Consider the following 202320-nt stretch of genomic DNA (forward strand, 5'->3'; position numbering starts at 1 on the left):
GTTCTCCACCGCATCTAAGCTGGTAAATCAGAGCTAGCTCCAATCGCACTAGTTACAGATGGGTGTCTGCTGTATAAAAACAGCCAGCACCTGCAGGGTATGGTGCGGGCTCAGACTTGTGCTTTACATATATGGCGGATAGTGATGAGCATACTCGGGTGCTAACCGAGTGTCTTCGGCGTTCTCAAAAAATATGTTGGCATCCCCGCCCCTGTTCGACAGCAGCAATACATACAGGGATAGCCTGGCAAACGGGCGTGAAGTTCTCAGGTTCCTTTAAATGCTAAATTTTGCAGGTTTTGGACTCCTACTTCTCCCCACTTCTTGCAATCAGCGGGGGTCCCAGCTGTGAGACCTCCATGGCGTGGCATTTCTATTTGATCTGTCTTCATGAGACCCTCATTGATCACTGAATGGGGGTCTGTCAAGGCTGCTGTATTCAGCAGGGCTGGAGGGGGCTCTCAGGCATAAAGCAATAAGCCATTTATCACCAATCCTGTAGATAGCTGATAAATATCCATTGTGGTAAAAAAAATCCCTTTCTTGCATATAAATCAACAAACAAAGGAACTTCAAAAAGTAACATCAATGGAGAAAAAAAAAAATCTCCTACCGTTTTGTGTATACAACTCCTTTGCCAAACAATGTGTCTACGTGGTGACAGACTACAAATAAACCCTGTGCTGTCTGACCCTGATGAGGTTTTCCACGCACATACAGACAAAACTCAACCCACAGTCCAGACGGTGGAGTATTCAATGCATTTATTTTGGCTTTTTGCAGTTTTGTTCTGCAGAATATATCGCGCAGCAGGAACGTTTTCGGTCACCGCAGAAGTCTGAGCATACGGAAGAGGAGGAGGAGGAAGATAGGTCATACCTGGGCAGGAGTCACGTCTAAGGGATGCCCCTACATCCAGGCACTACATTCCCCCCCTGTTTACATAGAGATCTACATATGGAGTATATACATATAGACGTCCGTGACTTTGTATTAGTTCATACCTACACCCACACGCATATAAACATACAGGTACAGTATATATATATCTATATATACTGGTATATATGTGTGACCCAAATGCATACATCGATTAGAGCCAAATTTCTCATAGGAATATTCGGGCCTAGGGTAACACGGCACAGTTATTATGATTAGCAATGGTTGAATACGACGTCCAGTCTGGTCTTCTTTCATGGCGGCTGGTCTTCACTTTCTGTCTGCCATCCTGGGCCCCAGGATGCCGAAGACCAGACTATACGCCGGACCAGGACAGCGCCAATTAAATTGCCCATCACTAGCGCCAACCATACAATTTACGCTTCTTACATTGGCCGTATAAATAAGTACCCCCCCCACCTTCCTGGACAATAGGGCTATGTGGGGAATCAATAGAGGTCGCCATATTTGTTTCGTCTATCCCCCTAAATTTGGCGTCCGCTCATGTATGTACACAGCTACCTATTTTTTTTTTGTTTTTTTTTGCCGTTCATAAGCATCTGTACACATACCAACCATAAGCCCACTTGAAAACAAAAAAACTAGGGAAATATAACTCCCCAAACCCTTTGTCGTACTAAGAATACATTTCATGGATACAGGTATGTCTGTTTCATTAGTATTTATACTTATTAAAGAGGAAGTATCAGCTTAAAGGGACGGGGGAGGGGTGAACAAGTGATATGCTTGATTGGTCAGGCATACAAGCATGGAAGATTAGCACTCTAGTATATCATCTAGTATGCCATTGACATATTTTTTTTTTTATATTTATCCTTGTTTTCCTTTTTCGGCCTTTTTATAAATCTGCCCCATCTATCCTGTATGGTTACCCATAACAACCAATCACAGCACAGCTTGCATATTCCTAGAACACTGTAAGCGATGAAAACTGTGCTGTGATTGGTTGTTTTGGGAAACAAAGACAGTTCCAGAAATGGCGGCATAGCAACCAATTTTAGGCTATGTCTGTGGGGGGTAAAATGCACCTGGTTACCAAAGAGGGGCTTGTGCTATGTTAGGGTGCTACCACTCCACCTTGGACAGAATATTAAATGCCAAGGCTAAAGCGGGGTATAGAAGGAAAATTGGTCATGAAGACCCCCGACAGTGACTAAGATGGCTAAAAGAAGCGACACTAAATGGCGATCTTGGAAAAAAATATTTAAATATGTTATCCCCCACCCCAAAAAAAAAAAACCTGTAAAAATTATCTGCACCATTAATATAATACATTCAAAACGGTGGCTGGCATGTACCATTCAGAAAGCGGAAAAAAATGAGATCCATTCCCACTTTACATTGACAAATGTCTATATATTAAAAGGTTAAAAGCTCACTAAAATGCTATAATATTGCACATAAACTATAGAAAAAATGATACTTCCCCTTTAACAGACCAGTCTTGGAATAAATATGGCCACCATAGCTTTAAGAACAAAAGGTTTTTATGTTTTTGGGGTTTTTTTTGCAAGCGAGGTACCTTAATACATTGTCCTGCTATGGCAACAAGGACAGATATAGAGAGAAGACTGGATTTTTTTTTCTTAAAGGTGACCTGCCACCAAGTCAAAAGTATCCAACTTGTTGTTCCTATTCCATTCTCGCTCCTCCCCTGAGTATTTTTGTTTTTGTTTTATTTAAATCCACCATACGGTTGCAGAGATATGGGTCTTTTTATTTAGCGCTGATTTTTATGGGGGCGGTGCTAAAATAGTTATTATGCAAAGCAGATGTAAGACACGCCCCCACGGTGTAGGCGTTAACAATTAGCTCTAAATAAAAAGGCCTATATCTCAGGAACTATATGGTGGATTTAAACAAAACGAAAAACAGATTACTTAGCGGAGGAGCGGGAATAAAATAATGGTGAAAATGGCTACTTTTGGCTTTGTGATAGATTCTCCTTAAAATACCCTTGACATTCTGCTTTGGAGGCATCACAACTAATGGGATCTGGTAGGCAGCTAAAGTGTTACTGAAAACACGTTACAATCGCATTGTCTTATTGAACAAAGGAAATAATGTCACTACCCATTTTCCGAAAAATCCCTCCCATCACCGCTCGCGGGTGGATGGGCAGCAGTCCAGAGAGGCGCATGCTTTTGGCAAGTAATAGCGAGAATTGCGAAAAGGTGTCACTGTCATCTCATCTGGGTGGGACAGGCCCAGAGAGCCGAAGGCACTTAGTTCAATCCTCAGTATGGCTGACGAAGAGGCGGAGGCATGAGATGTGGCTTGAGGCAGCGGTCTTCCAATTTAGTCCAGTGTCTGTCCAACTTGACTATCCAGGGGAGGGTGGACCTCCGTAGACCGATGCCGCCAACATAGAACGAACTGGGCAATGTGTCCTCAACAGACGTGGAACCTTGATCTTACTAGCCAACCTTCGCTAATGACTATAGTAGGAAGGATTACCCCAGCACTTAAGAGAAATGACATATTTGTAGCCCCCAACGCTCTTCTAAACTAGACCATCATATGTGGGAGATAGGGTAAAATGTACTCTGGACACGGAGGTCCACCAGCGCTAGAAGAATTTAAGAGCCATCTATATAGATGTCCATCAGAAGCCACGTCACCATAAGACTGATGCAGGAATGATGCAGGTCCATGACCTGGCACATAAGTGACCTATTGGGCCAACAGTCTTGTTCATCACTGGTGGCCCCACATGCTCTATATGGTCCTTCTCCACTCCACCAGCCTCACCGTGCTCCTCCATCTCGGCCTCTGTCTTCTGCCTTTTCCCGCTTACGTCCAGTCTCTCCACCTCCTGCTTCCACCGCCCCTTTGTTGCCAGTTACGAGGCTGCTAATTTCATCAGTAGGTGAACGTCCAATGCTTCCATCCACCTGGACCCGGATGTCGGGAGAGATAGACAGTTGATGGTGGGGAACTAGGCCGCCATTGTCTGTGCATTTTGGGTACAGGTACGTTTTCATCTGTCCTTTGCCCTTGACATTGACTGTCCCCCTGTAGTCAAAGTCATAGCCCATTTTCACTAACACCCTGTAGCTTTCTTCACTTGCCTGGATGCGGCATTCAACGCCGGTTGTGTCCATCCTGCTTGCAATATTCACCGTGTCCCCCCAGATGTCATAAAGCAGCTTGGTGGTCCCAATAACGCCAGCCGTCAGTGGGCCATGGTTAAACCCAATGCGGAGCTTAAAATTAAACCACAGCATGTTGTTATTAAAATCATCCACCACACTCATCATCTCCTTGGCAAACTCAAAGAGCGTCTGCAGGTGGCGGTGGGGTTGGCTGCTGTCCTGGCACTGAGATGGATTGAGTCCAGAGGCAGCCATGTACGTAGCACCAATGGTCTTGATCTTCTCGATGCAGGAGTAATGAGGTTTGCTAAGAAGTTCATCAAAGTCTCCGATCAGTTCGTTGAGGACACGGTAGCACTCTTTACCTCCTTCGTAGTTCTCTTCGTAGAACTCGCTGAAGTTGACTATACTCGCGAAGATGACGCCAGCATCGTCGTGATTTTTGGAGTAGCTCTGGGAGACCTTCAGTTGCTCAGCCACGTGATACGGGATGATGTTACGGAGAAGCCAGTCTGCCTGATCTCTCATACTCTGGATCTTAGTGCGGTGAAGGTCTGCCTCCACGTCTCCATGGTAGTGCAAGCGGTAGCTGACCTCAAACTCACGGTTCAGGAACCAAACCAAAAGGAGAAGGAGGAAGTAAGCCACGGTGAGCTCCTGCCCAAGCTGTGATGATGGCTTACTGGTATTGCTAGTGCCAAGGTTGGCATCGGGTGGAGGGGAAGAGCTGGTGATAAAAGAAAAGATAAATTATTAGTGGACAGGTGTATTATAGTTGGTTAGATAATGTGATATGGTAAAAAACATGCAAAATGGCTGAATTGAGCCAAACCAGAGGCCCACCCGAAATCTACATACAGTATTTGGGTCTTTTCACTGTAAGCTGGCATCTCCACCCCTCTTCCCAAGCTACATTTTAAGTATCCCATTCAGCTAACCAGTACAAAAATCCCAAACAGAGCTGTCTACAAAAGGGTCTCTGGTTTGGCTTTGCATATTTTTAGCGGGGTTATCAGTTATTGTTCAAGAGGGGGAGGAGATGAGCTGTGACTTCACCTATTGTGAATGGTGGATCCTGTGTTATCTACTGTATATAGAGGTGTTATCAGTCATTGTACAGGAGGGGGAGGTGAGCTGTGACATCACCTATTGTGAATGGTGAATCCTGTGTTATCTACTGTATATAGAGGTGTTATCAGTCATTGTACAGGAGGTGAGCTGTGATATCACCTATTGTGAATGGTGGATCCTGTGTTATCTACTGTATATAGAGGTGTTATCAGTCATTGTACAGGAGGAGGTGAGCTGTGATATCACCTATTGTGAATGGTGGATCCTGTGTTATCTACTGTATATAGGGGTGTTATCAGTCATTGTACAGGAGGAGGTGAGCTGTGATATCACCTATTGTGAATGGTGGATCCTGTGTTATCTACTGTATATAGAGGTGTCATCAGTCATTATACAGGAGGAGGTGAGCTGTGACATCACCTATTGTGAATTGTGGATCCTGTGTTATCTACTGTATATAGAGGTGTTATCAGTCGTACAAGAGGACGAGGAGGTGAGCTGTGACATCACATTTTGTATGGTGGGTCCTGCCTAATCTACTGTATATAAAGGTGTTATGAGTACTTGCACAGGAGGAGGTGAACTGTGACATCACCTATTGTGTTATCTACCCTATATAGAGGCGTTATAAGTCATTGTACAGGAGGAGGAGGTGAGCTGTGACATCACCTATTATGAATGGTGGGTCCTGTGTTATCTACTGTATAGAGAGGTGTTATCATTCATTGTACCTAAAGAGGAGGAGGAGGTGAGCTGTGACATCACCTATTGTGAATGGTGGATCCTGTGTTATCTACTGTATATAGAGGTGTTATCAGTCGTACAAGAGGACGAGGAGGTGAGCTGTGACATCACATTTTGTATGGTGGGTCCTGCCTAATCTACTGTATATAAAGGTGTTATGAGTCCTTGCACAGGAGGAGGTGAACTGTGACATCACCTACTGTGTTATCTACCGTATATAGAGGCGTTATAAGTCATTGTACAGGAGGAGGAGGTGAGCTGTGACATCACCTATTATGAATGGTGGGTCCTGTGTTATCTACTGTATAGAGAGGTGTTATCATTCATTGTACCTAAAGAGGAGGAGGAGGTGAGCTGTGACATCACCTATTGTGAATGGTGGATGCCATGTTATCTACTGTGTATACAGTATAGGTTCTATCAGTCATGGTACAGAAGGAGGAAGTAAGCTTTGACTTCACCTATTGTGACTAGTGGCTCCTGTGTGATCTGCTGTATAAAGAGATGTTATTTGTCATTGTAATCCTACCTATGATGATGATTACTAAGAAATAATATCTACAGAACAGGAAGTGTCAGGTCATTACGCTGCTTAGTGTAAAAACTGCAGGATTTCAAGATTTATATACAGTGAGCACGGAAAGTATTCAGAGCCCTTAACATTTTTCACTCTTTGTTTCATTGCAGCCATTTGGTAAATTCAAAAAAGTTCATTTTTTTTTCTCACTAATGTACACTCTGCACCCCATCTTGACTAAAAAAAACAAATGTAAAAATTTTTGCTAATTTATTAAAAAAGAAAAACTGAAATATCCCATGGTCATATGTATTCAGCCCCTTTGCTCAGTATTGAGTAGAAGCACCTTTGGAGCTAGTGCAGCCATGAGTCTTCTTGGGAATGATGCAGCAAGTTTTTCACCTCTGGATTTGGGGATCCTCGGCCATTCTTCCTTGCAGATCCTCTCCAGTTCCGTCAGGTTGGATGGTGAACATTGGTGGATGCCATTTTCAGGTCTCTCCAGAGATGGTCAATTGGGTGTAGGACAGGGCTCTGGTTGGGCCAGTCAGGAATGGTCACAGAGTTGTTCTGAAGCCACTCCTTTGTTAGTTTAGCTGTGTGCTTAGGGTCATTGTCTTTTTTTGAAGGTGAACCTTCGGCCAAGTCTGAGGTCCAGCGCACTCTGGAAGAGGTTTTCATCCAGGATATCTCTGTACTTGGCCGCATTCATGTTTCCTTCAATGACAACCAATCGTCCTGTCCCTGCAGCTGAAATACACCCCATAGCATGATGCTGCCACCACCATGTTTCACTGTTGGGATTGTATTGGGCAGGTGATGAGCAGTGCCTGGTTTTCTCCAAACATACCGCTTAGAATTATCACCAAACAGGTCTATCTTCATCTCATCAGACCAGAGAATCTTATTTCTCATAGTCTGGGAGTCCTTCATGTGTTCTTTAGCAATCTCTATTTGGGCTTTCATATGTATTGCACCGAGGAGAGGCTTCCGTCGGGCCACTCAGCCATAAAGACCCGACTGGTGGAGGGCTGCAGTGATAGTTGACTTTGTGGAACTTTCTCCCTTCTCTCTACAGCATCTCTGGAGCTCAGCCACAGTGATCTTGGGGTTCTTCTTTACCTCCCTTACCAAGGCTCTTCTCCCACGATTGCTCAGTTTGGCTGGACGGCCAGGTCTAGGAAGACTTCTGGTGGTCCCAAACTTCTTCCATTTAAGGATTATGGAGGCCACTGTGCTCTTAGGAACCTTGAGTACTGCAGAAATTCTGTTGTAACCTTGGCCAGATCTGTGCCTTGCCACAATTCTGTCTCTGAGCTCCTTGGCCAGTTCCTTTGACCTCAGGATTCTCATTAGGTCTGACATGCACTGTGAGCTGTGAGGTCTTATATAGACAGGTGTGCGCCTTTCCAAATCACGTCCTATCAGTTTAATTAAACACAGCTGACTCCAATGAAGGAGTAGAACAATCTGAAGGAGGATCACAAGGAAATGGACAGCATGGGACTTACATAGGAGTGTCTGAGCAAAGGGGCTGAAGACTTATGACCATGTGATATTTCAGTTTTTCTTTTTTAATAAATTTGCAAAAATCTCTACATTTCTGGGTTTTTTTCAGTTAAGATGGGGTGCAGAGTGTACATTAATGAGAAAAAAATGAACTTTTTTGAATTTACCAAATTTAAAGGGGACTAATTACTTTCCGTACCCACTATATATATATATATATATATATATATATATATATATATATATATATACATATATATATATATATATGTATATACACACAGTGACATGGAGAATTAAAAAAAATCAATAAATTCTTAAAAATAATGCTTGACATAAAATAATTATAGCTCATTTTGTAATAATGTGCTCCCTTTAAGATCGCATGAAATAAACACTGTGTGACACACGGATATATTGGAGCAGATTTACTACTTACAGTTAGGTCCATATATATTTGGACAGAGGCAACATTTTTCTAATTTTGGTTACAGACATTACCACAATGAATTTTAAACAAAACAATTCAGATGCAGTTGAAGTTCAGACTTTCAGCTTTCATTTGAGGGTATCCACATTAAAATTGGATGAAGGGTTTAGGAGTTTCAGCTCCTTAACATGTGCCACCCTGTTTTTAAAGGGACCAAAAGTAATTGGACAATTGACTCCAAGGCTATTTCATGGACAGGTGTGGGCAATCCCTTCATTATGTCATTCTGAATTAAGCAGATAAAAGGCCTGGAGTTGATTTGAGGTGTGGTGCTTGCATTTGGAAGGTTTTGCTGTGAAGTAAACATGCGGTAAATTAGCTCTTCATGCAGGTGAAACAAGCCATCCTTAAGCTGCGAAAACAGAAAAAAAACCATCCGAGAAATTGCTACAATATTAGGAGTGGCAAAATCTACAGTTTGGTACATCCTGAGAAAGAAAGAAAGCACTGGTGAACTCATCAATGCAAAAAGACCTGGGCGTCCACGGAAGACAACAGTGGTGGATGATCGCAGAATAATCTCCTTGGTGAAGAGAAACCCCTTCACAACAGCCAACCAAGTGACCAACACTCTCCAGGAGGTCGGCGGATCAATATCCAAATCTACCATAAAGAGAAGACTGCATGAAAGTAAATACAGAGGGGTCACTGCACGGTGCAGCCACTCATAAGCATCAAGAAGAAAAAGGCTAGACTGGAATTTGCTAAAAAACATCTTAAAAAGCCAGCACAGTTCTGGAAGAACATTCTTTGGACAGATGAAACCAAGATCAACCTCTACCAGAATGATGGAAAGAGAAAAGTATGGCGAAGGCGTGGTACAGCTCATGATCCAAAGCATACCACATCATCTGTAAAACACGGCGGAGGCAGTGTGATGGCTTGGGCATGCATGGCTGCCAGTGGCACTGGGTCACTAGTGTTTATGGATGATGTGACACAGGACAGAAGCAGCCGAATGAATTCTGAGGTATTCAGAGCCGCCATACTGTGTGCTCAGATCCAGCCAAATGCAGCCAAACTGATTGGTTGTCGTTTCATACTACAGCTGGACAATGACCCAAAACATGAAGCCAAAGCAACCCAGGAGTTTATTAAAGCAAAGAAGTGGAATATTCCTCAATGGCCAAGTCAGTCACCTGATCTCAACCCTATTGAGCAGCATTTCACTTGTTAAAGACTAAACTTCAGACAGAAAGGCCACAAACAAACAGCAACTGAAAACCACCGCAGAGAAGGCCTGGCAGAGCATCAAAAAGGAGGAAACACAGCGTCTGGTGATGTCCATGAGTTCAAGACTTCAGGCAGTCATTGCCAACAGAGGGTTTTCAACCAAGTACTAGAAATGAACATTTTATTTACAATTATTTAATCTGTCCAATTACTTTTGGTCCCTTTAAAAACAGGGTCGCACATATTAAGGAGCTGAAACTCCTAAACCCTTCATCCAATTTAATGTGGATACCCTCAAATGAAAGCTGAAAGTCTGAACTTCAACTGCATCTGAATCGTTTTGTTTAAAATTTATTGTGGTAATGTCTAGAACCAAAATTAGAATAATGTTGTCTCTGTCCAAATATATATGGACCTAACTGTATGTCCTTTTTTCTGTTTGACTATTCTGTGACAAGTTGATTTTTAATTTTCTTCAGTTTTATTTATCTGGCCCATAAATTACATTATTTTGGCACTCCAAGTTTAGAACAAGTATTTTTTTCCAGAAACAAACTGTTAGGTCTAATAAACGTGTCCTAATGTTCAAGTCTGATAAACCGTGTCCAAATTTAGACCTGCGGTACGCGTACCTGCTTATCATGCTTTGTCCGGAGTGTTCCTTTGACGGGGTATTCCCATCTTTACCATCATGGTATATACACAAATTTCTGTTACATGAGGGTATAAATTGCCATCAATTTCTGTAAGTTCGAGGTCCCACCTCTTGAGCCAGCATCTATCTTGAGAATGGGGTCCCCTTATGCACTGTCTGGACAGGACAAGGCTGCGCATGGACAGGACAAGGGGCTGCGCATGGACAGGACAAGGGGCTGCGCATGGACAAGACAAGGGGCTGCGCATGGACAGGACAGGACAAGGGGCTGCACATGGACAGGACAAGGGGCTGCGCCTGGACAGGACAAGGGGCTGTGCATGGACAAGACAGGACAAGGGGCTGTGCATGGACAGGAGGACAAGGGGCTGCACATGGACAGGACAAGGGGCTGCGCATGGACAGGACAAGGGGCTGCGCATGGACAGGACAGGACAAGGGGCTGCGCATGGACAGGACAGGGGGCTGCGCATGGACAGTACAAGGGGCTGCGCATGGACAGGACAAGGGGCTGCACATGGACAGGACAAGGGGCTGCACATGGACAGGACAGGGGGCTGCGCATGGACAGGACAAGGGGCTGCGTATGGACAGGACAAGGGGCTGCGCATGGACAGGACAGGACAAGGGGCTGCGCATGGACAGGACAAGGGGCTGCGTCTGGACAGGACAAGGGGCTGTGCATGGACAAGACAGGACAAGGGGCTGCGCATGGACAGGACAAGGGGCTGCCTACGGACAGGACAAGGGGCTGCGCATGCGCAGGTCTCTCCATTCGCTTCTGTGGTAGTTCCAAAAATGACAGGCACCTTCTTAAGACAGAAGCAGTTCCAACCTTTGGGACCCGCACCCATCAGACACTTATGGCTTATTCTGTGGATAAATGTCTGACATGGGAAGACCCTTTAATATTTGATATTCCAAATTGATATTTTCCACCATTTAAAATATATATATTAGTGTTGTGAAAATAATCCATTCCACCTCCTCAAAAAAATGATACTGTTCATGGTTAAAGATGTCAGAAAGCGGGCAGACGTCTGCCAAAGTGTCATGTCGATGGGACCTACACGTATCTATGACATCCCAAAGCAACGCATCGAATGCTGGGCCCGATCCTAATTGCCATGGACGTTGTACCACCGTTGCCCTTTTAGGTCCTCCTGTTAGTAAGTAGCCATGGCTGTATTTGGTCCTTGGTCTTTGTATAGACAGATGCTTGGGGCAGGTGGGGGTTTGGGACAGTGGAGCTTGGGGACAATGGCGGACTGTGAGAGGGGTCTATAAAAATGGCCTGTGGTGAAGGATTTGTTTTGCTGGAAGGCAGACAACTAAAGAAGATGTGGCAGCTGGACGTGCAAATCTATGGCCTCCACACCCTGACCCAGATTAATCATCCTTCAGACCACAAGTACAAAGAAGGTTTAGAGAGAGCAGTCCAAGAACTCAATGGTCCTAGCTCTCTAACTGCACAAAATTATTTATTTTCTTCTAATAAATGTCATCATTTATAGGGAAAGGACTACTTTTTAACATATGAATTAAAGTGGAAGTTTACTTTTAGCACTTGGGATCCATTAAACTGAGTGTCTGAAGTGTTAAAAGCTCCTTTCCTTGCAGAACTCCCAGGCCATATCTAAGAAGGTGACATTGATAATTTACTGCCTTGTCCCTATAAACCCATCAGACATAACATTAATATTGTTGTGCTGCCAGAACAGACCTGACCTGTCAAGGCGTGGACTCCACAAGATTTCTCATGGTGTCCTGTGTCCGGTGGTGTCTGCACCAATTTGCCATAACTCTTTCAACAATTGGTGCTACAGTCACTCTTTGTGGGGTACATCAATGAGTGTCGGGTGCCCATAACATTGTAGTCAGCTCACTAATCATCCTTCTTTGGACAAGATCTGTCATATATCAGTAACACCAGACAAAACCTGCCGTATACTAGGAAGAACCCACAAGACCTGCCGTATACCGGGAACAACCCACAAGGCCTGCCGTATACTGGAAACAACCCACAAGACCTGCCGTATACCGGGAACAACCCACAAGGCCTGCCGTATACCGGGAACATCCCACAAGACCTGCCGTATACCGGGAATACCCCACAAGACCTGCCATATACAGGGAACACACCACAAGACCTGCCGTATACTAGGAAGAATCCACAAGACCTGCCGTATACCGGGAACACCCCACAAGGCCTGCCGTATACCGGGAACACCCCACAAGGCCTGCCGTATACTGGAAACAACCCACAAGGCCAGCCGTATACTGCAAACACCCCACAAGACCTGACGTATACAGGGAACACCCCACAAGACCTGCCGTATACCGGGAACACCCCACAAGACCTGCCGTATACTGGGAACACCCCACAAGACCTGCCATATACCGGGAACACCCCACAAGACCTGCCGTATACCGGGAACACACCACAAGACCTACCGTATACCGGGAACACCCCACAAGACCTGCCGTATACTGGGAACACCCCACAAGACCTGCCGTATACCGGGAACACCCCACAAGACCTGCCGTATACTGGGAACACCCCACAAGACCTGCCGTATACCAGGAACACCCCACAAAACCTGCCGTATACCGGGAACACCCCACAAGACCTGCCGTATACCGGGAACACCCCACAAGACCTGCCGTATACCGGGAACACCCCACAAGACCTGCCGTATACCGGGAACACCCCACAAGACCTGCCGTATACCAGGAACACCCCACAAGACCTGCCGTATACCGGGAACACCCCACAAGACCTGCCGTATACCGGGAACACCCCACAAGACCTGCCGTATGCCAGGAAAGGAACACCCCACAAGACCTGCCGTATACCAGGAACACCCCACAAGACCTGCCGTATACCGGAAACACCCCACAAGACCTGCCGTATACCGGGAACACCCCACAAGACCTGCCGTATACCGGGAACACCCCACAAGACCTGCCGTATACCAGGAACACCCCACAAGACCTGCCATATACCGGGAACACCCCACAAGAACCGCCGTATATCGGGAACACCCCACAAGACCTGCCGTATACCGGGAACATTCCACAAGACCTGCCGTATACCAGGAACACCCCACAAAACCTGCCGTATACCAGGAACGCCCCACAAGACCTGCCGTATACCGGAAACACCCCACAAGACCTGCCGTATACCGGGAACACCCCACAAGACCTGCCGTATACCGGGAACACCCCACAAGACCTGCCATATACCGGGAACACCCCACAAGACCTGCCGTATACCGGGAACACCCCACAAGACCTGCTGTATACCAGGAACATTCCACAAGACCTGCCGTATACCAGGAACACCCCACAAAACCTGCCGTATACCAGGAACACCCCACAAGACCTGCCGTATACTGGGAACACCCCACAAGACCTGCCGTATACCAGGAACATTCCACAAGACCTGCCGTATACCAGGAACACCCCAGAAGACCTGCCGTATACCGGGAACACCCCACAAGACCTGCCATATATACGGGAACACCCCACAAGAACCGCCGTATATCGGGAACACCCCACAAGACCTGCCGTATACCGGGAACACCCCACAAGACCTGCTGTATACCAGGAACATTCCACAAGACCTGCCGTATACCAGGAACACCCCACAAAACCTGCCATATACCAGGAACACCCCACAAGACCTGCTGTATACCGGGAACACTCCACAAGACCCGCCGTATATCGGGAACACCCCACAAGACCCGCCGTATATCGGGAACACCCCACAAGACCTGCTGTATACCGGGAACACCCCACAAGACCTGCCATATACAGGGAACACCCCATAAGACCTGCCGTATACCAGGAACATTCCACAAGACCTGCCGTATACCAGGAACACCCCACAAGACCTGCCGTATACCGGGAACACTCCACAAGACCCGCCGTATATCGGGAACACCCCACAAGACCCGCCGTATATCGGGAACACCCCACAAGACCTACCGTATACCGGGAACACCCCACAAGACCTGCTGTATACCGGGAACACCCCACAAGACCTGCCATATACAGGGAACACCCCACAAGACCATACCGGGAACACCCCACAAGACCTGCTGTATACCGGAACACCACACAAGACCTGCCGTATACCGGGAACACCCCACAAGACCTGCCGTATACTGGAAATACCACACAAGACCTGCTGTATACCGGGAACACCACACAAGACCTGTTATATACCGGGAACACCCCACAAGACCTGTCGTATACCGGGAACACCCCACAAGACCTGTCGTATACCGGGAACACCCCACAAGACCTGTCGTATACCGGGAACACCCCACAAGACCTGTCGTATACCGGGAACACCCCACAAGACCTGCTGTATACCGGGAACACCCCACAAGACCTGCCGTATACCGGGAACACCCCACAAGACCTGCTGTATACCGGGAACGCCCCACAAGACCTGCCGTATACCGGGAACACCCCACAAGACCTGCCGTATACCGGGAACACCCCACAAGACCTGCCGTATACCGGGAACACCCCACAAGACCTGCCGTATACCAGGAACACCCCACAAGACCTGCCGTATACCGGGAACACCCCACAAGACCTGCCGTATACCGGGAACACCCCACAAGACCTGCCGTATGCCAGGAAAGGAACACCCCACAAGACCTGCCGTATACCAGGAACACCCCACAAGACCCGCCGTATATCGGGAACACCCCACAAGACCTGCTGTATACCGGGAACACCCCACAAGACCTGCCATATACAGGGAACACCCCATAAGACCTGCCGTATACCAGGAACATTCCACAAGACCTGCCGTATACCAGGAACACCCCACAAGACCTGCCGTATACCGGGAACACTCCACAAGACCCGCCGTATATCGGGAACACCCCACAAGACCCGCCGTATATCGGGAACACCCCACAAGACCTACCGTATACCGGGAACACCCCACAAGACCTGCTGTATACCGGGAACACCCCACAAGACCTGCCATATACAGGGAACACCCCACAAGACCATACCGGGAACACCCCACAAGACCTGCTGTATACCGGAACACCACACAAGACCTGCCGTATACCGGGAACACCCCACAAGACCTGCCGTATACTGGAAATACCACACAAGACCTGCTGTATACCGGGAACACCACACAAGACCTGTTATATACCGGGAACACCCCACAAGACCTGTCGTATACCGGGAACACCCCACAAGACCTGTCGTATACCGGGAACACCCCACAAGACCTGTCGTATACCGGGAACACCCCACAAGACCTGTCGTATACCGGGAACACCCCACAAGACCTGCTGTATACCGGGAACACCCCACAAGACCTGCCGTATACCGGGAACACCCCACAAGACCTGCTGTATACCGGGAACGCCCCACAAGACCTGCCGTATACCGGGAACACCCCACAAGACCTGCCGTATACCGGGAACACCCCACAAGACCTGCCGTATACCGGGAACACCCCACAAGACCTGCCGTATACCAGGAACACCCCACAAGACCTGCCGTATACCGGGAACACCCCACAAGACCTGCCGTATACCGGGAACACCCCACAAGACCTGCCGTATGCCAGGAAAGGAACACCCCACAAGACCTGCCGTATACCAGGAACACCCCACAAGACCTGCCGTATACCGGAAACACCCCACAAGACCTGCCGTATACCGGGAACACCCCACAAGACCTGCCGTATACCGGGAACACCCCACAAGACCTGCCATATACCAGGAACACCCCACAAGACCTGCCATATACCGGAAACACCCCACAAGAACCGCCGTATATCGGGAACACCCCACAAGACCTGCCGTATACCGGGAACATTCCACAAGACCTGCCGTATACCAGGAACACCCCACAAAACCTGCCGTATACCAGGAACGCCCCACAAGACCTGCCGTATACCGGGAACACTCCACAAGACCCGCCGTATATCGGGAACACCCCACAAGACCTGCCGTATACCGGGAACACCCCACAAGACCTGCCATATACCGGGAACACCCCACAAGACCTGCCGTATACCGGGAACACCCCACAAGACCTGCTGTATACCAGGAACATTCCACAAGACCTGCCGTATACCAGGAACACCCCACAAAACCTGCCGTATACCAGGAACACCCCACAAGACCTGCCGTATACTGGGAACACCCCACAAGACCTGCCGTATACCAGGAACATTCCACAAGACCTGCCGTATACCAGGAACACCCCAGAAGACCTGCCGTATACCGGGAACACCCCACAAGACCTGCCATATATACGGGAACACCCCACAAGAACCGCCGTATATCGGGAACACCCCACAAGACCTGCCGTATACCGGGAACACCCCACAAGACCTGCTGTATACCAGGAACATTCCACAAGACCTGCCGTATACCAGGAACACCCCACAAAACCTGCCATATACCAGGAACACCCCACAAGACCTGCTGTATACCGGGAACACTCCACAAGACCCGCCGTATATCGGGAACACCCCACAAGACCCGCCGTATATCGGGAACACCCCACAAGACCTGCTGTATACCGGGAACACCCCACAAGACCTGCCATATACAGGGAACACCCCATAAGACCTGCCGTATACCAGGAACATTCCACAAGACCTGCCGTATACCAGGAACACCCCACAAGACCTGCCGTATACCGGGAACACTCCACAAGACCTGCCGTATACTGGGAACACCCCACAAGACCTACCGTATACCGGGAACACCCCACAAGACCTGCTGTATACCGGGAACACCCCACAAGACCTGCCATATACAGGGAACACCCCACAAGACCATACCGGGAACACCCCACAAGACCTGCTGTATACCGGAACACCACACAAGACCTGCCGTATACCGGGAACACCCCACAAGACCTGCCGTATACTGGAAATACCACACAAGACCTGCTGTATACCGGGAACACCACACAAGACCTGTTATATACCGGGAACACCCCACAAGACCTGTCGTATACCGGGAACACCCCACAAGACCTGTCGTATACCGGGAACACCCCACAAGACCTGTCGTATACCGGGAACACCCCACAAGACCTGTCATATACCGGGAACACCCCACAAGACCTGCTGTATACCGGGAACACCCCACAAGACCTGCCGTATACCGGGAACACCCCACAAGACCTGCTGTATACCGGGAACACCACACAGGACCTGCCTTATACCAGGAACATTCCACAAGACCTGCCGTGTTGGAGATGCTCTGACCCAGTCATCTAAATTTCACACTTTGGCCTTAGTCGCAGTAGACCAGATCCTTACATTTGCCCATTTTTCCTGCTTCCAACACATCAACTTCAAGAATGGGAGATATACATTATTTTGACTATATTATTTATAAAAATTGGCTTTTTAACCTGATAGATCAGCGATTTACCTGAAATTTGTTGGAATGTCTATGTCCAGTGTCACCGGAGGCCTAGAAAAAAAACAAGAACATAACATTATATCATGATAAAAATAAATTCTAGAAAGAAGAAATCTGTTGCATCCTTTATAGGGCTGGAAATGACTTACTTGTCTGGGAAGAGCGGCACGTATAGAAGAATCAACAGGGACGCCCCTGCCAGGGTGGCAAGAGAGGATCGTAGCCAGGAGCTGAGCTGACAGAAGTTGCAGTACTGGACGATGGGGATCAGAAGAGCGGAGCACAGGAACATGGTGTACTGGAAAAAGTGCAGGGACAGATAATGACCACCAGAGGGCGACACACCACCACAATGATTAATAGCTGAACCCCCCCAGCTCCCTTTAAATAGACAATTACTTTCCACATTGACAGTCAACATCAGCCAGGACATGGGCGCTACATCCACTGTGTGATATGTATCTCTATATAGATAAAAAAAAAGAATGTGGCTCCTTTTAGATACTGCTTGGTACCACAAACCCCTTTAAGAGATTTTTTAGGTACAGAAAAAATCATGAAGACCTCCTTCTAAAAGCTAGAAGAGTGTTTGTACTTAGTTCTGCCAATAAAGCTAATTTGAATTTGAATTTGTGTTGGAATTTTAGCTCTGGAGGACCCGGCCTTTCCATGTATCCCATGAATGATCAGCTTGTAATACCATATTTGCCCTGCAGTGGCCGCTGTGCAGTCCGATAGTCACCTGGAGACGATCGGCAGCGATCAACGGATTGGAAAGTGATTTCCAATATTAAAGGAGCTGTTGTGATTAGACATCCCCTTTAAGGTGGCGATACACAGTGAAATATGAATTGGACTTACGGTAATTGGAATTAGAATAATGGCATGGCTCTTTAAAAAAAAAAATTGGAAAAGTCTTGTTTTGGATCTGTTGTATATCTGTTGTGTGCCGTGTATGGCTGAGAAACGCACAACCTCACAGTTCCCATCGCAAATTTTTTTTTCCATAATTTATAAGATTGTGTCTAATGAACATTAATGGGAAAGGCCTGGGAACCATGAGTGGAGGGGATGGATCTGGGGGGCAGACGGATGTTTCCAGGCAGTTTTGTTAATGAAAGAACATTTCCAGTAGAACAATTTCCATTTTCCGATGATTAAACCTTTGGCGCTGATTCTTGGCAATCAGGATTCATGGCAATTAGATTAAATTGTGGGGAGACCGCCGGTTCCATATCGACAGCGGGGTCCGACCTTTCCCGTCTCTCACAGACCAACGTCTGTTCTGGTACAATGTCCAGGGGGAAAACACAAGGTGATAATAGTGGTCAGGTATCCGGGAAAAAGAGGAAATCTGATCAATCTATCGAGTTTATCTATTTATCTATCATCTAGAAAAAGACTCGTGGAGCAGAACAATGAGAAAAATAACGGCGGGTGTGAGGCAAAAGCAAAAGGATCATTAATTAGCCCATATGGTCATCTATCTATCTATCTATCTATCTATCTATCTATCTATCTATCTATCTATCTATCATCTATTATCTATCTAATATCTATCTATCTATTATCTATGTTATCTATTTATCTATTATCTATCTATCTACTGTATCTATCTATTATCTATCATCTATCTGTCTATCTATCTATCTAATATCTATCTATCTATTATCTATCTATCTATTATCTATGTTATCTATTTATCTATTATCTATCTATCTACTGTATCTATCTATTATCTATCATCTATCTGTCTATCTATCTATCTATCTATCTATCTATCTATCATCTGTTATCTATCTATCATCTATTATCTATCTAATATCTATCTATCTATTATCTACAGGTCCTTCTCAAAAAATTAGCATATAGTGTTAAATTTCATCATTTACCATAATGTAATGATTACAATTAAACTTTCATATATTATAGATTCATTATCCACCAACTGAAATTTGTCAGGTCTTTTATTGTTTTAATACTGATGATTTTGGCATACAACTCCTGATAACCCAAAAAACCTGTCTCAATAAATTAGCATATCAAGAAAAGGTTCTCTAAACGACCTATTACCCTAATCTTCTGAATCAACTAATTAACTCTAAACACATGCAAAAGATACCTGAGGCTTTTAAAAACTCCCTGCCTGGTTCATTACTCAAAACCCCCATCATGGGTAAGACTAGCGACCTGACAGATGTCAAGAAGGCCATCATTGACACCCTCAAGCAAGAGGGTAAGACCCAGAATTAAATTTCTCAACAAATAGGCTGTTCCCAGAGTGCTGTATCAAGGCACCTCAATGGTAAGTCTGTTGGAAGGAAACAATGTGGCAGAAAACGCTGTACAACGAGAAGAGGTGACCGGACCCTGAGGAAGATTGAGGAGAAGGACCGATTCCAGACCTTGGGGAACCTGAGGAAGCAGTGGACTGAGTCTGGTGTGGAAACATCCAGAGCCACCGTGCACAGGCGTGTGCAGGAAATGGGCTACAGGTGCCGCATTCCCCAGGTAAAGCCACTTTTGAACCATAAACAGCGGCAGAAGCGCCTGACCTGGGCTACAGAGAAGCAGCACTGGACTGTTGCTAAGTGGTCCCAAGTACTTTTTTCTGATGAAAGCAAATTTTGCATGTCATTCGGAAATCAAGGTGCCAGAGTCTGGAGGAAATCTGGGGAGAAGGAAATGCCAAAATGCCTGAAGTCCAGTGTCAAGTACCCACAGTCAGTGATGGTGTGGGGTGCCATGTCAGCTGCTGGTGTTGGTCCACTGTGTTTCATCAAGGGCAGGGTCAATGCAGCTAGCTATCAGGAGATTTTGGAGCACTTCATGCTTCCATCGGCTGAAATGCTTTATGGAGATGAAGATTTCATTTTTCAGCACGACCTGGCACCTGCTCACAGTGCCAAAACCACTGGTAAATGGTTTACTGACCATGGTATTACTGTGCTCAATTGGCCTGCCAACTCTCCTGACCTGAACCCCATAGAGAATCTGTGGGATATTGTGAAGAGAAAGTTGAGAGACGCAAGACCCAACACTCTGGATGAGCTTAAGGCCGCTATTGAAGCATCCTGGGCCTCCATAACATCTCAGCAGTGTCACAGGCTGATTGCCTCCATGCCACGCCGCATTGAAGCAGTCATTTCTGCCAAAGGATTCCCGACCAAGTATTGAGTGCATAACTGAACATTATTATTGGATGGTTTTTTTGTTTGTTATTAAAAAACACTTTTATTTGATTGGACGGTTGAAATATGCTAATTTATTGAGACAGGTTTTTTGGGTTATCAGGAGTTGTAGGCCAAAATCATCAGTATTAAAACAATAAAAGACCTGACAAATTTCAGTTGGTGGATAATGAATCTATAATATATGAAAGTTTAATTGTAATCATTACATTATGGTAAATAATGAAATTTAACACTATATGCTAATTTTTTTAGAAGGACCTGTATGTTATCTATTTATCTATTATCTATCTATCTACTGTATCTATCTATTATCTATCATCTATCTATCTATCTAGTACTTACATATCCATCTATCTATCTATCATCTATCTATTATCTATCATCTATCTATTATCCATCTATCTATTATCTATCCATTATCTATTTATTATCTATCTATTATCCATCTATCTATTATGTATCTATTCTCTATCTATTATCTATCTATCTATCAATCACATATATATGCATTTATCTAATATTTTATCTATGTTTTATATTTCTATGTTTCTATATATTACACATCTATCTATTCATTGTATATCTATTAAATATCTATTTTATTTACCTATGAATTCCATATCTATCTATTTATACCTCTATGTCCTATCTTTTTATCTTTCTCCCTATCTATCAGTCCCACAGTGGCTATGCGGGTCTCAGTGGTAGTATTTGCAGATTGGGCCCCGCAGTCAGGGGTGCCACTTCCAACTGTACCCGAGTTCCCAGGACACATATACAACTGCTAAGCTTTGGTAGACCAGGGAGCCTATGGCCATGTCTTGTAAGCATCGCTGCTGGCCATGTCTGCAGCAGCACTTGATCTGCCCAGCTTCTTCACTAGTACCCTCCTTGTCATTGCAGTCAGGGGAATTGTGCAAGGTAGTAGAATTCTCCAAATTGAGGTTGCTTCATCACCAAAAGCCAAGAGGAACAGCCCATCAACATAGTCCTTTATTTTCCACCATGCTATATTTTCTTTAATGGAAAGTTGTGTAATACCAATGGATGCACATACTAGAGTGCAATATCCAATGCAGCTTCTATGGGAAGCCTGGAGAGAGAAGATCGGTCCCATCCTATCCTCTGAACCGCGGAAGGACTCCAGAGATACGAGAAGGGGGACTTGAGTCATGGAAACAGAATAAGAAATTAAACTCCTTGGTCTAAGGTGACATTTTGACATTACCCAACATCTTAAGGGGATGGAGCATGGTATTCCTTGCTATGGGCCCTGTGTTCCCTATGTGGGCCCCTGGGTCAATATTTGTGTAAGAGACCGTATTCATACATGGGCGTTGGTATAGAAGTCCTGGGTCAAGTAGGAGAAGACGACAGCTGCAGGGAGAGACACAAGCACAGTGCCAATCAGATGGCGTGGAAGCCAACCAGAGATCATCTCCAGGAGCCGCCTGGTACACAGGAACATGTCCTCTAGGTAGAATGCCATCCTACAATGTGTGCAGAAGAAACGGGATCAAGCAATTAAAGCTTTGCGTCACTTTTAACGTAAATATAAATTTGCATATCTCCACCCACGAGGATCTATTTAATTGACTTTTGACCTACCTGATGGAAACAAGCAAGGAGAGGAATCCCAGGAGGCCACAGATGGCTAGCACCACAAGTGCCGGTGTCGGGGGATATACAGGCACCGTACCCGGCTTCAAGAAGCAAGTGATGGACAGGAGGGCGAATATAAAAAACGAGAGGAACACATCAAGCAAGGAGCTGAATGTGGCACTGGCAAATGTCTTCACCGGAGCCATGCGCATCACCTGGAGGCAAATCATAAAAACATGACTGAAAGAGTCATATCCTATATAGATCATTGCCAAACGTGCAAATTAATAGCATCTTTAGGTTGCGCAAACTACTACCTCCTCCTGGTAGCTCGCTCGATATGAGGTTTCCAGCTCCTTGTCTTGAAAGTTCAGGCTCCAGCGGTTAATGGGCGGCTTGAAGAAGTAATCCTTCATTAAGCTGGAAGGAAAGAATTGGACAAAGTGAGACGTCTTTGATGTGTTAAGAGATTATCTGCAGTCTTGCCTCTTACCACACTATCTACGCTTTTATATAGTTTTTTACATAATTTTTAAGTTTTGTTCTTATTAATCTGTCTCTTTTATGACGTAGTTACATTCTCCTTCATTAACCTCTTTCCAGTTCTTGGAGACCTTCCTTATCTTAGACAGTTAGTCGTTCCTAGACCAATGTGTCTTCCATGTTAGGGCATGTTGGGTTAGGCTATGGGTTGAACTAGATGGACTTAAAGTCTTCCTTCAACCTTAATAATTAATAACCATGTTAATAACTTCCTTTACTGTCAGTTTTCTTAGAGTCTTATATTTAGTATCTTTTTGGAGATCTTCCCTCTAGCTGTTAATATACTACATTCCTAATTCATTAAGAAGTGCAGATGCTGCTGTGATCACATGGCTCTACCAACTAGTAAGCTCCATCTACAGAGACGGAGAAGAGCTTGCCATCGTTCTATCTCTATCTATTTATTATTATTATTATTTATTTATATAGCACCATTAATACCATGGTGCTGTACATGAGAAGGGGGTTACATACAGGGTTATAGATATCGTTTACAGTAAACAAATATACAAAGACAGACTGGTACAGAGGGGAGAGGAACCTGTCCTTGCGGACTTACATTCTATGTTATAATGGGGAAGAGACAGAAGATCGGGGGTGCGGCAGCTCTGGTGGTGGTGAGGCGGCAGCTCTGGTGGTAGTGAGGCGGCAGCTCGGGTGGTGGTGAGACGGCAGCTCGGGTGGTGGTGAGACGGCAGCTCGGGTGGTGGTGAGATGGCAGTTTGGGTGGTGGTGAGGCGGCAGCTCTGGTGGTGGTGAGACGGCAGCTCGGGTGGTGGTGAGACGGCAGTTCGGGTGGTGGTGAGGCGGCAGCTCTGGTGGTGGTGAGACGGCAGCTCTGGTGGTGGTGAGGCGGCAGCACGGGTTGTGGTGAGGCGGCAGCTCGGGTGGTGGTGAGACGGCAGCTCGTGTGGTGGTGAGACGGCAGCTCGGGTGGTGGTGAGACGGCAGCTCTGGTGGTGGTGAGACGGCAGCTCTGGTGGTGGTGAGACGGCAGCTCTGGTGGTGGTGGGGCGGCAGCTCTGGTGGTGGTGAAGTGGCAGCAGCTTGGGTGGTTGGTGAGGCGGCAGCTCCGGTGGTGGCGAGGCGACAGAATGGTTATTGCAGGCTGTAGGCTTTCTTGAAGAGATGGGTTTTCAGGTTCCGTCTGAAGGATCCGAGGGTGGTGGATAGTCGGACGTGTTGAGGCGTGGAATTCCAGAGGATGGGGGATATACGGGAGAAGTCTTGGAGGCGGTTGTGTGAGGAACGAATAAGTGCAGAGGAGAGTAGGAGGTCTTGGGAGGATCGAAGATTACGTGAGGGAAGATATTGGGAGGTTAGTTCAGAGATATAGGGAGGGGGCAGGTTGTGGATGAGTTTGTAGATCAGTGTTAGTAGTTTGAATTGGATTAGTTGGGGAATTGGGAGCCAGTGGAGGGATTTGCAGAGGGGTGAAACAGGGGAGTAGCGAGAAGAGCGGGGGATTAGCTGGGCAGCAGAGTTGAGGACAGACTGGAGTGGTGCAAGAGAGTTAGCGGGGAGGCCACAGAGGAGGGTGTTGCAGTAATCGAGGAGGGAGATGATGAGGGCATGCACAAGAGTTTTGTTAGATTGTGGGCTGAGGAAGGGACGACTTCTGGCAATATTTTTGAGTTGAAGGCGACAGGAGGTGGCAAGAGTTTGGATGTGCGGTTTGAAGGACAGTGCAGAGTCAAGAGTTACTCCGAGGCAGCGGATTTCAGGTGCGGGATAGATCTATCACCTATCTATCTATCTATTATCTATCTATCAATTTATCCATCCATCCATCCATTTCACCAATCAGCAGGGAGGAAGTAAAGGTCTGCAGTAATTTAAATCTGCTACTATTCTGCCACCTATTGAAGCGAATGAAGCTAGCTAGGAATAGTGGATTCCAGAAGCGACGCTTTAATAAAAACGAGACTAATTTACCTGTCTTCTTTAATAACCTCCACAAAGTGAGCGTCAGTCTTCTCTCTGATGTTTTTGAAGCGGAGAGGGAGGAGAGCGGACTGATCCATACTGACTCCACACCAGCGACCCTTTTCTTGAAGCATCTCGTACAAGGACGCCTGGCTGTTGTTCAAGGTATCTTCTGGAGGAGGGCTTAGAAGTCCATTCTGGGTTTTTACATGACGTCCGATGGCTGTGGGCTGTGTAAGAGGAATGGGGGGGATCTTTTTGTTAACAGGGTAGGAGAATCTGATATTTGCTCATTTAAAGTCTATCCCCACTCAACACCGAATAACTCAGTGAAACCCATTTTCACGGCAACTAATATTATATGGGGGTCAGGAAGCTGAGATAGGTGGAGCTGTTAGGGTAGATTCTCCTGCAATTTAAAAGTCATTAATATAATATATTTCCCTTACCCGGGTGCCCCCTCCTTTCCATTCTTCTGGGGTACCATTTACAGCGGACGTTCCTTCCTCCACTCCATCTCGGACTCCAGTTTCTCCACAAGAAGGACAGCTCTGCCAATAAACAACAATAAAATATATCAATATAATGTAATTTTTTTTATTAAATCTACTTATAACATATCTTTATGGGAATTGGTGTCCTACCACCACTTCTTCCCTATACAAAAGAGTTAAATGATAAAATTCTAACTGCCTGTAGCCACCACTAGAGGGAGCTCACTGCATATGGGTTTATGCCAGGAAGTCAAAGGGACTTGTAAAAATATGTATGCTTCCCCTAGTGGTGGCGGTAAATCAACCAAGAGGTAGTTCAGTGCAAAGGTCCATCTCACCATGGGACTCTTAGACAATCACATCAGCCTCCGTGGAAGGAACCTGTCAGGAGGGTGTGAAGATCTGGAGCTAGACGGTCACGTCGGGTAATGAATCGCAGGTCTTCTTTAGAGATGGTGTGAGTTGTGTCTCATATTAAATGGATTTAATTTCTTCTGGTGCTAAAGAAGTTAACGACTCTATGCTGGCAAGAAACATGCAGATCCATTTCAGCTGCTTCTGATCTGGTCATTACTTCTTCCTATAAAAACTGGTTAGACCTTCTTGTCCCTGCCAGTGAAAGATTCGTCTTCCTGTGCTGCATGCTAAAGCTAAGTGGTTGGAGTAGAGTTGTTATAGAGGTATTCTGTGGTTTGCTGTAGTACGTGTGTGTTTATTTCCTGGTCTCTGTTCCCATTTAGTTTATTCCTCCCTGTCCCTATCCCCCTCCCAGAAGTTAACGACTCTTTCTATACTGGCCAGAAACATGCAGATTCATTTCAGCTGCTTCTGATCTGGTCATTACCTCTTCCTATAAAAACTGGTCAGACCTTCTTGTCCCTGCCAGTGAAAGATTTGTCTTCCTGTGCTGTGTGCTAAAGCTAAGTGCTTGGAGTAGAGTTGTTGTAGAGGTGTTCTGTGGTTTGCTGTAGTACGTGAGTGTTTATCTCCTGGTCCATGGTCCCATTTAGTTTATTCCTCCCTGTCCCTATCCTCCTCCCTATTGTTGGTTAGTGCTTTTGTATGATAGAGGTTTTCTGTTTTCCCTGTTTTGCCTTTGTGTCTTGTTTACATTACATTTCTGTTCCATGCTTCATGGGGTGGGGGAGGGAATAGATCAGAGTTTAACAGGAACATAGTAAGGTCAGAGACTCAGGCCTCTCTACCTTCAAGAGTACCCTAGGGACAGGGATTGTTAAGGTCCCAGTTCCAGGGACAGTTTGAGTCCCCCTTCCTTACCGAAGACCATCACAGTGTGACAGAACCCTAATGCCTAAAATGTAAATTCTACATAAATAGCATAGAAATAGGCAAAATCTAAAAACTGTAAAACTATCTCTTTGGGACAGAATTTACATAAACCGTACCCCATTCATATTTATGGCTTTTTTTCTGATAAACTACACAATTCTGCCATCCAGTGCACTGATAATACAGACACACGATGCCTAAAAAAGCTAGTGATGAAGTCCCAACAAGAAAGGCACAAAAAAAATCCAACTTGTTCCGACTTTTCTGCGACTTGCATGTGGCGATCGCAGTGTCCTGGGAGTCGCAATCTGACCCCACTATGACACCGTACAGTCCAAAATGTGACGTGCGCTCATGTCGCACAGCTCTGCGCAGGAGGCCTGGGGACATTAATAGATTGGGATTGAATGTGAGCCTCATTAAGGCTGCTCTGCCTCTCACACCCATCGGGAGAAGGGCCCGGGGGTGCCGCCATTAATTGCTGCTAATGAGGACAAGGGGTGGCAGGGGGATTGCTCCTGGGGACAATCCTTAACATCCCACAGAGATCAAACCATTAACGCTTTCCTACCAGCCGGAGATGTCAGATGACATGTGCGTCATTAACCCTCTATGTCCAAGGATCACTTTTTTCTAAATAACCCGATATTTCTGCGATTCACATACTGCACAGATATACTGTAATTACCCACCTTGAGTCTTTCCACGTGAGAGCAATGGAGAAGAGAGTCACTGGCACTGTCAGCGAAGAGACCCCCCACGCCATGAGGGGTCTGGGAGCCACTGCCGGGGTCTGATCCCTCCTGTAATGGCAGCAAGGTCTGGGAGCAGCTGCAGCTCGGCACACGAGGTCTGCGCCCAGAGATCAGGAAGGTCTTTAGGCCTGAGGGGACAGGGGACATTACAGTCACTAAACCATCTGTGTAATCCCATCAGCCGCTGCCGCGGTATGGGGACTGCACGTCATTATGGCTGCACTGATGCCAAAATTATGGGGGCACTATGGTTGTCACTGATATAGGCACATATTGGATGGTGTTAAATAGGGACTATAGAAAGCTCTGTTATGGGGCACTATGGCTAGCTCTGTTATGGGGGCACTATGGCTAGCTCTGTTATAGAGGCACTATGGCTAGCTCTGTTATAGGGGCACTATGGTTAGCTCTGTTATAAAGGCACTATGGTTAGCTCTGTTATGGGGGCACTATGGCTAGCTCTGTTATGGGGGCACTATGGTTAGCTCTGTTATAGGGGCACTATGGTTAGCTCTGTTATGGGGGCACTATGGCTAGCTCTGTTATAGGGGCACTATGGCTAGCTCTGTTATAAAGGCACTATGGTTAGCTCTGTTATAGGGGCACTATGGTTAGCTATGTTATGGAGGCACTATGGCTAGCTCTGTTATGGGGCACTATGGTTAGCTCTGTTATAGGGGCACTATGGCTAGCTCTGTTATAGGGGCACTATGGCTAGCTCTGTTATGGAGGCACTATGGTTAGCTCTGTTATGGAGGCACTATGGCTAGCTCTGGTATAGGGGCACTATGGCTAGCTCTGTTATGGAGGCACTATGGCTAGCTCTGTTATGGAGGCACTATGGCTAGCTCTGTTATGGAGGCACTATGGTTAGCTCTGGTATAGGGGCACTATGGTTAGCTCTGTTATGGAGGCACTATGGCTAGCTCTGGTATAGGGGCACTATGGCTAGCTCTGTTATGGAGGCACTATGGCTAGCTCTGTTATGGAGGCACTATGGCTAGCTCTGTTATGGAGGCACTATGGTTAGCTCTGGTATAGGGGCACTATGGTTAGCTCTGTTATGGAGGCACTATGGCTAGCTCTGGTATGGAGGCACTATGGTTAGCTCTGTTATGGGGGCACTATGGTTAGCTCTGTTATGGAGGCACTATGGCTAGCTCTGGTATGAAGGCACAATGGCTACCTCTGGTATTGGGGCACTATGGCTAGCTCTGTTATGGAGGCATATGGCTATCTCTGTTATGGAGGCACTATGGCTACTCTGTTATGGAGGCACTATGGCTAGCTCTGCTATAGGGGCATATGGTTAGCTCTGTTATGGAGGCACTATGGCTAGCTCTGTTATGGAGGCACTATGGCTAGCTCTATTATAGGGGCACTATGGCTAGCTCTGTTATAAGGGTATATGGCTAGCTCTGTTATGGGGCACTATGGCTAGCTCGGTTATAGAGGAACTGTGGTGGTCACGTTTCTGGGGACACTGTGTAACTAATTCTGTACTGTTGGACGCTGTAATGCCAGGGTCAGCATCTGATGGCCGCCCCTCGGTGCACGGTGTGTGCTCTGCCTTTGGCCATGGCGAGCGTGTCCCGTACTCCCTGTCCTTCCATGACTATCACATGTTTTTCTCTTCGCAGACGCAGACTTGGCATCAGACATGTGCTGTGTGACCCGTCGTTTTACTCCTTGCATGATAAACTAATTATCTTGAGAATTACCCACAACTTTATTAATAACGCAGAATCTCGCCAGCCATCACATACCAGCACCGACCCTGCCATACATTGCGAGCCTTGTAAACCAGAACAGCTGCAGTAAAAATACAACCTCAGCTATGAGGGTGCGTGCGAATGTGAGGCACAAAAATGCACATACAGTAAACGATGGGGCAGCAGCTGTGCAAGGGGCGAGCGATGGCGTGCAGTGCCCCCAATGAGCAGCAGGTGGCAGCACACATACTAGGGACGGTGCATTGTCTCCTGCAGCATTTGCCAGGATCTGGCTGATCATCTGGGGTCATAAACACAGAATTATTTCCTTTATTTTCAAGAATTTAGACCTTTATTTATGGCTTATCATGACTGCAGTGGCACACATTAACCCTTTTTTTTTCATTTAATACCCCAGGGGACTTGAACCTGCGACCCGTTCCTTATATTTTATATTCTGGATCATTTTCGTTCATTTAAAAAAAATATGGTTGTCATAAATAGACAATCCCTTTAAATTTATCCTAGTGTGTTATACATAGGCAGATTACATTAAAGGTCTGCTGTAAGTGGGTACAATCTCCGTACTGTGCTATGGAGTGAGTTGGCGCCATAAAAAGAGCAGGAGAAAAAAAAAGGCACATAATATGCAATAAAAACACAATAGGTATATATAATAATACATATATATATATATATTGATCAACAATGCAAAAATATACAGCAACCTTGTAAACATCCCCCCCCCCCCCCCCCCCGCATTAACTATGCCTCATTGAAATTCCCCTTTAAGGCAAGTCTGCCCAACTGGAGCCCCTGAGACGGAGCCTTTAAAGGGAACCTGTCACCTGAATTTGGCGGGACCAGTTTTGGGTCATATGGGCGGGGTTTTCGGGTGTTTGATTCACCCTTTCCTTACCCGCTGGCTGCATGCTGGCCGCAATATTGGATTGAAGTTCATTCTCTGTCCTCCGGAGTACACGCCTGCGCAAGGCAATATTGCGGCCAGCATGCAGCCAGCGGGTAAGGAAAGGGTGAATCAAACACCCGAAAACCCCGCCCATATGACCCAAAACTGGTCCCGCCAAATTCAGGTGACAGGTTCCCTTTAAAGCGTCCGTTCTGGCCCACCCTCTTCCCTGAAAGCTCGATAGATTATAATAGATGACATCATGTTTCCAAGGGTATTCATCCCTCGATTACATACTCAGAAGTGAAATGCAGCCGACACTATGGAAAAACCTGGACCGCACTGCCCGCGGCGGTGCCGATATCTCAAAATGCATCTCTGTATTACAGCACAGGGACCCTCAGTCCTTCCCATTTATGCGGTATAATTCTACATTTTCCTGGCTTAAAGGTAAATCTAGGATTATTTAAATATGTTATTTTTTTTTACCCGATGTAAATGCCGCCATTCTCCTGAATCCGGCGTTGTTTTTCTTTTGTTCCTGCGCCTCTCCGTTCCCGAGATATCGCCCTTTCTTCCCAGCATGTAAATTTAGTCTTGTTGGCCAAGTGGTCGTGGTCTTCATCCCTCCTATGTGGGCGTCGTCTTCAGTCCCACGCCTACTTGGCTAAGAAGACTTGAATTATATACAGGGAGTAAGAGGCCATATCTCAGGAACGGAGAGGCGCAGGAACAAAAGAAAAACAACGCCGGATTCAGGAGAACAGCGGCATTTATGTCAGGTGGAAAGAATTACATATTTATTGAGAGCGATAAATCTTATTTAAGACTCTAATTATTTTGAAGCCATTCACGTTACTAGGCCAAAGCCTTAGTTCAAGCCCATGCCTGGAAACAATGGTTGCATCTAGGTTTGTATACGACTGTACCTTTTTACTGACAGCAATCAATTATCTTCAAGATTTAGGAAAAATCTTCTCTTCAGAAAATAGCTGATTTTTTTTTAACATAAGACCAGTCCTCAGGCGGCCATATTTTCTGTCCCATTACTTGATGTCACATGAGGGGAGTCATGGTCAGATAAACTACAAAGCTGTTTATGAAGTCACTGATCCTGAGTTACAGCCTGTACTATACTTCAGAGCTGCATTCACAGTACTGGAGTTGCTGACTCTTTCCAATAAGAACAAGCAGAATAGTGAGTGCAGCTCTGAGGTATAATACGGGATGTTACTCAGGATCAGTACTGTAATGTATGTACACAGTGACTGCACCAGCAGAATAGTGAGTGCAGCTCTGGAGTATAATACAGGATGTAACTCAGGATCAGTAATGTAATGTATGTACACAGTGACTGCACCAGCAGAATAGTGAGTGCAGCTCTGGGGTATAATACAGGATGTAACTCAGGATCAGTAATGTAATGTATGTACACAGTGACTGCACCAGCAGAATAGTGAGTGCAGCTCTGGGGTATAATACAGGATGTAACTCAGGATCAGTAATGTAATGTATGTACACAGTGACTCCACCAGCAGAATAGTGAGTGCAGCTCTGGGGTATAATACAGGAGGTAACTCAGGATCAGTAATGTAATGTATGGTACACAGTGACTGCACCAGCAGAATAGTGAGTGCAGCTCTGGGGTATAATACGGGATGTAACTCAGGATCAGTAATGTAATGTATGTACACAGTGACTCCACCAGCAGAATAGTGAGTGCAGCTCTGGGGTATAATACAGGATGTAACTCAGGATCAGTAATGTAATATATGTACACAGTGACTGCACCAGCAGAATAGTGAGTGCAGCTCTGGGGTATAATACAGGATGTAACTCAGGATCAGTAATGTAATATATGTACACAGTGACTGCACCAGCAGAATAGTGAGTGCAGCTCTGGGGTATAATACAGGATGTAACTCAGGATCAGTAATGTAATGTATGTACACAGTGACTGCACCAGCAGAATAGTGAGTGCAGCTCTGGAGTATAATACAGGATGTAACTCAGGATCAGTAATGTATGTATGTACACAGTGACTCCACCAGCAGAATAGTGAGTGCAGCTCTGGGGTATAATACAGGATGTAACTCAGGATCAGTAATGTAATGTATGTACACAGTGACTGCACCAGCAGAATAGTGAGTGCAGCTCTGGGGTATAATACAGGATGTAACTCAGGAACAGCACAGGACAAGTACTTACAGAGATGACATACATTTTTGCATGATATTTTGTGTATCTGTCATGTATAATACCGCACTATGCATGTTCCGCTATATGACCAGTTGTGACTATGATGATGGGGGGGATCGCTCAGCCGGTGGTCTGTGAATTCCCTGTTATCGGCTCAGCTCTCCCTATATAGTAGGCTGTGAGCCATCTCTCTCTGTCCCCATGTGTTGTGCAGAGAAAGATACACAGCAACGCTGCCTTTTCTTGTGCCATGTCTATGGAGTCCTTTCATGTAAAGGAACGCGCAGTGCTGCCTAATCCCCCTCAGATTAACACACAATATCATATAAAACTCAGTAACACAGCGAAGTTTGTGTCTATTGTGCGTAGACTAGCAACTGTGCACGTCATCAGCCCACAAACCCGCCATTATAATGTGCCAGTCATCTGTACCTGGGAAGGAGACAAACAAGAAGCGCTTAAAGTGACAGTGCACCTGTAATTACCAGTCACTGAGAGGGGCGCCTCCCCGGATAGAGGGGGCCATTGTGATCGGCCAGACATTGGGGGCCATTTCTAACTAAGAGGCGGTTGATCACACCGGTCCATCCTTTTAAAAAAAAACTCTACTGGACTAATTGGTTCAAATCGGAGTTTAGGCCCATTCAACGCCCCCCTTCCAGGGACCACTAAAAATGGCTACTCATTAGTAATCGGCGGGGGGCTGCAGTCCCATTAGAGTGGCGGTGCTGATCCCAGCAGTCGGACCACGATAGAAAATAACTTATTTGTGAAGGGAATAACCCTTTCACGTAAAAAAAAAATGCAAGGAAATCACCACCAAGCTGCTGTTGATGGATCCGATTATTAATCCTTTCCTTCTAATGCTGCCAGTTATCTCAGGCAGTATTATAGGATAGGGAATAACTTCTTCTTTTTTGGGGGGAAGAATATCCCTTTCATGTAAAGAAAAAAAAAAAAAAATGATGCATGAAAATCATCAACAAGCTGCTGTTGATGGATCCTATTGTCAATCTTATCCTTCGAATGCAGGCAGTACTGTAGACAGTGAAAGGAACAAGTAGAAGTTGGTATGCACACTTGTGCTCCGTTCAAGAGGTGGTTGCAGAAACCCAATTTTAGGAACGCTGGATGGATGGATGGACCCCCATTGATCAGCACATTATCCCCCTATCCTATGAATAGAGGATAACTTTTTTTTTTTTTTAGGAATATCCCTTTTATGTAAAAAAAAAATATAGATGGAAATCATCAACAAGCTGCTGTTGATGGATCTGATTGTTATTTTTTTCCTTGTAATGCTGCACGTGACGATGATTTCTTTATTTCCCAGAATCTCTTCAGTATCTTCTGATCACTATGGCAGACAACTAGGCGATTGCACTAAGTTTAGGTCATAGCAATTGCTACTTAAGCAATTTTCTAAGTATTTTTCATCAGAGGCATTAACTTAATGGTTCTCCTCTAAACCCTTCGGCTTTTGAGTTTTTAGCATCTTTTAGTCTTTTTTTTTTTTTTAGACATTCAGACATGTTTAAAGATTTATGGACAACAGATGTGACTTTTTCTGGGCAAAGCTTTATTTCATGGCTATTCATCATGGAGCGAAGAAGTTTCTGTTGTATCCAGTGGAAAGAAAAGTGAAACAATAAAGCCTGATGGCATAGCCAGGATCGGTGTATACTTAAAATATCAGACTGTTCTTTTTTGGATTTTCTATACTGTAAATATCGCCATACAGTGCTCATATAATACCAACATACAGTGAACCGAACAAGGTGATCTAATAATACTGCTAAGCACCACTAAAAACTACTGCTGTACAACTAAAGGCGGATTTATATATCATACAGGACCTGTGGAAAAGTGGGACACACCAGTGCATTCAACCTGTTAACTACAGGCTTTGGTAAGGGTAGGTGAATATTACCCTTTATTTTCCATCAATACGTATTTTATTTGATCTGATCTAAATGACGATAGTTTCCTGAATTCGGCGATATCTTTCTTTTGTTTCTGCGCCTTTCCGTTCCTAAGATATTGCCCCTTATTCCCTGCATGTCTTGTTAGACAAAAAGGTGTGGTCTTCAACTATCCTCAGGGGCGTCTTCTTGTTTACCACGCCCTCTTGGCTACAAAGACTATATTTATGATAAGGTAAAAAAGGGCCATATCTCAGGAACGGAGAGGCGCAGGAAGAAAAGAAAAACAACGCCGGATTCAGGAGAACTGCGCCATTTACACCAGGTGAAAAACAAACAAATTTATATAGCAAGTGACAGGTCTTTTTTTTAAGGGGAAATTACTTTTTAAAGATTCCACTGGTTGTGAACTCCCAGATAGGAATATATAATAATGTATGTGAAATTATGCTGTCCCCGTATCTCAGTGCCGTGTCTATATACTGCACTTCTACTCCTTAGGCGGTATATACCACGTCAGATTTGCATTTAATGCATTCTGTCAGCAGCGGGTTGGCTGGAAAGACAGAGGTGACAGCTGAGAGCAGGCGAGGGCCTTGTGTCCCTGAGACCTGACGGTGTGAAAGGGACACTTGTGTCTTCATGTATATTTCACAAAGCTTAAACGTTCAGCAGATACATGAGTAATGAGGAGGGAGGGAATGGCACGGAGCCAAGGAGGAGTGGGCGAGAGGGAGAGAGATGCCGAAACAGAGGGACGAGGCTGGCAAGATGGGAGAAAGGAGAAGGAAAGAGAAGAGAAACGATCAGAAGAAGGTCAGATAGCAAAAAGTCACAGCTGTATTTATTGACTGGCATAGACCTAAACCATGCGAGGCCGGAGGCTTAGCACCAGGGGGAAAAGTTTAGGCCCCAATTTGCCAAATAGTATTCACCCGACTTCCAGTTTCATTGAAATATTTTTGTGCCACTCGTTTTTAATTAATATAATAGGCACACTCCTCTTAATAAATGAATCTGGGCCATAGATTGCTTGTAAATGACTGATAGTAAAGTGATAGATCCATTGTCATATCCCCTAGTTACACCCCTGCTTGAGGCCTGGGAAGGAGGAGACTTGGCAATAAATAGTGCCTCCCCCGAGGAACCAAAATTTAACTTTACTAGGTAGGTTTATCAACATCAGCATCGGGGGCACTACACAGCCCACTGGGAAATTCTTACCATCATAGAAATTAAGGATTTGTAAGCCCTGCCCACAGGACCACCATGATCGCCCACAAATGATTAGAAGTGCCCCACTTTGGGGTGTGGTTTTATTAAGCCCTGCCCTTTAGAAACCTGATAAATGGGATTTAAACTTTTCATTCACCCAAGTTTAGAATTTATCCTCAATCCACTAGATAGAGGATAACTTACTGATCATTGACTATTGGGATCCCCACCGATCCAGGGAATCGGGGATCTAATGGATCAGTGGTTGATCATGTGTACTAGATCTCCATTCATTCTCATAGGAGTCCTGAACACCAAGTGAACGCAACCCCTGATATCCTAGGCGATCCAATTCACAAATAGTGGAACGGCAGTGCCGATAATTGACCTCCTGCATCCTATGGATGGGGGGATTACTTTTAAACTTGAAAATGCCACTTTTATTTTTTTAAGTGCATTATTTGGTCACACATGGGGGATGTAAGGACTCCCCAAATGTTATACTAGGACTAAAAAGCACCAGAGTGTAAGCTCTTTAGACCAAATAGAGGTTGTCTTCTGCCAGTTTAGTCTGGACTTGCCTACTGACTGAGTAGTCTTTGATTAGTGATCCAGCTGCCAGGGTCAGGCCGGGAGCCAAAACACACAGACAGGGGAAGCCGCAGAAATGGGTGTGTGAAGGGCGGCGGGGGTGGCACACAGTGCACCGGGACAGAATCCCGTAAACCCACATCTGATGGATTGTAGACCAGAGTTCATCAGTATTCTGGGATCATCATCACTGTGCGGGCGACAGAAGTTTTTGATTTAAGGGGAACATACGTTATTACAATTTGGGAAAGGAGATAAGGGGCTGCCCATTATTTATCTGTCACGTAACAAAGCATTGAATGAGTTAAAATCCAACCTGTCTACTTGTTTCCCCCGAAAAGTTCTGGTAGCGCCCCTATGTATTGTGCTGTCATACAGTGTACAGATAACCATACCATACAGTGTCTCATTAGAGGTGCCTTACAGTATAGTGTATAAATAATAGTGCCATATCGTGGCCAAATAATACTTCCACACTGCTGCCTAAATAAAGGTCTCATACAGCTCTTCCATAAAGTGCCACACAAATACCACCACAGAGGGCACAAATAATACCAATATACAGTAACCAAATGCCGGTAATCAAATAATAGTATATACTCCAACCCTGACATGGACTGTGAAAATTGCGACTTTTGGCAATAGCTAAATGGAACATTAAAATACTTTAAACAAATCAGACATATTTGCCCCGATTCATCATTTTTAAAAATTTATTTTATTTGTTAGTTTTGCTGTTTTTGTTGCACAAAGTTCTTCAAAATTGCATAAAATTGATGAATCCCAAAAATGGCCTTTATTTTTGTCTTTAATCTTTTTTTGCAACCTCTTAATGTCAAAAGTCTCATATTTCACAAAATGAAGCAAAAATTGTACCAAAATAACTGGCATATGTAAAATCGCTCTGATAGGAGAACTTTTCGAAAAAATTGCAAATAATGAATCTGGCAAAAAAATATCTAAAAAAAAACATTAAATTCTCCCCATAATAGCGATCAAAAACAACAAACAGACGAACACATATAAAATAGACTTAAAAAAGGCACAAGTGGAAAGATGACTATGACACAAACAAAAAAAGGAGCAAAACACTCAAAAACAGCCGCAAATTCAATAATAAATTGGGCCCTTTGAGCTTTGGAAACAGGAAGCCTATTGTGGCATGGTCAAGAACCCATGGACTGGAGGCACAGTTTTTTAATTAATTAACTTGCAAAAAATAAAAAAGTAAATATGTAAGGGCTCATCACGTACATTTAGAGAGGACCTATCACATTCTAAAAAAATTGAGCTAATGAAATTATATAAATCCCATAGCTCCCCTGATTCTGCTGCTATTTTCCTTTTTGTGCTGCGTCGCTCCACTGCCAAGATATTCGATTTTGTTTCTTGTGAAGCACAGTATGTGCAATCTTTTCTCTTTCTTCACAGTCTTCTCTGGGGGCTTGTGCTTTAACTCCTCCCACCCAGTTGCTGCCAATCACAGCTCTGCTGCCTATCTAGCAGTCTCAGACATTACCGAACTGTGATTGGCAGCTTCTGTGAGGGAGGAGTGAAAAAACATGCCCCCAGGGAAGACTGAAGAAATGCCCAGTTGAACTGAAAGTAGAGATTTCACATAATGCGCTCTAAAAGCAACAAATATAAATATCTCTTCAATGGAGCAACGCAGCACAAAACGGAAAAAAGCGGCAAAATCAGGGAAGCCCAAGGATTTTTATAATGTATTTAATGCACTCTTTTGCAGCAAAGAATCCATGCTGTTTCTGTTGCTCAGTAAAAACAATCAGCAAGTTGCTGTTTATGGCTCCATTCTTATGTGTTAATATTCAGTTATGTATAACATTTAGCCTCTTTGCGGGCAGGGAATAAATGTAACAGGGATACCACAACAGAAACGGGCCAGATGGTGGTGTCCAGGTTCACAAACTCCTGCACTGTTAGAATACTTCACCATCTTATTAATCAGTACAGATTTTTCCTTGCTGGCAGTGGGTTAATCTGTTCAGTTGAAGCTCCTAGAGCTTTCCTATCTGAATTGTCTCAGGTATTCAGTGTTGGCCTCCCATCTGCTATGCAAGACTGTGGAGTCACAGTTGTTGTCCATTTTGGTGGCACTTGGGATTTGCCAGTGTTAGTTCTTACTGCCTGATTTAGAGTTTGAGGTGTAGTTCGTGGTTGGAGGTACAGATTTTTTCAAAACATTGTTGCTTGGAGTTTATTTGTGTGTACATCCTCATCCTCTCCTATTTGGTTTCTCCTTACTTTAACCCCAATGTGTTCCACTCTATTTGGTGAGTGTATTTTGTATGATTATTTATCCCTGTCCGTCTTCCCTTGTTTGTCTAGTTAGTTTGTTACTATACACTTCAGCTTCCCACCTCCCTGAATGGGGGAGGGAACACATAAAGGTTGATCTAGGAGCATCTTAACCCGATGTCTTGACCTTCAGGAGTAATCTGGGGGGACAGAAGAAGGCACCCCTACTTCTAGGGACATGCTTAGCTCCCACAGTCCCAAGGATCTGCATAACACTAAATATAACAAAAAAAAAAAATTGGAAAAATAATCTCTACATACTGCAGAATACATAAATCAATGCTTATAAATAACTTATTATGTGCTTTTAACTGTTCTACTACCAGATGTTAAGATAAGGTGAAAACAAATCCTGGCCGTGAAATGAGAAAGCTCATAGAAAACCTTGCATGACGGCTTCCATGCCTGAAGCTTTTCCACGACCAGTCGAGAGAGCGCGTGTGAGGTCAGGTGGCTTCCGGACAAAGGTGACACTGCAGACCTTGGCCGCTGAACAAGACACAAAATCTTCAGAGAATCCCTTGTTTTTTTTCTAGCGATGGATGGGAAGAGAAGTTGTGGGACTGGGATGGAGACAGCTAAGGGGACATTATTTTGTAGGGTTAGCGGAACTTCAAAACTTTTTATGACAAATTTGCATTTTTTTTCTGCTATTGGTGGCGCACATGTAAACATTCGGACTGGGCATTTCTGGGTCCTGTTCTTACGATTGTGAGGTCCCGGAAATAGGAACGCCAGCTACGCAGCTGGTCGAATAAACATGTCCAGCGAAGGTAGGAGTCAATGAAGTAGGAAGTCCCTTCTGAGGTCATTTTTACGCAGTTGGGTTCCTGAGAATTAACTGCGTGAAAGTAAAGATAAGATGGCATTTTTTGGACAAATATAGAAGTTTTAGGACACAGACCCTGACCATTTTTTTTCTTAATATTCCCTGAAAAATTTAACCAACTCTAAAGTAAACTCTTGACTGCAATCCTCCCTCTTCCCGGGTGACCGTGTGGCACAGCGCCAGCCTCAGGGACACAGTCATGTAATTACTACAGCCCTTCGTCAGTGCCCTTTTGTTCTCGCCTAAGGCAAGCGCACGTTCCTCTTAAACTCCCCCTTGGCAGAACAGGACACCTTTTGGCTGACTCCGAAAGCATTTTGCAATACAACCCGCTCTCCTGCACTCGCTGTTGTACATAGGAATTGTCTTCTCAGGATACAGAAAACGATATTCTCTGTTGTCTGAGACCACCGGCCACGTATCGAACAATCAGGAACGAGAGTGAAAATTTCTCGCAGCAACCGGTCCGATCACATCATACATTTTCTGTCCTACGTCACCAAATTGTGGGCACCTCTTAATAAATTTGACATGTCTTTGAGCTGCCTGTACCCTACAAACTGATTTTGGCTAGAAGTTTACCCAAATTCCTGGCATAAATCATGGTAATGATGGTTGTAGAGGGCCAAGCCATGTCCAGCTAAGCACCAATTTCCATGTATCTTTTGAAACTTTTACGTAAAATAACTAAACGTAAATGTGAATCTACTTTCCTTTTTCCAAAAGGCTTAACCTCCTCACATCGGAAGAGGAAGGCATATCCTGACAATTTTTCTCCCGAGACATCGCCCTTCATAGAGGATTTATTACTTGTCATACAAATGTCATTTTTTTACTACCCGGTGTAAATGCCGCTGTTCTCCTGAATCCGGCGTTGTTTTTCTCGTCTTCCTGCACCTCTCCGTTCCTGAGATATGGCCTCTTCTTCCCTGTATATAAATCGTCTTTTTTTTTAGCCAAGTGGGAGTTGTCTTCACCTTTTGTTTGTGGGCGTTTCCTTGAGGACCACTCCTCCTTGGATAACAAGATTAGATTTATAAACAGGGTCATATCTCAGGAACGGAGAGGCGCAGGAAGAAGAGAAAAACAAGGCCGGATTCAGGAGAAAAGGGGCATTTATACCAGGTTAAAAAATTAAAATATTTATGGCAAGTTGGAAAATTGACAGCTAGACTCATATTGCCTCCCAGCTTCAAACAAAAGATTCTGAGAGGGTGCACTAAGCAATAGAGGGAATTATTTTATATAACATATGCGCCTGATGAAAAATGCCCCAAAATAATATGGTCGAACAATGCCTCATCTTCATTGCATCGCAAATATTACCATCACCATTCTGTGGTGTAACAATAGGGGGCGCAGTGGTCCAAAAGTCTATTTGTTTCATAAGTATTATAAATGGCACATGGTAGGTAACAGATTTTGCATCAGGGTCTAAAAATTATACCTCTGTCCTCATTCCTTAGTGTGAATGGCAGCAGCAGATCTCCACAAGGGCCTGGAGATCCAGTGCTGTCACTGGCGGTATTACTAAGCAGCATCCTGAGCGTTTCCAGCCCACTCAATTAAAGGGATCTGTCTTAGTGACAGATGCCCTTTAAGCAGCGTTACCTGCGCCCCATCTGTATTTCACTTTTCCTTGGAAAAACATATTAAAGTGATGTGATTGGCTTTAGTGTGGGAACAGCGAATTCCGTCTGACTCGCTGCCTAATGACAAATACTGCGCAGACAAGCAGCGAGAATAAAATATTGGGGCTTTAAGGTCTGACAGACTGTCTGCCAAAAAGCCATTAGAAAAGGTTTGCATGCTTGCTGTTGTAATCAAGTCGCTGGCTTTTTCGGTAATATGTCATTCTCTGGGAAACACACAGATTTTGTTTACGTGTGTGCAGATTTTGTAAGGAAAAATTGGCTTTCTTGGGAAAAGGGGTATCCGCGTTACACTTAAAGGCATAGTCCATCTTCCCGTAAAAATCGGATTCAGACTGATAACCTAAATAAATCAGATACCGGTATTGTACAATGTCCAGGTGCCGCACGTTCCCATGTAAATTAATTAAACTAATTTTCCCAGTACTTTAGTCATCACCAATGGAAATTGTTTCTCACAGTTTGCAATATTGATGTGACCAACTTTAACCCTTTAAAGCGGATTTGTCACTGGCTTTTAAGATAAAAACTGCAGGTATTATTAAAACAGATCTCTTAGACCTGATGACAATGGTGTACTTGCCGCCAATGGCTTCATAATCCTATTTGAAAGTTTACGTTATCTTGCTCCTCAAAGTCCCTCTTCCCTGCTGAGATCTCACACTGCTCAGTACATGCTGCAAGTGTCAGTCATGGTGCAAAGTGATATATATTTTCTTCAAATTTAGGACCATTTCCAATATTGGTTAAAACATCCCCCCTTGAGTAGCTAGCCCTCTGTGCCATCCGCTTGGCAATCTTGCCCATAGAATGGCGGCTGATGAAGGGATGTTGAAGAACACTGCGCAAAGGAAGGTAGCACAGGCACGAGAAGAAGAGGCCAAATAATATATGGTCACATACTCCTCCGCCAAATTTTACAATATTAACTGCACCCACTATGAAATAAATCTTTCAGACCTGATGAGGATGGTGTACTTACTTTGTAAATGCACGTTATAACAGCTGTGTAATCCATTTTTTTTTTTTGAGTGTCATAACATTTTCATTTTAAGATTATACAGCCATTCAGACATGTTTAATAAATAAATAAATAAATACACCAGCCTCATCAGGTCTAAGATATCTATTTAAATATGCATGCATTTTGTATTGTAAAATTGTATAGAAACGTAGACGCAAACGCAGGTTAATTTATATTGCAAATCTCCGGTAAGGTTCCTTATTTGCTTTGTTCAGTAAGGGTTAATTTTTGCACATGCCCATTAATCCAAGCGTAACCCATCCCCCCCCCATAGAGGGGGTCTGCTCACCAGCTGCAGGAAAGGATCCTCTCTGCCTTTTATGGCCCAAGATGTCAAGGTGAGAGGAGGAAACCCAGAGTTGGAAAAGCAGGGAGGAGGGGGGTCGTTCACAAATGCATTAAACGCCCTGAAATTCCTGTCTGTGTGGTATTAAAGCAGCAGAAAATTCCTTGGTTCTGCAGCAGGAGAATGAGGGGTTAAAAAAATGGAATGATGCTCTGCATGTTCCAAAGGGAAGCACCTGTAGAGGTCACTAGGAAGATGCACTGCAGAAATGGGATCATCAGGGACGCCCTATGTAGGCATGAGCAGTATCAATCCTCACGAAATATGGGCTCATTATTAGCCAAATACTTCCCTTACATGAAATCAATAGGATCGATGATCTGTAGACATGGCTGTGTCATGGCGGCAATGCTCTGCAGAGAATAGCCTTGGACGCTGGAGAACGGAGTCCATATTGGGAGTACATGAGGGATTGTTGGCACTATGCTGTGTGGAGGATTGTGTGCATCATACTGTATGTGGGGGGACTGTGGGCATCATACTGTGTGTGGGCATCATACTGTGTGGGGGAACTGTGGGCATCTTACTGTATGTGGGGGTACTGTGGGTATCATACTGTGTGTGGGCATCATACTGTGTGTGGGCATCATACTGTGTGGGGGAACTGTGGGCATCTTACTGTGTGTGGGGGGAGTGTGTGTATCATACTGTGTGTGGGGGGATTGTGGGCACTATACTGTGTGTGGGGGACTGTGGGTATCATACTGTGTGTGGGCATCATACTTTGTGGGGGAACTGTGGGCATCTTACTGTATGTGGGGGGACTGTGGGCATCATACTGTGTGTGGGCATCATACTGTGTGTGGGCATCATACTGTGTGGGGGAACTGTGGGTATCATATTGTGTGTGGACTTCATACTATGTGAAGGGAATGTGGGCAATATACTGTGTGTGGGCCTCATACTATTTGAAGGTAGCGTGAGCATCATACTGTGTGTGTGGTGATTGTGGGCATAATACTGTATGTGGGGGAATATTGTGTGTGGGCATCATACTGTATGGGGCACTGTGAGGATCATGAGGTACTGTGGGTATCATATTGTGTTTGTGGGCATCATACTGTGTGTGGGTGGACTTTGGGCATCGTATTGTGGGTGGGCATAATGTTTTGTGGGGTGTGATTGGGCGTTATATTGTGTGGGGGCACCGTGGGCATCATTCTGTTGGGGCAGTATACTGTGTGTGGGGGATGTGCTGTGTCCCTAATACTCTGTGTAAAGGACAGTGTGTGTGTGTGTGTGTGTGTGTGTGTGTGTGTGTGTGTGTGTGTGTGTGTGTGTGTGTGTGTGGTGTCATTAAAGCGGTAGTGCTCTGTCTGAGAACACTAATGGGTCACAGATAAATATTTCTGTGAAGAAGCCGTGTGTGGTTAGAGAAATCGTTTAGCGTAAAATGAAAATGGTCACAGCGACCCTCAGGATGTTCCCCTGATCCCCAGCTTTCCAAGTTGTCAGGTATGGATATACTGATTTATAATGTAGTTTATAAAGATGAAAATTCCTATCCAAATACGCACCCGAATAGTCACTACCATTGTATACCTAATTTATAGTTATGGGGAGAACCAGACCTCCATGGAATTTGCATCCCTGGTATATACTGATACATAGCAGCCAAGTGCCAGGGAAATGTGTAAATATAATATATACTTCCTCTTCGCTGCCAAAGAACCATTCATTTATATAAACTATGTACGAGGCCAGATTTCTAGGAAATGTCTTCCACGAATATGAGAAGCTGAAAGTCCAGCCTGCAATAGAGGCGATTATAAGCTTTACAGAATTTATAGCGTCACTACCTCCCATTAGTGTATTACAGTCTAAGTGCTCATGTATACATCTGTATTACACCTCTGTACAGTTATAATCAAAATTATTCATCCCTCACTATTGAAAATTTGCTTTATTAGCAAAATTTACAAAATCCGCTGTTTGTAATAAACCAATGAAACAAGAACTATAACAAGTAGTTTCTCCAAATTCACCATAAAGGTTCACTTTTACTGACTACTGCAGTCTCAGAAATATCCATCCCTTCATTGCAAGCATCTTTAGCACTTAGTAAACTTAGTAGAAAAGCGCTGGCTGTTACGACCTGCTGCAAACGTGATGCATAGTAAGACACCAGCTTGTCAAAGTTTTTCAGTTTCTTAGCCCATTCCTTTTGGGCAATTGCCTCAAGTTGACTAATATTCTTGTGTTGTCAAAAGATTTGAGGAGAAGGATAAATGAATCTCACACTGAAAAAAAACAACAATCTGCCTACAGTGAAGTATGGTGCTGGCTCGGTGATGACTACAGTGAAGCATGATAGTGGCTAAGTGATGCCTACAGTGAAAAATGGTGGTGGCTTGGTGATTTCTTCAGTACAGCATGGTGGTGGCTCGAAGATGCTTACAGTGCAGCTTAGTGGCATCACCAGCTTCAGGATGCCAATAGTAAAGCATGGCGGTGGCTCAGTGATGCCTAGATTGAAGCATGATGGCAGCTTGGTGATGCTTACAATGCATCATGGCAGGGACCTAGTGATATTTACATTGGAGCATTGTAGTGGCTACTGTGAAGCATGGTTATTTCTGCCTTCAATGATGCCTACAGTGTAGCATGGTGGGACTCTGCGATGCCTACTGTGAAGCTGGTGATGACTCAGTGATTCCTACAGTGAAGCATGGTGGTGCTCCTATGATGCCTACAGTGAAGCATGGTGGTGGCCTAATGATGCCTAGAGTGAAGCATGGTGAATGCTCGGTCATGCCTATAAAGAAGCATGACAGTGGTATAGTGATGGCCTGGGGTTGCGTAGCTTCATTTCAAGCTGGAAACCTGCAGCATGTGAAGGGTAAGATGGATTCAAGTATCAGGAAATCTTGGGGGAAAAAAATTCCAAGTCTTCGTTGAGGAATCTGAATCTTGGGCGTCATTGGGCCGTCCAACAGAGCAATGATCCCAAGCGTACCTCAAGGTCCACCAAGGCTTAGTTTCCTGGGAGTTGTAGTTTTGCAACAGCTGAAGAGAAACAGTTTGGAGACCGATGCCCTAGAAGGTGTGTATGCACTGCTACATTTACAGCCTGGTAAAACATTGTCTTTAATTACAGCTCACATTTACCAGCATATACGTGTACTCGCCTTCATTCTCCAAAATCTGCCTTTCAACAGCCTCCAATGTCAACAATCAGTCAGTAAATCTCCTGTGAAGTTGCCAGGCAATACGTGCTGCGCATGAAACCTGTCTGAAACACTGGAGTATTGAGGAAGTTTCATGGTAGAAATGCAAAAAACTTAGTCCGCTAGCCGAAATTCATGGGACATGCAGTTCAGCAAAATGTAAAGGAGGGCCATAAGAAAAAAAGTAGGAAATTTTAATTTTTTATTTTATTTTTTACTTTGTATCCAATCCTGGCAATCCTCTGTGAGCTTACCGACCTGTATATACAGTTTATCTCATGGTAGCAAACCATCAGGATAGCAGAGAGATTGGCTCTTTAGCTCACAGAGGATTGTGTGAGCAAGATAAATTGTAACAAACCCTCCGCTGTGAGTAGTGAAGTGCCTAGTTCTATGTATTCAATCCTCTGTGAGCTAATTAGCCTGCTGATACAGTTTATCTCATTGTAGCAAACCCTCAGGATAGGAGAGAGATTTGCACTGCTGACATCTTTATCTCTCAGAGGATTATTTGGACAAGATACATTGTAGCAAACCTTCAGCTGTGAGTAGTTAAATGTCTACTTCTACAGTATGTATCAAATCCGGGAAATCCTCTGTGAGCTACCCCACCTGCAGATACAGTGATAAAGTTTATCATATAACTTTTAGGATAAGGGAGAAGTTTGCACTGCCGACATCTTTAGCTCACAGAGGATTGTGTAGACTAGATACATTGAAACAAACCCTCAGATGTGAGTAAAGTGTATATTTATAGCTAAACCTGACTGATAAAATATCCAAATAGTGGAAGGTTGTTCATAAATTGGAATTAGGAATCCACTAAGGCCTGTTCACACTTATCCTGTGCTCTCTGCTGAGCACTTGCATCAGGGTTTCCATCTAAATCTCAGACAATGGGATTCAGATGGAGCCTCTGAGACTGAGCCATTCAGTGTAATATGGCAAATGTAGTCATTTTGGATTCTGCCATGTCGATGTCCATCTTTTTAGGCCCGTTTTAAAAGAAGAATACCTCCGGCACGGAATCCTAAGTAACTCCGTCTGCCCTATTATACTGAACGTCTCCATTGGGGCTCTGTTGGGCCTAACTTGGTGAGATGGATCGACTGGGACAGGGGTGGGGAACCTCAGACCGGCAATGACCTTTTTTGTGACCCCCTGGGAAGATTCCTGGGAACCTAAGTGCTCTGGCTGGCAGCTGCGTTTTGATGGCTCCTGGCCCTTTAATTTCTTCTTACTCTGCGAAAATGCACACAGTGTTCTCTACAGGACACTGCTGCATGTGTAATGGAAGATTATGTTGGTCAGGACATACTTTGTGGGAGGAGTTAGTGGACAATGCACTTCTGTCCTACAAAAGAAGACAGCAGCAGCATCTCCTGTGATATATATGCCACATGTCTCCAGTGATGTATATGCCCCGGCCACATGTCTCCAGTGATGTATATGCCCCGGCCACATGTCTCCAGTGATGTATATGCCCCGGCCACATGTCTCCAGTGATGTATATGCCCCGGCCACATGTCTCCAGTGATGTATATGCTCCGGCCACATGTCTCCAGTGATGTATATGCTCCGGCCACATGTCTCCAGTGATGTATATGCTCCAGCCCAATGTCTCCAGTGATGTATATGCCCCAGCCCAATGTCTCCAGTGATGTATATGCTCCAGCCCAATGTCTCCAGTGATGTATATGCTCCAGCCCAATGTCTCCAGTGATGTATATGCCCCAGCCACATGTCTCCAGTGATGTATATGCTCCAGCCCAATGTCTCCAGTGATGTATATGCTCCGGCCCAATGTCTCCAGTGATGTATATGCTCCAGCCCAATGTCTCCAGTGATGTATATGCTCCAGCCCAATGTCTCCAGTGATGTATATGCTCCAGCCCAATGTCTCCAGTGATGTATATGCTCCAGCCCAATGTCTCCAGTGATGTATCTGCCCCAGCCCAATGTCTCCAGTGATGTACACTCACCGGCCACTTTATTAGGTACACCATGCTAGTAACGGGTTGGACCCCTTTTGCCTTCAGAACTGCCTCAATTCTTCGTGGCATAGATTCAACAAGGTGCTGGAAGCATTCCTCAGAGATTTTGGTCCATATTGACATGATGGCATCACACAGTTGCCGCAGATTTGTCGGCTGCACATCCCAAAGATGCTCCATACAAGGCAGGATGGATCCATGCTTTCATGTTGTTTACACCAAATTCTGACCCTACCATCCGAATGTCGCAGCAGAAATCGAGACTCATCAGACCAAGCAACGTTTTTCCAATCTTCTACTGTCCAATTTCGATGAGCTTGTACAAATTGTAGCCTCAGTTTCCTGTTCTTAGCTGAAAGGAGTGGTACCCGGTGTGGTCTTCTGCTGCTGTAGCCCATCTGCCTCAAAGTTCGACGCACTGTGCGTTCAGAGATGCTCTTAGGCCTACCTTGGTTGTAACGGGTGGCGATTTGAGTCACTGTTGCCTTTCTATCAGCTCGAACCAGTCTGCCCATTCTCCTCTGACCTCTGGCATCAACAAGGCATTTCCGCCCACAGAACTGCCGCTCACTGGATTTTTTTTCTTTTTCGGACCATTCTCTGTAAACCCTAGAGATGGTTGTGCGTGAAAATCCCAGTAGATCAGCAGTTTCTGAAATACTCAGACCAGCCCTTCTGGCACCAACAACCATGCCACGTTCAAAGGCACTCAAATCACCTTTCTTCCCCATACTGATGCTCGGTTTGAACTGCAGGAGATTGTCTTGACCATGTCTACATGCCTAAATGCACTGAGTTGCCGCCATGTGATTGGCTGATTAGAAATTAAGTGTTAACAAGAAGTTGGACAGGTGTACCTAATAAAGTGGCCAGTGAGTGTATATGCTCCAGCCCAATGTCTCCAGTGATGTATATGCTCCGGCCCAATGTCTCCAGTGATGTATATGCTCCAGCCCAATGTCTCCAGTGATGTATATGCTCCAGCCCAATGTCTCCAGTGATGTATATGCTCCAGCCCAATGTCTCCATTGATGTACATGCCCCAGCCCAATGTCTCCATTGATGTATATGCTCCAGCCCAATGTCTCCAGTGATGTATATGCTCCAGCCCAATGTCTCCATTGATGTACATGCCCCAGCCCAATGTCTCCAGTGATGTATATGCTCCGGCTCAATGTCTCCAGTGATGTATATGCTCCGGCCCAATGTCTCCAGTGATGTATATGCTCCGGCCCAATGTCTCCAGTGATGTATATGCTCCAGCCCAATGTCTCCAGTGATGTATATGCTCCAGCCCAATGTCTCCAGTGATGTATATGCTCCGGCCCAATGTTTCCAGTGATGTATATGCTCCGGCCCAATGTCTCCAGTGATGTATATGCTCCGGCCCAATGTCTCCAGTGATGTATATGCTCCGGCCCAATGTCTCCAGTGATGTATATGCTCCAGCCCAATGTCTCCAGTGATGTATATGCTCCAGCCCAATGTCTCCAGTGATGTATATGCTCCGGCCCAATGTCTCCAGTGATGTATATGCTCCAGCCCAATGTCTCCAGTGATGTATATGCTCCAGCCCAATGTCTCCAGTGATGTATATGCTCCGGCCACATGTCTCCAGTGATGTATCTGCCCCAGCCCTGACATCTAGTAATCTGGCCAGCAAAAAAAAAAAAAAAAAAGGATGGGGTAGTTTTGGCTCCCGGTAGATTTTGTGCCAATGAGATCTCTGTAGACTCACACTCAACAGAGAAGGGTTTGTATGACACACTTATGCAGGTGCCACATAATAAAGGGATTGTAATAAGATTCTAATAATACATTTATTTGTGAAGTAAATATCTCTGAAGAAAATCTAGGTCATTGCAAATATCCAGTGTACATAGAGCAGGATGTCCCATTGGCACTGTCATCTTGATCCTGGGGGTAATGTCAGCTAGTCCTGACAGGGCAAACAACTGGGGAATTGCTTTTTTGGCTATGGATGCCGGGATTCATGACGAGAACAGTTCTGTCCTGTTTTTGAAGGAAAGATCCCACATTTCACGCTGGTGTAAGTTACCGTCTATCGTGTCTAATGTTCAGTGTTTACTGCTGTAATGGGAATGCTCAATCCCGACTTGTTGCCGCAAGCGCACAAAACGTCCGCCGCCTATTCCGAGGAGACTACCAGTCAGTCACTTCTGGGGTTAATGAGACGGAATCACCACACCAGTCTATAGGACTACCTCTATCCCACTAAATACCAGTGTTAATGAATTGGGCCCTATGTGGCACATTTTGGCCTTCATACCCAGAACTCAAACAACCCCTTCTGAATCCCAATGTTTCCCCCTAGTAAAATAATAACACACTCACCTCCGGTGCCGTTCCAGCGGTGTCAGCACTGGCTCTCCCGGGGCTCACTTGACATTTTTATGTCATGCAATCCCTGTGGCCAATCAGTGTTGTCTTTCCTCTCCTCTCCTACGGATGTAATTGATACTTGAAGAGAGTTTTAGAGAAGCCACAGCCTTCACTTCCTTCAGATGTCTTGATTTGTCCGAAGGAGTGGAAAGTGAAGTCAATGCTGATGTCCTGCAAGCCCCGGGAGAGCCAGTGACGACATCGCCGGAACGGCGCTAGCACCGGAAGTGAGTATAAGTGTTATTATATTAATAGGGGGGACATGGGGATTCAGAAGGGGTTGTCCCGAGTAGTGGACAACCCCTTTAATTCCTAGTCCGCTAGTTAAAATGCACCCAATTCTTTAACGATTCACTCCTTGGGTGGTCCGTGCACCTCAAACAGATATCAATGCCAGCCATGCACAAGCGCAAATTTTCACTATAGTCTATACCAATCTCTTTCCTAATAAGTCCCATCCACTGTTTTGAAAATGGGGGAAAAAGTCGCTAATTTTTGTAACACCTTCATTTCTCACGTCTGACGCTGCACATATACGTGTGACTTCACAGATCGCACATCACAAATTAAAAGGAAAATCTCACTTAACTAAAAATTTAATTTTGGAGGAGAATGACTAATCAGAAGCACAGGAATTTATCAGAACTCAAGGGGTTTCAGATTGTACACGGAGATGCTATCCTCCATACAGACGACTTCCGGCCCTATAATTGGGTTAATAGAGAGAGGCTGCGGCAGACCTCACTGTGCTCTAAAATGGCTGATGGGAGCAGGAAACTAGTTGTGCGTACATATATTTTATATGCATATATTATATATATTTACACAATATCTATGGATTGACATTTACATATTTATTGATGTGCATATATATATATATATATATATATATATATATATACAGTATGTACCTGTCCATCTATCTATCTATACGCGTAAATATATACGGTACATACATTCTATATATAGAGAGAGAGAGAAAGTAATGGATATATATGTGTATATATATATATATATATATATATATATAGCGTATATATTGTTTAGATTTTTTTAATTCATTGAATATTTTTAATTTATATTAGTTCTTATAGGAGACTTGAACTTGCGATCGCTTCACCGATACGATGCAGTACTGTAATACTATATATTATATATGTTTCAGGTATCCTAATTTTCCCGGGCTGCCATTACAATATAAAAATTAAAGAGATTAACATAGTATAATAATAACTGCTATTGCCGCTTGCATAAGAGTCCAAGCTGGTCAAATATAATATGTAATCATCACAATACAGGCCAAAATAATTAAAAAAAAAATAGATAAAAATGGTCAAAATCTTTTTTTTTTTATCACTTTTCCTCCCCATAAAAAAAAAAAATAAATAAATAAAAAAAAGATCAGAAAGTCGTAATAAATCCAAAATGATAACGATAAATGCTATAGATTGCACAGCAAAAAATAAGGCCTATTGGCAAAAAAAAATAATAATAATAAGTTATAGGTTTTGGAAGGAGAAGAGAACAATCAAAAGCAAAGAGGGGCCCAAGGGTCTGCAACAATCTAAAGCTGGCCCTGACGTTGCACGACGTTCCGGCCCGTCAGGCGCTGTTTTGGCTTTGTCAGGTCAATAGAGGGGGGGGGGGGGGTCTCAGGATATATTTGATTTATAAGATGAGGGATTTATATTGTATTTCTCCTTCAGTCCATATGTCAGACAGGTTTATCGAGACTATGAAATGATGCAAGATCATAATACAGACGACACTACCCCGAACAGTGACAAATCCCCCTCTGCTACATCTCTACGTTGTGTGGACCTTTCGCAAAAATTTAGAAAACAACATTCTGACCGAGCGAGACAAATCTCTACGATGCAAATAAAACAAAAAATAAAATAACGACCATATCGCAGCAGCGAAGAAGTTAAAGATTCTCGTGGGAATGATTCCAGTCATGGCCGAGTGTCCCAGGCTCAGCAGGATGGGTTCCAAGCTCCGAGGGCCCTGTCTCCCACGGGGGAGCGGGCAGAGTTTTCTAAATATACCCCAGCACCACATTCCAGCCCACAGAGAAGACTATGGCGGGCCGGGGGGACGTCAGGCCCTCCCCATTGACTCATCACTGTGCTGGACCACAGAACAACTTGCCTTTTGCTTTCAATCACATTTCCTTCGTCAGGATGAAACATTAACAAATCTCATTCCGAGGCTCAATCGCAACCAAAAATGATAATAAAAATCTAATTATGGCTGAAGAAGTATACTGGTCGGCACCCATGACACATACACCTATGATAGCAGCTTTCTATGGTGCCCTGAGTGATGGCATCGCAGGCTGGGGTATCCCTAATGTCCCCGGACCGGCGTAGCCCACCCAGAAATAGAGTAGCGGATATAATCCTGCCACACAAGGTTTATTTTTAAGCATGTGCCCCAAAGGCTGACCCCTCCGAGGTCCTGATGATGCTTTTCATTGAGCCAAAAAAAGACCTATGCTATCATTTTCATTCCAAAAATATTTTTCCCCCTGACGACCATGCGATTTTCTCAGATATAGTCCTGCAGGAAAAATCTATCTTCAATAGATCATTATATTAGGTAACTGATTAGTAGTGATCTCCCAGAGGTGACTGCATCACCTACCAGAAGAAGACAACACCCTTATGTAAGGGTGATTTACAGAATGCACTGATCCTGAGCTACATATTATACCCCAGAGCTGCACTCAATATTCTGCTGGTGCAGTCACTGTGTGCATACATTACATTACTGATCCTAAGCTACATATTATACCCCAGAGCTGCACTCACTATTCTGCTGGTGCAGTCACTGTGTGCATACATTACATTACTGATCCTGAGCTACATATTATACCCCAGAGGTGCACTCAATATTCTGCTGGTGCAGTCACTGTGTGCATACATTACATTACTGATCCTGAGCTACATATTATACCCCAGAGGTGCACTCAATATTCTGCTGGTGCAGTCACTGTGTGCATACATTACATTACTGATCCTGAGCTACATATTATACCCCAGAGCTGCACTCACTATTCTGCTGGTGCAGTCACTGTGTGCATACATTACATTACTGATCCTGAGCTACATATTATACCCCAGAGCTGCACTCACTATTCTGCTGGTGCAGTCACTGTGTGCATACATTACATTACTGATCCTGAGTTACATATTATACCCCAGAGCTGCACTCACTATTCTGCTGGTGCAGTCACTGTGTGCATACATTACATTACTGATCCTGAGTTACATATTATACCCCAGAGCTGCACTCACTATTCTGCTGGTGCAGTCACTGTGTGCATACATTACATTACTGATCCTGAGTTACATCCTGTATTATACCCCAGAGCTGCACTCACTATTCTGCTGGTGCAGTCACTGTGTGCATACATTACATTACTGATCCTGAATTACATCCTGCATTATACCCCAGAGCTGCACTCACTATTCTGCTGGTGCAGTCACTGTGTACATACATTACATTACTGATCCTGTGTTACATCCTGTATTATACCCCAGAGCTGCACTCACTATTCTGCTGGTGCAGTCACTGTGTGCATACATTACATTACTGATCCTGAGTTACATCCTGTATTATACCCCAGAGCTGCACTCACTATTCTGCTGGTGCAGTCACTGTGTGCATACATTACATTACTGATCCTGAGTTACATATTATACCCCAGAGCTGCACTCACTATTCTGCTGGTGCAGTCACTGTGTGCATACATTACACTACTGATCCTGAGTTACATCCTGTATTATACCCCAGAGCTGCACTCACTATTCTGCTGGTGCAGTCACTGTGTACATACGTTACATTACTGATCCGGAGTTACATCCTGATTTATACCCCAGAGCTGCACTCACTATTCTGCTGGTGCAGTCACTGTATACATACATTACTGATCCTGAGTTACATCCTGTATTATACTCCAGAGCTGCACTCACTATTCAGCTGGTGCAGTCACTGTGTACATACATTACTGATCCTGAGTTACATCCTGTATTATACTCCAGAGCTGCACTCACTATTCTGCTGGTGCAGTCACTGTGTACATACATTACTGATCCTGAGTTACATCCTGTATTATACCCCAGAGCTGCACTCACTATTCTGCTGGTGCAGTCACTGTGTACATACATTACATTACTGATCCTGAGTTGCATCCTGTATTATACCCCAGAGCTGCACTCACTATTCTGCTGGTGCAGTCACTGTGTACATACATTACATTACTGATCCTGAGTTACATCCTGTATTATACCCCAGAGCTGCACTCACTATTCTGCTGGTGCAGTCTCTGTGTACACACATTACATTACTGATCCTGTGTTACATCCTGTATTATACCCCAGAGCTGCACTCACTATTCTGCTGGTGCAGTCACTGTGTGCATACATTACATTACTGATCCTGAGTTACATCCTGTATTATACCCCAGAGCTGCACTCACTATTCTGCTGGTGCAGTCACTGTGTACATACATTACACTACTGATCCTGAGTTACATCCTGTATTATACCCCAGAGCTGCACTCACTATTCTGCTGGTGCAGTCACTGTGTACATACGTTACATTACTGATCCGGAGTTACATCCTGTATTATACCCCAGAGCTGCACTCACTATTCTGCTGGTGCAGTCACTGTGTACATACATTACTGATCCTGAGTTACATCCTGTATTATACTCCAGAGCTGCACTCACTATTCAGCTGGTGCAGTCACTGTGTACATACATTACTGATCCTGAGTTACATCCTGTATTATACTCCAGAGCTGCACTCACTATTCTGCTGGTGCAGTCACTGTGTACATACATTACTGATCCTGAGTTACATCCTGTATTATACCCCAGAGCTGCACTCACTATTCTGCTGGTGCAGTCACTGTGTACATACATTACATTACTGATCCTGAGTTGCATCCTGTATTATACCCCAGAGCTGCACTCACTATTCTGCTGGTGCAGTCACTGTGTACACACATTACATTACTGATCCTGAGTTACATCCGGTATTATACCCCAGAGCTGCGCTCACTATTCTGCTGGTGCAGTCACTGTGTACATACATTACATTACTGATCCTGAGTTACATCCTGTATTATACCCCAGAGCTGCACTCACTATTCTGCTGGTGCAGTCACTGTGTACATACATTACATTACTGATCCTGTAGGTACATCCTGTATTATACTCCAGAGCTGCACTCACTATCCTGCAAGAAAGGATCTAGTGCTTTGGATTTAAAAAAAAAAAAGTGTTTAAGTGAAAGCATTGGGTCAAAGGAGCTAATTTCAGACTTTACTGGTTGGCACAGCGGCCTCTGGGATTTTCAGCACTTTATATAAATGCCATGTCTATACTTTGATGCAATGAAGCAAAATATGAAAATTCTACATTATATGAAATGAATTAACTTTAAAGCAAATGCTTTTCACTAAAACTGTCTTGCTGCCTATAACAACCAATGACAACTCAGCTTTTATTTTTTAAACTGCGCTGAGAAAATGAAAGCTGTGCTGTGATTGGTTGCTATGAGCAACAAAAGCAATTTCTGTGCTAGACAGCTTAGATGAATGAGGCCTAGAGTTTTCTGCCTAGTACAAGGCCCGAGGAGCCGGAGCGTGACACAAAGATTAACAAATGTCCTATATTCCTGCTCTCTAGGCCCTGGACTAGGAAGAACATCAGTTTTTCAGGAATTGTACCTCAAGAAAATTGTCCTTTTCTCAGATTTACATTGGTCGGCAGCACACAAAATGGCTTCCTCCGCTCAGCTGCCTTGTGAAGCAGGGAAATGTCACTGTATCTTCACTTTGGTATTTTGTCTGTCAGGCGGAGGCGAATGGATTCAGGGTCACGGAGTGATAATATGAGATGATTAACAGTATACAGCTGGAGCTGGTAATGTAGGCGAGCACCTATCTGCCATTAAAGGGGTTGTCTCATGTATACAAGTGTTTAGCAACCGCAGCAAATCAGCCAAGAAGTGGAGACCCCATAACGTTACAGAGCGGGGGGCCGAGTGCTGAGGACAGAAATGGCACCAACACTCAACACAAGACATCCTCAACACAAACACTGCGCCCCCACCGGGAACTTCATGGCCGAGCAGCTGCTTGCAGCCTTACATCACCAAGCACAATGTTGAGCGGCGGATAGTGGTGTGGTGAAACCTTGCTGCGTTTTTGTTCTGAAATCTGAAATTTCTGTTCAATTATCAGATCCCGCTATGATAGTAATATAACGCTAAGGAATTGCACTTTAAGCAACTTTCCACTATGCAATGATTAATAAGGGCTGCATTCATGTTACTAAACATCAGGGCACAATGCCGCAAATATTACCTGCCGACACCATGGTCAGATTGTGCCTGTACCGGTGCTGTCGGCCTCCATGTTTCCAGCCCAGATGTGATGGAGCGTGCTGGCACTGATTGCGGCTCACACGACCTGGGTTACGGAAGCACTTGGGCTAATAGACATGTCACTGGCAGCCCTTCAGCTATCATAATATCCCAGACATAAAGATCACACACGTCGGCGGATCTATCTACAGACACCACCCTGTTAGGTGCTGTTCCGAGCAGCGAGCCAAGGATCTGCCTTTCATAAACAACTCAACAGGTTCTTTAAACAGTCAGAAGAGAGCAAAAGAAGAAAAGGATGTCTGCGCTCTCAAGTGAAGAGAGCCGAGCGCGTCACTCACATTTTATTGGGTTTTAAAAAGAGTCTACGTCCGGCGCCCTTATACCTGCACACCATAGGACCAGATTACTATTGAAATCCTTCATCTGATAATCCAAAAAGTACCGTATGTTTTTCTCCACCAATGGCAAATTTGGATTATTGGCAAAACGCACAAACAATAAACCAACAAAACAAGTACAATATAAATAGCTCAAAACGACAGAACTAATATAACAAGTGGTTTCTCCAAATTCATTACAAAAAGAAACTTTTATCGACTACTGTAGTCTCATAAATTATCTTATTATTAATTATGAGTCATAATTATTCATCCCCTTCATGACAAGCATTTTCAGTACTAAATAGATCCCGTCTAGTTGTTATAACCTGCTGGAAACGTGATACATAGCCAGACAGCAGCTTCTGGCAGCTCCTGAGGAATCTTAGGCCGTTCCTCAGGTCACTAATATTCTTGGGTTTGCGTCCTGCAACTGCCTTCAAATCTAAGCAAACATTTTCTATGAAAACTCAAGAATCTTCCAGGACTTCTTCTGAAACCAAGCCTTGGTCGACTTTGAGGAATGGTTGTGTTCACCCCAAGCTTCAGGCATGACATTTTCTTCTAGGATTTCCTAATTCTTGATAGAACCATATGATCCTTCAAACACAGCAGTTTTCCAATTTCAGAAGAAGCAAAACAGCCCCAGAGTATCACCAATCCACCTCCATGCTTCACTGTAGGCATCACAGAGCCACCGCCATGATTCACCATAGGCATTATTGAGCCACCGCTATGATTCTCTGTAGGCATCACCAAGCCACTGTCATGCTTCACCGTAGACATCAGGCCACTGCCATGCTTCACTTTAGACATTGAGCCACCTTCATGCGTCACTCTAGAAATCACTGAGCCATTGACATTCTTCACTGTAGATATCACTGACCAACTGCCATGCTTCAATATAAACATCATCGAGCCACCACCATGCTTTACTGTAGACATCCCTGACCCACCACCATGCTTTATTGTAGACTTCCCTGGCCCACCGCCGTACTTCAATGTAATCATCATCAAGTCACTGCCATGCTTCATTGTAGGCATCACCGAGCCACTGCCATGCTTCAGTGTAAACATCCCTGACCCACTGCCATACTTCAATGTAAACATAAAGCTGCTGCCATGCTTCACTGCAGGCATCAAGTCACTGCCATGATTCAGCATAGACATCCCTGACCCACTGCCATGCTTCACTGTAGACATCCCTGACCCCCTGCCATACTTCAATGTAAACATCATCAAGTCACTACCATGCTTCATTGTAGGCATCACCGAGCCACTGCCATTCTTCACCCGTAGGCATCCCTGACCCTCTGCCATACTTCAATGTAAACATCATCAAGCTACTGCCATGCTTCACCCATAGGCATCCCTGACCCCCTGCCATACTTTAATGTAAACATTATCAAGCTGCTGCCATGCTTCACTGTAGACATCAAGTCACTGCCATGCTTCATGGTAGGCATCACTGAGCTTCACTATAATCAGGTTGTTCTTTTCAGCGTGTGTTTCATTCTTCTTCCTCCAGACATACCGCTGATCCACAGACCCAAAACATTCCAGTTTTGCTCCACAGAACATAGTCCCGAAACTTCTGTGGCTTCTTTATATGCTTTTGAGCCTATTAAAGGTGACTTTTCTTGACCATTTGTGTAAATAAAAGTTGATGTTCTAGTGCTCGATTATGGAGACCATCAGTGTTTAGAATGTGTCTACCTTTCCAAACTGAAACCTCAGTGTCTGCTTCCACCATATCTTGCTGCAGGTCTTTTGCAGTCACACCAGGATTTTTGGCCACCTGCCTCCTCAGGAATCTGGTGGCAGCTTACCTCCTGCTACGTCGAGGTAGTGTAGCCGGTGTTCCTGTAACTTGGAACTTGTGATCTCTGCTTCCATCTTTATCTCTAGGAACATTCAATGTCTTTGCTGTCGTAGTGTATCCTTATACTTCTTTGTGTAGGCAATGATTTATTTTCTTAACTTTTTGGAGCACGCTCTTGACATCAAATGTCACGGTCAAAAACCACCAGCAAGTCGTGGTATTTCATCTCAAGCACTCTTGATGCAACTAAAGAACTTGATTATTGGGAGTTTGGTAATAAACCTACATTCGGTGTCCCTTGGATGAGCGTGGCTTATACAATACCGCCATATAGAGCCAATAAATAATGCTGCTATACACTAATACTGATTTTTTTTTTGTGTCTAGATTAATTTTGTTTTTGGAATCCCTCTAGTAAATAGGGACCTTGTGCCATTCCCAGTTTGCCACCCACTTTAAGCCCCATAGTAAGAGGACTTAGCTGTAGACATGAATGGAGAATTAAGTATTTTGCAGTTCTGATCAGTAGAAGTAAATGAAAGTTCCGTAGCTTTTATGGCATGGTCCGAAATGTCATTCTGAAGTGGTCTCCTTTAATAGTTGGTGACCCCCGATAACCAGGGTCATCCACGGCTGATATACAGTAAGTAAAGTGTACAGAGCGATGTCTTGGAATTTGCCTTCCCCTTGAAGACAATATCTTTTATCTTAAACATACAAGAATGTGTTCTGGTAATATGTCTGTTATAACAAGAGCCAAAGAGGTTATCAGACACGTGAGATAAGAGACGGTAATTAATACCCGCGACTCTAGCGGCTTAAAGACGTCAATCTAAATTCATATACAGATCAGATCAGGGCGGGTATGTTATATATAGGGAGAGGGGAATTATCATCCCTGAAAACAAAAGGATTGGGCATGTTGAAATCCATCTGCCCAATCATTATCTCCAACCAGTGCATTATTTCTGTGCATGCAGAAGTTAGGTCCAAATATCAAAGACTAGGGTCAGTCACTTAGGAGTTTGTGACCTAAACAGTCAGCTACGTAGTGAATGAGTGTTACTGATGGCGTAAAGTCTTAAGACCACCACAAATCGTAAAAGTTGGGGGTTTTTTTTTCAATATTGATGGCTAACAATTCGGCTGGGGTCACACCGGCGTCTATACTCTAATCCGAGAGAAACGGGTCAACTATGTATCACCCAGCCGTGCGGACCCTCAAAAAAAAAGTAATGGTTGTTTGGGAAACCATAGTGGTTGGTGCTTATGATTATTACAGCAGAGGGAGCTGCAGATCATTACAGCAGAGGGGGCTGCAGATCATTACAGCAGAGGGAGCTGCAGATCATTACAGCAGAGGGGGCTGCAGATCATTACAGCAGAGGGGGCTGCAGATCATTACAGCAGAGGGGGCTGCAGATCACTACAGCAGAGGGGGCTGCAGATCATTACAGCAGAGGGGGCTGCAGATCATTACAGCAGAGGGGTCTGCAGATCATTACAGCAGAGGGGGCTGCAGATCATTACAGCAGAGGGAGCTGCAGATCATTACAGCAGAGGAGGCTGCAGATCATTACAGCAGAGGGGGCTGCAGATCATTACAGCAGAGGGAGCTGCAGATAATTACAGCAGAGGGGGCTGCAGATCATTACAGCAGAGGGGGCTGCAGATCATTACAGCAGAGGGGGCCGCAGATCATTACAGCAGAGGGGGCTGCAGATCATTACAGCAGAGGGGGCTGCAGATCATTACAGCAGAGGGAGCTGCAGATCATTACAGCAGAGGAGGCTGCAGATCATTACAGCAGAGGGGGCTGCAGATCATTACAGCAGAGGGAGCTGCAGATCATTACAGCAGAGGGGGCTGCAGATCATTACAGCAGAGGGGGCTGCAGATCATTACAGCAGAGGGGGCTGCAGATCATTACAGCAGAGGGGGCTGCAGATCATTACAGCAGAGGGGGCCGCAGATCATTACAGCAGAGGGGGCCGCAGATCATTACAACAGAGGGGTCTGCAGATCATTACAGCAGAGGGGGCTGCAGATCATTACAGCAGAGGGAGCTGCAGATCATTACAGCAGAGGGGGCTGCAGATCATTACAGCAGAGGGGGCTGCAGATCATTACAGTAGAGGGGCTGCAGATCATTACAGCAGAGGGGTCTGCAGATCATTACAGCAGAGGGGTCTGCAGATCATTACAGCAGAGGGGTCTGCAGATCATTACAGCAGAGGGGTCTGCAGATCATTACAGCAGAGGGGGCTGCAGATCATTACAGCAGAGGGGGCTGCAGATCATTACAGCAGAGGGGCCTGCAGATTATTACAGCAGAGGGGGCTGCAGATCATTACAGCAGATGGGGCTGCAGATCATTACAGCAGAGGGGGCTGCAGATCATTACAGCAGAGGGGGCTGCAGATCATTACAGCAGAGGGGGCTGCAGATCATTACAGCAGAGGGGGCCGCAGATCATTACAGCAGAGGGGGCCGCAGATCATTACAACAGAGGGGTCTGCAGATCATTACAGCAGAGGGGGCTGCAGATCATTACAGCAGAGGGGGACTGAGGAGCAATACAGCAGAGGGGGCTGCAGATCATTACAGCAGAGGGGGCTGCAGATCATTACAGCAGAGGGGGCTGCAGATTATTACAGCAGAGGGGGACTGAGGAGCAATACAGCAGAGGGGGCTGCAGATCATTACAACAGAGGGGTCTGCAGATCATTACAGCAGAGGGGGCTGCAGATCATTACAGCAGAGGGGGCTGCAGATCATTACAGCAGAGGGGGCTGCAGATCATTACAGCAGAGGGGGCTGCAGATCATTACAGCAGAGGGGGACTGAGGAGCAATACAGCATAAGGAGTGCTACAGTCACTGTATGGGATGTGCTGCAGAGCATGGCAGTAGAGTGGTGCTGCTGATAATTACTGAAGAGAGGTGCTGCAGAGCATTAGATTAAAGAGATACTACAGAGCATTATGGGTTGAGTAGAGCAACATAGCTGGGGGGTCTGCAGAACATTACAGCAGAGAGGTAATGAGCAGTAATACAGCATAAGAGGAGTATAGCAGAGTATTGTGGGAGAGGGGATTAGCGGAGCTTTGCATCAAAGAGGTGCTGCGGATCATTACAGCAGAAATGTTGCAGAGGATTACAGAAAAGAGGTGCTGCAGAGCATTACAGCAGATGTGTTCTGCAGAGAATTACAGCGGGGGTGCTGCAGAGCATTACAGCAGAGTTTCTGCAGAGCATTACAGCAGGGGTGCTGCAGAGCATTACAGCATAGCTTCTGCAGAGCATTATAGCAGAGGTGCTGCAGAGCATTATAGCAGCGGTGCTGCAGAGCATTACATCAGGGGTGCTGCAGAGCATTACAGCAGAGGTGCTGCAGAGCATTATAGCAGGGGTGCTGCAGAGCATTACAGCAGGGGTTCTGCAGAGTATTATAGCAGGGGTGCTGCAGAGCATTACAGCATAGAGGTTCTGCAGAGCATTACAGCAGAGAGGTTCTGCAGAGCATTACAGCAGAGAGGTTCTGCAGAGCATTATAGCAGGGGTGCTACAGAGCATTACAGCAGAGAGGTTCTGCAGAGCATTACAGCAGAGAGGTTCTGCAGAGCATTACAGCAGAGAGGTTCTGCAGAGCATTATAGCAGGGGTGCTGCAGAGCATTATAGCAGGGGTGCTGCAGAGCATTACAGCATAGAGGTTCTGCAGAGCATTACAGCAGAGAGGTTCTGCAGAGCATTACAGCAGAGAGGTTCTGCAGAGCATTATAGCAGGGGTGCTACAGAGCATTACAGCAGAGAGGTTCTGCAGAGCATTACAGCAGAGAGGTTCTGCAGAGCATTACAGCAGAGAGGTTCTGCAGAGCATTACAGCAGAGAGGTTCTGCAGAGCATTACAGCAGAGAGGTTCTGCAGAGCATTATAGCAGGGGTGCTACAGAGCATTACAGCAGAGAGGTTCTGCAGAGCATTACAGCAGAGGTGCTGCAGAGCATTACAGCAGGGGTGCTGCAGAGCATTACAGCATAGAGGTTCTGCAGAGCATTATAGCAGGGGTGCTGCAGAGCATTACAGCAGAGAGGTTCTGCAGAGCATTACAGCAGAGGTGCTGCAGAGCATTATAGCAGGGGTGCTGCAGAGCATTACAGCATAGAGGTTCTGCAGATGATTGCAGCGGAGAGGTGCAGTGTCCCTTTCTGCACAGAGGATATAACAGCCCGCAGAGCCTTCTTGCTGACCTGCCTGTGTGTACAGCAATAACAGAGATCAGATCCGATCCACCAAACCACAACAAAAAATACAGTCTCATACCGGAAAAAAAAGGAACAAGCGTCACCCATCCGTCCATTTAGGAAACTCAGAAAGGATCACAAAGCCTTATTGTATCCGGAGAGATAAATACAACTAGGCCCATAGAGTCATCAAAGGTGAACGTCACATGACGGCACCTGAGACAGGTTCACCTAACGGACATGTTTGGCCCGGGGAGAGGAAAACATGTATTCATAGTCACACGATTGGGCAACAAAAACAAAAACTGACAATATTGTTTTACCCCAATGCGAAAACATTTACCGATCTATTGTGAATGCTCTGCAAGGAGAGACGTAACGAAATACTGTAAGGCGCCGCTTATCATATAGGCACCACTCATCTTTACGCGCAGAACTTGTTTTTTAAGATAGCTTTTACCAGAAATTCCATTAATTTTCCTGATTAATTGACATGAAGAATAAATGCATGACTTGTATTTTTCAAGATTATTGTACCTGTTTTTATTATGTATACCCCTCCTCACATGTAAAGCGCCATGGAATAAATGGCGCTATAACAATAAATAATAATAATAATAATTTGCAGGGAGCTAACAACCTCCAGCAGCTTCTATTGTGAAACTACAACTCCCAGCAAAAGGGACTGGTGACACCCAGTTATCAATATATTCATATATTTCCAGGAGGAATAACAGAGGGACAGCACAAAGCAGGACTTTAAGAAAAGATGCTCCGGAATGTCTCTCGTTAAGATCTAATTTTCTAAAATACTGCAATTAATAATAATAATAATAATAATAATAATAATTTTATTTATATAGCGCCAACATATTCCGCAGCGCTTTCCAACTTATAGAGGGGACTTGTACAGACAATAGACATTACAGCAATGACATAAACGATGATCCATCCTCGTCCGGGGGTTGGTGCGGCGTTCCGAGCGCGCTGCGTATCTTCAGACATTACCGGAGGTGGATTTTTAAGTGTCACGCGTTGTGTAAACAGACGGACTTGGAATACCCTTATTTGTTCATCATGCCGCTGCCTGCAATGTGTTTACAAAACGAGGACAAGCAATTATGTAAATCATTTCCTTGTTTTGATAACACTTAAAATATATATATAGATATCAAAATAAAAAAATAAATAAATTAAAAAAAACAAGGACGAGGTGAAAAAGTTGAACCAAACGAGCCGTAGGTTACGTAAAGATGGTGGCACATAAAATGATAAAATTAGACAAAATTTGCATAAATAAAATAAACAAAATTCCTCCTGTGAGATGTAATCAAGCGTGGAAAATCCCAAACTATTGTGATCACATTCTACACAAGGAATCTAGACACCAGGAAGAAACTTGAGTTTTCTTTCTATACCATGGATAGGCATCTGACACATTACATATAATATATACTGTATATATATGTAATATTGTCCATCTATATGTGGACAGTAGGTGGCGTTGGAACTTCTGAAGAAGAGCTAATTTGCATAATTTTTCCCACTAATCACTGCCTGAAGGTTCTCTTTAATGAGAACCAGTACTTCTCAGAGGGCTGTATATATGTGAAAAAAAAATACATATAAATATATTTTATTTACATATGAATATTGTTTATATATGTACACACATATATATTTAATATTTTTCTTTACACATATATTTATTTTTGCATATACCGCATTTTTTTATTATATATATATATATATATATATATATATATATATATATATATATATTGTTTACATATGTACATAGATATAGTTTTTTTCTTTGCACAAATATATATTTGCATATTTTACATATATATACTACTAAAAATAAATAAATAAAGGGAGCAGTAAACTACCACATCCTAGATATCACTGAATGAAATATTCCAGTTGCAAATTTTTATTCATTGCATAGTGGAATGTGTTCAGAACTATAAAATATAACAATTATCAATGTAAATCACAATGAATATCCCATGGAAGTCTGGATTTGGAATGGTATTCAAAATCAAAGTGGAAAATCAAATTACATGCTGATCCAACTTCAGTGGTAATGCTTTAAAACAAGGAAATGATGCTCAGTAGTGTGTGTGGCCTCCACGTGCCTGTATGACCTCCATACAACTCCTGGGCATGCTCCTGATGAGGCGGCAGATGGTCTCCTGAGGGATCTCCTCCCAGACCTGGACTAAAGCATCCGCCAACTCCTGGACAGTCTGTGGTGCAACGTGACGTTGGTGGATGGAGAGAGACATGATGTCCCAGATGTGTTCAATCGGATTCAGGTCTGGGGAACGGGCGGGCCAGTCCATAGCTTCAATGCCTTCATCTTGCAGGAACTGCTGACACACTCCAGCCACATGAGGTCTGGCATTGTCCTGCATTAGGAGGAACCCAGGGCCAAACTGCACCAGCATATGGTCTCACAAGGGGCCTGAAGACCTCATCTCGGTACCTAATGGCAGTCAGGCTACCTCTGGCGAGCACATGGAGGGCTGTGCGGCCCTCCAAAGAAATGCCTCCCCACACCATTACTGACCCACTGCCAAACCGGTCACCATGGAGGAACGTTCTCCACGGCGTCTCCAGACTCTGTCACATCTGTCACATGTGCTCAGTGTGAACCTGCTTTCATCTGTGAAGAGCACAGGGCGCCAGTGGCGAATCTGGCAGTCTTAGTGTTCTCTGACAAATGCCAACGGCCCTGCATGGAGTTGGGCTGAAGGTACAACACCCACTTGTGGACGTCAGACCCTCATACCATCCTCATGGAGTCTGTTTGTGACAGTTTGATCAGACACATGTATGTTAGTGGCCTACTGGAGTCATTTTGCAGGGCTCTGGCACTGATCCTACTGTTCCTCCTTGTAAAAAAGAAGGAGGCAGCGGTCCTGCTGCTGGGTTGTTGCCCTCCTATGGCCCACTAAACATCTCGTGGTGTACTGGCCTGTCTCCTGGTATCTTCTCCATGCTCTGGACACTGTGCTGACAGACACAGCAAACCTTCTTGCCACAGCTCGCATTGATGTTCCATCCTGGATGAGCTGCACTACCTGAGCAAGTTCTGTGGGTTGTAGACACCGCCTCATGTTACTGTACCTCTAAGGGTGAGAGCAATGATAACATGCAAAAGTGACCAAAACAACCGCCAAATAAGATGAGAACAGAGAAATGGTCTGTGGTCACCCTCACCCCTGCAGAACTGCTCCTTTATAGGGGTCGTCTTGCTAATTCCCTATCATTTCTGCCTGTTGTCTATTCCATTTGCACAACAGCAGGAGACATTGATTCACAATCAGTGTTGCTTCCTAAGTGGACAGGTTGATTTCACAGACGTGTGACTTGACTTGGAGTTACACTGTGTTGTTTAAGTGTTCCCAAAAATTATGCAAATTAGCTCTCCTTCAGAAGGTCCCTCTAGTGCCATCTACTGTCTACGTACAGAACACAGAAATAGAACTTGTTGGATTTATCATTTATGACTGATTTTCTGGCCTGAACAATCTCTTTAAAGCCGCCACGTAAAATATCACATAGTAGCAACCACTTATCCTACAATCCTGACCACAGTCTTTCTAAAACAGCCATCTAGTGCACCAAATAACACCACCGTACAGCGTTCATTGCAATACAGACCTCGTAAAACCATTTTCTAATTACTTATAGTATTCATTTTGCTACGCAGCTTAAAATCCTATTAGAAAGTTCAAAATATAATGATTGTGGTACAACCACAAGTGAGCGGATCCTACAGGCTGAGACCACAGGCGGTAAGAATCTAGAGCAGTGGGATGGCGGGGCGTAAATGGTCTGCAATGCGGGACTTTTAACCCTTTTAGTTTCACCATCACTACGCCGTAACTTTTACAGTCATGGTCTAGATCCCGTGCGCGCTGACCCTAAAAGGACCATATATTGCGGTATAATAGCAGACTGTGAGCCCTCGCGGACAGGGTCCTCCCTCCTTATGTACCCGTGTGCCTTGTTTTTTGCTCATGTTTAATGGATTTGTCTATATTTGCCCCATATTCACATGTAAAGCGCCATGTAATAAATGGCGCTATAAAAATGTATAATATTAATAATAAAATAATAATATGGGCGTTGTGTGGCAGGACCCCGGTAACAGGACCAGCCACGGGACTCTCGTAAGAGTGCCAGGCATGTGGCCCCGATAACAGTGTCAGCTACAGGACACCAATAACAGGGTCAGTCATGGGACCCTAATAACAGGACCAGTCAAAGGACCCTCATAATAATGCCACATATGGAACCCTCATAACATTGTAAAAAACAGGGCTCTTATAACAGTGCTGGCTACATGGCCCTCATTACACTGCCAGCCAAAGGACCCTGACAACAGTGCCAGCCACAGGACCCTTATAACATTGCCAACCACAGGACCTTGACAACAGTGCCAGTCACAGGACCCTAATAACAGTGCCAGCCACAGGACCCTTATAGCAGTGCCAACCACAGGACCCTGATAACAGTGCCGGCCACAGGACCATGATAACAGTGACAGTCACAGGACCCTTATAACAGTGCCAGTTACAGGACCCTGATAACAGTTCCAGTCACAGGACCCTGATAACAGTGCCAGCCACAGGACCCTGATAACAGTGCCAGCCACAGGACCCTAATAACAGTGCCAGTTGCAGGACCATGATAACAGTGACGGCCACAGGACCCTGATAACAGTGCCAGCCACAGGACCCTGATAACAGTGCCAGCCACAGGACCCTGATAACAGTGCCAGTCACAGGACTCTGATAACAGTGCCAGCCACAGGACCCTGATAACAGTGTCAGCCACAGGACCATGATAACAGTGCCAGCCACAGAACCCTGATAACAGTACCAGTCACAGAACCCTGATAACAGTGCCAGCCACAGGACCTGGATAACAGTGCCGGCCACAGGACCCTGATAACAGTGCCAGTTACAGGACCCTGATAACAGTGCCGGCCACAGGACCCTGATAACAGTGCCAGTTACAGGACCCTGATAACAGTGCCGGCCACAGGACCCTGATAACAGTGCCTCACAGGACCATGATAACAGTGCCAGCCACAGGACCCTGATAACAGTGCCAGTCACAGGACCCTGATAACAGTGCCGGCCACAGGACCCTGATAACAGTGCGTGCCGGCCACAGGACCCTGATAACAGTGCCAGTCACAGGACTCTGATAACAGTGCCGGCCACAGGACCCTGATAACAGTGCCAGCCACAGGACCCTGATAACAGTGCCGGCCACAGGACCCTGATAACAGTACCAGTCACAGGACCCTGATAACAGTGCCAGCCACAGGACCCTGATAACAGTGCCAGTCACAGGACCATGATAACAGTGCCAGTCACAGAACCCCGATAACAGTGCGGGCCACAGGACCCTGATAGCAGTGCCAGTCACAGAACCCTGATAACAGTGCCGGCCACAGGACCCTGATAACAGTGCCGGCCACAGGACCCTGATAACAGTGCCAGTCACAGGACCCTGATAACAGTGCCAATCACAGGACCCTGATAACAGTGCCAGCCACAAGACCCTGATAACAGTGCCAGCCACAGGACCCTGATAACAGTACCAGTCACAGGACCCTGATAACAGTGCCAGCCACAGGACCCTGATAACAGTACCAGTCACAGGACCCTGATAACAGTGCCAGCCACAGGACCCTGATAACAGTGCCGGCCACAGGACCCTGATAACAGTGCCGGCCACAGGACCCTGATAACAGTGCCAGTCACAGGACCCTGATAACAGTGGGGGCCACAGGACCCAGATAACAGTGCCAGCCACAGGACCCTGATAACAGTGCCAGCCACAGGACCCTGATAACAGTACCAGTCACAGGACCCTGATCACAGTGCCGGCCACAGGACCCTGATAACAGTGCCGGCCACAGGACCCTGATAACAGTGCCGGCCACAGGACCCTGATAACAGTGCCAGTCACAGAACCCTGATAACAGTGCAGGCCACAGGACCCTGATAACAGTGCCAGCCACAGGACCATGATAACAGTGCCAGTCACAGAACCCTGATAACAGTGCCAGTCACAGGACCCTGATAACAGTGGGGGCCACAGGACCCAGATAACAGTGTCGGCGACAAGGTCTTCTTAACAGTGCCAGCCACAGACCCCTCATAAGAATACTAGTCACAGAACCGTCATAACAGTTGCAGCCATAGGACACCAGTAACAGAGCCAGCCACAGGACCCTCATAATAATGCCACATACAGAACTCATGTAACATTGCGAACAACAGAACCATCATAGCAGTGTCAAAAACAGGACCCTGATAACAGCGACAGCCACAGGACCCTGATAACAGTGCCAGCCACAAGGACCCTCATAAGAATACTAGCCACATAACCCTCATAACAATGCCAGTCTCAGAACCCTGATAACAGTGCCAGCCACAGCACCATGATAACAGTACCAGCCACAGGACAATATAATAACAGTACCTGCCACAGGGCCCTCATAACAGTGCCTGCTGTAGAAGTGTCGGCCACAAGACCCACAAAACAGGACCTACATAAACATGCCACCTATAGAACCTTCATAACTGTATCAGCCAAATAACTCTCAGATGGTATCAGTCATAGTACTGTCATAACGGTACCAGGCATAGTACCCTCATAACAGTACTAGGCATAGCACACACATAACAGTACCAGGCATAGCACACACATAACAGTACCAGGCATAGCACACACATAACAGTACCAGGCACAGGCTCCTCATTACTGTGGCAGCGGTAAAACTCTCATACCAATGCCAGTCATAGGACATCCATAACAGTGCCAACCATAGAACCCTCATAACAGTGCCAGTGACTAAACCCTTGTAACAGTGCCACCAATATCCCTATAACTCGGTCACCCACAAAACTCTAATAATAGTGCTAGCCACAGGACCCCCATAACAGTGATAGTAAAAAAATAAAATATATTTTGGAGTTCTGCATCTGGGTGGAAGAATGTAACCAGTGTGGTGCGATAGATGGCGGCAGGAAAAGAGCCGCAGGAGCAGCTGAGCTCTGGATGTGACTCATGACCCCACCACCCAATAATGCCAGGACAATGTTCACATGTGCCACTTTCCACACACGTGTCATGGGTTCGTCAGCCACCTACTGCGACACGCTAAATATGTATACTAACACCCAGCAGCGGATCATGAATCCACAGGAATCAATCATGGTAATCTATACTGTAGGTTATCATTTATAGTCGAATACCTGATACTATAGTTATGAAGAATTGGATTATAAACAGTGTCATGATATAGAGAAATACCCCAACTGTGGAGTATAAAGCAGGATTAGCGAGTTCTAGGAATGTATGTAATATATAGTGATCTCCGGTAATCTGCATGCTGAGGATTAACAGTCAGAGCAAATTAGTTTTAGGTATAGTATAACGTGATCCTCCAATTTTGGATTATCGAGCGAGATCAGTCAGTCTGTGAATGAGGGACATGTAATGGGATCTCCTGACTCCTTTGGATCACATTTTAGGAATTTTTTTTCCTTACGGATTATCATACAGGGAATACGAAATCATAAAACTTTTAGACATATGGTAATTCCCGCTATTTCAGGTATTATGCCCTGAAAACATGTCCAATCGAGTTTCCGTGATTCGCAATTAGCATTAGCTCTGATCGCAGTAGTTAAACCCCTTAGATGCCATAATGAACAACGACCATAGCGTCTAAGGGGTTATATTTGTGTGTGTGGGAACTATATATCCCACTGGATCCCTGTGGGAAATCAGTAGGTTGTTTAATGGCAGCTGGGGGACTATGGGGTTGGGGAGGCTCAAGTTTTGGACTTCCACTATAGGGCCTCCAGATTTCTATACATAGCCCATAATAGTGCCAATCAATGTGCTCCATAAAATCGTGACAACCACAGTGCCCTCTTAACAACGACGGCCACAGGAAACCTCTAAATCAGTAAAAGCGAAGTGCCCTAGATCCGAGCAAATCAATGGCAATAAAAGGACCACCATCTGTTTTTGGGGACTTCGGAAATAACTGGGGGACAGAATTAAAAGTGGTGATCTCTCGCGCCAAGAGACCAGGGACTCTAGGCAAAAGATCTACCGTACTTCATGTGCAAACTTGGCCACTGGTGCCACATATGAGTGGCAGCCACAGTGGCCTTTCTGTTAAGATGTCATTAGTGGATCACTGATGGAGACGTGGACCAGATGCCACCAACCCCGAACTACTAATGCCACAACTGGTAATCTGGGAGACTCGTCAACTCTTCCAGGACTCTGAGAGGTCTCCCTTTTTTGAGGGAAGTCTCTTTGACATTACGGGAAAATATGACTATGTGGATAGACTAAATGACTACAAAGTGATTTCCTGGATCCAGGTTATCAGGACAAGATTACATAGCGCTTTGCTCATTTATAGAGTAATATATCATGATCTCCTGATAGAGGATTATCAGGATGGGATTAGACATTACTCCATATTACATAATATCTAATACAAATGAACAGGATAAAGCAATGCCAGATAGGCATCTACGGTAATTCTCGGTGACCTCCTCAAAGAAAATTATAACACTCAAAATTGTCAATGTTCAAAGGGAGAATTTATCGCCACGAGAAGTTTGGCTAAGATCTAAACCACTGAATAAAATAATCCTCGGTAATTCAATTATATATTGTGGTAGTTTTGACTTCCTCGTAATCTAATGTCAAGTGATGGGGCTGTCAGTTTAGTTCTAAAATCACATTACTGTAAATAAGGTTATTGTTTCTGAACAAATAATTAGGATATAGGCAAAATAGCATTTTAATGGGACAGGTCTTACCTTTCAGCTGATCGGCCGCTACAATCTGCCCAACTCGTTCCACCACCAAACTGTCTTCCATCAAGTATCGATCATCCAGATATTTTGCCGTTTTCTCAGAAATGTGCACTTTGCCGGCCACACCAAGCTGCTCCATAAGATTGGCAAGGTTGACATCATTTGACCACACATCGAATTTAAACCTCCGCATGCCAAGGATACCGCATAACACCGTTCCAGTGTGTACACCGACACGCATGTTGACCATCTCTTTCTTTTCCTGGCAGAACTGCTCAATAGCCTCAATCATGCCAAGGCCCATCTCAATGCAGCAGTAGGCATGATCTGCCCGTGGCTCAGGGCATCCTGCCACGCAGTAGTAGCAATCACCCAAGGTGCTGATCTTCTCACATTTTGTTTCCTCACAGAGACGATCAAAACGGCCAAACAGGTCATTGAGAAGTCCCACAAGGGCATGAGCAGACTTGTTGGCGCTCATCTTCGTAAATCCTACAATATCGGCAAATAATATGCTTACTTGTTCTATTCTTTGCATCTTGAAGGGCCTGAAGACAATTGGGGTCTTCTGGATAGAAGATTTCTTTTTGCGACTTTTAGGGCTTGACGCCGAATGCCTCTTTACTGAATTCTCACTCTCGTCATCACCCTGCTTCATCAGGTCATCAGCAATAATCCGTGGCATGACAGAATGAATCATCCTTTCTTTGAGGGCTTTCTCCACTTCTAGATCTTTGCCATGCATGATGGACTGGCCAACCTTTAGGAAAGTGCTGCGTGATCGGACCTCAGACATTATGAAGAGATGGACCCCAATAGCATGAATACACACATGCAATAGCGCCTTGCTCAAAAGTTCCCAATGAGCCATTCTATCAGCTAAAGGAGCAAAACATCCTTCATCACGAAAGTGGTAGCCAAAGGTCTCGAAAAGTATAGAGTAAACTACCCCAAGACAGGCACTGAGGTACAAGGGCAAGTGCATGACTGAGTAGTGAAGGAGCAAAACCTCCACACAAATGGAGAAACTGCCAACTTGGGACAAGCAAGAAGTCGAAGTAGAAATTAAGAAGGAAGTAACGTTGGATAGATCATTGCGGGCAGCTTTAGGAGTCAGAACCTGGAACTGAGAGGCCAAAGTCAAGGCAAAGACCAGCAATGTGACAAGTAAGGAGACTGCCGTGCAGTGACGAGTGTAGGATTTAGTAAAGGTGAAGAAGAAAAAGCCTAGGCACACCACAAGGAAGCACAGGGTTGGTACAAGGTAGCCAATAAGTTTGGCTTTCATATGGAAACCAAAGTAGATGCTCCACAGGAGCGCAGAGACGGAGAGGTACAGTAGAGCGTAGCGAAACCTGCGCTGCGTCTGGGGAAAGCATCTCTCCACGCAGGCTTCCTCTAGGTTACTGGAATCAAATTTTGGGTTCCACCAGTTGGATGTTGACCTTTCGAAAAGTTGGGGGAGCTTCTTCTGCCTTCTAACACCCCCGACTCCTCCACCCTTCTTGACTCCCGACTCCCCCGAGCTGCAACTGGATGATATGCTATACTTGCAACGTCTTGAAGGTGCTTGGTGGTGCTGCCTGTTAATTTTTACAGTTACACTAGTGTTGTCCCCACTGCCATCACACCTCACCTCCGTATGATGCAGCAGCTGCTGGTTCACCGGGGAAGCCATATTGTCGATATATAGTTTTCCTGGGACTTTTTTTTTTTTCCTTTCCACTTCACACCCCCTTCCAACACCACCAATAACACTGCCGCCCCCTCCTAACCTTCAGCTACAGACTAACAGAAGGGTTTTGACAGCTTTCAGCCTGCCTGAGGCAACACTCACATGCGCCTCCATGCAAAGTAGCCTCTCCTGTCTGTCTCTTCTGGTAGCTAAATACAGTCATTCAAGAAAGCAGATATCTCCAGATGTAGACGGTCCACGCCAGAGTAAGGCAATGCAGTCCATACATTAATATGTCGGAAAGACACCCCAGAAGAGACGGTAGACCCTACCGCCGATCATCTCCTTCCTCTTGGTGATATTTAGGAGTAGCTCACTCAGTATTGTGTTCCCGGAGGGAGAAAATAATATACATTATATTCCATCCATGTTAGGGGGGGCTCCATCTTTATAGGAAAATATTCCAGTATTCCCAGGATGACATGTTGACGGAATCAATGCATAAGATACAGAAGCAATTTCCTGAGGATCCCTCTTGTTTTTGGGGTCCTAGATGTCAATTGCAGTCTTTCTTCTGGATCCCTCTTTAGGCAATGGCTTTGCAGTGGTCTCTGGCTCCCGATCACTCGCTGTCTATGTAGCAGGTTGGGGTTCCCCTCTCCTGGTGGTTAGGGGTGCACACAGGAGGGATCTGAAGCTCCAGTTCTCTTTGGCCAGACATGAGGGGCCTCACACCAGTACACAGACAGGCCGCTTGCTCGCTCTTCTCGCTTTCCTGGCTGATTTTCCTATGCTGGGTTGAGCAAGGAGGGGGGAAGAGGAGGAGGAGAGTGAATGGGGGCAGGCAGTGAGGAAAGGGAGGAGGAGAGAGATGGGAAAAGGGGTAAAGGCTGAGGAAAGAGAACCGCAGATATGTGATTTCAAGGGGAAAAATGCGAAAGGAGAGAATAAAACGGATGCAAAGTCATTAAGTGTTCCTCATGTGTTACATAGATATGGAGGACGCTTATGTAGGTTTTTTATTATTTTCCTGCACATGGCCGTGACATACAAAAGGAATCGAGGGCTGTTTCCGATTTCCCTGTAATGTAACGTCACCTTAGGTAATGGAAGCATCGACGTGATACTGTCATTCGATAATATGGAGGTCTGACCCTGGTGGACCTATCTAGGCTCGCACAAGATCGATCTTCCTACAGAGCGATCATCCATCAAGTCATCATTCCGAAGGCCGCTAAATGATAATAATTAAGAAAGAAGCGTCAGGAATGCTATACCGCCCACGCGTGCAGTGCCCATCGACTTCTACTGGCCGTATATAGTGTCGGCTGAATATGGCGGAATCCTTCTTCCTCAGCAAACAGAACCCGATCAGTCCCGCCATCAATCCGTGGTAACCTACGTACCATGAATCCGAACATTGAGGATTCCTTATGTGAACATAGCCTTATTTGAGTGATGCCGGCCTTTTCTAAAAGGGGTCCCCCTCAGCTCTGGACCACCCTTTATGAACATGGAGACGTCAAGATGTTAGTATGCCCGCTGTCAGCACCGGCTCTAGGTTTTTAAGGGCCCCCGTGGGTTTTTCTTCATATTTTTTACAGTACAAGCTGTTTTTTTTCTGGTGATACGGGCTGTAGATCTTACATTTACAATTTGGCGGTCAAAATGTTGTCATTTAATTTTTTGGGAAGACGAAGCGACAAAAAAAAGTGATTTTTCCGTTTTAATATTTTTCCATACCATTTTGAAGTCCATATGACTTTCAGATCCCTTTTTATTACATTTTTTGGGGGGAGGCAAACTTATAAAAAAAACAGCAATTCTGCCATTTTGATATTTTTTTCCTTATCATTTTGGGGTCCATATGACTTTCTGATCTCCTTTTATTCAAATGTTTGGGGGAGGAGGCAAAATAATAATAATAATAATAATAATAATAATAATAAAAAAAAGCAATTCTGCCATTTTGATATTTTTTAACTTACCATTTCGGGGTCCATATGACTGTCTGATCTTTTTTATTCCAGTTTTTTTGGGGAGGCAAAGTAATTTAAAAAAAAACAGCAATTTTTGCCACTTTGTTAGTTATTAGTTCGAACAGATGCGCACGAGACGATATTAAAATATGTTCATATTTTTAGGTCTTTATTTCTGCTCCAGAAAAATATGGCGGATGATGAACTTTTATATAATTTTTAAAAAAATATTTTACATATTTTATTAGGGCACCCGAACCTGCAATCAATGGTTTCCTTTTTTGTTTTCCTCTGTTTTCTCTCTATGTACCTTGAAAAACGAAATCTGGAAACCATCAGCAAGTAGGAGGAGGACTGTTCTTCCTGCTTGCTGATGGTTTCCAAGCACAAAAGCACATACACAAAAAAAAAAAAAAACTAATTTACATATGGTAACAGTAAAGTGCACTGCCTAAAACTTACCTAAATCCATCATCTTCACTTAATAAATGTAAAAAAAAAAAAAGTAATTATATGGCCTCTTACATCTCAGTGGTCAGTTGTAGATTATTTACTTGATTCCTAAATAAAAAAAAATATAGAAATAAAGTACAGTAAAATTCCTTTGCTCTGGCATCTGATAGTCCAGAAATCTCTTAGGGTTTTTATTAACCAGAAGATTTAGATGAGATATTTGATATTTGCATTTTATGTCCAATAATGCAGAATATTTGATAATCCAGTATGCCAAGTCTGTGTATTTTGCTGCTACCTGTCACTGTCAGTTGCCGGTCGGGCCGGTAATGATTATAGCTATTTACACATATTGTAAGTACGGTAAGTAGTTTTTATAGGTATAATTACATTTGCTGGCAATTCCGCCCTGCGCCATTTATTTATCTAACCCAAACATCCAGAACTCACATTGACCAGATGCCGTTAATAAAATACAATCGTCCCATGATCCCTGCTGCTTTCTATAGCCCGGGAGCGTGTCATCAGAACATGTACTGCACTCATAGACCGTGACTGGCTGCTGACAAATGTCATATTCATAGAAAATGATGAATATTTGCCATTTACTTACATAGAAGGGCTCCACCTAGTGTTCAAAGTGTATAGCAAGGTGCACGTCCACCTAACGAGCAGAGTTCTAGTGGTCACACGTGCTCAATCATTCCTACCCCCAGCCAGGTCTCTAATCACTGCAGCTTTTAGAAATCATTTTCCGCCTGCTTGTCAGGACAGGAGCAAAGTCTCAGCAGTAGCATGGCAGAAAACCTCCTTCTGCAGGATAAAAAGGAAGTTAGCTGCCAGAGGTAGAAGGAGACTGATTCTCTCCAAATCCTTCCTCAATTAACATAATTTACCAGCAACACCATTGGGGACAAAATAAAACCACAAAATTACTATATTTTTTTATTAAACTAGAAATGCTGCAAATCACTTTAAAGAGAACTTGTCACTTGCCATAAAAGTTCATTTATTTTAAACCTGGTGTAAATGCTGGCATTCTCCTTGTTTTATTTTTTTTGTTCCTGCTTTTCTCTGTTGCCGAGATATGACCCCTTCTTCCATGGGTATAAATCTAGTCTTTTTTAGTCAACTGGGCGTAGTCTTCAAGGAGGTGTTCACAGAGAATAGGTTTAGGACCACACCCATTTGGCTAGATTTATATGCCGGGAGAGGTTGCCATTTCTCAGGAAAGGAGACAGTTTAGATTTTATTACTTATCATCTCAGTGTTTTACGCCTCTGATATTTTTAGTGTGAGAATAATTGATGTTCCTTCTTCAGAATTTCTGCATAGGTGACAACAAAATCCTTTTAGACCATGTCCTGTTCTTCAGTCTTTTTACTGGATAGGTAAATACCGCCCCCTGGTGGACATACTGTGGAACTTCATGTTTATAAAATACAATGGCTATAAAGGGTTATATAATAAGAACCAGAGTTTCCACACTGATCATACTGATATAACAATACATTAAGTTGCATAATGTCTAAAATCGAATTCAATGGCACTTGTCACAGCTTTTGCAACACTTACACAATAGTTTAACCTCTTTAGAAGTGTAAACTGTCACGCTACGTCTAGTTTTGCAGCAGTAATGGAAAGTATCTATTGACTTTCATGTGGATTAATCATGTTAAAGTGATTCAAAGTCTTCAGATGTCTCATCATGTGACTAGTGTTGGTGGGCACAAAAATTGATCATTTAAACTTGATGAGCCATTGACTTAAAGGGAATCGGACATGAGGTTTATACTATGTAATACGACGTAGGGACAGAGCTCCTGATTCCAGCGATGTATCACTTAGCTTATTGGGTGCAGCAGTTGTGATAGAATCACAGTTTTCTCTGCTGCATATCTAGAATGCTGAGCTCTGTATAACCACGCCCCCATCACTGATTGGTTGTTTTCTGTGTACACTGTAAGAAGCTGCCAATCAATGCTGGGGGTGTGGCTGGACCACGAGACACCTAGTCCTGTAGTGATAATCTCCTGCTTATAAAACATTGATTTTTATTGAAACAGCAGCACACTGCCCAGTAAGTGACACATGGTTGGAATCAGGGTCTCTGTCCTACAACATGCTGCTCTCTGAATACAAAGCAAAAATCTGATGATAGATTCCCTTTAATAAACCATTATGTGTAGACTATTAGAAATCTAGACATTCAGCCGACCACCGAAGAGGTCGCATTCACTTAAGCCTGATTCACATAGCATGTGCATGATATTTTTTCATTCTCTTTTGTTTAGCTGATACTGTAAAATGCTACGTTTTCCGCTCACGAAAAATAACTTGTGAACAAGGCCTTTAAGGGGTTGTCCGGGACTTTAATGTTGATGGTCTATCCTTAGGATAGGTCATCAATGTCTGATCGGTGGCGTGCGACACCCCCGCTGATCAGCTGTCCGCTGTGTCTGCAGTGGCAGGAACTGCTCAGTTGCGGAGCTGCACAAGTAGTTGAAGATCTGAAACCTCTCGGCCCAATCCTACAGTTTCTCATACTGAATATCAGTAATGAATATCCATAGCAAACTATATTAGATTCAGAGTGGACATCAATACACGAAATAATAAAAATGACTTATGCACCAAAATTCTGGCCATAATCCTTCTAATTATCACAGATTATCCTCCGTACTTTATAAAATAAGATTAAGGGTTTAGAAGCTCGTTTATGGCGATGGAAGGAGCTTTTCATATGAATTCACTATTTTATAAATAATTATAAGGAGGATTTTCTCTTTCACGTAATTAGTGATGAGCGACCGTGCTGGGATAAGGTGTTATCTGAGCATGCTCAAGTGCTAATCGAGTGACCGGTGTGCTCAAATAATATGTTCGAGTCCCCGCGTCTCATTTCCATGAGATAGGAAATACTGCAGAATCTCGGGACGTGGCCTCCATGAGGCTGAATATTCCTTCTGTGTTCGCTTAGCCATCTGTTGCCCAGACGGAAGCTGCCCCCTGCAAGGAGGCTTATTTTAGATCCTTGAAGCAGAAAAGGTTTGTTTACAAAGGAGGGGGGACAGCTGTACAAGATGGCGATGGAGTCTCGGCGTATTCTTAGAAGATGGGGACAAAGGTTGTATTTATAAAAAAGTACATCAGTCCTGGAGAGAAAGTCCATTAGGCCCTGTTCACATCATTTGAGAGGAGTTCCTTCTGGAAAAATTGGATTCGGACTTGCCCCAATGAGCCTGGAGTCACTTTGTCTGGCCTCTATTCCGATGGTGTCCATCCCAATTGTGCCCTCCGTGACAAAGTCACTGGTAAAGTGCTGGAGGGGAGATGTTTCACTATGCCTAATGGCCGTCAGTGATATAAAACTCAGAGTTTTTCCTCCAGCGCATTAATTTGTTTAATGGGTTGGCTTTTATGTGGACATCCATAGAGCGGGTGGGAGGATGTCCACCTTATCTCCACCCCAGGGTATGATCTGGGGTTTAAGTTGCTGGCCTCCAAAGGCAGCAGAGTATTCAGTGTCTGGAGAGGAACACTCCAGAGAAATTGTGAGCAGGAGGAACCCTGCTCTCAGAAGGACTGTGCTTTCTGCTACCATTTTGTTCTGTTTTTCCTGTTTTGCCCAGAGGGCTGTATTTTCTTTACCACACCTTGGTTTATGCTGTCCGTAATAAACCAAAGGAAGTTCTTAAAGCTGCAGTGTTCCAATGTCTACGTCCATGTACAGCCGAGTGAGCTGATCTACCACATCTCTTAAAAAAAGACGTACATGGCCAGATTGAAGACCAGGTAGAATTACTCTGTCTGCCTCGTTAAAGTGAAGGGTTCTTTTTAGGCAAGCCTGAATCCCATTTTTCGTGAGTCCTGAAGGATTTCCTGTATGAGTGATGAACCTGTGACCTTAATGTGATGTAAATAGGGCCTTACAATGACTTGTTGATAATGTTCACCAAGAAGATCTTCCCAAGAAGACATCTGACTGCAACATGTTGCCGGAAATTCTTAGGGCCATGCTGTAACTATTTTGACTTATTTTGTCTTCAGCAGCAAGTCATCTCCAAATGGAAGAGGTCATGGACCTATCTGAGGCCTCTCTAGCATTCTAGTGTGATAGCCTAAACCCAGACATGTAGTCAAGTCACCTGGATTTCCAGGGAGTCACCCAATTTTACGTCCTGGTTACCTCTTCAATAGCAATTTTTTCCTCCAGCAGTATCTGCAAGAAACATCATAACCTGAAAAAGTTGTGTATAGTTCAGATATACGGTGGCAGTGAGATGACCATAGTAAAGCTCCGCATGGGCGGGGCTGGAGTAACTGCTAAGCTCCTGTGTCACCAATCACAGTTCTCTCTGGGACATATGCAAATGAGCAGGTGACAAGAGACAGAAGCAACGACTTTTCAGGAAAAATTCTCCTAAATCTTCGCTTTGTTGGGCTTTCTATAGCAGAAGGGGGTTCAGCAGGGGCGGCTTGTTATATTAGCGGGGGACATTCCATTCTCTTCTGATGGGTAGAAGTAATGTGTCTCTCTATAGGTGAAAAGTTCTCTTTTAAATACAGTTCATGGACACAAAACACCACGTTGCATATATAAGAAGTCCACAACACTTGTGAAGGAGTCCTGTGGTTCCATGAGTCAATACAAGGGCTTCCGTGAATCAACAATTTTTTTAGTTCTCCCCATAGATGACTGAGTAGATTGACATTTTGTCTATGGAAGTAAATATCTTTCCTGTGACCTACGAAATCTAGAGAGAGAACGAACATTCAGTGGAAATGTGCTGCGGCGCACAGAGTCACCGCGCCGCAATATCTATACAAGCCGCAGCCTATGAGGAGCAGGAAGCTGGCGACTTCGTTCCCGTCATGGCCGGCAGATGACATCACTGCCACACGCCGCCAAACCCCTCTGCACCTGCTATGTGGCAGGAAACTGACATTTCGTTGGAGTAGGGACAGGTGAGAGGAATCCTTTTTTTTTTTAACCCCTTCACCTCTGGAGCTATTTTAAGTTTTGCGTTTTCCTTTTTCGCTCCCCTCCTTCCCAGAGCCATAACTTTTTTAATTTTTCTGTCAATATGGCCATGTGAGGGCTTATTTTTTGCGGGACGAGTTGTACTTTTGAACGACACCATTGGTTTTACCATGGCTTGTACTAGAAAACAGGAAACAAATTCCAAGTGCGGTGAAATTGCAAAAAAAGTGCAGTCCCACACTGTTTTTTTGTTTGGCTTTTTTGCTAGGTTCACTACTAGAATTATGATTCTCCAGGTCATTACGAGTTCATAGACACCTAACATGTCTAGGTTCTTCTTTATCTAAGTGGTGAAAAAAAAATCCAAACTCTGCTAAAAACAAACAAACAAAATATTGCGCCATTCTCCATTTTTCATGATCTGGGGTCAGGTGAGGGCTTATTTTTTGCGTGCCGAGCTGACGATTTTAATGATACCATTTTGTGCATATACGATCTTTGATCACCCATTATTGCATTTTAATGTAATGTTGTGGCGACCAAAAAAAACGTAATTCTGGCGTTTTGACTTTTTTCTCGCTACGCTGTTTAGCGATGAGGTTAATCCTTTTTTTATTGATAGATCAGGTGATTCTGAACGCGGCAATACCAAATATGTGTAGGTTTGATTTTTTTTTTATTGTTTTATTTTGAATGCGGCAAAAGGGGGGTGATTTGAACTTTTATATATTTTTAAAAAACATTTTTCTTTAACTTTTGGCATGCTTCAATAGCCTCCATGGGAGACTAGAATCTGCCATAGCCCGATCGGCTCTGCTACATACAGGCGATGATCAGTTCGCCTCTATGGAGCTGGTTTACTGACTTGCTATGAGCGCCGACCACTGGGTGGCGCTCATATCAATCCAGCACTGACAACCATAGAGGTCTCCAGGAGACCTCTGGTTGTCATGCAGACGATGCTGATATTATTACAGGATGGTATTATTATTACAAGATGGGGACATCATTACAGGAAGGGGATATTATTACAGAATGGAGGATATTATTACAGGATAGGGGATGCTATTACAAGATGGTGATATTATTACAGGAAGGGGACATTATTACAGGATGGAGATATTATTACAGGACAGGGGTCATTATTACAGAATGGGTTGATATTGTTATAGGATAGGGTATATTATTACAAGATGAGGACATTATTACAGGAATGGGGATATTATTACAGGACAGGGGGACATTATTACAGGATGGGGATATTATTACAGGACAGGGGTCATTATTACAGGATGGGGAAATTATTGCAGGATAGGGGATATTATTACAAGATGGGGACATTATTACAGGATGGGGATATTATTACAGGACAGGGGTCATTATTACAGGATGTGGATATTATTACAGGATGGGGATATTATTACAGGACAGGGGGACACTATTACAGGATGGGGATATTGTTGCAGGACAGGGGTCATTATTATAGGATGAGGATATTATTACAGGATGGGGATATTATTACAGGACAGGGGGACACTATTACAGGATGGGGATATTATTACAGGACAGGAAGACACTATTACAGGATGGGGATATTGTTACAGGACAGGGGTCATTATTATAGGAAGGGGATATTATTACAAGATGGGGGACTTTATTACAAGATGGAGGACATTATTACATAAGGGGGATATCATTACAGGATGGAGATATTATTACATTATGTGAACAGTGCCGCATACAGATGTTTGTGCACTAATATACCAAATATCCACCCCCTCCATGGATTGGTAGGTTGAGAGTGATTATTTAATTGGTGTTGCTGCACCTGTGCTGCCGCCATCTTTAATTGGGTCCGCTGCACCCTGATAGTGCATTTGTTTGGAGGCGTGGGCAGGTAAACATTTCTGCCTTTTTTCTGCTGTTTTTTTTTAATAATTTTGGAGAATTTCTAAGTTCTCTTTTTGTGGCTTTAACATGTATGTCTCCATCCAAGAAGTATTAGCTCTTTTTTCAATCGGCGGGATCACTGGTTGTGTGCTGGACATTGGTGATGGTGTGACCCATTCTGTCCCAATATCTGAGGGTTACTACGCCCAGTTTCTAATAAGCCTCTGCCACATCCCCATTCCTCATTTTATCGAGTGCTCTACAACCCCCGCTTTCATAATGAGAGATGTAAAAACAAAACGATGCAACATTTTTAATGTAACCTAATTGGATAAAATTATTTTTTAGCCCCAAATATGTGCATGTAAGTAAAAAAAATGACCCCAGAGGTGCACAGAGCTTGATTGCAGGCAAGGACTATATGACTACCTGGTTGTCAGGTGTTTGGTCTAGTTATACTGTTGAACTATTAGCATTTTGTCTCACTATCACCACCCTGTGGCTGTTTTTATTAATTGCACTATTATAATCAATATCACGTCGATTATATGAACGTCCATCCGCCGTCTTTTTAAATTGCTTTAATTTTGTATTCTCAACAATTGCTTTGGATTCTTTAATTTATGTCTATTATTTGTTTTATTATTCATTCAGAATTTAGTTGTAGGGTTTTATACTCATGAGTCCAGTACTGCCTCCATTATTTCTTACAGGAATGTGCATGCTACCTGATAACCATTGTTTCCTTTATACTGACTTGAGAACTTCACCGATTGGCCACATGGTGGCAGAAGTGTTCAGCGTTCACATAATCCATGGGCACAGCAAAATATTATATGGCGGTATTATACAGTGTCTGTATGGCGGTTATATTTAGTCACTATATGGCAGTATTATCAGTCAGTGTATTCCTGTGGACACAATCTGTCGTGTGACAATATAATGAGGAGATATCACACTAGAAAAGCCGTGTGTGCAGCCCCGGTCTATGGTGGTATTGAGGAGATTATAATAAAGCTCCGCGTGGGAGGAGTTACTGTGTTAGCCAATCACAGTGTTTGCTCAGACATGCAAATTAGCTGAGGGGACAAAAGGACATAACTTTAGGCGCCCATACACATTAGATCCGTGTAGGACCTGCGGACCATCTGATATGTATGGGGGCCACTTGACTCTTTACTGACAGACGATAATGGGGGCGAAGAAGGATCTACCATGATGAAATACAGCTCCCGATCTCTGCTCGGAGAGGAATCTGGCAGTGAATAACTCCTGTCTTTGATGGAGAATACGCGCATGCTCGGCCAAACTGAGCATGCATGTGTATAATGGAGTCAGCCATCTTGATTCTCTACGATCAGTCTCCTTACACTATTTTTCCAAGAGTAATACATACCACAGAGATAGCTCTTGTATTTGCTAAAGCTGCCCTCAAGTTTTCCCAGTGGGTAGAAGTTAAACAGGACTTTTCCTCTTTGGAAATTTTGGAAAACCCAAGTCTGTGTCTTCAGTATCTTCCATGAATAATGACGCAAGTGTGGTCCACAGTTATTCCTAATGATCCCCCCATACACATGTATGCTCAGCTCAGCCAAGAGGTAGAGTGGAGTAAGCTGCTGCCAGAGACCTTTGTCGTTGGCTTTTTCTCCCTTAAAAATAAAGGATCATTTATGTCCTTATTTTTTTTTTTTTTTAAGTATCAAACTTTTTGTAGATTTATTACCAAGTCTTAAAAAAAAATTACAATTTGAGAATCCTAAGTGGTTGATACTTTTTTAATGGCCAACTGAAAAGATGAATTACAGCTTTCGAGACTACTCGGGTCTTTTCAGTAAAGCTTGCAATTTGTTACCGTCTTTTCAGTATCAACCACCGAGGACTCTCAAATTGTAATATTTTTCTATCTATTGGCTAAGACGGTACAAAGATATATATTTTTCCTTTACCAAATTACTCTGTTAGAACAACGCAGCTACAATTTGATTGATAGTTTCTTTCGAAAAACTTGAAGCGCCCGCGGTGTATTTTTCAGGAGTATAAAATCCGCATTGTCCGATAAGAAAAGGAGATCACAGAGAGTCCGAGGTTGACAAGCACAAACATGTTTATTGTACGTCAAGAGGAAGGTCCGTCCGGAGGACGCCAGCGACAGACTGAAAGGAGGGTTTGTGGGAGGAAAGAAAATGGAACAACTCCATTACTTGGACCAAGCGGCACCTCCTGCAAACATGCATCCACTTTCCATGAATACCCTTAAGAGCAGAAACTGTGAACAGCACACGGTCATTTCGTGGAGGCCTGTACTGAGATTCATCTAATACAACATATCAAAGAGTAACGAAACTTTCAAAAAAGTTATGAAACTTTGCAAATCACAATTTGTTTTTGTTCTCGTTAAAAAAAAAAAAAAAGAAAATAAATGGCTTCCAAACCCCGGCTGTTCCCCAGTTTATTTTCATGCCTTTTTCTGCATTCATATTAGTCATTTGGAGTACAGATGTTGGCAGTGAAAGTTGCCGATCCTTTAACCACCAGCATCAGTCCTCCGAAGGAGTACATTCTGATATCAACGGAAGGCAAATATTTATTAAGTTATGTCATTTTTCTTTTTACAAGAATGAACAAATCCTCTAATAAAGTGATTTGTAAAATTGTCATAAATTTCCACATTGGACAAAATGATAAAAATAAATAAAAGTTTTAGATACTCTTAACTTTTCATTACGCGACAGATTACACTTCTCATTCCCGCTCATTTACCTTTTTGTTTTCTATGTTTCACTTCCTGCTGCCTTATAAGGAGAAACCAAAACAAGTCTGTGTACCACAGTGAGGCAGCGTACTGTACAGCAGATCAAACTTCCTAATACATGTGCCAAGATGATGGTCTTGATAACAGGAGGTCAACTGGATGCCTGAATACTTTAAAAAGGTGGACGACTGGCTCCCAGCACTTACATATATCTCCACCATTTCCTCCTGGCTGTAAACCAGAAGTAATATTTAGGAAGCCTCTTGTTCCTATCTGATGGGTGTAGCACACAAAAATGGCTGCTTCTTGCGTTGAAGACAGGTCCAACGTATCTACACTTTCTGTTTTCCCTTCTTTCTGGTTTAGGGCCTCCTGGTATTCCACACTGGAATTCTGCATATCTATATGTTTATTTTTCCCCCCCAGAAAGGTGACTCCTGGTACATCTGGATTGTCAGAGCTGGTTCTACAAAATACCTGTATCTGTTCGACCTATAACCAGAAGCAGATGGTGACAACCACAAAATCTACTGACGAACGTGTTTGCCTCTCGGTGATTTTTTTTTGTTAGATATCATAGTGAATCACACAGACCGGACTTTCCGAGAAGATCCGAACAAGTCAACACCGTCGTCATGTTTTATTGAATCCTTGACAGATATCACATGGACTGATGTCCAACCGGACGGGTAAAAGTAAAACATCTATCAAATACTACACAATGGAAAATCCAAAGACTTTTTTCTAACCGTGGCAAATATTCCAAAGAATATTCAAGACAGTATAAAATAAGTACCTGCCGTCATTTCAGATTTTACCATGATCGACGTAACATTATACAATATTTCGGAAGATTATTGGCCAACGCATCGTCATGATCCCTACGTCTCGTCTGCCTTAAGTGACTTAGCTGAGGATGAGGTTTTGGAATATCTAACCATGGTGGATTCTATAGTAACAGAATTAACATAGGTTGAGCCTCTCCGTTAATGGTCAAGTCCACTTTGGGACCACGGTTCGGTTAAGCCAGTGCTGGTAGCTCTTATGGGGTTGACCAGTTGGCACTACCACCAATATCACATACAATGGACTGATGGTCCAACCGCTATGGTCTTGGCTTTGAAAGTGGACTCTATAAGGTACCTCATTGACCAAGACATGATGTAACATGGCTACTACCTTGCCACATTACAAGACAGATTATCATTACACACAATACATCAGAGAAGGTTGCAGTGAACTGAAATTCCTTGTAGACCTAACTCGTTTTCTCATTCCTTCTTCTCTTGGACCAAGGGAAGAGAAGGACCGTCGTAGTACGAGCTAGAATAAGGGTGGAAGAGCAGTTCTCTGCAAGATTATCTCAAAATAATCTAAACAACTATTTGGGAAGGCTCCATTAGCTGTCTTGCACATTATTCCTTCCTTCGGCACCAGAGTAACCACCAGTCCCTCTAGAACAGAAGGATTGTTTTGAGCATCATCTCTGTGACACACCTTGACAACATACTGTAAGTAGAATGGCCTGCAAAGGTTTCCCAAACAGGCAACATCCATCACCAAAAGGTCGTAAGACCTTTTTTTTCCGTCGTTGATACTGTTTTTTTTATTTGACTTTTTTTTAATTAAATATGAGAAGGGGGTTACGCTGGAGATAAGTTAATGTTTTTTATAACGGTTCTTTGGTGCTTCTCCACAACCGGTCACATCACAATTGAGGCCTGAAGGTTTTTTACTGATGCCACCTAGGAGATCTGGAAGCTCATGTGTTATGGCCTTTTCGATCTTCTCCAGGAAGCAGCCACCCATGTAGGAGCATTGTTGGGACAGAAGCTTGAAGCTTGTAATAGGGTTTACTCCAAAGAAATCTTTGTAGGCCTCGCGGTTGGGAAGATCAAATTTGCTGACGTTGGTTTTAGCCAAGATGGACTTGAAGATAAAAAATTTATCAGGATCTTCTAATATGTCCTTGAATACAAGTTCTCCATCACTAAAGAATGTCATCTTGTCCTTGTAGGTATGAAGGTATCGGTCAACCAGCAATGCATGAATACGGACTCTGATAGCATGCTGACGAATAAAGGCTATTTTGTTTTCAAGTCGGTTCTCGATGACTTGAGTAAGATCTTCCAGTAGGGAAATTTCTTCCTTAAGGAATAATTCTTTGTGTGTTTCGGGATGATAGTCTTCTGGCCAAAAAGAGCTAACATAGACTCTAGGTGGCTCGGTAACATTGATAAGAGGTGCCAAACTCCAGAAAAGAGCACCATATACCCTCATAAGTTCTTGGGTGGCCAAGCTATCGGCCTTGTTTAGGATGATGCGGATTTGAGACTCGCGTCCTTTCAGCTGCCTGAAGAGCATCTCCAACTCCAGACCCACGTCTAGTTTGGTTGGGTCAAATACAACGAAAATGAGATCAGCTCGGTCAATGAACCATTGGCATACATCATTGAATGGATAACCTGAGAAGGAAAATTAAGTCAATGAAGCTCAAGGGAATTTATGGTGCCACCTCGAGATTTCTTCTTCTCATACATACCTCTTTCTTGTTGTTTTCGGTTCTCAATGATACCAGGGGTATCCACAAATGTTACTCTTTCCAAAAGTTTATGAGGAATCTCAATGCCAATCAACTTCTCCAAAAAGTTCTGCCCAAATTTCTCTAGCGGAGAGAAGGAACGAGCGCTGTCAGCTGCCATCACGATGCCCTCAATGGTCTTCAACTTTGGACCATGCATAAGGACGGTAAATTCAGAAGTTGTGGGTTCAGCACCTACAAAGAGTTAGTAAGATGAGCACAATCTTTATAATGGAAGGATCGTCATGAAAAATGTATGTATGTTCTGAAAATGACTCCATCGTTACCTGTATACAATTGATGGGGGGTTTCATCCAACCCCAAGAGGTAGTTGATCATGGTGGACTTGCCAACACTCCACGGTCCCAAAAACAACACCATTGGTTTAGATGTGATCTCTCCATCTATAATAATAATTAAAAAATTACATTAAATTTTTATTATGGATTTTGTCATCAAAATAAAGAACAAAAGAAGAAGATTAGGAAGACAAAGAGACGGAAGAGAAGGAGAAGAGGGAGTAATTAGCCAATAAAGCCGATGCGAAAAGATGTGCATTAGATTTTTTTAAAATACTCGAGAGGTTTTTGAAAACTGATTATCTAGTCAGATAGGTTTGTTGACTGCACTGTTGAGGTCAATATAGTGTTAATAAATAGACTTAAAGGGGTTGTCCACTTTGGCCAATTACTTTATAGCATAAAAATCCTTTTTTTGATAAACCCTGTAGCTTAAACACCCATCAATCAGCTGCAATATATAGAAGAAACTGGTCGGAAGATGGCAATTCCCCCCACAACAGCGCCACCACAGGCAAAATTAAGTATTGCAGAGTTTCTATTGAAAACTATTAGATGTGAGAGGATGAAAATACATTTTCTGCATTATAATATAAGTTAAATTAAATATTTATCACAATACACATTCAATAGATTATACCAATACCCCAAGCTGACTGCAGTTCACATTACAACCACTGGGCGGCCACATACATAAACTTATAGCATAAATGTCTCCCGACAGAGTATCATAAAATTATGTTTTTGCCTTTTTTTCAAAGCGGATCATCTTGCACCACGCGTTTTGGGATTTGTCGACACAGAACAGATTCATTTCAAAGCACTTTAGTATTCCAACACAATTTTCCAAATGCCAGACCAATACGGTCCATTCTCCCCATCCAATCATGGAGCCCTGCTTCTCCTTGTATAATGTCCATTCATCGGTACATAATATTTTCAACCTGCATAAAGCAATATATTAGTGGCGTATTAGTGGTGTGGCGGTCATACATTACACGGCTTGTCAGAAGCTGGCGGATGAGTATGCAGGTGGGATGAATTCAGGCCTGTGTTATAGGAAGCAGACACGCAAGCTGAAAAGGCCAGGCAGGACACAGGCTCCTTAGGCAGTTCTACCCACCTGCGGCCGAGTCAGCAAGGCTACGTCCATGATAAGCTGTTAGCAGATGGGAGGGAAACGAAATGTCAACATTTAATCACAAGACAAGGGAAAGCTGGGCCCTATGGCAGATGCAAGTGGGAGGCATGGAGGACACGGTGCAGCGCTATCATCCAGTGCAATAAAAACTAATTAACCTTATCCTCATAGTAAATATAGTTTAAAATCAATAGGACTTGTCTCTGACTAGTGTTAAAGTATTTTTCACCACTAGGGGGAGCTAAAGGGCTAACTACATACAGTTTGTACATCTCAGTATGCAAGAAGCTCCAAAGCTCCCCCTAGTGGTGGAACAGAAAGTCAGAATTTGTATCATTTATCTGCTTCTATGCAGGGGATTTTTAGAACTTTGCAAAAAGAAGAGCTCAGATTACTTTAAAGATATATTAAAAAAAATAAGGTCTAAATGAGATCTTCAGCAGCTCTGGGAATTTGTAAGGAGTCTCTGCTGATAAACACCAATGTTATGTTCTTCTAACATGTCTCTATGGATTCTCAGAAAGTTAAAAAGGGTCAGATTCCAAAATTTGTAACCTTCTTCATCAGTTCTTGCATAGCAGAGGGGCCTTTGGGTGTCCCACGGCACCAGGACCCAGAAGTGACTGCTACTTTTGCACCCCCTATATCTATGCCACTGGTTACATGCAATCATATGCATTTAAAGGGGTTGTTCAGGTTTAGGGTATCGATGGCCTATCTTTAGAATAGGTCATCAATTTCAGATGAGGATGGGTGGTCCGGAGGAGCCAGAACAGCACAGCTCTGCATACCATATAATGGTCATTGCCAAAAAAATGCAGCTCAACTGCTATTCACTTGAATAGGAACCAAACTGCATTTCTCGCTAATGGCAACTACACAGTGTACACGGTTGTGCTGTTTCGCTGCCATTCTGCTGCCTCCGGCGCTGAAAGCAGCTGATCGATGGGGCCGTCAATATCACAAACATGGAAAACCCTTTTAAGTATCCAAGGGGCAATATGGAAACATGCAGTCATGCAAATTTGGGGTGCCAGGTGCTTATAGGGGCAGTCCTATTCTCTCTCTGAGCATTCTGGTAGGGGGAATAACTATGTAGCTGATGAAATTTGTCCACATCCCCCTCCCCCATATACAGTCCCCGATACGTAGTACATAGTTGTTTCCCAATATATATATAGAGGGTCATTGCATGTGGTTAGACGCTATTAATCAGTGCAGTTTCTTAGCACAATATACTGTTAGTTTGATCAATGTATGTAAAATTAAAAATTTAAAGGGGTGTTCCATAAAATATGCCATAAATACCTGGTAGGTGTAGGTCCCTTCTCTGGACTTGCACCTATCTTAAAAATGGAACCTTGCAAGTGGAACGGTGTCTGTCATGCCTGTCTCTTTCTATTCACTTTGGAAAATAGTTGTGCACGCTTGCATTGCTGTTTTTGAAACTCTTAATTGAAGTGTATGGAGAGAGTCGCGCATGCGCAGCCACCTTTCCGTTTACAGAAGTATAAGATGGAGCTACAGTCTCAAGGTGGAGGTCCCAGAGGTAGGAATACCCCAAAACAGAAAAAATTTAACACCATAGTTACTACTCAGTGGTCCCTAACAGAGTTTTCTTTTAATAACTCACCCATTTGATGAGCTATCAGCCATTAAACTTACTTATATGCATGGTATTAATTGCATATGATTGAGGGGGTCAAAATGTAGGTGTCCGTTAAAGAAACCTTAAGATAACCCCTTTAAAGAGAACCTGTCATTTCCCATAAATGTCTCATCTTTTTACCTGGTGAAAATGCCGCTGTTCTCCTGAATCCGGCGTTGTTTTCCTTTTGTTGCTGTGCCTTACCATTCCTGAGATATGGCCTCCTTTTCCCTATATGTAATAATAGTCTTTTATCTAATTGGGCGTGGCCTTCAAGACGACGCCCATAGAGAAAAGCTAGAGACCACGCCCACTTAGCGCAGAAGACTAGATTTAGATGAAAGGAAAAAGAGGCCATATCTCAGGAACAGAGAGGAGCAGGAACAAAAGAAAAACATCGCCGGATTCAGGAGAAGAGCAGCATTTACACCAGGTTAAAAGAAATACGTATTTTTAGCAAATGATAGAACCCCTTTAAGATGTGAATGGATCCTTCAATGTCCCTATTACGATAGAAATAACACCTTTGGGATAGAGGCTGAAGATGTACTTGTGAGACCATGGCTGCAATCATAGAAGCCATTAATCTAGAACTTAGAGTTCCGCTTTCAATGATGGTTCATAGATCCCAAAAGGATCACCTGGATCTCTTGTTTTGGAGTTCCTACATTTACCCTGGTGCTTCCTATCTGTCTCCTGTCAGGGATATTCATGGCACACTCCTATCACCCCGCTCACCTGTGATCTCATACTGTCTCAGCTCGTTGTATTTATAGGACAGTTCCAGGGGTTTGATAGAAGAGTGGTAGATTTTCCTGAGTCTCTGCAGTGCCACTGGAAAAGAGGAGACACAGAGCAGTGAGAAGCGAGGACAAGCAAGTAATGGGGCTTCTGCTGAGAGGTTGCTATGGGCTGTATGATGGGGAAGCCTCGCCTTCGTTGGTACCATCCACTGATGTACTAGGTAGTGAGAGCATAGACATTACTCCCTTCCTCCTGGGGTATTTGGCCAAAATCCTTATGGAAAGGGTGACCCACCATTACTGAGAATTGTGGTCTTGTACAAGGAGTGGCACAATTTACTATCTGGAACGTGGGAACTAATTTAGCACAGGAGCCGTATTCTTAGGATTGGTGGGGGTCCCAATTTCCAGACCCCCACTAATCATATTTTTTGATCAGCATACAGCTCCTTGGGAGCAAAAATGTGCAAATGTGCCCACCACTCTCAGACGGTGAATGAAAGGGTGATCATACAGCTCTTTTCATATATTAAATGCATGACTGTTGGGAAAACTCTGAATCCAAAAATTGGGATTCCAAAGTTTCCCTATGTGAATGGTGTGGTGATCCTTAAAGCGAACTACCACTTCATTTCACAGTCCGGTCACTGATGAATGTTGTTTTTAGGACCAATTTATATTATAAGGGGATTGTTTTTTGGCCCATTTTTTAGGGCATACACAGTCAGAACGAGAGAAAGATTAAAGACCCCAATATTTTGGATCTTGGATTTTGCTCTGTGTAATGTAGCCCAATATTACAAATATGTGGCTACCTGAATAATCATCTGCCGGTTTCTCTTCTGTGAGCTTTAAGGTGCTGTCTATGTGGCTCCGGTCCCTTCTCGGGAATTCTTCCACATCTTCTTCCACGTCATCTATAAGAAAGAAATGAATGGTGAATAAGTCATCAAGTCAACAGAAATCGCTACATAAGGCAGGACAGAGGATATCATTTGGTTACATGAACCCGTACATATTAGGAAATGCTGTCAGGAAGCAATTTATAGCCATAGAGGGGTATGTCTAGGGGTAGTCTTGGGGCATGTGCCCCGGGTGGTGCGGCATGCAGAGGCGACAAGGGCATCAAGTAGGGGGAGGTTTAGGTCCAGACCTCCATCCTGTGGTGTGACCTTAAATAGGAGCTGTCGCATAATTGTTTTTCATAAATCAGTCATACACATGAAAACAAGAAACTTTGTAATATTTCTTATTAGAGAAACCCATTTCTTTCTCCTCCTGGACTGATCTTTCACTCTCAAAATACTCAATTCATGGGTAAAATCCGTCTTCAGTGAATACAGATGGTCCCATTACTGAGCTAGGAGGTGACAGTGATTAGCGCGCATAAAGTTCTAAGGAGAACTGCAAGTGATGTTTTTGGAGAACTTGCAGCAGAATGTCTGCATCAACTTTACCGTAATCACCACATTCTATACCCCATTAACTTCTCAAGATCAGACCACCCTAAAGTCTGATATCACAGTGAAGTCAGGTTCCTCAAGAGTCCACGAGGTTAACAACAAGCTTTGGTACTACATGGAACCCAATACTAGAATAGATCATACATCTCTTAAAGAAGACCCCTTAGAAGAAGGTATCTAAGCCCCTTTGATATCTTTTTTTATTCTGTGTTGTCAAAGTTTGACCCAGGAGAATCACACCTTGAACCATGTCCCTACAAGAATACTTCTTGCCCTGTTCCTTAGCAGATCAACTGTTAAAAGGTTAATTTAATTAGATATCTAAAAGTAAAAGCAATGAATCGGAAAAGCTCAACTGGTTTATGTGTAAAAAGAGCGATAAGATTCAGAAACGTAATTTGCTGGTGAAGGTCCAGTAAGATTATTGGAATGTCTACCTTTTAGTCTTGTTGATTCAGACTTTGGAGTTTGCTTCTCGGATTGTTTAGTAGATAACGTTTCTGTATTTTCATCCAGAAATCTTTTCTCATCAGTCTCTGATTCACCAGCTTCTGCTTTGTCTTCTGAAACCTTTTCTTGTATATTCACTTCTGTATTTGATATTTCTCCTTCTGTTTCCTCTGATAGAGTCTCTGTGTTCCCATCAACATTTGTATCTTCTTTCTTTTCTTCTGAAGGTTCTCCTCTATTTATAACACCATCAGCATCTATCTGTGATTCTTCAGCATCTTCTGGCTCTTCTTCTAAAAGTTCTCCTTCATTCACGTGAGTCTCAGCCTCTTCCTCTAGTTCTTCTTCCTCGTATTGTTGTCCTTTAGAAGAATCAGCCTCATTTTTGTCAGTTTCAGCATCTACCTCTTGGTCTTCAGATTCTTCTTCCTCTTCTTCCAAAGACGCACCCCCATTTCCATCAGACTCTGCATCTACCCCTGGTTCTTCATCCTCTTCGTGCTGTTCTTCATTTTTATCAGTCCCAGCAACTACCTCTGGCTCTTCATCCTCTTCATGTTCTTCATTTAAAGAACCATCTCCATTTACATCAGTCTCAGCATCTACTTCTGGTTCTCCAACCTCTTCTTCATCTTCAGAAGAATCTCCCACATTTGCATCGGTCTTGGCATCCAACTTTGGTTCTACTGCTAGTTCTTGCTCTTCTTCTGGCTCATGTAAGCCACTGTTATCATGTAATTCGTCGTGTTCTTCTTCTTCTGTATCTAATTTTTCAGTATTCTCTTCTTCTGCTACATCCGTGACACCATCTTCTGATCCTCCATCTGTTTCTTCCTTGACTTCAAGAAATAACTTGGTTTCAATAGGTCTGCTTTCTACTGCTGTTCCAGGAAAGTCTTCTGCTGCTTCATTCTCAGTCTCTGGAACAACCTCTTGAATGATGCCCTCGTTTTCAACATCATCAATAACTACTTGTTCAGGTTCTTTATCCATGGTCGCATCTTGGCCTTCTTCAACATCATGTTCCTTTCCTCCATCTTCTTCTATCTCAACAGGATCACAGAGAGATGTGCCTGGAGTAATATTTTGCTTTTCTTGCCTCTCCCCAGTCAGTCCACAATCCTGTTGCTTTATTTCATGTGTTTCTGCCTCAAGGCCTTCATTGTAGGAGAATAGAAGATTTTTCTCTCGATGAACATGGTCCACATAAAGAGACTTGTCATCCAAGCTGGTGTCCACTGCTCCTGTCTGTCCATCAGCAAGGGGTCCAACATCCTCGGAGACATCAGGGGAAGAGACTTGAAATTCTAAACAGAAGACGATCAGTCAGTGTCATCCGATCACTGGGTTCAGGGGGTCATAGTAATACAATTATAAAAGCTGGAAAGTGGCGGGTATTGAGTTATCTCGCCAAGCCCTCTTCACCTTAATCTTTCGGATCCTCTATATTGATAAATTGTACCAGATTATCTTTCTCATATCTCATGTAAGGGGCTGAGCTAGGAATTTCAAAGCTTGCAAAAACTAGTGGATCAGTAGAGACACTTGAAGGGGTCCTGTCAACTCTCCTGACATATCTGTTTTAATAAATATTTGTATTTCCCATGAAATAACAATTCTATTGCATATTTTCTTATAAGGCTACTTTCACACTGGCGTTAACTGCAATACGTCGCAATGCGTCGTTTTGCCGAAAAAACGCATCCTGCAAAAGTGCTTGCAGGATGCGTTTTTTCTGCATTGACTAACATTAGCGACGCGTTTGCGACGCATTGACACACGTCGCAACCGTCGTGCGACGGTTGCGCCGTGCTGTGGCGGACCGTCGGGAGCAAAAAACGTTACATGTAACGTTTTTTGCTCCCGACGGTCCGCTTTTTCAGACCGCGCATGCGCGGCCGGAACTCCGCCCCCACCTCCACGCACTTCCCCACACCTCACAATGGGGCAGCGGATGCGCTGGAAAAATGCATCTGCTGCCCCCATTGTGCGGCGCAGAGAACGCTAGCATCGGTGACCTCGGCCCGACGCACGGCGACGGGCCGAGCCCGACGCTAGTGTTAAAGTAGCCTAACTCTACATTGTGCCGTTACTCTGTTATTCTCCCTAGAAATTTACAAACAAATTGACAACTGGTGTTACTATTATCAAGGGGGTGTGTTCCTGCACAGTTCAATATGGTCAGTGCTGATTGGGCAATATGAGACAATGAAGGGACACGCCCCCGACTGGTAACAACAAATGGATTTACAAGGTTCTAGAAGGAATAACAATAGATGATAGATAGATGATAGATAGATGATAGATAGATAGATAGATAGATAGATAGATAATAGATAGATAGATAATAGATAGATAGATAGATAGATAGATGATAGATAGATAATAGATAGATAATAAATAGATAGATAATAGATAGATAGATGATAGATAGATAATAGATAAATAGATAAATAGATAGATGATAGATAAATAGATAGATAATAGATAGATGATAGATAGATAATAGATAAATAGATAGATAGATAGATAGATAATAGATAGATGACAGATAGATAGATAATAGAGATAGATAGATGATAGAAGATAATAAATAGATAGATAATAGATAGATAGATTGATACAGTAGATAGATAATAGACAGATAATAGATAGATAGATAGATAGATGATAGATAGATACACTTGACATTGAACTACAACCAAGAAGGAAAAGTGAAGGAATGATGGAAACTACAGGGCAGACAGACATGTTAATGATATGTAAATGATGTTGAAAAAATGGAAATAAAATACCCCAAACATCTGGATTTAATGAGTATGAAGCATGAGAATTCCAGTGCACTTACAGCCTCGGCTGCTATCAATAAGGTTATTAATGGTTGTCCGAGGAAGATTCTGTCATGCTGAACGTAGCTGGGCAAAACATCAAGATCCTCTGCTGGCAGCTCCAGTATAATCACCAACCAATGAGTAATTATTGGATGATATTTCATGGACATTTGGTAATTGTCTTGAGGCCTGTACCTTCTATTTGTACCACTGGTGTCACATCAAATTTATTTTATATTGAGCTAGATAGATATAAGAAAGTTAGATGCTAGTAATGCGGAACATACGCTTGGTGTCCCAGCACACGGCCTGCAGCCCTGCTGGTGTATAATGGGTCCGTGTATCGCTGGTTCCCACTGAGATTTGGGAGGGGGTTATATAGATTAAAAAGTATTGTTTTTCTAGTTGTAGATTTTACTTTGGAATATTTGATTATTGCAGACAGAACAGAAGCCATTGCTGTATATCCTCACCATAGTTAGACTACAGCAGTGAGAAAAACTCGCAAAGAGGTATCTGCCCTTTACGGAGGTAAAAATACATCTGAAATGTGCTACGTTGTCCAGAGTTTGCCCCGTGTGCAATGTGCGAGGTGCCAGGAATTTCCGTGGGGACAGCAGTGAGATTCATCTATGCAGCTATTTCAGATCAGGTCCTGAGCCATCAGTATTGTCTCCAATCATTGCATGTCACAATCATTCAGCCGCCTTATTACCCTATAGGCTTCCATAGGTTCATGCAAGTCAGAGCACGTTACTACCAATCTGATAATATCTATTATCTATCTAACCTCTATCATCTATCTATCTAATATCTATCTATTATCTATTATCTATCTACTGTATCATCTATCTATTATCTATCATCTATCTATTCATATATCTATCTATTATCCATCTATCTATTATCTATCTATCATCTATTTATCTATTATCTATCTATAATCTATCTATTATCTATCTATCTATTTATATATCTATTATCCATCTATCTATCTATCTATCTATCTATTTATATATCTATCTATTATCCATCTATCTATTATCTATCTATCTATTCATATATCTATTATCCATCTATCTATTATCTATCTATCTATTCATATATCTATTATCCATCTATCTATCTATTATCTATCTATCTATTTATATATCTATCTATTATCCATCTATCATCTATCTATCTATTATCCATCTATCTATTTATATATCAATCTATTATCTATCTAATAATATGAATTATCTATTTATCAATCGATCTATTACCTATTGATATCTGTTTATCTAAAATAAAAAGCTGTGAAAAAACACCATGATATTCTGTTTCATGTGCCAGGTGGCAAAGACATGTACTCAAATTGTCTATCTCCAGTGGTGTAACTTGAAACTCATGGGTCCCAATACGAAAGCTCCAACGGGGCCCCCAAATATTTTGAATCTTGAATAGCAATAGTCTTTTTCTATAGGCCAAAGGGACTTTTCGGGCCCCCTAGGCTCCAGGGCCCGGGTGCGATTGCAACCCCTGCACCTGTTGTAGTTACGCCCCTGTCTGTCTCACATATTTCTACCCTTCTAGATGTAGTAACAACCAGAACTCCCCCCAGCTGGGATCCCACTGCACACACTATGATCTCCATAGATCCTTACACTGATATACATTCAATTTAGTGGAACCATTTAGAATCCTTTTACCTTTCCATGAAAATAAAATGTAAGGACTGGACCGCACTGTTCCTATGCCGCCGGCAAAGGGCTTTTCTAGTTTCAGCTTGGCTTGAAGCTGCAGTTATCAAGTGTATGGCGCAGGTGCATCATGCACCATCATTAATGGTGACACGAGCTGATGGACAATGAGCGGGTCGGGTCGGGTCGGGTGCTGAACCTGTTCTTCAGCCAAATGAACATGGACAACTTTTGAATTTCTTATGTCAGTAGTCATTACTATGGAATCTTAAAGGGAATGTATCATCAGAAAACGACCTATTATTTAATTGTGGTTTATGAGTTAAATGTATTTTTTACAATTTTTTTTCCATATAACATTTTGACGGAGTAGATAACTCTGGTCGATGGCAAGTCCTAAGTGTCGGACCCCCACTTATGGCATATTCATCAATATGTTAGTACTGAACAATCTCTTTAATTACCAGACTTGAAGAAGGGATGGGAGACTACAAGCCTATAATGTAGCCAATGTTTGGGGAGATCCTAAAGCCCCCCATTCAGAATGGATATCTGTTGGCTGATCATTCGGCCGGCAGCTATTCCTACCATCCCCTCGTACACAGGAGCCCATCGCTCGGGAGAGGGGCTCCTGTGTTCTCATTGAGCCACTGTCACAGTTTTCGGAGGACGATAGTATTGGCTGTTGGAAATTGGACTTGAGCGATCCTTCTCTCCCCCGACATCATCTTTCGGGGGAGAGTTTGGAGACCTCCATACATTAGACTTTTGAAGATTCGCCAATATCGAAGTTTGTCTAATGTAAATTGGGGTCTTAAAAAAGTTCTTATACCTTAATTATTGGCCAAGTCTTCAATTGGAAGAGGATCATAAGAAACCTTTGGCAGTGGGTTACGTCCTGGGAGAGCAATAGAAATGTTGAAATTGTACTTTTCCCCCAACTTAATCTGTCTGTGGAGCGTTGGGAGACCCCCTTACATATTAGAAGATTGGTGGATTTGGATGACTTTTCTCTAATGGTTTATGGGGGTGGGGTGTCCTTGTCTTTTAGAGCCAAGGGGTTAACTGTTCTGCTGATAGAGCCCACGAGATAATCCTCGATAGGGTTACTAAAGCTCTGCGCTACCAGTAGGAGACCTCTTGTGTCATTGATACTTGGCCTCCAAGCCCAAGAGGGTTGCGAGAAAAGTATGTGTCTTAGGTCGAAGCTGACGCAGCGTAAGTGACATATCTCAAATACTCAGCCAAGAGGAGGGAAAAGGGCACAGGCAGATGGATATAATTGTCCTCGCTCCTCCGGACAAATTGCCCTTGTGAGATTGACATCCTGATGGAGCGCGGATCGGGACGTCGTACATCCTCCTAATATCCTTAACAGCTTGCATGATTACATACAGTAGCCGCTGTGATTCCGGTGACACAAACCTAAAAATGACAAGGGGTCATGTACATTTAAATACTTAGCCACCCCGGTCAGTGTCAGTTCATCCTTTCTGCAGACTCTGCCTGGGCGTATATATTTAGGGTGGGTTAAAAAAAAAATAAAAAAACTTTAACGGTTATACAATGGGCAAAAATGACTTAAAGATTACAGCAATGTAAAATCTCACTGTACAATACGCCATTTTTATTTCAAGCTACTGAGAGTAGGATGAATTAGAATATTATTTCCTATTTCAGCCACTGTCCATTTACTATGATCTTTATTGTCAAGATGGGTAAAATTTCCACTTGGGGAATAAATCAGTACAAAGAGTGTAATAAAGAGATTGTTTCAATCTTTATAGACAAAGTTGTTAAAGGGAAAAATGAAAAGCTTAAAAGTTGGTGTACATGCCACTTTTCTCCTGAATTCGGCGTTGTTTTTCTTTTTTTCCTGCGCCTCTCCGTTCCTGAGATACGGCCTTTTCTTCGCTGTATATAAATCAAGCCTTTTTAGCCAACTGGGCGTGCCCTCTACCAGATACACCCAGAGGAGAGTTTAGGACCACGCCCACTTGGAAAACAAAGCTAGATTTGTGTACAGGGAAGAGAGGGCCATATCTCAGAAACAGAGAGGCGCAGGAACACAAGAAAAACAACGCCGGATTCAGAAAAATAGCGACATTTACACCGGGTTAAAAAAAAATCACATAGTTATGGCAAATAACATGTCCTCAATAAATACTTAGGCTAGGCCATCAATGTTGGATTGGTGGGGTTCCCAGACCTGCAAAATGAAGGGGTCGCAATCAACATCCATTTTAATACTTAAGCACAGTGACTTGTCCAGTCAGGCATCTGGGCCTAGTGCTGCAGCTCAGCCTCATTGTAGTGAATAGGACTAAGACTCTGTCCTGTGAACACTGTGACAAAGTCACTGGCAAGGTGCTGGAGGGAAGATACGTTTCACTGAGGCTATTAGCTTCAGTGATTTGAAACCCAGAAGTTTGCTTCTGCACATTATGTGTTGAGAAGGGTTAATTGGCCATTTTAAGGGCTGGGTTTTTGTGGACAACCATAGAGCGGGTGGGAGGTTGTCCACCTTATCTCCACCCCAGGGTGTGGTCACTCCTCTGCAGAAGACCTGCATTATTATCCAGTATAGGTGTAGATAACTGTCCGAGGACCATGGTGAGGGACATGGAGGGGAAACCAACACAATGTTCTCCTGTCCTGGGTATTCATGGACGTGATGACAGCTCCCAGTTTTAGACAAGAAAGGTTGGGGCCGTGGTATCTAGAGCGTAAGACTTCTAACACAGGGTAAGACCAAAGTGGAGTAGGGTTACCTTGGGTGCTTTGAGTTCACCGCAGTTCTTGCTCAGCAATAGGCCGAATACAGATCACACTGTCACTTCTCAACATAGATTTCCCCTTTTGGATTAACTCAGCAAATCATTATACATAAGCCAGACTACCAGGAGCCAGGCACGTCACCTACAAAATATAGACTTAAAGGGTTTTTACGGGACTTTAATATTCTAATATCAGTACTAGTGGTAGCCCCAGCGATCAGCAGGTTCACACATTGTGGAGTGGCCCTTACCCCCTACTATTGAATTGAGGGAAAGCCTGCAGTACCACGTACGGCCACTACACAATGTATGGCACTGTGCTGCACCTCCAATCAGCTGATCATTGGGGGTGCTGAATATTAAAGTCACGGAAAACCCCTTTAATGGTCGTCTTTTGCATTTTGGAATTTCCTACTTTAAGATTGCAAAAAAAAAAACCTTTGTGACCAATTAGCATAACTAACACTCCACTCTTTATTACATACTTGCCAACTTTTGCAGACTCTGTTTACATAAAATTTTTGCGTCACACGAAAATTTTTACGTTACCCTTCCTCGCCTGTTTCGTATCACCTCCATTCTACATATCTCATTATGTGCAAACCAATGCAGGGGCACAAGAAACTTTTGCAAAATTGCTGGTTTTCGGATGATTCGGCCATGTACGGTAGATTTTCCGACTCTTCCAGGAATCTAGGAGGTGTCTCCTTTTTTTCAAGGAACTTCCCAGATATCCTGGAAGAGTTGGCAAATATGCTTGTATTAAAGGGCTTGTCCATAGGAAACCGTGATTTCTGATATACATAGCAATGCTGAAGCGCTGCTATGTTTATAGCACAAGCGATCGGATGATCGCATCTTCACGTCCCCTAAGGGGACTAAGAAATACAGTAAAAAGTGAGAGAAAAAAAGTTCTTAAAAATACAAAAAAATAAATAAAACAAAAAACACGAAAGTTCCAATCACCTCCCTTTTGGCCCATTGGAAATAAAACAATTAAAAAAAGTACACATTTAATATTTCTGCATTTGTAAAAGTGTGATCTATCAAAATATTAAATAAATTAATCCGATCTGTAAGCGGAGTAAGGAAAAAAAAATTGAAGCTGCAGAATTAGTTGTTTTTTTTTTTTACTGCCGCAACATTGCAATAAGAGGTGATAAAAACATTGTATCTACCCCAAAATGGTATCAGTAAAAATGTAAACTTGGGGCATAAAAAATAAGCCATCACCCAGCTCAATAGCCCGAAAAATGATAAAATGAAAACAAAGTCTCGGAAAATGACGACAGGCAAAATTTTTAGTTTTTTTCCAAATTTCTGAATTTTTTTTAACCACCTAAATAATAAGAAAACTATACATGTTTGGAATCTGTGAACTCATAATGTCCTGCGGAATTATATTCCTAGGTCGGTTTTACCAAATAGTGAACATGGTAAATAAAAAAATAAAAAAAACTATTGCAGAATTGCAATTTTTTTGCAATTTTAACGCAGTTGGATTTTTTTTTCCTGCTTTCCATTGCATCATAAGAGAAAATGAATTGTGTCATTTAAAAAGCAAAACTTTCCCCCCCCAAAAAAAAACAAAACAAGCCCTCATACTGCTATATTGACAGAACAATAAAAAGTTATTGTTCTTGGAAGAAGGCGAGAAAAAAATGAAAAAAAAGCAAAAAAACGGAAAAATGGCCACAGTGTGAAGGGGTAAAGAAGTGGCCTACTGGAAAATGGAGTAAAGCAGCCATCAGCGAGTGTATTTAGGGATGTAATGAACATGAGTCCACTGGGTTTCCCCAACACACCAGTAGATGAGTGCAAGAACCATCTTCAGACACAAGGGAATTCCCTTTCTTGAACAAGTCCAAGAAATGCCGGACTGTGATCCCCTGTCTTTTCTCAGGGATATTCATCATATCAGGTTTCAAAATTACTTAGTAAAACAGATGCTGATATTCATAACGGAGATTTCCCCACTCCTGCAGCCTCGGTGTAAACCCATCCCATATGAAGTCATAGACAACAGCGGCCAGACGCGAAGTACATTAGTCCTGACATGAAAGGGACAATCTAAATACCCAAAACTTATGTGGTCAAAAACAATGCTTTGTAGAGAAGTAGAACATTGATGATTGAGGTTCTAGAGCAATATCACATCACTGTTTCTAGTCCTCAGTCTTAGACTAAGACTTAATCTGAGATTTAGGGTCTTACCGCAATGTAGCACTAATGTTCTGGTCTAAAACTAGTATGGGGTCTAGAACAATGGAAAATAGAGGCCTAATGGTCAAGATTAATGGCACATTTATACTAAGGGTCTTACAGAGATTGAGCACTGCTACTTGGTGTCTTGAACAATTAAACATTGTAGACTAGAGTTTAGAAAAACGGAACAGGGCACCACCCTTAAGTGTTCCATTAATCTAGACCCCAGTCAACAATGTTTAATTGTTCAACACAACAACCAGCAGTGCACCATGGAACCACAACCAGCAGTGCTCCATTGATCTAGACCCTAGTCAACAATGTTTAATTGTAGAAGACCACAACCACCAGAGCTCCATGGAACATCAAGGTTCCTAAAGCGTTGCAACACTGATGTCTAGAAGAATAGAGCATTGATACTTGAGGCCTAAAAGAATGGAACGCTGATGATGGATGTCTAGAGGGATGAAACGCTGATGCTTGAGCTCTTTAAGAATGGTACACTGATACTTCATGTGTAGGATAATGGAATGGAACGCTGATATTTGAGATCTAGAAGAACAGATAACTAATGCTGGATGTCTAGAAGAAAGGTACACTGATACTTGAGACCTAGAAGAATAGAACACTAATGCTTGATGTCTAGAGGAATGGAGCACTGATACTTGAGACCTGGAAGAACGGAACTCTGATGTTTGATGTTTAGAAGAATGGAGCACTGATGCTGGATGCCTAGAAAAATGGTACACTGGTAATTGAGACCTAGAAGAATAAAAATAATACTTGAGACCTAGAAGAGTGGAGCACAATTGAGACCTAGAAGAATAAAAATGATACTTGAGACCTAGAAGAGTGGAGCACAATTGAGACCTAGAAGAATAAAAATGATACTTGAGACCTAGAAGAGTGGAGCACAATTGAGACCTAGAAGAATAAAAATGATACTTGAGACCTAGAAGAGTGGAGCACAATTGAGACCTAGAAGAATAAAAATGATACTTGAGACCTAGAAGAGAGGAGCACAATTGAGACCTAGAAGAATAAAAATGATACTTGAGACCTAGAAGAGTGGAGCACAATTGAGACCTAGAAGAATAAAAATGATACTTGAGACCTAGAAGAATGAAACACATACTGTACTTGAGGTCTAAAAGAATGGAGCACTATTATGTGAGACCTAAAAAATGAAAGGAATGCTAATGCTTTATGTCCAGAAACTGATGAGTAAAGAAATATGAAACTCAGTCCTAATATTCCTATTTATTAAAAGTACTGAAACCAAGGTTCGTTTGCCTAAGAAAGTGTGCTTCCTGACTTGTGACATAGACAAGCTATAAGAAATATATTTTCTTCTTTGCTTCTTTTTTCAAACGTTTTTTTCCCCTAACATTTCAGAAATTTATATGCAAAATACAATGGTCTACCTCACAAAGTGTGCATGTTCTAAGAAAAAAGTTTTACATTTTTTCCACAGTTATTTTAATAGTCCAACATTACACATCTTTTCTGGGCAATTAGAGGTGGAGCTGTACTGGCAATTTTCAGTGAATTAAATTTTTTTGTAAGAATTCATCAAACCTGGAAAACTCTAATTTCAAAACATTCAATAAACTTTAACACTGATTGTTGAAGCCTAGAACAATGGAACACTGATGCTGGAGGCCCAGAAAAATGAAATATTGATATTGGAGACCTAGAGGAATAAAACACTGATGCTTGAGGCCTAGAAGAATGAAACATTGATGCTGGAGAACTAGAGGAATAAAACACTCATGTTTGAGGTCTAGAGGAATAGAACACTGATGATTGAGGCCTAGAAGAACGGAATAGTATTTCATCAGGCCTAGAAGAATTAAACACTGATGCTTGAGGCCTATAAGAATGGAATAGTAATTCTTCAGGCCTAGAAGAATGAAACACTGATGCTTGAGGCCTGGAAGAATAGAACACTGATGCTTGATGTCTAGAGGAATAGAACACTGATTGCTTGAGGCCAAGAAGAATGGAATAGTGATTCTTCAGGCCTAGAAGAATAAAACATTGATGCTTGAGGCCTAGAAGAATGAAACACTGATGCTTGAGGCCTAGAAGAATGAAACATTGATGCTGGAGAACTAGAGGAATAAAACACTCATGTTTGAGGTCTAGAGGAATAGAACACTGATGATTGAGGCCTAGAAGAATGGAATAGTATTTAATCAGGCCTAGAAGAATGAAACCCTGATGCTTGAGGCCTATAAGAATGGAATAGTAATTCTTCAGGCCTAGAAGAATGAAACACTGATGCTTGAGGCCTAGAAGAATAGAACACTGATGCTTGATGTCTAGAAGAATAGAACACTGATTGCTTGAGGCCAAGAAGAATGGAATAGTGATTCTTCAGGCCTAGAAGAATAAAACATTGATGCTTGAGGCCTAGAAGAATGAAACATTGATGCTGGAGAACTAGAGGAATAAAACACTCATGTTTGAGGTCTAGAGGAATAGAACACTGATGATTGAGGCCTAGAAGAATGGAATAGTATTTAATCAGGCCTAGAAGAATGAAACCCTGATGCTTGAGGCCTATAAGAATGGAATAGTAATTCTTCAGGCCTAGAAGAATGAAACACTGATGCTTGAGGCCTAGAAGAATAGAACACTGATGCTTGATGTCTAGAAGAATAGAACACGGATTGCTTGAGGCCTAGAAGAATGGAATAGTGATTCTTCAGGCCTAGAAGAATGAAACACTGATGCTTGAGGTCTAGAAGGAAACACTGATGCTGAGGTCTAGAGGAATAGAATACTGATGCTTACGGCCTAGAAGAATAGAATAATAATTCTTCAGGCCTTGAAGAATTAAACACTGATGTTTGAGGCCTAGAAGAATAAAACACCGATGCTTGAGGCCTAGAAGATTGGGATAGTAATTCTTCAGGCCTAGAAAAATGAAACACTGATGCTTGATGCCTAGGAGAATGGACTACTGACACTTCAGGCTTAGAAGACTATAACACTTATGATTGAGGGCAAAACAAATGGAATGCTTATGCTTGAGGCCTAGAAGAAGAGAATACTAATACTTCAGGCCTAGAAGAATAAAACATTGATGCTTGAGGGCTAGAAGAATGGAATACTGATGCTTGATGCCCAGAAGAATGGAACACTGATTTTTGAGGTAAAAAATAATTGACTGTTAATTTTTCTAGAACAAAAGAATTGAAATTCTGGATTCAAGGATTCAAGTTTCTAATGGAACTCCTAGTTACAGAGTAAAAACTGATATTTTTTCATATCTCGCAATTATTCACCCCTTTTTGTCCAAAGGATCAAGTATCCCAAGTGAATGGCTAGCTTCACTATCCTAATGCAATCTCCCACTAAGACCTAGGGTATTAACACAATAAGTCACTGAACATCATCAGAGGACTACGTCAATGCATGCCGATCCTGTACAACACTTAGGCCAAACAAAATGTAGAAACCCTCCCAATAGCAATCATCTCCAGCTTATCAGATCTTATGTAATGGTTTCATTGACCCATTTCCCAGATTCGTCGTGTCATCAATATGACGAAATCTCACTTCTTGGCTGGCTTGCCAAAACAATGCCATGTGATAGGGGTTTCTTATAACCCCACTGGCCCTGGTCAAATTGCAGTAGAAGTGGTAGTGAGGAGGATGTGAGCTCAGGTCATTCATATTGACCATTAATCAACCCCATCCAGAGGCTTTACCTAGAAAGCAAGTAGGCTGTAATAGAGTATATGGTATGGTTGTCAGGACATTCAGGGAGTTGTGGTTTTGCAACATGAAAGTGATTGAAAGTAATAGCACACATCTATACAAATCAAGATCTTTACAAAAGCCCTACATAGAAAGCCCTACATCGAAAGTCCCATTCCTAGGCTCCTAAAACCAATGTAGGCTGTCAAAATATCCCATTATATACCCATGATGGTGGTATATGACCACGACCCTGTAATGTAATATTTCGTTCTAAAACATAAGAGCAATGATATTTTAGAGACCTTACACTTATGACCCTTATTTTTAGATGGGTTCCACACCAATTAGTTAATTACAAGGTTTTATGGATTTCTCAATCAGCTGTATTGGGTGAAAGGCATCCATTCACAAGTGCTCAATCTCCCTACAGTGCCTCCGCAGGGCAAAACTGAGTATTACACTGTTTTCACTGAAAATTTTGGGCCTCATGGATGAGCCGGGCTCTCTTTTATTAGGTTAGGGCTCTGTTAACATCACATTTGGACACTGTTTGACTCCCAGATATATGCCAAATGTATTCTTAGGTTTCCATTCATCCAACGGAGGCCAAAAGTGTATCTGTCATGTTGAAATAGTCCTCTCTTTATAGGATTACCCTTGCCCATGTATCTGGAGGTTTCTAGTATTGAAGGATACAACAGCTGCAGGCTTATGCTTGACTCTTCGTTGAGCAGTCAGCAGATGGCGCTGTGATAATTGTTATAGTTGGTTAATACTGTACTGTATGACCTCTGTCTGGTTTGTGGTCAGATATCTCCTCTAATCCTCCATGATGTGATGGAGAATATATTGGTTGCTGTTCATTCTCCCACAATTTCTTAGTGATGAATCAATCTGCTGAAAGCTAAAATCTGCAACACTCAGAACGTTGAGATACGTGGCATAAAATCGTAATTGTGGCGGCTGTTGTTTTTCTGGCCTACCAGTCTATCGTGCTATTACAGGACACTTCGGATGGCTTTTCCTGAGCTGTTAATGGCCGATAACAGGGAGCAATAAAATAAAAAATGTATAATAATAATAAATAGATTATAAATAGTAAAGGATTTTAGTGTTAGAGAAAAAATTTGCTTTTTTTTCTAGAAAGAATACCACGTCTGTTCACGCACTAGAACTAAAGTGCAATACCAGGCACAGCCCACTGATAAAAGTGGCGCTGTTTCGGCCAAAAAAATAGCAGACTCTTTATTTTTTTTTCTTTTTAAAGTCCCGGATGATCACCGTACTAAATTGCATACTAAATGAAGACAGAATGAATGATAAAGCCCCATTTGGTTTCCAACTGGCGGACCCACGGCCAAGAGTAAGATATAACCGTAAAAGGATCGAGCCACCGTCCGCAACTGTGCTGTGTGACAGTGTAAGGGCCGAGCAGCTGCGGGCAAGTTTGACAGAGCAATGGGAGGGGGGTAAAGACAAGTTTACCATGCAGGGACAGTATAGGGCAGAAGAGACGCTAGAAACAGAGAATAGGGATCTGGCAGTCCTGAGCCTGTGGGTTTCCAGTTACAGCAGTGTTTCCATACTTAGCATGCTGACTAGAACCATTAGCTACGCACTCCGAGCCTGGGGGAACGGATAGCATCCTAAATTTACCCAAGGGCGAACAAGGGTATAGTCAAGCCTACTCGTGAGGGAAGCCATTGAAACATTGCTGGCTTCCCCTGTGCTTTGTCCAATTCTTTCCCATATGTTCGGAACCCCCTTTTGGTCCTTTCTCTTTACACAGAGGGTTAATAAAGAGGCCACATTTTTTATAGGACCCCCTTTTAATCAAAGAACCCGATTTGCAAATTTTGGGGTCTAAATGTAATAATAGAAGTAGTAAAACAAAAAAAGTTGGAGAATACGCAATAAATTAAAGATGGTTGTTTAACGGCATTCCCCTTGGGGATGCCCGGGATGTAAAGGGAGTTCCCCATAGCTCCGCTGGCACTAAGGCCATAATGGTGACCATTTTATGGGGCAGTAAAAAATACACCTGTCCGAATAGCTCACAACATCTCAAGATGTGGCCTTAGCATCGCTCCTATGATTAGTGCCCGCCACTATTGTGCCATGGTAGCCTAGGAATGCCATTCAGGACTCAACGTCTGCTATGCGGCAGCGGCGGCTACTATAAAAATGGTTTTATCTAGGACCGGTCATGTCTCCTTCAGGTCTTCTGGGGTGAATTTCGCAATGAAAATCTGAACCATAATTTCATTTTTGTGCAGATTTTTTTTAATGCAACATATAAATGGGATTTTGAAAGACCCATTGACTTGGATTGCATTGTAAATTGTTGCGGATTTGCAACGTGTGAACTCGGCCTTATTGTATGTGGTCCTGCGGTGTTATCACCTGGATTCTACTCATATCTTGTCCAGACCCTTACATGAAATGTATACAGTGGTCCCTTACACGAAACGTATACAGTGGTCCCTTACACAAAACGTATACAGTGGTCCCTTACACGAAACGTATACAGTAGTCCCTTACACAAAAAATATACAGTGGCCCCTTACACGAAACGTATACAGTTGTCCCTTACATGAAACCTATACAGTGGTCCCTTACACGAAACGTATACAGTGGTCCCTTACACGAAACGTATACAACGGTCCCTTAAACGAAACATATACAGTGGTGTTACCTGATAAGGGACCAACATCCTTGTTATTTTTGGACAGGTATAAATTATTCCAAAATAATGCAAAAACAACCCCTTTAAGGAGATTTATGAAGATCGGGGAACATTATAGTTGTAGCTGCTTTATTCACACAGCCATTGGGGGTTCTGTTCAGAGAATGTAGGAAAATCTTGGTGGACCCTATAATAAATCAATGGGATTTGACAAGCTATAATGAAATGGATCCAGTGTCCTCTAACACAGTAACAATGCCCCGAGTTCCCCTATACAGCAAAAAATGCCACTAATCACCTCCCTCTAGAAAGTTATTGCGCCCCCTTAAAATCTAATAATGCCCCTCAGTCACCCCATCCAAACATTGCCACTTTTGTGTCACCCCCCCACAAAAAAACTCCTTTAAAAAATACTACTAAACTATACTTGTCTTTCCCACCAAATCTGAGCGACTAAGTCCTCTTCTCCCAAGTACAGTTACTGCACCACGGGAACCAGGCGCGGCAGGTAAAGTGGTGCTTGCCAGGAGATCCGGGCACTCGGCCAGAAGTTTGGGCATGTGCACTGCACCGGATCTTTGGCAGTAGAGATATAGCTGCTACTTTTTTTTTTTTTTTACATTTTGCGCCCCTAAGAATTTTAAGCCCAGGGCAACTGCCAATGTGGCCTCCCCGAGCTATGCCGCTGGCATATTTCACCTATTCACAGGATAGTTGGCAAATGTATTATCACTGGTGCTCCAGCTGCTGAGACCCCCACCAAATTACGAGATCAAGGGTCCTAAATTCCCCTGTGTGAGTAGAGTGGTAGTGAGCATGTGCGACCACTGCTCTATTTTCCTTCCATGTGAACGGTGGTCGCACATGCTCACTACTGCTCCATTCACACAGGAGACTTTGGGCCTCCGGTTCTCACTGACAGTGTGATAAATGATTCTTAAGGGACAACCCCTTTAAGAATGTGAAGAAGATGACCTGTAGGAGGCGCTCTACGGTGTGCAGACTGTAATGCACTGTGTACATTTCACTTTAAGGTTTCCATTTCAGGTATGTGCCTCCCCCGCACACTTACGTTTTTGGCAGACTTCTGGACATTCTAGATGGTTTGGACACTCAGAGCTTTTATGGCCCCAACAGGGAATCCCAATAACACTGCAGACAGTCGGCACCAAACACTTTATCACACTTTCTGTAATTCTAGCCCCTCAAACATTGCACACGGCACGATTGGGAATTAGATCCCACATGGTGGTCTCATCAGCCGGCGACTTCTTCTGAAGAATGAACCGCAGAATGTTTATGTCATTTTACAGGCCCTGATCTGTGACAGTCACACTGTGTGATGGATTCCCAGGAAAGCTCCCGAAATTATAAAGTATAGACCATTCCCCAAATGTGCTCCCCCAGTGCGGATATCGGGCATTGTGGTGGCAGAGATGGCGTGGAGGGGTTGTGTGTGCTGCTCCCAATGTGACTATAATACAATTCATCTATCCTCCATACCTAGAAGACTACAACCCCCAACATGACCTGACCACTGTTCTATCATCCTCTATACACAGAACACTACAACCCCCAACATAACCCAACCACTGTTCTATTATACTCCATACCTAGAAGACTACAACCCCCAACATGACCTGACCACTGTTCTATCATCCTCTATACACAGAACACTACAACCCCCAACATAACCCAACCACTGTTCTATTATACTCTATACATAGAAGACTACAACCCCCAACATGACCCAACCACTGTTCTATTATACTCTATACATAGAAGACTACAACCCCCAACATGACCCAACCACTGTTCTATTATACTCTATACATAGAACACTACAACCCCCAACATGACCCAACCACTGTTCTATTATACTCTATACATAGAAGACTACAACCCCCAACATAACCCAACCACTGTTCTATTATACTCTATACATAGAAGACTACAATCCCCAACATAACCCAACCACTGTTCTATTATACTCTATACATAGAGGACTACAACCCCCAACATGACCCAACCACTGTTCTATTATACTCTATACATAGAAGACTACAATCCCCAACATAACCCAACCACTGTTCTATTATACTCTATACATAGAACACTACAACCCCCAACATGACCCAACCACTGTTCTATTATACTCTATACATAGAACACTACAACCCCCAACATGACCCAACCACTGTTCTATTATACTCTATACATAGAAGACTACAATCCCCAACATAACCCAACCACTGTTCTATTATACTCTATACATAGAAGACTACAATCCCCAACATAACCCAACCACTGTTCTATCATCCTCTATACACAGAACACTACAACCCCCAACATGACCCAACCACTGTTCTATTATACTCTATACATAGAACACTACAACCCCCAACATGACCCAACCACTGTTCTATTATACTCTATACATAGAACACTACAACCCCCAACATGACCCAACCACTGTTCTATTATACTCTATACATAGAACACTACAACCCCCAACATGACCCAACCACTGTTCTATTATACTCTATACATAGAAGACTACAATCCCCAACATAACCCAACCACTGTTCTATTATCCTCTATACATAGAACACTACAACCCCCAACATGACCCAACCACTGTTCTATTATACTCTATACATAGAACACTACAACCCCCAACATGACCCAACCACTGTTCTATTATACTCTATATATAGTAGACTACAACCCCCAACATAACCCAACCAGTGTACTATTATCCTCTATACATAGAAGACTACAACCCCCAACATAACCCAACCACTATTCTATTATCCTCTGTACATAGAAAACTACAACCCCCAACATAACCCAACCACTGTTCTATTATACTCTATACACAGAACACTACAATCCCCAACATAACCCAACCAATGATCTATTATACTCTATACATAGAACACTACAACCCCCAACATGACCCAACCACTGTTCTATTATACTCTATACATAGAAGACTACAATCCCCAACATAACCCAACCACTGTTCTATCATCCTCTATACACATAACCCAACCACTGTTCTATTATACTCTATACATAGAACACTACAACCCCCAACATGACCCAACCACTGTTCTATTATACTCTATACATAGAAGACTACAATCCCCAACATAACCCAACCACTGTTCTATTATACTCTATACATAGAACACTACAACCCCCAACATGACCCAACCACTGTTCTATCATCCTCTATACACAGAACACTACAACCCCCAACATAACCCAACCACTGTTCTATTATACTCTATACATAGAACACTACAACCCCCAACATGACCCAACCACTGTTCTATTATACTCTATACATAGAACACTACAACCCCCAACATGACCCAACCACTGTTCTATTATACTCTATACATAGAACACTACAACCCCCAACATGACCCAACCACTGTTCTATTATACTCTATACATAGAACACTACAACCCCCAACATGGCCCAACCACTGTTCTATCATCCTCTATACACAGAACACTACAACCCCCAACATAACCCAACCACTGTTCTATTATACTCTATACATAGAACACTACAACCCCCAACATGACCCAACCACTGTTCTATTATACTCTATACATAGAACACTACAACCCCCAACATGACCCAACCACTGTTCTATTATACTCTATACATAGAACACTACAATCCCCAACATGACCCAACCACTGTTCTATTATACTCTATACATAGAACACTACAATCCCCAACATGACCCAACCACTGTTCTATTATACTCTATACACAGAACACTACAATCCCCAACATAACCCAACCAATGATCTATTATACTCTATACATAGAAGACTACAACCCCCAAAATAACCCAACCACTATTCTATTATCCTCTGTACATAGAAAACTACAACCCCCAACATAACCCAACCACTGTTCTATTATACTCTATACATAGAACACTACAACCCCCAACATGGCCCAACCACTGTTCTATCATCCTCTATACACAGAACACTACAACCCCCAACATAACCCAACCACTGTTCTATTATACTCTATACATAGAACACTACAACCCCCAACATGACCCAACCACTGTTCTATTATACTCTATACATAGAACACTACAACCCCCAACATAACCCAACCAGTGTACTATTATCCTCTATACATAGAGGACTACAACCCCCAAAATAACCCAACCACTATTCTATTATACTCTATACATAGAACACTACAACCCCCAACATGGCCCAACCACTGTTCTATCATCCTCTATACACAGAACACTACAACCCCCAACATAACCCAACCACTGTTCTATTATACTCTATACATAGAACACTACAACCCCCAACATGACCCAACCACTGTTCTATTATACTCTATACATAGAACACTACAACCCCCAACATAACCCAACCACTGTTCTATTATACTCTATACACAGAACACTACAACCCCCAACATGACCCAACCACTGTTCTATTATACTCTATACATAGAACACTACAACCCCCAACATGACCCAACCACTGTTCTATTATACTCTATACATAGAACACTACAACCCCCAACATGACCCAACCACTGTTCTATTATACTCTATACATAGAACACTACAACCCCCAACATGACCCAACCACTGTTCTATTATACTCTATATATAGTAGACTACAATCCCCAACATAACCCAACCACTGTTCTATTATACTCTATACATAGAACACTACAACCCCCAACATGACCCAACCACTGTTCTATTATACTCTATACATAGAACACTACAACCCCCAACATGACCCAACCACTGTTCTATTATACTCTATACATAGAACACTACAACCCCCAACATGACCCAACCACTGTTCTATTATACTCTATATATAGTAGACTACAATCCCCAACATAACCCAACCACTGTTCTATTATACTCTATATATAGAAGACTACAACCCCCAACATAACCCAACCAGTGTACTATTATCCTCTATACATAGAGGACTACAACCCCCAAAATAACCCAACCACTATTCTATTATCCTCTGTACATAGAAAACTACAACCCCCAACATAACCCAACCACTGTTCTATTATCCTCTATACATAAGACTACAACCCCCAACATGATCTGACAATTGTTCTATTATTCTCCATACACAGAACACTACAACCTCCAACATAACCCTATCACTGCTCTACAACCCCCAACATACCTGAACACTGTTCTATCATCCTTTATACAAAAGGACACTACAACCCCCAACATGACTCGACCACTTTATAAAAATACAATTCTAATGTGCCCTATATATGAAGCACTACAACCCCCAACTTATTCACCCACTCACCCTGACTATAATGCAATCCTGTTATACCCTATATCTAGGACACTACAACCCCCAACATGCACCACCTACTTCCAGGACCCCTTTATTTTGGTCCTAGACCGCCACCAATTAAGCCTAAATGATTAGTCATAAAATCATGTCTGTGTCCGTGTCTGTCCTTTAATAGTAGCGTGCCGCTCCAAGTCCGGTGCCTCCAGTGATTCCACAAAAATTGCATCAGAGCTATGTACAGTATGCCAGCTGCCGGCACTGCCAAGAGCGGCGAGCACATGATATCACCCAGCGGCTCAGTGCTGACAACTCCCTGCCGTCCTACCTACTATGGCCGACATGTACAGCACCGTAGATAAAAAGACATTTCACAGTATAGGAGTCAAGTCGCTGGCGGGTGATAACGTAACTTCAGGCCTGTGCACATGGCGGCAAATACACTATGATGATCCGTGAGATCACAGTGAAGCCCATCAAGCAGTATACAATACGCTGGTGGCGTTTAGGGTCCGGGAACTTTGGAACAACCATTGATTTACAGAATTTTTCTAAGCCCTTTGGCACGGCTCGGAGATATCTATCACTTGAAATCTGACGCAATATTCATTGCACACCATCATTGATTTGAATGGCCCTGTTCTGAGTTTCTGGCAATGGAAGTCTCTGCGCGGTGCAAAGGGGCTTCCATTACTCTACAGAGTTCTTTCAGTGTTGGGCCAAGATGCTCGTGTTTCACCAATGTCAATTTCTCACCTGGATCTATGACTTATTAGAATATCTCTTAATTTAATACCCCTATCCATGGGGCTGGTGGATCCTGATAACCGAGGCCAGAAGAGCTAAGATGGAGCAGAGTTGTGCATGTTTGACCTCCGCTCCATCTATTGTCTATGGGACTGCTGGAAATTGTCAAGTGGTGTAATCAGCTAAAGGCTTCAATTACTCTATAGAGTCCATTCTTTTGGGATATCAGTGTTGGACCAAGATGTTCGAGCTTCACCAATGTCAATTTATCACCTGGATCTATGACCTATTAGAATATCTCTTGACTACGTCTTAATTTAATACCCCTCTCCATGGGGCTGGTGGATCCTGATAACCGAGCCCAGGAGAGCTAAGATGGAGCAGAGTTGTGCATGTTTGACCTCCGCTCCATCTATTGTCTATGGGACTGCTGGAAATTATCAAGTGGTGTAATCAGCTAAAAGCTTCAATTACTTTATAAGAGTCCTTTCTGTCGGGATATCAGTGATGGACCAATATGCTTGAGCTTCACCAATGTCAATTTCTCACCTGGATCTATGACCTATCAGAATATCTCTTGACTATGTCTTAATTAATACCCCTACCCACAGAGCAGGTGGATCCTGATAACCAAGCCCGGAAGAGATTTGATGGAGCAGAGTTGAGAGTGTTTGACTTGTGCTCCATCTATTATCTATGAGACTGCTGGAAATCGGCAAGTGCTGCACTCCACTATTTCCCATAGGTAATGGAGTAAGCACGTATTGCTCCTACTTTATCCAAGATGGGACACTGCAGAGTTTGGTTCTCCAGATTCAGAGCCCCATTCTTGGGATTGGTGGTACTCCCAGTGATCAGTCCATAGGATAGGAGAAAACTTCTGATTCTGGGAATAACCCTCTAAGTCATCTATACACTATAGATGGCAGTCAGCTAAATAATCATTTAGTCATCAGCACGCTCAGATCAGGAGGGAGAGCGGAGTAAGCCGCTGCCACACACTTCTGGCAGCGGCTTATCTTCCACGGGAGCATTGAAATCCAATATCATCTATCAAAGGAGAATAGATAGTTGTCCAGTTCCACCAAAATTGGGACTCGCTTTAAGCTAATGTGCATGGGGGCTTTAAAGGGTAACTCCATATCTTGGAAACTGCAGTAATTACAAAATATAATAATTAGGATCCAACAACAGCATCAAAGCATCGAAAGCACAAAAGAAAAGTCGTCATATCATTATGTCGACCAAACACTGTGCTGTAGAGCGCCCACTCACCGCCAGATCGTCCCCCTTTACCATTTATGCAAAGAAGCTGACAGACACCTTCATTGTTAACCTTCCTTGTACCAAAAAAAAAGTACAAGTAACTTCCCATATTCTCCCCCTTCCCCGCTGTCATCTCTTTACTCTTTATGTCTCCTGTCACTCCCTTAACACCAGCTGCCACTTCGGACCCCGGGGACTCCTCATGTTTCCTCGGCTATCAGCTGTTCAGCAGTTTGCAGCATGTTACACCGTGCTGTTTAGACAGTTTTCCAACATTTCAGATCATAAATTTAACAATTAACCAAAAAAAAAAAAGAAAAAAAAATTTTGGGGTATCACACATGCAACCCTTGAGAAAGTTTTTTGTGCAGTTTTTTCTTTATCCAAAGCCAAACAGGGGTTCAGAAACAATGAGAAATACAGGGGGGACGGCGTCTACTTCCCAAAACGGTATTTGGGATTCCAACCTGTAGGGCAAATCCTGTATTTTTTGTATTTTGGGGGGTAAAAGTCGTCTTATTTGGAAACTCCAACACTAGGTGCACCCTCTGATATCAGTCACTCAGTGCACTACACATACATGCAAGCGATGGGATTGTGGAGCTAGGGGGGGGCTCGTAAACAGTAAAGGGTTACAAGCATTTTTTTTTTTTACATTTTAAAAGCATCCCCCCTTTAAAAAGAGTGAGTAAGTGATATGCATTGAAATAATGTCATGCAAAAAAAAAAAATGCAAAAAATGTCCCTCACTTTGTTTTTTGCAAAATCCCATTTGATCAGAAATGTTAAGGTAATTGATTAATTAAATGTCAAACGTCATGTGCAACACAATATTGAGAAGTTAAGGCACTAGGTTAAAGTTCAAAGCTAAAGAAAAAATAATAATGCAAAGCAAATTATATATAATTAAAATTCTATTTTTTGCACAGTTGAAAAATATTTGTAAACCATGCACAACAGAAAAAAACAAACAAGGTCTAATATACTGTATATATATATATATAATAATATAATTTAGTTAATATAATTTATATTTAATAATATATATATAATATTTTCTCACTGTTTTTCTCTTAGTTATTTTGGTAGGAAAAAATAAAAATAAAAATAAAAATGCTGTAGTATTTTAGAGGCAACCCTGTAGTCTGCCCTAATGTTTTAAGAGCTGAGCTAAGTTTTATAGTTCTACTTAGCAGCAATATATCAATCACAGGAGTCTAAAAATACAGTAAGTAACAAGCAACGTGGTCCATTTATATAGAAGGAAAAGTAAGGAAGGTTCCTACCTGCTCCCACAAATAGGAGAAGGGCCACAAGGCAGCAGAATAACCCTGGTCCTCTCATGGTATCAGCCAGGAAATCTGGGATGGTTGGCTCCTCTATATATACCGTAGCTGGCACTGGACGCACACGTCACTGCAGGCTGGATCACAGGTGGTCACAACCAATTGACAAACAGTTCTGACCATTTGTGACCCTAAAAAAGAATTTAGGGCAAGTGCACGTCGTCGTTAACTCAGCTGCAGCCGACACACAAAAATACCTAATTTTCTTATTCTTATGGATTCCACTGCACGCCAAATTACCGGAGCCATTGCTTTGAAAGGAAGATATAACTAAGTTCTTCACTGAGATACTATGAAGGCATGAAGAATGCCCTACAGCTCTGTAATATGAACCCATTAGGGCCACACACATTGCAATGTTGTAAGTAAGGCTCTTAAAGAGAAATTATCATTAGATCAAAAATGTCCAGTTTTTGCTTTTATTCTGTTCCCGCCGCTCTCCTGAGTATTCCGGTTCTTGTTCTTTTCAAATCCGCCATACGGTTCCAGAGATAAGGGGTTTTTTATATAGAGCTAAATTTATGGTCTTTCCAAAATGGGCGTGGCATGCAGAGCAGCCTAAAGACACGCCCCCAGAGACTACTGTGAGCCACTCCCCCTTGAAAAGACACTAAATAAAAAGGCCCATATCTCTGGAACCGTATGACAGACTTGAAAAAAACTAAAAATGGATTACTCAGGGGATCAGCGTGAATAAAATAAGTGCAGAATCTGGCCACTTTTCGCTTTGTGACAGATCCTCCTTTAAGGGGTACAAAATTATAACATATGTACTGGAAAAATAATAATTGTTAGATTATTGAGGGTGAACCATCTTGGAACCTCACGATCACCAGAATAGGGGTCTAATGTCCTGTTTTTCCTAAGTACAGAGTCAGGAGTTGAGTGAAATGGGCAGTCGTGTTTTTTTTCCTGCAACTCTTATTGTCTACAGGACAAACTCTGGCAGATATCTATAGGATAGTTATTCCTCCAAGAAACTGATGAATAAATTGGGTACTACCATTCCTCTTGTCAATTAGCCGTGTCCCAACACAGTCTGGTACTATCAGCAGTAATTGTGTAGTGTGGGAATGTGCAGGGACACCCCCCCCCACCCGACTAGGAACGCCTAGTTGTCAATGTAAGCATATTTCTAGGAGGAATGACATAGCAATGTGATTAAGGCCGGTTTCACACGTCAGTGGCTCCGGTACGTGTGGTGACAGTTTTCTCACGTACCTGAGACACTGACTCACGTAGACACATTAAAATCAATATGTCTCTGCACATGTCAGCGTGTTTTCACGGACCGTGTGTCCGTTTGAAAAACACGGAGACATGTCAGTGTTCGTGGGAGCGCACGGATCACAAGGACCCATTAAGGTCAATGAGTCCGTGTAAAACACGTACCGCACACGGATGCTGTCCATGTGCCATCCGTGTGCCGTGCAGGAGACAGCGCTACAGTAAGCGCTGTCCCCCCAGCTTGTGGTGCTGAAGCCGCCATTCATTTCTTCTCTCCAGCAGCGTTCGCTGGAGAGAAGGAATGAAAAGTCAATGTTTTTTTATTTATTTTGCGGTTGAAATAAAGTTCCCGGTAACCCACCACCTCCCACCCCCTGTGCGCCCGCTCGCTGGAAATAAAATACTCACCCAGCTCCCTCGATGCCTCCTCTCAGCGCCGCAGCTTCTTCCTGTATGAGCGATCACGTGGTGCCGCTCATTACAGTGATGAATATGCGGCTCCACCTCCCATAGGGGTGGAGCCGTATATTCATCACTGTAATGAGCGGTACCACGTGACCGCTCATACAGGACAAGGTGCGATGCTGAGAGGAAGCATCGAGGGAGCTGGGTGAGTATTTTATTTCCAGCGGGTGGGCGCACAGGGGGTGGGAGGCGGGCGCACAGGGGGTGGGAGGGGGTGGGTTACCGGAAACTTCATTTCAACCGCAAAAAAAAACAAACAAAACAATTTTTCATTCCTTCTCTCCAGCGAACGCTGCTGGGAAGAAGGAATGAATGCCTTCAGCACCCAAAGCAGGGGACAGCGCGTACTGTAGCACTGTCTCCTGCACGGTCCGTGTGGTACCCAGTCGGCACACAGCTGCCGCACGTGTGCCACACTGATGTGCCATGTGAGCTCATGGACACGGATAACTCTGGTACCGATTTTTCCGGACGTGTGAGACTGGCCTAAAGGATTTTTTTCTCTCCTAAAAATCATTGTTTGCACTCGGCTTTTAGTCTTCTATAGCCTGTGTGTCACACTATTACTGGCTGTAGAATGAGTTAACTGAGAACCTGCGAGTGAGCGACTCCTGATGGGAACTACTTCTTCTGAACTTTACTCAGCTGATCTGTGACCTCAAATTTCAACTCAACTTTCGTATGGTCGTAAATCAACAAGAGGAGCTCAGAAGAAGAAAGATAAAATGTTACAAACTCTACCATCAGAGCCAAGCTCACTAAGGCTAGGGTCACATTGCGTTAGGGCAGTCCGTTTAGCGCATAGCGCTACAGACTGCGCTAACGCAATGTTCCAAAAGGGATCGCGTTAGCCGATCCCGCTAGCGCAGATCCCCGATCTGCGCTAGCGAGGAACGGACCGCGAACGCTGCAAGCAGCGTTCGCGGGCCGTCACTCAAATGACGGCACATCGCTAGCGCCCGCCCAATGTGGGCGGGCGCTAGCGGTGCGTTCGCCATTACAGGCAATGGCGGCGTTAATGGACTACGTTACACCGCGTTATGCCGCAGTGTAACGTAGTCCGTTAAACGCGGTCACATAACGCAATGTGACCCTAGCCTAACAGGTTCTCAGTTAACTCATTCTGCAGCCAGCAATAGATGGCAAACAGGATAAACATTTTTAATGAAACCCAATGGGTAAAAATTAGTTTTAGTCGAAAAAAATACATTTAAATAAAAAATAAAAACTTGCCCACAAAGGAGTCCATGCTCTTCCATGCTACGACACAGAGACCATATAATTCCACTTTTTTTGAGGGGGTCATTTGCTTCCAGGAGAAACCTGGTATATAATGATTTTGGATGCCCCTCAGGTCCTTCCCATAACTAAACCTGCACAGCCACATTATTCTGATCCGACCTGACGCCTTTTTTCTGCCTTCCGGACGTCAGCTGTCCCCCATCCGATTATGTGGAATGCTGTTGCTCCTAAGGGCCGGTTTAGGATTAATTCCTATGGTTTCCGAATCTGCCTGACCCATCACAATCATTAACCCCTTTGCTGCCAGCAACTGTGCATTGTCCTTATCTACTAAGGCACTTAAAATAGATCCAAGTTTTAGAGGGTAGACTTGTAGAGGGATTTTGCCTTTCTTCCCATTATAAGACCACGGTCCCAAGTCATCATTTGCAGGTTTTTTTTCCCTCTTTTAAGTCACATTTTTGTTGTCTTGTGGTTTCGGTTAGTCATTTTTTTTTTTTTTTTTTTTTTATTTTTATTTTTTTTTTTTTTAGGAGGACTAAAAATTCTTTAAAAAATACTTTGGATTTTTTTTTTCTCTCGTGCAAATTTTAATCCAGATGTGCATAAAATTATCCAGGATGACTGGCGTACATTTGCCCCAAAAAGTTTTGCAACTTTTTTTTAAAAAAAGTCACAAGTGATGAATAGACTGGGAACCCCAAGGCGCACCCACAAATGACAAACTATTAATCCACCTAAAATAGACTTTAAAAATGAGAAAATTAAGAAAAAAAAAAAAAAAAGTATAGATGAAAAAACACCACAAACTAGACTGAAAGCAATAATGAATTGCATACTGCGGTCTTTTTTTCTTATCCGTTTGGTGGTATTTGTCATCCATTTTTTTTTACATCTATAGTAATAATTGAAGACCAAATAGTTTCCTGTGCAATTTTTGCAGTGGATCTGCTAAAAACGTCACCACCTAGAATTTTTTTTGCACTTTGATTAAAATCTGTGCAAAAAAACAAACAAACACAAAACCCCACACCCTTGGTGTGGCCGAACGCACAGTGCACAAGCACCTCCACCCGATTTAGCATCCTTTTCGGCTCCCTGTATATTCATTGACCGTGGTCGCTTGCTGTGGGCGACTGGTCCGACGTTTCCTCCAATCTCCTCCCGGTAGAGCCGCGGCTCACAGCTGTGTACACAGGCCACCATTTGTGTTATGCTTTTTTTAGCGCATCAATTAAAAGTGGAACCTAACCTTTATTACAGAGGACGGTTTGGGGGTCATGTATAAAAATATGAGTGCAGAAGCCTGTGAAATAATGGAGCATCTGCAGCCAAACCCGTGCCACATTGCATTTATTATGTTCCAATGGTGTAAATGAAAACAAGGATGAATTTATCAAGGCTTTTCACCAGATTTCCCAAATGTTGCACATCATTCATGAGCAACAAAAATTGAAATTCATAAGTCTGGCCTGGGCCTATTTGCATTCCTAACAGACCCACTTTTTCAAAGTGGCGCATGACACACAAAAAAATTATATATATATATATATATATATATATATATATATATATATATATATATATATATATATATATATATATATATATATATATATATATATATATATATATATATATATATATAAAAAATTTTTTTAATACATATAATATAAATATAATTATTTATATTTTTTATATCATATGCATAAAAAATTATATAATTTTTTATGCATATATAAAACATATGATATATATTTATTAAAAAAAAATATATATTTTTTAATACATATATAATATAAATAAAATTATTTATTTAGAGTTTAATGCATATGATAAATTATATCATATATGCATTGCAAAATTATATAATTTTTTATGCATATATGATATAGAAAATAAATATATTTATTTATATTATCATATGTATTAAAAAAATTATATATATAATTTTTTAACTTCTTGATGCCAAAGAACTGGCGCAGAACCCTTTATAAATTCCCACCAATGTTTTGACCACAGGCCTTTTTCTGTATCCAAGAGGAGGGGAGGGAACCACTTGACAAGAATATGTGCCTGACCATAAAGAGAATAAAATATGTACCTAAATTGGAATACTTTTTTTTATCATCATTTTCATATCAGAGCACATGGAAAGTCGCTGTCTATGGTGAGAACTAAAATGTCGAGTTTGCACAGTTTGACCCTGGAAGAATAGTATTGTGACTAGAGCTAAAAAGACATTAGGACAGGAGAACATGGCGACTTGGTCACTTGATTTGTCTACATTTTGCCATTGGATGACTATTCTGGAGGGGCAATTTTGCTGAAAAGCAATAAATAAAAAATAAAACAATCGCCCCCTACTGGTCTGTTACGTAAAATCATTCTATAAAACATATTACGCCCCATTTGTCTTCAGGCAACGTGGGCGACATTTATTAACGCGCTCTTAAATTTAGACAGCCTAAAAGTAGACGAGACAGGAAAAACCCATCATTTATCCCAGGGGCACTTGCTGTGTCCTTCTAGATCTGTTTGTGACTTCTCTCTTCTTACGCCGTCTCTTGGGTTCAACTTTGCATCAATATAGTTTACTGAAACCTGCTGGGACAGGCGAGACATTGGGACAGGTGCACGATAACGATTTGTTTGTTTGCTTTTTCCCCAAATATTGAATATTTTCATAATTGAAAAACAACAATTTTGAAAATATTCAATATTTACGAAAAACAAATCAATTCTGACCCTCTGTTATTACTTGGGCAATAACCTTGGATACAGGCGATTTTCTCCATCGTTGCAAGAAATAAGAAAAAAAAAAAAAAAAAAAAAAGACAGGACAAGAAGTTTCTAAAAAACAAAGTACAAACATTTTATTTTGTTTCTTTACAAAGGCCGACGCCTTGCAGGGTTTTTATGTCACTTTCTTAACAAAATATAAAATAGCTTCTTTTTTTTTTTTTTTCTCAAAACACAAGAGCTGAAATGGTTAAAAAAAAAAAACATATAGGAAGATCTGATGGTAAGGTGAAGAGGGGGAGGAGTGCTGGGAATAGGGGGGACAAGTCTTAAAACTGCGGTACTCTCCCTTTACCCAAGCTGAAAGAGTAACAGGATGAGACCTACAGTGGTATATAACCGGTTATACCTATACAAAGCATACAATATGGTGTGAAGATCGGTCATCTCCCAATATTCTAGCCAAAAAAATTAATTCCTTATATTCAGGAGCCCATTTAATAAGCCTTGATTACATTTTTTTGCAAGACTTAGGGCCCCCATAAAGATCCGATTAAATGTACAGCCGACCGCTCTCTCTCCCGTCTCCCCCGTGCACAGGAACACTTGGTTTGGCCAAGCGCTCTTGTGCTCTCTCTGAAAGTGCCGCAGACAGGAGCCAAGGAGCAAAATTGCTGATATTTCTTTCCTGATAAAGGACCCTTAAACACATGGGACTGTCAGCCGATCCAGACAATATCGGCAGGTTCAGTTGACTTTATGAACATCTTTCAGAGTATGGTCCCACTTCTGATACCATCAGAATATTAACTTTTCCGGGAAGTTGTGGCCAGCCTGACAGCTGTCCGTGTAATGCTGAACTTCACGCGCCCTAGTGGATATAGGCACGGGGTGGTGTTCATGTGACAGCCTCTTTAATTTTTAAAAAGGTGTTCAGGACATCAGTGCCCAAAAAACCCTACACCCACCACTGTAAATCCCAGCGTGTTAGTCCAGTCAGCGGCCATTAAGTAGGGAGAAGTCCGCAGTCTACCTAACAGTTAGCATCCTTACTGGCAGACAAAACAAAAATACATTTTAAGTGCTTATGATTCAATGAACTATAATAAAAACAAAACAAAAAAACAGATAAGAAGTAAACGGCGGAGGTGTCAGTCTAGACATCCATATCTAACCAAACTGGCATCAAATCTCATGGGTGCAAATACACTGGCACAAGGTGACTGCCAAACTCAATAGTCTTGACCAAAAGCATACCCACTGGCTGGTCATAGTGAGGCATCCATAATCTAGAGGCGTTTCATGTCTCCTACCTCAATGAGATAGTATGACCTGGAAGTCTCCCCCCCTTGTATCCAGACAAAAGGAATATTTTATAGAGAAAACATGTCACTTGCCCTAAATACATCATTTGTTACTTGGTATAAATGCCGCCGTTCTCCTGAATCCGGCGTTGTTTTTCTTTTTTTCCTGCGCCTCTCCGTTCCCGAGATATGGCCTCCTCTTTCCTTTACATAAATCTCTGCCTTTTTTTTACCAAGGGGGCGTGTCTCAGACTCCCATGGAAGAGCCGAGCACTACGTCTCCTTATAACAAGGCGAAGAGAGGAGCATATCTCGGGAACGGAGAGGAGCAGAAACAAAAGAAAAATCACACCGGATTCAGGAGAACAGCGGCATTCACACCAGGTTTAAAAAAATTACATGTTACAAGTCCTTTAAGTATTATCACCTCAAATTTTTCAGGTTTTCGATAATTAAATGGTTTTAAGATTGCAGGGTTAAGACATCGTCAGCCCGCTTAATTACTAACCCCTTATTTACGTAAAAGGTTGGCGAATTCCTAACGGCTTCTGTTGCAAATGATGGAGCCAGTCTACAAAACAGCACAGTCCCTCCTCACATTACTGCATAGCCCTCTGAAGGTATCCTTTACCTACAAGCAATGGAGGTAGCCATATTGAGGGTTTCTCCTCCCAAACTTATTTTTCTTTTTGAAAGATAAATTCAGCAATGAGGAATAAAGGTTTTGGGCACTGATAAAAAGTTAACTAGGCCCCAAGTGAAAAGTCTGGATGATGGGAGGAGACTCCCTAGCAACCAGTCTACCTCGAGGTATGCATCCCTAGCAACCAGTGTCTTAGGCCGGATTCACACAATCATATTTCATGGTCCGTATAAGGACCGCAATACCCAGACTAACTTCAGGTCTCCGAACCTGAAATTACAGCCTTATGTCTATGAATCTGTAAATTTGGGGTCAAGAAACCCGCAGTCAGCCTGGGTATTACAGACCTTGAAATAAGCTCATGTGAACTCAGCCTAAAGCACTGGTTGCTAGGTGGACTCTGGTTAGTCTGGTTGCTAGGGAGCCTTCACCTGAGAGTTAAAGCTATGTTTCCCTAGCAACAAGTGTCTTAGGCTGTGTTCATATGAGCCCAATTCACGGTCCATATACAGAGTGCAATGTCCGGACTAACCACAGATCTCCCAACCTGAACTTACAACCTTGTCTTTGAAGCTGTAAACTCAGGTTAAGAGTCCGGCGGTCATTCTGGTCCATATACAGACAGTGAAATACGCCAGTGTGAACCTGGACTAAGACATTGGTTGCTAGGTGGAGACTCCGTAGCAACCAATCATCCAGATCTTTAATTTTTTTTTTTTCTTTTTTAACTAGGCCCCAAAAGCCTGTGTACATACATACATACACGTAAAGGACATAATGATAGGAAATTCGCATCAAGAGCTGGTGACAGGAAACGTGCCCACTCTGGTGCAACTAGCTCGACCATATATTACATGGTTGCTCTATGGGAAAATGTGTGGCTTACTCCACTTCCAAGTGGCAATATTAGTTGACGTTAGCGGCCATGATCGCCAGGGTGGCTTTCTTTGGAAATGGGGTTCTCCAGAAATACAAAACATGGCCGCTTTCTTTCAGAAACAGCGCCACACCTGCCCACAGGTTGAGTGAGGCATTACAGCTGAGGCATATTCACTTTAATGCCAGACACAAATGGCGGGGTTGCTTGGACAAACCTTTAAACAGGTTTGTTGTTTTTTTTTTTTTTTACTTATAAAAGCCAGGTTTAATATGGCCATATTTCACGGTTCGTATATGGCCGGGCCGAACTTATTATTTCATCACAATGAAGGTGTAAGATCGGGGTGAGAGACCCTGTATACGGGTCACCAGGTAAGGGGTTAACCCCGATCTGTTATATACAGACTGCATCTAAGGGATTGGTAAAACCGCAATCCCAATCTGGTTTCTCCAGCAAATCTACCGGGATTGTCTGTAAGTAATGGATACCAGTCAATGGAGTAAACAATGTAATGCACATTTTTTTTTTTCATCCATAATTTTGGAAAGTTTTGGTACTGCACAGTAAATGCAAAAATTCAGCATTTTAGCAGCTTGGGCGATTGTAATTTTGCAACTAAGCGTGCCAGTAAAAAACTAATTTTTATTATATATTTACCTTTTAAAGACTACCCACACCGGGAGCGGAGCATATAGGCGTCATCTTAAAAATAAAAAAAAAATAATAATAATATAAAAAAAAGAAAGTGGGGGTATGAAGGCCACAGCAGCAAATAGCTTAAAATATGCCAGAATGTAGTGCTAAGACTTTGCATGGTATAATCACATATAGCTATAAAAGTTGGGGTCCCTAAAACTTTACGAAAGTTAGAATGCAAGATCCTAAATGGGAAAAAAAAAAAAAAAAAAAAAAAAGGCCTGCACTTACTTTAGGCAGCTAGAATTATATGGGCATACATATTGTACGTAAATTGCCTTGAAATTTGGGCTTTTTTTTTTTTTTTTTAGGTTTCCTTTAAAAGTAACCGGTATTAAATCTAGGTATATTATACACAGCACTATAAAATATAAGAAGTATAAAATGTATCTATAATAGTATAAATTGAAAGGCATGGCGTTATGGACTACCACACCTACTATCTCCTAGGAGGCAGGACTATGCTTATTTCTCTTATACCTATATATAGAGGAGGGGGAACTTGATTTTTTTTTTTTTTTCACAAGTGCAGGCCTTGTGCTGAGAAAGACGTAACAAAAAAAAATTAAAATTGCTGCAAATTTAAGAAAAAAAAATATATAAAATTTTGTAAGCACCCTACCACAATGACACTCCTCCTTTTGTCTAACAGACCAGGACAACCCCTTAGTGCTTTTACCCTTTCTCGCCCTCAACAACCTCAATACAGTATCTTTGCGGTCAGCAGTAGACCACCCTATAAACCCTACAGATATGGGAAGAAGGCCGGCAGGGAGCGCCCCCTCAAGTACCCTCACAGCCTCCTCCCCTCCAGTTCCCCCAGTCTTTTGCCCACTCCTGGTGAGGGCAGTAGATGTCAGGGGTCCTCCATTGCATCATCCTTGATTTGATCTGCTTCGCTGTCATCGCATTCTGTGTCCGATGCGGTGTCTGAATCGTCGCATGGGCGCGCAGCGTTCACAATGACCGCCCTTCTCTGCTCGTCTTCCAGCAACTGTTTGTCTCGTGTGCCCTCTATGTGCTGTATGGCCTGGTGGAAACGGAAAAATAGGTAGAAACATTACTGAATTTCTAAGACCCTTCCATCTAATAGGAGAAAGGCTATAACCAAGGGAGGACCCGCCGCATCCATGTTTTACATGAGCAACCCATTGATTTCAATGTGTAATGCTCCATTTCCCCTCAAGAGGCGCTGCACGATAATGTAACACTTACTGCCGGGTTCCCCACGCAGAGGGCGCAATGACATCACTACAGCGAGCCCTCTGTCCTGACCACTGAAGAGAGACAGAAGTCGCTGAAGAGTCAGGACCTGCGCCCATTGGTCCGGTAGGAAGCATTACATGGGGCCCATTGGTCCGGTAGGGAGCATTACATGGGGCCCATTGGTCCGGTAGGGAGCATTACATGGGGCCCATTGGTCCGGTAGGGAGCATTACATGGGGCCCATTGGTCCGGTAGGGAGCATTACATGGGGCCCATTGGTCCGGTAGGGAGCATTACATGGGGCCCATTGGTCCGGTAGGGAGCATTACATGGGGCCCATTGGTCCGGTAGGGAGCATTACATGGGGCCCATTGGTCCGGTAGGGAGCATTACATGGGGCCCATTGGTCCGGTAGGGAGCATTACATGGGGCCCATTGGTCCGGTAGGGAGCATTACATGGGGCCCATTGGTCCGGTAGGGAGCATTACATGGGGCCCATTGGTCCGGTAGGGAGCATTACATGGGGCCCATTGGTCCGGTAGGGAGCATTACATGGGGCCCATTGGTCCGGTAGGGAGCATTACATGGGGCCCATTGGTCCGGTAGGGAGCATTACATGGGGCCCATTGGTCCGGTAGGGAGCATTACATGGGGCCCATTGGTCCGGTAGGGAGCATTACATGGGGCCCATTGGTCCGGTAGGGAGCATTACATGGGGCCCATTGGTCCGGTAGGGAGCATTACATGGGGCCCATTGGTCCGGTAGGGAGCATTACATGGGGCCCATTGGTCCGGTAGGGAGCATTACATGGGGCCCATTGGTCCGGTAGGGAGCATTACATGGGGCCCATTGGTCCGGTAGGGAGCATTACATGGGGCCCATTGGTCCGGTAGGGAGCATTACATGGGGCCCATTGGTCCGGTAGGGAGCATTACATGGGGCCCATTGGTCCGGTAGGGAGCATTACATGGGGCCCATTGGTCCGGTAGGGAGCATTATATGGGGCTTGTGCTTCACCTGCCTGTGTGCCCACGCAGACCTTGGGCTTGGAGTACCCACTTCACCAGGTGATCCCAACACCTCTTGGAGGTGGCAATCCTAGAAGTCAACATCTTAAGACCCGTTCAACATGACTTAAGCTATTTTGCCAAGAGGTGGTGACGAGAACCTCAAAAATAGTCTTCAAGTGTGGACGTTTCCTTTTTGGAGAAGATTCTGTTTTGTCTCCAGATCCTCAGACATATGGCCCAGCTGTCGACTTCTAGGACTGCGACTTCTAACAGGGGGCACTAGAGACTTTGTTCTCTCACATGGCCCATGTCATTTTGGTGCTGCACTTCAGGAGAAGACTTTACCCCCTATGGTGAGCCATGTTCGCTCAACCATCACTCATTCCATGCAGCATAAGACAATGCCACGTTCTTGTCAGAGGTGGAACCTACACCTTCCAGACCTGAAATCCTGAATGTTCATCTGAGTCAAAACCACAATACCAAGGCCTCTCCCAACTCATTTCACACTCACCTGCACAATCGTGTCCAAGTTTTGCCGGGATGTGGACACAGAACTGATAACCGAGGAATGTCCCACCGTCACGACATTGACGTGATGAGAAGGTGGAGGAGCGGGGACTATTACCGTGGGGTGGTGAGTGGGCGCCACAGGCATATGGGGACCCAGGACCTGCAGAAACAACATATATATTGTTATATATCACGAGGATAAAAAACAGAAAACACAAGTCTATGCAATAAAACAGGCAGCATGGCACCACCTCATCGGTGAAACTGGCAGCAGATAGCATGATGGCTAAGGAACAGCAGGGTGCTCCGATAATGGCAAGAAGCATCGTCTGTCTCACCTGGGAATGGAGAGGCTGCTCACCCCTGTCCAGTGACTCGTCCGACTGTCCCTGCCCTCCCTCTTCCTGGATTTGTTGAGTTATAGCCTTCAACTTTTCAGGGTACATGTGAGCTTCCAGAGCCCGCACCTGCCAGTTATATCAGTCAATTAGAAGTCTGACCAGTGATTTATTATAGGGGCATTCCTAGGCTATTAAAAAAATGACCTAGAATAAGACTCTGCGTCCCCTACCGAACCCGAGAACGAAGGGGCCGCAGCACTAATTTAATGCCGCAGCACTAATTTAGTGTCATATCCATGTTATTGTTGCATCTTGCACAGAGGAGCCCCAGGTTACCTGACTTTGTGCAGGGCAGCCCCTTCATTCTCAGACCTCCCTATTCCTAAAGTAATGATCATATGCCATCATTTAAAATGGGAATACCCCTTTAAGTCATGCAAAGCTACCGTGCCATCCTACACCAGCATCAATCTTCTTATAGGAAACTAATGGGTGGGTATATTCTCAGATGCCATTTGCATGCCATGCTATAAGGGCGCAGTCAGACGGGCGCTTAAAGTGGACGGCGGTGCGTGGACTGGCCGGCCCAAGAGTGACGGCTGCAAAGAAACGTATGAAGCCGTCACACGCAGGTCGGGAGAGCCGCCAGCCAGTCCGTGCATTGCGGTCCAAATTATACGGCCATTTGACTGCGCCGTAAAAAAGATCAGGCCATCCATTTAACCATTTACCTGCTCCTCCAGCATCATCCTCACAGAACGCTCTTTGTCCAGTTGCTGCCTCAATTCAATCATTTCCCTTCTCAGGTCGTCTGCTTTTTCCTCTTCCCAAATATCTGGGGAGCCAATGCCCTCATCTTTGTCTTCCGCCCGTCGTCGCTTAGGGGAAGAGCCATTGAACTCCTGTAATAGGTAGAAGACATTAAGGCTGTGTGCACACATTCAGGATTTTTTGCGTTTTTTTTTGCTATAAAACGCTTTAAAAAAATGCATACATAAGCATCCCATCATTTATAATGCATTCCGCAATTTTTTGTGAATATGGTGTTTTTTTTTTCCCCCGCAAAAAAAAACACGCATCGCAGAAAAAACGCAGCATGTTCATTAATTTTGCTGATTTTTTTTGCGGATTTCCCACTATATTATTGCATTGGGAACCGCTGGAGAAAGAAAAAAAAAAAAAAAACGCAAAAAATCTGCAACAAAAAAACAAACAAAAAAAACAACAACAAGCATTCGGATTTCTTGCAGAAAACGTCCAGTTTTGTTCAGGAAATTTCTGCAAGGAATCCTGACGTGTGCACATAGCCTAAGAGTATGAAAGGCTGGAAAAATGGTACACATTCCTAATAACTTGGATGCAGAGCAGAGCCCTGGTACATTTTGGGCGTAAGAAACCAAAAATCAAAGGGCTTCGTTAAAAAAAACAAAAACAAAAAAAAAGCCCCATAGAGAATGAATCAAGCTTTAGTAGTCGAGCGAGCGCACTGCCACTCCATTCTACACGGGAATAAAAGTGCCCCATTCTAATGATCGGTGCAGACCATGGCAGTCAGACCTCCAATCTGTAAGTCATTACCCATCCTGTGGATAGGAGATAACGTGTTTTCACCGTACAATCCCTTTAATGATGGCTATGCAACATTATGCAAACTTTTGCAGCAGTTCTCTACTTTCCTCACCTGTATAAACCGCTTGAGCTGGGTATTCTGCTGCAGCAACCTGGTCTTCTCCTGTTCCAGGGAGAATATATAGTCCGCAGTCTGCTGCAGTATTGCCGCCTGTGCGAAGAAGGCAAGCAGTAGACATATTAGCTTCGGAGACAGCAACTTTACAGACTTCCATCATACAAGACAACCACCCAATCAAGGTGCCGCCCCCCCATCAAAGTTTTCTGTAAAAGTTCATATGGTTCTAGTCTCTTCCCTGCCCACTATTTTCCCATTGTGCCAGCTGTCCAAATGCTCTAGGGTTAAAATTACATTTGGCACAATAAAACGGATTCTGTCAAAATATTCCCACCTTCAAGATAATTAAAGATTCAGCTTTACTACATGCAGTAAAACGAGCTTATTTTGTCGAGATTGAGCTCTCATGACATCTAGTGGCCAATGTGAAAACTGCAGCTTCCATTTACTTTTACATGGTTACACAACATTTGAGGTCATCCATGTTTAAGGCCAGATTCAGAAGGTTACATTTTACAATCCGCATGTAGAAGGCAATACCCAGACTGACCGCAGGTCTCTTGACCCCACCTTAAGGTCTCATATATGCCTATGGGCCAGGACACCCGCATTCTCTATGGGCATTTCAGTCTGTATACGGATCCGTGAGACACATATACTGGCCGACGTGGTCTACAGCGCAATAAGACCCCCCCAATGTTACGCACCTTGCTTAGCTTCTCCCCATCTGTATGAGGGATTAGAGTTTTCAGAGACTGGAAGCCAGCATTGATGCTCTGCATACGGCGGCGTTCATTGCTATTGGCGATTTCCCGACGTATCCGCCTTTCCTGGTCCCGTTGCGTCTCTGGCGTCAAGGGGATGTTTGCTAGGCTGAAAACAGAATTTAGGAACAACTCATGATGCACGTGCATACATTCGAGCTCACAAGGGGTTAAGGCGGGTGTAGATCATATTCGGCCTCCATATTATGACCTATTAGGCACCTCCGTGTGTGGCCTCTTGCAGGAAGGGATGGAAGCCGGATCTGAGGACCCCCCTCCTTTCATCCCCTCCTGTCTGCCCTGAGGGCTCTGTAATAATTTCCAGATGACAATATCAGAAGGGGGAATGAAGGCAGCTGACCCCCTCGGGGTGGAACGAGGGAACTCCAGCTTCCTGCCCCCTCCAAAATCCATTCTCCCCTCCGATAGCAGGGATTAGTCACAGGACATGATTAACCGGAGGACAAAGCGCAGCAGCGGCAAGACACCTCACAGCAATGGGATGTTAGCGATGCTTTCCATAAATCCCCCATCCAATATCTGACTCCATAAAACTGAAAACACATCCTCTGTAACATCCAGAAAACTCGTACAGCGCCCTCGTCAACAACGCGGTGGAAACGGCCATTTTAGGAGCCGAATCTGGTACAGTGCACATCTGCGCTCTGGTGGGGGGCCAATATCCAGAAAGTCCTCTGGTAACGACACGACTATACACAACTATAAGTTGTCATTAACCAATGAAGATATCCAACAAGCTCCCATAGGCAAAAGTTATGGGCACCAGCTGTTCAACATTAAAAAAGGGAGTTGTCCACCATTGGGGACAATTTTTTCTTAAAATTTAAATGCATGTACAGTGGGGCAAAAAAGTATTTAGTCAGTCAGCAATAGTGCAAGTTCCACCACTTAAAAAGATGAGAGGCGTCTGTAATTTACATCATAGGTAGACCTCAACTATGGGAGACAAACTGAGAAAAAAAAATCCAGAAAATCACATTGTCTGTTTTTTTATCATTTTATTTGCATATTCTGGTGGAAAATAAGTATTTGGTCAGAAACAAAATTTAATCTCAATACTTTGTAATATATCCTTTGTTGGCAATGACAGAGGTCAAACGTTTTCTGTAAGTCTTCACAAGGTTGCCACACACTGTTGTTGGTATGTTGGCCCATTCCTCCATGCAGATCTCCTCTAGAGCAGTGATGTTTTTGGCTTTTCGCTTGGCAACACGGACTTTCAACTCCCTCCAAAGGTTTTCTATAGGGTTGAGATCTGGAGACTGGCTAGGCCACTCCAGGACCTTGAAATGCTTCTTACGAAGCCACTCCTTCGTTGCCCTGGCGGTGTGGTTTGGATCATTGTCATGTTGAAAGACCCAGCCACGTTTCATCTTCAATGCCCTTGCTGATGGAAGGAGGTTTGCACTCAAAATCTCACGATACATGGCCCCATTCATTCTTTCATGTACCCGGATCAGTCGTCCTGGCCCCTTTGCAGAGAAACAGCCCCAAAGCATGATGTTTCCACCACCATGCTTTACAGTAGGTATGGTGTTTGATGGATGCAACTCAGTATTCTTTTTCCTCCAAACACGACAAGTTGTGTTTCTACCAAACAGTTCCAGTTTGGTTTCATCAGACCATAGGACATTCTCCCAAAACTCCTCTGGATCATCCAAATGCTCTCTAGCAAACTTTAGACGGGCCCGGACATGTACTGGCTTAAGCAGTGGGACACGTCTGGCACTGCAGGATCTGAGTCCATGGTGGCGTAGTGTGTTACTTATGGTAGGCCTTGTTACATTGGTCCCAGCTCTCTGCAGTTCATTCACTAGGTCCCCCCGCGTGGTTCTGGGATTTTTGCTCACCGTTCTTGTGATCATTCTGACCCCACGGGGTGAGATTTTGCGTGGAGCCCCAGATCGAGGGAGATTATCAGTGGTCTTGAATGTCTTCCATTTTCTAATTATTGCTCCCACTGTTGATTTCTTCACTCCAAGCTGGTTGGCTATTGCAGATTCAGTCTTCCCAGCCTGGTGCAGGGCTACAATTTTGTTTCTGGTGTCCTTTGACAGCTCTTTGGTCTTCACCATAGTGGAGTTTGGAGTCAGACTGTTTGAGGGTGTGCACAGGTGTCTTTTTATACTGATAACAAGTTTAAACAGGTGCCATTACTACAGGTAATGAGTGGAGGAAAGAGGAGACTCTTAAAGAAGAAGTTACAGGTCTGTGAGAGCCAGAAATCTTGATTGTTTGTTTCTGACCAAATACTTATTTTCCACCAGAATATGCAAATAAAATGATAAAAAAACAGACAATGTGATTTTTCTGGATTTTTTTTTCTCAGTTGGTCTCCCATAGTTGAGGTCTACCTATGATGTAAATTACTGACGCCTCTCATCTTTTTAAGTGGTGGAACTTGCACTATTGCTGACTGACTAAATACTTTTTTGCCCCACTGTATTTGTGGGAAAACTCCCTTTAAGGCCAGAATGGCAGAGTCTCATCTAAGTAAATGCAAAGCTCCCATGGTCCAATTGACTACTATTGGCGGCATATTACCACTCAGAGGGTGCACGGAGCCACAATACAGTCATGTGCTTGTGATCTTAAAGGGGGCAGTCAGATACTTAGGTCAACAATATCACATGGGTGAGGACTCAGAGCCAGCAACCGACACCCCCACGATCAGGGTGCGGCCGGATGTGCACAGTTTATGAAGCCAAAAAAGTAGAAGTGTTCAGCTCCTATTGAAGTGAATGTGACCTGAGCTGCAGTACCCGAGAATGGCCACTATGAGGTGTATAGAGCTCTGCATACACCTGTGACTTGGAACGCAGGGTGTCAGACAGACCCCCTCACCAGTCTGATATTAATGACCTATTATGCAAGTCCTTCACAATAAAAATAAATTGCAAACGAATCCATCCATGTGTCAACTATTTGATTTATTTTTTTTTTGCACATCCCACATGCTAACCCCCCCCAAAAAAAATACTGAAACTTTGACCCAATATCTATGGCCCTACTCACACCTTAACATATGAAAGTAAGATTTCCTCGACCCTCTCTAAATGAGGACATCATTGTTGACAGTGCACATAACTGAACAACCGGCTTATCAAAGGCCATAAAACCCCACATTAAAGAGACTCTCCGACATTAGATAACATTCATTACTGGCCTGTGAACGCCTGGTTTCCTTATTGCATGGTGTCATCTGACCAGCAAATTGGAGAACTGCATGTTCATCTCAAGAGAAAACAATAGCAAGGTGGCTCCTCAGGTACAATGCCTTGAAAATGTATTCATAACCAGTCAACTTTTCCACATTTTTTCGCATCACACCCACAGACTTAAATGTATTTTATTGGGATGTTATGTGATTTACCAACAAAAGTCTGCAAATATTTGAGAAGTATAAAAAGGAAATAAAACAAGGCTTTCTAATTATTTAAAAAAAAAAAAAAAAAATCTAAATCTGAAAATTGTGCTGTGCATTTGTATTCAGCCCCCTGTAGACGGATACCCCTAAATAAAAACCTGAGTGACCAATTGCCTCCATGACTTACATAATTAGTAAATTGAGTCCTCCTGTGTGTAATTTACTCTCAGTAGAACTACAGTCATTCTGTGAAGGCTTCAGGTTTGTGTGAGAACATTAGGGATCAAACAGCAACATGAAACCAAGGAACACACCAGACAGGTCAGGGATAAAGTTGTGAAGAAGAGTAAAGCAGGGTCAGGTTATAAATAAAAAAAATATAAAAACAGCCCAAGCTCTGAACCTCTCATATTCAATCCATCATCCAAAAAACGGAAGGAGTATGGCACAACTGGAAAACTACCAAGACATGGCTGTCCACCTAACCTGAAATCCCAAGCACGGAGAGCACTAAGTAGGGAAGCAGGCAAGGAGCACGTGGTCACTGTGGAGGAGCTGCAGACATCCATAGCTCAGGTGGGAGAATGTGTCCACAGGACAACTGTTAGTTGTAGACTCCACAAACCTGGTCTTTATGGAAGAGTGGCAAGAAGAAAACTATTTTATTTTATTTTTTTTCAAGCAAGCCATGAAAAGTCTTGGTTGAAGTCATGTTGGGGACACAGTAGTTTGTGGAAGAAAGTGCTCTGGTCAGAAAAGACCAAAAGTGGAACTTTTTTGGCTAAATGCAAAATGCTATGTGTGGCGGAAAACTAACAGCACATCACCTTGAAAATGCCATCCCCGCCATCAAACGTGGTGGCAGCATCTTACTGTGGGGAGGCTTTTCTTCAGGCGGGAAAGGCAAGCTGGTCAAAGTTAATGGGAAAATGGATAGAGCTAAATACAGGGCAATCCTGGAGGAAACCCTGCTAGAGGCTGCAAAAGACTTGAGACTGGGGCGTAGGTTCACCTTCATGGAGGACAAGGACCCTCAACATCCTGCTGTAGGTACAATGGATGGTTTAGATCAAAACATATTCATGTGGGTGAATGGTCCGATCACAGACCAGACCTAAATCCCAGTGAGAATCTGTGGCAAAACGAAAATTTCTGTTCAGACACCTCCATCCAATCTCAAAGAGCAAAGGGGCAAAAATGTCACCTCTGACTGTGCAAAGAGATATAGATATATATATAATTTTTTTATTTTTTATTTATTTTTTTTATTTAGAAAACCATGAATCTTTCCTTTTACACTTCACTTATAAATGTATTTTGTGTGATTATACCAACACAAAATAGCAGGTAAGTTTATGGGTGTAACATGAAAAGTGTGGAAAAGTTCACGGGGTATGAATACTTTTTCATGGCACTGTACGTATACATCTAAATCAAGGAACAGAATAACTATTACCACCATGCCCCCAATAGGTTCAACAAATTCACAATTACCCCCAATTGAGAATACAGAACATAGAACTAAATTATAGTGGAAATAGCAAATATTAAATTTAGAGCTAAAGCTTAGTAACATCCAATATGGCGGCCACCAAAGCTTCTGTCATCCCATTTCCCTACATGTGGACCACTGGATAAATCAGATTATTATCCCCGGCACCAGCTGATAAGAAGGACTTAAAGGTACATAGTTACATAGTTAGTAAGGCCGAAAAAAGACATTTGTCCATCCAGTTCAGCCTATATTCCATCATAATAAATCCTCAGATCTACGTCCTTCTACAGAACCTAATAATTGTATGATACAATATTGTTCTGCTCCAGGAAGACATCCAGGCCTCTCTTGAACCCCTCGACTGAGTTCGCCATCACCACCTCCTCAGGCAAGCAATTCCAGATTCTCACTGCCCTAACAGTAAAGAATCCTCTTCTATTTTGGTGGAAAAACCTTCTCTCCTCCAGACGCAAAGAATGCCCCCTTGTGCCCGTCACCTTCCTTGGTATAAACAGATCCTCAGCGAGATATTTGTATTGTCCCCTTATATACTTATACATGGTTATTAGATCGCCCCTCAGTCGTCTTTTTTCTAGACTAAATAATCCTAATTTTCCTAATCTCTCTGGGTATTGTAGTTCCCCCATCCCCTTTATTAATTTTGTTGCCCTCCTTTGTACTCTCTCTAGTTCCATTATATCCTTCTTGAGCACCGGTGCCCAAAACTGGACACAGTACTCCATGTGCGGTCTAACTAGGGATTTGTACAGAGGCAGTATAATGCTCTCATCATGTGTATCCAGACCTCTTTAATGCACCCCATGATCCTGTTTGCCTTGGCAGCTGCTGCCTGGCACTGGCTGCTCCAGGTAAGTTTATCATTAACTAGGATCCCCAAGTCCTTCTCCCTGTCAGATTTACCCAGTGGTTTCCCATTCAGTGTGTAATGGTGACATTGATTCCTTCTTCCCATGTGTATAACCTTACATTTATCATTGTTAAACCTCATCTGCCACCTTTCAGCCCAAGTTTCCAACTTCACACTGAACAACTTAACAACGATAACGACAGCGATCCGTGACGTTGCAGCGTCCTGGATAGCGATATCGTTGTGTTTGACACGCAGCAGCGATCAGGATCCCGCTGTGACATCGTTGGTCAGAGCTAGAAGGCCAGCACCTTATTTTGTCGCTTGATCACCCGCTGACATCGTTGAATCGGCGTGTGTGACACCGATCCAGCGATGTGTTCACTGGTAACCATCGGGTTACTAAGCGCAGGGCCGCGCTTAGTGACCCGATATTTACCCTGGTTACCATTGTAAATTTAAAAAAACCCCAAACACTACATACTTACATTCCGGTGTCTGTCACATCCCCCGGCGTCCGCTTCCCTGCACTGTGTCAGCGCCGGCCGGCCGTAAAGCAGGGCACAGTGGTGACGTCACCGCTCTGCTTTGCGGCCAGCGCTTACACAGGATGCAGGAGGAGTGCAGGGAAGCGGACGCCGAGGGACGTGACAGGCACCGGAATGTAAGTATGTAGTGTTTGGTTTTTTTTTAAATTTACAATGGTAACCAGGGTAAACATCGGGTTACTAAGCGCAGCCCTGCTCTTAGTAACCCGATGTTTACCCGGGGACTTTGGCATCGTTGGTCGCTGGAGAGCTGTCTGTGTGACAGCTCTCCAGCGACCACACAACGACGAAACAGCGACGCTGCAGCGATCGACATCGTTGTCTATATCGCTGCAGCGTCGCTTAATGTGACGGTACCTCAAGACGTTACAACAGTCGCTCTGTAGGACATAGCGCCGCCATATTGTACATGACTAATACAGTATTAGACATGAGCAGGCGCTGCCGGCGTCCCTGCCGATAACAGCAGATCGATGGGGGTTTCTAGTAGGCGTCACTTTAAGACTACGTGTGCCACCAAGGAGCGATATAGAGAATACAAAGTGGTTCAATGGCCGCCAGCCACCATGAAAGGTCGTGTGGCCCAAAGTCAAAATGGTATTTTTAGTATGGAGGGGGCAATTAAATGTTCACTGATATAAAGTGATTACAATGGTCCTAAACCCCCCAGGGGGCAGATTTATCAAACTGGTCTGGCTTAACATCTGGCCTTGTTGTCCATAGCAACCAACCAGTGCAGGCTTCATTTTCTACTTTTTTTTAGCGTAAAAGTACAAGATTTAAGGTTTTCCCAAAAGTGCAAGTTAACAACCAGACAATTCTTAAGATTACTGGTGGTCTAACTGCTCAGACCCCGATTGATCCTAAAAGGGGGCTCAACATATCCCCCCCCACGAAGGTGTACAGGCCTCTGCTCCAGTCACGGTCAATAGCCGAGAGCTGTACTCCCGTTCTCCAGGATCACGGGGGGCTTAGACCCCCCAACGATTATCAAGTTATCCCATGTGAACAGAGGATAGCTCGATATTTTTTTTGGGGGAACCCTTTAACCCTAAATTGATTGCTATGGGAAACAGAGCCATAAGATTGAAGGTTTCCTAATGAACCCACAGTTGAGGCCTACAGGAGGGGAGTCCGTGTCTGTCGCTCCAAAGTCACATTTCAGGAGGTTTTCAGCCCACAGATAAAGTAGCGTTTGGGGAAGCAGACATTTCGGGATCGCCTTTCACCCATCCCAAATGAAGAATATTATAGCTGAAATGGCTGACAACTGTGTATGAAATGCATCAAAGGGGGGACAAAAAAATAACCAAAAACGTAGAGTTAAGTTTTTGGGGGTGCAAAATAATGGATTACATGTGTGACAACCACGAGTAAGTAAATGCACACGATACGACCAGCACAATTTGCTCAGAAGCTGCCCAAATTCAATGGCGCCATTAACAAGAATAAGGGTATGTGCACACATTGCAGATTTTTCCGCACGGATTCTGCAAAATCCGCAGGTAAAACGCCTGCGGTTATCACCTGTGTTTTACACCTGCGGATTCCAATTATGGAGCAGGTGTAAACTGCTGTGGAATCCGCACAAAGAATTGACATGCTGCGGAAAATAAACCGCAACGTTTCCGTGCGGAATTTTCTGCAGCATGTGCACAGCGGGTTTGGTTTTCCATAGGTTTTCATGGTACTGTAAACTCATGGGAAACTGCTGCGAATCCGCAGCAAAATCCGCAACGTGTGCACATAGCCTTAGTAAGTGATATACAAGACAAGCTTTTCACTATGGACCACGGCTCATGACCAGGACGCAATAAAGCTGCTCCAAAACTGAAAACAGCGGCTATTATTCAGAAAGTGGACGGTTTTTTGCATAGCCTTTACTTTATAAAAAAAAAAAAAAAAAAAACCTGCTTTTTTTGTGAGAAACACAAAAAATATTGTGGACAGTTGGTGGCAGTTAGTCAACAGTATGTTTTGTTTTTTTGTTGATGGGGTGATTTTATTTCAGGCCGGCTCCTCTAAAGAAATAAATAAGATAAATGTGAAAAAAAAAAAAAAAAATACATATAGTTAGCTGAGGATTTTGACATTGTCAGGCTATGCTTCCATGCAGCTGAAAAGCGGTGTTTTTCCTGTGGAAATTCTTCTGCGTGTAACAGCTCAAGAGAAGTGGATGTAATTTCATTAAAAACCATGTTCGCTGCACGTTTCAAGAAGCTGAAGAACTGTGCATGTCGTGTATGGGGCTTTAAAGGGAATCTGTCACCCCAAAATTGGCCTATAAACTAAGGCCACTGGCATCAGGGGCTTATCTACAGCATTCTGGATGTTTCCTGAAAGATTAAAAAACAGGTTACCGTATATTACACTCACCCAGGGGCGGTCCCTGTTCAGTCCGGCGCCTCCCATCTTCTTACGATGACGTCCTCTTCTTGTATTCAGGCTGTGGCTCCGGCGCAGGCGTACTTTGTCTGTCCTGTTGAGGGCAGAGCAAAGTACTGCAGTGTTCCGGCATCGGGAAAGGTCAGAGAGGCCCAGCACCTGCGCACTGCAGTACTTTACTCTGCCCTCAACAGGACAAAATACGCCTGCGCCGGAGTGTGAATACAAGTAGAGGAAGTCATCGTAAGAAGATGGGAGGCCCCGGACCCAGACCATGACACCCATTGGACCAGACCGCAGCGGGACCGCCCCTGGGTGAGTATAATATAACCTGTTTTTCTTACCTTTCAGGATACATCGGGGGCTTATCTACAGCATTACAGAATGCATTACAGAATCCTGTAGATAAGCCCCTGATGCTGGTGGGCTTAGCTTATAGGCCAATTTTGGGGCGACAGATTCCCTTTAAGTACGGCTGTAGAGTCGATGCCCTTATTGGTGGAGTCAGTATAAAAGGGACCAACTCTGACAATATATAGTACAATGCAGGAGGTGCTATAAATGTTTTCAGAAGAATTTGCAAAAGTTATAAATGTCTGTTCTGTTCCTGCTTATAGTGGAGATGAATCTGTGCTGCACTTTATGTACATGCTCAGTAGTGACCCGCGTTGGAATCATATATACATACACATTTAGATGTTAGAAATACCCCAGGAAGTACATATTCCAGAACCAAAAAAAGGTGTGTGTGTGTGTGTGTGTGTGTGTGTGTGTGTGTGTGTGTGTGTGTGTGTGTGTGTGTGTGTGTGTGTGTGTGTGTGTGTGTGTTGAAAGAGGGGATGCCATTGGCAGTGGGGACAAGTTTCTCAAGTATATGTATAAGGACGCACAACCCCGAAAGTATAACCTTAACTAACGCGTTTCGGACAGGCACACCCTTACTTATGGGTGATGTGTGCTCAAAATGTGTAAGATGTCAGCCCCTCTTCTTTTAATGGACTTCAATAAACTGGATTTTTAATATAATTATATACACACACACATTTTTGGTATTGGATCCTCTCTTTCCGGTTTTACTTTTCCATGTTTTGTTAGGAGACACCGGCTCTGAGACATCAGAGCACCGGCCACGTGGAATTCCTTCTACATTGCCTTGGGTCTATGGTGAGATCATGTTTTGCTAGTTATTTCATTCTTTATGTTCCCCAACGGTGGCACACAGTGTTTCGGCACGATAAAAATAAATATATATATAATTTTTTTTATTATTATTTATTTATTTTATTTTTTTCAAATATTATATGGAAATCTCATGCGAAAAAAAAAAATTGCAATAAATCAGGGCATATGTTGCATTTTTCTTTTTTTAACACTTCCAATTTATTGGGGTGAACCCTCTTCTCACCCCACCCAAAAGAAAACAATGCACCACTCCAAGTGCACTAGTGATGTTTACCCCATTGCTGCCATCAGAAAACTTATTCATAGTATTCGCAGCATTTTTGGGTGGGTTTATAGCAAAATCTGCTCCATGGGAGCTTGTGGGGTCACCCTGGTGCTGATTTCATTTCTCATCTAATTAATATCCAGGTTTTTTAATTTAAGCCGTGACAAAGCCTGTGGATGACATCATGTGACTGCAGCACCCACGGTCGGGCAGAGCTGCACTGCCGCACGCACGGCGCCGCACACACCGGTCACATGACCTGCCCCTGTGCCATGCTTTGTGCTTAGGAGAAAGCATGGCCAGCCACGGACTACATCTCCCGGCATTCCCCGCGCCGCCGCACTACGTTTCCCGACAAGACGTGCGCTCCGACACTCCTACTCCAGGCGGGCTGCAGAGTCACGGCCAGGCCTGTCTGCGCTATAACATGTCCCACTCCCCCCTCAGCGTGGAAACAGGCGGCAAGGTCACGAATAGGAATCAAAACGGCGTCCATAATTCTAGCTGGCCCTGGGAAGGCATGGCAATAGCCAATACTGCCCTTTTCACCTCAGCCATAGTGACAAAAACACCACGAGTGGTGAAGCAACATGGAGGGGGCGTGTGACACGACTTGAGCTGCTCATGCAGCTACATACATTAAGTCACTGGAAATCGGCCTCATAGACCAAAACTAATCATTCTTTAGCCCCTCAGTGGGTCTCCGCCACAAATAATGGTGAAATTCGTCGTCGATATAAAGTAACGACATTGTATCTGCCAGGAAGTCGCCACATGAAATATTGGTGAACTTCGCACCCAACAAGGGTTCGTTGTTGCCAATTTTGGCCAAAGACGACAGACCGTGGAGCCAAGGGGCAGAGAAAATGGCCATTATTTTTTTTTTTTTCTTTTTGTGGGGTCCTAAATCAAAATGAGAATTTTGCAGCTCCCAATCTGATTGCTAAGGAAATCCCAAACACCAAATCGGGGCGAAGCGAATCGAAATCCTCATCTCTAATCCTATCAAATGGATTCGTACGATCAGACGCGTTTCATTCCCGTCGAATTCCTAATAATTCGTCGAACGATGCCAACCGGGGGCGTAAAACCGCCAAATCCGTCATCGCTTGTGGCAACGATCATGTGCCAATCTTGACCTTAAAAAATTGTCCCTTGTCAGTGAGCCAGTCTACTTCCTTCTGACTGTGACCTTGTGCAGAAGGCATGGCATTACAGGCGGCAGTCTGTAACCAGGGAATGCCATGGGGCACAGGTGTAGGGTGGCATGCTGGCACTTGTGGTGTCCTGGAGGCACACACCTGCACTCCACAGTGCTGCAGACCAGCACTACTACACATCAGGTGTTGCTTGTCTGTCTGGATCCCCATTGCTGGGAAATCAGCTGATTGCCCAAGGAGGGGTGTGTGTGTGTTGTGTGGCTGCATAGGGGCTCAGATTTGAGCTAAATACCCCCCCCCCCTCCCCATATGCACTGAAAGGGTGCAGTTAGGGGGCCGGGTAGAGGCAGCAGGTTTCCTTGGCAGTGTTTGCATGCTCCCTGATTACAGCTCTGCAGCATGGCCGAGGCACCACGTGGGTCTGTTTGCAAGTGACAAACCTTCCCTTGCGCCCTTTAAAAAAACCCTTCTCCCCACTTCCAAGGGTGGATCGACTCCCCTCCTATACAACCAGGCTGGATTTAGGGTGCACTAGGGGGGACCCCCTTATAATCCACCCCCCTTCTAACCATAACTGACCCCCTCCTACCTTCTCCTTTCCTGCAAGGTGATCTGCAGCATGTGCACTGCCAGCAAGCATCGGGGGGCATGGGTACCTACCTGCACAGACCACCAATGACTTCTTTCTCCGTCTTCCTGAAGTGTTGCAGGGAGGGTACTTTCTGCGCGGGCATCATGAAATACTCCATAGCAATCAGCAGGAGGACCAACCTCCAGCCCCCCCAAAGAAAAACGTGTCTCCCTCCCACCACCCCCCCTTTAGTTGCAGCTGCAGCAGCTTCCCCCCTATTGCTTCTGCTTGGTGGGCTCCCCGATCAGCCTTATTGATTAGGTGATGGTGCATGCAGGGGATCAATGGTGTAGTGTGTAGGATGTCCCAGATGATCAGGGGGAGGTGTCTGTCTCTCTCCTTGTGTTCTGCCTCTCAATGTGAGTGTGTGTTTGCAGCTGATGTCTGTTTCAAGGCGGGAAACAGCTGGTGAGAGATCAGAAACAGCACCCCTCCCCCTCCCTCCAGCCTGCCCCCTCCTTCTACCCAGAGCCAAATCCCAGCCCTTCTTCCGCAGAGTAAGGCATTGCATGTAAACAAAGGACTATTTGCAAAGCATTGCATGACCTGCTGCAGTGAGAAAAGGGCAGGCTTCTGCAGATCTTGCACATGCATTGTGCTGCAGGGGTGGCAGGGATAAATTAGGCTTGGATTTAGGGTGCAAAGAGAGGTCCTAGGACAAGGGGTGGGGTAACAGAAGCTTGAATGGGGAGGATGAGAGCTGATCTGGCTGCATGCGCCACGCTTGGGTGATCAGTCCCATCAGCTGACAGCTTGGCAGAGAGGAGAGCAGGGGAAGGAAGGAGAAGAAAAGGAGAAAAGACCTGAGCACATGGTCTGTGCCTGCATCATCCTCTAACCCCTGCACTGCCAGGGAGGCCTGCTGCAGAGCACAGTGTAACCCGTATGCATGGGGAAAGCATTCACACTTATGGATGGTGGGGTCTGCTGCCCTACAGCTGATCTAGACTGATGAAAAAGCAGGTGTTGCTGTTTTTTAAGTCCCTCTATAGGGCACTAAAAAAAAGTAATGCATAAAAATTAATAGGATCATTCCTATAAAGAAATGATCTAGCCTTGTACTGGCCATAATTATCGAGATTTTTTAATTCTTCCACCTCCAAGAGTTGTGAGGTTTTAGCGCAGAAAGCTGATGGCGAGCCATGCCTGATGTAGCTGGTATTAAGGAATAAGTGAAAATCCACATTGGTGTGCGTATGCCGATATCCGTAAATACCCCCCATCGTTTTAGCATGGGTTTCGTATTTATTGCCCAAAACATCCTTTATCCTACCTAGTGTCCAGCTTGCCCCAGATGGCCTAGTTTACACAATTTAAGGCTATGTGCACACAATTATTCTTTTTAAAGTTGTCAAAAATGACAGCTTTTCTAGTGGAAACATTCAGTAAATGCCCCTTTTTGAAGCAGTTTTGAAGTATTTTGGAAGAGTTTGTTTTTTTTTGTGTTTTTTTTAAAGGACAGTTCTTAGTTTGGAGTAGTTTCCAGCTGGTTCACAGAAGTATCATGCACTTTCTTTTTGCCTATCAGGCAGTTTCCAAAACTTTTTTTTTAAGTTTAAAATACTCTCAAAACACTGAACATATGAACTGCAAAGTGTTTTTTTCCCATATAAATTAATAGGAAGAGCATTTGAAGAGTTTATTAAGCATTTTTTCAGGTGTTTTTTGGAGGACTCATTCCTAAAAACTCCACAGAAAACGTGCCACATACCCAAAAATTTCATTTGGTTCATGCACCAGTGCGCTCCACTTCTAGGAACCTTCTGATATCTCCGTCATGCACACTATCTTTTCAAAGTTCTTACAACATAGACAAATGCTTTTGAGGGAATTTATTTAAATTATTGATTTCTATGCCTGTCTTAATATTGAGCTAGCCAGAGAATTTGACAACACATCTCTAGCCTTTTGAATATTTCAGTTTGTGGAGCGTGAACAGCCCAAGGTGCTCAAAAGTTGAGATGTGCACAGCTCAATAATTTTGGCACTTCTTACATCGAAGGCTAGTTTTAAACATCCGACATTCACAGTCATAGTAGGGACGGAGATGTCCGGGCCAGCCACTAGTCTCCAAACCTGCACTCAAAACATGAGGCTGTTGAGTTCAAGTCAGATGAGAAGTCCTGCGTCCACTCCAGACTTTGTGGTCCGAACACGGACTGTGAATATCGGACATGTGAAAATGGCCTTTCTGTGTTAATATGTTCTAAGTGAGTTACCATGTTTAGAAGTATCTAATTGACTACTACTACTCGTCAGATTGTGCTGGGATTTCCCGCTCTGAGAGACGGGCACTACTGCTTCATTTAGTGTTTGGGCATGTAGATACTTTAGCGCCAGTATCTCTGCATACTGCCCCTCTTCCCTGGCAGAGATGCCAGCTTACTCACCACCTTGGCCCTGTTCCGCACGTCCTCCGTCTCTGTTGATGCCCAGGGTGCGCACATGGCGTACAGATCCCCACTGTGCATAGGGCATGTGCTCCTTCTTTCTTTCATCGTCCTAAAGTGTCCCAAGCAAATATCTGGGAGACACTTACTATTTAAGGCACCTCCTCCAGCATACCTGTATGTCTGTCCTTGTCTGTGCTCATCTTTATAATAGCCGGTCCAGTCCGCCCCTGCCAGGGCTCATCTGTATATCAGCCGGTTCAGTCCGCACCCACCAGTGCTCATCTGTATGCCAGCCTGCACCTGCCAGTGCCTGTCTACCTGTCCTACCTGTTACACCCTTCCTGTCCATTTTTGCCTCCTGTCCTTTGGGGCCAGCTGCCATCTACCCGAGGTCAGTCCTGGTGTAGCACCTGGTTCCCTCTCCCTTATCTCTTCTTGGATCGTGTTGCCACCATACATCCGAGGCCGGACTTGGTGAGGCACCTAGTCACGCCCCTCCAGGCTCTCCTCGGATCACGGCACAGTGGTTCCACCACCTAGTCCGTTACAGATACGTTACTGGCGTAGGATTCAAGGGGGTTATTTGAAGGGTTGAAAACCTTTTTTTTTTCAAATATTTCTATTAGAAAATTCTGATTTTTGGGGGGGAGGGTTTTTGCCTATCATGACACCGAGTGACAATGCATTCAGTGCTCCTACTTTGGTAATAATTTAGGAAAAATTAAAGATTTCAGATGGTCTCTGAGCTCATAAGTTAAGTTCCTTCCTCAGAACAGCTCAGTGTTTGGGGGGCTAGCCAAAATGGAGAACCCCACGTTAGCTGTAATTATAATTTCCTCATTATTCGAGGTTGATCCTTTTCGGGATTTTTCTTTTCCAATATCTTCGATCCCAAGGAGAAAGTGACCTCCAGAGATGCCTGGTCTCCATAATCCTTCGGACACCTGCTGTGCTATTGACTGATGATAGAAGAAGTGATGTTTGTCACCTCTGCTGTCACAGCTCTCAGCTCCAGGATCATTTAGTCCTCTCAGCGTGCTAAGTACCCAGCAATGAATCTTCCCAGCACCTTGAGGCTGTCACATGTCTGCCTCATTGGGAATCTCGTCACTTGGGATTCACGCAGGATGACGGCAGCACTGGGGATATTTATTGGGATTCATGTGTTATAAGCAGCCTGGAATTTTTATATATCTGTATAGACAATATTACAATGATTGTATATTGATTGTAAAACACCAATTCCCAAAAAAAAGTTTTATGTTGTGTAAAATGTAAGTAAAACAAGAATACAATCATTTGGAAATCTATCTCTTATACCCTTATTTTAATCAAAGACGAGAAGTTGAACATTGGACATTTTTCCATTTCATTTGTAAAAATTTACTCAATTGGAAATTGATGGCAGTGAAAATTACCTTGTTTGGAAATAGATGGCAGCGACACATCTCAAAAAAGTTGGGCCCAGGCCCTGTCTACCATTGTGTAGCAATCCGTCTTCTTTTACAACAATTTGTAAACGTCTGGGATGTGAAGGGACCAATTCCTGGAGACTTGGGAGTGGATTGCTGTTCCGTTCTTGTTTGATGTAAGTTTTTTGTCAGATTTTTAATTTCATAATTCACCAAATGTTTTTTTATTGGCGAGAGATCCAGACTGCAGTCAACCGGTTCATCACCCAAACTCTTCTTCTGCGGAGCCATGATTCTGTGATAGATGTAGTATATGGTTTAGCTTCGTCCTCAGGTCTTCCCTGAAATAGACTTTTTCTGGATGGCACAGATGTTGTTCTAAAACATCTATATAAAGCTCAGCATTGATAGTGCTTTTCATGTTTAAGTTGCCGCTACCATAGGCACTAATGCCCCCCATACCATCAGTGGTGCAGAACTGTGCGCTGATAACAAGCTGGACTGTCTCTTTCCTCGATAACAAGCTGGACAGTCACTCTCCTTGAGAAAAGTCTGAATGGTCCCACTATTCTTGAGTCCTCAGGACACAGCATCCATGGTTTCCATAAAGAATTTCACATTTTGATTCAACTCACCACAGAACAGTTTTCTATTTTGCCTCGATCCATTATAAATGAGCTTTGGCTCAGAAAAGAACTCATCGTTTCTAGATTGTGTTGATATTTGTAACAGGAGTGGTGGAATCACTGTGCCGTGGACCGAGGAGAGCATGGAGGGGCATAACTAGGTGAACATCTGACTCTTCACCTGATCCCAAGACTGTGGGGTTCGAACCTGACTCTTTACCAGAGCCCCAGACTGGGGGGTTCAACTTGGCTCCAGATGGACACCAGGTGCTACACCAGGACGAACCTCAGACGCACAGCAGCTGACCCCAAAGTTCATCTCATACAGGCAGGCATGACAGGAATGGCAGGTGCTGGCGGGGATAGACAGGCACTGACAGGTGCAGACAGGTACGGATGATATACAGGCAAGCACTGGCAGGTACGACTGGTATACAGGCGGGCATGGCAGGTGCAGGCAGGTAAGGCTGATAGGTAGGTGCAGGCAGGTACAGGTGGTATACAGGCAGCCACTGGCAGGTGGAGGTAGGTACGGCAGGTATACAGGTGGGTACAGCAAGTACAGGCAGGTACTGGAAGATAAACTACTACAGGGGACTTTAGAACTTGCAAGCATGTAACTAACAAAGTGAACGCATTGCTCAGGCACCTCCCATCAGGTGGAGATGCCTTAAATAATAAGTGTCTCCCAGCCATTGGGTGGGTACACTTTAGGACGGTGGGTGCTGTGCTTTTAAGAAGGAGGTAGACTCCGGGCAGCAGCAGGAGGAGGAATTGCTTGATGGCGGCCACGGTGGTGAGTGAGTCTGCTTCCCTGCCGGGGAAGCAGGCGAGCATGTAGGGCTGTCGGCGCTACAATATTTGGCACCAATCTTTGCATAATAGAGCTGTAACTTGCATTTGTGAATTGCACTGTGACTTCTATTCACAGACAATGATATCTGGAAGTACTCCTGAGCATACGCTGTCATTTGTTCAACCAAATCATCCCTGCTTTTTATTTAGCGCCGCCGGAGGGCCCGTAAATACCGAGCATCCAATATTGACCATTGGCCTTGTTCCTTGTGCACATGGATTTCTCCAGAGTCTCTGAATCTTTTGATGATATTCTTCTGTACTGTAGATGGTGGGATATTCAAGGTCTTTGTAATTTTATGTTGAAGAACATTTTCCTAGAAGGCACAGTTGTTCATAAATTGGTGAACTCCTAACCATCTTTGCTTCTGAGAGACTCTGCCTCTCTCACTTGGTATTCTTATACACACTCATGTGATTTACTTGAGAATTGACCCTACAGCTGTTTTTCATCAGCACCACTTACTTTTCCATTCTTTTTGCTAACCCCCGTCCTAACTTTTTTTAGATACTTTGCTGCCATCATTTTCTAAATGAATTAATTTTTTTCAAATGAAATGGAAAAATGTCCAACGTTCAACTTTTGATCTGTGTTCTGCTGTGAACAAAATATAGCTAATAAGAAATTTCCAGATCATTTACATGGAATTCCAACTTTTTTTTTTAATTGGAGTTATATAATAAAGTACTATCACCCAGATTTGTGCCAGATGTCAGACATATGATAGAAAGGTGTCTGTTGAGGGCCCTCATGTTTTCTTTGCTCCAGAGGCCTTCGCACCCCATGTGGTCATTTTCCAGTGACAGTAAGATAGGGCTCACACAACTATATTTTGGCAAAAATTCCTGACTTGTGACCTGTAATGCAGCGGTGTTCACACAGTGCGGTAAAGAGGCAGTGACCCAGGATAGTCCAACTTTTAACTATTTTCAAAACTCACAAAGTAAAAGCAAATGTTATCCTACGGATCACAGCCGGGTCATTCAATACAGTCAGTACCAAACGATTGCATCGCCGTATCATTCGTGGGTGCGTCAGTTGCGTTGCCTTCGCTCGCCTGTGTTCAGTCGTCATACAGATCTGTACTGCACAGAGCCCCCTGCTCAGATGCTTGCAAACAACACTCTGACTAAGGGTACAATTTTGATCGCTACGACGGCACGATTCGTGACGTCGCAGCGTCGTATGATTATCGCTCCAGCGTCGTAGACTGCGGTCACACGTTGCAATCACGGCGCTGGAGCGATGCCGAAGTCCCCGGGTAACCAGGGTAAACATCGGGTTACTAAGCGCAGAGCCGCGCTTAGTAACCCGATGTTTACCGTGGTTACCAGCGTAAAAGTAAAAAAAACAAAAAACGTACATGCTCACCATCTGATGTCCGTCAGGTCCCTTGCCGTCCGCTTCCTGCTCTGACTGAGATCCGGCCGTACAGTGAGAGCAGAGCGCAGCGGTGACATCACCGCTGTGATCTGCTCTCACTTTCCGGCCGGCAGACAGTCAGAACGGGAAGCGGACGGCAAGGGATCTGACGGACATCAGATGGTGAGCATGTACGTTTTTTTTTTTTTTACTTTTACGCTGGTAACCACGGTAAACATCGGGTTACTAAGCGCGGCCCTGCGCTTAGTTACCCGATGTTTACCCTGGTTACCAGCGAACGCATCGCTGGATCGCTGTCACACACAACGATCCAGCGATGTCAGCGGGAGATCCAGCGACGAAAGAAAGTTTCAAACGATCTGCTACGACGTACGATTCTCAGCAGGGTCCCTGATCGCAGTAGCGTGTCAGACACTGCGAGATCGTAACGATATCGCTAGAACGTCACGAATCGTGCCGTCGTAGCGATCAAAATTGCACTGTGTGACAGTACCCTTACCCAAAGCTAAACTGAAAATTTAAATGTGAATCGTGGACATGAGCCACTCCAAAAACCCAGAGTGGAGGGAGAGGGAGATCAATCCAACCACCAATCTTATAGGTCGCTCCAAAAATAAAAGCCCATGTCAGGTTTTCCTAAATCTGACTTGGTCAAATAACTCGACCAAGTCCAGACTAACTTTTATTTTGCATTTTAAGCCCAGCTGTAGCTGTGATTACAATGCTCTCAAGCGGGTTCAATACGCTTCTAAGCACATTCTAGGGGATACAGAATGGCCCTCGCGTATAATTCTCCTCACTGTCACAAAATAAACAGTTTAGAAGTTTATGAATCCTTCAGAATTTCCAATATTCTAAGCTTGGAGAGGGCCGAGGAGTACTGAGTATGTTATATTTTTAACTTCTTTTTTTTAGTTTGTACCACATTTATTAAGTGCAAATCAAGCCACCTTGACGCCAAATTGAGCATATCTGCCCAAATCAAATTTTGTGAGATTTGCCCAAACTCTCCTGTTGGCCAATCGTTTGGTCAACCGACTGGGATCTCTGCTGAGAGCTCCCATGCACATAAAGGGGAGAAGATAAGAAGTCGCTGCCAGACCTCTCCTGAAGAAGCTTATCTCCCATGAAAATAAAAATTTAAGCTGTCCATCCCTTGCCATTACCTCTCAGGATGCCCCCAAACACATCAGATGATCTGCAGGTCCTCATTTCCCAAATCTTCGGGTTTGGCCAACTTTCATCCAACATGTCTGAAAGTAAAAAAATAAAGTTTACTTTTCTTCCTCTTCAGTCATGAAATTATCAAATCTTCCTCTAGTCTGGCCTGGCCTTACGAACCAGCTTCTCCGATTCAGGTAATCAATTACTATTATTGCATAATTATGCCTAGTAAATGAACTGGTTCATGTTGATCATGTGACTAGTGAGCATGAATGTCACTGCAGAGGTAGGGGGAAGGCGCTGAGCTTTTCTATAGCTGTTTGCTCTCTTTTCGGGCACATCCTTGCTCAATACAAAGGTACGAAAGGAGCAGGTGTCCCATATTGTCACCACGGTCCGGGCAGTTTATTGTTGGGGGGAACAATCTACAGATGCTGATAGCGATGCAGAACAGGTTTACATGGGTCGTAGACACAAGGGCCACACGTTGGAGATGGAGGCAATGGAGCATGCGTCGTGTCTGTCATCTCTTTGGGATTTTCTCCCTACTTGCTTCCTGTGAAATCCGCTTGAGGAGGCCATCATAGATTCAGGTCCAAAAACTAAGAATAAAACCCCTGTATAAAAGTAAAGTCTTCTGCCCTCATTCCCCATAAGAAGATAAAATTGCTTTCAGTGTACATACCAGGAACTATCCCAATTGTCATTCTCTGTAACTTGCCAATTAGTCTTTTTTATTGGGCTGTTACTTTTCACCAGCATTCTGCAAGCACTATAGGTGAAGGAACTTTCTTTCCCTCTTTTCCCACTGCATCTGCTATTGTCCTATGGCTTCTTAAGTTGAAAGCCCCCCACAAACTACCTGACTGACTCGGCTTCTCTGCTGAGAGAGACGGATTATACTCAACAACAGGCAGTGAAGAGCAAGGTAGACAGAAGGGAGACACCTAGTGGACACACCTTAGAGTGATTTTTTTCGAAGTTAAGACATCATAATTCTTGTTTTTAATTAGCATTTTTAAAATTGTGAAAAACAGAAAGACATAAGAAGCTGAACAATTTTTGACTAAAAGCATCTCATAAATACATAACAATACATACACAACCAGAGCTATAGTAATGACAGTATTCACACATATAAGGCTACTCTTCTCAGAGCGATAATGAAGCAGTGGCTGTTTTAGAACCATGAATCCTAACGTACAAATGTATCTGGGGTTGTTCAAGCCAATAGACATGAGTTACCAGTCACTCCCAGATCATATATATTAGGGTACCACGTTCCCTGTTTAGTACATACATCACACTACTCTCATCGGGGAGAAATATGCTCCATGAAATATTAAACCATGCTCTACAATAATGTGAAAACTGCTTTCAGTGCATATACCAGTCTAATATGTCCAGGATCTGTTTCTATTGGCACTGTGCCAGCACTATAGGTGCAGGAGTTTCTTTTGCTTCATTTCCCAGCATGCATTAATTATGCTATTATCCAATGCTTTAGCAGGCCTGAACGTAAAGACGCACCATATTTCCACACTGTCTTAGTGTCTCCACATAAAGGTAAGTTTCTTCAAGTGGAGGTCCTCCAACGCTGGTAAGACAACATGAAATTTAAGTAAGGTGATTGTCTATTTAACACATAATGAGATCAAGTTTTCTGAACAGTGACCAGTTAATCTTGGTATATCAGTAATTGTCTTTATTTTTTCTCCTGTTCTACATAGTCCTTTATCTGGTCACAAGTTTTATATTTGGCTGGGAATGGATGGCGACTTTGGGAGTGACACAACTCATTGCCAAAGATTGCTCTGTGCTGCTACCTGGCATCTCAATGGGGTTGCATTGCGACACCTATGACACATGACTGCGACAGGCAACTCACAAAATATCAAACTGGTTCTGACTTTTTGCAACTTGCTTGTTGCGGTTGCACTACTTTAGGGGTTGCAATGAGACCCCATTCATCTGCATTACGCTGCAATGGAGCAGGATCCAGTCCATTGGCCGCATTGATGAACTGTGGCTGCTGGATGGGAACGCTGAGGACCACCTTTTACTAAAGGCATCCCCAGCTCCTGTTTAGGTTAGCTTGCCCGGTGCAACCCCACATTGCGCCAGCCTGGCTAATCAAAAGGAAAGCCACAGAAGCCATCAGGTAGGAGGCGGTTCTCAGGGCTTCCATCCAGTAAATTACTGAGTTGGCCGATGGACCTTGTCCCGCGAATTGATTCCCACTAACCCTATTTCTAACCCATCCCCAACAGCCTTATAGACATAAATGTAAGGTCAAGGGGCGACAGTGATTTGCACTTTCGCTTTGCATCAATGGGGTCCTGGGGTCAAATTCCACCAAGGACAACATCTGCAAGGAGTTTGCATGTTCTCCCAAAATATTTAGAATTGAGAGTCCTCAGTAGTTGATACCTTTTAATGGCTAACTGAAAAGATGGTAACAAATTGCAAGCTTTCGAGACTACACAGGTCTCCTCATCAGGCATAGACTAAAAGAAATTCTGAAGAATCACATATTTATGCACAACACATCACAGGGAAAAAAAAAACATGGATAAGACAGGTGACATGAAGCAGAATTACCATAAGTGATAAACAGTTCTGTTCATAAATATTGGACCAGTTCTTAGATAAGGAGTGTTTTATTGTCCTCTAAGTGGGGTCTGGTCCTGTTGTGATGACCCCACATGGTCTGAGGGGCAAATTCCTTAGTTCCTTAGTTGATGTAAAAAGACATAAATCCATGCGACACATTCATTCCTGCACTAAGAGTGTCAAAGGTCGTCATCAGCTTATATTCCCATATTCTTCTGTCTCTTTGAAATTTAAAGCTACCTTTTAATACAAGTAATTTCATGTCCATAATGTTATGATCCGTGAGACAGAAATGTATTGCCCCAGGTAGATCCATTCTTTTTTATCTTATTGTATGGCGATGAGAGTTCATCCTTGTTTTCAGTTTCTGCCCTGTCTTCCCTACATACAGACCCCCAGTTGGATATTAACTACAAATAATTAGGTACACCACATTAGATGTGACGCAGCTGAAAGTACCTGGGATCTTGTAGTCCTGATCTTGTCCGTGGTCATTATAAATGGACAGGTTTTACATTTTTTCTGATTGCAAGGAAAGGTACCTGCAGCTGTTGGAGAGGACTGGGGGCTTTTGACAATGATGCTTCTTAGATTTTTGGGCTGCCTAAAACACAGTAGTGGGGGGTCTGTGTTGTGAATTTGCTTTTTGCTCCCTCTAGTGGTTACTAGTTTTTTGACTCTGGTTTTTCTGTCATTCCTTTTATCCGCACCTGGGTCGTTAGTTAGGGGTGTTGCTATATAAGCTCCCTGGACCTTCAGTTCAATGCCTGGCAACGTAGTTATCAGAGCTAGTCTGCTGTGCTCTTGTCTACTGATCCTGGTTCCAGTTATATCAGCTAAGTCTGCCTTTTGCTTTTTGCTATTTGTTTTGGTTTTGTATTTTTGTCCAGCTTGTTCCAAATCTATATCCTGACCTTTGCTGGAAGCTCTAGGGGGCTGGTGTTCTCCCCCCGGACCGTTAGACGGTTCGGGGGTTCTTGAATTTCCAGTGTGGATTTTGATAGGGTTTTTGTTGACCATATAAGTTACCTTTCTTTATTCTGCTATCAGTAAGCGGGCCTCTCTGTGCTAAACCTGATTCATTTCTGTGTTTGTCATTTCCTCTTACCTCACCGTCATTATTTGTGGGGGGCTTCTATCCAGCTTTGGGGTCCCCTTCTCTGGAGGCAAGAAAGGTCTTTGTTTTCCTCTACTAGGGGTAGCTAGATTCTCCGGCTGGCGCGTGTCATCTAGAATCAACGTAGGAATGATCCCCGGCTACTTCTAGTGTTGGCGTTAGGAGTAGATATATGGTCAACCCAGTTACCACTGCCCTATGAGCTGGATTTTTGTATTCTGCAGACTTCCACGTTCCTCTGAGACCCTCGCCATTGGGGTCATAACAGTTTGCCAGGCCAGTATTAAATGTTTAATGCATTGCAGAAGAGGGATTATAAGAAAGAAGATTCTGAGTTTTTTTTTTTTTCTTCTTCCCCTTTACCTCAGAGTGGCTATGCTTGCTGCAGACATGAATGTCCAGACCTTGATTACAAGTGTGGACCAGCTGGCTACTCGTGTGCAGGGCATACAAGACTATGTTATCAGAAATCCTAGGTCAGAACCTAAAATACCGATTCCTGAACTGTTTTCCGGAGACAGGTTTAAGTTTAGGAATTTCGTGAATAATTGTAAATTGTTTTTGTCCCTGAGACCCTGTTCATCTGGAGATTCTGCTCAGCAAGTAAAAATTGTTATTTCGTTCTTACGGGGCGACCCTCAGGATTGGGCTTTTTCGCTGGCGCCAGGAGATCCGGCATTGGCTGATCTTGATGCGTTTTTTCTGGCGCTCGGTTTACTTTATGAGGAACCCAATCTTGAGATTCAGGCAGAAAAGGCCTTGCTGGCTATGTCTCAGGGGCAGGACGAGGCTGAAGTGTATTGCCAAAAATTTCGGAAATGGTCCGTGCTGACACATTGGAACGAGTGTGCACTGGCCGCTAATTTTAGAAATGGCCTTTCTGAAGCCATTAAGAATGTTATGGTGGGTTTTCCCATTCCCACAGGTCTGAATGATACTATGGCACTGGCTATTCAAATTGACCGGCGGTTGCGGGAGCGCAAAACCGCAAATTCCCTCATGGTGTTGTCTGAACAGACACCTAATTCGGTGCAATGTGATAGAAAAACCACAAATTCCCTCATGGTGTTGTCTGAACAGACACCTGATTTAATGCAATGTGATAGAATCCTGACTAGAAATGAGCGGAAAATTCATAGACGCCGGAATGGCTTGTGCTACTACTGTGGTGATTCTACACATGTTATCTCAGCATGCTCTAAACGTATAGCTAAGGTTGTTAGTCCTGTCACCGTTGGTAATTTGCAACCTAAATTTATTCTGTCTGTAACTTTGATTTGCTCACTGTCATCTTATCCTGTCATGGCGTTTGTAGATTCAGGTGCTGCCCTGAGTCTCATGGATCTCTCATTTGCTAAGCGCTGTGGATTTACTCTTGAACCATTAGAAAATCCTATTCCTCTTAGGGGTATTGATGCTACACCATTGGCAGCAAATAAACCGCAGTATTGGACACAGGTTACCATGTGCATGACTCCTGAACACCGCGAGGTGATACGTTTCCTGGTTTTACATAAAATGCATGATTTGGTTGTTTTAGGGCTGCCATGGTTACAGACCCATAATCCAGTCCTGGACTGGAAGGCTATGTCAGTCTCAAGTTGGGGCTGTCGTGGTATTCATGGGGATTCCCTGCCTGTGTCTATTGCTTCTTCTACGCCTTCGGAAGTTCCGGAGTATTTGTCTGATTATCAGGATGTCTTCAGTGAGTCTGAGTCCAGTGCACTGCCTCCTCATAGGGACTGTGACTGTGCTATAGATTTGATCCCAGGCAGTAAGTTTCCTAAGGGAAGACTGTTTAATCTGTCGGTACCTGAACATACCGCTATGCGTTCATATATCAAGGAGTCTCTGGAGAAAGGACATATTCGTCCGTCTTCTTCCCCTCTTGGTGCGGGATTCTTTTTTGTGGCAAAAAAGGACGGATCTTTGAGACCTTGTATTGATTATCGGCTTTTAAATAAGATCACTGTCAAATTTCAGTATCCTTTACCGCTGTTGTCTGACTTGTTTGCCCGGATTAAGGGTGCCAAGTGGTTCACCAAGATAGACCTTCGTGGTGCGTACAACCTTGTGCGCATTAAGCAAGGTGATGAATGGAAAACCGCATTCAATACGCCCGAAGGTCATTTTGAGTACTTGGTGATGCCTTTTGGGCTCTCCAATGCGCCTTCAGTTTTTCAGTCCTTTATGCATGACATTTTCCGGAAGTATCTGGATAAATTTTTGATTGTTTATCTGGATGATATTTTGGTTTTTTCTGATAATTGGGATTCGCATGTGGAGCAGGTCAGGTTGGTCTTTAAAATTTTGCGTGAAAATTCTTTGTTTGTCAAGGGCTCAAAGTGTCTCTTTGGTGTACAGAAGGTTCCCTTTTTGGGGTTCATTTTTTCCCCTTCTGCTGTGGAGATGGACCCAGTCAAGGTCCGAGCTATTCTTGATTGGACTCAGCCCTCGTCAGTTAAGAGTCTTCAGAAGTTCTTGGGCTTCGCTAACTTCTACCGTCGTTTTATTGCTAATTTTTCTAGCATTGTGAAACCTTTGACGGATATGACCAAGAAGGGCTCCGATGTAGCTAACTGGGCTCCTGCTGCCGTGGAGGCTTTCCAGGAGTTGAAACGCCGGTTTACTTCGGCGCCTGTTTTGTGCCAGCCTGACGTCTCACTTCCCTTTCAGGTTGAGGTGGATGCTTCGGAGATTGGGGCAGGGGCCGTTTTGTCGCAGAGAGGCCCTGGTTGCTCTGTTATGAAACCTTGTGCCTTTTTCTCTAGGAAGTTTTCGCCTGCCGAGCGAAATTATGATGTGGGCAATCGGGAGTTGTTGGCCATGAAATGGGCATTTGAGGAGTGGCGTCATTGGCTCGAGGGTGCTAAGCATCGTGTGGTGGTCTTGACTGATCACAAAAATCTGATGTATCTCGAGTCTGCTAAACGCCTTAATCCGAGACAGGCCCGCTGGTCATTGTTTTTCTCCCGCTTTGATTTTGTTGTCTCGTATTTACCAGGTTCAAAGAATGTGAAGGCCGATGCTCTTTCTAGGAGCTTTGTGCCTGATGCTCCTGGAGTCGCTGATCCTGTTGGTATTCTTAAAGATGGAGTTATCTTGTCAGCTATTTCTCCGGATCTGCGACGTGTGTTGCAGAGATTTCAGGCTGATAGGCCTGAGTCTTGTCCACCTGACAGACTGTTTGTCCCGGATAAGTGGACCAGCAGAGTCATTTCCGAGGTTCATTCCTCGGTGTTGGCAGGTCACCCGGGAATTTTTGGCACCAGAGATCTGGTGGCCAGGTCCTTTTGGTGGCCTTCCTTGTCAAGGGATGTGCGGTCATTTGTGCAGTCCTGTGGGACTTGTGCTCGAGCTAAGCCTTGCTGTTCTCGTGCCAGCGGTTTGCTCTTGCCCTTGCCTGTCCCGAAGAGACCTTGGACACATATCTCCATGGATTTCATTTCTGATCTTCCGCTATCTCAGGGCATGTCCGTTATCTGGGTGATATGTGATCGCTTCTCCAAGATGGTCCATTTGGTTCCTTTGCCTAAGCTGCCTTCCTCTTCCGATCTGGTTCCTGTGTTTTTCCAGAACGTGGTTCGTTTGCACGGCATCCCTGAGAATATTGTGTCAGACAGAGGATCCCAGTTCGTTTCCAGGTTCTGGCGATCCTTTTGTAGTAGGATGGGCATTGATTTGTCGTTTTCGTCTGCTTTCCACCCTCAGACTAATGGACAGACGGAGCGAACCAATCAGACTTTGGAGGCTTATTTGAGGTGTTTTGTCTCTGCTGATCAGGACGATTGGGTGACATTCTTGCCGTTGGCTGAGTTTGCCCTTAATAATCGGGCTAGTTCCGCCACCTTGGTTTCGCCTTTTTTCTGCAACTCTGGTTTCCATCCTCGCTTTTCTTCGGGTCATGTGGAGCCTTCTGACTGTCCTGGGGTGGATTCTGTGGTGGATAGGTTGCAGCAGATCTGGAATCATGTGGTGGACAACTTGAAGTTGTCACAGGAGAAGGCTCAGCGCTTTGCCAACCGCCGCCGCGGTGTGGGTCCCCGACTACGCGTTGGGGATTTGGTATGGCTTTCTTCCCGCTTTGTTCCTATGAAGGTCTCCTCTCCCAAATTTAAACCTCGTTTTATTGGGCCTTACAAGATATTGGAAATCCTTAATCCTGTATCTTTTCGTCTGGATCTTCCTGTGTCGTTTGCTATTCACAATGTATTTCATAGGTCCTTGTTGCGGCGGTACATTGTGCCTGTAGTTCCTTCTGCTGAGCCTCCTGCTCCGGTGTTGGTTGAGGGCGAGTTGGAGTACGTGGTGGAGAAGATCTTGGATTCTCGCCTCTCCAGGCGGAGGCTTCAGTACCTGGTCAAGTGGAAGGGCTATGGTCAGGAGGATAATTCCTGGGTGGTCGCCTCTGATGTTCATGCGGCCGATTTAGTTCGTGCCTTTCATGCCGCTCATCCTGATCGCCCTGGTGGTCGTGGTGAGGGTTCGGTGACCCCTCACTAAGGGGGGGGTACTGTTGTGAATTTGCTTTTTGCTCCCTCTAGTGGTTACTAGTTTTTTGACTCTGGTTTTTCTGTCATTCCTTTTATCCGCACCTGGGTCGTTAGTTAGGGGCGTTGCTATATAAGCTCCCTGGACCTTCAGTTCAATGCCTGGCAACGTAGTTATCAGAGCTAGTCTGCTGTGCTCTTGTCTACTGATCCTGGTTCCAGTTATATCAGCTAAGTCTGCCTTTTGCTTTTTGCTATTTGTTTTGGTTTTGTATTTTTGTCCAGCTTGTTCCAAATCTATATCCTGACCTTTGCTGGAAGCTCTAGGGGGCTGGTGTTCTCCCCCCGGACCGTTAGACGGTTCGGGGGTTCTTGAATTTCCAGTGTGGATTTTGATAGGGTTTTTGTTGACCATATAAGTTACCTTTCTTTATTCTGCTATCAGTAAGCGGGCCTCTCTGTGCTAAACCTGATTCATTTCTGTGTTTGTCATTTCCTCTTACCTCACCGTCATTATTTGTGGGGGGCTTCTATCCAGCTTTGGGGTCCCCTTCTCTGGAGGCAAGAAAGGTCTTTGTTTTCCTCTACTAGGGGTAGCTAGATTCTCCGGCTGGCGCGTGTCATCTAGAATCAACGTAGGAATGATCCCCGGCTACTTCTAGTGTTGGCGTTAGGAGTAGATATATGGTCAACCCAGTTACCACTGCCCTATGAGCTGGATTTTTGTATTCTGCAGACTTCCACGTTCCTCTGAGACCCTCGCCATTGGGGTCATAACAGGTCTGGAAAAATGGATTGTAAGTGGGCATCTTTTTGTAGTAAAGGTTGTAATTTCCGTGCAGTTTTTTATGTGTTTTGGATGGAAACTGTCCCATTTAAGGTATGTTGGACAGTCGATTGGCTTCTGATACAGGGATGTTTCTATTTCATTGTTCTGCAGCTTAATGATGGTGTCCAAAAAGTTAATTTAAGTGCAGGAGTAGTTGAGTGTCAAGTTGAAATTGATTAAACTGTTCATGGAACGTCTTTAGCTGTGGCTCAGACTCCGTCCAGATGATTAAAATATCATCAATGTAGCGGTAGTAGGCCAGAGGCCTGATGGGACATGAGGACAAAAAGTCGCTTTCAAGCTTGGCCATGAAAAGATTTGCATACTGTGGGGCCATTTTACTTCCCATTGCTGTGCCAGTCTTCTGTAGATATACAGTATAGACTAAAAGTTTGGACACACCTTCTCATTTAAAAATTTTTCTGTATTTTCATGGCTATGAAAATTGTACATTCACACTGAAAGCATCAAAACTATGAATTAACACATGTGGAATTATATACTTAACAAAAAAAGTGTGAAACAACTGAAAATATGTCTTATATTCTAGGTTCTTCAAAGTAGCCACCTTTTGCTTTGATGACTGCTTTGCACACTCTTGGCATTCTCTTGATGAGCTTCAAGAGGTAGTCACCGGGAATGGTCTTCCAACAATCTTGAAGGAGTTCCCAGAGATGCTTAGCACTTGTTGGCCCTTTTGCCTTCACTCTGCGGTCCAGCTCACCCCAAACCATCTCGATTGGGTTCAGGTCTGGTGACTGTGGAGGCCAGGTCATCTGGCGTAGCACCCCATCACTCTCCTTCTTGGTCAAATAGCCCTTACACAGCCTGGAGGTGTGTTTGGGGTCATTGTCCTGTTGAAAAATAAATGATGGTCCAACTAAACACAAACCGGATGGAATAGCATGCCGCTGCAAGATGCTGTGGTAGCCATGCTGGTTCAGTATGCCTTCAATTTTGAATAAATCCCCAACAGTGTCATCAGCAAAGCACCCCCACACCATCACACCTCCTCCTCCATGCTTCACGGTGGGAACCAGGCATATAGAGTCCATCCGTTCACCTTTTCTGCGTCGCACAAAGACACGGTGGTTGGAACCAAAGATCTCAAATTTGGACTCATCAGACCAAAGCACAGATTTCCATTGGTCTAATGTCCATTCCTTGTGTTCTTTAGCCCAAACAAGTCTCTTCTGCTTGTTGCCTGTCCTTAGCAGTGGTTTCCTAGCAGCTATTTTACCATGAAGGCCTGCTGCACAAAGTTTCTTCTTAACGGTTGTTGTAGAGATGTGTCTGCTGCTAGAACTCTGTGTGGCATTGACCTGGTCTCTAATCTGAGCTGCTGTTAACCTGCGATTTCTGAGGCTGGTGACTTGGATAAACTTATACTCAGAAGCAGAGGTGACTCTTGGTCTTCCTTTCCTGGGGCCATCCTCATGTGAGCCAGTTTCTTTGTAGCGCTTGATGGTTTTTGCCACTGCACTTGGGGACACTTTCAAAGTTTGCCCAATTTTTCGGACTGACCTTCATTTCCTAAAGTAATGATGGCCACTCGTTTTTCTTTACTTAGCTGCTTTTTTCTTGCCATACTACAAATTCTAACAGTCTATTCAGTAGGACTATCAGCTGTGTATCCACCAGACTTCTGCTCAACACAACTGATGTTCCCAACCCCATTTATAAGGCAAGAAATACCACTTATTAAACCTGACAGGGCACACATGTGAAGTGAAAACCATTTACGGTGACTACCTCTTGAAGCTCATCAAGAGAATGCCAAGAGTGTGCAAAGCAGTCATCAAAGCAAAAGGTGGCTACTTTGAAGAACCTAGAATATAAGACATATTTTCAGTTGTTTCACACTTTTTTGTTAAGTATATAATTCCACATGTGTTAATTCATAGTTTTGATGCCTTCAGTGTGAATGTACAATTTTCATAGTCATAAAAATACAGAAAAATCTTTAAATGAGAAGGTGTGTCCAAACTTTTGGTCTGTACTGTATCTTATTGTCAAATTCAAAGTAATTGTGGGTGAGGATGAATTTTATAAGTTTCAGCAGAGAATCAGCATCAGTCCCTGTGTTTTCTAGGAAGAATTTGCAGGCATTTAATCTATCCTGGTGTGGGATATTAGAGTACAAAGATTCCACATCCATGGTGGCCAGGATGGTTCCTTCTGGTAGAGGACCTATTGCTGATAGTTTATTCAATAGGTCAGTTGTGTCCTGAATGAAGCTGGGTGTATCCTTTACCAGGGGTTTAAGAACACCCTCTACCCATCCAGATACCTGCTCAATAAGGCTGCCCACACATTGGTCTTCCTGGATTTCCAGATTTGTGGATTTTGGGAAGCAAGTACAGTGCCTACAAGTAGTATTCAACCCCCTGCAGATTTAGCAGGATTAATAAGATGCAAATAAGTTAGAGCCTTCAAACTTCAAACAAGAGCAGGATTTATTAACAGATGCATAAATCTTACAAACCAAAAAGTTTTGTTGCTCAGTTAAATTTTTATAAATTTTAAACATAAAAGTGTGGGTCAATTATTATTCAACCCGTAGGTTTAATATTTTGTGGAATAACCTTTGTTTGCAATTACAGCTAATAATCGTCTTTTATAAGACCTGATCAGGCCGGCACAGGTCTCTGGAGTTATCTTGGCCCACTCCTCCATGCAGATCTTCTCCAAGTTATCTAGGTTCTTTGGGTGTCTCATGTGGACTTTAATCTTGAGCTCCTTCCACAAGTTTTCAATTGGGTTAAGGTCAGGAGACTGACTAGGCCACTGCAACACCTTGATTTTTTGCCTCTTGAACCAGGCCTTGGTTTTCTTGGCTGTGTGCTTTGGGTCGTTGTCTTGTTGGAAGATGAAATGACGACCCATCTTAAGATCCTTGATGGAGGAGCGGAGGTTCTTGGCCAAAATCTCCAGGTAGGCCGTGCTATCCATCTTCCCATGGATGCGGACCAGATGGCCAGGCCCCTTGGCTGAGAAACAGCCCCACAGCATGATGCTGCCACCACCATGCTTGACTGTAGGGATGGTATTCTTGGGGTCATATGCAGTGCCATCCAGTCTCCAAACGTCACGTGTGTGGTTGGCACCAAAGATCTCGATCTTGGTATCATCAGACCAGAGAACCTTGAACCAGTCAGTCTCAGAGACCTCCAAGTGATCATGAGCAAACTGTAGACGAGCCTTGACATGACGCTTTGAAAGTAAAGGTACCTTACGGGCTCGTCTGGAACGGAGACCATTGCGGTGGAGTACGTTACTTATGGTATTGACTGAAACCAATGTCCCCACTGCCATGAGATCTTCCCGGAGCTCCTTCCTTGTTGTCCTTGGGTTAGCCTTGACTCTTCGGACAAGCCTGGCCTCGGCACGGGAGGAAACTTTCAAAGGCTGTCCAGGCCATGGAACGCTAACAGTAGTTCCATAAGCCTTCCACTTCCGGATGATGCTCCCAACAGTGGAGACAGGTAGGCCCAACTCATTGGAAAGGGGTTTGTACCCCTTGCCAGCCTTGTGACCCTCCACGATCTTGTCTGATGGCCTTGGAATGCTCCTTTGTCTTTCCCATGTTGACCATGTATGAGTGCTGTTCACAAGTTTGGGGAGGGTCTTAAATAGTCAGAAAAGGCTGGAAAAAGAGATAATTAATCCAAACATGTGAAGCTCATTGTTCTTTGTGCCTGAACTACTTCTTAATACTTTAAGGGAACCAAACAGAATTCTGGTGGGTTGAGGGGTTGAATAATAAATGACCCTCTGAAAAGACTTTTCACAAATTAAAAAAAAAATAAACAAAGAAATAACATTCTTTTTTGCTGCAGTGCATTTCACACTTCCAGGCTGATCTACAGTCCAAATGTCACAATGCCAAGTTAATTCCAAATGTGTAAACCTGCTAAATCTGCAGGGGGTTGAATACTACTTGTAAGCACTGTAGAATGTCTCTGTTCTTGGACTTCCTGGTATTAGGTCATCGGCTCTTATGGATTCGTCGGCCAGACAAGATACTAACTTGTTTAGTTCCTTGTAATAGTCCTGTGTAGGATCCGACTCCAACTTTTTGTAGTAGCGCGTGTCCATAAGTTGTCTGTTTGCTTCCTTCATATAGTCTGATGTGTTCATTCATGACTATTGCACCACCCTTGTCAGCAGGTTTGATGATGATTTCTTTGTTGGTTTTCAGAGACTGTATGGCCTTTCTCTCCTGGGCACTGATGTTGGATGCTTGTCTCCTGTTAGTGTCTATGATGGTGGATTTTATCAAATGTCTGAAGGAGTCTATATATTTATCCAAATGAGGGTTGCGTCCAGGTGGAGGTGTCCCGTCTAACCTCTTCTTGGTTGTTAGGATCCTTTTTCCTTCAGTCCGAGTGTTTTCTGAATCCTCTGTATCATTGAAATATTCCCTCAGGCACAGACTCCTGAAAAAATGTTCCATATCACTGCAGAGTTCAGTTTTATCCAGGGCCTTAGTAGAACAAAATGAGAGTTCTCTGCTTTCCATCCCTGTATCAGAAGCCAATCGACCGTCCAACATACCTTAAATGGGACAGTTTCCATCCAAAATCATAAAAAACTCTATTGTCTACAGCCAAGCCATCAGATACAATCGTATATGTTTCAACCCTATGGATAGAGATGAAGACCTTTTTGAATCAAGGCTTTTGAAACCATCCATGAACAATTGAAAACCAGATTACAAGAGCAACTAGAATATCAAGGAATCACCTGCTACATTACAAAGCTAAAGAAGAAAATAACCGGGTGCCTCTAGTGGTCACCTACAATCCAAATCTGGAGGTGCTAAGGGGAGCTGCACGAAAATTACAACCTTTACTACAAAAAGATGCCCACTTACAATCCATTTTCCCAGACCCCCCACTACTGTGTTTTAGGCAGCCCCCAAATCTAAGAAGTATCATTGTCAAAAGCTCCCTGTCCTCTCCAACCGCTGCAGGAACCTTTCCTTGCAATCAGAAAAAATGTAAAACCTGTCCATTTATAATGACCACGGACAAGATAAAGATTCCCAACTCACATCAGGACTACAAGATACCAGGTACTTTCAGCTGCGTCACTTCTAATGTGGTGTACCTAATTATTTGTACTAAATGTCCAACTGGGGTCTGTATGTGGGGGAGACAGGGCAGAAACTGAGAACAAGGATGAACTCTCATCGCCATACAATAAGAGAAAAAAGAATGGATCTACCTGTGGCCATACATTTCTGTCTCCCGGATCATAACATTATGGACATGAAATTACTTGTATTAAAAGGTAACTTAAAATCTCAAAGAGACAGAAGAATATGGGAATATAAACTGATGATGACCTTTGATACTCTCAGTGCAGGAATGAATGTGTCACATGGATTTATGTCTTTTTACATCAACTAAGGAACTAAGGAATTTGCCCTTCAGACCATGTGGGGTCATCACAACAGAGCCAGACCCCAATCAGAGGACAATAAAACATTCCTTATCTAAGAACTGGTCCAATATTTATGGACATAACTATTTATCACTCATGGTAATTGTGCTTCATGTCACCTGTCTTATCCATGTTTTTTTCTGTTTTTTTTTCCTGTGATGTGATGTGCATAAATATGTGATTCTCCAGAATTTCTTTTAGTCTATGCCTGATGAAGGGACCTGTTTAGTCTTGAAAGCTTGCAATTTGTTACCATCTTTTCAGTTAGCCATTAAAAGGTATCAACTACTGAGGACTCTCAATTCTAAATATTTTTCTATCCACTGGCTAACACGGTTCCAAGATATATATCTTTCCTGTATGTTCTCCCAGCGTTTGTGTGTGTTTCCTCCAGGTTCTCCAGTTTCCTCCCACACTCCAAGCTTAAGACATACTGATAGGAAATTCAGATTGTGATGACCCCAATGGGGACAGTGATGATGAAGCCTTGTAATTAATGGCGCTATATAAGTGAGTAACATAAATACATGAGGCTGTGAAGTTGGGGATCAGGAGACCCGTGACCAGTCCATGCATCCAGGTCCACACTCCGTACAAATGTGTAATTCCTTGATATTCTGGATCAGGAGCAGAACCATAAAAACTCTTATATCTGATTTTTATTTTGTCCTTTTTTACATCCTTGATTTTTTCTTATTTTTTTGCTTCCTGCTTGCTCTTTAGTGTGCAATTTTACGAGATTAAGATAAAAAGAAATTTCCTGTTTACTTCCAATAACATCGCCGTCACAACTGCACAGGTATAAATATTAACTGGGAAAAGGTGCGGAGTCCAAAATACCAAATCACAACTAATTCTAGTATTAAATTACTTTTTTCTTGTATTTACATAATTGAGAATATAAGAACAGGAGGAGACAGAACACGAGGGACCAGCGAGTGGCTAAACCTTTTCTTTATTTCCTCCACATTCACCGCAGAGTCCTCCCACGCACCTAACCCACTCCTAATTCCAGGCCGTCTCCCAGCCACACCCTGCTCCTGAACTCACCACACAGCACTGGCGGCCTCTTATTTCATCTCACACATGCAACGTGAAGGCTGCACATGGGTGGAATCTCAGGCTCAGCTTCCCATGGATCTGCTGATCTTCTGCAGGCCCAGGAGTGGGAGGAACGAGCCGTTCCATGATATCCTGAAAAGAGAATGTATATACATATGGCGTACTGGATAATGTCTGAAAAAGGTGTAAAAAGTGTAAGACTGAACAGCAAATTATATGGTGCAAAGCACTGGCGGACACACGCAGAAGAGGGCCCCTGGGCAAGGACACTATATGGGCCCTCTGCAGTCCAATAGCTCCTCAGAAATGGCCCCGTTACCTTCTGGTTGCACCAATGATATATCCGCCTCTGGGGCAATTGCTTTTTTGGGAACTGATAGTGGCAAATCCATGGAAGCCCTAGATGCAACACAACACTTCCTCAACCCCTTGTCATAGCCGAAAAGTGTAATTTTCTATGTGCGCGAGTTTTGGAACATTGGCGGACACAGACTGAAGAGGGCCCCTGTGCAAGAACAATATATGGGCCCTTTGCAGCCCAGTAGCTCATTATAATACAAAACTCCACTGCGACTGCACAGGTTGCACCAATGATATGTCTGCCCCGAATTTGGAAAGTTTACGCTCCATTTTTTTTGCACTAAAATCTCCCCAATCAACTCTGTAGCTATTGAGTGCAACGCTGGTTTATCCAAAAATTGCAAAAAAATGAATATACTTCCCCCAATTTTTTCATACAATTGCTATTTTACACATCTCAATACGAGACACGGTGCCAATGTAATCACATAATACGTCATACAAATCCGTATGACTTACGGTATTATTAGCATACCGTACTTTTCTATCCTCGTCAGTCCCATAGACTTTAGCTCCAGTACTTGATATCTGCTTAATTTATAGGGTTTGTCTCATCTTCATTCTTCAAGAGGGGTTAATATATAGCTTCCTGCTCGGCGGGGTCCTCCTGACGATTGACAGTTCGGACCAGTCGCATGGTTGAGCCCAAATTGTGAACTCTCCAATGCTCCTAAATAAGACAGGAGTGCAGGGGCGCTGGACGGATCCAGCAAACCAGACAGCTTCAGATCAGCGCCTGCAAGCTCTATAACAAAGAGATTGTAAGCTCTGTGCTCCTTGCCCAGACCAACGGCCACCACTGATAGACTGCAGAGGTGGCCGGTAACCTAGGCAATGAGTAAACTATAGCAGTAAAATCCCCTGCAAAGTCCAGGAATAAAATAAGTGAGTTAATAGATTTTTTTTCACTTCCTATAGTTCTTTGAATTTTGTAAGGTTTGCGTTCTGGAAGCTATGACTTTATCCAGGGAAAATGTAGCGAATGTATACAGCAATACAGGATCGGACTAAGGGTCTTTGGGCCCACCTGTATATATATATATATATATAATATTTGCATGTGTCCCATTACATGGGCCACATCATCAATAAGGTCTCATAGGTTAATTGTGAATGACCCATAAGAAATACACCCTAGTCACCCCCAAATCGGGATCCCTTCTGTTTGACCTTCAGGACCCTGTTGTATTCACAGCCCCCTATGAGTCTAGACTCTGTTCCCACCAAAGAGCCTTCGAGAACATATCTGCCCTATAAATCTCGGGCTACATGGAAATGTGTTTCACAGGACAGCAAGTCTAGGACAAGTTAAGCAACCAAAAAACATTTGTGCAATTTGCTGTCATGCAACTATTTTGGAGCCGTGAATTTGTGGGCATCAAAAGCAGAACGGGTTACATGGGACACCTAACCCGGACTTTTACCCTCTTGCTGCTTTCTATGATAAATACACCCTAGCATGAAAGATAAAACCCCAAAAATCACATTGGGTCATTATCATATATTTCTATCAACCATCAGACATGGAGTTGAAATTGGAGCACGTGCGCCTCCATGTTTATAGGGCACCTGAAATATTACAATAGGTGCTGTGAGGTTTGGTCGTGCACATAAAGACATCCTCTTCTTGCTGTATGTTGCCAGTAGAGGGAGTATTTCTTTATACAGAAGAGCATAGACCTATATAATACGATGGTTTTCATACCTGGTTCACAATGATGGGACATCCACATGTACTGATTTTCCACTGATAATCCACATGTGTTACGTGTGGATTTGGCTGCAGATGGATGAGATTTGGTAAGCTGCGATCCGCTTTGCAGCGATTGTATTTTTCTGTACCAAATCTGGATGGATAATGACCAGAGAATCAGCCATGTATAAGTTTTGTGAACCATCGATAGCACTTCACACTGAACATCCACACAAGAAAATGTCGCCTGTGTGAACAAACCCTTAAAGGGTTATTCCCAAAAACGCAAGTCATCCCCCCCATTCATTCTCCATCGATCCTGAAAACTGGGCTTTGGGATTCCGAGAAAGGAACTCTGCGGCCCTGTGCTAATTATGCATCATTTATTGTCTATGGTACTGCTGTGTACAGCATTTGGCTCTTTCCTTCAGTCCTGTAGACAATGAATGGGACAGAGACCGAGCATGTGCCTCTCCACTTTATTCAGGACTACAGAGTCTCTTTTTTCAGGATCAGTTACTCACAGTGATCAGCAAGTTATCGCCTAATCTTATAAACAGAATACGTTGATTATTTGGGAATAAGCCTTTAAATAATCAGCAGACAGAAACAGACTCCACAAGAAGGTGGACGGCACTCCTGGGACGTTTGTACCAGTCCGCAGAGGTGATAAATACTTTTATGGTTTCCCCTATATAGCGGCCAAGGAACAATTTATTTTTGAGATTTTTAAAATGCAAATACTAATGCAAAATAATCACATAATGAAAAGTCTACAGCTTACTTCTAGGTACTGTATATATTTATAAGGTGACATGTTTATATACAGCATGTGTGTGTTATTTGCACATATTTACAGTGTGCCTGTGATAAGTGTATTTGTATATATTGTTTAGTTACGTGAGCTCAGTTTACACAACGCTCTTTTTTTTTTTTTTTTTACTTTTTACAAACATTTTTTGGGGTTTTGTATTAGATCATTCAGAGATAGATTAGGGACTAGTTACCCTGAGTATCTACATCAGAGAGACACTGTATGCACAAAAGTATGTGCCCCCTCCACATTACACCTCCAGGGGCTTTTCTGACCTCTCGTTCCACTTCCATAGACATTAATATGGAGTCGGCCCCTCTGCAGATATAACGGCTCCTGCTCTTCTGGGAAAGATTTTGGAGGAGTCAGTGTGAATTTTTGCCCCTTCATCGAGAAGAGCATTTTATGAGGTCAGATACTGATGATGGGGGGAGGCCGGGCTCACAATCCCTGATATACCTCATCGCAAAGGTGTTGGATGGGGTTGAGGTCCATACTTTGTGGCATGTTCTTCCACCAAACTCCCCCAACCATGTTTTTATGGGCCTTGTGCACTGTGCAAAGTCATGGGGAAAATAAAAGGGCCTTCACCAAAGTGTTCCCCCAAATCTGGAATCTGCAGTGTCTTGTGGTCAGTCATTAAGATTTACCATCAAAGAGACTAAGGAGCTGCTGCCAACCCCTGGTAACAGCCCATAGCATTATCCTCCTCCACCATCTGTACAGGGGGCACAATGCAGTCAGGGGGCAACGTCCTCCTGGAGTCACCAAACCCAGACTCCTCCATCAGACGCCAGATAGAGCAGTGTGATCCGTCACTGCACAGAACACATTTCCTCCAGAGTCCAGTGGTGACGGCTTTACACCAGTCCATCCGACGCTCGGCATTGTGCTTGGTGATGTACGGCTGCATGCAGCTGCTCGGCCATGAAGCTCCCGGCGGTGGCGCAGTGTTTGTGCTGATGTTAATACCGGAGGAGGTCTGGATTCTGCAGTTATGGGGTCAGGAGACTGTTGGTGACATTTCTGCCCTCTGCTCCTCCTCAGCATTCAGCCCCCCGATCTGTAACATTATGGGGTCTCCACTTTGTAGTTGAGTTGCTGCTCTTCCTTCCGCTTCTCAATAATATCACTCGCAGGTAATGGGGGGGAAGATTTAGGAGGAAGAAATGTCACTTGTTACCCCGGTGGTGGAATTGAATGATTAAGACATGTCTCAATACTCTTCCCCGTATAATATGTACGGTATATATATATATATTACATATAAGATATCTGGTGGATTTCCTATATGGATCCATACAGTGGCACGAATCACCCATAAACCTATATTACATGCTGAACATTAGGATAAACGACTTTGTACAGAATGAAGTGTGTTTATCTCTCGTCAGGTGAATGGGACCCTATGGATCATTTTGTTGTATACACTGGGAGATTTTCCCGTGTATTTGCCATATGGACACTGCAGTCGCAATGTGAATACGCCCTTGGATAGTTGGTAAAAGTACAGGGTGGGCCATTTATATGGATACGCCTGGGTGGGACATTTATAAAGTTGGATCCAAAATGGCCAACTTCAAAATGGCCGCCATGGTTACCACCCATCTTGAAAAGTTTTCCCCCTCCCATATACTAATGTGCCACAAACAGGAAGCTGATATCACCAACCATTCCCATTTTATTTAGGTGTATCCATATACATGGCCCACCCTGTATATATATATTTGATAATAAAGATAGTTCATAGATTAGACATTATACTCATAAACACGACACCTGTCCTCAATTAGGTCCAATGGACATTATAGATGCGGGGCCCAAATAGCGACCCCCCCCCTCTACAAGCCATAACGGGGGGATTCTCTCTGCTAGTGGGGGACTCAACCTTCCTTGCTTTGCCTGAATGGCTGCACATATCAATGTTTACCACGTAATTCCACAGTCATAGCCAAAAAGTTGGAGACTGACACAAACTTTGCTGCTTCGTTGTTTTCGGATCTTTTATGTTACTGAAGTACAATTATCTGCAGTTCATAAACTTTACAAACTATTATTGACAAATATATGAAGTTTATAAAAAAAAAAATCGATATTTTCAGTGTTGACGCTTCTTATTTAAAAATTCTGCCCTTCGCCCTTGCCGGTAAATATCAGCTTCTGGGCCAAATCTTGACTTTCCCAATTAAGTGCTTGGAATTTATCAGAATTTATGTGTTTACTTTTCTTTTTTCTTTTCTTGTCCTGCCTCTTTTTGAGGACTGACCACAGGTTCTTGAGCTGGGGATTTTCCTGGCCCATAGAAACAGCCAACTAAAAGATCGAAGAACACTGAAGCAGCAAACTTTGGTGAACTGAAAACCAAAATTTTGGTCAGTTTCAAAACTTTGGGTCACGACTGTACAATGCCTGGCTGGCTACGGATTCTCCCACCAAAACCAGCCGATTTCCCCCCAGGTGCTGCATTCTTTTGTCTGATTTTCTGATCTAAGAACACGACCCATTAGTTTACACTAAAATCTAAAACTTTTTTATTTTTTTTTAAATGTTCTGCATTGAGATCCGATCACTAGAGGCCCAAATTTTGACGACAGATTGTGATGACACCCGGCCTTCAGCTTCTGATCTGTCAAGTGCACTTGTCTTCTCAACAGTGGCGGACATACCACTGGTGCAATCTTTGCAGCCATCTAGGGGCCCAAGATTTACGGGGGCCACTACCTCCTCCAAAGCTGCATAAAGGAGTGCATTATGGTGGACTGCAAATGGCCCATGTACAGTTCTTGCTCAGGGGCCGTCTTCTGCCTGTGTCCTCCCCTGCTTCTCCAGTAGGCGGCCTGTTGGACAGAACATGTGATCTAGACCACAATTTTTTGTTAACTATTTTTCATATATTAACGCAGCAAAAAAGTGCAACATTATTTACCTGCCCGGGTCTCAGAACTAATGCACTCATAACCTACAAATTCATGGAGGGGGGATTGCTTAGTATTAAAATGGCACACAAAAAAAGGCGCCACGCAGGTAGGTTGTGAGTGGCTGTCACATCAGTATTTTGCACCTATATTACCGCCACCTTTATTATATGGGTTTGCTGCATCCTAGTTTCTGTAACCTGGGCAGGTAAATACTGCTGCCCTTTAATTCTTGAATTTTGGGGGGAATTTTATTTCCTCATTTTGTGACTTTTCTTTTAATGCTTTTCATACATACCCCAAAAGAAGACCATTTTTTCACTGCAATGTTGGGCGATTGGGGGTCAGTAACTCAAAATAGCGGTATTTTATAGGGGTGGTCTTCTGAAATACGAGGGTCACAGTGAAAATCTCAACGAGATGAGGATTTTACGGTATCTCGATGCACAGGGGTACAGACTTTGTGTCATGCCTGCATTATCGTCTACCCATGGCCTCTATGGACAGGATTCATACAATCCTTCCTGTGTCCTTCCACCGAGAGCAGAATGACCAATCGGAACAATTGTGTCCCTCCAGATCGATCTACCGGGAGGGGGTCTCTCTCAGTAATCTTACAGGAGCCCCTTTAAAGTTGAAGAGCAGTAATACACAAGAACATTAGTGGCGGTGGGTGCACAGTCGGAGCCCCCATATATTGGTTGTGTGGTGGGTGCACAGTCAGAGCCCCCATATATCGGTTGTGTGGTGGGTGCAGAGTCGGGGCCCCCATATATCGGTTGTGTGGTGGGTGCACAGTCGGAGCCCCCATATATCAGTTGTGTGGTGGGTGCACAGTCAGAGCCCCCATATATCGGTTGTGTGGTGGGTGCACAGTCAGAGCCCCCATATATCGGTTGTGTGGTTGGTGCACAGTCGGAGCCCCCATATATCGGTTGTGTGGTGGGTGCACAGTCGGAGCCCCCATATATCGGTTGTGTGGTTGGTGCACAGTCGGAGCCCCCATATATCGGTTGTGTGGTGGGTGCACAGTCGGAGCCCCCATATATCGGTTGTGTGGTTGGTGCACAGTCGGAGCCCCCATATATCGGTTGTGTGGTTGGTGCACAGTCGGAGCCCCCATATATCGGTTGTGTGGTGGGTGCACAGTCGGAGCCCCCATATATCGGTTGTGTGGTTGGTGCACAGTCAGAGCCCCCATATATCGGTTGTGTGGTTGGTGCACAGTCGGAGCCCCCATATATCGGTTGTGTGGTGGGTGCACAGTCGGAGCCCCCATATATCGGTTGTGTGGTTGGTGCACAGTCGGAGCCCCCATATATCGGTTGTGTGGTGGGTGCACAGTCGGAGCCCCCATATATCGGTTGTGTGGTTGGTGCACAGTCGGAGCCCCCATATATCGGTTGTGTGGTTGGTGCACAGTCGGAGCCCCCATATATCGGTTGTGTGGTGGGTGCACAGTCGGAGCCCCCATATATCGGTTGTGTGGTGGGTGCACAGTCGGAGCCCCCATATATCGGTTGTGTGGTTGGTGCACAGTCGGAGCCCCCATATATCGGTTGTGTGGTGGGTGCACAGTCGGAGCCCCCATATATCGGTTGTGTGGTTGGTGCACAGTCGGAGCCCCCATATATCGGTTGTGTGGTGGGTGCACAGTCGGAGCCCCCATATATCGGTTGTGTGGTGGGTGCACAGTCGGAGCCCCCATATATCGGTTGTGTGGTGGGTGCACAGTCGGAGCCCCCATATATCGGTTGCGTGTGTGCATGTAGGGTCTTCTATGTGCAGGGGTGGAGTTGTGTATGTGTGGTATTTGTGTAGGGGTGAGAATCTGGCTCTCAGAGATCCCTTATATTATTGAAAGCCACTCCTTTCCCCTGTGTACTGGGAGAGAAGGGGAGAGAGGGCTCTGCAGCAGCAGCAGGCGCCTGTCCCCCTCCTATGGGCAGAGACTAGGAGGGAGAGAGCTGGGAAGGGAGGGGGTGTTGAATGGCGAAGCCCCCTCCTCTCTCCTGCAGCCCCTGTCTGGCTGGCCTGCACATGCGTAATAAGGCGCAGCCCTGGAGTAGAACTCATGTTGGAGGGTCATTCTCAGACAGTTCTGCAGGGCTGCAATAAATCACCCTGCACATTCCCACCCCTCCCTCCCTCTGTCTGTCTCCCTCCCTCTCTCCCTCTCACTCTCTCTCTCCTTCCTTCCTTCCTCCCATCAGCTTGCCACCTCTCACTTTGCAGCCTCTTCTCCCTTGCTTTCCTTAACCCAGGACCCCCCTCCTTCCCCTTTTGCCCCCCAAAATTCTCACCCTTTTAAAACACATTTTTTGGGGGGAATTAATATGCTCCCCCATATCCTAGTCAATCCTTTATCTCGAAGATTAGGGAGATTTGGTGCCAGATAATAGAAGAAAAAGAAAAAAGACCCTTTTCCTTTATTTCCAACCCCCCAACTCCGCTAATATGACTCCTGGATCCCTCCACAGATGATCGATGCCCCCCTATTGGATCTAGAAAGAGAAGACTCAAGAAAGCCTCCTCCAGACAGGGGATCCAGACTGTGGGGGGTTTTCAGATTGGGAGGAAAATATATAGATTTTTTTTTTTCATAAAAGCAAATATATGAAGACAAGGAGATAGGGATTTTTTTTATATATAATTTTTTTAATATATATATTTTTATTTTTTAAATCTTTATTCTTGGCACCAAAGAAGACGGGGACCCTCTTATCCTACAGACATTGCAACCTGCAAAAGGTGAGAATGGGAGAACTGGGGGCACTTAGTGGGGGGAGGGGGTAGACTGATCGGATCATAGCGGACGATCATACGGTTTACAATGCAGATTCATAGAATTATTGGATACATTATATTTATGGGACTATTCTAAAAAGTGTCAATATATTAGCAATTGGTATAATATGATGGGTCAATATTTAGGGGGTACCTGTCACATTAAAATACTAAGGGGGAGGGTAGTCTGTCCCATCATTATACTGGGGGGGAGTCCATGAGATTTTCTATGTGTACCCCCCCACTAGTGGAAGTGTGATGGTGTTACTGCCATGTCATATGTCACAGAACGGAGGCTGTCAGTCACAACGCATTACCCCCAAAAAGCCCAAACCCAATGGATGACCCCCCCAGCAATATATCCCATAGCTCAATGCATATTCCTCCATATTGCAAGCGACCAATCGAATCTTGGACGACGCGGCGCAAAGATTATCGCACAAACCCACAATCAGATATTCCGTACGTTTCCGCGGATGGAAGAGAATTTACAATTTTGGGAAATCCAACATTTTCAAACGTTCGAAGAATTCTTCTTTCGGAACTCGGAATTCTCGTCTTTGGACATTAACGAACGGCTTTCGCCATTATTGGCACATCCGCCCCCCTCGTCTGTAGGTTGGATGAGGTGACATATTGTTATAGGAGGCAACAGAAGAGAAATTGGGGGCCAAGCGCTATCTGCGATGTGGGGGTGTAAATTAATGCACGTGTGTCAGACAGAATTATGGAAATCAGTGGTCTTTGTATTAGGAGCATGGATTCTACCAGAGAAACATAGAAATCCTGATGACATAAAACTACTTATAATATGGGGCTCAGCATCTCCGGAATCTCATTAACCCTTTGTCACCTGCGTGCGTGAAGATCGTCACCATTATAAATATTGGGGGGGAGGGAATAGAAAGTGTTATGTCAGGAGGAGAATCTGCCCTGATATGTGGAAGAGTCCTGATCCCTGTGTATTAGGAGGAGGACGGGGCTGTGTCCTGATGGCTGTGTATTAGGAGGAGGATGGGGCTGGGTCATGATGTCTGTGTATTAGGAGGAGGACAAGGCTGTGTATTAGGAGGAGGATGGGGCCGTGTCCTGATGGCTGTGTATTAGGAGGAGGACGGGGCCGTGTACTGATGGCTATGTATTAGGAGGACGGGGCCGTGTCCTGATGACTGTGTATTAGGAGGAGGACCGGGCCGTGTCCTGATCCCTGTGTATTAGGAGGAGGACGGGGCCGTGTCCTGATCCCTGTGTATTAGGAGGAGGACGGGGCCGTGTCCTGATGGCTGTGTATTAGGAGGAGGACCGGGCCGTGTCCTGATCCCTGTGTATTAGGAGGAGGACGGGGCCGTGTCCTGATGACTGTGTATTAGGAGGAGGACCGGGCCGTGTCCTGATGGCTGTGTATTAGGAGGAGGACGGGGCCGTGTCCTGATGGCTGTGTATTAGGAGGAGGTCGGGGCCATGTCCTGATCCCTGTGTATTAGGAGGAGGACGGGGCCGTGTCCTGATCCCTGTGTATTAGGAGGAGGTCGGGGCCGTGTCCTGATGGCTGTGTATTAGGAGGAGGTCGGGGCCATGTCCTGATCCCTGTGTATTAGGAGGAGGACGGGGCCGTGTCCTGATCCCTGTGTATTAGGAGGAGGTCGGGGCCGTGTCCTGATCCCTGTGTATTAGGAGGAGGACGGGGCCATGTCCTGATGGCTGTGTATTAGGAGGAGGATGGGGCCGTGTCCTGATCCCTGTGTATTAGGAGGAGGACGGGGCCGTGTCCTGATGGCTGTGTATTAGGAGGAGGACGGGGCTGTGTCCTGATGGCTGTGTATTAGGAGGAGGACGGGGCTGTGTCCTGATGGCTGTGTATTAGGAGGAGGACGGGGCTGTGTCCTGATGGCTGTGTATTAGGAGGAGGACGGGGCTGTGTCCTGATGGCTGTGTATTAGGAGGAGGACAGGGCTGTGTCATGATGGCTGTGTATTAGGAGGAGGACGGGGCTGTGTCCTGATCCCTGTGTATTAGGAGGAGGACGGGGCTGTGTCCTGATGGCTGTGTATTAGGAGGAGGACGGGGCCGTGTACTGATGGCTGTGTATTAGGAGGAGGAGAGAAGTATAGGGTCTCATCCGTTCATTTTAGGGGAGATGTCATTGACTTTCACCTCTTTCCTGAACGCTCATTTATGAGGAGAGATAGTTGTCGGCCAAATGAATGTTCAAGTCAACAGCTCCGAAGACATACTGATAGGGAATTTAGATTGTGAGCCCCATCGAGGACAGCGACGATAATGTGTGCAAACTGTAAAGCGCTGTGGAATATGTTAGCGCTATATAAAAAAAAATAAAGAGGAAGAACAGCTTTGCTATGTGTACGGCCCGGTTAAGCCTCAGTCTGTGGCCAAATTGTAACATTCAGCTGTATTCTTATTTTCCTATGGAGAATAAAGTTGCGAGCCGCCTTATGACCACTGGAGGTGAGGAAAGTCTTGCAGTCGTCACAACAGTCACTTGCAACTTATTTTTCCATCGGGAAACTTTAAAGGCATAGTGCGGTCTTGATTTCACCACCGCTCGCAGGCCTCCTCCTCCCAAGCCATCAACATCTGCAATATCTGAAAAGGGCCTTAGCAGGAATGTGCATGTCTGTGCCATGATTCCTGTTTATTGAGGTCAGTACACACATACCTGCACACCTTACTGGTTGTAGCATTTGTGCACATGCACTTGTTTTTTCATGGACCATGTGTCCATGCAAAAAAATCACTTTGACAAGTCCACGGGTCGGTGAAAAATCACAGATGGCGGACGGATGGCATCAGGGAGCAGTCCGTGATTAACATTGCAGTGGGTAGAAGCTTTGTATTCTTAAAATGTTTGTGTTTTTTGCATGCATTAAAATCTCAGATAACTCAGTACAAACTGACACAAACACTGATGGAAATCAGACCATTTTTTTATTGCGTTCCCTAAAAATCACTCACTTGTGAATAAGGCCTTAGAATCAATATTGACCCTGTGCAAACCTGTTTTTCTCCTCCTTATGACACAGTAATGGCTACTCCCAAGGGATCATTGGGCTCCATGGAATATCCCAGAACCAGGGCAAGATCTTAAAGGGAAGGGGCCAATATCTGTATCCGATTTCCATTTTCCTACGCCTCTGAGTTCTGTCTTCCGCTTCTTGCATTCTGTGGTCAGTGCTCTCCGGGATGCTTTGTGTGCCGCCATATGTACAGCGCTGTATGACGGATATATCCCCACCATTGCAGCAATGATACCCAGTTTTGTCAGACCCGTAAGGGCCACATTTGCCTGGTTATTCAGAGAGAGGAGACTGTGGACAGCTTACAATATGGAGTACAGGATTTGTGGACAGCGTGTGAATGAGCCCATGAATATAGACGTGGGTGGGTGCACAATCCTGTGTGTGGGATTGGACTGTCCCGAGTCCTGTGTGCTCTGATTGTTGCCGTGTCAGGCTCCGCTGACTTATGACCCCGGCACCAGCTTTGTAGATGAGTGACCCATTGTATTATAGAGTGAGGTTCTGCATGACCCGGAGCCGAGTCTATGGGGCTCTGTGTATTCTGGAGCTCGCTGTGAGGTTCTCCCAGAGAGGCCCTGTGTTTGGAAGTTGGTTATGGGAGGACTGTCGTATTTTGCAGGGCTGTATCTATGCTTCCCCTAGGCTGCCTTATAGCATACACAGGCTCTGTGCTCTCCAGAAGGCCCCTACATTCTGCACCTCGGTGTGTGGGGCGCCTTGTCCCATGGATGTGGGTGTATGAGGCCCTGTACTTATCCAGAGGTCCCTCTCATACACTAATGCACTGGAAATTGGCCTCGCGTGCAGAATACATCCGCGTGCCGCCTATTTTCGCCGCAGCATTTGCTCCATGTAACAGTCTTCGCTGTCACAGTCTATCTACAGATCTTTATCCCATCGATAGGATATGACATAAGGGTGTGTGCACATAGGATTTTTTCAGGCCGTCAATAACTAATTTTCTAGTGTAAACCGTTTTAGGAAACGCTCCTTTATTGGAAGAGTTTTTCTTTTTCCAGAAGTAGTTTGGAAAAGTTTTTTGTTTTTTTCTTTAACTTTTTTTATTTAGTCATTTGATTAGAAAGCGCCTTGCTTAGAGAGGTTGCCTTCAGTATCAGTGTTTTTCAAAGCCTAAAAAATGCGCAAAACGTATGATCATCAAAGTGAATTATCACTGAAATTAATAGGAAGAGTCTCTCAAATGTTTTAGGTGATTTTTGTGGCCTATTTTGGAGAGGATTTGCTAAAAAAAATAATAAAAAAAATCACAAAAAAATCCCGCCTGCATGGGGTCTAATTGTCCGATAGATGCAGATCCGTCCGCTGGGATCTTCTGTATCTCGAGCATTGCTTTGCTAAATGAGCACGCTAGGAGCCTTCATAGAAGTTAATCTAGAAAGCTGTACTGCTACTTCTACTCCTAAAAAGCTGAGCACATGTATGATCAGCTTGGCTGGGCATGCATGTGTTCTTATTTGGAAGAAGGGAGTAAGCCCCATTAAAAACACCTCTGATGTGCCTACAAGCAAAAGTATCTGACAGTTGAAGTCCAGCAGCCATATCCCTATGTTTCCCCAATATCTATTGTCATGAGGCCCCATACACATTAGTTGATTGGCACCTATTCCAGAAGATATCCTGTTTTAATCACCTGTCCACTGCAGGAGGTCTTTGCTTCAAATGTTGTTTTTATTAATTTCTCTCTCCCTAGCTATAATTCATCCCACTTCAGGAAGGAGGTTGGAGTGTCAGCTCTTCACCAGTATTAAGAAGGTTTCCCTCTTCCCCATGTATTCAGTGTGATGGGGACAAGTCTTCTCCCTAAAGATGTCATATATAATATTATCCTTGATCTCATAGGATTCAGATTTGTTGTAATTGGATAATTCTCGGATGGCTCTTTGTTTGGATATCTTATTAACTTGAATCCAAATATCTTTCAACAAGCATAAAATCTTCTCTTTTTAGAAAAAAAATATGAGTTTTGATTGTTTTAAATGTTTGTCATTTTTCTAACAGAGTTTTTGCTCTTTAATAGTAGGTGCTACAAGGTTCTAGCTTTTCGGAATACACATTTGGGATTTGTTGACAGACTGTTCCCAATCATTTTGTCCTGCTGTAGAATTTGCCAGTATCTGCAAATTATTTTTATTATTTTTATTTTTTAAAGGCAGATTGGTTGCTTAACTACTGGGTAATGATTGGTATTTGATCTATTTGCACCTCAATAATGAGAGGTGTGCATGGTACCTTGGTTTTGTGAACAAGATCTTTCCTTAGTAGAGATTTAACTTCTTGTAATGCACTTTCGAGAGAAGATTGATAATGGCCTCTATTGATGAACTGTTCTTTAAAAAAATCAGCTTTTGACAGGTAGTCAAAATATAATGAGTGCAATTATGATAAATACGGGTGAATTGCCCTTTTGAAATATTAGATAATCAAATTGGCAAATTACAGCCATTTCTAAAAACGGAGCTGATAAGAGTCCAACTCTTTACGATGTTTTCATCTATAAAAATAGTATGGTGTAAAATATTCACACTAATTTTACTGAATACGGGTGTGAATTTAAGAAAATAGTCATTCTGGTTGATCTAATTGATAAAAACCAGTAAGAGATCCTGAGTTCTTTCCCCTGTAAATAGAATATAATCTGTGAAGCACCACTATAAGATAAGGGTTGCTCGCAGCTCGCAAGGATGGTGGTCTCTTCCCATCTGTTCATGTGTTTGTCTTTGAGATATAATAATAATAATAATCTTTATTTATATAGCGCCAACATATTCCGCAGCGCTTTACAGTTTAACAGTATCAAACACAACAGTCATAGGTAACAATGTTATGTGGGGAACCGAGTTACGCAATGTTGAAGATGAGTATCAATGTGTATTTAGCTAAATTGGTAGTAAGACAATTTATTCCTGATATGATGGGTCTACCAGGGGGTTGAGTAATATTTTTGTGTATTTAGGGAATGTGAAAATTACAAAAAGCTTCAGATATTCAAGCTAGGATTCACAAATATTCATGGAAGACATAATATAATAAGATCCATCAGCTAATTTGCTTGACTATGATTTCCTCTTTTAGACTTTAAGTAAAGGGATGAGTAAATTCAGAAGTGTGACTTCGAGTTATCGTAGAGGCAACTGTCCTTATGGATGCACTAGATGTATCAGCTGCCATTACAATTGATTGATCGGTGATGTAATCATTTTCTCAATGGGGACGTGTTTAATAAAAAGGGATTGTTCAAAGTGGTGAATATAAAAAGGGTCCATATCTACGACCTAAGTTCATCATATCGGTGCCCACTGGGCCTAAATGAATCCGGGGATTTTTGATGCTGTGATTTATTTATTTTTTCACATTTTCTGCATATGTAACGAAATCTGTAATGAAGGCTGTTGACAAAACTTCCACTCCAAATGTGAACAGAACCTAATACGATGGTCATTAATAACATCTGATAGCAGTATCTGGCAGCAACTTATTCCATAAGTACATATGCAGAAGATCCAAGCATGATTGCTAATGGTTAAGTATTGTATCGGATAGGTTTTAAAAGATATGGACCCTTTCGCAAGCAAATTTTAATTTTTTTTTTCCTTTTCTGTATTTTGGGATAAAAGCATTTTTACAAACTGGCTTTCATTAAAAATCTTACACCACTTATTTTCTATAGCCTCCGTGTTGGACTGTCTATTGCTAGAGTGAGTAAACTGGGAATAAATCGGTGAGCTGATTCCAACAGAGAATTTGTAACTATTTTTTATTTATTTTCCTAAGCAGCTTTTAACAGTTTTAAGACCACACAGGAAAGTTACTAATATTTGGAGGAGGCCACATGATTCACAGTGGGCCAAGAGATTACTTTTTAGGACGGTTTATTCTTTTTTTGCATTTTCTATGAAGTGTTATAGAAATGTTTTCAGCAAATTTCCCAATTTCAGCCATTTAAATCTGAAATTACATGTCGATAGGACACAGGAAATTGAAATACCATTTTCAGGCCAACATCTATCTCTCCCGATCTCCATACACATGCATGCTGGGTTCGACTGAGCGTGCATGTGTTTGTAAATGGAGAGAGGAGAGTAAAGGTGCACAGACACCGCTGATACCTGTCTGACAACTGCTTCTTCGGTCAATAGTCATCTCTCCTGATCTCCCACCCCCATGCAGATGAACGCTCGGCAAGTGTTCAGAGTGGGGAGAGTGGAGGAAGCCGCCGTCAGAGAGCTATGGTGGAGGCCTATCTTCTAGGAGAAATTCAACATGCCCAATCCTTTGCCAGGCACAAATTTCGGATAACGTTTGGATGGCATAACTTGCTGCCAAACTCACAGCTTATCTTTCCTCCTTGAGAATAAAATGATCGGACATTGAAATTCAATATGCCCCATCCTTGTATCCCCAGCATCTTATATTGAGGGAAGATGGGCGACTGGTCCTGCGGGGATGGGCAGGTTGATCTAATGTGTATGATGGGGGTATGGTTAGAACAAGGAGGCATGAATCCTTTTTGGGACAGTCAGCCATAGTCCAAATACAAGCCAGCCAAAAATGGCTGATAACAGCAAACAATAGCATGCATTGACTCTTGCCGCACACACTTAAGAAAGACTTTAGTTTTCTGTTAACTGATGTTCTTCTCTGCTTGGGTCCACTGATCATATTTTTCCCATAGATATACGGATAAATGGAAGGATATGGTCCATGCAGAATATTAGGGGGCTACGAGGATGAGGACGAAGCATGCCGAATAATGGGAAAAAGGAGACAGAATTAGGCTAAGCCAATATTTTGGGAAAGTTTCATGTCAGTGGTTATGAGGTTAGTAAGGAGAAGAAAACCAAACTGCAGTGACGGACTATGGTGTTTCCGAGTTCATTGGCTCCAGGTCTCTTACGGTTGATGTTATCTGGAGGAAAGCAGGAGGAAATTCTCCAATGGATGGAGCGGACATGCTTAAACTTGTGAGGATTTAGCCTCTAAGTCAATAACAATGGTGTTTTATAGCGGGGGGTATATTATTCTTCATAGCACTATTTTAATCCCCTCTTCCATCTTGCTAATGTTTGGAAAAAAAACTGGCTCTATCCATCTGAATAGCTGCAATACCACATACAACCTATGGACCGAGATGGCGCTGTTCTTGGAAAAAAGCAAACACTAAGTATAATATCAAGTATTTCGGTATTTAAAGGGAATCTGTCTAGACATTTTTGCATATAGAAGTAGTGGTACGGCTGTATAGAGGCTTGTCCTATGATATAATACCTTTTGTAAAGATGTGATGTGCCAGTAATGAGAAATCTAGTGTAGAAGCCATATGCAAATCACATTGGAAGTGCACCAGGGGTGTGTCAGTGCATTTGGGGGGGAAGCTGACAAGTGCATTGACACACCCCTGGTGCACTTTCGGCTTGATTTGCATATGGCTTCTAGACTAGATTTCTCATGACCAGCACATCAGATCTTCACAATAAAGGTATAATTTTTATAGGGGAACAAGCACATAGACAGGCGCACTACTACTTGCATATGTAAAAATGTCCTGACAGATTCCCTTAAAGTTCAATATTCTTTACTTTTGGGCACCTTACTGCCACTTTAACCCTCAATCGTGCAATCAAAGAGTTCCTTTGCATGGCTTAATCTGTTATCAGAAGGTGGTCCAACATGTGCCCCTGACATTGTATGTCATTAATAACAGCCTTGAGTAGTCACATGGATCCCACCGCCGCCACAGATATGTCATGGATAACAGCCGGGAGTGTCACGTAAAGCCCACCACTGTTACCACTTTGTCACAGATGACACCGGTCGAATCACACAGATCCCACTGATGCCACCAGTTTGTCAGTGAGTTGTATATGGAGATGGCTGCTCGCTCCTAGTATGCACCTGTTCACACTAGCTTGGAAGTGCCAGTCAGTCTTTTGTCACCAGTTTGTCAGGGGACACAACTCCGCTGCCTCCAATCGTCGGGACAATTACGCAATTTAGTGATGAATGATGGACGAGGCCACGGCTGCTTCCACTACTAGGCTGGTTATTTGGAACCTCGCAGTGAGCTTATGGTGTATACACCTCTGATTCCAACTCATGGAATATATGTATATACCCCAGTAGGGTCCCTGCCAACTCTAGAAAAACAAAAGAACTACTAGCTGCCACCACCAATCGTTAATACAGGCAGATTGGACATCCGTTACAAGTAGCGTATGGCTTCAGGGGTGCGTGTTGTGGATTCTGTTTGTGGGCTCCCTCTGGTGGTTACTGCTGGTACTGGGTGACTTTGGTGGGTTGCGGCCTTTGGTTTCCACCTGTCCATCAGTGGCTGGGTGTTTCCTATTTTACCTGGCCTTTCTGTCATTTCCCTTGCCGGCTATCAATGTATTCAGATGTGCTCTGTTTGGTTCCTGCCTACCTGCTCCCAGATCTTTCAGGATAAGCTAAGTGTTGATTTTCAGTTGTTTGGTTTTTTGTCCAGCTTGCTTATTATGTCTCTATGCTAGCTGGTAGCTCTAGTGGACTGAGGTTCTCCCCATGTGCCATGAGTTGGCACATGGGTTCTTGTAATCTCAGGATGGTTTTTTTGATTAGGGTTTTTTGCTGACCGCTCAGTCCCCTTTTGTATCGTTCTGCTTTCTAGTTTACAGCGGGCCTCAATTTGCTAAAACTATATATATCATCTCTATGTGTGTGCCTTCCTCTCATTTCACCGTCAATACATGTGGGGGGCAACTATATCTTTTGGGGTTCATTCCGCTGGAGGCAAGTGAGGTCTTTATTTTCTCTGCAGTGCTAGTTAGCTCTTAGGCTGGTGCGTGGCGTCTAGAACCAACGTAGGCACGCTCCCTGGCTATCTCTAGTTGCGTTTGTCAGGCGTAGGGCAGCGGTCAGCCCAGGTTCCATCACCCTAGAGCTCGTCCGTAATATATTTGTACTTTGCTTGTCCTGTGCTATCCCTAGCCATTGGGATTCATGACAGTATAGCCGGCCCACAAAGTGTTAATTGTTTGGGCTGAAGCAGGAGAAAGAGAAGTGTTTAAGGGAATTTTTTTTTTTTTTTTTTTCCCTTCAGAGTTTTGCTGCCTAGCCCTTAATTGCTGTCTAGCTGCTTCTTACCTCCTCTTAACCCTTGAATGGCTCTGATCTTAGCTGTTTAACATGGATGTCCAGAGTTTGGCTTCCAGCCTGAGTAATCTCGCGGCAAAAGTTCAAAACATACAGGATTTTGTTGTTCACACTCCCATGTCTGAACCTAGAATTCCTATTCCAGAGTTCTTTTCTGGAGATAGATCTACCTTCCTGAATTTCAGGAACAATTGTAAATTGTTTCTTTCTTTAAAATCTCGCTCCTCTGGAGACCCTGCTCAACAGGTCAAGATTGTTATATCGTTCCTACGGGGCGACCCTCAGAATTGGGCATTTGCATTGGCACCAGGGGATCCTGCATTTCTCAGTGTGGATGCGTTTTTTCTGGCATTGGGATTGCTCTATGAGGAACCTAACCTGGAGATTCAGGCTGAAAAGGCTTTATTAGCCCTCTCTCAGGGGCATGATGAAGCGGAGATATATTGTCAGAAGTTTCGGAAATGGTCGGTGCTTACTCAGTGGAATGAGTGCGCCCTGGCTGCAAACTTCAGAAATGGTCTTTCTGAGGCCATTAAGGATGTTATGGTGGGGTTTCCTACGCCTACAGGTCTGAATGAGTCTATGGCTATGGCCATTCAGATTGATCGGCGTTTACGGGAGCGCAAACCCGTGCACCAGTTGGCGGTGTCTTCTGAACAGGCACCTGAGACTATGCAATGTGATAGAATTCAGTCCAGAAGTGAACGGCAAAATTATAGGCGGAAAAATGGATTGTGTTTCTATTGTGGTGATTCAGCTCATGTTATATCAGCATGCTCTAAACGCACAAAAAGGGTTGATAAATCTTTTGCCATTGGTACTCTGCAGCCTAAGTTCATTTTGTCTGTGACTCTGATTTTTTCACTGTCTTCCATTTCCGTCGATGCCTATGTGGATTCGGGCGCTGCCCTGAGTCTTATGGATTGGTCATTTGCTAAACGCTGCGGTTTTAGTCTGGAACCTCTGGAAGTTCCTATTCCTCTGAAGGGAATTGACTCTACACCATTGGCTATGAATAAACCGCAGTATTGGACACAAGTGACCATGCGCATGACTCCCGTTCATCAGGAGGTGATTCGCTTCCTTGTACTTTATAATTTACATGATGTACTAGTGCTTGGTCTGCCATGGTTACAAACTCACAATCCTGTCCTGGACTGGAAAACAATGTCTGTGTTAAGCTGGGGATGTCAGGGGGTTCATGATGATGCACCTCCGATTTCTATCGCTTCATCTACTCCTTCTGAGATCCCTGCGTTTTTGTCTGACTATAGGGATGTTTTTGAGGAGCCTAAGCTCAATTCGCTCCCTCCGCATAGAGATTGTGACTGTGCTATAGAATTGATTCCTGGCAGTAAGTTCCCTAAGGGTCGTTTGTTTAATCTGTCACTGCCAGAGCATACTGCTATGCGGAATTATATTAAGGAGTCCTTGGAAAAGGGACATATTCGTCCATCTTCGTCCCCTCTGGGAGCAGGTTTTTTTTTTGTGGCAAAAAAAGATGGTTCCCTGAGGCCTTGTATAGATTATCGCCTTCTGAATAAGATTACAGTCAAGTATCAGTATCCATTGCCATTATTGACTGATTTGTTTGCTCGCATTAAGGGGGCTAGGTGGTTCACTAAGATAGATCTTCGCGGTGCGTATAATCTGGTGCGGATAAAACAAGGTGATGAGTGGAAAACCGCATTTAATACGCCTGAGGGCCATTTTGAGTATTTGGTAATGCCTTTTGGACTCTCCAATGCTCCGTCAGTCTTTCAGTCCTTTATGCACAATATTTTCCGTGAATATCTGGATAAGTTTATGATTGTGTATTTGGATGATATTTTGGTGTTTTCTGATGACTGGGAGTCTCATGTTCTACAGGTCAGGAAGGTGTTTCAGGTTCTGCGGGCCAATTCTCTGTTTGTGAAGGGCTCAAAGTGTCTCTTCGGAGTCCAGAAGATTTCTTTTTTGGGGTACATTTTTTCTCCTTCTACTATTGAGATGGATCCCGTCAAGGTTCAGGCGATTTGTGACTGGACACAACCTACATCTGTTAAGAGCCTTCAGAAGTTCTTGGGGTTTGCTAATTTTTATCGTCGGTTCATTGCTAATTTTTCCAGTATTGTTAAACCTTTGACTGATTTGACTAAAAAGGGTGCTGATGTTGCTGATTGGTCTCCTGCGGCCGTGGAGGCCTTTCAGGAACTTAAGCGCCGGTTTTCTTCTGCTCCTGTGTTGTGTCAACCAGATGTTTCACTTCCTTTTCAGGTTGAGGTTGATGCTTCCGAGATTGGAGCGGGGGCGGTTTTGTCACAGAGAAGTTCTAATGGCTCGGTGATGAAGCCATGTGCATTCTTCTCTAGAAAATTCTCGCCCGCCGAGCGCAATTATGATGTGGGTAATCGGGAGCTTTTGGCCATGAAGTGGGCATTTGAGGAGTGGCGTCATTGGCTTGAGGGTGCTAAACATCGTGTGGTGGTCTTGACTGATCACAAGAATCTCATTTACCTTGAGTCTGCCAGGCGTTTGAATCCTAGACAGGCTCGTTGGTCGTTGTTTTTTTCTCGTTTCAATTTCGTGGTTTCATACCTGCCAGGTTCAAAGAATGTGAAGGCAGATGCTCTTTCCAGGAGTTTTGTGCCTGACTCTCCTGGAGACTCTGGGCCTACTGGTATCCTTAGGGATGGGGTAATATTGTCCGCTGTATCCCCAGACTTGCGACGTGCATTGCAGGAGTTTCAGGTGGATAAACCGGATCGTTGTCCACCAGAAAGACTGTTTGTTCCGGATGATTGGACCAGTAGAGTCATCTCCGAGGTCCATTCTTCTGTGTTGGCTGGTCATCCTGGAATATTTGGTACTAGAGACTTGGTGGCCAGGTCTTTTTGGTGGCCTTCCTTGTCTAGGGATGTGCGTACCTTTGTGCAGTCTTGTGAAGTGTGTGCTCGAGCTAAGCCTTGCTGTTCTCGGGCCAGTGGGTTGTTGTTATCCTTGCCCATCCCGAAGAGGCCTTGGACGCACATTTCCATGGATTTTATTTCTGATCTCCCGGTTTCACAGAAAATGTCCGTTATCTGGGTTGTGTGTGACCGCTTTTCTAAGATGGTTCATTTGGTGCCCTTGCCTAAGTTGCCTTCCTCCTCTGAGTTGGTCCCTTTATTTTTTCAGAACGTGGTTCGTTTGCATGGGATTCCGGAGAATATCGTTTCTGACAGGGGATCCCAGTTTGTGTCTAGATTTTGGCGGACGTTTTGTGCCAAGATGGGCATTGATTTGTCTTTCTCGTCTGCATTCCATCCTCAGACGAATGGCCAGACAGAGCGAACTAATCAGACCTTGGAAACTTATTTGAGGTGTTTTGTTTCTGCTGATCAAGATGACTGGGTTGCTTTTTTGCCACTGGCCGAATTTGCTCTTAATAATCGGGCTAGTTCGGCCACGTTGGTCTCTCCTTTTTTTTGTAATTCGGGGTTTCATCCTCGTTTTTCCTCTGGTCAGGTGGAGCCTTCGGATTGTCCTGGAGTGGACGTGGTGGTGGACAGGCTACATCAGATTTGGAATCAGGTGGTGGACAATTTGAAGTTATCTCAGGAGAAGACTCAGCAGTTTGCTAATCGCCGTCGCCGCGTGGGTCCCCGACTTCTTGTTGGGGATTTGGTGTGGTTGTCTTCTCGTTTTGTCCCTATGAAGGTCTCTTCTCCTAAGTTCAAGCCTCGGTTCATCGGTCCTTATAGGATCTCGGAGATTCTTAACCCTGTATCTTTTCGTTTGGATCTCCCAGCATCGTTTGCTATTCATAATGTGTTCCATCGGTCGTTGTTGCGGAGGTATGAGGTGCCCGTTGTTCCTTCGGTTGAGCCTCCTGCTCCGGTGCTGGTGGAGGGAGAATTGGAGTATGTTGTTGAGAAGATCTTGGATTCTCGTGTTTCCAGACGCAAACTCCAGTATTTGGTTAAGTGGAAGGGTTATGGTCAGGAGGATAATTCCTGGGTGGTCGCCTCCGATGTTCATGCAACTGATTTGGTCCGCGCCTTCCATAGAGCTCACCCTGATCGCCCTGGGGGTTCTCGTGAGGGTTCGGTGACCCCTCCTCAAGGGGGGGGTACTGTTGTGGATTCTGTTTGTGGGCTCCCTCTGGTGGTTACTGCTGGTACTGGGTGACTTTGGTGGGTTGCGGCCTTTGGTTTCCACCTGTCCATCAGTGGCTGGGTGTTTCCTATTTTACCTGGCCTTTCTGTCATTTCCCTTGCCGGCTATCAATGTATTCAGATGTGCTCTGTTTGGTTCCTGCCTACCTGCTCCCAGATCTTTCAGGATAAGCTAAGTGTTGATTTTCAGTTGTTTGGTTTTTTGTCCAGCTTGCTTATTATGTCTCTATGCTAGCTGGTAGCTCTAGTGGACTGAGGTTCTCCCCATGTGCCATGAGTTGGCACATGGGTTCTTGTAATCTCAGGATGGTTTTTTTGATTAGGGTTTTTTGCTGACCGCTCAGTCCCCTTTTGTATCGTTCTGCTTTCTAGTTTACAGCGGGCCTCAATTTGCTAAAACTATATATATCATCTCTATGTGTGTGCCTTCCTCTCATTTCACCGTCAATACATGTGGGGGGCAACTATATCTTTTGGGGTTCATTCCGCTGGAGGCAAGTGAGGTCTTTATTTTCTCTGCAGTGCTAGTTAGCTCTTAGGCTGGTGCGTGGCGTCTAGAACCAACGTAGGCACGCTCCCTGGCTATCTCTAGTTGCGTTTGTCAGGCGTAGGGCAGCGGTCAGCCCAGGTTCCATCACCCTAGAGCTCGTCCGTAATATATTTGTACTTTGCTTGTCCTGTGCTATCCCTAGCCATTGGGATTCATGACAGGTGCGTTTTACAGAGCAAAAGGAACAGAGCAATTACATTTTATATATTTATTCCAGAAAGATAGGCAGTGTTTATAAAAAAAAATACAAGATGATACAAAATGGGAAAAAAGAATATGATATATATTCAATTTCATAAAATAAAAAGGAATAACAAAAGAAAAATGACTAAACCTGATGTCACGGAAATGGCTCAGAGCTTAGCTGAGGGAGGTGGCCCTTAGGAAAAAATGGGCCACGAGGTGTGTGAGGGGAGGGTAGGATCGGGCCGGAAGGTGTGTGAGGGGAGGAAAGGATTGAGCCAAGATGTGTGTAAGGGAGGGAGGGATCGGCCGGGAGGTGTGAGGGGAGGGAAGGATCGGGCCAGGAGGTGTGTGAGGGAAGGACCGGGCCAGGAGGTGTGTGAGGGGAGGCAAGGATTGGGCAGGGAGGTGTGTGAGGGAAGGATCGGGCCAGGAGGTGTGTGAGGGGAAGGAAGGATTGGGCCGGGAGGTGTGTGAGGGAGGGAGGGATTGGCTGGGAGGTGTGTGAGGGGAGGGAATGATCGGGCTGGGAGGTGTGTGAGGGAACGGAAGTATCAGGCAGGGAGGTCTGTGAGGGAAGGGAAGGATCGGGCTGCGAAGTGTGTGATGGAGGGAGTGATCAGCCAGGAGGTGTGTGAGGGGAGGGAAAGATCAGGCCGGGACATGTGTGAGGGGATGGAAGGATCAGGCTGGGAGGTGTGTGAGGGGAAGGAAGGATCGGCCGGGAGGTATGTGAGGGAGGGATCAGGCTGGGAGGTGTGTGAGGGAGGGAGGGATCAGGCTGGGAGGTGTGTGAGGGAGGGAGGGATCAGGCTGGGAGGTGTGTGAGGGAGGGAGGGATCAGGCTGGGAGGTGTGTGAGGAAGGGAGAGATCAGGCTGGGAGGTGTGTGAGGGAGGGATCAGGCTGGGAGGTGTGTGAGGGAGGGAAGGATCAGGCTGGGAGGTGTGTGAGGGAGGGAGGGATCAGGCTGGGAGGTGTGTGAGGGAGGGAAGGATCAGGCTGGGAGGTGTGTGAGGGAGGGAGGGATCAGGCCTGGACATGTGTGAGGGGAGGGAAGGATTGAGCCAAGATGTGTGTAAGGGAGGGAGGGATCGGGCCCAGAAGTGTGTGAGGAGAGGGAAGGATTGGGCTTGCAGGCGTGTTTTCAAGAGATCAGAAGAGTCTGGCAGCGGCTTTCTGCTCTGGCCCTGTTGAAAACACATGACTGTTCAGCCAAGTGTGTGCGTGTGTGTAGGGGGGAGTAAGGAATCTTCAGGTCAGAAAAGATGTGAAGTGGTCAAACATTCTGCAGTCTATGATTTGGAGGAATGATCTAGAGAAGCCAGAATCAAAATTTGAGAAGACACATCACCAGAGTCATGAAGGACTCTGTACCAGAGTTATGACCATCATGGAAGTCTGGTGGGGTGGGGTGGGTGGGGTGGGGGGCTCAATGCAAATTTGGGAATGAAGAGTTGTTGCGCTTCTCTATAATCATAATATCATAGATAGATATCACCAGATGTGAAGAACGTTCTACAGAACGCTATGAATCTCTAGACAGGTGAGTCAAGCAAATCAAAACTGCTGGTGTTCAAGAAACAATAGACCCATCAGACCGAGTCCCAGGAATTTACTGAACTCTGGATGTGTTTACAAAAACCAATGGAAAAAAAAAATAAAAAAATATTTAGATTTTTTTGCAAAATTGGAAGCTAACCTCACCCCACTGCCTCAAAAAAGCAAGTTGCAGAAAGTGGAAATTAGATGTGCACTGCTCAAAATAATAAAGGGAACACTTAAACAACAGAATATAACTCCAATTAAATCAAATTTCTGTGAAATCAAACTGTCCACTTAGGAAGCAACACTGACTGACAATCAATTTCACATGCTGTTGTGCAAATGGAATAGACAACAGATGGAAATTATTGGCAATTTTCAAGACCCCCCTCAATAAAGGAGTGGTTCTGCAGGTGGGGACCACAGACCACATCTCAGTGCCAATGCTTTCTGGCTGATGTTTTCGGCACTTTTGAATGCTGGTTTTCTTTCACACTCGTGGTAGCATGAGATGGACTCTACAACCCACACAAGTGGCTCAGGTAGTGCAGCTCATCCAGGATGGCACATCAATGCGACCTGTGGCAAGAAGGTTTGCTCTGTCTGTCAGCGTAGTGTCCAGAGGCTGGAGGCGCTACCAGGAGACAGGCCAGTACACCAGGAGATGTGGAGGGGGCCGTAGGAGGGAAACAACCCAGCAGTAAGACCGCTACCTCAGCCTTTGTGCAAGGAGGAACAGGAGGAGCACTGCCAGAGCCTTGCAAAATGACCTCCAGCAGGCCACAAATGTGCATGTGTCTGCACAAACGGTTAGAAACCGACTCCATGAGGATGGTCTGAGTGCCGACGTCCACAGATGGGGGTTGTCCTCACAGTTCAACACTGTGCAGGATGCTTGGCATTTGCCACAGAACACCAGGATTGGCAAATCGCCACTGGCACCCTGTGCTCTTCACAGATGAAAGCAGGTTCACACTGAGCACATGTGACAGACGTGACAGAGTCTGGAGACACTGTCAAGAGCGATCTGCTGCCTGCAACATCCTTCAGCATGACCGGTTTGGCAGTGGGTCAGTAATGGTGTGGGAGGGCATTTCTTTGGAGGGCCGCACAGTCCTCCATGTGCTCGCCAGAGGTAGCCTGACTGCCATTAGGTACCGCGATAAGATCCTCAGACCCCTTGTGAGACCATATGCTGGTGCAGTTGGCCCTGGGTTCCTCCTAATGCAGGACAATGCCAGACCTCATGTGGCTGGAGTGTGTCAGCAGTTCCTACAAGATGAAGGCATTGAAGCTATGGCCTGGCCCGCCCGTTCCCCAGATCTGAATCTGATTGAACACATCTGGGACATCATGTCTCGCACCATTCACCAACGTGACATTGCACCACAGACTGTCCAAGAGTTGGTGGATGCTTTAGTCCAGGTCTGGGACAGGATCCCGCAGGAGACCATCCACCGCTTCATCAGGAGCATGCCCAAGTGTTGTAGGGAGGTCATACAGGCACGTGGTGGCCACACACAATACTGAGCATCTTTCCCTTTTTCCTTGTCTTGAGGCATTTCCACTGAAGTTGGATCAGCCTGTAATTTGATTTTCCACTTTTTGAGCATCATTCCAACTCCAGACCTCCATGGGATATTAGTTGTGATTTACATTGATCATTTTTATGTTTTATTCTTCTCAACACATTCCACTATATGATGAATAAAGATTTACAACTGGAATATTTAATTCAGTGATATCTAGGATGTGTTATTTGAGTGTTCCCTTTATTCTTTTGAGCAGTGGTTTTCGATTGGAATGGCCAACCATCTAAAGAGTACAGGGGCTCCTGGCAGCAGAAGTCAAGAGAGATAAGGGTCAGATATCTCAGATTTCACTTGCCTGAGGGTACTGTCACACAGTGGCATTTTTATCGCTACGACGGCACGATTCGTGACGTTCTAGCGATATCGTTACGATCTCGCAGTGTCTGACACGCTACTGCGATCAGACACCCTGCTGAGAATCGTACGTCGTAGCAGATCGTTTGGAACTTTCTTTCGTCGCTGGATCTCCCGCTGTCATCGCTGGATCGTTGTGTGTGACAGCGATCCAACAATGTGTTCGCTGGTAACCAGGGTAAACATCGGGTTACTAAGCGCAGGGCCGCGCTTAGTAACCTGATGTTTACCCTGGTTACCAGCGTAAAAGTAAAAAAAAACAAACAGTACATACTCACCATCTGATGTCCGTCAGGTCCCTTGCCGTCCGCTTCCTGCTCTGACTGTCTGCCGGCCGGAAAGTGAGAGCAGATCACAGCGGTGACGTCACTGCTGTGCTGTGCTCTCACTGTACGGCGGCACTCAGTCAGAGCAGGAAGCAGACGGCAAGGGACCTGACGGACATCAGATGGTGAGTATGTACTGTTTTTTTTTTTTTACTTTTACGCTGGTAACCACGGTAAACATCGGGTTACTAAGCGCGGCCCTGCGCTTAGTAACCCGATGTTTACCCTGGTTACCAGCGAACCTCGGCATCGTTGGTCGCTGGAGAGCGGTCTGTGTGACAGCTCCCCAGCGACCACACAACGACTTACCAACGATCACGGCCAGGTCGTATCACAGGTCGTGATCGTTGGTAAATCGTATAGTGAGACGGTACCCTGAGTCTTTTGGAGATAAACCATCGCCTCGCCACTCTTTCTAATGAGAAAACATTGTGTTCCCCTATACACATGAGCGCTAGACAAACCGCTCATTTTTTCAACAGAGAGAGAGCAGAAAGTCGTTGCCAGGTATCCAGGGCCGGCCCGAGAGATTACGCCGCCCTAGGTGAAACTATTTTGTTGCGCCCCTACTACTTTTAACATACCTCCCAACTTTTGAAGATGGGAAAGAGGGACAATGTTTGCGGCGCGCGAAGCAGCAAATTTTAGGCCACGCCTCTGACCACACCCATTCATAACTATCCACACCCATATCCACGTCCCAACCACACCCATTTAGCACTGCTGATCACACTGTTTCATAAAGAATAATTATAAACAAAAAAATATGGCCACACAGTGCTCCATACTGTATAATGGCCACACATGATGCTCCATACTGTATAATGGCCACACATGATGCTCCATACTGTATATTGGCCGCACATACTTCGTACCGTATAATGGCCACACATAGCTACTCCTACACACGCGGCTGCGCTCCGTACACACGTGCTCCGCTCCATACACCTTGTACACACGCGGCTCCGCTCCGTACACCTCGTACACATTTAGCTCCGCTCCATACACCTCATACACACACGACTCCGCTCCGTACACCTCATACACACACGACTCCGCTCCGTACACCTCATACACACGGCTCCGCTCCATACACCTCATACACATTCAGCTCCGCTCCATACACCTTTTGCCTTTTGAAAAGATTTTTTTATAATTTTTTCTATTTTTTCTCTGGCGCCCCCTTAGGGCCGGCGCCCCCTTAGGGTCGGCGCCCGCCTAGTTCGCCTATACATTCGGGCCGGCCCTGCAGGTATCTCTGGCAGCGATTTATCTCCCTATAAACCATATTCTGTTGGGGGAGACTCAGGAGGCCTCCAAGCTCATCAGATGGTCAGACCGTTTTTCATGTCGAATCAAATCCTCCTTTTGTTGTTAGGATTGAGGCGTTATTCCACGTTCTGTCTTCTGGGGCGCACCGCTTCTACCAAGCTTTCTGCTAGCCAGAGGAACTGTGTGCTCCTGGCCAGAACTTTGCTTTCTTCCATGCTGCCTGCAGTATTGGTGAAGATCAGGTGCACTGGCTAGATCTGGTTATCTCCAGAGCAAAGAGCCTGTAAGCGCTCCACTTCTAGACCAGCCGCCACTGATAGACCCCAGAGGTGGCCGATAATCTAGGAAGCAAGCATTACACAATAAAATTGACATTTTTTTTTAATAATGCGTGAATTGCAAAGTTGCTAATTTTAACGTGGACATTACACAAAAACAATGCAAAAAACAAACCAAACACTTTATCCAAAATGTCTCGTGGCCCTAAAGGCTGTTTGCTCCAGGTCCTGCTCATTCTGCATTCATGGGGATATGGATTTAGTCTCATCATTGATGTCATGGTTCTTGTGTGTTGCATGCAGCAAATTCCCTTCACCTGTCTGTCCTCATTCCTCCATTCTCCCCGGTGTATGTTCATCAGTCACACCATGGCTGTGCTCTCTGACACTTATATCCTCCCCAGTGGTTACACGCTGTCAGCGCCCCCAAGTCCCATGGCTGCCATCAGTCCTTCCTGTGTCCTCAGTCACAGCTGGCTGCTGGCTGTCACCTTGTGTATCTCCCAGCGGAGCCCTGATCTCATCCTGTGTATGGGAATGTGCATACATCAGAGTCTACCATTACATGTACATATGCATAGACTATGGGGTACAGTATATATCCATCAGCCCACTAATCAAAAAAACATTTTCATGCACCCTATTAGGGAATTAACAGAGGGGGGTCCCCTGTTCAGGATCCCCATTTCTTGGCCTGAGTGGTTACATAGAGCTTCTCTCTCTCTGGAGGACCCGTCCTGGCCTGTGTTACTTATGTGGTGTACTTAATTATTTGTACCAAATGTCCATCTGGGGGTCTGTATGTAGGGGAGACAGGGCAGAAACTGAGAACAAGAAAGAACTCCCACCACCATACGATAAGAGAAAAAAGAATAGATCTACCTGTGGCCATACACTTTTGTCTCCCCGATCATAGCATCATGGACATGAAATTACTTGTGTTAAAAGGTAACTTCAAATCTCAGAGAGACAGAAGAATATGGGAATATAAACTGATGATGACCTTTGACACTCTCAGTGCAGGAATGAATGTGTCGCATGGATTTCTGTCTTTGCCCCTCAGACCCTGTGGGGTCATCATAACAGAACCAGACCCCAATCAGAGGACAAGAAAACAGTTACACTCCTTATCTATGAACTGCGCCAATATTTATGGACATAACTGTTTATAATGGTAGTTCTGCTTCATGTCGCCTGTCTTATCTATGGCATTTTCCTGTGATGTGATGTGCATAAATATGTGATTCTTCAGATTTTGTATTAGTCTATGCCTGATGAAGAGACCTGAGTAGTCTCGAAAGCTTGCAATTTGTTACCATCTTTACAGTTAGCCATTAAAAGGTATCAACCACTGAGGACTCGCAAATCTAAATATACTTAAATATGAATGTGCACTGTGTAATGCCTCCTTTCACCAGTGGGGGCACTGCAGGGAAATTCAACACATCGCCATGTTTCCCCATAGATCCCAGATAGAGAATACTTTATGATCAGCTTCTCTTAAAGGGACCTTATAGTGATTTCTCTAAGTGGCCCATCCCCTATATCCTGGTCATGAGCAAAACACGAGAGAGAGTTGTCGTCTGAACATCCACTTGGCCCACAGCGATTTCTCTGAATGTCCCATAGACATGCACATGGGGAATGGCCCAGTATGAGGGAACACACTTGGAAAGACTCAGTTTTTACATTTGCAGGGATGAATTAAAGCATCAGGAGGGCGCACAAGAGCCTCAAGCTATGAAATCCTGATAGATTTATGCTGTGATGTATGGCGCCCGAGGTGTTTGTCTTTTACTTTTCGAGATGAATAACGCAACATATTTTCTTTAAGTTATTGTAAATGTGCAGTATGTGTATTAAATATTACTGTGTGTGATGTATGCAGTATGTATGATACTGTGCATGTGCAGGATGTATGTCTGATAATGCACAAAGGCTTTATACAGATACATGGATGATCTGAGACCTGGTGTGCAGGATCAGATTAGATGTATACGGTATAGTTATGGGATCCTGAACATATGAAAGATATTGAATATGATTATACATATATGTTAAAGAATCAATGTGCATTGTATGTATATCCTTGTGTGTGTATGTGTACATGTACATTATGCATGTCTGCACCTAGGCATTATTATGTATGTGTATACGTTCATTGTTACGTGTGTGTGTGTATATGTATCTATGTGCATTGTTCTGTATTTATGTTCACAGGCATTGTTCACTGTGTATTGTTATGTAAGTGTATGTGCATTGTTCTGTATATGATGTACATGAGCATTGTTATGTATGTCTGTGTGTATACAGTGCTTTGCGAAAGTATTCGGCTCCATTGGAACTTTTCAACCTTTTCCACCAAATGTTAATTTTTGGTGAAGAATCAACAAGAAGTGGAACACAATTGTGAAGTTGAACGAAATTTATTGGTTTATTTTAAATTTTTGTGGAAATTCAAAAACTGAAAAGTGGGGCGTGCAATATTATTCAGCCCCTTTACTTTCAGTGCAGAAGTTCATTGTGGATCTCTGAATGATCCAATGTTGTCCTAAATGCCTAATGATGATAAATATAATCCACCTGTGTGTAATCAAGTCTCCGTATAAATGCACCTGCTCTGTGATAGTCTCAGGGTTCTGTTTGAAGCACAGAGAGCATCATGAAGACCAAGGAACACAACAGGCAGGTCCGTGATACTGTTGTGGAGAAGTTTAAAGACGGATTTGGATACAAAATGATTTCCAAAACTTTACACATCCCAAGGAGCACTGTGCAAGCGATCATATAGAAATGGAAGGAGTATCATACCACTGCAAATCTACCAAGACCCGGCCGTCCCTCTAAACTTTCATCTCAAACAAGGAGAAGACTGATCAGAGATGCAGCCAAGAGGCCCATGATCACTCTGGATGAACTGCAGAGATCTACAGCTGAGGTGGGACAGTCTGTCCATAGGACAACAATCAGTCGTACACTGCACAAATCTGGCCTTTATGGAAGAGTGGCAAGAAGAAAGCCATTTATCTTAGATATCTATAAAAAGTGTCGTTTAAAGTTTGCAACAAGCCACCTGGGAGACACCAAACACGTGGAAGAAGGTGCTCTGGTCAGATGAAACCAAAAGTGAACTTTTTGGCAACAATGCCAAACGATATGTTTGGCATAAAGGCAACACAGCTCATCACCCTGAACACACCATCCCCACTGTCAGACATGGTGGTGGCAGCATCATGGTTTGGGCCTGCTATTCTTCAGCAGGTACAGGGAAGATGGTTAAAATTGATGGGAAGATGGATGGAGCCAAATACAGGACCATTCTTGAAGAAAACCTGTTGGAGTCTGCAAAAGACCTGAGACTGGGACGGAGATTTGTCTTCCAACAAGACAATGATCCCAAACATAAAGCAAAATCTACAATGGAATGGTTCACAAATAAATGTATCCAGGTGTTAGAATGGCCAAGTCAGAGTCCAGACCTCAATCCAATCGAGAATCTGTGGAAAGAGCTGAAAACTGCTGTTCACAAACGATCTCCATCCAACCTCACTGAGCTCGAGCTGTTTGCCAAGGAAGAATGGGCAAGAATTTCAGTCTCTCGATGTACAAAACTGATAGAGACATACCCCAAGTGACTTGTAATCGCAGCAAAAGGTGGTGCAACAAAGTATTAAGTTACAGGGGCCGAATAATATTGCACGCCCCACTTTTTAGTTTTTGAATTTCCACAAAAATTTAAAATAACCAATACATTTCATTCAACTTCATAATTGTGTTCCACTTGTTATTGATTCTTCATCAAAAATTTACATTTGGTATCTTTATGTTAGAAGCATGATATGTGGCCAAAGGGTGAAAAGTTCCAGGGGGCCGAATACTTTCACAAGGCACTGTGTGTATGTATCTATATGTGCATTGTTCTGTTCTTATGTACACAGGCATTGTTCTGTATGTGTATTGTTACATATGTATATGTGCATTGTTATGTGTATGTGCATTGTTATGTATAGGTATATATGGACATTGTTATGTGGTTATGTATCTATATGTACATGGGCAATGTTATATCTGTGTGTATTGTTATGTATGTATATGTGCATTGTTCTGTATTTATGTACACAGGCATTGTTCTGTATTCTGTATGTATGAAATGTTATGCATGTGTGTATTGTTCTGAAGTTATGTATGTAAATGTGCATTGTTCTGTATTTATATACACAGGCATTGTTCTGTGTGTATTGTTATGTATATGTGCATTGTTCTGTAATGTGTGTAATGTTATATATGTATGTATATGTGCATTGTTCTGTTTGTGTATTGTTATGTATGTCTAGGTGCATTGTTCTGTATTTATGTATACAGGCATTGTTCTTTATGTGTATTGTTATTTATATATATGTGCATTGTTCTGTATTTATGTATACAAGCATTGTTCTGTATGTGTGTAATGTTATATATGTATATGTGCATTGTGCTGTATTTATGTATACAGGCATTGTTCTTTATGTGTATTGTTATTTATATATATGTGCATTGTTCTGTATTTATGTATCCGGGCATTATTCTGTATGTGTGTATTGTTATGTATATGTGCATTGTTCTGTATTTATGTATCCGGGCATTATTCTGTATGTGTGTATTGTTATGTATTTATGTATACAAGCATTGTTCTGTATGTGTGTAATGTTATATATGTATATGTGCATTGTTCTGTATGTGTATTGTTATGTATGTCTATGTGCATTGTTCTGTATTTATGTACACAGGCATTGTTAGGTGTGTGTACACACATGTGCATTATTCTGTATGTGTGTATTGTTATGTAATGTGTGTAATGTTATATATGTATGTCTATGTGCATTGTTTTGTATTTATGTACACAGGCATTGTTCTGTATGTGTGTAATGTTATAAATGTATGTGTGCATTGTTCTGTATGAATGAATATGTGCATTGTTCTGTATTTATGTATCCGGGCATTGTTCTTTATGTGTGTATTGTTATGTATCTGTGCATTGTTCTGTATTTATGTATCCGGGCATTGTTCTTTATGTGTGTATTGTTATGTATCTGTGCATTGTTCTGTATTTATGTATCCGGGCATTGTTCTTTATGTGTGTATTGTTATGTATCTGTACATTGTTCTGTATGTGTGCATTGTTATGTATGAATGAATATGTGCA

At 43.9% G+C, this 202320-nt stretch overlaps 3 protein-coding genes across 6 annotated transcripts; all 3 read right to left on the minus strand.

The window, feature by feature from the left end:
* Positions 1 to 747: 747 nt before the first annotated feature.
* Positions 748 to 73280, minus strand: ADCY9 (adenylate cyclase 9). Its single transcript, XM_077274606.1, has 10 exons — positions 71459 to 73280; positions 27386 to 27576; positions 25359 to 25460; positions 24919 to 25139; positions 22758 to 22860; positions 22447 to 22655; positions 22169 to 22328; positions 17794 to 17942; positions 17654 to 17695; positions 748 to 4782 (listed from the first exon to the last, which is right to left on the minus strand). The coding sequence occupies exons 1-10, from the start codon at positions 73131 to 73133 to the stop codon at positions 3708 to 3710; spliced, it is 3927 nt and encodes a 1308-aa protein (XP_077130721.1). The 5' UTR covers positions 73134 to 73280; the 3' UTR covers positions 748 to 3707.
* Positions 73281 to 84522: 11242 nt separating this feature from the next.
* On the minus strand, positions 84523 to 118170 carry SRL (sarcalumenin). 3 transcript variants are annotated; one of them, XM_077274607.1, is made up of 8 exons: positions 118051 to 118133; positions 93501 to 94820; positions 92416 to 92517; positions 91596 to 91691; positions 89192 to 89227; positions 88057 to 88173; positions 87731 to 87964; positions 84523 to 87653 (listed from the first exon to the last, which is right to left on the minus strand). In XM_077274607.1, exons 1-8 carry the CDS (start codon positions 118106 to 118108, stop codon positions 86848 to 86850), a joined length of 2769 nt encoding a protein of 922 aa, XP_077130722.1. In that variant the 5' UTR covers positions 118109 to 118133; the 3' UTR covers positions 84523 to 86847. The 3 variants fall into 3 exon arrangements, with proteins under 3 accessions (XP_077130722.1, XP_077130723.1, XP_077130724.1); XM_077274608.1 differs by lacking the exon at positions 89192 to 89227; XM_077274609.1 differs by lacking the exons at positions 89192 to 89227; positions 93501 to 94820 and having other exon boundaries at positions 118051 to 118170.
* Positions 118171 to 127155: 8985 nt separating this feature from the next.
* TFAP4 (transcription factor AP-4) lies at positions 127156 to 145140 on the minus strand. 2 transcript variants are annotated; one of them, XM_077274610.1, is made up of 7 exons: positions 144784 to 145140; positions 132776 to 132941; positions 132063 to 132161; positions 131113 to 131283; positions 130379 to 130507; positions 130042 to 130200; positions 127156 to 128339 (listed from the first exon to the last, which is right to left on the minus strand). In XM_077274610.1, the coding sequence occupies exons 1-7, from the start codon at positions 144870 to 144872 to the stop codon at positions 128166 to 128168; spliced, it is 987 nt and encodes a 328-aa protein (XP_077130725.1). In that variant the 5' UTR covers positions 144873 to 145140; the 3' UTR covers positions 127156 to 128165. The 2 variants fall into 2 exon arrangements, with proteins under 2 accessions (XP_077130725.1, XP_077130726.1); XM_077274611.1 differs by lacking the exon at positions 130379 to 130507 and having other exon boundaries at positions 127546 to 128339; positions 144784 to 145115.
* Between the last annotated feature and the right edge of the window lie 57180 nt (positions 145141 to 202320).

This window comes from Ranitomeya variabilis, chromosome 7 (genome assembly GCF_051348905.1).
Source record: "Ranitomeya variabilis isolate aRanVar5 chromosome 7, aRanVar5.hap1, whole genome shotgun sequence".
Taxonomy (NCBI): Eukaryota; Metazoa; Chordata; class Amphibia; order Anura; family Dendrobatidae; genus Ranitomeya; species Ranitomeya variabilis.

Excerpts from the sequence above, each read along its gene's own strand:
- ADCY9 (XM_077274606.1), bottom strand. The coding sequence starts at position 73,133 with ATGGCTTCCCCGGTGAACCAGCAGCTGCTGCATCATACGGAGGTGAGG. Across the intron at positions 25,461-27,385 it reads CTCACGTGGAAAGACTCAAG|AGCTGTCCTTCTTGTGGAGA; the intron begins GTGGGTAATTAC and ends GTTTATTGGCAG. Across the intron at positions 25,140-25,358 it reads GGAAAGGAGGGGGCACCCGG|CCCACAGCCATCGGACGTCA; the intron begins GTAAGGGAAATA and ends CCTCTTACACAG.
- SRL (XM_077274607.1), bottom strand. The coding sequence starts at position 118,108 with ATGAGAGGACCAGGGTTATTCTGCTGCCTTGTGGCCCTTCTCCTATTT. Across the intron at positions 92,518-93,500 it reads TGAATCAACAAGACTAAAAG|ATGACGTGGAAGAAGATGTG; the intron begins GTAGACATTCCA and ends TCTTTCTTATAG. Across the intron at positions 89,228-91,595 it reads GAGACAGTATGAGATCACAG|CTTATCATGGACGTAGCCTT; the intron begins GTGAGCGGGGTG and ends ATCTGCTAACAG.
- TFAP4 (XM_077274610.1), bottom strand. The coding sequence starts at position 144,872 with ATGGAGTATTTCATGATGCCCGCGCAGAAAGTACCCTCCCTGCAACAC. Across the intron at positions 130,508-131,112 it reads GGATGATGCTGGAGGAGCAG|GTGCGGGCTCTGGAAGCTCA; the intron begins GTAAATGGTTAA and ends TATAACTGGCAG. Across the intron at positions 128,340-130,041 it reads ACTTGGACACGATTGTGCAG|GCCATACAGCACATAGAGGG; the intron begins GTGAGTGTGAAA and ends CGTTTCCACCAG.